This window comes from Microtus oregoni, unplaced genomic scaffold (genome assembly GCF_018167655.1).
Source record: "Microtus oregoni isolate MIOR12 unplaced genomic scaffold, Mior012 000086F_ref0000336, whole genome shotgun sequence".
Taxonomy (NCBI): domain Eukaryota; kingdom Metazoa; phylum Chordata; class Mammalia; order Rodentia; family Cricetidae; genus Microtus; species Microtus oregoni.
In genome coordinates this window covers 5,095,453-5,383,810 of record NW_024544552.1, presented here as the reverse complement: position 1 = coordinate 5,383,810, position 288,358 = coordinate 5,095,453, and the positions used below count along the sequence as shown (strand labels likewise).

Genomic DNA, 288,358 nt, shown 5'->3' with positions numbered 1-288,358 from the left:
TTTCTGAATTTATTTGATTATAAAAATGAGCAAAGCTGCACCTGCTGGTGCACACCTGTGATCCCAGCACAGTAGAAGATGAGGCAGGAGGATCACTTGATTAGGAGAGAAAGGGATCTTATGGCCAGACAGTAAGCCAGAGAATAAAGGGGAGGCAGGCCAGTTCTTTACATTAAACAACTCAGTCTTTACCAAAACCAACTCACTCCACGAAATCAACATTAATCCCTTCTGAGCACTATGCGTCTAATAGCCCAACCACCTTCAGCTAGGCTTTGCCATTTAAAAGATCCAACCTCAGCTTGGTTACCACCACCTGGGGAGCAAGTTTCCAGTACGTGAAATCCTGGGAACCACACTGTACCCAAATGGTAATTCTGTCTCTAGCCCTTTGCACTTTGTATTGCTTTACCGTGAATGGCCGTAGGTGCGCAGAGCAACACACCAGTTGCCGCTCCCTGTCTGTTTGGTGTGATGAAAAACTTCTTTCCTGTATAACATGTACTCTGTCAAGGCTGCTAATCAAGTTGGAACAACATCTTGAAATCAGAACCCTACACAATCTTGTTCAACTGACTATAGAATAGGGATGTGTAATTTTACCGGGATAAATACGAATGACTTCCATGTTCAGTGAGTAGATCCAAAGTTGGGATGAAATGACAGACTGCAGACAACTAGTTATTTCTACCAGTGATCACCCTCAGCCTTCCCTCCCCAAACCAAACTTGTTCAGTGTCCGGTAAAGCTAATTTGAGCCGAGTTGCTATGGGAACTGAGAAAGGAGTTCCTGGAAATGAAATCATAATTGCTGTCATCTGAAAGGGCAGCAGCTTGCTTCTCCAGTGTGACCCCATATGTCTACATTAGGCGAGTGTTAGCAAATGGGCGTCAAAAGTCATTGGCACGCAAATTGCTAAGAGGATTACCAGCCTTGTTGGGTGGTGCTCAACTGAGCTTGTTTGTCAAAGGAAAAAATTGGCATTGTTGTTTTTGAAGGAAGATTCTTTTTGCAAGGTCTAGTTTAGTCGCCTAGAATCGGATCTAAATGTTGTCTCTCACTAGACACAAATCTTAGTGCCCACCACCAATTCACAGATGTTCAGAAGATAGATTCTGAAATTTGACGGTTGCTTGGCAATCACTGGAAATTCCCCATCGCTTTGGAAGAGTTGTTTGGAGTGGGGCTGGTGATCTCATAATTTCAAGATTCAAAAGCTCAATAGAATCAGAATCATTGGCTTGAAACACGTCCTTGGGGGATCAGCTGGTTTTTTGCTACTCAAACGTAAGAGCCGTATATCTGCAGCACCGATGCAGCCTGGGAACTTGTTATATATAGACTCTCAGCCCCACCCAGCACCAGACTTGCTGAATTAGAACCTACGTTTCATTTAATAGGGTTTTCAGATGCTCCGTCTGTGCACTAAATTTGAGAAGGAAGGGACAAGAGAAAATCTTAATTTGATAGAAAAGATGACTCAAGTTCAGAGGAGAGAAGTAACTTACCTAAAATATTGATAAAGCTCCATAATAGAACCCAAAGTTCTACCGTGTCTGAGAGTTGGATTTTTCCCATCAACCCATGGGGCTTCTCAGCGTCAGATTTTTCCCATCATCCAACAGAGCTTCTCAGAAGGAAGAATTTAGAAGGGGATTAGACATTTCATGGGAGATTTTCTTGTTTTATGGCACTCCCCAAAACTTCTTTTTCTGACCTCAAGTTGTTCTTGGAATTTCGGGGTCCCTTCATGGTTGCCAGGTGATGCAGGGGAAACTGGGGTCCTCCCTTGTGGTTCTTAGTCTTATTAGTAAATAAATCCAAGGACACGCGCAAATGACAATATTATTAGCTTTCAAAGGAAAAGCCCCCAAAGTAGGCAGCCTGTAAATCTCACCAACTGCCTGAAGAAGGAGAATGGAGGTGAGAAGCTGGCGCGGAGAGGGCATGGCAGACAAGCAGCTTCAAGGTGGGGATGGAGGCTGCGCCGAAAGAGGAGGGAAAGTCAAAGCGTCACACAAGGCCTGCTTAGGTTTTGGCCAAACTGCAGAAAACAGAGAAAGGAGAGAGACAGACAGAGAGGCGGGGCGAGGGGTGAGGGTGAAGAAGAGGGTTGTGCCTGTCTAATTCAGGCCTCGGAAAGGGGGTCGACTTGGTGAACCTGATGGTGGTTCACAGGGACTGCACTGAGGGGGGCGGCAGGGATTCTGGGAAGGAAAAGGAGAGTAGCTTATTAAAGGAGAAACTATTCCACTTAACTCTTCAACATGGCTTAGGGTGGGACGCCTTCCGAGGGTCTGTCCCTCGCCCAGGTGGTTGAGCTGGCCTAACCAGCGCAGGTGATTCTACTCTCTTGACCAGGGCTCCCTTCGCGAGCCTTTATTGCTGTTCTATGCTCCAACAAAATTTGCACAAGTTGCTGACCTTGTTCCAATCAGAACACCCAGTCTTCATACCCATTTGGTGGGTTCCCTATCAGTCTATGAAGTATCTGGTGAGCGTTCTTTTGAAAACTAAAATATCACATGATCTTGGTCCCGTCTCTCCTCTCCTTTAAATATTAGTGAGTTGCCGGTCCCTAAGTCATAGCTAAGTACTCCACAACGACATGCTTTTTCATTTTTGAAAAGCTAGAAGAAAGTCTTTTTCTGGTAGTCAGAAATGTAAAAACTGGGGACAAACAGAGAGTTTGGGGGGGGGGGGCAGATTCTTCACACTGTCTCTGCAATCACAGAGCTGAGCTCTGCATAGGCGGTAGCAGGCTGGTCATCGGGGTTTCCCACGCCAGTCATTTGGTGTGAGTGAATGTGGGCTGTGACTGCTCTTGCCTTTTTCTTAGCCTCTTCCACCTCACCCCAAAGTAATCCGCTTACATCCACTTCCAGATGCTAGAGATGCCTATGAAGACATATCTAGTAACTCTCCAAGTCTGGCAAGAGCTTGCCCTTGCCATTCCTCCTTTCTCCGGTCCCTCTTCCCTCACATCCCTGTCATCACTAGACAACCCAGCCAAACATCACCCTAGTCCTTGAGAACATGTCATCAGTTCCTAGGCTTTTACTAACCATGTGACTCTGATCCCTACAGTGACAAATTACCCCCACACTTAGCAGTTTACCACAAGGGCACTTTTACTGTGTTTCACAATTTTTTGAATAGACCAGGTCTCCAGCTGGGTACCCTCTGCTCTACATACAAACTGCTGGGGCTCTAGTCCTTGATTGATTGGGACTATTCAAGATAGTGCAGTCACATGTCCTACCAGGAATAGATTGAGGTAAAGCTCATCTTAGCGCTCTCTCTCTCTCTCTCTCTCTCTCTCTCTCTCTCTCTCTTCCTCTTCTCTTCTTCTTCCTCTCCTCTTCCCTCCTCCTCTTCCCCCCTCCTCTCCCTCCTCTTCATCCCTTCCAGATATTCTAAAACAAGATTGCCTTTTGACATGACAGCTTAAGGCTCTCATAATAATAAAATGAAGGTTTTCCCTACACACACACACACACACACACACACACACACACACACACACACTTTCTTAAAGCATAAATACAATCCTGAGCTGGAACAGTGTCACTTTGAACATAATGTATTGTTAAAATGAGCCAGAGACTGTCAATCACTGGATTCTCAAAAAGACTTCTGGGAACAGCCTTCATTGTTCTAATTGTTTCCTATTGCTTGATTCAAAGCTAGGGAGATTTTATAAGTGGGTTTCAAGAAAGTCTCTCAACATGTAGAAATTGTGTTTTTGCACCTGTTTGGGTTTTTATGCAGATGGACACGTTCCTGGGGAAAAGACCCCCAGATTTCCTTACATTATCTGAGGGGTCTGTCGCCCAGAGAATCCTGCATCACAAAAATGAATCACAGCAGATTCTCTATACCATCTGCTCAATTGCTATGTGCGGCTGTGGGGCTTCGGAAGACATATGGGGCTCATAGTGCTTCTCATTAGCTGGATTTGGAAACTTAAGACTCAGGCAAGAGCCTCGTCTCTATATACTGCAGGACTCTCTAGTTTTCAGCACAGTCTTTTAAATAATAAATGCACTCCATAAGGCATATAGGCTGATTTCTTCTGAAGTACTTACCTGGGTTTTGATGTAATAAAACGAAGGCATAGCCATGATTAAACTTCTTCTTATAGCATATTGTGTCTCCCTTCAGTCATCATCGATCTAGTTTGATATCTAATTTAATTGGAGTCCGCTAGGTCAGGGGAATGGATGCCAGCATAATATTATTTTACAATAAGGAATCTGAAATTTAAATAATTTATCTCAATAATTTAGAGATGTTTCGAGTAAAAACTAGGGCTCAAATCCAATTCTCCTGGTTTGGGCTCTCCAGGGCTTTGTAATGAGGAGAAGGAAACACAAGTGAGGCAAGGGGAATGGCTAAAGGGATAAGAATAAGGATGCAAGCCCGAAGGCTAGAGGTGCGGGGCAGTGGTCCAGAGCCTGCTAGTCATGCTCAAGGCCCTGGATTTGACCTCTGGAACCCAGGAAGCAAAACAAAAGATTCTAAGCTGTACCATGTGTCAGGATTTAGTTGTGGCTGTGTCTGAACCACAAACTGTAGCCCCCACACTTGTAACTTTCAGTTTCTAATGCAGAGAATGGCCTGCTCTAGGGACCCTGTTCTGCGAGTCCCTCCTCTCATCTTTAGACATATTTGCTAATAGAAGCTTCTCTGAGCCCACTGTTCTCACTTTTCTTCTAATTGGTGATAACCACGACACTGCAGTTGCTCTGTTATAACCCTTAGTTTTACCCTCAAAACAGAACCCATCCTAAACCCCTACTGCACACAGACACCTTCCCTCTTAAATGAAGGAAAGGGTCAAAGCAGTCAGACTTCCCATCAGCCTCCTCATCCCCATTGTCGTGAAAGACATTAGATCAAAGACTTACCTAAGGAAAGGTCAGAAAGAACAAGCTGAGTGCAGATGTAGCCCACTGGGGACAGTGCTCACCTAGAGTGTATTCAGCTCTGTGTTAGATTCTGCACAAACCAACCCTGGTGACACATGCCTGTAAGCGTGATACTGGGGAGATGAAGACAAAAGGATCAGAACTTTAAAGTCACCCCTGGACACTTAGTGAGTTCGAGGCTAGCATGGGCTGCAGGAGACACTGTCTCAAGGGAGAAGCAGAAGTGAACAACATGGATCGTCCAGAATGGGGAAATGAGTAGATATGCCATGCACTTGCCTCTCATAGAGAATAAAAAGCTGACTGCATCAGAATTTGAGAGTGATACTCAGATCAGGTTCTTTGTTTCTTAATAATGATGGAACAGAATATATCAAGAGCTAATTCTCTTCAAAACTTCCTCCAAACCTGCTTCCTTACCTAGACGTCATTTCACTATCAATTTTGCAGAAATGAATTCTCTCTACGTTTTCAATGGCCGTATTTTGTTGTTCTTTTACTACTCATCCAGAACTACGGCATGTGTAATCATTATCTTTGAATTCACAAGTTTCATGAAAGGTTTCTTTGAAGCTGGAAGACTGAAAATTTATTAATGAAAAAAAAAAAGAAAGTAAAATGGGCTTAGTGACATGACATCACAGAATTTTCTATTTCAGTCTTGAGGTCATCTGCAGTATTTAAGGTGTGCTTTGGTGGCAATTATAGTCTCTGGACCCTTAAAAGGCCCAGCCTGCTATGAGATTTTTTTCAAAAGCATTTATCATTTGCATCGGGAAAGGTTAATGTGTTCCTTTCTAATACAACCTCCTGTTTATGCAAGAGCATGTCTGTCCTATTAGCCCCACCAGAGCTCTGGCCCGAGCTTGTGTTTGGAAAACGGTGGTCTCAGGTAGACATTAAAGTTTTTCTTGGATGAATCATTCTCTTGTTAATACAATAGGAAGGAGCCTAATTAGTCAATGGTTTATCTGCAAGTCAACTGGTCTTCACCAAGTAAATTAGATATTTATTAAGTGTTCCTGCAGGGTAAGAAGAATAGTAGTGTTTCTAGATATTCCTGCAGTGAGGATCTTGCCACCCTTCTACATGGGCACTGAGAAGTGGTGAGATCAGACAGGATCTGTTTCTTAACAGAGGTTAGGATTAGTTTTTTTTTTAAATCTTTTTAATTGAAACAGAATTACTTCACTTCTCCTGCTCCCCTTTCTCTCCTCCTCCTCTTCCTCTCCCCAACCCCTCTCAGCAGCCTTTCATTGAACGCCTGCTCTCAACCTGACAGCCTCGTTTTCCTTGATTGTATTTATTACATACATATATTACATATATGTGTGTATATTACATATGTACATAATATACATATGCTCCACAATACACATATGTGTTTATGTGTATGCTGAAGACACCACATCCTTAGGATATATTATTCAGATGACTCTATCTGAATCTGACCTGAGAGCCTCTTTCCTGTGGTTTAGTTTCCATGGTTCCGGAAAATACTGTGGATGCTGCCAAGGGAGGGAGGCAATTAAATGGCCCTATCCATCTGCAACACCTGTGAATCATGGCAAGATATAAATAACAGTCCAAGAAGTAGCACTCACAAGTTGGTGACAACCATCAGCATCTAATTGCACTTAAGGCCCACAAGATAGGAGGGAATCATGCCTGTACTGGAAACCTACCCAGCTTCCCAGAGCTAGCGAAGTCATGGACCTCAAATAGGAATCTCCTACCGCCACTTTGCTTGACCAGCACAATTCCTTATCATACTCTAAATCTTATCTTTAGAGCACAGGTGTGTGTAGCCACCACCCTATCAAAGCAATTTTGTGCAGTCAATGGAGACCACCACAGGAAACCACAAGACCACTTCTAATCAACCCATCAGGCTCCCTCACAGGCTGCTACTAAAATTCAAGGTGGAGAGTGGGACACAGGAATATGATCCATGATGTATAAGTGAGCAAGGATATACTTCTGAAGGATCACACTTAGCCTTTAATAAAGAAACAACATCTCCCACTATCTATCGGCAGACTCTAATAAAAATTTAAGAACGTGAGTGTGTTAGTGTAGCTCTGAGACCTATTCCCATGACAAAGTAGGAAATGACAGTTCGGGGTTGTCCAACATTTTGACATGGAGATAAGATATCGCCATCAACAAATATTTTTGACTGTATTTATAGCAACCCTGCGGTGAATGCAGGCCTCAGGTTGGACATACCTAGTGATCATTTCACACCTAAAATAACTGATCCAAAGTCGAGTCCAGGCGAGACCTTGGTGCTTTGACTCCTAGTTACATGTTGAATCCACCTCTCTATGCCTCTCTCTTTCTGGCTGGCCGAATCAATGTGTGAAAAATTATTTCCATACATGAGAAGCATCATTTTTAGTTAACTACCACTACCTCCATAGGACTTCAGTAACTACTAGTCAATTCTTTATCACAGATATCTATCCCAATGCATGAAAACCACTGGAGTTTGCTCTGAGTTCCAGCTCCTTTAGTTCTCATGCTTCTTTATCAAGCTGCTGGGAGACCCAGTTCTTACAAGCTTCCCCTTTCCACATTTGCTGGCTGTCAGTTAGGAGTAAGACTGTGAAAGAACCACATTGCTACCACCAAAGAGGTCTGATGGCAGCAAGAGAATCAATAAACAAAAAGACCTGTGGTACAACAGCAGAAGCCTCGAGGCCTGGAGATGTCTCTCCTCCTTCACCTTCTTCTTCTTGTGATTGCTCTTACATGAGAAATTATATATTACTAACCAATACACTAACCCCGAACTATTAATTCATTTCCACATGGATAGAGAGCACATATAAACATCTGGCTGAAGAAAAATCATGCATGTTAAAATCCAGACTTTGGTCTCTAAAAACCCCAGAGTCCCTTGACAAATAATCTTAATTTTCACTAGGTTCATCTACTTGCGTTCCAGGTGATTGACAAAAGAATAAGTTTCTGAATTCCAGTTCAGGCCCAGAAACACACATTGAATGCCCCTCTATGCCTACATTCTCACACCTACTCCAGGCTGCAAACCAGTTTCAAGGAAGGAAAAACACCTGTGCTCAAGGTAACAGCAAGGCTGGATCTGGAAAAACAGATCTCTACAAAAGGAGTGAGGATGTGGTCTAAAGTCAATCTTTATACACAAAAGATATATTATGCTTGTGTTCTATTTTACTACAAATCAAATGAATCATTTTTCCCTAGATGGAGGCCTCTCCAGTTCACTTATCAAAAAAGAATCTCCCATGTTGTTGCTCAGATTATTTTTTCCCATTGGCTGTGTGCTCACAGTAGGTTCACGTGTGTTCACATTTTTTCCATGGAGTGCTGCAGATTTTAGGATCTCTTCCCCTTTTTTTGGTTAGGTCTCTATCCCTTCTTAGCATTGAGACAATGGAGGGGAAGACAATGCAATTGCCAACATAAGTATGGGAGTTTGGACCTGGGTTCAAGTTCAGAGTTCTCAACTTATTAAGTTCATACTAAGATTTCAACACACTCGGACTTTTTTTTCAGACAGATGCTTGTATGTGCTCTCCATCGGTGTGGAAATAAACTAATAGTGTGGGGGGTTAGTATATTGCTTAATGATATATAATTTCTCAAGTCAAATAAATCATCTGAGATCATCAAGTAAAGTGTGTGTATGTGTAGGTGTGCATGCCTGTGTGTGTAGTGTGTGTGTGTGTGTATGTGTGTGTGTATGTGTGTGTGTGTATGTGTGGGTGTGCATGCCTGTGTGTGTGTGCATGCCTGTGTGTGTGTGTGCGTGTGTGTGTGTGTGCATGCCTCTGTGTGTGTGTGTGTAGTGAAACTGTAAGGAGATTGAAAGAGTGGGTAATGTGAAATCTTCATGAAATTCTCTCCCAGACTAAAGTTAAACATTTAGCTTGCAAAAGAACTAAATCATTAAATAATATCTCCCCATATCATTGGAGTATGTCTGTTATTCCATTTTTCCTACATACAATGAACTAAAGATTCAATGGGATTTAATTCACTTCTGGATTCCATGCATGTATTGTTGATGATGTTTCCACATTCATTTTCTCTCTATATCTACAGATATGTTTTCCCAAGTATGTGAGCGCACATATGTGTGCATGCACGTGGAGACCAGAGGTTGACATCTGGTATCTTCCTTCATGGCTCTCTACTGGGTATACTGATCTCAGAGCTTACCAGAGGGGCTGTCTAAGTTAGCCAGATTGCCCCAAAAATTCTGCGTTTCTGATTCCTTCACACTGTGATTATAGAAGGCTGTAAACCCACTCAGTAGCTGCGTGATTGCTGGGGATCTGAACTCCGGTCCTTGTACCTTCCTTGTCAAACAAGCACCTCACCCACTATGCTGCCTTCCCCAACGTTGCTTCCTAGAATAGAATCCCAGCTTCCTTGTTTGCCATCATCTCTCTGTCTACCGTGTTGAGCGCTGAAGCAGCATGGGAAAACACTAGTGACTCTGCTCACATGCAGGCTCCATCTTCTTCCACTGGGATTGAATCGCTTCTGAGCTCCCAGTCCATTTTCAGAAGAAAGTCAGTTCCAGGAAGTGCAAGACTCTAGGACGGAGCATTCTCGGCTTCATCTGCTAATGAGTAAGGGCTGCAAGGTAAGAGGCAGTCACGGGCATTGACAAAAGCATTCCAGCCTGGCTTGCCTTTAATTACCATGTTCGTGTTCTTGCCAATCTAAAAGGGATTTCCGTGGTGGAGCAAGGTCCCAGACCTTTCTCTCTGCTACCTTCTAAGGAATATCCATACTGTTTCCTCCTCTACTGGTCAGACCATACAGTTAATTAGAGCCATTTTCATCTTAGCCGTTAGGGACTAACTTAGCCACCTAGATCCTATCTTCTATTCTCTGGAGGCTCAGAGGGTAGCATACAGTAGGAATTGGGGTAGCAGTTGTGAGATGGAGATTTTAACCTTCATCTCATGTATGTAGCATCTTAGAAGCTCAGAGGCCAAGTGGAAGCCATCAAATGTTGCTTCCAGGGTAGTGAAAGCATTTGTAATCAGTGCTAGTTTGTACCATAGATTTAATATTTAATACCCCATAGGTCCTAAGAATAATACATGAACCATGTATTTTTAGACTCTAGGAAAAAAGAGGAAAAAGTAGTAGCAAGAGCTACCAAGTCTACAAGGAGCTGAGTCCCTATAAGGTTCCTCACGCCGGCGCTCATGAACCTTAGTACAGCATTAATTGGACTCAGTGGGTCAGATAAATAAACATGAAAGAAAAACATGAAGTTGGAAGGAAGATGTGCTGAGAAATCCTGGGGGAGTGGAGGGAAGGTGGAAATCAGGGTAGATATGACCAAGATACATTGTATATGTATGTGAACTTTTCAAAAATATTTCTAAAGAATCCCCCCCCCCCCCAGGCTGTGGAGATTGCTCAGTGAGTAAAGCCACTTGCTACACAGTGTGAAGACTTGAGGCTGGATCCCCAGAGTCTGTGCAAAGTCAGTTCTCACTGTGTGTGTCTGTAAATCTGGTGCTTCAGTGGCAAGATAAGGGGTGGAGACAGGAGCGTCCTCAGAAGCTCCCGGGTCAGCCAGCCTGCAGCGTTCGCCTGTGATGAGCTCTGTTTCCCTGACACCTGAGGCTGGCCTCTGACCTCCATACATGTGCTGGGACATGGCCTGCCTACAGTACACACACACGCAGGCACACATACCACATGCACACACAGAGAGAAAAAGGACAGTGCTAGATAAAATATTATTCTAAGGAATAATATGCAATTCACAAAAATCAACTGTGTATGGTGTATAAAACTTAAAATGGCCCTATGATTCAGATTCCCTATATCCATAACCTTACATGATTCTCTCCTCTTGAGAGTGGACAGAATGTATAACTTCCTTGTAATAAATGGAGCAATGAAAATGTGTCAAAAGGAGCATGATTTAAAAATTTTTAAGATTACACTAAATAGGGGTTGGTGAGGCAGCTCAGCAGGGTAAATCACATTCTATGTAAGCCTGAGGACCTGACTTCAGTCTTTGGAAGCCACATCATGGTGGAAGGCGGAACTGACCCCACTAAACTGATCTCTGACTGTCTCTGTCCACTGTAGTGCTCCTGTGCCCTTATACACATCACATGATAACAGTGATGGTGATGATAATTACCATAGCAATAAAAATTATAATGCCCATTTTCCTAAGAGACACCCCCGAAGGCTTTAAAGAAGCAAGCTGTATGCTGTAACTTCCACAGTGGAAAGGATTACCAGAAATAGCACTGAAAGTGACCTCCAACTCAGCAGTAGCAAGAAGTGTTGACTCTCAACTATTCTTGTGTAGGGAATTGAATTCTGTCAACAACTGCATGAGCCAAGATGTTGGACCCTTTCTCATTCAACTCTCCAATGAGCCCCTTGGCCCTGCAGATACCTTGGTCCCCTCGGCTCCTCACAGAAGACCCAGCTAAGCTGTGTTCAGACCCCACTTACAGAAACTGAGATAATAATCAGGTATTGCTCTCAGCATCCTGGTGTGTTCTAATTTGTTACACAGCATCTGCTGACAAATATAGTATTGTGATGATTAATTTTAGGTGTCAGCTTAGCTAGATTAAGGGACTTAGGTGCAGGTAAAACTATACCTGGGTAAACCTGTGAGGGTGTTCCATACAAGATTAATAAGCAATTCAGTTAATTGAGTTTGAGGGATCAACCTTCAGTGTACACAGGCAACATGCAATTAGTCAAGTCCCTGATGGGACAAAAAGACAAAGAATGGCAAATTAATTCATGTTTTGGAGCTGGGATGCCCATCCTTTTCTCCCTGGGAATGTCAGAACTGTAGGTTCTTCAGCCTTTGTACTGAAGACGTGCGCTGGTGGTACCCCAGAGCTCTTGGACCCTCATTCTCAGACCGAGTTACACCATTCATTTCTGTGGTTCTGAGGTCTTTAGACTTGAACTGAGCCATGCAGCTGCTTCCCTGGGTCTCCAGTTTGCATTTGGTCCCCTCTGAGATTTCCCAGCTTCCATAGTCACTGAAGCCAGCACTCTTAATAAATTCCCCTGTACTCTCACTCTCTCTTTTCCTCATCTGCATAGCTCTCCATTGCAGTGTGGGCCACACACAGCTTGCTCTGTCAAAGTCGGCAAGGTAAAAAGTCTCTTAGGAAGATGGCTTGTAGCATCTTGCATTATTCCTTATAATCATAGTCTTGCATTATTTATTCTATAGTATTGCTTCTGTCTCTACAGTAAAACCTGGCTGATGCAATATGTCTCTAAGGGCGAAGAATATTCCTCACACTACCACACTGCCACATCTAAGAGTAATTAATTCCTTAACAACATCAGAAGCCTGAGTCCTCTCCTACTCTTGACAATTAGAATTTTCTTTCACTGGTGGTTTTCTCAATTGAGATCTACAATATCTACCCCTTGCATTTAAATGTACTATGTCTTAAATTTCTTTTGACTTTAAGATTGTTTTTGACTCTTTCTTTCTTAATATTTATTCATCCAATAACTGGATCCTTTGTCATGTAATTTTCCAATTTCCCAATTTTACTAACTGCATCTTCCTGAGATGGATCAATATGACTATCTAGTGACAGGAGCATGACAGCTTGATTCAGAAGCTGGTCCAGTTCTGGTCTTTTCGAATGGTTCACCTTACTTCTTGTGTAGTCCTGCATACATCTAACCATATTCTCCTAAGGAACTAAAATCTAGAACTCCTTAGAGTAATACTAATAAAAGTCACTGGGCTTGTCTGTTGAGAGTTCAATCCATTCATTGTCAAGTTTGCCAAGAACTTTCACTTAATGAATTTGGTGACTGTTGATGTTTATTGCCTCATTCTTTTATGTTATTATGTTTACAAAATGGTAAGAAATAAGCTTTCTTTAGACTCTGCCGATTTCCCCTTCCTTGGCTCCTCTTTCCTTCATTGCTCCGTTTTGGAGATGCTCTACCAGGGTCTTCATTCCACACAGTCATTTGGACTCACAGAGTTTAGTAAATATTTAGGGCAAGATTGGCACAATGCTGCAAAATAATTTTAAATATCCATTACCTCTGTCCTTAAATTCTTTAGAGTTTCATCAACGTATGTGATAAAATTTGTTAATTTGTATTTCCCATTTCTCTCCCTCCTATTGCCCTCATATCCCCTACAACATAGCTCTTTCTAAACTTCATCTCTTTTATTTTTAAGTGATCCACTAAATCCATTTAGTGCTGCCTATATGTTCAAAAGAAAAAAGATTCCCACTCTCCAAGCAACTACCAAGCGCTAATAGCTCTCTGTAATAGGTGCGGCCTGGAGGTCTTCTACCCTAGCTACACTTTAAGTTTCGGTGGGTTGATCCTGCACAGGTCTCATGCAGGTAAACATAGAAACCTATGCTGGGAGTTTGTTAGTGCCATAGCCACGCAGTGTTTAGAAGACAGCATTTCCTAGCTCAGCCACTTCCCCATCCTCTGGCTCTTGCATTCTCTCTACCCCTTCTTCCACAAAGCCTTTGGAGTGTGGGAGGGTATTGATACAGCTGTTTTGTTTTGGACTGAGCCCTTAGGCTCTTATTCTCAACATTTTGTCCAGTTAATCTCTCCATTGACTGTTGCCCTTTCTCTGACCATAATGGAGAGCAGCCAGGGTTTATATATTCACACAAAATATTTAGAGCACAACTTGACAGCATGACAGTTTATCAAAGCAGCAGTAGCAGGCTCTACCCTGTGGGGTGAAAAAACATATTTGGATAGTTTTTCTCCAATAATGGCAAAAATCAAGACTGAATTTTCATAAAATACTTCAAATTGCTTAGGGAAAGATGCCATGCCAATAGATTTTGTATATTTTAGTTTAAAGTAGAATTTGTGTAGGAAAAAACAGATATCTCTTCCAGAGTCTACATTTTCTCTGAGTATTTTAATCTCCAAGGCTTCCTGAGTGTGTGGGGGAATTGTTTGCTTCCAGACTCAGTGATGTCAGTTATCATTACCATGGTAACAACAAGGGCAATAACTTGGGTCACAGCAGCTAAAAGAAAGGTGAAATCTATTTGGAAATTATTGAAGTCCATAGCCTTGAAGATTGAAATCTATAGCTCCTTAAAACTCTACCACAATATCAATATCAATTATCAGAGGATAATCTGAAATTATATTAAATCAAAATATATCTCCAAAAGAATGTAGGATAAAACACTCCTAAAGGAATGCAAATACAAAATTGAGATACATTATCTTTCTGGTACATTTGCTCTTCTGGTGAGTCACTGGGACATAATACCTCCAAGGCTAAAAAAGACAAAGACTGAATTCCATTTATTCAATGAATAAACCCGATTTGAAATGGGTCTCAAACCTCCATTTTCATTTAAAAAAATAATAATGAAAGCAAGTATATTCATTTGAATTTAAAAACATTGGCTTATTATGTTTTCTTTCTGTGACTTTATGGATTTCATAATTATTAAATGTTAAATTTGAAAGACATTTTCTAACATGGCAGTATAGACTTAACAAAACCAGAGAGATAGTATGGTATGACCATGGTCCTCACATTCACAAAGACCTGGGAGAGATAAGAATTCAAATACTTTGATTCATAATTTTCTGTCTTTTCTATTGTACCCAAGTACTTTTATGAAGAATCACGCTGTGTTTCAACAAAACTCTTGTAGCTGTTGGTGGAGGGAAAGTGTTACAGCATCACTTCCAGCTGTCCCACATCCCAGGAAAGCTAAGGAGTGACAAGGGAGTGATGAGTAGGTGCTGGCAGATCTCAGAAGCTTCTGCCGTGGCTTTTGACCCAAGGGAATCTGCCATTCTTGGCTTCTCCCACTCGATCTGCTTACACTCCAAGGTTTTTTTTTTTTTTTTCGAGACAGGGTTTCTCTGTGGTTTTGGAGCCTGTCCTGGAACTAGCTCTTGTAGACCAGACTGGTCTCGAACTCACAGAGATCCGCCTGCCTCTGCCTCCCGAGTGCTGGGATTAAAGGCGTGCGCCACCACGGCCCGGCCACTCCAAGGTTTTTTTATGCATCTTCTAACTTCTGTTGCATGGGGACTCTTGTGCAACCCATTTCCCTTCGTTAACGCCTTTCTAAATATTTCCTCTCTTTTCCCAACTCCTTTTCAAACACCTTGTCAAAGAGAAATGCCAGCGGAAGAAAGTTCTGCCAGCTGGAGTTGTGGCTCAGTGGTAGAGTAAACTTGTCTAGCATATAAAAATCCATGGATTTACCCGCAGCGCCACAGCTGGAGTGGGGGAGATCGGTTTCTCTAATCATCAGTAGTTATGGCCCCACACCCCTCGCAGGTTTCTGTGCTGCACAGTCCCTCTTTCCCGCTCCCTGGTCTTAGCCAGTCTCTCAACTGCATACTCTCATCTTCCCACCTGAGGGGAGGTTCTATAGTGCTCCTGGATCCAGACTCATTCAGAGCAAGGTGGATGGCATTCAGCAGTCCTTTTCTACTCCTCCATCCTCCACCAAATACGAGCAGCTGACTCAAATCTTGGCCAGTAGGATCTGTGAACGCCTGCTCCATTGACTGTGTCTTAGAACTGACCTCCTACCTTGGTCCGTGCTCTTAGCGCCTAACTTGGCTATTCTGCCAACAAAGTGAGCCTTCCTCATTCTCCCCGCTTCATGAACTTCAGCCAGTAGTTCGGGCTCTGTGGACTGTGGACCAATCTCCAGGGCAACCCCAGCCTACAGACTCCCACCCATCTCAGTAGACTAAGTTATTCAATTCTCACACTAATTAGCTTCCCTCCATTGTGTTTACTTAGTTAACATTTATTTTGTGTGTTCTGAAATCTTCACTTGTTTTTTTATCATTATCTTATAATTTTACATATTTATTTGTCTACATTGGGGCTTTATTGTATCTTGTTTTCCAACATTATCTGATTTAAACCTCACAATAACTCTTGTCAGAATGTATTTCTCTTTGCGTTTTTCATATGAAGAAATTCAGTCTTAAAGAGATTAGCAACTTATCCAAAGTCACATAGCTTGAAATACAATGATCTTTCCAAACTTGGCCTAAAAATCCACCTCTTATAGAAGAAGACTTCCCACTTAATCCTTGAATTTTTGACTCATAGGCTCAGTTTATGCAGCAGGCTCAGGCATACAGGCTTTTGTTCCTCCACTCTGCGTCTCAACGCCTGAAGACCCTCAAGGAGAAGTATCTTTTTAAAAAGAGAATTGTGCTGCTACTTCACAGCATAGGGAAGAGATGCCATAGAAAATGGTGCTGACAGACTCATCCTACCTCCGTGTGCCCTAAGCGTGAGTTGAGAGGCAGCGTGAAACACTCTGAAGAAACTTGGATGAACTTTCCAGATGCCTTTTCTCATCTGTGATTCAAGCTTCATTATTAAATGGCACAGTAATGCTCAAATCCCTGTCACCTCACACTGACAGAGGCTACCCCAGCAGAACAACGCCCACCACTGTCGACTCATCACAGTTGGTGGGAGAACAGCGCTGCATGGCTCATGACCAGGGCTACGGTTGACCCTCATCACAAAGCTTTACAGCAGGCAGGCGTGAGGAAGAGGAATGGACTCCCTAGCAATCTCTAACAATGAAGCCTGCCCTCACTTCACTCAGTGAGAGAGGACAGGATTATTTATCAAGCCCAGACTGCCACAGTCTCTCATACCACATGACTACCTCCTGCAGACTCCAGACCCAAGAGGCAGACCGGTGATTCTTAGGCCAGTGAGATGGCTCAGCAGGGAACGGTGCTTGCTGCTCACCCCGACCAACCCAAGTCCAACCCTTAGGACCCACATGGTGGAGGAAGAGAACCAACAGGCAATAGTTGCCCTCTGATCTCCACGTGTATGCCCACACATATGCAAGAACACACACACACACAAACGCACACTGATCTACAATACAAATTAAATAATAAATAAAATAAATAAATGTAGTTTTAAAATGTTTATGTTTCTATTTCTAAAGATAGGCACGCACTTTCACAAGCCCCGACTGTACCTCACCCTAACGCCGCTTGGCGGAACACCCCCCTAAATGATTTTTGATGTACCAAATGTGTCTTTCCATTTCCCTTCTCTTCCTCGAGTCACAGGAATTACACAGACACTCGATGAGTGCCTGAGGGCATCGGTGATCTATAGTAATTCAAACACTCAATGATAAGGTCTAATTTTAGACTCTCCCAGGGTAGGGAATATTCTAGGAGCCCAAAGTGCTTCCAGGCTAGTTTCTGGGTCCAAAGCTTCCTGTTAATTAGCAGGGTTGGCTTAAAGGTCACCCACAGCAGCCACCCACATCCTCTGGAATGGCGGAAGAATGGAAGTAGTAAAATAAATTCGAGTCATAGTTTTCATTTTACCTAAGAATGCTCTGTAAGTCTTTCTGGCTGGTCCGTAACAAGGTGTTGCATTTGATGACAACGCCAGAGACAGAAAAAAACCTGATTCTTAATTGCATAATGAAGGGTGAGTGTTGGTTCCCTGCGAAGGGGTGGGCAGGCTATTTACAACAAAATGTCCTCTTTCCCTTCACCTTTGTCTCCAGAATTCTATTTCTGGTCCTCATGACCTTTGTAAAAAGGTTTCTCCATGGACCCAAGGACAGCAGTGAGTTCTGTGTCCTTCTACAATCACAGACCAGACAATAAGACTGGCAGCATCTGTATTCACACAGAAGAAAACCAATATAAATGAACTGCTTGCATCTAGAGAATGTCCTGGGAAAGAAGACAGAGACAAGGAAGAGATGCTCCATTTCAATACCCACAAGGAGCTGACCAAGGTAGGCATCCTGGGGGAGAGTCGGCCTTTGACAATGAATCATCGAATGTGTGGGGTTCGGCTCCCATGGTGTTCTCAGAACAGTATGTACTAGGAAGTATGAAAATGAAAAGGGAACCCCCTCCCAATCTCCACCTTCCCAGATTGTATCATGTGATCAAGAAAGAAAGAAAGAGAAAAAGCACACTCGCGGGCATTTTAAAATGTCATTGTGTTATCCACAAATCATTTGGGAGCACAGAAGCAAGAACAGTCAACTTCCCTAGGGTTGGCTGGTAGAAGAATCAAACAGGATTTGGAGAAGAGGTTTTCAGAGCTTCACATCGAATCATGAATATAAACTGACTTCCAGAATAGGATAGCATGGAGGGCAGTTCAAACTAAAGAAGCCAGTGAGTGGACAGAGACAATTATAAGCATACATACATGAGAGTAATGTGAGCTTTGGGAAGGTTTTGTAGGGCCAGCTTGATGTTTTAGAAAGCGGATTCTGATGGGAGTATGAGAAAGGAGACAGGAAGAAGCATCCACACCAGGGGTACTTAAGTAGTTTGGAAACTACCTAAACGTGGAGAAAATAAGACAGCTTGGCCAGGACCAATGCCACAGAGGTGAGATAATGGAGTCTGTCTTGTGTGGATGCTGGGCTTGTCATTCTATTATCAAAATGAACTTGGTGGGTTCACATTTTGAGTTGGTGAATACATTAGCTTCCATGCTCCAATGTCAGTTATTCCCAAGCCCAGGGAGGTTGCCAGAGAAATGATCTAATGATGATGTTTTAGAGGGTAGAGATCTGGAGATACTGAAACAAGAAGCAAAGCAAAGGAAGGGGGTACCTCAGAGCATAGGATATTCCCAGATGGGCAGCCAGCCTACGTACAAAGTTGCCTTAGGGCAGAATAGGACACCATGAAAGCAGAACCATCAGAAAAGGATGTGGCATCTCCATCTCTAGATCATTGCCTTCAGCACATAAACATTTAAAAAGACAAAGATGTAATCTTTGACTCTGTGTGTGTGCATGCACTTGGACATGCAAGTGCATGGGTCTATGTGTGCATCTATGAAGGCCAGAGGTCAACACTGAATGTTTTCCCCTATCCCTTTCCACCTTGTTTATGAGACAAGGTCTCTCATTGAACCAGGAGCAAACCAACTAGGTTAGGCTAGCTGGTCACTGAGACCCAGGGATTGGCCTGTCTCTACCTCTATACCCCAAAGTCAGTGTTGGGATACAGGCACATACTCCTACATCTGGTTCTTTAAGTGGATGCTAGGGAATAGAACCCAGGTCCTCAGGCTTCTACCAGGAGCACAGTACCCAAGTCCTATTAGGCTATCCTCTCCTTACAAGCATTGTCTTTACTTACCACTCCAAATTCCTTTCTTCCTGTTCGCTCCTGAATTCCATCTCCACTCCATAGCAGTCACTGTCAAATTCATAAACGTTCCTGTTTCTTTTTTTAAAATATTTATTTATTTATTATGTATACAATATTCTGTCTGTGTGTATGCCTGCAGGCTAGAAGAAGGCACCAGACCCCATCACAGATGGTTGTGAGCCACCATGTGGCTGCTGGGAATTGAACTCAGGACCTCTGGAAGAGCAGGCAATGCTCTCAACCTCTGAGCCATCTCTCCAGCCCACGTTCCTGTTTCTAAATCCAGTAATTAGGTCTCATCTTTATTTCTGACCTATGTACAGCGTTTATACAGTTGGCAATGTCTCCTCCTCTATACCTCCTTCACATGACTCTCATAGTCTTTCTTGTATTTTGCTAGCTCCTCCCACTTAGTCTCCTTTGGTAGTTTCTCCTTTTCTTCCTTATCTTCATATTGGAGTGGCCCACAGATCAGACCGTGACCATCTTTTCTAAATACACTGACTTTTTGTTGGCATGCTCTTTAAATTTTGATGGCGTGGATTGTGTTGATGGGTGCCCATGCTGCTATCCTAATTTAGCTGCTACAAACATCGCTGCTATAAACACTGATGTAGAAATGTCTCTGGGATGTATTGATTTGGAGTCTTTTCTAGGAATCCCCAGGAGCTGGATATACTACTTCCTTGATGATCGTCATCAGTCTTTTGGCTTTTTCTTCGTGTGCTGAGTATTTGTAAATGTAAACCTTTCACGCCTTCAGTCCAGACTCTGTGTGAGTTGTAGGCTCAGTGATCCAATTTCCCACTCAGCATTTACCTTTATCTAAGTGATTATCTCAAGTATCAGCCACAAATTTTCTAATCTTCTGTTCCCAAATTTGTTTAACTCTCAGTTCTTCCGTCTGCTCAGTAATGTTTCCTGGAGCTATCTTTTGTTTCTCTTACATATTTCATATCTAATGTAGCATCACATTCTGGCAGTTCTACCACCACACTACAATCAGAATCTCATCACTGCTCAGCAGGCCCCTGTTACCATCCTCTTCTTGGTCTTCCTCATTTGTCTCCTAGATTACTACCTGTTATACATTGAATTTTGTTTCCTCCTACTGAATATAAAATTATGCTAAAACCTACGCTCCTGTCCCTAAGAATGGGACGTGACTCAGGAATAAGGGCCGTTGAAGATAAAATCCAAGTGTGATTGTTGTGTCTGCAAGACTTCAGCTCAATCTGAGTGACACGCTCATGAGAAAGACCCATTTGGTCACAGAGATAGACACACACAGAAGAAGGATGAACACAGAGGAATGATGATAGTGGGAAACCCAGGAGGAAGCAATTATATAAAAATAGGCCAAGGTACCAGAGATGTTAGCACAAGCTAAGGAACAGCTGGAGTCACCAGACCTGGTAGATTCAAAGAAAGATCCTTCCACAGAGGCTTTGGGAGCACATGGTATGACCAGAAGCTTGATATATTAGATTTATTATTTATATAAATAATTTATAAATTAGATTCATTATTTCCAGAGCTAGATGTAATACATCTCTGTTGATTTTGACCACTAAGTTGGTGGTCATTTGCTTCAGGAGATCTCTGGAACTAACAAAAGTAACCATCTCTCATCAGATCTCCCTGCTTCTCTTCCTACTTCTCCTAAATTTATTCTCAACAGAACAGAGCCAATAATCACATGGTGTACACTGTAGCCTGTCCCCTCTTTTCTTAAAATTCCCAAATAGCTCTCCATCTCAATCAGAAGACCATCAAATCCTTAGACTATGTTGGTCTATACAGGTCTACATGGCTGTTTTGGACTGTCTGTCAGCATTTTTTCCATTTTCTTTTCTCTCCTCCTTGTACTCTGATACAGACACCTTGCTGTGCCTTTGAAGAACAGACATTTCTGTGCTTTAACTATTTCTCTCCTGGGGAAACATTCTCCTTTCTCCATGTTCCTGATGCTTTTGCTTAGATCTCCCCATCCTAAAATATAGTAGCCTGGCCATCCCACCTGCCCTTATTCCAATCTCCCTAACCCCAAGAACCTAATCTCTTTAAACCTGGCTTACTTCTGCACTTATCCCATGGTCTTTGGTGTCCTCTAACAGACACTTATCCTATTTATTGCATTTGTATCTGTTGCCTATCTGTACTCCCTAGAACATCAATTTCAAGAGGCACAGATTCAATTCATTCATTCACTACTTTATGTTAAGCATCCAGATCAGTGGTTCTCAAGCTTCCTAATGCTGTGACCCTTAGTCCAGCTCCTCATGTTGTGCTGACCCCGACTGTAAAACTACTTTGCTACTTCATAACTGTAATTGTGCTGTTGTTGTGAATTGTAATGTAATTATCTGGCATGCAGGATATCTAATCTGTGACCCCCAAGGGGGTCTCAACCCAACACATTGAAAACTGCTGATTTAGATTAATACATGGCATGTAGCCACTGCCAGTCACAAAGATGCAGCATTCTCCCCCTTCTATTTGACATGACCAGGAGGCAGATTCTACGCTTAAGCTCACCATGGTAGTTTGCACCGAGCTGCAAATGGCACCAGAAGTCAAATACTATGTGTCGGTAAGGCGTAAATGCCTCCAAATTACACAGCATGAAGACCTTCCTAGAATAAAGGTACTTGGAACCTAGAACATTCAGTGTGACTTGAGGGTCAGGGGACCAGCCTCTCAGGAAATGTGAGTTCAGGACATCCTTTGACAACTATGACCTCTTTAAGTAATATTTAAGATGCAAAAAGTGGAAGAGATTCTCAGTACTGGGAGATTTCAAAGAAGAGTGGCCAATTAGGCAATTCCAGGGCTTTGTCTGAGATCACTCCACATCCCATAAATTGGCAATGTTCCCCCATGTTGGTAACAATCTGTGCTGAAAAATCTAACACAATTACTTCTGTCTTCCTGGGCTTTGGAGCACCCTCTTCAATCAGTTGAAAAGGTTAAGATGGGAGTTAAATATGTCGTTTGTCACGGCGAGACCAGAGTTGAGTTTGATGGAGGTTTTCATTGAGGCCAGTTTATTCAAGCTTTGGGTGGGGGGCAGGGGACAAAGGTGGTCAATTGGGACACTTAGAAACACCAATTGTCAAAGACATGGGAACAGGAACATCTGAAATCAATATCCCTTGAAAAATAAACTGTGGCTCATTGCGTTCCTATCATAATTTCCCCCTGCTTCTGCCTTACCCAGGAAACAGTAATGACAACTGGAAAGCATGCATTTACTCATTCTTGCTCCCTTGGCATTTTGTTTGGCTGTATTTATTCTGCTGCCTTTTCATCTCTCACTGTAAGTAGGACATTTGGATAATAAAAGTGAAGGGAAAAAAATTTCACCACAATGTCATGCTCACTGTGTGACCTCAGGAAAGCCGATTCACAGAAAAATGGTGGCTGAGGGGGGCGATGAACTTCAGCGGCAGCGTCATTTTGTACGTGAGACCAACTGAGAGAGGCCAAAGACTCCAGTGAGGCAAAGCTGACCCGAGACATTCCCTTTTAGCTGGTTTTGGCCAAATTGACCACATTTGTTTCTATTCAGTTCACAAGTATGGAGTGCCAACCAGTTGTGGGCACTAGCTTACCTGGGATGAGGAAATTAATGATAACTATCACAATAGAAAAATATGGATCTTGCCTCATAATCATGCCCAAACCTTATTCAACTAATCTTGAGTGTCTAGAGTTCTGGAAATTTAATTGGTGTTTTTTTTAATTCCACCAACTTAGTATTGTGAGAAGCTAATGAAACCATTAATAGAAAAATCCCAGCACAATGAAACCCTTCTTGGTTATGGAGAAATGGCTAAACCATTAAGCCTTCTTTTGAAGGACCAGATTTCAGTTCCCAACACCCATGACAGGGGCCTCATAGCTGCCTGTAACTTCATTTCCAAGGAGCTGGGTGATGGTGGCACACACCTTTAATCCTAGTATTCAGGAGGCAGAGGTAGGCGGATCTCTGTGAGTTCAAGACCAGCCTTGTCTACAAGAGCTAGTTCCAGGACAGGCTCCAAAGCTACAGAGAAACCCTGTCTCAAGACAACAACAACAACAATAGTAACTTCAGTTCCAAGGGATCCACCTCTACAAGAACTTGTACACAAGTGCACATACCTACATGCAGACAGACACACAAACTCATAAACAAAAATAATCAATAAAATACTCACTTTGTCTGGTCCTATTTCCCCCTTCCGAACTTTCATATCTCTTTACACTCTGAAATTGACCTATAATTATGTTCTTCTATCTTCCACTAGTCTGATGCGTCAGGGCAACTCAACAGCTATAAAGCACCTGGGAGGGCTGGTTTCTATGTCGTCTTGACTGGCTGTACTTACTGCCCAGAGAGTTCCTGTTTCTGTGAAGCTGCTGGGTAGTCATTCACATTGGCAGTTGAGTGTATCTGGGCAAGCCTTGTTCTATCAGTTGAGAGGTCTGAAGAAAAAAGCTGACGTTTACTAGACACAGACTTATGTAGGTGGCCTGGAATGTATTTTGTAAGGTACCCACCCAGCAGGACTGCTTTACAGATTTAAGTCTTGGCAGTAGAACAATTATGTAAGCTCGTTCCCTGAAATAGTCCCTTTATATACAGATAGATAGATGTAGACAAGCCATATGTAGATAATATCAATATATGTGCTAGAGATAAAGTTCATGTAGTTCAATGTAGATATAGATATTGATTAGATAAACTTGGGTGTAGATAAATACCCTATTTAATCTAAGTTCTAGGCAAAACTTTCAGGTGTAAATTAATCCTGACAAACATCACACAATACATACTGTATTTCATTGTCTTAGTCCACTTAGGTGCCTGTAACAAAATATAGTACATCTTTTGTTTTGTTTTGTTTGTTTTCAAGACAGGGCTTTTCTGTAGCTTTGCAGCCTATCCTGAAACTAGCTCTTGTAGACCAGGATGGCTTCAAACTCACAGAGATCTGCCTGCCTCTGCCTCTGGAGTGCTGAGATTAAAGGTGTGTGCCACCACCGCCCAGCTCATCCAGTAGTTTTATAAGCAAAGGGAATTTTATATTTCATAGTCCTGGAGTCTGGAAAGCCTAAAATAAAAGTGTCAGCATATTCATAGTTCTGATAAGAATCCTTTCTATAGAAACTGGCCTTCTCATGTACTCTCTCCTAGTAGGAAGTGTAGCATCTATTATAGGCTACTTACCCTATTATGAGGGTTCAATACTCAAGATCTAATTAACTCCTGTGGTGCCCACATCCTGGTATCGTCACCTAAGGGGTAGAGTTCAACATATTAATTGAGATGAGAGAGATGTGAGCACAGACATTCGGATCAGAGCACTTATACGATTCCTAATTTACAGCTCCAAGCCTTTATTTAGCCTGAGACAGCTATGGTTTTATTTTTCAATATTGCTCCATAAATATTCTCATTTATTTCACCTATTTATTCTCAATTCTGCTTAATCTGCATGGGTGGAAAAATTAAAACTTTCATAGTCATAATTTCATCACAGTTAAAACGAAATATGACCTAAATAATCTACATAAAGTATTTGCATAAAGCCTAGAGTGTAACAATCAATCAATAACCGTTAGTTTCATTAATCTTCCCTTCAGTTATTAGTATTCTTGTTCCTCCATGCTGATGGAGGATGTCCACAATGCTGCCACCGTGTTTCACATGTTAGTCTACCGACATACCCACTGGCAAAGTTGCTTGGAAAAGGAGACTTGGACAATGAACTATGGCTCTACTCCCAAAACCTAGATATGTGGATTTTGAAAATGATCCCTAGCTCATTCCCCAATGGGATAATTGTTGTACACCTTTTCCCCCACACTTGTAAGACTTCCATGTAACAGCATACCACACGTGCGAACATTGCTCAGGAAGTGCTCATTGACTGATCCATATGCTGACAGCAAAAGACTTTTACCAAGTGAAAACAACGTACTAATTCATGGAAGATGAGACATTTGAGGGGATGTCTCACAGTAAGGTGACTCACAGTAAAGATAGCTTGCTGCTCTTCCTAAGGACACCAGTTCAGTTTCTAGCACTCACAATGGGTGGCTTACAGTCACCTGTAATTCTGGCTCCAAGAAATAGAATTCACTTATCTGGCCTCCATGGGCATCTTCTGGCATACGCGCCCAAATGCGTACATGTGCACATGAACAAAGACTTGTAGAAATAAAAAGAGACTCTAGTTACCTTGTTACCCAAATGATGAAGTTTTAATAAAGAGCTCTCATAGGGCAGATGTAAAAGAAGGATGCAGGACGATATGATGGCGTATTTGTAGATGTTGTTGGTGTTGCCTGGAAACATCGGACGGGAAAATCAGAAACAATGTGGTTAAAAATCAAAAGTTGAAAAGGAAATGATGCCTTCCCCCCTCCCCCCCCCCCAAAAAAGGTTTTCTTTTCTGGATTGGGTCTTTCCATATATAATGGTCTATGTTTAGAATAGGAAAATGAGACACAGAATATGATCATTTTGATATTAAAAAAAAGGAAGAAGGGAGATTACGACTTAGAAATCCAATGTAGTCATAGTCTCTTCTATGCTATTTTAAATAAAATTAACATATGCAAATGTACACATTCCCATGCAGACTTTTGTACTGTGCCTCCCAAACTTCAAACATAGCAAATAGAGTTCTAAATCAGGCCATTTCTACAGTGTCATGTGCTAAATGTAGAAGGAATAATAAGATAACCCCAGAGAGTTAGGCAGAGATGTCACATGTTGGCCAGGGAAGCAGTCTATACAGGTGGATAGCCACATCGAGACAGATGCAGGTAGCTTCCAGAGGAAACGGCCAGTCACACAGGACATGGAGGCACAGCAAGTCCAGGGGGTGGGTGCAAAAATCAAAGTGGGTTTTTGAGAGTGGAAGGAGGAGAGGCAGGGAGATGTCGGTATGTTTGGGTGGTGACCTCCTGAGAGCCCTGCAAGAGGAAGTTGCCTTCTTTGCTCTTGAGAAATCAGACTTTTCGTCGCCTGCTTCTAGTCTTCCTTTTCTCCCACACACTTGCTCAGCTGCCTACAGTCACCTCTTTGTATCGTTCCCCTGTTACATTAGTACCTCCCAATTGTCACCTATCTGGTGACTGCTCATGATTGCCGCTGGAACGTTTGTAATCATGTAGTCCATACTCTTTTGAAAAGATTATTATTTTATGTTGTGCATATGAACATTTTGCTGCATTTATGTGTAAACCATCTGAATGTCTGATACTTATGAGGGCCAGAAGAGACCATGGGAGTCCCTGAAACTGGAGTTACAGACAGCTGTGAGCCATCATGGCCTCTGGAAAATTGGTCAGTGCTTTTAACCGCCTGGCCATCTGTATAGCCATGCCCGTCTATAATCATGTAAACACTCATTGGCCTTGCTAAATAAATCTTTCCTTTTTTTTTTCTAATTTTCTTTTTGTTTGCAATGTCATCCATCCAGTTCTTCAGTTCCAAGTCACTGTGGTCCATTTCATCTGTTTGACACCCTGACTGCCAGACATGCCCGCTTGATCACTTCATCTGGGGCATTTCTGCTCTGACACACTGGTGCACTGATATGCAATTATTCATCTGTACATTCCCTCTCCTCACTTGTCCATGAGCTTTTCAAATACAGCGACTTAAGCATATATATTTTAATGGGTAAATGCTAGTTATATCCCAGATCTTAGGGTGGTGCTCAGAATAACTCAAAGCTGAGCTGATTGGGATCGAGTTGACCTACAGAACTGTAAATAGAGACTGTGTTCATTTCCCAGCTGCCCAGATCCCAATAATCACACAGAAACTGTGTTAATTACAGCACGGTTTGGCCAGTGACTCAGGCTTAGATCTAGCTAGATCTCACATCTTGAACGAACCCATTTCTATTATTTTGTATTTTACGAGGCTCGTGGTTTGCTACCTCTTGTTTCTTGGGCAGCTACATGGCATCTGCCTTCTTTGGCAGCTATATGGTGTCTCCTTGACTCCACCTACTCTCTCTGTATATCTCTGTGCAGATTTACTGCCTGGCTTTACGTGTGCGGCGGCGGTCAAAAGAGGAAGTTGGATCCCATGAGCTCATAACAGGTGGTTATGAGTTGTCCAACTCACAACTTAGTGCTGGGAACTAAACTTGGGTCCTCTGAAAGAGAAGCCAGTACTCTTACCCTCTAAGGATTGGATAAAATAAGGGACTAGTTAACTATGCATCCTATCAGATGGGTAAACAGACAGACTTCCACACCACCTAGAAATCCCACTAGGCACGTATCCAAAGGAATTGAAACTTGTATATTGAAGAGATGTCTGCTGTACTGTGTGTTTGTCACAGCTGTTCTTATAGAATCCAAATATGCAATCTAAGTATTCATTAATAGACAAACAGATAAAGGAAATGTAGTATATACATATATATATATATGTATATATATATATGATAGAATCGGTTCTTGGAGGCTACTACATTAAATTAAATAAGTCAGACACAGAAATATAAATAGTGTATGATATTTCTCCTAATTTAAGTAATGTTTAAAAATGGTCTCCTAAAACTGAAAGTAGAATAGTGGTGATCAGGAGTTAGGGCGTTTAGGGCATGAAGTTGGAGAGATTTGGTCAAAGGATAATGGATTAATTACTAGTCTGTTACTGACTGAATGTCCTGGAAAGAAGCAACCTGAAGAAGAAAGAAGCTTATTTTGGGCTTATAATTCTAGAAGGGACATAGGTTCATCATGGCAGAGGGTGAGGCTGACCTGGCAGGCAAGAAGCAGAGTGGTCACTTTTCATTCACGTACAGGAAGTGAAGGAGATTAGCAATTGAGGGAGATTGGAAACCTCAAAGCCCAAACCCAGCAATGTGCTTGCTCCCACAAAGTTCTACCGCACAAAGGTTCCACAGTCTTCTAAATTAACACCACCAGTTGGGGACCAATTGCTCAAATACGTGATCCCATGGTGGGTATTCTTATTCAAACTACCTCATTCTGTTCCTGGACCCCTAGGACTTACAACCATTGCATGATACAAAATGCATTTGGTGCAACTTCCAAAGTCCCCATAGTTTCCAACAGTCCCCAGACTGTTTAAAAGTCCAAAGTCCTCAGTTTCTTCTGAGATTCAAACAACCTTATAGCTGTGACACCTGTGAAATAAAACAAATTACATACTTCCAACATACAACGGCATGGAGTATATGCTTCCATTCCAAAGGGTATACATTGGGGTCTAGGGGAGAATGATTGGGCCAAAGCAAGACCAAAGCCTATCTGGGAAAATATATAATCCTGTAGCTCTGTGCCCAGTATCTGGGGCTTCACTTTCAAGGAGCTTAGATGGCTCTGACCTTCAGTACCTCTCTCTCTCTTGACTGGCTCCAACCTTGTATAAAGTCCTCAGTCTCCTTCTCTGGCATCTCCAACATCTTGGGATCTCCACTGAAACCCAAGTGGCATCTTTGTAGCTTCACACAGTTGTCTTGAGAGGATCATCATAGGGTATCTGACCTCAAGATTGTCTGACCTCAGCCACTCTCTGAGCTACAGAATACGCGACTACCTCAATCTTGCAAAATGAAGAAAATGTGGAAGCCACTGACAAGTTCTCTTACCAGCTTGGGATGGAGCCTGGCCCTGGAGAACACAGTTGTAACTGCTTCTGTATGCTGAAACTCGTGGGGAAACTCCCCTAGGCAGTTGCTTTAGGAGGGGAAAGCCCTGCTTGAACTCTCACCTTTCCCAGGTTGGAGTCCTGGCCAGGTGGGGTTTTAACCTAAGTGCCCTTTTCCTGTTGTTCCAGTTCTTTTTAACCTCTTTAACAGTCCAAGACTGTATTTCAGTTCATGACTTGCCTGTAGCTTTAAGCTTCTTATTGCTCATTTTCTCTACAAATTGTGCATATTATTGTTTATTTCTGCTCCATTTGTTGCCCCCTTTCGTGTAAACCTGCATAAGTGTAGTCAGCAATAACCATGCCGTTGACTCAATTCTATGCAGTCTTGAGATTCCCTCTCCTCAAAAATGAGTTATTAATTAATTAATTAATTAATTAATTTTTAATTCAGTCTCATGCAAATTCTCAGGACATAGAATACAGACTCCTTGGAAAAGTTTCACATGAATGGCCCCTTAAGCCCATTGTAAATAGAGTCCTTATTCCCTCTGAATCCTCATGAGTTCGGCCTTCACTGTCTGCATTATTGTCCGAACTTCTGTCTTGAAGACTCCCACAAAAGCAAACAATTAAGCTCTGCCCAGTGCACTCACTGTCTTCTCTAGCCCAACGTTCCAAACCATTTCATATTCCTCCAAGAAGTATGGCCCAGGTTTAACTCCTCCTTTCTGGTCCCAGTTTCTGGATTGGTTACTTTCCTGCTGCTGTGATGCACTATCCAGACCAAAAGGAAAACAGAAGAGAACGGGGCTTGCCAGTACCAGATGGTCTAAGTCCATCATGGTAGGGAAGACAGGGCAGTAGGGGCATGACGTCAGCCTGGCTGTCAAGAAGTATACTGATCACATTTTATCTAAACACAGGAAGGAGAGAGGGAGACAGAGAGAGAGAGAGAGAGAGAGAGAGAGAGAGAGAGAGAAAACAAGGCTAGGAAACTTCAAACCCTCTTCCATCTGAAAAGTTTCCGCCTCCTAAGGGTTCCATAACCTTAGATGTCACTACCAATTGGGGACCAAGTGTTCGAATACGTGAACCCATGGGGCACGTTTCTTCCTCAAATCACAGAAGATGCATAGTTACATTATGTAGGAGGGGGAAATGTTAGGGGATGTGCCGTACAGCACATGGGCGATCGTTGCTAGTGATGCACCACACTATTGAAAATGTGAATGAGAGAGGGAATTTTGCCACCGTTCTGTATCAAAATTATAGTTATGTAATGTAATACATTTGTTAACTAACTAGACTTAACCATTGCATGGTACATTTCCTTCAAAACATTATGTTCAATATGCTAAAAATGTAGTTATTTTTTAATTAAAGCAAATATAAAATTGTATGTGTACTGTAATGATGTCTATCCAAAAAAATCTCTTCATCTAAGTATACATTTAAAATATCAAAGAGTAAGGTAATTGACCTTTGGGAGTTTAAGTAGTTCCATTATAATATAATTCTCCCCTTAGTAGTATAAGTGTTATCATTAACATTTAAAAGTTAAAGTGTAATTAGGAATTGTTGATACCATAATCCACTTTCCATACTAATTACAGCAAAGATTCAAATGCCAGCATGCATCTCCTTGATGAAATATTTTTAGTCTTCAGATATATTAGGCTATATTTAATCTCAGCATCAAAACAATTTATCATGCTTTGTTTTCCCCTGTACCTTGACTCCAAGGACTACACAGGAGACTCAGATGGGTTTCCAAGGTTGTCTGCTCTATAAACTCTATAAATATTGGAGATCAAGTATCAGGAACGAAGTAAGTATAAATCCACATCTAATTAGATGCACCAGGAAGGACAGCTGGCCATCTGGCCTGGATTATATTCCTGCAGGTCCTGACGAATGAGCGCACCACCCCAGGGTTGCACAGAAAGCTTTCTGCACCCACCCCCATCCATTTGGACCCTTTCCTCTATCTTGTGTCCCTCACGAAGAAGCTGCATGCCAAAAGAAGAGGTGCAGCTTTTCAGAGAACTCCATGAATACTCTGATGATCATTTGGGAATGTGTTGACTATTCATGAAAATTTCTTGACTATTAATGTTTATGACAATTCCTTGAATAGGCACCTAGTGTGTGGCGATGAAAGAATCATGGAAATTATTTGCTCTGAGTTGTTACCTACTAAATCAAATTTGCATGCTACAGGGAAAGCTGTTGGATGCAAATTTCTGGCAGGAAGCCTAGCAGAGGCCCCTGAGTCTGATTCATCTCCCCAATGGCCCTGTGCTAACTGGTCTGATTCATCGCCTTATGGACCTGTGCTTGCCTGTAGTTGGTAATGATATCTCTACAAACTGGCTCACCACACAACCCTTGCAGCTCTTCTGACCACACACTCTACAGTGAGAAAGAGTCTAGCAGGTGCTTAGTCGTCCTTTTCTTCCCCAAGTGGTGCTAATCCAATCAAGAAGTATGTGTCTATAGCTGTTCAAGTCAAAAATAAATATATTCTTTATTATAAACCGCCTCTTTTGTTTATTTCTAGAAAGCTCTAAGATGAATTTCTCAGAAAAAAGACTCCTCTGAAGTGATGACTTCCTGTCTTCATAGCAAGGGGAAAGGGCCTTCTGGAAGAAACAAATGAATATGGTATATAAGAAATAGAAAGAGATCCAATGGCTGTATTCCCATCAAAGAGAAAGGAGAGGGAGGTAGGGAAATATCTCAGTCAGTGAAGAGCTTGCCTTGTAAGTTCGATTCCTAGATGCAACAGTAAGAGAAGTCAAGAACTAAAATCAAGCTTAGAATGAATCCTGGCACTGAGGAAACTGAGTTCTGAGAAGCCCTGAGGTTTGCTGGTAAGCCAGCCTTGCTTAACGGGGAAGCTTCATGTCGATGTGAGACCCTGTCTCGAAGTATAATGTGGGTGTCTTCTGAAAAATAATGCCAGAGTGTGCTATTTCTACCTGCATGTACAAGCAAACCTTCACTATGCGTCCCCCACATACATGCACCTCACACACATGAATAGGCACATATATACTCAAAAGATGAAGGAGAAATACTGCCATAGCCTTTTGTGGGTTCTTTCAGAAGACCTGCTAACATGGTCTGTCCCAGACTATAACACAAAACAGCTCAGTGAACTCATGGTGATTGAAAAACTGAAGTTTTCATTCCCATAACTATGTCTTCTCCTGGCCCATGTCTGGTCCCTGCCTGACCCTTGCCTGGCCCCTGCCTGGCCATCTACCTTTGCTATGTGCTAATAAAGCCTGGCACAGCAATTATTCTAAAGGACTTCACTATTTTACATCCCTCAGTCAATACGATTCTACTTCTGATTGACGTTCATTATAGATTTTGCATCTACTGCTTTCTTTTCCTATTAGATGTCCATATGGTAATATTTTTCTCTAATTTATGCTCCTTTTTAACCATTGAGTGTTCACACCTGTGTATAGCAATAACCAGTAGATATTTTCTGAGAAATAAGAATAAGTTTACTTCGTTGCTTATTTTTTAAAGTGTTTCTGTATGTATTTAAATGGTCTTCTGGATATTGTTTTAATACTCTGAAGGATCAAGAACATCTAGCAGTAAATCTCTAAAATTTTTAAACCAGAATTTTTTTTTCAGAACTAGTAAATAGCTTGGTTTGGTGGTTCAGAACTAGTAAATGATACTCAAGTTTATTTTCTACTCTTCAATACTACTCTCCTTTATTGCATTAGTTACTTTGGCATAGTTATGGCTGAAATGCCTTAGTGAACTGAATGAAGGTGGAAATATTCATTTGGGCCCACAGTTCCAGATGGTTCGGTCAACGCTTCTTTTGGTCCCATGTTCTTGGGTAGAGCATCAAGGCTGTGGGAGCACTGAGGGCAAAGACTACTCGCCTCATGCCTAGCAAAGGCAGAGAGTCAGGCAGGGGCCAGAGGAAGACCCAAACACCACCCCCACTGACCTAATTCCCTCAGTTAGGTTCTCCCTCCTACAGTTTCTAAAACCTGTGAGAATGATACCATCACCTGGGGACTAAGCCCTCAACACATCACCCTTCTGAGGAAATAATTCATAGCTATAATCATTATAAGAAATAATAGTCATCTGCCACATTCTTCACTATGTCTTAGAATTTTGGACTAAAAGTACATCTTGTTATCTCTAAAACTTTATAAATAAAGTAATTCTTCACTGAGTGTTTTTAATGCGGGAGGCATTTTTCTAAGTACTATAACACATGTTTGTGTATTTAAATGTTCTGAATCTCAAACTTACATTCTCAAATAATCAACTCAAGGCACTATGCTTTTATGAGAGCGAAGATTTGCACCTTTGCTCTTCAAAGGCAAACACCTGCCCTTAACTACTACGGATACTAACCACTACGGATACTAACCACTACGGATACTAACCAACTTTGGGATCTTCTCAGAGCCCCGTGTGTTTGGCCTCTAAACCCAATCTCTGCATCATACAGGTGTCCCTGTGCATGACATTTGTGTGGGCGATGACCTTCTGGCTCTGATTGCATTGCAAAGCATAGGATCAGGAAAGTCTGCTCCCTTGACCATACAGAGACATGCTGCAAAATTGTTATGTCTGATGTCTCACACAGATTCTGTTGCATTTAGGATAAGAAGTGGTGTTCAGGGGAGCACATGAAATTTATCATGGTTTTTATATTGAACCTTAAAATCATCTTAATTTTAAAGTACGGATGCTTGTGTAGAAATGGAAACAATATAGTTTTTTTAAAAAAGAAACTTCAAAGAAGTGTCTTGCCCATGAGCTACTTCCACCCTCTCCCCAGGGTTTCTGTTCACATTCCCTGCAGATAAGAGAGTGGATAAGTTTGGCATGCTCTTTGATCTATTTTAAAGTCTCTGCTATTATGCAGTGACATTTGGCTCTAAGCAACAGTCAATTTTTTTTAGTAAAAAAGGAGCATTTATGAAAGGGAAATCTCTGCAGGTCAGTTGTACACAATCAGCACCTTTTCTAAAGCTTTTACCAAGTCACTGTTGTATCAAAGAAACTCTCCATCCATTGTACCCAGAGCAGCCTATTTAAACCTCGAGATCAGTTGGAGACATCTCATGCCAAGGACTTCGCAGCCCAGGCTGGGGAGTTAACATCCGATCTAGCGCTCACGTGTACAGGGCAGCCAGACACCTGGAACAGACAACTATTAAGAGTCACTGCTGGTCCTTCTGGCCAGCGGATCTACATGCATGCTCTAGTGAAGGCTTTTGGGAGGCCTGTGCTATAGCTACTAAGTCATGGAGAGAGACGCTAGAGACAGAACTATGTATAAGAGAGCCCAGGAGCTGAGATGTTACATAGGCCTAGTTAAATTCTGTCCCTACTCCCTAAATTCCTCTTTCAGATTGTTAGGCACACTCTCCAAAAGACTTGGTATCCTTGTCTGTAAAGGAAATGGCCATAGTACATCATGAAACAGTTGAAATTATTAAAACAGCCTCTAGCATGGACAACTGAGATCACAACTGTGGTCCACACAACACAGTTGTCAACATCACGTCAGGAAAGCTTCGGAAAGACATCCCTGACAGTCGTCCAGCTCTTAGTCATCCTTTTTTATTTCTTCTTTTTTTTTTAAATTCTACCAGAACTTCCAAGAAGACCTAATACCTATACTCCTTAATTTATTTCACAATATAGAAACAGAAGAGTCATTACCAAAATCCTTTTATGAAGCTAAGGTTACTCTGATACCAAAACCACACAAAGACTCAACCAAGAAAGAGAATTACAGGCCAATCTCACTCATGAACATCGACGCAAAAATCCTCAACAAAATACTGGCAAACCGAATCCAAGAACACATTAGAAAAATTATCCATTATGATCAAGTAGGCTTCATCCCAGAGATGCAGGGCTGGTTCAACATACGAAAATCTATCAATGTAATCCATCATATAAGTAAACTGAAAGAAAAAACCATATGATCATTTCATTAGATGCTGAAAAAGCATTTGACAAAATTCAACATCCCTTTATGATAAAAATCTTGGAGAGATTAGGGATACAAGGGTCATACCTAAATAAAATAAAAGCTATTTACAGCAAGCCTACAGCTAACATCAAATTAAATGGAGAGAAACTCAAAGCCATCCCACTAAAATCAGGAACACGACAAGGCTGTGCATTCTCTCCATACCTCTTCAATACAGTGCTTGAAGTTCTAGCAATAAGACAACATAATGGGATCAAGGGGATTCGAATTGGAAAGGAAGAAGTTAAACTTTCATTATTTGCAGATGATATGATAGTGTACATAAGAGACTCCAAAACTCTACCAAAGAACTTCTACAGCTGATAAACACTTTTAGTAATGTGGCAGGATAAAAGATCCACTCCAAAAAATCAGTCACCCTCTTACACACAAAGGACATGGAAGCAGAGAGGGCAATCAGAGAAGCTTCACCTTTCACGATAGCCACAAACAGCATAAAATATCTTGGGGTAACTCTAACCAAGGAAGTGAAAGATCTATTTGACAAGAACTTTAAGGCATTGAAGAAAGAAATTGAAGAGGATACCAGAAAATGGAAGGACCTTCCTTGCTCTTGGATTGGGAGGATCAACATAGTAAAAATGGCAATTCTACCAAAGGCAATTTATAGATTCAATGCAATCCCCATCAAGGTCCCATCAAAATTCTTCACAGATCTTGAGAGGACAATAATCAACTTTATATGGAAAAACAAAAAATCCAGGATAGCCTTTTTTATTTCTAGACAAAAGGGGGAAACCACTTTTTAGCACACTACCATGTCATGCCACCGCCCCGCCCAACACTAGGTAGGAGAGACACAAGATCGGGAGTGTCAAAGCCTAACCCCTTGCCCTCAGCTTTGTCACCTACCAGTCACCTCCCCTAACTCTTTCACTCTTTCTCTTACTTTTGTGTTTCAACCCCAGAATTTCTCTCTAGTCAGTTTGCTTTCTTTGTGCATGTAACTCACTTCTCCATCCTGGAGCTAATACTAACGTTGATGACCTGTTTTCCCGAAATTGGTCTCCTTTGTGTCTCCTCTGTGAAAGCCACACACTTGAGGAACAGGTGTTTGGAATCCACACTCGAGCTCCTAGCAGCTGTGAAATTATCTGTCTTTAATTTCCGCCTTAACTTTGCTTATTTATTAATGAAGAGAGCATTGAAATCGAATCAACAGGAAATGGTATGTGTGAGGTAGCCAGCAGGAACAAAATCGGGTGTGTGGTAAAGGTCCATTATGCTCACCTTCGTGATTACCGGAGCTCAAATGCAAAACGCTTCTCCTCCACACGCTCCCATTATTACCAGCTGTCTTGGCTAATGTACTGTTTGAGGGTGAGGAAAATCTCCATGGACATTGGCGTCTTAATTCTAGCTCCTCTACTTACTTCCTTTTGTGACTCTTTGTAATTTCTCTTAACCTCACCTTCTACATCTGTTGAAAAAAATCCAAATAACACGCAGATGGCATGAAAATTTGAGAGCCTGTGTAAGTGGAGCACAGAATGTTAGAAATTTAAAGCCATGACAAGCCCTTAGTTTGCACCAAGATACTACTGCCTGCCAGGGTTTATTATATCCATGCAACTTGGCCTTTGCAGGAGAGCAGATTTTTGCTTTATCGTTTTCATTACAACTTTTGAGTTTGCCACCCATCAATAATCTGTATTTTAGGTTAGTTTTAATCACTGGAAAGGGATGCATTCCACTGGCGTGGAACTAAGAAAAGGGTGGAGGGTTCTAGAAAGAATAAGCTTCCAACAGCCTGGCCTACGGTGTAAAGACAAACAGGAGAAGGTTACCATTCCCCTCTAGAGAAGACTCTTCTACCACAGTACATCCCCCCTGCCAACACCCTGCTAAGGATGCAGAGCCCCTCCTCTGAAGCTATCCTTATACAATGCCCAGGCTTTTCAGCTTCCACAGCTGGGGCCTGGATAATTTTAAAAGCTTTGAATTTAGCCTGGCCGTGTTCACCAGAGACCAAAGCATGCATCTCATGTGTGGAGGGCTAGTAACCATAGATGTGCTAAAAAGATTCCGGGATGGAGATGATCTAGAACAAAACCCAAAGGCATAAACCAAAGCCTGGGCTAGACGGGGTTTGCCTGGGAGGGACCTGAGTACAACTGGTACGATGTACAGTTATACAAAGAGAATTCTTCTCTTTTATCAGCATTTTTTGAGTTTCTCTTCGTCCAAAGTAAGTTAGTCAATAAATATCTGAAATGATATTTTGGTAATAAGGGATTTATATTTTTAAAAATTCCTATGAGATATTTAGTGCCAGATTCCAAGCTAAAAATTAGAAGACCCAAATTCAGAGTCCAGTTTCTTTCTCCCTCTGAAGAGATCAGATCTCAGTTTTCCATGGATCTCAAAGTCTATCAAAGTCTCAAAATCTATCAAAGGAAAAGATTAAGATGACTTGAAACTCTTAAGTCCAGTGCCATTTATTCAACTGTATCTTAAGCTAACTATTACTCTACAGACCAAATTCACCATGCTTGCTTAAATTACAGCCCAGTTGAATCTGCTCATTACTTATCTTCACTATTTGGTTTTCATGATCTTCTTGTTCTGCCCAAGTTCAGAAGTGATACCTTCTGCAGTAGCCAATGCTGATGTCAAGTGTCTCTGCTCTGATGTCATCACCAGCAGCATGACACTGTATCATGACCCGTGATTGGATTTGTGAAATCACCTCCATTCCTCCTAAAGTTACCCACAGGATCCTGGCTTGCTGTTGCAATTAATCTTCTGCTGGTGATGCCAATCATTGGCATTGGGATGCCCATGCACGAGAGATTTTATGGAAATAGCTTTCATTCTTTCCTTTGCCACACCAATCAAACTGAAGGATCCGCAAGGTATTTTTTTTTTTAATGAACTAAATTGCCAGCTGCAACTCTTAGAATCTCTAATCTGCAACTCTAGCTTTGTGCCCTTCAACATAAGATGGGCTGTGGTACCTTCCATCTTTAGAGTTCATTATCCCTAACATCACTTCATGGAAGCTCTTGAGCTCTTCAAAAGACCAGAAATCTCCTCAGGGCCACTCAATCAATACAACACCTCTAAATCTGAGGGTGGCAACAGTTCAATCTCAAGCAGTCTCCTTAGCAGCTACAGAAACATAGCCTGGCCTGAAATAACTATTCCCTTCTAGAACTCTAGAACATTATAGCTTTTAAGCATTTCTAGATAGGAAAATCAACAAGCCTATTAGCATTGCACCCTTGTTGCTACTATTACCCAATTTAGCGTGTCTGTCCTGGGCTTCTCATCTCATTAGGATTTACCTTAGTACTGAGCAAGTATTCACTGGGATCAAAGAGGACTTTTCCTGATCACTCTAATTAGCACCCCTTAGAGGACCAATTTTTGATGCCTCCGTCCCAGGGGCACTAGAGCATCTCTGTGTCTTTATATTAAAGTGATATTTACTAGACTCTTCTGGTTCTTTCTACTTTACAGTATCCACCCACTCACTCTCAATGTCTTTCCAGTACGCTGACATACTTACACATGCTCCATGTATAGATCAGCATACACAAGCACATATTTATGAATTATGGAGTGTGTGATTGCATGGTGTAGCTGCTTCTGCCTGTTATATTCAGTGAATACGACATTCTAGAGTGGTGTGGGATGACTGGGAAAACATGCCTGAGTACAGTGTGTTCAAGAACATTTACTGGCAAGGAAGCTGGGGCTAAGAAACAGAGGTCAGGAATTGGAGGAACTTTGTTTATTGCTAAGATAAGAGTTTGGCCTGGAGTAAAATGTAGCCCAGTGGGGGATACAGGGAAACTATATTCAGGAGACTAATAGTATTTTAGTGTGACAATATAGTCCTGACATAAAGAAAGCCTGAGCCAGAGACAAGGCAGGCGCATGAAGGAGAAACATAAGGAACCAAGTCAGGTAGAGAAGGAAATGGGTTGTAAAGACATGACCCATTTTTCTCATGATAGTACTTTTTTTTTAAAACCACTTGCCCTCTGGAGCATATATTGCCACTTGTCCCACTACGTCATTTTCATCATCTTCCAGTGAGAAGAATCTTGATTTTTAGCTACACACATAATCACTCAGAAAATAGACCATCTAGCTCCCATTGTCCCTAGGTACAGCCGCACAATGAAGCTCTAACTTATTCAGAGATGAATGGGTCAGCTTCCGAGTGCTGGCTTTCTGTCAATCATACCTTTCTTTCTCACCTGCCTCCTCCAGTGGAATGAAGATTGGCAGAGCTCATCACTGGCTGAACAGACGAATACTGCCTCCTGGGCTTCAGTCTTCCCTAGAGGCTGCTACCCCAGCTCAGACACTTGAGTGGGAGAGTTACACTGACTTATTTGACTCGTGATTTTTATCTCAACTTTGTGTAACTAAACTTCTATCCAAATTGATATACCTTCCTACGTCGTGAGCAGCAAACAGTTTGAAAACAATAAAACTTACTTTAAAAATTTGATCCTCCTCAACTTAGGTTAGGGTTGTACTTATCAGGATACAAGTGATCTGATAGTGAAAATTGGAAACTGGGCGGGGGGGGGGGCTCCTTAGAAAGGTAGAGGGGTAAGTACAAAAGAAGGAGGAAGGAGCATGAAGGGGAACGGCAGGATACAAAGGAAACGGAAAAGGGTTCTTTTTAGGGAGGGGGAGGGAAATAGAAACAGTATGGTTACATCTTGATTGCAAATGTCTAAAGTAGAAAATGTGTCTGATACCCCTACCACTCAAGTATCCTAGCACAGTAACCTGTCATAGTATAGAATATTGATTGTTTACCCTGGTGATCATGTAGAATTTAGTATGGGGACAACGGCATTGACAGCCCAGGGAAAGATCAAAATTCAACATACAGTTTCTACTGAATTCTATTTTTTTGCATCATTGCAATGCAGAAAAATTACAAGTCAAATTTTAATTAGCAGAGAGCCATTAGTACACATTTTAACACAAAGAGACTGTACACACAGAAGTTGTCTTAAGAGGAGACCATGGCTATTTCAGGCATCTTGATAAGCTGTAGAAGTAAATACAGTAAGCAGGGTCTATAAATTTAAATACCAGCAAGTCTTCACAATCATTGGATGCCAGAACTTCAAATAGGAAAGATGATCTTTTTTTCCATAGAAAGAAGAGTCTGGAGCTCTTGGAGGACAACCCAAAAAGAAAGAGAGAGAAGAAAGGATGGAAGACGAGCGACTCTACACTGCACAGTGTGATTCTCCTTGAACCTTCAGGAATCCATAAAGGGCAATAAACCCAAGAATGCCCTGAGCAAAGTACATCTCAGCAACCTATTAAGAGCCAAAGCTTTGAGTGTAGACGAGCAAAGCAGTTGACAACGGAATTGAAAAGAAGCAGAGACTGGAAAGAAACATGAAAGCTGCTGTCCCTAAGGATTTACAGGAACCTGGGATAATGGGCTATGGATTTGCTAAGTCTGTAAGTAAAAGTAAAAGCCGTTTTGTCTGGGTTCCTCTGGACAGACCATCTCAGTAGAGAACTGGGTCACTGCTGAAGTGTAAGTGCTCTTACTATCACTAATGGACTCTTGAAAAGTAGGGTTGACTTGATTCTGAAGGGATGTGACTGTGTAAGGTCCTAAAAGAGACATCTTAGACCCAGATAAAAGGGAAGAAGTGGGCTTGAATGAGCTAATGGAGCGGGTTTCTCAGCCTCTGTTACAGGCACATTTGAGAAAGAAGGTCACTGTGGCACGGCTGCCCTGCACTCAGAGGCTGTTTAGTGGCACTCCTGACCTCCACTGGCTGGGTGACAATGTCCTCCCCCTGCACTCCAGCCATAACAAACAACTGTCTCTAGACACTGTCCGACGTCCTGGGGTTGGATGGAACAAAACCATCCCTCAACTGAGAAGCACTACAATATAGATTTGGGGGCCACCATTAGGGTGATGAGCATCAAGACTGAAAGTCAGACTGTTTCATTGGAAGAAAGAAAAGTAACCAAGCTAACTTCTGGAAATTCCCACCATTTGGTTCGGAAAAAGAGTTTGCTGAGAAAGTGAACTCTCTAAGACCTTGAAAATATTCCATAGATTTACTTTATTGTCTAACATTAGTCTAATTGAAGAAGAAAGAACAGATCAATGAAGTGTTAGGGGGATGAAGAAATGGCTTACCAGGGCAGAGTACTTGCCACGTAAACATGGGGACCAGAGTTTGCATTCCCAACACCATTGTGAAAACTCTAGGCAGTCATGGTGTTCATCTATTATCCCAGAGCTCTGGAGGTAGAGAGAGCAGATCTTCATGGGCTAGCTGCTAGCTAGGCTAGCTGAATAGGTAAGATCTGAGTTCAACATGAAACCCCTGCCTTGGTAAGTAAAGTGAAAAATGACATAGGGAGATACCCAAATTACCCTTTAAACTTCACACATACGTACATGCACTCACACAATCACGTGAACATGTATACACAGACAAAAAGAATACCATATGCACACATGCATGTGTGCGTGCACTCTCTCTTACACACACACACCTTATAATGTTTTTAAATAAGTTTGTGGTTTGATGTTGCAGTGCCTTCTTGGCAATTCTTAGCCACACACAGCTGAACGTAGAGACTGGACATGTCTGCTGATCTTTTGCTGATCTTTCCAAGACCTCATCTTTCAAGCCAATATGAGGCTCTCCTGCCAAACACCTCAATACCCGTTCTGTTGTGGTTTGAATGTGAACTCTCCCCATGGGCTCAGGTGGTTGAACACTTGGTCCCCAGCTGGTGACACTGTCTGGGAAATCTGTGGAACCTTTAGTTTAGAAGATTGAGTTTTGCTTTAGGAATTGAGTCACTGGGGGGTTGTTCCTGAAGTTTGATAGCTGGGACCCACTTTCTGTCTGCTCTCTGTTTCCTGAGTGTCTGAGTGTCTTACTTAGAGTTTCTATTGCTGTGATGAAACACCATGACCAAAAAGCAAGTAGGGGAAGAAAAAATTATTGGCTTCATCACTGACAGGAGCTTAAACAGGGCAGGAACCTGGAGGCAGAAGCTGATGCAGAGGTCATAGAGGGGTACTGCTTACTGGCCTGCTCCCCTGGCTTGCTCAGCCTGCTTTCTCATAGAACCCAGGATCACCAGCCCAGGGATGTCACCACCCACCATGAGCTGAGCCCTCCCCCATTGATCACCAATTGAGAAAACGCCTTTACAGCTGGATCTCATGGAGGCATTTCCTCAACCGAGGCTCCTTCCTCTCTGATGTCTCTAGCTTGTGTCAAGTTGACTCACAAAACAGAAAAAACATGACCTGTCCTTCACATCCCCACTGCCACACCTTCCCTGCCATATATTTGCTCAGACTATGAGCTGAAGCAAAACCTTCCTCACTTAAGTCATAGCAGCAAGCAAGCTAATACTCCTTCCCTCCAATAGAGAGGCCACGCCATTAAATGGCAGTTGCTTATGAGGCTGCCTCCTGTCCAAACGTGTGAGAGACACAGCACACCAGCCTTACTTACCACTGTAACTCTAGCATCTAACCCCTGCCTGGTACCTAGAGGATGCTAAGAAATATTTGTTGAATGAATGAGTAACTTAACAGACAAGCTAGCCTAACAGATTGTTGTAATCACATTCATCCTAGAGGTAATGATTTAACCTGTCTGTGCTCATGACTATTCCTCGACATTTAATTGAAGACATAGATCTTATCATCTTTTTTTATAAGTAAGGAAACTTACTCAGAGAGATGCAGTGATTTTCTTCAAAGGACTGAAGTCATATGAGTAGAAAATAGCAAGACAAGACTCCAGGCCCATGCTAATCTAGTCTAAATTCCATTTCCTTTCCAAGACACTTGGAGTGTCTTGTTTGTGTAACAGCATTTGGGAACTGCATAGCTCCGGGGGGGTGTGATTCTCCAGGAATACGCTGTGAGCAGCCCTTTTGGAGATCATCGAGACAGGGCCCCTGGGCCTCTCACTCCTACTTCTTCAGGCCAGGTATAATCCCCACGGCCGCGAACCTACGTTGTATTAAGTTCCTACTCTACCATCTAATATGATTCACATTCCAATTAAAATTCTGCCTGGATACACAGCTGAGTCCTTCCAGTGTACTCCCCTTCTCCAAACTTGCTCTTGACTGAAAATTGGATTGAAAAACAGTATCAGAAAGGAAGAACAGGAAGTCTCTGTTTTATTGGAAGACTATGTTCTCCAAGGTTATCCGAGCTGTTTTTGTGTGCGCATTTTTTAATTTAGAAATTTTTCCTTTCCTCTAAAAATATAAAAGCTTATAAGGAGTAAATAGGTTTCCAAGTTAGAGCACAGGAGATTAATTTAGCACATAGGCTGCATGAATGTCAATAAAAGCACCCTTATCCAGGTTTCTAAATAATGGCAGAATGGCTTCCTACCAGGGGGAGAGACCCAGAAGCTATTTGGAAACTTCCTACCCCAACATGCTGGAGAAGCTGAATAAAATCTCAGCACAGCAGCCTTGTGGTGGTGGCGATGCAAGTCTTAATCCCAGCACTCCGGAGGCAGAGGCAGGTGGATCTCTGAGTTCGAGGCCAGCCTGGTCTACAGAGTGAGTTCCAAGATGGCCAGGGCAACACAGAGAAACCCTATCTTGGAAAAAGAAGAAGCTTCAGCAGAGAATATATTCTGTATAGAACTACTCTCAGAGAGAGGCTTGCCACTGACTTCTCTCAGATCCACAGCGTAGTTTCCCAAAAACAATCTTCATCTTTTATTGGTCAGGGCTTCCAGGGTGTGGCTCCGTGGTGGAGTGCTTTTCACATTAGGTGCCAAGGCAACATTAGAAAGAAATACCAAAGAAATGTGATTGACCATACACCCAGAGCACTGCAAAACATTTCCATGTTTGATTATCTAAAAGTACATTTTGAATCAAAAGGCATCCATTTGGTGTGTGGGGGGGGGGGGGGGGAATGTGTGAAAATTTTATGTGGATTTATCTTTTGAAGTTAATTTTCCTTGTAGGTCAAAAGATACCCAAAGTATACTAAATTCAAAATAAAGATTAAATCCCTCCTTAAACTCCTGGCACTCTGGGAGTAATCTATTTTATTAAACCCCTCGCCTTTGCACAACTGCTTCATTATCCTCTTTGTTCAAACCAAATTCTGGAAACTTTGTAATTTGTTATTTGCCTCCATCCCTTACCCTTCGCATCAAAACAATCATAAAGTTTTGTTTCTTCTGCATTTCTTCAACTTCAACATTACCAACATGGATTATTATTATTATTGTTATTATTATCAGCATCCTTGTTTCTTTATTATTATTATTATTAGCAGCAGCATCCTTGTTTCTCGTCTGGATCATTAGATCAGTTTCTTCACTGGTCCATGTTTACTGTAACACCCAGATTCCCTGCAGTACTCTTCTTACCATTTCCTGCTGCTCTAGTTTAGCCTGGGTGATGATCGCTGGACCCTTTGTTCCTAAGGTCAATGGGTAAAGTCCTGACTCATTGCAAGTGACCAGCTTTCAGGTCCTAGGGGCAGGCAATGGGCTACATTTTGAGCAAAGGTAACGTGGGTGCTGAAACTGTTAATGTAGCTGATAGAATGCTTGCCTAGCTTGTACAAAGCCCTGGGTTCCATCCCTAACATGGCACGAACTGAGTGTGGTAACACAAGCCAGTAATTCCATGAACACTGGAGGTAGGTAGAAATAGGAGAATATAAGATCAAAGGAGTTTGAAACCAACCTGACCTAGAGGCTTTAATAAAATAGTTTACTCCCAGAGTGCTAGAGGCTTGCCTATAAATAAAATAAAATACATAATTTAAAATTAAGCACACTGCTGCATTCAAATGTAGAATCATCTTCTGAATTCACTGTCTTAGGGTTTCTATTGCTATGAAGAGACACCATAACCATGGCAACTCTTATAAAGAAAAATATTTTATTAGGGCTGGCTTACAGTTTCAGGCGTTTAGTCCATTATCATCATGGCAGGAAGCATGGTGGCATGCAGGCAGACATGGTGCTGGAGAGGGAGTTGAGAGTTCTACATCTTGATTCACAAGAAGCAGAAGACTGTGTGGCACACAGAGCATAGGTTGAGCTTAAGAGACCTCAAAGCCTGCCCCACAGTGACACACTTCCTCCAAGAAGTTCATATCTACTCCAACAAGGCCTCCTAATAGTGGCACTACCTATGGGCCAGGCATTCAAACACATGAGTATATTAGGGCCACAACTATACAAACCAGCACAACTACTATACTCATCTTTTGTAAGACTGTTGAGGAGAACCTGGTGAACAAGCAAGCATGTATTATCAGGAGCATTTGACTGGCAAGTCACCAAGAAGACTCTATGCAATACACCACCAGCTCTCTGTAAAAGTCCTTCTATGTTCTGTCATCTAAAGCCTGGCTCTTATTTATAATTTTTCCTTTTCCATTCTGATCCCTATATGAGAACCCTTCAGACAGGGATCTTCAGCCAGAGTCTAGGCTCTCAACCTTATTTCTAAGGTACCTCTTTGACCCATTCATCCAGCCCAACATGAAGAAAGGGGGAAAAACTATGTGATTAACTTCATCAGATCTTATTAAATTAACAATCACTGAACTTCTGAGATATATTTGTATTTCTTTTATTTATTTATTAAAGATTTCTGCCTCCTCCCCTCCACTGCCTCCCATATCCCTCCTCCTCCCCCAATCAAGTCCCCCTCCCTCATCAGCCCGAAGAGCAGTCCGGGTTCCCTGCCTTGTGGGTAGTCCAAGGACCTCCCACCTCCTTCCAGGTCTAGTAAGGTGAGCATCCAAATTGCCTAGGCTCCTACAAAGCCAGTAGGTCCAGTAGGATCAAAACCCAGTGTCATTGTTCTTGACTTCTCAGCAGTCCTCATTGTCCGCTATGTTCAGCGATTCCGGTTTTATCCCATGCTTTTTCAGACCCAGTCCAGCTGGCCTTGTTGAGTTCCCAATAAATCATCCCCAATGTTTCAGTATGTGGGTGCACCCCTCGCCATCCTGAGTTCCTTGCTCGTGCTCTCTCTCCTTCTGCTCCTGATTTGGACCGTGGGATTTTAGTCTGGTGTTCCAATTTGGGTCTCTGTCTCTTTCTGCTTTCATCTCCCGATGAAAGTTAATCTCCAGGAGGATGACTATATGTTTTAATTTGGGTTCACCTTCATATTTAGCTTCTCTAGGATCATGAATTATAGGCTCAATGTTCTTTATTTATGTCTAGAAACCAAATATGAGTGAGTACATCCCATGTTCCTCTTTTTGGGTCTGGCTTACCTCACTCAGGATAGTATTTTCTATTTCCGTCCATTTGCATGAAAAATTCAAGAAGTCATTGCTTTTTACTGCTGAGTAGTACTCTAATATGTATATATTCCATACTTTCTTCATCCATTCTTCCATTGAAGGGCATCTAGGTTATTTCCAGGTTCTGGCTATTGCAAACAATGCTGCTATGAACATAGTTGAGCATATACTTTTGTTGTATGATAGGGCATCTCTTGGGTATATTCCCAAGAGTGGTATTACTGGATCTTGGGGTAGGTTGATCCCGAATTTCCTGAGAAACCACCACACTGCTTTCCAAAGTGGTTGGAAAAGTTTGCATTCCCACCAGCAATGGATGAGTGTACCCCTTTCTCCACAACCTCTCCAGCAAAGGCTATCATTGGTGTTTTTGATTTTAGCCATTCTGGCAGGTGTAAGATGGTATCTTAAAGTTGTCTTGATTTGCATTTCCCTGATTGGTAAGGAGGTTGAGCATGACCTTAAGTGTCTTTTGGCCATTTGAACTTCTTCTGTTGAGAATTTTCCGTTCAGCTCAGTGCCCCATTTTATAATTGGGTTGATTAGTTTTTTACAGTATAGTTTCTTGAGTTCTTTATATATTTTGGAAATCAGACTTTTGTCAGTTGCGGGGTTGGTGAAGATCTTCTCCCAGTCAGTGGGTTGCCTTTTTGTCTTAGTGACAGTGTCCTTTGCTTTACAGAAGCTTCTCAGTTTCAAGAGCTCCCATTTATTCAATGTTGCCCTTAATGTCTGTGCTGCTGGGGTTATACGTAGGAAGTGGTCTCCTGTGCCCATGTGTTGTAGAGTACTTCCCTGATGGAGGAAGGTCATTGGTTAAATAAAGAAACTGCCTTGGCCATGATAGATTAAAATTTAGATAGGCTGAGTAAACAGAACAGAATGCTGGGAGGAAGATGAAGTGAGCTCAGACGCCATGCAGCTCTCTCCAGGGCAGACACGATGAAGCTCTGACCCAGGATGAACGTAGGCTAGAATCTTCCTGGTAAGCGCACCTTGGGGTTCTACACATATTATTAGAAATGGGCTAGTCCAGATGCGAGAGTTAGCCGAGAAGAGGCTAGGTATAATGGGCCAAGCAGTGTTTAAAAGAATACAATTTGTACATTGTTATTTCGGGTAAAGCTAGCCAGTGGCTGGGAGCTGGGTGGCAGGAATGTAGCCGGCAGCTCCAACAACACTTCCCACTTTCTCTTTTATCTGGTTCAGTGTGTTCAGACTGATATTGAGGTCTTTAATCCATTTGGACTTGAGTTTTGTGCATGGTGATAGATATGGATCTATTTTCATTCTTCTACAGATTGTTGAAGATGCTCTCTTTTTTCCATCGTATATTTTTAGCTCCTTTATCAAAAATCAGGTGTTCATAGGTTTGTGGGTTAAAGTCCGGGTCTTCTATTCTATTCCATTGATCCATTTCTCTGTTTTTATGCCAATACCAAGCTGTTTTCAGTACTGTAGCTCTGTAATAGAGTTTGAAGTCAGGGATGGTAACGCCTCCAGACAATCCTTTATTGTATAGGATTGTTTTAGCTATCCTGGGTTTTTTTTCCCATATAAAGTTGATTATTGTCTTCTCCAGGTCTGTGAAGAATTTTGATGGGATTTTGATGGGGATTGCATTGAATCTATAGATTGCTTTTGGTAGAATTGCCATTTTCACTATGTTGATCCTCCCAATCCAAGAGCAAGGGAGATCCTTCCATTTTCTGGTGTCCTCTTCAATTTCTTTCTTCAAAGACTTAAAGTTCTTGTCAAATAGATCTTTCACTTTCTTGGTCAGAGTTACCCCAAGATATTTTATGCTATTTGTGGCTATCGTGAAAGGTGATGCTTCTCTGATTTCCCTCTCTGCTTCCATGTCCTTAGTGTAAAGGAAGGCAACTGATTTTTTGGAGTTGATCTTGTATCCTGCCACATTACTAAAGGTGTTTATCAGCTGTAGGAGTTCTTTGGTAGAGTTTTTGGGGTCGCTTATGTATACTATCATATCATCCGCAAATAACAAGAGCTTAACTCTCCAAAAGAGGAAGTTTATACTGTGTGTTTTAACACACACACACACACACACACACACACACACTACACTACACTACCCTCACGTGCAGATCACCGGCAGAGAGCATGCATATGAGTACCTGCCAATCATACACAGAGGTATTAATCCTCCCTGCTTCTGAAACACCGCAGAACTCTATCAAAACATTAAACTATCGAATCAACCCCTCCACTCTCTCCCCACCATCCTGCACTCTCCATCCATCATCCGCAGCAAGATTTTCATATTCTGAGACATGCGAGTAACTAGAGCAGGTATTTTCTTAGCTTTTGCAATTATTTCTATATTTCAGCTCTATTACATAATCACTCTCTCCTTGGCAGCTACAGGGGTGAGATGGGGACTGTGAACTCACAGCAAGTCCCTCATGCATCTTGACAATCAAGAAAGTTTAGAATCAGAGACTTCAGGGAGCACCTAGAAGCTTGCCTTTGAGCATTTTTGAAAGATGTGGCACTGAGTTAACCAACCTTCTCTCTTGTGAGAGAGAAAGGAAGCTTGCTCTTGCTTGGATGTGTCCTGTGGGCCTCTGAAAACAGTCCATCCATCCAAATGCCCCAGCAAACTAATGGCAGCACGATGCGGTCCCATTTGCCACAGGAAAAGATGAGAGCGAGGAGAGGTGAGAGAAAGAGTGGGAGGGAAGCTGGACAGTGGGAAGAAGACAGGATGCATGGGGAAAGGCGTAAACAGTTCTATTTATTCCTGTCAGCTCCTAACAGCACAGTTGCTTTGCACATGAGGGTAATTCAAGGGAAACTTGGACACTCGAATTTAAATTTTGCTTAAACTGTGATGGCAGCAGAGGAAGGTATCTGGAAAATACTGTTTATCATCAATGGCTACAACTGTGAGTACTGCATTCAAACCCAAATGTTTGGCATCAAATATTTCAGCAATTTTTTAAAACGTTCTCAGAACTGGGGTATATCTCAGTGAGAGAGCATTACTATACTTGCTTATGTACAATCTTCTATGTAAAAGATCAGATGCAAAAATTACCTCCATGTTTTATAAATACTGTATCAGCCTCAATAATAAACACAGCTAAAACTCTTAGCATGGGTGAAGCTGAGAGGGTCATTTCTGCACACAGGAAAAGAGGAGCATATGAGACTTTGTGTTAGGGCTTGTTTCTACCAGCTACCACTGGGCACTGTGCAGGATGTCACACACTGAGGGAAATCCACGAGATGGGGACTTTTCGGTAATCAGTTGCAATGTCTAATTAGGGTGCAGAGGCCTGTGCTTCAGAATGGTCCTGCTGCAAGCAGAATATGAAATGCATCCTATGCAGAAGTAGAACTGGAAAGCGTAAGGTATAGGAGAAAGAACGAAGGGAAGAGGAAGCAGGTGTCTTGGTTCTGCTAAAGAAGAAAGGAGACTCAGCTTAAGAGCCTCACCTGTCACATTCAGAGGTATGGACACTGATAGAAAATGAGATATCATCATAAGAATTAATAGGAAAATGACATACCATATTTATGTCCTTGTTTAGGCACTTGAGTTGCAGGGTGTGGAAGGCATCCACTTTCAATTCATGAGAAAAACGTTCATGGCATAAGAATTATTACAGTCTACTTGCTGCCTAATGAGCTACATATAATGCGTGCGCACGTACATGTGTGGGCATATGTAAAATCTATTAAGGTATATAGCACTTAGTAGTTCATTGACAACGAATAACAAAGAGAGTCTGTGATGTAGGCAGGTGTAATTATCGCCACTTAGCAAATAAAAAACTGAAGACTTTCGAGATTGGTGACTTGCTTAACAACACAGAACATTGGGGCCTGAGTCAAGCTCAAAACCAGCTCTCTTCACTCTTGGCCTTGTATTTTTCTACAAATTCATACTTTCAACTCAGTAGTGAACTATACTAAACATTTTTAAATGTGGGGTATCAGCAAAGGCCTGGAAGATCACTTTCTTTAGCTCGTGCTGCAGTTTAGATATGGTTTGTCCTCCCAAAGGTTCGTGCGTTGTAAGACTGGTGATCAGTGTAGCAATGCTGAGGAGTAGTGGGAACATTAAGAACTGGATTTTAGTGGGAACTGTCTTGGTCATGGAGGCACCACATCTTGAAATGATTGTGCCTTCTCTGGGGACTGGATCAGTTTCTTCAAAACTCAATTATGCCTGGTAGGAGCGAGTTAAGGCTCACAGGACTGGATTAGTTACAAGAAGTGGTCATTATCGTATAATATTACAAGTGGGACATCCTCTGTCTCTCATGCACAGCGTCCTTCCTCCCATTCTCACTTCCTCTTTCTGCCTCTTTGCTATCACATGATACAGGGTGACATGGTCCCTTCCCAGAATGTTGGCCCTGAGTTGTTGGATTTGCCTACCTTCAGTCCGCTAGCTAAAGTCACCTTTATCTCTTTATAATTTACACAGGGTAACATTTTATCACAGCCACACAAATAAACTGCAGCATCACAGGAGCAAATGCAAAGGAACTTGTGAGATTTCCCGGCTACACCGCAAGAGTAGGGCCTCCATGCTTCCATACTTTTGTGAGTGCTGCTCCTCTGCCTGGATCATCTTCAGTCCTAACTCTTCTCTGTCCAACATCCCCATGTCACAGTCATCACTTCCTCCAAGACACCTTCTTAGATCTCCATTGTTGGGAATATACGCTCCCTTTATATTCTAGTACTGCTTAGAGCCCAGGTTCGTCACAGCACATGCACCATGCTGTAAAAGGCTGTTTAGGGTTCCTGTCTTTCCCTAGTTACAGTGTGAACGCCTAGAGACAGGAAATGTGCCTCTTTACGGATACCCCCTAATCGTGATATAAGCCTTGGAAAATTTTAAATATTCAAAAATTATTCTTAGTTTGAATGTTCTGCTCAACGTTTGCTAGAGGAACTGCATGCAACCGACCAAGGCTAGAAATGCGATCTGCCTCCCACAGAAAGTATCCCTGCACCTTGCACCAATCCTCTCTACTAAGTGCTAATCTCCTGAGTGTGATTCATCACCAGGGCAACTGCCTAAGAAGGCTGTGCCCTTCTCTCACGGAGCCATAATAAAGGTTAGTTTACTTTAAGCAAATGGTGTTTTCTTTTCTCCCTTCTATTTTTTTTTCACTAACTATTTTTTCCTTCTATTTACTTATCCAGTGGCAGTAAGAAAAGAAAAATGACTCCAGTTTCTATTTAGATATTTGATATACAGCATGTTTAGATAAGGAGAGTTATAAATTGTCAGCTAGGCACCGTCTGGATACCCAAACTGAGTTCCTTCTATTTTAGCTTTCAGGAAAGCAAAGAAAAGAAGTGTGAGGGGAGGAACGTGCACACCACATATAGGTGGGAAGGTTGAGAACTGTATTGTTTCCAATCCAGTGTTTGAGTTCATGATCAGCATTACGCACGACAAGAACTGTACCTGGCATCACAAAAACTGGCCAATGGCAGCAAGCCAGAATTCAATGCAGACCGCACTGTTCGAACCCTGGTTCAGACCCAACCATAAACTGGTTATGTAAATCTAAAAGGAGTACAAGGTGCTCCGGGCCTCTGTTTTGTCGCTTGTAAAGGGAGTTTGGCACGGGTAAGACTGGAAAAGCCCACGTTCACTTATTTCTACAAGGAGTTCCTTTAGTATGTCTGTGTGGTTTGCTTTGCACTAATGGTGAATCCCGTGTCCATTGTGCTATCCTGTCTCTGTTGGAGACACACACTCTTCCTACCTGAAAGTATGTCCATTTTCCCTATACCTATTCTGGAGATCTTTGCTTTTTCTCTCCTTCATGAAACTGAATATTCACATTTTATAAAATCTCTAATTTCAGCCGTTTTCAGTGATTTCCCTGTCATGAATAAACCTGCCGCACTCAGTATTGCCTTCGCCAGTGGGTAGATCATATATGGCTGTTTGAAAGAAAATCTCTTGGGTTAATTGTGTTTTTTGGTACATTAAAGATATTAAAAGTATTTGGTACTCAAAATGAATTTCATTTGAGACACTTGGTTTTGACACAGGTGTGGGCAAACACATGAAATTTCGTCTAACTCTGACGTCCCAGGTTCCTCCGAATTCCCATTCTCAACTGGCAGATCCTCTGTACACACTTCCAGACCTGAGCAGACTTCAGGCCTCTCACAGGCTTTTCCTTCATGCCCAGAGTCATTTCTCACAGATGGTCTTCGGCCTCCCATGAGGCGTGGAACAGAGCTCAGCTTCTCAGCTCTTCCTCTCTCCGTCCTTAGCTGTCAACCTCCAGCCAGCAATTCCCTTGATGCTCTCGGTTACACAGTATTAACCCACGCCCTATCCTTTCTCTGTGCACGCTGCTTTCCCAGCTCCCATCACCCAAGCCATTCTTTGCCCCAGGGCCTCTGGCTCTTCACTTTGCAGACAATTAGATGTCCATCACCATTTCAGTCAAGCTCCAAGGTCAGCTTGCAGTAAATAGCGGGGCTTAGTATCCTCATCCGTTCATGACTTGTTCATTCATTTACGAGTGACTTTGTTGACCACGTGTGGCTCTAGTTATACAGATGAAAATTGAAGCAGAATAGCTGTAGAATTTGTAGGTACAGTACAAAGTGCAAGTTTAGGCTTTTTGAAAAAAATAAAACCAATAATAATTTCAAGGTAGTACTGGTACACATAATAAGCACAGGGCCCTGGTAAGGACAGAGATAAGTACAAAGATTATATACCAGAGCTCAGGGAAGCCCAGTGTCGTGACAAACAAGCAAAAGCAAACTCTGTGCGGTACATTGAGTGCTGTGATGTGGATAAACAGAGGATGCTGGGGACGGGGTGTGGTTAAAGAATGGAGACAGAGGGGGCGAGGGGGCGAGAAAATATTATGGAAGGAAGTAGCACCTAAATCCACTTGTGCGCCTCAACTGGAGTGGGGAAATGGGGGGGGGGGAGAAGAGTAAGAATAAATCAAAACACAAAACAGTCCAATGCAAAAATGAGGGGGAGGAGGAATTGAACACTATGTCCAAATTATGCATATCCTTGAAGACTCTCAAACACTTCTGACAACGAGTCACAGAAACAAATGCACACTTTGACCTCATACACACATTAAAACAAAACTTCACCAAAACACATATGGTTTATTCGCTCTTTCCTAGTAAGTTTATAGCCCAGAATATGAATGGCCCTACTTTCAGGATGACCTAAAGCGCCACCTTCTTGCCATGTCTCCCCAGTCCTCTCAGATTCAAGCCACGCGGATGCCTGGGTGCGTTTCTGTAGGCGCTTAGATTCTGGGGCCTGTGTCGTGCCTTCCATCACTTATGGCACTTTAACTTGAAGGCAACCTCAGGTGCTAGGTGTCTATCAGGACCTCTAAAGGCTGCAGGCTGTCCATCGTCCTCCTCAGTCTTTACATCTACCATCCTAGGACCACGAGCCTTCTCTGTCCGGCCATTTCCCACCAGTTTAACTACCTCATCCTTGCTAACGAGTTCAAGGTGAATCCTTGGTCTCAAATGAACAGAGCTTTGCCCACGGGGTAGGATGGCACATGATACACAGGCACACACGATCCCAGCACTAGGCAGCTGAGGGAAAGGTGGAAGGAAAAAATTTTGTCTCAAAAAAATAAAATAAAATAAAAACAGGCTTGGGGAGAGGAGAAATCAGTTTTCTCCAGTGAGTGGGTCAAACACTCCAGGACAAGCCTTATAATTGAACTCCACAGTTTATGTTTGTGTGTGTGTGTGTGTGTGTGTGTGTGTGTGTGTGTGTGCTTTTAATTTGGTTAGTGTTTGGCATGGTTTTTTTCTTTTAATTTTAGATATGGTTTTATTTTGTTTTCTTGTTTAGGGGGTTGTTTTATTGCATTTTTTGTTTGTTGAGAAAGAACTTAAAGTTTGTGGGGAAAGGACTTGGAGGATTTGGAGAAGGGGAAGAATATGAACAAGACACACTTAAATTTAAAAACTAAAAATTAACTGGGTCGTGATGGAGCTGGATGATGGTGGCACACGCCTTTAATCCCAGCACTCGGGAGGCAGAGGCAGGCAAATCTCTGTGAGTTCGAGGCCAGCCTGGTCTACAAGAGCTAGTTCCAGAATAGGCTCCAAAGCTACAGAGAAACTCTGTCTCAAAAAACCAAAAAAAAAAAAAAAAAAAAAAAAAAGTAAGAAAAAAAATAAATTTAAAACTAAGCCAGGGGTACTTCAGTGCTAAAGTACCTGCCTGGCCTGTGCAAGGCCCTCGTTCTTGTCCTCAGTACCTCGGGTAAGAGCAAAACAGACTCCTTTCCTTGATATGCTCTGAAATTAACATCAAACCATACCTCGGGTAAGAGCAAAACAGACTCCTTTCCTTGATATGCTCTGAAATTAACATCAAACCACTGTGATTCTTTGTGATCTTCTCTGTGCTTTCTGCTAATCTAACACCGAGCTCTAGTCGTATATTCCCAAGGCCTCCCACTCTCAAAGCTGTTTGTAGAGCAGGCCTTGAGTAAAGATAAATTGCTCTTAGCGTGAGTTTGCCAGGCTTTGACTTTCACATGGGTTTTACTACAAAGACTTTTACTATACCTGTGAGCCAAGAAATCCAATTATTATTATCAGTTCCCGTCTGATGAACGCTCACAGACTTCAGGGTGTCTGACTCAAAGGTCACACTCTTTCCATTATACTCATCAAAGGACAGCAATGACAGGCTGTGGTGAGCAAAGGACCAGGTGGACTCCACAGCCAGCAACACCACCTGGGCGTGGGTGTTCATTTACCCAAAGAAATCCCATGGCAAACTACAGCTCCTTGCTTCCTAGTTAGTTATAGGATGCTACACAGTGACTTCCGGTCCCACTTGCTGGCTTGGCACTGATTGCTTTGCCCTGGTGCTTTGTTGGGATCATAGGTCTGTTTAAGAGTTCACACTGGACATGAGATGTCAGATTCAAAAGCTTAGCCATCCCACATCTGTTGTTTGTTTGTTATTGTATGGACCCAGTCTTCTTTTATTTCCTTTTTAGTAACAGGAGCAAAAAAAAAAAAAATCCTTGATTTTCCTGGAATCAGAGAGCAAACAGGAAGTGGGGTGGATCCATAGGACTTTAAGGCTTACCTTTAGTGATCAACTTCTTCCTAAGTGTCCCACAGTCTTTCAAAATAGCACCAGTCCATGGGGACCCAGGGGCCAGACACATGAGACTAACAGGGGACAGTTTGCACTCAAACCACAGCTGCTTAAATTGAGCAAGGAAGTACTGTAATAACAAATTCCACATGAAGCTCAGCCTGTTGCCTTGTTGTTTCTGTTTGGGTTTTAGTATGTAGCTCATATTGGTCTTCAAGCCAAGACATGCTAGTCTTACCTTCCCCCGTTCTGGGATCCAGGTATGTGCCACCATGCCCAGCCCAGTACCTTTGTCTTCTGATTTTAAAGCAGGGGGCTCACAGATGATGCAAAAGATCTCGTATAAATTTGAAGCTACCATGCATCTTGAAAATGTCACTCCTAACAGCTGGCTTCGCTTTGCTGCTCTGTGCCCGCGCTCCCTAAAAACACCTGCATGTGGATAGGTGGAGTGGGGACACTTACACAAAGTTCGCATATTCCCTTCCTCTGTTACTTAGGAGCCTTTAGCCAAATGGGTTTCCATGATGCAAAATATGCAGAAAGGGCACTGAGTGCTCATCTTGGACCGAATATGAATTATTAATGCTGTGATTGCTAAATAATTCATCAAATTCAGTGTAGCTCAGGATTCTAATTCAGGCAAATATGGAAGTATCAACCCTTCCCCTGGTCTTTCACATTACTTCCTTATTCATTTACTTGAATTTCTTTAGTAAAATTTTAATATGAACAATCACCAATTTATCCCCTCAGCAATTACCCATGTCATGGATTTTCCTGGGTTTCTAGAGACAGAGGAGAACAAAAGAAACAAAGCCAATAATAAATATTTAGTGTTCAACAGATTTTGCTAGACAGCCAAAGATACGGCATTACCCTATTTCTGTCCTCAGTGGGTAAAATAGATGAAAGCGGTGTAAGAGCCATAGACTTATAAATAGCAAATGAGACATGCAAATCAGAGATGAGAGGGAATGACTTCAAAGGAAGGCCAAAGGAATTGACTGACTTGTGTTATATTGGGTAGACAAATTACCAATCCTTATATAGGGCTTGATTTTGAAAATCTGCACAGAGCATGCAGACACAAGCTGATTAAATTGGGCAACTGATGAAGGGTTTTGGGTGCCGAATTTCCAATAAGCAAGTGAGTCATGCAAACACTCTTTTATGGTCATTTACATTGGCAATGCTGCTTTCCAAAGACAATCTATGGGCTCAGTTAAGCAGGGGGTAATTCATTAGAGAGCTACCTTCAGTCTACACAAGCCGAAAACACTGGTTTATAAACTACCAGCCCTGTTTTCAGAAAACAACTGATTCATCCACATAAGAAAATTGAGAGATTGGGGATTTGACACCAGAAAGTACACGGAGCTCAGGCTTAATTGGCAAACTAGGTTTGTTATGCAACTGTGCAAGATTAGATAAGGAGGGGAATATGATGCAGGCCTACTGTGCTGCAAAAATCTAGAGCATATCATTCATATGAATTTCCTGTTTGAGTGACAGCTATTGTAAATGGTACCTCTGGGTAAGCAAGCACATCATAGAGCAGGGGCCAGCAGCGAGGAGTTCTGAGACTAGCGCACTTAACTGAAGCACAGTTCACTGGGAATAGCTTAATGTAAATCTGGAGGCCAGATATATTGAGTAGAGGTGAGTTTTTAATGAGTCAGTATAAGGACTATGTAATGTGTGTCCCCCACAAATAACAGAAGGGCTGTGTAATGTGGGTCCCCCACAAATAACAGAAGAGCTATGTGATGTGGGTCTCCCACAAATAACAGAAGAGCTATGTGATGTGGGTCCCCCACAAATAACAGAAGAGCTATGTGATGCAGGTTCCCCACAAATAACAGAAGAGCTATGTGATATGGGTCCCCCACAAATAGCAGAAGGCTCTTGCAGTTATTGTTTTGAAAGAGCAGACTGTGTGCCACACACACAAATCACAGACACCTACCAAATCCAAAATACCATTCAAACTATTCATCTTGGAAACTCAAATCTAGATATCAGGCATCAGTTAAGAGCCTCCTGCTCCAAGTGACACAGAGTGACAGCTTAGAGGTGTAGCTTTAGGTGTGGCCTTTCATGAAATAAAGGAACTGAAGGAGTTCAACTGCAATCACATCAGAGACACCCTAGTCCAATGTCTGAGGCAAAGTGCTCGAGAGTCCCATCCATGCCTCCATTCAGCCTCGACTTTTTTTTAAAAAAAAAACATAAACAAAAAACAAGTTTCCACCTCATCCCAGCCTCCCATTTCCCTCCCCCTCCTCCCACCCTTCTCCCCCTCCCCCCATTCCTCTGCCCCCTCCCTCTCCAGTCCACAGAGCAGTCCGGGTTCCCTGCCCTGTGGTAAGTCCTAGGTCCTCCCCCCTCCGTCCATATCTAGGAAGGTGAACATCCAAACTGGCTAGGCTCCCACAAAGCCAGCACATTAAGTAGGATCAAAACCCCGTGCCGTTGTCCTTGGCGTCTCATCAGCCCTCATTGTTCGCCATGTTCAGAGAGTCCGGTTTTATCCCATGCTTTTTCGGTCACAGTCCAGCTGGCCTTGGTGAGCTCCCAGTAGATCAGCTCCACTGTCTCAATGGGTGGGTGCACGCCTTGTGGTCCCGACTTCTTTGCTCATGTTCTCCTTCCTTCTGCTCCTCATTGGGACCTTGGGAGCTCAGTCCAGTGCTCCTGTGTGGGTCTCTGTCTCTATCTCTATCCATCACCAGATGAAGGTTCTATGATGATATGCAAGATATTCGTCAGTATTGCTCTAGGATAGGGTCATTTCAGGTTCCCAATCCTCAGCTGCCCAAGGAACTAACTAGGAATCTCATCTTGGGCACTTGGGAGCCCCTCTAGGGTCAAGTCTCTTGCCCACCCTAAAGTGGCTCCCTTAACTAAGAATTGTGGTTCCGTGCTCCCCTATCCACCTTTCCTTTATCCCAATTCTCCTGTTTCCCCAAGTCCCCCCTCCTTCCCTTCTACCTTTTCTCTCCCCATCTCCCCTTACCCCCATCCCACCCCACCCCCAAGATGCCAATTTTCTCCCCAGCAATTTGGTCTACTTCCCTTAGCCAAGAGGATAACTATATGTTTTTCCTTGGGTTCACCTTCTTACTTAGCTTCTTTAGGTTTATCTTCAACAAATGGTGCTGGCACAACTGGATGTCAACCTGTAGAAGAATGAAAATAGACCCATATCTATCACCGTGCACAAAACTCAAGTCCAAATGGATTAAAGACCTCAATATCAGCCCGAACACACTGAACCTGATAGAAGAGAAAGTGGGAAATACCCTACAACAGATGGGCACAGGAGATCGCTTCCTATGTATAACCCCAGAAGCACAGACATTAAGGGCAACATTGAATAAATGGGACCTACTTAAACTGAGAAGCTTCTGTAAAGCAAAGGACATTGTCACTAAGACACAAAGGCAACCTACTGACTGGGAGAAGATCTTCACCAACCCCGCAACAGACAAAGGTCTGATCTCCAAAATATATAGAGAACTCAAGAAACTAGACTTTAAAATGCTAATTAACCCAATTAAAAAATGGGGCACTGAACTGAACAGAGAATTCTCAACAGAAGAAGTTCAAATGGCCAAAAGACACTTAAGGTCGTGCTCAACTTCCTTAGCAATCAGGGAAATGCAAATCAAAACAACTTTGAGATATCATCTTACACCTGTCAGAATGGCTAAAGTCAAAAATACCAAGGATAACCTTTGCTGGAGAGGCTGTGGAGGAACGGGTACCCTCATCCATTGCTGGTGGGAATGCAATCTTGTGCAGCCTCGACTTTTTAAAACAAGATATGAACTTGGCAAACTGCTTTCCTTAGCAGATAAGCTAGAGAGGAAGTTAGTGGTCTTTATTACAGGATATGAAGGAAAATTAATTGGACAGTACATAAAAAATGCTGATCAAATTTTGTTACAATGTTGCCACTCAAGAAATGTTAGGTCTTGTATGGTCCTTGATCTTCTGGAAGGCATTTGAATCTACATCTGCACAAGGGATGTTTAATCTTAGTCATCTACTTCTTTGAAATCAGAAGCACCTAGAGGACTAGCAGGACACCCTTCTGGGGTACCTGCAGTGGGCTCCCAGAGACCATCGCATCATAAGGACTCTGATCTAATCAATAGACTTGCCATTTGGGGGTTTACAGTAGACGCCATTATTGAGAGGTAGTAAAAGGCTGGATCTAAGTGGAGGAAACAGGTCTCTAGGAACCTGTCTGTGAGGACTGCATTCCTCCCTGGTCCTTTGCTTGTCCTCCCTCTTTTCTGCTTGCTGTCAACCATACTGTGAGCTATCCTTCTCTACCAGGCCGTCTCCTTCATGATGGACTGATTGACACCTCTGAACTGAGAGACAAACCTTTCCTGTTCTCACAGCTACACAAAAGTAACCAAAGCAACAAGTAAATGTGAGCTGGATGCACATCTGGATGCTTGTGCACAGGCTGGATGCATATCTGGATGCTTGTGGACATGAAGACCACGTACATGCCCAAACCCAGGATGCCTGCAAGATGCTCAGAATCAAGTGAACAATGAGAGCACCAACTAAGAAAACAAGTAAGCCTGTCCTCACCCTGGATTTGACATTCCCTACTCCTCATCAGCACCCCAGGCTATATTTAAGTGAATGTTTCTTTCAGTAACGTATTTCACATTAAAATGTCCTTTTAAAACAAGTTTTTTATATTCAATTGCTGGAATGTAGGTCAAGTCCATATAAATTACATGATCTCATGGTAACTGCTACTCTGTTTAGCTCTAATGCTCAGGACCACCAAACCAAGGAGTATGGAGTTCCCTCCCCACATGCAGTGCAGTCTCAAACACTGCCTGCTGCAATGTTGGAGTCTCTGTCTGTAGGTTTGTTGATGGTGGTTTCTCTGTTTAGTACTCAGAAAACATTAAGATACGTGTTTTTGATAACTGTGGGCTCAACTCTGGGTAGTTATCTCTGAACAACAATTTTAATCGTGCCGACTATAGAGAAATCTGGCTTTGCTATTGAGTGCCACTGAGTCTCATCTTTATTATTAAAAGTTTTCATGAATAGTATTTAAAAGAGCTTTCTTAACTCTGAAATGTTATATTGCTATTGTTCTTTACAGAATAACATAACAGTTTTAGAATCTCTTAAGACATGGTTCTCAACCTGTGGGTCATGACCCCCATGGCAAACCTCTGTCTCCAAAATAGTTACATTACAATTCATAACAGTAGCAAATATGAAGTAGAAATAAAAATAATTTTATGGCTTGGGGCATCACAATAAGAGGAACTGTGTTAAAGAGTCACAACATTAGGAAGGTTGAGAACCAGTGGTTTAAAGGCATATGAAGAAAGGAAAACACACACACATACCAAAAGGAAATTATCAGGCAAGGCAGTTCTTTAAAAAGAACAAGAAATATTCAGATTTATTTCTAGAGGGTGGGGTTTGGGCTTCTGGCACGGTACTGTGGCCCCTGGAATTTCAGATTTAATGACCATAAATGTTAAAGAAAATGAAGCAAAACAGGAGGATAGAACTGAGCTGGCGCTCACGGGAGATGGCTTGCGGTCCACCTGGTGAACCTCCAGTTAGAATGGTGCATAGGCTCCCAAGCAACGTCACATTGTGAGTGAGAGACTTTTCACAGAAATTTAAGGTGCAGAAATCTCCCTCAGAGACCCAGAAAGTCAACATTGTGGAACGCACTGCTCACAGGCATGATGGAAGCTTGTGTGTTCTGGAACCGAAAGAGTAAGAATTTTAAGTCAAGGAAGGAGACAAAAAAAAAAAAAAAAAAAAAAAAGCAAGAATAAGAACCAAATAGAACCCTGCTTAAACCCCTAATGTTAATCTTAGAAATTAGTGAATGTCTCAGGCAAAATGTCTGTCTCTTTGGGCCACAAACAACAGAAAAGTTCCATCGTGTTGTCTTAGGCTTTCACTGTTTTGTGTATTCACAACTGCCAACCTAGAAAAGATGCCTAATGGCAGCCGTATCTGAATTATAAGGGCTTCCTCTCTTTTTTGCGCTCATTCACTGTTGAAGCACATTGGCTCGCTTACCTGCTGCAACCTCAGACCCTTTACCAATATTTTCAAAATGAAAATAGACTTTATCCCCTCAGCATTCCATACGAACTAAAAATAACAGCCACTTCCACGCCCATCCAACAGCCATCCAACCGACTCGATTACGCAAACTCAAAATAACTATTGGCTTTGACAGTCATTTTGTCACTGTCCTCGGCTGCGCCTAGACGAGAGACCCTTGTGTCTGACCCACCTAGATCGTGTCCTGTTCATCACAGATACCGAGAATTCTGCTACGGGGAGTCAACTCTGAGATTCTGTTTACCGAGCTGATAGAGCAAGTCCAGGGCTTATCCATCAATTTTAAGGCTAAACACCTTTTCTTTAGACATAGTCATACATAAACCAAAGAGCCATGAAGGAGATTTGACCCACAGGGACCAAAATGTAACTGCCTCTTATACAAGACGCATTTGAGTCTTTTTTTAAACATATTCCTTCCTTCCTCTGAGTGAATCATAGTTATTTCAAAGAGAATTTGTCAAGTGGCCCCATAACTATTTTTGTTTGGCGCCTGTACTTGGTTGCTCTCATTATCTGTCTAGGCCATGTTTCTTGTGTGAGCATGTCTTTTTTTAAAAAATGCCACGGTCCATAGAAATAACAAGAGTCTTTGCAGTCACTTCGATGATGGGTCTCCCACCTCCATTTCCAGTTGTGTGCCTTTGAGAACGCCATTTCATTTATTTCATGGCCTCAGTTTCTCATCTGTAAAAAGAAAGAGAAGAAATCTCCCAGGGTCTTTGAGGAAATCCTAAGCTGAAAGGTGAAGTGCTGAAATACGATGAACTTTTCTGTAATTTAATTTAAAATTTACTATATATATATATATATATATATATATATATATATATATATATATATCTCCCTAGTCTGCTGAGAGGGAGGAACTTTACCAGTTTGGTGACCTACATTCAACAACTTCCTGTCCAGTTTCTGGGGAAAGATTGCCTAGAGCTTAGCTATGGGCCTGGGACAGACCAGGGGACGCAAAGGGGAGAGAAGCGCCCAGCCTGAGCTCTGGGAAGGCTCACACCTGCTGCTTTTGTGACTAACTATTGGGTTCATTAAGTCCCTGCCAACTCCCCTAGCTCTGTTGATTCAGGATTTCTTACGGCTGGTGTCTTCTCTGAATGCTCCAGAGTCGTCTTCTGGTCCCTGTTACTCAATCTGTGGAACACACATAAGCAGGACAATCCACAGACCTGGACCAATGCCCCCCCTGCCACTTCGTACTGACTTCATTTTTCACCCCCATATTATGATGAGCAGTGGAGATCCTCAGAGCTTCTCAGGCCCATGACAGTAGACATGCCACACAGTTGACCCCCTCATGAACACCCATTTCCCCGTCTCCCCCAACATGTAGGGGCCTGCGTCCTCTCTGCAAATGGATGTTCCACCTACTCATCCTTAGCTTCCTCTGAGGCTTTGCCTCCTCTGTCTTCTCCCTGTTGGGATAATTCTTAAATCATGTCAGGCATGAGAAACATGTCTGACTCATGTTGCATATTCTGTTACTTCTCAAAGCCAGGCTTCTGAAATGCTAGGTCTTTCCCTTTTTCCCGTGTGCCATTTGTTAGTGTTTAGAATAAGGAAGAATTATGAGATAATTGGAGGTGCTCGGAGAGGAAGAAAATATTTCAGAATTCTACTTTCCTTGTTACTTTAAAATAGTGTAGTAATAATGCTGAGTAATAGTAGCAGTAGCGGACTGTTGTTCACTGCTCACAAAAGCCCCCAGGAAGAGACCGTGAATGACTGACTCTGGGTCTTCACAGGAAGTAAGTCAGAAAAATGAAAATGAAACATGGGGTTCTATGAACAGAAAAACCTTGAAAGACGACTAATTCTCTCTTTGTTTCCAAGATTTTTCCACTAAGAATTCTCTGAAATTCTCTGTTTGTGGCAGCCCTTTGATTCATTCGAATGGTAGGTAGTATGTAGTCTCTATATGTGATTTTCTTTTCTTTTTGAGTGAATAAATCTGAAATCCAGGGTGAGGCTGGACCCACTGGTAACACACAGGGGAAGAAATACTGGCTGAAGTGTGCTCCCCAGTAAGACTGAAGAAACAGCTTTCATTCCCACCACACCTTGGTGATCCCCCATTCACACAAGGTCACCCCGCACTCTCTCACTGGAGATCCTGAGCAACAGCAAGGAACCTTCCTGTTCCTCTTGCACCATGTGGCCTTTCCTCTGGAGTCAAGTCTTCCCATTACCATCCCCTTGACTCAATACCCATCCCCTCTCTCCCCTGCTTTACCCTGGGGTGGGGGGCTGTCATTAAAATCAGGGACATCTCCCATCCTGACCCATATTCCTATTGACCCAAGTCAGGGTTCATTCTTAATCCAGAAAATTGACTAAGCTGCTATTCTTCTAGCACATGGCAGGGAAACCTCAGCTTCAGAAGAATTCACTTAACTAATAACGCCAGTTGTGATGTACTGATTTCTAACTCTGCATGTCTTATCTTATTGCATTTTTCAGGAATTCTCTTACTCTGGCCTTCTGTCTATCAAAATAGTCATCGCAATCATTTCTGTGACTTACTTTTAACAGGGACACCTCCTCCCAAGCACGGCTGCACAGCTGATGTCACCCACCTGCCTTCCAGCATGAGGATTCGTGATGCTGTAGAAAGAGGCATGACTTTTGAATGTAAAAGAAATCTGAGCTCATATCCTAAATTCCCCACACCCGGCTTCCGTGATCACCGCCAGCTATTTTACCCCTCCAGACTCGCGTGTCTTTATCTACAGATGATTGATAATGATGTCAACTGCACAGTGTTGTTGTGAGGATTTCAGAGCCACATCTGTTCTGGCCTCCTGGCTGCCTGTCATCTGTAATGAAGACAATGCGATGCTTTCAAAACTAGCTGTTTATTGGCAAGAACAGGGCTATAGGATGGGAATCATACCACAGTCCTCTATTCTAATCCCAGCTCTGCTTTAATTAGCGTGGTAGCTTGGGTAAATGTCGTCTGTTAGAGAGTGGGTGGTGGGAAGGATTTATCTTTCATATTCCTTGTGTTTCCCTGCATCCATGGGGTGGGGGGGGATGCCTCTCTCCCACTTGCTCGCTCACTTTTGACCGTGGATTTGCATGCCCATATGGCTTCTGCCTCCCTTGCTGAGTAGAAGGGGTCATGATTCTGCTCTGTTACCCCATGTGTACATTCTCCCTCCCAGGGTGAGAGAGATGACTGAGTGAGCCGACTTGCCTACAATAAAGAACGTGCTATCAAGACGTTTGTTTGTTCACAGACACAAAACATATCATCCTGTATCAGGACGTGTCAACGATGTCCACACTACTTGAACTTCGCCTGACTTGTCCTTTTATCTTATTTTTTTCCAAATATCCAGAACTTGGAAAGGAAACAGAGAAAGAGTTCTTCTGGATCTTTCTAGACTTCAAGCCAAGAGTTGTCTCTGGTCATTGCTCATTTGTGATCTGAGGGAGATAACGTCTGCTTCTCACGTGGTGGTCTCTAGAGAATGTTCGGCAAATAATGCTTTCTGTCCCACATACAGCGGCACACAGAGGTGAGCTCGCCGCTAGAACTATGCTTTGCTTTACAGCAGAGAAAAAAGGAAGGTATGCATTTTCTTTCCTTACAGTGTCTCATATGCCCCCATCAACAGAGGCCTCAAAAGCCAAGGCAGTGTGTGCCCTCTCCTTAGTTAAACTACTTACAAGTCCTAGTGTCTTAAAAGAACAGACCTTGGGAAAATTTCATCTTGTCGTCAGACGTTCTCCTATAAAAGCCCACGAGTTGTGAGACAAACTCGTAATCCATAGGGACATTGTTGACAACTGAAGAGATAGAAGCTGTGGGTCCCGAGTCACAGTGGCTAAAACTGATATCAGCCAAGGGAAATAAAGTCTAAAGTCGCCCCCTTCCTTCCTGCTTATTCTGCTCGGCTCCTGTCACATGTGGCCATTTCTACTCCTGCTGCATTTATTCTCCTTACACTTGTCTTTCATTCCCTTTTGGCCACCTCACCAGTGACAGCTGCGCCACACTCTGGAGTCTCCCCTCCACCTCCACACTCTCCCACTACTAGACTTTCTTCTAATTAAATACATTTTAATTGATACATAAAATAAACATATTATAGATTATCATGCGATGTCTCAAGGTATTCATGCTTAAAATTTAGTTTGGGTTGCTTTTTGTTTTCTTTTAATTTAACTTTTACTGAAAATGTTTTTTTTTTTTCCCTCACATATCCGGATTGCAGTTTCCCCTCCACCTACTCCTACTAGCTCCTCGCATCCCTCTCATCTGAATTCAACCCTTTTTCTGTCTCTTGTTAGAAAAGAAATATGTTTCTAAGGGATAGTAATAAAATGTAATATGATAATATAAGAAACTAGTACATTAGAATAGGACAAAACAGAAGAAAAAGAGACCAAGAAAAGGCACAGGAAACTGATAAGATATTGACCCTATGTGATGCAGACCCAGCCCTACGCATGCTACCTCAGTCTCTGTGAGTTCATATAAGCAAATACATATCATATTTGTCTTTCTGGGTCTGGGCTACCTCACTCAGGATGATTTTTTCTAGTTCCATCCATCTACCTGCCAATTTCAATTTTTAACAGCTGACTAATAGTACGTTGTGTTAACATACCACGTTTTCTTTATTCATTCATCTGTTGAGAGACATTTAGGTTGTTCCCAATTTCTGGCTATTATGAATGAAGAACCAATGAACATGGCTAAGCAAGTGTCTCTGTGGTAGGAGGAAGTATCCTCTGGGTATATGGCCAAGAGTGGTGTAACTGGATCTTAAGATCAATTTACATCTTCCTGAGGAACCACCAGACTGATTTCCACCGTGGTTGTATGAATTTGCGCTCCCACCAGCAGCATCCTTCCCAGCATGAGCTGTCATTTGTCGTTTTGAAGGGTATAAAATGAAATCTCAAAGTAGTTTTGATTTGCATTTCCCTGATGGCTAAAGACGCTAAACATTTCTTTAAGTATTGTTCAGCCATTTGAGATTCCTTTTTTTGAGAATTCTCTGTTTAGGTCTGGAACCTATTTTTTAGACTGTTTTTTTTTTCATATCTAGTTTTGGAGCTCTTTATGTAGTTTGGTTATCAGCCCTCTATTCAATGTATCGTTGGTAAAAAAAAAAAAAATCTTTTCCCATTCTGTAGGCAGCTGCTTTGTTCAATGACAGGTCTTCTTTACCATGCAGCAGCTTTTCAGCTTCATAAGGTCCTGTTTATTGATTGTTAATCTTAGTACCTCCATGAGTGGTGTTCTGTTCAGAAAGTCTTTTCATGTCCCAGTGAGTTCAGAGCTATCCCCCACTATCTCTCCTATCAAGTTCAGTGTATCTGGTTTTATGATAGGTCTTTTGATCCATGTGAACTTCAGTTTTGTGCAGGGTGATGAGTATAGATTTATTACAATATTCTACATACAGCTGTCCTGTGTAGCCAGAACCATTTACTGAAGATGCTGTCTTTTATCCAGTTTGCGTTTCTAGGTTCTTTATTAAAAATCAGGTGTTCAGCTGCCCAAGGAACTAACTGGAGACATCGCCCTGGGCACCTGGGAGCCACTCTAGGTTCAAGTCTCTTGCCAATCCTCAGGTGGCTCCCTAAACTAAGATATGTGCTTCCCTGCTCCCCTATCCAACCTTCCTTTATCCCAATCATCCCATTTCCCCAAGTTCCCCCCATCCTCCTCTTCTCACTTTTCTCTCCCTATCTCCCCTTACTCCCATCCCGCCCCACCCCCAAGATCCCAATCTTGTCTACTTCCTATAGCAAGGAGGATAACTATATGTTTTTCTTTGGGTTCACCTTCTTATTTAGCTTCTTTAGGATCACAAATTATAGACTCAGTGACTTTTATTTATGGCTAGAAACCAATTATGAGTGAGTACATCCCATATTCATCTTTTTGGGTCTGGCTTACCTCACTCAGGATAGTGTTTTCTATTTCCATCCATTTGCATGCAAAATTCGAGAAGTCATTGTTTTTTACCACAGAGTAGTACTCTAATGTGTATATATTCCACACTTTCTTCATCCATTCTTCCACTGAGGGACATCTAGGTTGTTTCCAGGTTCTGGCTATTACAAATAGTGCTGCTATGACCCTATCCTATAGCCATACTGATGAATATCTTGCATATCACCATAGAACCTTCATCTGGTGATGGATGGAGATAGAGACAGAGACCCACACTGGAGCACTGAACTGAGCTCCCAAGGTCCCAATGAGGAGCAGAAGGAGGGAGAACATGAGCAAAGAAGTCGGGACCACGAGGGGTGCACCCACCCACTGAGACAGTGGAGCTGATCTATTGGGAGCTCACCAAGGCCAGCTGGACTGTAACTGAAAAAGCATGGGATAAAACTGGACTCTCTGAACATGGTGAACAATGAGGGCTGATGATGTGCATCTGTGTGTGCGTATGAGTATATGAATGTAGATACCCACCAAGACCAGAAGAGAACACAATATACCCTGGAACTGGAGTTATAGGCAACTGTGAGCTGCCTGCATTGGGTACTGGAAACTAAACTCAGGTCCTCTGAAAAAGTAGTACTTGCTCTTAAGTATTGAACCACCACTCCAGCCCCAAGATATGTGCATTAAATGGATTAATTCTACTTCCTCTGACATTTATCGATTTGTTATCTTTTCTTACAGCTTTTTGAAATACACAGTGTACTTCTGTGTACTGTGCAACAATACACAGGGTCCACTTACTCCCTTGTAACTGTAACTTGGTTCCCACTGATCAGTCTCTCCCCCTTCCCTTTAATCCTTTATCTCCCCAACACAGCCTCTCAGCTCCTCTGAGATCAACATTTTTTCTAATCCAAATATTATTACAATTAAGTGATGCTTATCCTCCTGTACCCAGTTTCATTCACTGACCTAAGGATCTCGGCTTCCATGCATGTTTACACCAATGGCAGCATTTTATTGTTTTCTGACCGAATAGTGTTGTGTGTGTGTGTACCATAATGTCTTTGCTGATAGTCATATTGGTTTTTTTCTATTTATTTATTTATTCATTTATTTATTTATTTATTTATTTAAGATTTCTGTCTCTTCCCTGCCACGACCTCCCATTTCCCTCCCCCTCCCCCAATCAAGTCCCCCTCCCTTGTCAGCCCAAAGAGCAATCAGAGTTCCCTGACCTGTGGGAAGTCCAAGGACCCACCTCCATCCAGGTCTAGTAAGGTGAGCATCCAAACTGCTTAGGCTCCCCCAAAGCCAGTACGTGCAGTAGGATCAAAAACCCATTGCCATTATTTTTTTTTTTAATTCATGGGAATTGTTTGTCAATGAACATGAAATGCAGATTTCTCTTCTGGTGGTGAGGTGCATACACCGTCTTTTCTTTGTCTTGTTTGAGAAATGTCTCTTTTAAGTCAGGTGCCCAGGCTTAAAAATCAAGCTAGTCGTCTGTTTTTCCTTTGATGCTATGGAAGTTTTTTAAAGCTCTTTCCATTTCCTGGGGATTACGCCGTCAGCAGATGCGCATTTTGCCAATACTTTCTCCCACCATGTAGGTTGTCTGTTCAGTCAGTCGGCTTTTTCCTTCACAGTGTACAAACATTTGAGTTTTACTTGGACACAATCCTTGATTGTGTTTCATTTTGTTTCCCAGCCTTTTGTATCTTGCCCCCCCCCAAAAAAAAATTCTCACCCATTCTAATGCCCTGAGCTATTTCCTTTATGTATTTTCCTCTAATAGTTTTGCAGTTTCAAATAATAGATGCAAATGTTTAAACTGTTTGGAGCTGATGTTTGTAACTGTCAAAAGATGTATCTTTAATTTAATTCTTTACGTGTGTGGACAGCCAGTATTCACGGGGCCCTTTCTTGTGAAGACGGTCCTTTCTTTGTCGTAGGTCCTTATGCTTGTGTTAGAATGAGTTGGCTGTAGTTGCACGGCTCATCTGTGGACCCTCTGCTGTGATTTATGAAAGCATATTTGCCTATCTGACAGCACCATGCTAAGTTGATCGCTACGTCTTTTCTGGTTTTGCTCTAGATGGGTTTTGGCTGTTTGAGTGTTTTTGTTACTACATGCAAATTTTATGATTTTTTTTATAGTCCTGTGAAAATGTTATTGGCATTTTGCTGTGGATTGGAGTGAATCTGCTAAGCCACTATCCCACCACTCAGCTACATCCCCAGATTTCATTAAATTTGTAGATTGTTTTGGGTAGCAGGAACCTTCTATGAATATTGGATCTTCCACTTCGTAAACAGAGGATGTCTTTTTATTTGTTTCTTCTTCAGTTTTTTCTTTCACTCATGTCTTACATTTTCATAAGAACTTTTACCTCACTGGTTAGATTTATCCCTAAGTATTTTTGTGACTGTTGTAAATGAGATTGCTTTCTTGGTTCCTCTTTCGGATAAATCACTGCCAGCAGCACTACTGATTTTTATATTGATTTTATATACTGAAACTTTAATGGCCTTGTTAATTCTGTGATGTTTCTGTTGAGTCTTTGAGATTGCTGATATATAAGTTGTTACCTCCTCTTTTCTAGTTTGGGTGCTTTTTATTTCTGAATGGCCTGGCTAGGACTTGTAGAACAATACTGAAGAGAAGTCATAAAAAAAAAAAAAAAGGCACCCTTCCCTTGTTCCTAATAGAAGGACATTTCCCAGCCTCCTTCCATTCGGCGTGGTGTTATCTATGGGGATTTTAAATTCTACTCCTGCATGCATTTGGATGTTCATAGAATTTTGTATCATTCTGTTGCTGTGTTGTGTCAGACTTAATGTCCTGCATATGCAGAACTTCAGTTAAACCACCCCTGTGTCCGAGAGATAAATCCCACTTGATCCCAGTGGACAATCTTTTCACTAAATTATTGAATTCAATTTGTTGGCATTTTCCTGAGAATTTTTATATCTATTCCCATCCATGATGTTGACATATTGAATTCTTTTCTTGCATTCTTGTGTGATTTTAGTTTCTGGGTAATATCAACTCTACAGATGTATTGCAAGAATTTCTTCCTCTTCATTTTTGTCAGAATAACTCAAGAAAAATCGATGCTGATTCTTTAAAATTTTATAAAATATGGCAGTGAAGTCATCTAGTTTTGGACTTTGCTTTAATGGAAGTTGTTTTCGTTATGGTTTCAATCTTCTTACTATTGATCTGTAAAGGTTTCTTTATGATTCCGTCTTTCTAATACTATTTCTGGCATGGATAATTGAACAATAGCATGTCTGTTACCCAAGGTTTCCATTGAATACATCTCAATCGTTTGGGGGAAGGGAAGGATGCTTCTGCTCTGAGTCTCTTCCATATTATTCTTCTCTTCCATCTTCCCTTCCATCTGGGTGAGCTATTTCTAGATTTACAATGTTCATCTGCTTCATCCTAGATTCTTATTCATAAGCCACCCTATGTCTACATCTTCCCTATGGAGTCTGCTCTTAATGGTGTCTGATGGAGAAACAGAGATGCAGGGCAAGAGGATGGAATATAGCACAGGAATCCTGGATGTAAATGTAACTGCATTATAGTAGTCATTCTTCCTTGAGGAGGCCGCTAACTTCTCAGTTTAAGATTTTTTTTTTCCTATAAAAATGTCACAGTAACACATCAACTTCAACTTGATTCAGCAGTGTAACAGGAAACCTAAACTAAGAGTAGCTGAGATGACACACACGCCCTAATCCTCATATAGATGTCTAGATAGTCGGTTGAGGAGGAGTTCCTTCTACCTTGTTGCTCTACAATACCTGAAGAGCAGCTTTCTTTCTTTTCCTTTCTTTCTTTCGTTTTTGTTTTTGATTTTCGAGACAAGGTTTCTCTGCAACTTTGGAGTCTACAGTTTTGTTTCTTAATGTAAGAGGGTTTTGATTGTCCCCAAGGCTATATTATATCTGCCTTATATTTACAGGTAGGAAAGAAAAACCAGAGAAATAAGTGGTCCTATTTATAGAGGCATAATTTAAAAGCCAAGAGCAGGGGAGTGGGACCAGAGAAAATGGTAAAGAACATCCATGAACTCTTTCCTCCATGACAGAAATGAGAAAAACAGCCAAACTTACAAACCATCTTTGTCATAGCTCTGGAAATGAACCATAGGCTTGCACAATCCAGGAAACACCTAATCAGAAGCGGCAACCAAAGCTCCAGCAGAACCATAAGCTTCTTGGGGTTTTTTACTCCCTGCAGTCTCTTCTCCCTCTCTTCAGTTTCATAGTAGTTTTGGAAACTAACAACCCAGCAGTCACAGGAGGGAGGTGAATAGAGCTTCGGCTTTTTTGAAGTCCCATGTACATAGGATTATCATTATTTGTGCTGTCTTGTGTTTCTCTAGAAGGTTCTTCATGAAAGGATGTCTGTATTTAACATGACTCAGATGGATCCCTTCAGGTGGGGGCAGGAAGCATTTTTGCTAGGCTCTTTGATTAAACGTAATTATAGGCAATTATTTACCTCACAGCAATCTCAGACACTGACTAACAATTATACCAGTCAGCAGACTAACCAAGAAACTCAAAATGGAAAGTTAGGAAATAAGATCTCAGTGGAGGCTTTGAAAATCTGACATCTTGGGCTGGAGAGATGGCTCAGTGGTTAAGAGCATTGCCTGCTCTTCCAAAGTTCCTGAGTTCAATTCCCAGCAACCACATGGTGGCTCACAACCATCTGGAATGAGGTCTGGTGCCCTCTTCTGGCCTGTAGACATACACACAGACAGAATATTGTATACATAATAAATAAATAAATATTAAAAAAAAGAAAATCTGACATCTTTCTAGGAATATAAAAAGTCACTTGTGGGGCTGGAGAGATGGCTCAGAGGTTAAGAGCATTGCCTGCTCTTCCAAAGGTCCTGAGTTCAATTCCCAGCAACCACATGGTGGCTCACAACCATCTGTAATGAGGTCTAGTGCCCTCCTCTGGCCTGCAGGCATACACACAGACAGAATATTGTATACATAATAAATAAGTAAATAAATAAATATTTTTTAAAAAAATAAAAATAAATAAAAAGTCACTTGTATGCTGCACTAGTTTGATAAACTGAAACCATGTAAAACTGTTGTCTGTGTCTTTTTCTTGTTTTGTGAAGCACGGAGTTTAATCTGGGCTGTCTTTGTGACCATGGCTTTAGGCATATCCACTGGAGCTTGATAGGCTCACCAGTGAGTACACAACTGGGAGGAATGACCTCTCTTCTCCCAGAATCCATCAGTTGCCACCAGTCCAGCAGGAGGAGGGGGAGGCTCCTCAGCGCATCCTCCATGCATGCTTAGCTGTTGAGAGCTGATTCTTGTGCAGACCCAGCACATGCAGCAATGGATGTTATTTTGTGATTTTTGTGGCTGTGTCTTGCTCATAAGGTAAGGTTTAGTCACCCCACTACCTACCTCCTAGTTTATAGATGTCCCCACTCTACTTCTGTAGCGTGCTTCGGGCCTTGGAGGGCGTTGTCTTGGTCAGGACTGAGTGTTTAATTGTGAATTATTATCAGGACCTTTTTTTGTTTGTTTGTTTGTTTGTTTTTGTTTTTCGAGACAGGGTTTCTCTGTAGCTTTGGAGCCTGTCCTGGAACTAACTCTTGTAGACCAGGCTGGCCTCGAACTCACAGAGATTCGCCTGCCTCTGCCTCCCAAGTGCTGTATTCTCAGGACGTTGAGTTATCATGAGTCTCTGCATTTCACTGCCATTCACTGGAAAGAGGGGCTTCTCTGAGTATAGCTGAGAGCAGTATCTGTCTATGAATGTAAGGATAGATATTTATAAGGTAGTTTAACACTGTCAATTTAGCTAAACAACAACAGGAATAGGTTTATCCCACTGACCCAGTAGACTTGGGTTTTTGATTTATGGGACAGGCTTGAATTGTCTCTTGTAGAGCAGGCCTCAAATTCAGAGAGCAGTTGGTTACTCCTGTAACAGTTACACCATTATTGCACAAATGTGTGCATCTTGCCTAGCAGGTTAGTATTATAGTATGCAGGGTTCACAGATGGGTAAGACTGTTGATGTTTTTTCTTCCCTATCAGCTTGAACAATACTTCCTGGTACAATGAAAGCTGTCCAGCAGAGAGGAAACATCTACTTTAGTTCTGACTCATCATTTTTATACCTTAAGCCAAAGTGTGTGGTATCTTCAGCCATAGAATCTCATCAACTATTTCTGGTGAGCAACCAAGAGGAACAGTACAAGCTTGTTTTATTTGGGGATAGGGCCCTCTGTAGCCTTCCCAACTAACAACTCATAAGGAGGCATCCCATACCTGGCACTGAAGCTTTGGTTTAATAACCCATAGATTGTAGGGACCATTTTCTACTCTTGCATCACCCTTTCAAGCTCTTTTTTGTCATTGTCATCATCATCATCGTCATCATCATCATCATATTTTAACTGGATATAGGATAATATATCTCTATATAGCTTTTTCAAACATCTTTCTATTTGGACAATTCTTTCTCCCACCCCTGTGTCCCCATCATCCCTACCCTTCCTTGCTTAAACCTTCATACCCCTAGTATTTTCCTTGTCTACTTTCATATTACTGATGTCCTAGAGTCCTCCCTTTCTTAAGGTAGCCTCTCTCGATGGCCTTCTGATTTCATGACTTCCATATTGAACACTCAAAATTAGAGATTCTTAGCCAGGATCCACATATGAAGGAAAGTGTGTACCATTTATTTTCTATGCCTGGTAACCATCTTTTATATAATTTTTCCAGTTCCATCAATTTACTTTGAAATTTTATAATTTTGTTTTAGTTTCAGGCTCAATGAATTAAGAGATCAGACTCACCTTCATGTCAGACGCCACTGCAAGTATAACAGTAATCCAGATTTCCTTATGGCACTATTAATAAAAGCTCAGAGACAGAAATTTGGGTTCAACCTGAAGATCAGAAAAGCAAAACAGCCAGCCACTGGCTCTTACCTCTACCTCAGTCTGAAATGACGATCCTGCCTCCAGGAATCCTCAGAATGAGACTGAGTCTGAGAGCTGTCTCCTCCCATCTTATATCCCTCTCTAGGGCTGGGATTAAAGATGTGAACCACCACTGCCCAGCCTCTATGGCCAGCTAGTGTGGCTGCTAGGATTAAAGGTATGCGTAACCATTGCCTGGCCTGTATGACTGACTAGTGTGACTGCTTTTCACTGACTTTCAGGCAAACTTTATTTATTAAAATACAAATGAAATATCACTACATAAACAGCCTATAAATTTGTGTTTCCCCATTATACCCACCCTTCAATTTCAACAATTTTCAGAAAAAGTCCCAGAACTCAATATGATAGTTGACCACAAGAGATGTAGTTCTAGACCAGCTGATTAGAAGGCAAACAAGATAGGATGGGAATGACACAGAAGAATTTCCACTGCCCTAGCCCTTGGTGCGCCCCACCATTTAGAGTTTTTAAGAAAGTTTCATTCCACGGGTATGTTTGATTAAGTCACTGGCCATTGGTGATCAACAGCCCCTCGCTTCTGCCTGGGTTTGAGGTGAATGGCTGAAATCTCTAAGTTCCTAATCAAGACTTGACTTTTCTCATACCAGCCCCCAGTCTGAAGCTATCTGACAGTCTGAGAGCAGACTCCCCTCAGTAGAACAAGTGACATTCCTGTCACTCACATCATTCAGGACATTCTAAGGATTTGAGGACTCAGCTCCTGGAAGTCAATGCAAACCTACACAACATTCGTTTTATGCTGCAAGGACACCTTTTGTCAAGAAGATATAATATGTGCCCATCCATTCCTAACAACTGCCAAAAGGCAGAGTAAAGATCGTCAGCATCGAAGAAGAAAACAGACAACTGAACGTAGTAGGGATTTAACCATCTCACTTTCAATAACGGGTTCAACAACCAGAGAGAAGACCAACAAAGAAATAGAAGACTTGAACAGCTATGTAAACCAACAAGACTAGTGCATACCCATGAAGCCAATAACTCCTCCCAGTAAGAGCAGAGCATGCAGCCTTCTCAAGGTATACAGAACAAAATCCAGGTAGGTCCTGAGTTAGCCAGTAAAGCGAAAGTATCAAAAGATATAAAGAAATTTAAATCAAGTAAGGCATAGTCTTCAGAAGTAAATTTGGGGGATTCATGAGATGTAAAAAACGAAACAACATACTCCTAACTAACCAGTATATTACAGAAGAAATTATAAGGCAATAATCTTCAATGACTGCGTACATCATTTTCTCATGCGTATGCCTTGGCATTGAGGGACATGGCCGGAACTCTGATGTACTGTAGCAGTACCATTGCTCTGAAAAGCTATCTAAAAAATGCAGTTTATGTTACTGTTGGGAAGCAAAGCAATAGAAACAGGAAGATGTGTATCAATCGAGCCCTGCCACGTAGGATTTTGTGGGGACAAAATGCAATAACATGGAGTAAGACTTTTGCCATTTAGAATGCATTTTCCAAAGGTGAGTCATTGCTGTTGCTCATCTGGACAGGTTGGCAGACATTCTAGCTAGCTCCGAGGCTGACTCAACCTCTAATTGAACAAACACTAAAAAAATAGTTTGTTGTTTTGAAGTTACCATTTCTGGCCAACATTTCAGCCTCAATTCAAGAACAGGAGCATGTTTCTCCACCAGGCTGATGAGACTCTGGCTTTCTGAGAGCAAAGGACTACAATTTTCGGAATTGGCCAATTAAAAAAGAACCTTCACAGTCTTTAAGTTCTCTCTCTCTCTCTCTCTCTCTCTCTCTCTCTCTCTCTCTCTCTCGACCTTGCCTTGACTGAACATAGTTCCTCATTGCTGTGGAGGATTTTAAGTCTTTTTATGTTAAAGAGAAGCAATAAATATAGCTGACGTAGGGCTGAATAAAAGTCCCCAGCCTTGATTTATAAATTCAGATAAAGCATGCATTGTGATACACGCCTATAATCCCAGCACTCGGGAGACAGAGAAGAGTGAGTTCAAGGGCCTAGCAAGACTGTGTGTGTGTGTGTGTGTGTGTGTGTGTGTGTGTGTGTGTGTTCAGGCAGAGATTTGAAAGTGTGCAGTCTCTTATCTTGGACCTACTCCATAAGACAGGTACACAATAGCCTTCCCCAAATCTGGCATCTGTGCAGCTCAGCTCTCCGAAGAAGCAAGAAACAGCTTGTGTGACGTCAGAGTGTAAAACAATTTCTATATGTTGGAAAATTCAATACTTTCACATACTCCCCTCTAGGGTTTCCCATTAAGGTATCCTTATAAAACACAGCATGTCTCAAAATAGCCTCGGCATTTGGCCCAGTTTACTCATCACAGCTGAGAAATTTATTTTTTGTTCTATTTTATTGTAAAATGTTACATATCTTCAAAATATTGCTGGGTTGATCTTTATGATAAAATTGCTTCTTTCTCCCCTTTTTCCTTTCCGCTTTTCTCTCTCCCAGCCCTCTCCCCACTATATCACAGGAAGGTGTCTTTCACCTTATTTTTTTTGAGACAGAGACTCTCACTGAACTTGAAACTCATTGGTTTGGCCAGACTGGCTGGACAACGAACTCCAGGAATCCACTTGTCTCCCCAGTGCCACCATAGATAAATATCTATTATATATTATAGATTATAGATGAGTGCCACCATGTCTAGGTTTTTTTGTAGGTGCTGGGGTTCCAACTTAGAGTCTCAAGCTTGCATGGCAGCTGCTTTACCAACTGGACCAACTCCCTAGCCCCCTACTCTTTAAATGACTTCATATAATAATGACGTTCTGGGAGAATCAGTATGTGTAATTTCAAGCTACAGCCTCACACAGCACTGCATTCCCCCTTTAGAAGTCCAGGATACAACAATCCAGAATCTTGGTTTCCCTCTCATCCAGATGTTCACCTGATTCGAAGCCATTCTAAAAACTCTCAGGAAACTTGCCTGAGGATATTGTTATGGGTGCTAATTATTGGACTCATCTCATTTGATGTATTTTGATCACTCAAGTATCCCTCAGTGCTTGAAACCATGATGAGCATATTGAAAGTGTTCTACTGACATTTGTTTGATGACTAATATTGTTCAGGAATCTTGTTTATCAAATCTATTGTTCCAATAAATAAATAATGTATCCCAAAATAAAACATTGAACAGGAGCTATTGTTTATTGGGGTTTAGTGTTAGGCATGTACATACAGCTAGCTCATCATTTGTGGAATAGGAAACTGGGCAGGCAGTGTGGTACATTCTCTCTGCTCTTGACTCTGGGGTGACCAGCTACCTCAGGCTCTCTGACTTTCCTTCTGTGATGGGCTGTAACCTGGAATTCCACATACACTCATGGCTTAAAGGCTCATCATGTGTGGCTGGCAAGATGCTCATTGTGTAAAGTCACTTGTGCAGGCCTCGTGGCCTGAGTTCCATCCCCAGAATGCACAGGAGAATGAGTTCAAGGCTATAGTCCATGTGACCAGGAAGGCATGGCAGCAGAAGCATGAGGCAGCTGGTAACACTGCTGTCGAAGGAGAGGAAGTGAGTGCGAGTACTCTCTTCACTTTCTCCTTTTACTCAGTCCTGGACATAGCCTGTGAAATGGCGCCAAACTCATTCCAGATTCAATCAAACCAGTCCAGAAACTCCTTCACAGTTATGCCCAGAAATTCATCACCTAGACGAGCCTAGATCTGGCCAAAGTTAACAGTCAATATTAGCCGTCACAGAACCCTTACACAAAATAAAAATGGTAAATTGTCATAAACTGAGGTTTGTTTAACCTTTTCTACATGGGATGTCCCAGAAATTAGAAGTTATCATTTATAAAAATTGTTGAACTGGTTGGACTCGGGGTAAGGACTAGAAATCTGGAAGCAGAGATCCATGACTCGGAGCACCAGGAGAAAAGAATGTGTCAGAAAGATGACAGACACACTCATCTTCTACAAGGTTCCAGACAATGAACCTGACTACCAAGTTAACACGCCTCACCTGGGACCACAGGCTCCAGACATTCAGTCCTGGTCTTTGTCCATAAAACAGAAAGAACGAGACACTCAAAACTCATTCTTTGTCTTTACATAATGAGACATTACGTAAAGAAGGAAGTGTATTTATTTCAGTGATGGGACAAACCAGAACAAACGGCGATAAAGAGAAATGACTGAAACCACGTCAATCAAATTTATGCCCCAGAGTACACAGTGTGAACACAAGCCCCCTACATTCCATCAGCTGTTGCTCCAGACACCAAATTCACTAACATGAACTGTTGGCACTGGTAAACATCAGAAGGTGACCGTCTAAGCAGTCCCGGACTTGCTTTGGGGTTGGATGAAGGAGGTACTCTCATCAGCACCATCTGCTAAGAATTTCCTCATTTGTAAGTTATCAAAAGAAGAGTAAGATTTTCTTGGCAGTTTTATTCTGATGTCCCCTGTTGTGAGTTACAATAAGCCTTCCCAAAATTCATACCTTTAAATCCTAACCCCTGGGACCTTAGAAAGTGAGTTTATTTGGAAATAAGCTCTATGCTGGTGTGATAAGACGAAGTCAAACTGCAGTAGAGTGACGGGCATCATTATTTTTTTAAAAAAGGAAATCTGGACACAAAACACACAGAGAGAGAGAGAGAACATGATGTGATGATGAAGGAAGCGATAGAGATGGCAATTCCACAAACCGAGGGCTCTAAAGATTGACAGTGAACCACCAGGCACTAGGAGAGGTGCCCAATGAGCACATTCTTCCTGAAAATCCTCAGAATACACAGACCCTGCCAACCCTGACTTCTGAACTCTGAAAAGAATGTGAGAATATATTCATTTGTGAAGCCACCAAATTTATGATACTTTGTTATACTATCCGTAGAAAATGAACATAAGCCCATCACTTAAGCTAATGAGTAACAAAAAGTGTCTTAAACTGAACACGAGATAAAGTGGACTCTGCTTACAAACCAAGTCAGTAAATCGTTGGCTTCATCAATCACCTGGAAGCTATGAAGCTGAGAGAATATCACACAACCGTCAGCACCTCGGTCTTTTCTACTGTAAAGAGGGTGTAATAATCATCTTACCTTATAGGCGGAATTCAGCTGACACTGTTCTAAATACACTGCCCAGCATACACTCTGCCCTCAAAAAATATTAACCATTCATAACGACTGAGTACATCTCCAGTAATAAAACACTTTCTTGTGTTTTAGTTCATCTTTCTTTAGATTCTGAGAGCATCGTGTTGTTACTACATTTTACCATTAGATTGTAAAGCTCACAGATTTAACAAGAAATCTGAGTAGAGTTGAGGTCTAGATGGTTGGAACCCTCCAAATCCACCTCCCATTTGTGTAACATTGAACACAATTTTAACCCCATCCGTATACCCCTTCTCCTAGACCAGATCTTCTATACAGTGAACCCACTAAGTTCTTCATAACCACCGGGGTCTTTAAACATCACTTTAGAGTAATGCAGTGTGAGGAAGACTCACCAGCATTTTTTGTCTTAAAGATAAAGAAAAGGAGCTAGGAGTCAATGAATGGAGTCCACCCCTAGAAGCTGGAAAGGGGGAGCAACCTGGTTCTTTTGCAATTCTGAGGCCTACAGAAAGGAAACTAGTTTCTCATAAGAAATTGTACTATTATAGGACCAGTTTTGCATTGCTGGCTTTCAGATGACAGTCTGCAATGTTTAAGCCACTTATTTGGTGACAATTTGTTTATAATTTGTTACAGTGAAAACTGATACATGCCTACTCATTTATACATCTCCACACTGCTACAAAGGACCTCATCCCCCCATATATATATATATATATATATATATATATATATATATATATATATCTCATCCCTCCAATCAAGATTTCAGGGAATAGAAATTCATTTGAACAAATCTGATTAGCTGGCTCCACCACCCTCCATTACCTCAAATTCCATTCATATTCTTAATATGGGGCATATCTCCTCCACATAAAGGAAATAATCCATTATACCATATAAAAATCTGCCCCTCCCCCTCCTGCTGTCTCTCAGGGCCACTCTGGTGACATAAAAACATGGACCATTTTCTGCTTGCACCACAACACTAGGATGATTCATAGGTTTCTTCAGTTCCCATAACCAATTAACACAGAACAAGTACTTTTAAACATTAAACATTTATTTTTAAATATCCCAACATTCCGAATGAACAAATCAGCAGGATTCACTCTTCTGGAGGCCTTGAGGGGCAGTCATTGCCTTCCTCTCTCCTACTTTGTAGTGGTTGTCAGTGGTCCTGGGCATTGCTTGGCATGTGCATGCAACTCCCCACTTTCTACCTCTCTCTTCACATGGCCTTCTTCTTTGTGTCTCTGTCTTCTCTTTTGTATCTTGTAAGGACACGTGTCATTGGATATAAAACCGACAAGGATAATCCAAGACCTGTGCTCCTTGGTAGACTTACTACACTACCCAGGAGTCAAAGTCATCCTTGTCTTGCTCCTACCGAAGTGGCCATAAGGATGAACAGAACGGGTGCATTGCAAGAGCAGTGGGGGCACAGAAGTCCATTTTCTCTGCCTCCTTGTGCCCATGCCTATTTATGCCCAATTACCAATGTACCACTTACATATTAAAAGGCGCTGCTTGCTCTAAGGTTCCTCCAGCATTATGCTTTGAGAGGATTGTCAAAAGCGCAGCTCATTGTGGAAAATTCTGGCTGCCTGGTAACTTAATATCTTACAGTCAGGTGTCTCATCTGTGCCAGGGCCCAGTAGACTGCCAGGAACTATTTTCAAAAACAATGTCTAGTTCCGTGCTGTAAATGACTTGAGTATATGCCAGAATCCTAGGCATCTATGTTGTGATTTTCTTATCAGAGCTTGATAGAAACCATGCACACATCACAGCTGCCTACTGTGGACACCTGCAGTACTACAGAGTCTGTCACATGATATGATCCAAATGGAAGGACCGCTTCCTGATGCAACTTGGGTTTGCTGCTGAAACTTCTGCTTGGGGATCCACCGAGAGCTGGCAGCCTTCCACATTGCCCGATAAATAGGTCAGAGCATATTCTCCAGTGTGGACTATTCCACCTTAAAGATATGGAGAAGCCTATTGGATTTCAGAACGCTTCTGGCTTCATGGGGGAAGAAGGAAGTCACAAATGTTTGTCTTTGCTTAGGAATGACTATCTCACCATTATGATTATCTCACTATTAGACTCCTAGGACCTCCTCTAATAGCGCAGACTTGAATCTTTGCAGAGTTTATGTCCCATATTCTAGGGTGTATTCATGCCCTTGTCATACTTTCTACTTCTTCCTTATCTGATAGGGACAAACTGCCATGGATAGACTCAGTGTGATACGCTGTCCAGTGCCCAGGTGGTCCTCATCCCTTTAGACTGCGTTGTAATTGAAGGTTACACAGCTAACATGCCCAACACAAGGTCCTAAGTGTATACAGTTGTCTCTTCCATATAAATGGAAAATTCTATTTTTATGCCAAGGCATTGTTGTCATCTCTGTAGTTGTGTATTATGAGTACAAAATTATGGCAGTCTGTTCCAGTGTGGCAGATGAGGTACAGCTGTAATAGTCCCCTGGTATCCATTGCAATCCATCTGAACTCTGAAGTACCAGACTGACAAATGTTAAAATGACACATCCCTGATGTCCTCACAGTGGCAGCCATCCCTTTTAGAATTCAGGGTAGTGGTGTCATGGGTGGGATACAGGAAATTTCAAAAACTGTCATAGGACCGTCAGCCCTCTTATGTGTTGGCTCTCGTTCCACAGCTTAAAGAGCAAATGTGGGAATTTTGCTACAGATATGTCCATTCTAGTAATATATATGGGAACTATGGCCTCATAGGCTTAGACTAGGATTCCTTTCATAGCAACATCTTCAGGTGCCCCAGTTCTAGGGAGGTAAGGCATAATAAAATCAGCTCCTGTCCCTATACATCTTTCTTCGCCCAGACTCTGCACACAATTCAGGGGATAAAAGGCAGTTTTCATCAAGCCTGACAACCTGAGTTAGATCCTCAAGATCCACAGAGGTGAAGGAGAGAACCAGTTCCCCCAGGTTTTCCTCTGGCTTCTCCCCATAGGCTCTGCATACACATCCATCCCACATAAAGTTTAAAAAGTGTTAATCAGCTTATGCCATTTTATTATTCTGTGTGTATGAATGATTTTCCTGCATAAATGTTTGTGTGACATGTGCATGCCTGGTACCTGCAGAGGCCAGAAGAGGGTACTGGATCCCCTGGAACTGGAGTTACAGACGGTCCTTGGTAAACCACGGTGTGGGTTGCTGAGAACCAAATCCAGGTCCTCTGAAAGAGTAGCCAGTGTTCCTAATCACTAAGCCATCTTCCTATAGTCACTGGCTTTACTTTGGACATTGATACTTTTTATTTTACTAAACTTTTTTCTTTGAGCAAATTATCCCACTTTTTTTTATGTAGCTTTGGATTTTTCTCTTTTATGTAAAGACCAATCAGTGTACCAACCAATGCTTTCTTTGGGAAGTTTTGTGAGTCACTTTTATGTTTAAAGCTGTAAGCCATCTGTAATTCCAATTTTACTTTCACAGGAAGAACAAGACACTCTTTTCCTAAAATATTTTCTGAAATATCCTGCATCCCATTAAACCGGAAAGAAAAGGACCAGATATTCTCTCTAATTTTGTGTAATAATTTCTATTAAATTACAAATATAGCCTTTAGGGTGGAAAATTTGCTAAATACAGGAAGGCAAAATACAGGAAGGCATAAGATAAAAAATAAAAATAAAAAGTAACACCAATAAGAGATAATATGAATGTGGATATGATGGTTTATTTTTGACATATCTTTATAACTTTGTCTAAAACTGGGGTCATACACTTATATACAATTGATTTGTAACTATTAGTTTATTATCAGTTCAGCAGGTTGTAGACCTCTGTCACTAAGGAATCTTTGAAAGCATAGTCTTAAAAGGTTATATAATATTTTACATGCATTAGTATAATGATAACCATGCCAAAAATTTGGGAGTGAATCAATAAAAGAAATTAAGAAACCTTGGTCTGGAGAGATGACTCAGCTATTAAAGGCCAGGCTCACAGCCAAAACTATGAGAAATCAAAGATTTGCACATGTTGAGAATATCTTCAATATCTTCCACTTCCAATACGTAACAATAATTCCCACTGTATTTAAGAGGACTCACCTCAAACTTGTTTTGTTCGTTTAATCTCTGCAAGTTTGAGTGATAACAAATGATTTATTGTTGGGAGCCTTTTAAATACCACATGATTGCCTGTAAATATGTCTCTCCAGGAGTGTCCACGGATTAAACAAAAAAACTTTAAAGTCCTCAAGCTTTCAAAACTTTTAGTTCTGATTGATGTATGTGTTACTTTCATTGGTTAATAAAGAAACTGCCTTGGCCTTTTGATAGGGCAAGATTTAGATAGGTGGAGTAGACAGAACAGAATGCTGGGAGAAAGAAAGCATAGCTGGTCAGATGCGATGAAGCTCCGACCCAAGATGGATGTAGGCTAGAATCTTCCCGGTAAGCCACCACCTCGTGGTGCTACACACATTAATAGAAATGGGTTAATCAAGATGTGAGAATTAGCAGATAAGAGACTAGAACTAACGGGCCAGGCAGTGTTTATTTTTTTTTCAGGCAGTGTTTAAAAGAATACAGTTTCTGTATAATTATTTTGGGTGTAAAGCTAGCAGTACGGAAGCCGGGTGGGACGAAAAGCAAGCCTGCTCACCCCATAACTACATCTGATAGAAATGCACAACCAGTTTCCTGTGCCTATCTGTGAACAGAGAATGCAAAGAAAGAAATCCCCATACCCATGCAGTATGCTCCATCCTTTGGGTTACTGTGACCCAATGAGGATAGGTGTGTCCTGGTCCTATCTGCATCTTGAGCAGGGTACCTAAGTTTAAATACGCAGAGTTAGCAGGGGATAATGCAGAGGAGAGGAAAACAGGAAGAAGATAGAGCCTGGGTCTCATTCTTGACTCTTCCTCACAATGGGTCTGAAGACGTGCAATGACTAGAGTGTAGGACAGGCTCTAAATCTTGAGATGAGAGACTGTGATAGATGTTTTTCTCAGCTTCACACAAACCTAGACGTATCTGGGAAGAGATATCTCCACATAAGAATTGTCTCCATCCGAATGACCTGTGAGCAAATCTGTGGGGCCTCTCTTAATTGATGAGTGATGTAGTAGGAGACAGCACTGTGGATGACATCATCCCTGGGCAGATGTTCCTGGGATGTATAAGAAGGCAAATTGAGCAAGCTATGGAGAACAAGCAATACGCAACATTTCTCCAGGTTCTCTGCATCTGTTCCTTCCTCCGGATTCCTGCTTTGGGTTCCTGTCTGTCTCTTCATGAGAGATTCTAAGCTCTAAAGTGAAATAATCTCTTTTCTTCCCATGGTGCTTTTGGTTGTAGTGTGTATCACAGCAATAGAAAGCAAACTGAGATAGAGATCACTGGGGGAGTGGCCATTTATCAAGAAGCCAGTTATCTCCGCATTTAATTACATTGGTGGACGTTCATGAGAGGAAGCAGCATCGGGAGGGAACACATGAGGGCTATTACACTGTAACTGTCTCCAGGATTTTCTGATGAGTACATTCTTCCCACTGGTTGATTAAAGAAGTTGCTAAGATCAACAGTCTCATGGCTTTCATTTATAAACCAAGAGGAAGAAGACTGGATCAGGAGAACATCACACGTGGGCTTTGTGTGTTCATTATTTTACAGGTGAAAGCCTGAAGCTGAGAGAAAAGTTAAGAAAACTGGCACAATTATAAACCTAGACAATAAGTGACAGGAAGGAAATGCCAATATCTGGTTGGCCCCTAAAGTTCCAGTCTCATTTGAGCAAATGGTTTAATTTCTGTGTCCTTGGCCACCCCACCTTCGATGTGGAAGAAGCAGAATGAATCATGTGTAGTCCAGAGCACCTCTCTGGCCCAAGCACGTATGAGGGTGTTTGTAAACTTGATTACAGGGATAGCCTTCTGCTTGCAGAGTCATAACAGAAGGTTTGCGGCTCAACGTTTAATTTAGCCCCACAGTTACCTATTTATATCCCAGGAAATGAGCATGATCTATAAATAGAGGATAATAAAACCTTATTGTGAAACTTTGTAAATGTAAATTAATACTTGTTACATATACTCCATCAGTGATTAACTATCCAGTTAAATTTATGTAAATCTTATCCAAAAAATACAGGAAAACTCTTAGAACAGGGATCCCTGCCTGCCTGTTATCCTCATTCTTTCAGCCCTCAATCCACCCACCCACTGCGCTTCTCATCATGGAAATCTCATATATCTAGCAACAAGTGTTTACAGTTGCTTTCTCTCTTTGTAGTCTGTGTGTGTGTCTATCTGACTGTCTGAATACCTCTGTCTCCTCTGTGTGTGTGGTGTGTATCTGTCTGTCTGTCTGTCTGTCTGTCCGTGTCTGTGTTTCTGAGTCTGTGTATGTGTCTGTGTGCATGTGTAGATGTCCACATTCGTGTGTAATTTTGGGTGTCTTTCTCTATCACTTTCTACTTTGGCTTTTGAGACTGGGACTCTCACTGAACCTGGAGCTCACTAACAGGGCAAGAATAGCCAACCAGAGAGCCCTGGTGACCCTCCCATCTCTAACTTCTGCTTCCCTGATGCTGAGGTTGTAAGTGTGCTCCTGGGGTGCTGGGATACAGGTGTGCTCCTGGGGTGCTGGGGATACAGGTGTGATTTTCGGGTGCTGGGATACAAGTGTGCTCCTGAGGTGCTAGGATGCAGGTGTGCTCCTGGGGTGCTGTGATACAGGTGTGCTCCTGGGGTGCTGGGATGCAGGTGTGCTCCTGGGCGGCTGGGATGCAGGTGTGCTCCTGGGGTGCTGGAATACAGTTGTGCTCCTGGGGTGCTGTGATACAGGTGTGCTCCTGGGGTGCTAGGATGCAGGTGTGCTCCTGGGGTGCTGGGGATACAGGTGTGATTTTAGGGTGCTGGGATACAGGTGTGCTCCTGGGGTGCTGGGGATACAGGTGTGATTTTAGGGTGCTGGGATGCAGGTGTGCTCCTGGGGTGCTGTGATACAGGTGTGCTCCTGGGGTGCTGGGATGCAGGTGTGCTCCTGGGGTGCTGGGATGCAGGTATGCTCCTGGGGTGCTGGGGATACAGGTGTGATTTTAGGGTGCTGGGATGCAGGTGTGCTCCTGGGGTGCTGGGATACAGGTGTGCTCCTGGGGTGCTGGGATGCAGGTGTGCTCCTGGGGTGCTGGGATACAGGTGTGCTCCTGGGGTGCTGGGATGCAGGTGTGCTCCTAGGGGGCTGTGATACAGGTGTGCTCCTGGGGTGCTGGGATGCAGGTGTGCTCCTGGGGTGCTGGGATGCAGGTGTGCTCCTGGGGTGCTAGGGATCAAATTTAAGTCCTCATGCTTGCACAGCAAGCTCTTTACCAAGTGACTCACCCAGCCCCCAGAATTCATAGTGAATGTTAAACACAGAGTCACCAGATATTTCGACTATTTATCCTCAGCTCCGCCCAGAGAGCACAGCAGCAGGTATAGAGGAGGGGACACAGAAACAGGGTAAGAAGCTGGACTTTGCCCTTAAGGTGACAAGAGCAGTGCACTTAAATCAGCCCCCGGTGTGAGAGAAAGGGGACACTAAGGTTTTCTTTTCTGTAAGGTCATACAAGAAAGCAGGAACAGTGGGGAAACCCCTGGCCTTTCTGACCTCGAGGCTTGAGATTTAAGTCTGACTCTGCCACTCTCAACCTCAACACTGAGGCAGATGGCTCACCCTGTGGGCCGTTCATATCCTCAGCTGTAAATTTAGGGTCCTTACCCAACAGTTTTTAAGCATCTTTCAAGGATTCTAATATTTGGGATCTGAGCATGTGGATTAAAGGTGATTCTGCTATAACTAATGAACAAGGAGGTTTATTTTCTTTCGTAACTTAGTTTTTACTGGGTATGTATGGGTGTTTTGTCCGTGTGTTTGTACATCACGTGTGTGGGCAACAGAAGCCAGAAATGGGTACCAGATCCCCTGGACCTCTAGTTACAGATGATTGTGAACCTCCTTATGATTGCTGGGAATCGAACCTAGGTCCTCTAGAAGAGCAGCCAGTACTCTTAACCACATAGCCATCTCTTCAGGCCCCTAGAAGAAGAATACTTTCAAGACAAGCTTCAGAAGCAAGCTTCCCTTTTTCTGGTATTTGGACTGAGTCTTTGCAGGCTGAGGTTAAATCATTGCTGATTTCCCCACCTCCTACCAACCTGTATATATCACTTCCACCACAACATGGGGACCTCCTGGGGTCTCATACCTTTCTCTGTTTCTCACCTCACAAGTTGTCACCTCTCATCAATGGACAATCAAATGAGATAGGCATGTGCTTTACGCTGACACGAGGAGAGCACTGGAACAGCAGGCATGGCAGTGCCTCACCCCTTGCACCTCACAGACCTGGTAGGACTTAAAAGGGTCCTGTGTACAAAGGTGCATACAGATGGCAGAAGGGAGTGGTGGTGGGGACAAGGAAAGGAAGACTCTCCATCAAGGCTTTTTTCTTGCTCAATACATGCCCCGTGGTTATTTGACATTGATAGACATTTCCTTTACCTTCCATCGGAACTTTGCATCTAATAGAAGACTCTAATACCTACCATTTCCCCATTATTTTTTTTAATTTCCCTTTGCTCTTACTATCTAAGAGTGAAGTGTTTCTACCTTTGGCTAAAAAGCTGGTGGTTCATCTGCTCAAAATAAACCCCATTTGCTTTTGTCATTTTCCAAAGCAAAGACAAGCATCTCTCCTTGTGCTGGTCTGAATAGGAATGGCCCCCACAGGCTCATATATTTGAATGCTTGGTCATTAGGGAGTGATGCTACTTGAGAGGGATTAAGAGGTGTGGCCTTGTTGGAAGAAGTGTGTCCCTAAGGGTGGGCTTCAGGGTTTCCAAACCTCAAGCCAGGCCCAGAGTCTCTCTCTTCCTGCTGCCTACAGATCTGGATATTAAACTCTCAGCTACCCTGGCTGCCTGCATGCTGCTATGCTCCCCACCATGAGGATAATCCTCTGAAACTGTAAGTCAGCCCCAATCAAATACTTCCTTTTGTAAGAGTTTTTGTGGTCATGGTGTCTCTTCACAGCAATAGAACACTGACTAAGACGCTCCTTTTGATAAAAGGGTTCAGCTGCCCTTTTAATTGCCTAGGCACCATGTGGACTCATCACAGTCCCTGGATTCTGAAAAGTGCTGAAAGAACTAACTCAAAAAAAAGCAAGCACTCTATGTGTTAGTTTCTACTGTAAAACAAAATTAGTAGCAGCACCTTACTCCTCCATTTCATTCTGACCATTATACAAGATGATCCAGCTAATGTCTTTCTAAGAGCCTGTCATATCACATAGTGATTGTGGCATGTTGGAGGAAGCTGCTAGTGTGCTCCTAGCCACCCTGACTCCCAAAATAGCCATACAGAAACTGTATTAACTAAATCACTGCTTGGCCAATTACTTAAATGTATTGCTAGTTAGCTCTTACAACTAAAATTAACCCATTATTTTATATTTTATCACCAGGCTCGTGGCCTACCGACAAGGTTACAATGTCTCTGGCAGTGGCTCCATGGTTTCTCCCTGACTCCACCTCCTTTCTCCCAGCGTTCAGTTTAGTTTTCCCCGCATAACTAAGTTCTATCTAGCTACAGACCAAGCCAGTTTCTTTATTAACCAATGGTATTCACAGCATACAGAGGGGAATCTCACATCAGTGGAGAACATTGATTTCACTGTTCCAGTGGCAGTTTTTTGAAAGAAAAAGACAGGAAACTGAATGGCAACAACGATCCACGGGCCTCTTGGCTGACCTGCAGCGTGTGCTGACAGTAGACAAGCCACCCTTGAAGAAACAAGCAAGCATTCTCCAGTAAGCAGCTTGTACAATCATTATCTCCATGACACATGGTCATAATTGAAGGTCCTGCTATGTCTCAAACCACTGGCACCCCAATCCCTCCAAGACGACACTTATCTATCTCCCTTGCTCCTGGCAGTCCCTGGGTCTCCCTGCTGCCTAGGCCTTTTCTCCTTCCCCTGCCCAGCAGCTCCTGTTACAGCTGTGGAAGTGCAGCTGCTGAGGGAAGGGCAGGACTTGGCTTCTCTCCCAACATAAACAATTAGGCAAGCATTAACTTTTCTCTTAATGGGCAAAGCAACATTAAGCAGATGGAAGCCCAGACATGGGTCACTTTGCAGAGATTCCAAGCTGTGGTGAGGCTTCAAATATGATCTCGAAATTGAAACTTAATTGGGCATTCATGGAATTTATCCAATTAAAACTTTGCAATTAAGCATGAAGAAAAAAAGAAGTCTGAGTTTTGGACCCAGAGAAAAGAGAACTACACTGAATATGGTCACTAAGCCCGTACTTAAGAATATATTCAATTATACAACTATCTTCAGTCATACAGTGCTTATGCCCACCACGTGAGGAAAGCCTGCCATCATACCCCACCCAACTCCTCAGGCTTTCCAATTCAATCCAGAAACTTCAGTGGAAAAATAACTCCACAGTGTCCCCTGAGAAACACACACACACACACACACACACTGGTTGGGGGGGAGATTAAGGAAACAGAGTCTGCTACTAAATAAGCTTCTTTGTGTCCTAGAACAGTAAGTGGTAGAGGCAAGGCTTTGTGGTTATCCTACCTCACCATTCCCCAGGTGAGGGAGATTGGAAGAATAGAATAGGAACCGCTAATGAAGGTACCTTGGAACTATAAGGTATAAGTAGATCTAACTTTGTCTTCATGGCTGTAGCAATCTGAAACCCAAACATCACAATATATAACCCCACCCCTGATGTGAGACGAAAACACAAGCTCGGTTGTTACATAGCATATTAGACTGGTTACCAATGCAGATGTGGGGTCAGAATGCACAAGCCACACCTTGACCTGTTGTTTATGAGCCATGTGGTCTTTGGGAAAGTTGCCTCTCTATAGATCAGTTTTCCCACTTAGGAAATGAGAAGAGTAATGTCTTACAGGTTAACATATATAAAATGCCTTGGACAGGGTCTAATGAAAGGTAAGTATTCATGTTAACTGTTACTGTTCATCTGCCAAGATTAACAAATCTGTCTCCAGCCCCCTTTCCCTGAGAGGTCCTCAGAACTGTGTGCTTGGTGGCACTTACGATTAGATCATCCATGGATACTCTCACAATACCAACAAGAGATCAATATGCTGATGTCATCCTGGGCATCTCCAGGAGTCTGCAGAATCTCAGTAATTTGTCTTTTGTGAGTTTGGAAGGGAAGTGGCCATGTGAAGGGTATTTGGAACCCTGCCTCACACAGGACATTGTCCCCTGTCCTTTGCCACTTTCCAGATGCACAGATTCATAGCTTTCTCCTTAGCAGTTGCATCCCCTGACCACCAGCTCTGGCTACCTAGAATGACTAGGCCATTGTCCCATCCCATTTGTCCATTCGGTCCTAACGTGGACAAGAAGAGAGTGGTGTTGGTGGGTGTCTGAGCTGCAACAGAACAGCAGCCAGGCTGGCAGCATCAAAGACACTTGGTAGATAACTGCGGGAGGTGGCTTCTGGGAAAAGTGAGTGGCTCTGACCATGTCCCTGCACAGAGGCTGTGATCCTTTGGTGTCCTTGCCCACCATCATACGAAGCACAGGGGCATGGGAGGAGACATTGGTCTTCTTGACCTTTGGTTAGGGTCCACATTTTTACTTTACACTGGGCTAACACATTGGGCTCCGAGCTCTGAGATGTCTTCAAGACAGTTACCCTTGGCAATTGCCTTCACTATAGCTTCATTTCTACCCTGAAGTATGATTAGCTATGATAATCTCAATAAGCCTGCGTCTTTGGATCTGTCCGCAACCACCCCATAATAGGAACACGTAAATCTGAAATCACAGGCACTCCATGTGGCTATAGAGTATTGAAATTCTGAAAAGGGGCCACAGGAACCCATCACTTCAGGGTCCCACTGTATTATTAACAACAGCAGCAGAGAGAGCCGAGAGCCACAGGCCATCTCCTTTCTCCTACATCTGGCAACCATTAGCAAACTCACTGCTTGGGGCAGTTTTGATGAAGGGAGTGCCAAGAAAATCAGGCTAAGATCTTATTAATTCAATCAGCTCCACGGAGCCTTGGAAAAAATTTGTGCAGTAGAATCATTTTCTAAGCAGAAAATAAACATAATTAAGGCCAACCGTCAGATAATTTCCTTAATGTCTAGTGGGCAGCATCAGCACCATTGTCAGATTCTGGAAAACAAATAAGACTCGAGATATTATCTCATTGAATTTCCAGGGCTCTTTAAACGTGCTTAGGATCTCATTGGTCTTAGCACATTAAACGTCTCCACCGAAAGATGTCAGTGGACCATCCACCATCCCGACAGGACGGGCTTTCTAAGAAATCATGCACTTTCCTAAAAGTATCATAATTCAACTGAGCCATCCCATCTCATGCTCTACCGCTCCTTCCCGGAGCTAAATATTATAACGAAGTCTTCTTTTTTTTTACTTCTTTTCTGTGCTGGGAGCTTAAACATCCTTTTTGTTGCTGTTGTTTGGCTGGTTTATAATTTGGTTTTGTGGGGTTTATTTGTTGGTTTTGTTTTGCACTTTGTCTTTGTTCTTTGTCTCAATTTCCCCAAAGCTGCCACCCTAGCATGTGGCTAACTTACCTCTATGCTAGCTGAACTCCACTTCTCTCCTCCTCGTCCTTCGGTCTCCTCTCCCACACGGCTTGCTTGCCTTGGAATGTTTCTTTTAAACGTCAATAAAACTGTCTTTGAGCTTCCATTTGAGTCCATTCTTGAAATCATTTATTACTGAGGCTAAGAACCCCAAGAAAGGTTATAGATTTCCCCAGTATCATACAGCAAACCAGAAAAGCTGCCCCTGCCCCCAAATTTTCCATAACAATCACAGCATCTACCACCAGTTTAAAAGAACTTTTTCTGAAATTTGCTTTATGTACAGGGAGGGATGAACGGGATGAGAAAGAGACTTCTCCCAAGGCAAGGCACCCATGGGTTTCCTTTTGTGTTGCATTGCTGATCATGGTGCCAGACACAGAGGAGGTCAACAGTCCTCTCTTGAAATGACAACATATTAGCCCCTGAGATAGCAGGGGTCAGGTCAGCCATCCCTCCAGCAGAACTGGACTTTGTGCGTGAATTCCATCATGAAACCCTTAGGTGCCTCAGGAAAAACCCAGACTGATGGGTCCCTTTGGTTGCTCATCTGGAGCATCCTGTGCCCCTGGTATCTGTTAGCCCTGCAGACCCACCCTTCTTAGCTGGATGAGGACAAGAATATGCAGACTAGCCTGTCAAAACTAACCAGCACCAAGCAGAGGACTCCGCCACTCCCCTTTGCCGCTTCTTCTACTCTTTCTCCCTGCGCCTATGAGAATGTTAAACACAACACAACACTGACACTGACAGGCAGCCCTGACCTCGACAAGCATCATCGGAGACCAAACTCCGATCATCAGAGACTTCTGCACTGTTCAGAACAGTTGTCCTGGCCACACTGCCATTTGCTTCCAGAAAATCTCTTGACTTGAATCGCTTCAGGCTCATCAGAGAAAATGCACAGACCGACCTCCACTAATCCGAGAATGGATTATCCTTATCACTCCACTGCAATTATAGAACAGACAGCATTAATCTGATCCAGTCTGTTTAGGAGTGATACCAAAATAGAAACACGAAGGAACAAGGTCCAGATAAAGTGGGGCGCTTCACCAATGTGCCCCAGGAACCAAGTGATAACTGTTGGGGATCCCCCTTGAGCCCTGAAGGGGATCTGCCATCAACAGACTCTTGAGCAAAGCAAACATCTCCTTCCAAGGGACAGCCTGGTCCTGAGCCCTCCCGAGAAAGACTCATCAGGATTTTTAATGACACAGACATTAGCCTTAGAAAATTGCAAACCTGTTTTTTGTTCCCCCTCGGCACAAATGCACTCTTACCATCTAAGGAGCAATAAACTGGAAGTCACAAACACCAGCTTGGGTCGCCACTGCTTGCCTCCCTGGTAAAGCTCCCTACAGGACAGGAAACTCAATCTTCAACTCTGGAGGGCGCTGCTCTTTTAAGGAGTGTGCATGTTTACTACTCCCCCACAGAGACAACACGGGTAAGATGCATTACCCAACATTTTTATGCCAAAGAGATCCAATATTGAGAAAGTCAGAGAAGATGCAAATTTAGGCCAGAGAGCATTTACAGTATTCTGATCTCTGAAAATTTTCCCATCATGGGGGCATTTTGGTGGCGAGAGAAGTCCCATAGTCCTGGCTCACATAATACATGGCCCCATACGGCAGACATGTCATACAGATGCTGGTTAGCATATGCATTTCTGAGCCCACTTCACAGTGTTCTTATTCAATTAGTGCAGGCAAGATGTAGGAATCAAAAATTGTGGAAGATAGCCCGGGCAATTAAAAGTATTTTTTTAATTTATTTTTTTGTAGGGAATGTTGGGGGCAGCTTGAGGAGGTTGTCTCTCTCCTTCCACCATGTGAGCTCCAAGGAGCAAACTCAGGTCTTCATCTCAGGGGCAGGTGCTTTGATCAGATGGGTCTCCCCACTGGCTCATCCAATTTTTGTTTTATTTTATGAGAAAGGCTCTCACCTAGCCCAGGCTGGCCTCCAACTCACTATGTAACCCGGGATGACCTTGCAGTCCTCTTCCGTCTACCTGGACCTCCAGATGTGGGGATGATGAATAGGCACCGCCATGCAGGCTTTCCTCCAAAATGTTAACCACCAAGCTGGGTCAGTAACTGATTCCCTCTTTAGTCTCTGATTACTCCCTGTTGCTGGTGTTTGCAGCCTCTTCAGTGTTTAGCCACTCACCTTCCAAAGGTGTTATAGGAAGACTGTTAAGACTTTATAGGAAGGCTGCTATGACAACATCTTGGTGCTGTGGCCTGGGCTAAACAGTGGTTCTTCCTGAGTCTGTGGGAGATGTAGGCTCAGAACCAGAAGATATTTTGCCATGTATCTGCTACTTATTTTTAAATAATATCTTCCTTGAGAACTGGAGAGGTGGTTAAGGGTGCTTTCTGCTCTCCCAGAGGACCCAGGATCAGTTCCCAGAGCCCACATCAAATGGCTCACAAACAACTGTATCTCCTCCTCCAGAGGACCCAACACCCTCTGGCCACTGCAGGCACCTGTACGCACAAGTACACAGAAACCTATGGAGATATATTGATATTAAATAATTTTTGGAAAATATCCTTATTGATAAGTAAATAAACAGCAGTTAGTAATACTAATTTTTAACCATTTGTTTTAAAGTAATACCTGGAATGAAACATAAAAGTATTTGATATGATTAAATAACTTTCCCACTAACCTTAAGTTCTTCTCCTATCTCATTCTGTCTTGTGTTTTTATCCAAACACAAAATCCAAAACTTTCTCAGCAATTTAACTTCAACTTTCTGGAGGCTCTGTCTCAAAAGCCTCCTAACTTGCCTGCTACCAGCCCCAACCGTACACCATATGCCTTGATTTAATCAGGGACAATCCTCCAAAGGTTTAGATTCTCTGAGCTCAAAAAAAGTTATACTACTTTCCCCTGTGCAATAACAGAATGGAAAATTCTGAGAGGTGCCAGTCCTGGCAATGGGAGAGCGGGGATAAAGGACTGTAGCAGGTGCATGGATCTGTGCAGCCAAGTGTCATGGGAGCAAGCAGAGGAATGGCCTTAGTTGGAGAAGAGAAAAGCAGAAGGGTAAACAGCTTCAAAAGCCCCAGGAAACAATGCTGCAACTATCAGGAATAAGAACTCACCGTCTAGGCAGACGCTAAGGAAGAGAATATTGTGAGGGACAGGAAGAAGCATGGGGACTTACCATGGGGACTTAGCACTGAGCTGGCTCTAAGCATCAGAGCCATTGATCCATGTCTTAAGTGAAGGGTCTCTCACACTGAGTCTGTTCTAAGCCAGGATGAGGGGGACCACAGAGAACTAAGCTGAAGGATCCAAGCAGACCTAGCAGCTCTGGGCAGTGTTGTGAATTGTCATTGCCGGTCTGTCAAATTCATTCAGGTCCAAACCATCCCTGGTTCTAACAGCATACAATTCTCTACCACTGGCCCCTGTGTGTCTGCCACACCTGCCTTTGCTTTCTCAGAAAACTAACATAGCATGGTAACTGAGGGTAAACTAAAACACACACACACACACACACACACACACAGGAATGAGTTGCAAACCTGGACTTTTGTCTTTATCTTACTTTAACTGTGTAGCTGTTGGTGAGTCATTTTATATTCTGTCGCCTAGAAGATGAGGCAATCAGAGAAGAAGTATTAGATGGTCCTGAAACTAACTCTTTAATCTCAAAATCAGAGGTCTCCCATAGTAGATATTTTATTGAAAAATAAATATATATAGAAAGGGGGGACAGACAGACAGACAGAGATTTGATTTCCACATGTGAGAACATACAGGATGCCTGCCCATTTCTGGCTGTACGTGACCTAATGGTTTCATAAATATTTTCAAGGTCGTCACATCAATGGGAAGTAACCCTGATCTTCTGAACTACCAAGGACAAGCCTACAAGTAAACCGGTCAACAGACACAGGAGACAGTCTCACATGGATGCTCAAATTGGAGACAGAGCAAGTTTTCCCTAGGGAAAGCCTGTGTTCTGCCGTCGTAGGAAAGGAACCAAAGGGAACCATTTGTCTGGTGTGAGCTTTGGTGTCTGTGCATTTGGGATCTGGGGAGGTGGGGGACGGACAGTGAGACTGAGCACCAGGAGAGAAGAATCCCAGATGCTTGAGGAGTGCAATGTAAACAGCCCCCTAAGTCCCTCCCATCATCACGTCCCCCAGAGGGACATCTCCATCCCTCCAGCCAACTACGTGCTTCTCTGCATTCTCAGCCAGATGTAAGCTGGCCAAGGGGGTAGCCATCTGGACTCAGAGAGCCCATTAGCGCCGTAACAGGCAACCAAAGTCTGATTATAAACACCAGCCTCTCTCAAGGCAGCTGTCTCACGCTTTAAAATTACGCACTTGGGGAGCATCTGGGTTAGGGACAGAAGACTCCTCTCCCATGGGCTTCCGAGAGGAGGAGGCTGGGAGTAGGTGGCCCAGGCAGCACATGGCTTCTGGCAGAAGCCAAGCAGGCTCTTTTCATCTCTCACCCTACTCTTTAATCTTAACATGCCTACCTGTAAGCAGTGTGTGCCTGCACGTACACAATTTGGGAGTTATCTTTTCAGGAGCACTGCAGACAAAGAAGCTTTATTTAAAATAGGAGTAGGCGAGAGGCTTGAGAACATCGAGGACTGTCAAGTGAAAAGCCATTTAGACTGACAGTAGTCACATCCGTAGGCAGCCCAGGCCTTAGATGTCGAGGTAGGGGGAGGACTGGACTGTGGGTGGGCATACATGCCTGTTTCCCTCCACCCACCGTAGATGGTCGAAATAAAACAGGTTGAAAGTCACACATGAATGGGAATACCGAAGAAATCCCCCACCTTGCTGTACCATAGGGAAGCCAGAATGAGGCTGCTCCTTAACAACCATCCAGAATCTTCCTCTGCCCATGCATGACTCCTAATTAAAAGGAGTATGCTGTGAATCAGTTATTATAGGCATCAGCCTCTGCCCTAATCTTTGAGCTGGTGGGGGGACCAAGATTGAAGACTGTTGATTCTTGCTACCTCCTGTACAAAGCAGGTGTTATCAAGCAGATATTTGAAAATGTTGTGAAACGGATTGATTGGGACACCTCAGCTGGTCAAAGTTGGTGGTAGCTGCACATTAGGCATATTGCTAGTAACTTTGGCTCTTAAGACTACCTCTGAGACCCATGAAGGACAGTTGCTAAGCTAAACGAGATGCTGAGGGCCTAAGGAAAGAAAGTGAACAAAGTGGAGAAATAAAAGTGGTGACATTGTGGTCCCGTGTAGAGTTTGATAAGGGGAAGAGACAGTTGTCAGCATGGAGGCCAGTAGCATTAAAGACAGGGACTACTGGGTCACCTCAGCCTTTGGGAAGGTAGACTTATGTCCAAAAAGAGGGGGGGACTATGCCCCTCAGAAGTGTAAAAACTGGGGTGCTCCTCAAAATGAGAAGCAGGATTAACACAATTCAGTGAAGAGGGATGCGAGGTTGCTGGGTGAACACCCTTATTTCCAGCAGTAGAAACTGACAAAGTCTCATCCTATAGCTGAAGGAACAGGCGACAATTACCTGGAGGGAGGTGGGGGACCATCCCCACGGAGGCTGTCCTGGGAGGATACATAAACAGAAAGGATGGCTACATGGCAAAGTGGGGATGCCATCCTCATAGACGCCGGGAAGAGAAGGACATCTCAGTTCTTATTGGCAGGCATCTCCCTCCACTGAGGGGGAGCCCAGAGCCAGAGAGGAAAGCAAGCTTTAGGAAGAAGGGATGAGGCTGACATTAGGGAAGTGGCAAGGAATATAAAGTCCTCAGCCGTGGTGAGCACTCAGGCCTCTGGCTGAGGTAAATGCTAAAACCAAGATTGTTTGTTTGTTTGTGGGGGGTATTTTGGACATTCGGGGTATTTTTTAGAGGTCTCATCTCATTTTTATTTAATGAGCTTTACTCAAAATGCCTTCTGGGATTCAGAAGGAAGAACTGACATGAACTTTTAGGCAGAAACAGAATTGGTTTTCATCATCACCAAGAAGTAGTCTTTCTTTTTTCTCCCACAAAAATGGAGATCGACTCTCAGCACAGCAGCCTGTATTTTACCAAGGGTGATGGCACATGCATATAATTCCAGCAGTTGAGAGGCTGAAGCAGAAATATTGCAAGTCCCAGGACAGCCCAGGCTGCAAGTCCTTGTCTCAAAACCCAGTCAATAGTAGTGAAAAGGACCGGAGTTTGAAATCTTTGTGACTTCTAACATGGAAAAATTAAGCTTCCACACAAATGACCTAAAAGCATGAAAACCTAATTTTGTGAAACAGTATTTTACGCTTTCAGAAGAAATAACTTATAGTCACGTGTTAGGTCTCTTTTCTGTTCTAACCCCTTGTCCTAGGCTCTGGTTCAGTAGTTTCAGAAACTCCCAGTTTCTGCTCACTGAGCAGAGTAAGTGGTTTTGGAGCGCCCTCCGGTGTCAGAATCAGTAACTACAACAGACTGTCACGAAGCAGGACTCCAACCAAAATTTTAGCCATGGTGTGCTATAAGACATTTGGTTACTTCTGTAGCCCATGCACCTGAATTCCAACACAAGCTCAAAGTTCAATAGTTCTGAATTGAATGATTTCAACACACTATCGAGAAGCACAAGAAAATCCCGGAGCTGGGTCTCAACAACATTCTTACAGCAAACTAACGCTTAATACAAGCATCCTACAGGGTCTGGCTTTTAAAAAGAGAAACCCTTCATTCTCTACCGAAACGTCTCTTCACAGTTCCGCCAGCCTCTCTTGGACTCCACCCTTCAAAGAACAGCTCAGCTTCAAGCAAATGTTTGCCGCACATTATCGAAATCTCTGCTGCGCCTTTGGACCTAGGGATGAAGGAAAGGAGCAAAGGATGATCGTAATGGGAAACATGCTGGGGTACACTAGGATGGAGAAAGGAGACAGCAGACATTTATATTCCAGAGCACTCGGCCTTATTAATTCATTTCCCAGTGCCCATAGAGACTAACGTAATTCTTCCTTAAAATGTTTAATCCTATGTGTTAATCAATACCCCGGACCTCATTGTGATAAAGTACATTTTATTTCTGGACCTGAATTACAAATGGCGCCACCATTAACTGAGATGCCACTGCTGCTACCAGAATACATAGCAGTTAGGGTCAAGACATTTCTCGCTGGTTATCATCTTGTTAGCATGTGACCTGTTTTGACCACATTCCTTCTTCCAGAATCTTTGAAAGAAATCACTTTTAAAAAGAAAACAATATACTTCATGATTCCACTTTCCGACCCCCCTTTTTTGCTTGCTTGTTTGTGGGGTGGGGGGCTGGGGGTGTTGGTTTTTTGTTTGGTTTAGTATGGTTTCTCAAGACAGGGTTTCTCTGGGCAGCCTTGGTTGTCCTGCCCTAGAACTAGCTGGATTGACCAGGCTGTCCTTAAACTCACAGAGATCCCCCTGCCTCTGCCTCTGCCTCTGCCTCTGCCTCTGCCTCTGCCTCTGCCTCTGCCTCTGCCTCTGCCTCCGGAGTGCTCCACTTCCTTGCAGTAAGAACCCTTTGCATCTTTCTCAGCACTGTCTCGCTACCACAGTGCCAAGGCCTCTATGTAGAACCAACCTAGGAAGAATGATAGCAGCATGTGGAGGAAACGTCTTGATCGAGGCAGCGACCATTCCTAAGTGGCTAAGAGAAGGAATGGAATCTTTCCTTGGCTCTGGGACTTAAGCACGAACAGTCAGGGCCTGAAAAGATGATGGTTCAATGATTAAGAGCAGTCACTGCTCTTTTGAAGTTCAGTTCCCAACATCAACATCAGGCAGCTCCCAACCACCTGGACCGCCAGCTCCAGGGAATCAAACATCCTCTGGCTACAACAGGCACCTGCACACATGTGCATATACTCACGTACAGATACATGTGCATACAGGAGATTTAAAACAAAAAAATTTAATATTTTTAAATTTTTAAAGAATGGACAGTTATGAAAAGAATTGATCAGTCTTGGCAAAACACTCAGATTTTCCAAACAACAGTGTCTTCTGTAATCTAGGAGATTTCTGCTTCTTGTCTTAGTATCTTTATACTGTGTCCACAGACCCAGTAGCCTGCAAACAGCAAAAATCTTATTTCTCATAGTGCTGGGGACAGAGAAACCCAAGATTAAAGTTTAGGCAGATTTGTTGTCTGAAAAAGGCCCATTTCCCGCTCCACGAGAGCCGTCTCCTTATCTCCCCTGACAGGAGGGCTGAGAGCGCTCTCTGGATCTGCCACAGCAGAGCTCCACTCTCACCAGTGACGGTTCTGCCCTCGTGACTGTAAAGTGGACAAACCCAAGCTGAGCCCTCGCAGGCGCGCATTGGTTACTCTCCTGAGGTGGACGCCCTGTGACTGACTAGCAGCTCTCTGCTCCCGTTGCTTTGACTTCCTTATTGGGAAGGACTGCCCTGCGAACTGTGAGACAGAGCAAGCCCTTTCTTCCTTAAGTTGCTTTTGCTGCAGTATTTTATTACAGCAACGGGGGGGGGGGGGGGGGGGGGGGGGGGGGGGAAGGCTAGGAAAAACTTGTTCAGAAATAAGGTGCAAGTGATTTAGTCGAGACGACTGCATACATAAGGCAGTGGCTAATCCAGCAGAGCTGGGGATTTTTTTACAAGGCAAAAGGAGAAGGCTATGAAAAATTCGAAGTAGGGCTTAGAATTGTGCTCACCTGAGCGGGCCTCCAGACCTGGAAGAGACCGGAGTAAGTCTCTTGAAAGCCTGCAGGGGGCGCGTGGCCCCCACAACACCTGGGTTTCAACCTCCACCTCCACCACTAAGAGAAAAATAAACGAAGCAAAATAAAAACCGTTGCTACTGTTTCAAACCAGCCAGTTAAGGTAACTTGTTATAGTAGCCACAGAAAATTCATGTCGTTTCTGCTCAGCACGCAGAGCAGGCGAAAGAGGTGGATGCTTAGCTTTGTATGCTTGGTGAGTATTACAGGACTGTGTCTCTATAGAGATGCTGCCTTACTGAAAGTTATTCATTAAATCCATGAAGAGATTAGGAGTTTGTTAGTTTAATAAATGGGTGTACTTTGTCTCCGATAAGGGTGGCCCCTGCTGTTATCTGATCGCTATATGACTACAGGTTGAAATTTGTTACCAGAACACAGGAGGCCTGCCGGGCGGCTTTCCTGGCAGAGCCATTCCCAAAAAAGAAACACGGTAACCCTAACCCTGGCTGTCCAGGCTGTACCCTCTCAGGACAAAGCACCTGATTTCCCAAACCCAGCAAGGTCCCTGTGCGTTAAGGCCACCAAGAGCGAAATGGGCTGTGAAGCCAGAACTGGCACATTGGAGGGGGGAGGGGAGGGAGTGGAGGAGAGATGCTGGGAAATGAACCAACCCGCCCGCCGACAATGTGATCTGATTCACAGAGAGACTGAGAATCAGAACAACTATGGCTTCCCGAGTTTGAAGCACTCGTTGGATATTTGGCGTTATTTTCAAAGCATGCTTACCTTTCCAGTTTCATTTAAGAACTAGTGGGCACGGTTTTTTTGTTTGTTTGTTTGTTTGTTTTTTGTTTTTTGTTTTTTTTTTTTGCATTTAATAGGAAAGTCAAATGCTGTTGCATACGTTTCCAGGGGAGTCTATTTAAGTTGCTTTTTTTTTCTAATTAATACTTCACTCAGCAAACATTTATCGAACACTTATCATGAACGAGGTGCTCTGCTCCATGAAGAAAAATAAATAAATCTCTTCCTCAAGAGAGTTGGCCCAACAGTGGATTGAGTGGATGAATAGTTGAAGGTACTTGATCTTTTTTTTTTTAAATTATAGTGTATCATGGTTGTTGTTGAAAGACTTAGTGTGCTACTAATACCAAATGTGTTCTGTGCCTCAAATGTGTAAATCCGGCACAAAGAAACTATGGCTAATCTCCTCTGGAAAACAAGGCCACCTGTCTGCTCCCTAGAAACAGTCCCTTCCTCTACCAGGCACAGAAAGCTAACGTAGGTAGGATGGCCAAGAAAAGGAAATGAGTTAGCATGTGCCAAAATCAAGAGTTTTGGGGTTCACGTGGCTTTAGGAAGATGCAAACGTTTCAAGGGGGAATGAGACAGAGGTTATATCCTAAAATGTGTCATTCTCTGTCTGTCTTTTTTTTTTTTCCAAGCTGGTATTTACAGTCAGATGGGGATATTATTTTTTATTTTATTTACAAGAATATTTATATGAGAGCACATTTGCTTCATTTCGAATCTAATCTTTAGAAGTAGTATAGCCTGAACATTTGGATAATCACGTTATGTGCTAATACTGCCACTTAATTTTAGACTTTGCATTTATAAGAGTGTTTGTGATAAACAGCACTTAGTTAGCTATAGTCTATTACACATTAAAGTGATGAGCAATGAATCTAATTTTATATATAAATATTAGTCTGTGTGGCAGAAAATTTTGGTTGTTTCCTAATACGAACTCCCTCCTTCTCTAAAGTAGTGAAACTCCAAATATTTAAATAGATACATGGTTGTCTATTCATAAAATAAAAACATACATTAACCAGACTCCCTTGCAGCTAGATGTGACCATGGGACTCTAAACTGGATAGAAGTATCTTAGGCAGCTTCTGAGAGCTTGTCTTTAAAGGTGTGTGTGTGTGTGTGTGTGTGTGTGTGTTTAGCCTTTTTTCTTTTCCTTTTTTTTTTTTTTTTGCCTGAAACTATTCTTGCTACCCCATGCATAGAATTTTAGGTTGATACTTGGAGTTATAGTTTGCTTTGTTTTCAGAACATTGAAAATACTGTGTTTCCCAACATACATTATTGCTATTGAAAGGTCAGCTAACAGGCTATAACTCCTTAGAGTGTTAATATTTGCCTCTCTCTGGTATGTCTAACACTTTCAAATATAGGAAATTTAAACCATACTCAAAATTAGAAAGAATTACCCAGTGTATGCATTTATTTGTGCCCATATTCCAGCTTCAAAAAATATCAGTGTTTACAAATTTAGTGCCATCCATTTCTGTACACAGTCACTTGTATACTTGTTTTAGAACTTTTTAATGGGATATTTTAGAGTACATACAAAATGTTCTGTCGTTTAACATGTATATCCAACTGTGAAGGACCATATTGGCATAACCACCATGCTGCGAGATCTTAATACCCTCACAGGCATTGAACTCCTTTGTCACCATTAGTATTTGTATTAATATAACATTTGTATTAATGTTAGAAGGTGAAGCCTTCAAAGCTGATTACATCATAACACAGGTGGCATAATGCATGGGGTGGGTGACCTTAGGAGAAAGGCCCCAATGAACTAACTGCCTTGTTCTTCTCACTGTATGGGGACATCATGTGGCCATCTAAGAACCAGGACCTAAATCTGCCAACACCTTCATTCTTAGGTGTCCAGGTATCCATAACACACACACACATACACATGCACTCACATACACACACACACACACACACACACACACACACACGGAGAGTAGGGGTAGATAACATCTTTTGTTCATAAACTGTTCAATTTATAACACTGAGCCAAAGCACCTTGAACAGAGGAAACCACATACCATCATTACATCAGGTACAGTTAACAAGAGCACTTTCATGTTTTTATATCCATTTTCTGCTCACATCTCACACTTGTCCCAAAGGGGTTTTTCACAGTTGGTTTATGGGAATCCAGATCCAAGCAAGTCACATACTGCTTTGGTTGTTAATATAAGCAGATTCTTCTATACTGTTTTTTTTAAGTGTTTAGTATCTAGTTATTGATTTTTTTTTTCAGCAAAATCAGGTGGTTTTCTTGGATAATCTATGTATTTTAATAGGATTTCTGATATTGTTTATTAATTTCTTTATAAGTCTGTGGATGGCAGTTAGACCCCAAGATTAGAATAAATTCAAGTACATATCTCAACCCTTCCCTTAGGGATACTACAGTTTGTCAGAGGGCTCAGGGTTATCAGCTGATTCCTCACTATGAATCCTTCCCTGAATCTTTCAACTAAGGTTGGGCAGGAGCTGTTGCCTGGATCCATTACCTCCAGAAGCTTCCAACTCACATGATTTCTTCTGTATCTGTGAGCTACAAATTCAAAAAAAAAAATATCCTCACCAACACTTTAACTTGGAAATACACTTCATGAGGGAAAACATGTGGGATGCTTGATCCTCTCCTTTTATTTTATGGACAGTAAACTGTTGCCTAAATGGTCTGAAAGTTGCCAGCCTGTGGTGTCCACACGTTGGACACCATTTGTTGACAGAAGTTTCTCTTCCACCCGGTCCCACAGTTGTTCAGTCCCAAAGAAATACACAGAAGTCTACATTAATCATAAACTGGTTGGCCTATTAATTCAGGCTTTCTTATTAATTAATTCTTACATCTTAACCCATAATTCTTGTCTGTGTTAGCCACGTGGCTTGGTACCTTTCATCAGCAAGGCATTCTCATCTGCGTTCTCTATGTCTGGGTGAAGACTGCAGTCTGAGCTTTTCCTCTTCCCAGAATTCTCCTGTTCTCAACATTCCACCTCTACTGCCTGCCTCTCTACTGGCCAATTAGCTTTCTATTAAAAATAATACAAGTGACAGGATAAAAGACGATTGTCCCACGCAACTGTGTACGTGCATTTAGTTCTGTGCTGATACTCTGTCAATCCTAGCCACCACCACAGTCCGCTTAGACTCCATTCTCTCCAGCTCAGAGCGGGCTGGGCTCTGTTTTGCTTCTGTTTTCCCTGTGTTATTTCTTATCTCACAGGAACCACACTGGCATCACCTCTTTCCCGATGTCTGAAAACAGTTTTTTCATACATTTGCTTGGCCCTGTACTTACCAGAAGCAACAATTCTTCCTGTGCAAGCTGAAGCTGCCTGAATCTTGGTTGAAATTGTGGGTTTGTTTTTTTTTAAATAATCAAATTTACTAAGATGTAATTTACAAACAAATATATATATATACACATATACATACACACACATATATATGTGTCATATATATATATATATATATATATATATATATATATATATATATATATGAGACAAGATTTCTTTGTAGCTTTGGAGCCTGTCCTGGAACTAACTCTTATAGACAAGGCTGGCCTCAAACTCACAGAGATCTGCCTGCCTCTGTGAGATCTTCCTAGTGCTAGGATTAAATGCATGTGCCACCACTGCCCAGCTCATTCATATACAGTAATATGCCAGAGTTTAGGCATATAGGTTGTTGGCTTTGACAAATGTATGCAACACATAATCACTGCCTCTTTTCGCCCAGAATCTCCCTCTTCCCTCTCGGCAGTCAGTCTCCGTCTGCACCTCTCTATCCAGGAAGCCACTGAACTAATCTCTGTTGCTGCAAGTTAACTGTGCCTGTGACAGTATTTTGAATATTTCACCTCCCCATCCAGGAAGCCACTAAGCTGATCTCTGTTGCTATGGATTATTTGTGCCTGCTATAATATTTCGAATGATTGGAGCCAGTTTCCCGTTTGTATCTAGCTCCTTTCATCAACTTGGTGTCTGAGGGATCCATTCATGGGGTTCATGCATCGCGTTTTCTTTATTACTAAGCAGTATCTCGTTGTGTGAATGAATCACAGTTTGTTTCTGAATTCGCTGACTCACTGGCCATTCAGCTTGTTCCCAGGTAGGGCCTGCCATGGAAAAAGCTGCCGTGAGCAGGCTTATACAGGTCTTTTGGTGCACTTAGCCTTTCTCTTGGTTAAATCTCTAGAAACGGAGTTCCTAAATCTTGTCTATGTGTTAAATTTGACAAGAAACTGCCACACTGGTTCCCCAAATGGTTATATAAATTACATTTAAATAGTCAATCCATGACAGCTTCAGTTTACCATATCCCCCCAGCATCTTTGTCTGCGAAGCCATCCTTGCTGTCTGTGTTAGGCTGGCAGTTGAGATGGGGCATCTCTCTGTGGGTTTGATCTGGGATTCCCAAAAGCTCACCACACTGAGCATACATACCCATTTTCTCATCTCCTCTTGCATACTCCTTTAGATTGTTTGTTCTGTCCTTTGTCCATTTTGGAATGGGGCTGTTGACGTCGTCATGCCAACGCTGTTTGGGCCGTTGCACACACAGGCTCCTTGTAAAGTAAGGAGGCTGCTGGAGCATCCTCCAGAGCTGGCACACCATCCCTCTTCTCTGGCAGTGCACTTTGAAGAAAAGGAGATTTGCTACCATTTGATACAGTTTATTAACTTTTACTTTTATCTGTTTTTGTCTACTTTCGATTATTTGCCTAAACCTATGTTTACAAAAACATTTTACTTTCTCCCTTGTAGAAATTTTGTAATTTTAGCCCTTAAATGAAGACATAAAGTCCCTCTTCTTCGCTGTCCTCATTTGGTAAAGCACAAGGATTGAGGTGAATTCTTCAACATGGGTACCGATTCCTCCAGCACACCCTGCGGGGAACACAGCCTTCCCCTCGTTGCTGATGTTTCTGTCAAAAGCAAACGAACTAGATGTGCAAGTCTTTTCTGAAATCTCTTTTCTGTCTGTGGTCTTGCATGTTGACTTTTATTCTGGCACAGTACAATCTTGCTGTAGCTTTAGAGTAGGTGTCTGGAAGTCACACAATGTTGGTCTTCTTTGTGCTCCCATTTAAAAGTTATCTGACCATCATCAACCTTTTGCATGGACATTTCGAATTTACAGTTAGTTTTTCAATATTGACCAGGAAAAAATAAAAGTCTGTGAAGATTTTGATGGTGATTGACTCTGTAAATTATCATGAGAAGAGCAGACAGCCTAAAATTCTCCACATGGTAAGGTTTTCCATGCCCTGTAATCACTGAGTCTTTCTCTGTGGGTGGTAGCCAAGACATGATCCTGGAATGATAATTTCACACCTGCCGCTGTTATGCCCAAATCTGCGAAGTCCCCCAAAAGCCAACAAGGAGACCGAGTCCCGTATGTAAAAGCAAAGAGCCTTTATTTTATGCAAGTTTTCAAACTCGGTCTCTCCACACGTCCAACGTATTAGAATAAAAGAAGAGCCCCCGAGCTCAGTTAGAGTTGGGATTTTATAGTAGTAAAGGTGGGGGTGAGGGGTTTCTGAGGTTCAGGGCCCCTGATTGGCTGACATTTTCTAGGGTGTCCTGGTGCAGGTATGCTGGCAGGTGATCTTATCTACAATGGTTGGAACATTAGGCATTTCCTTTGGATGGTCTGTTCATGGGTGGTGCTCAGGTAATCTTAGTTTATGGTTTTTCCTGCAACCAGGTATGGCTTCAGGATAAACCACTGCGACTCAGGCCTCCATTAAACTTATCGATGGCTGAGTCCTACTCTGGCAGGTGACAATGGTTGACTTCCTTTGTGTGATCGGTTCATATCTAGCTTTTCATGGCTGACTCCTACAACCACCACCATCTTCCTTGACTCTTTTATTTCTTCTCCCTGATTAGACTGGACAAAGTCTCCATGCTTCTGGCCACTCTGTGTATAAGAAGTTTCCGCTCACTTTAAAGCTTCAGTCTTACATGCAGGTGAGACCTTTCCTCCCTGAGCTCCAAGGATGTGGAGGAAGAGGAAGAAGGGTGATGTCTTGTCATTCTCCTCCTCCCATTGTTGGAGTAGAGTGGGGAACAGTGTGTGTGTGTGTGTGTGTGTGTGTGTGTGTGTATACATGTTCGTGTGTATGTACACCGAGGCCAGAAAGGCATTAAGTGCCTTCCTCAGCAACTTTTTGCCTTTTTTTTTTGAGACAGAATCTCTCACAGAACCTATAATTCATTAATTCAGCAAGGCTAGATGGTCAGTGAGCTCCAGAGATCTCTCTGGCCCCTCCTCTTCCAGTGGTTTGGTTACAGGAATGCATCACCATGCCTGGCCTTTTTGCATGGGTATTGCCGGTCCAGACTGAGGACCTGAGGCTTGTGTGGCAAACACTGAGCCATCTCCCAGCCCCAAGGCACTCTTTGTTAAGCTTCCATTCCTTCCCTTGTCTTTCTAACCCAGCCAGCAGGGCTTGTTTCTTGCTGCTGCTGTTGCTTGGGGCTTTACTCTTTCTCTGCCACTGTTGTGTGCCCGGGTTGCCTCTGTTTTAAGAAGTGCGGCTTTCTGGAGGAAGCTCATCTTCACCCAGATCCCTCAGGCCGGGCTCATGCTTCCAGCTCCTCTCTGTTGAAGCATTTCTCCTCCCACAGACCATGGGTACAGCACGGTTTCTGCTCCCGCATTTGGCGTCTGTGCCTCCAACGCGTTCTCGTGGGGACCAGAGGATCACGAAGCACACCACACTAAGGGCCCTTCATAGGGTTAGTTCCGCAAACTTCTCTCCATCAGCAGTTTCTCAAGATGACACACAATTTGTGTGAGATGCCACAATGTCTTCAGCTGGGAGGGGGCACAAAAGTACGGCATGATTTATCAGCTTTCCTGATGGGGCAGTAGAGTGCCAGTCTACCCTTACGGGGCACCCCACTTTCTGTCCTGCACCCTATTTGTTTAAATCCTGGAGATGAAGAAGGTATGCCATAGGAAAGCTCTGAGAAGGCATTATTCCTCACTCAGAGCCTGAGAACCGGTCCTCCCTCTCTCGTCTCCTCAGTAATCTCTTTAAATAGTTTGTTTGCAGGGTGGTGACTGTGGTCATAGGGGCTGCTTAGCCACCTTTCAGAAACCCTGAGAGGATTACTGGGCCCCAGTGTTGCTGGTTGTCTTTAGACTGCGGAATATTACTGCCTCATATTTCCAGAAGGATCCCCAAAAAAACAACAGTAGCCCCGCCCAGTAGCTTTTTCTATAACCAATAGTTCAACTCTACTCTCTGCTGCAGTGATCCAAACATGAAGACAAAAGTTCATTTCTAAAAAAAAAAAAAATCGCTTCATCTAATGCTATGTCCAATACTTTGCAAATCTAAATAAACTTCAAAATGCACTTAAGAAGGTTAGAAGCCTGGAAACACTCAACATTGGGTGCAATAATGTAGGATAAGCAAATCAAATGCCCTTCAGTGCAAAGTGGGCACAGGCGTGAGAGGGAAGACAGGGTGCTTTCTTTTGGTTTCCAAGAAACAGGAAAGAGGGTGGGAGATGGGAAGAATGCCGGGGTGGGGGTGTAGAAGAGAGGAGGAGAGAGGTGGAAAAGAAGAGAACGGTGACAAACAGTGAGGGACTCTTTGCTTTCTTTCATTCTTGGCTCCCATGGTCACGGCGAGGAGCGCTGCAGGCCTCTCTGGGGAGGGCTGGAAGTTGGCAAGCTTCCTTCATTCTCAAAGCACGTTAGAGATGTGGCCTCTTCAAGAGGGACTGACTGGTACCCAGGGCTTGAGGAGGCGGCATTCCTAACCCGGGGAGACAGGAAAAAGCAGAGAGCCCTCAAGTGTAGTTAACACTGTGCCAGTGGCCCTCTTCCAAGCTGCCTCCTCCTCTTGCACCAGCTCTTCTTAATGAAGAAAACAAGCACAGTAAAACAGACCTAGCCTACTGCAGCCCAAGAAACGAAGATTTTCACAGTGATAACTGGGTTTGCAGGTAAGTGATGCCTACCTGGTTCTCTGGTGACACTTTAGTCTGTACTTGAGAGTCTAGATCAAGCTGATTTACAATAGTCTCTGAAGTTGAACTGCCCTGTGTATGACTGTGTCCCCTTCCTTAATGCTAATCTTACTTTAATGAATTATTACCACTATGGCCTTGGCAGGAGCAACCGCCTGCTACCCTGCACACATTCTGTGCTGAAGCCCTGAGGTGAGTATTGGGAGAGACCCAAAGGAGAAAAAAGGTGTGTCCCCTTTATGGGAGTGTTCCTGGATTTAAGGAGGTGGAAGGGTGGGTTTTGAGATCGCAACTTCATCTGATGAGGCAGTTTGGAGTTCAATAAAATTCGGTTTCAAACTAATTGGCGACCAGTCACCAGAGACCAGCATCTTGGCTCTTTTAGGTTGGTTGTGAAAGACACGCGCTTCACTGTCTGCAACCATGAAGAGGATGGACAGAAACATGGCGAGGGGACCACTGTACAAGCAGTTCGACTCGGAGAGGAAGAATGCCAGGCGAGCTGAAGCCAGACTCAGCCTGAGCCTGCAAAGGCTAGAGGTCATCTGCCTCTACCACGTGAAGACGCTGGCCAGGGAGCAGAGACAGCTTCAGAAAGAACTGCAGCGGTTGCAGCAAGGTGAGGCCCTGTCCCAAGGGGCAATCTGCTTCTAATCTGCCCTGACTTCCAGAAGTAAGGAGCAGTCTACCCCAGAGGGGGTGGAGGGGGGTGATAGCAGCCTCCATCTCACTGAGAGAAGGGAAGAAGAGTGTTTGCCTCACACCAGGGTCCTTCAGGGTCCTGCATGACCAGTAGAACAAGTGTCTCTACCTCCCATGTATTTAAGCAGGCCTAACTATCCTGGTCCTTCACCCTGTCCCCAAACTCCATAGCTTCTTCTGCTGCTTGGTTCCCAATCTTCCCCCAGGCTTCCATCATTGTCCTGTTTCTAATTTGCGCTCTCTCTCTCTCTCTCTCTCTCTCTCTCTTTCTCCTTCCTTTCTCCCTTCCTCTTCCCTCCCCCCTTCTTTGACTCTTCACACAGTGATCTCTTCCCTCTCTCAGAGCTGATTTTACTCCTTCATCATCACCGCCTTTCTCCTTGGGATCTAGTGGCCATTTATTGACCAGCGAAGGAAGGAAGGAGCCACTTCCCTTGCCCATGTTATAAGCGAAATTTAAAAAGGAAACCAGAAACCCTTTCTCTGGGATTCTGACCTCTGATGAGGAATAGGAGTGGTGATGCCCATCCTGTGAAATTATCTGAGCTCTCAGTGCGAATTTGGCACAAACCTAAGCACAAAGCATTTGCTTAGGGTTTGACAACTTTTAATTACTCAGATCAGCAATGCAAAGTCATCTCAGAGTGAAAGTGCTCCTGCTGTCTTGCTGGAAACGGGTTCAGTTGTGTACCTTGTAGAAACCAGCGCGCCTCGTTTTCTTCGTCAAATAATTAGGTCTCAACATTCCTTCAAAATTACATGGAGTTGGTGAATTCAATTTCTCAGGACATTCCCCCTGACTTAAGGCAGGTGCCAGAACTAACTCAATATTGTGTTTCATGTGATAGTCATGCCTCTTGCCTGGTCCGGTGCCCTCATTCCCACTGCCTCATACATTCTAACTTCAGTAGGATGCTTCTCAGAGGGAAGTGGCCTGGGTCTGTTTGCTGGTGGTTATGTTTGTGTTTGTTTGTTATCCTTGGTTGGGATTTCTGGTTTGGATTTAGTGGGGAGGGGAGCAGATGGCCTACTGCTAGGGATTGAACCCAGGGCCTTGTGCAGGTGTAGCAAGCCATCTACTACTAAACAACACCCCTGGCCTTACCCACTGTGACTTTACACGATTCCCATCCAAACACAAACCAATGCACGATTTAAATGCCTTAAAAAATAGGGTCAGTGTGTTCTCTTCAAGCTATGACTACGAGAGCCCGGAACATCAACTGGGAAAATGGAAAGTCCACTTAATCCTGGCCTTTGGCAGTTACAAACACTTGCCGTGGGTAGAAGTAAGGCAAACAACTGTAGTAAACAGACAAAATGTCCACACCCAGGTGTTTTCTGTTTTTAAACACTTGCCCTTGCCAAGTAAAACATTCAAACAAAACCCATCAGGACTGGGGCGGTTGCAACATCTGATCCTGGTGTCTAAATCCTCTCTGACACATTCTAGGCAAACAGCAGGAACTACAGGAAGCTTTGCTGTTTTTGTCCATTGTGTCAGAGAAGGGCAACGTGCGATGGGGACCCAGGATGCTCACATGCTAGCTCTCCAAGAGTGAGAGCCCAGCTTTCACTCCCCTCACCTATTAGACTCAATTTCTAGGGCTGCACAGCAAAGTCCCAAATCCCGCACAGCTCAAACCAGAGAACTTCATTGTCTCAACCTCTGAAGCCTTGAAGTCAAAGCGGGAGTGTGAGCAGGGTTTCCTCCGGTAGGAGGCAGGAGCAGGCTCTCTCTTTGGTGCGTAAGGGACAGGTCTACCCCCAACCCTGCCCTCTCTGCTTGTCTGCTCCGACTGCTGCTATCATAAGCATGCCATCACAATGGTCAGGGCCCACCATAATGACCTCATTTTAATTTGATCATATCTATAAAGAACCCAACTCCAAATAGTGTCACAATCTCAAGAACTAAGGACAAGGACCCTAATAAATAAAATTTTCTACAATTCAAGCCACATGAACCCATTTTAAACTTTATTTTATTTGTGTAGACATATGTCTGTGTGTATGTCTCAGTGCATGCATGAGCACATGTGCATGCAAGTGCTGGCCGAGACCAGAAGAGGGTGTTAGATCCCGTGGAGTTAAAGGTGTTTGTGGATCGTGGATGTGGGTGTTGGGCTCCAAACTCTTGGTCCTCGTGGTTGAGCACGGAGCACTCCTAACAGATGAGCCATCCCTCCAGCCCATCTTTTGTTAACTATGCCACAGCAGATATCATCAAGAAAAGGTTCTCCTCTTATGCCAAGAATGGAATTCAGAAGAGACCAAGAGATTCTCTCACGTTCTCACCACAAACAGGACAGAGGCACATAGCCACGCAGTCTAAAATCAGGTAAGAAGATGAGTAAATGACTCCCATGTGCCAACCAAGCTCTTTAAAACATTCCCCTCCATGTAAGGAGATGCTGCCATCTCCTTCCGAGAAAGATATACCTCTGCCCCTCACCCTCCGCCACTTCACACCCACATTAGCTCCTCAACAAAACTGCCACACATACACACGTACACACACGCACACACATGCGTGCATACACATACACACATGCACACACGCACGTACACGCATATACACACGTACACACACATACACACACACACACACACACACACACACACACACACACACAGTCTAGTAAATGGAAAGGCCTAAATAGGAGACCCTTCAATTTCCAATGACATTTCTTTCTTTCTTTTCATCCCTTCTCCCGCCTCCCCAGGATACCGCCAACCAATATGACCCAAGAAGCTAAAACTAAGATTCATGGGCCCTCTTTACCTGACACTGCCCTCAAAGCTGCCCCGAGAAGCCAGGATCACCTGCAATCCCAGCGTGACAGCACCAGCTGCTACAAGGAAGAGTATTCAGGAGCCCAGGAGGGAGAGTCTGCGAAACCACTTAAGGGCATGGACTCAAACAGAAATGTCCCTGTCCCGTGTCATGGTCAAGAGGTTTCCATCAACAATACAGAAGACAGCCCAGATGGTGTGAAGGGGTTGGGACCTGCAGATGAGACTAGATCAAAAAATGCCGATCCAAAGCCCCACGAGGATGCTGAGGAGCAAAATGCCCCATGCTCTGTGGAATGTGCAGGAAGCTTCAACGGCAAGTGTGCAGAGTCAACCTTCCTCGAGCTGTTGGCAAAGGCTAAAGAGGCCCACTATCTCCGCCACAGGGTGCCCCCCGAGTCCGAGAGGATGCTTAGCATTGGGGAGATATTTGGACATGGAGACGCCTCACTACCCAGAGCAGGGGAAAAACTGTGAAAATGGTACCAAGTTTCTTCCTACCTGGCTGTGAAATGTAGCTTGACAATAAGATACCATAATCGCTAAGGAATGTGACCCTCAAATAGCTGCGATAAGCAAGGCACAGAAAGAAATAAGCAGAAATCCAAGACAACTTTCTTCTGCATCCTTAGGGCCTCCTGCCCTTTTATATGATCTTTTTCAGAATAAACTTGCTCATAATAAAGGCTACTATGAAAGGGGGGGAATATTTGAAAATACTTTAAATTGAGAGCCTGGACTTGCTTTGATGGAAACAAAGTCTTGTTTATCCAAAGATCCGTCTCATAGAGGTGCTGCTTATAGCGCCACCTGTTGGCCAATCGGCACAGCTAGTCACCGTGTTTTCCTTTCTTTTAGGGTTTGCATGGGAACCCCACTGAAATTATGTAGTGCTGTGGTCTCCAAATAAAACCTGTTCTTGCCACAGTTCCGTACTCTTATTTTGAAGCTCCTCTCTCTCTTCTTCCCTTTTTTCTCTTTCCTTCCTTCTTTCCAACCTTCTCTCCCTTCCTCTCCTTCATTTCCTTACTTCCTTTCTTCCTTTTCAAGTAGTTCCAGCTGGATTTCTCCCCGCCCCCGTTTTAACCTTAATACCAAACATTTTTGGATCCTAATGAAAGAAACTAATCTGTGTCCTTTCCTCTCCTCCCAAATCAAAATATCTTAAAACGTCCAGCACACTATAAAAGCTATACCACATCCAGTCAATAACCAACCGTCTCACAGTGAAAGAAAAATTTTCATTTAAAAATTGCTGTTTTAAGCTAGGGTGGTGTCACATGTTTATAACCCCGGTATTCCGGTATTTGGGAAGCTGAGGCAGGAGGATTTACAGAGCCAAAGTGAGCTACATATCGAGACTCTGTCTAGAAAAGCTCTCTTAGTAAAACAAAGATCGCTGTTTTAAGTAAATAGGTCTGCATAGCGTGCATCTCACTGTAAATTGATTGAGTAAACTTTGTTTCCCACCCAGATGGTCCAGATTTCACACTTCAAACAAATGATGTCATATGTCATCAGGGAACAACAGCTCACTGTTAATACTTTAATCCTCTGCTCACTGAATACACACCAAATAAAACTGCCCCTTTTATCATATACTGTTTATATTAACTTCGTTAGAAAAACTAGCTTGTAGTTAGAAATCCAAAGTCAGATAGCAACTGTTAAATTCAATTTTTCAACCTTATAGAAAATTTGGAAACCAAAAGAATAAATTCAAGACCTATATAGTTATTTTGGACTTATTTATTTACTTTGAATTAATTTTTTTTTTGAGACAGGGCTAAGCTATGCTGTCTTGGGTTGGCTCTGAACTCCCACGTTCAGTGATCCTCCTGCCTCAACCTCCTAGTGAGCTGGATTGCAAACTCGTATCCCCAGAACCTGTTTACATTAGGAGAATATATTTGTTGTATTCTAGCTTAAGGCTATCTTGAAGAAACAAAACAATTTATATCAAAAATGATAAAGGACCCAATCTTCTAGTGCTAAAGCTCCTAGGGTTTAAATTAATTTGAATTTAATGACAAAGTATGAATTAATTGCAGTTGCTTTAATAACACAATTTAATTCCCATTTGAGATGCCTGGTGTTTAAATTTATAACTCATAATAGCTCCCAGTTTCCAGCACCTTCTGCCTTCCCGAACTTTCCACACAGCATATCAATTCCAATTGCTCCTCAGAATTCTGGAAAGAGTTGTCTTTTAGTTCCTGTTTTACAGATGATCAGAGCAAATCAGAATGCATTCTTGGTCTGCACACTGTCACACCTCTGTCACACCCCATCTACCTTGCTGCCACTTAGTTGAAGACAAAAGCATCCCTCAATCTTGCACAATTCAGTCGTTTTAGCCCAGCCTTTGGTCTTCAATGACAAGGCAATAGTTTATGGTTGAAGAAACACAAGAAACCTTCTTTCAGGGTGTTCTCTAACACGGAAGGCAAGTCAGGGACAAAACTGGGTGATTCACAAATTATTTACACTGGTCATAAAGGTGGGGGCTCCCAGTACAGAGAACCCCCTTTACAGAGTGCCCAAGTATTCGAGAGAGAGATGATCTCTTCCTGCTCCCTGATGAGAAAAGCTTTCCCAGAATGCCTTCTAGATAGAGAGATCTAATAGATGTGGAGGGCATCTATTACCGTCTTATCTGAATGCCTTCTGTGTGGAGGCATCTATTACCATATTATTTGAATGCCTTCCATGTGGAGACATCTATTACCGTATTACCCAAATGCCTTCTGGTGGAGGCATCTATCACCACATTGCCCAGGCAGAGGCATCCGGACACTCAGAGAGGTGATGACTGGACCTCTTTCCTCAACCCACTCTAAGCTATAACACAGGTGCTCTATCAGTTCTGCAAGGAAGCCTTAAAGCTGACCAAGAATAATAAAAAGCGGCACCTAAGAGACCATGGCTCAGTGGGTAAGGAGTTTGCTGTGCGAGCTTGAATACCTGAGTTCAGATTCCCACTATCCACACAAAAGCCGGGTGTGACCAAACACATCTGTGATCCCAGCACGGGGTGGGGGTGGGGCAGAGACAGCTAGATCCCAAGGTCTCATTGGTCATCAGGTCTGCCAGAAATGGCAATGCTTGGTGGGGGACCATGTCTTGAAAAGTAAAGTGGAGAAGCAATCGAGGAAGGCTCTGGGCATCTGCTTCTGGCTTCCACTCCCTCCAGCCTGAATAAACATGTCTGCACACAAGTGACACCTAGTGAATGAACAGATGCAAAAATAAAGTCTTCAAAGCAAAAATGCAAGGACATATCAGGCCAATAGTTGTAGACAGAAGTTTCTGTCCCACCCAGTACCACAAATGTTCCGTCCCAAAGAAACACACAGAGGCTTTTATTAATTATAAACTGTTTGGCCTATTAGCTCGGGTTTATTATTAACTATGTCTTACAGCTTAAACTAACCCATAATTTTATCTAGGTACCTTTTCTCAGTGGAGCATTTTCATCTCGCTTCCTCTGTGTCTGGATGGTGACTTCAGACCAAGACCTTACTCTTCCTAGAATTCGCCTAGTCTGGTCACACTACCCATACTTCCTGCCTGGCTACTGGCCGGTCAGCTTTTTATTAAACCAATACGAGTGACAAATCTTTACAGGGTACAAGAGCATTATTCCACAGCACTTCCCCTTTTTTTCTTTTCAAAACAAGAATTCTCATCACTTAGCTTTTTCCTCATCATTATCCATAACAACTTGTAACCAACAAGAGTAAATGAAACTGATGACAGCTTCCCTGGGAGCAAAGCAACCATTCTGTTTCCACCTTGCTGAGCTGAGACTGTTCAGTTTTGAGGTGGAGAGGCAGATGCTGAGTCCCATTTACTATCAAGACTACAAGAGTTATTAATACTTCAAGGTTGAGGCCAATCTGCCTATGTGAGACCCTGCCCCAAGAAATTTCCTTACCCAAAATTTAAAAACAACAACAACATTAATTTATCACACAGTTCTGCTCTCACTTGTGGGTTAGAGTAGGGATCACTTGAGAACTGGACATAATATGAAACACACCCTATGCTTCCCACATTTCCACCCCCACTATGATCAGGATGCTGCCAAGTGTTCTGATAACAGCCATCAGTCAATCGAGTATAAATTAACTTCAATATAACTAGTCATGTTATTTTTGAATGGCTTGAGTTCAATTCTGTAAAATTTGTTCCATGGAATTGAACTACAGGGAAATCTAATAAGACTCTAAATAACACATATCCACTTGACCTATCATGACATGAACACTGTCATTGCCGTGGTCATAGAAGGGAGAAATTCTCTTTTCACAATTTAATCTGAGATGAAGAGAAATGTGCAGAAGCTATGCATAGGGAATAGTTCACTGTACAATCAGCAATGGGAAACTGAATGTATGTTTGTGCTGGGGACTCTTTGCCTATGTTGACGTGGGAGGAGGCAAATGATGCTAAGCTAGCCAAACTGACACACCTCACGGCTGGTGGGAGGGGGACAGGCAGCAAGCAAGTGCATTCCTGCTAATCTTCAGCTATTTCCTTCTTAGCTTCCCCTTGGACTCCAGAAAACAGGAAGCTATGATGAGAATGCCCATTGTGTCTGGCAATGGTCCTGTTATTTTTAAATTTAGTTGTACAGGGGACTGGTGATGGATCAGCGGTTAAGAACCCATGTATGAGGGAGAGATGACAAGGTCTCTGTCTCCTCTCCCTGATGAAAAGAAAGCTTTCACCCTTACTCTGACTACTCAGAAAGGTCACAGTATGTGCTCAGAAGCTCTTAGTGGCAAGCCTCAGAAGCAGGATGCAACCCGGAGCCCTGGCCTTTGCCCAACCCTGCCACATTCATCTACCCAGCAGGCTCAGAAGGCCTGTGTCCAACCAGCCCAGTGGCCTCCTGAAGTTGTGGAGGCGGAGAAGGGAGCCAGACACTGACAGACCATGAAAGCTGAGGGTGTTGAGCAGGTTCATAGGAGAAAGGGAGGAGATTCGGAATTAGAGACAGGAAGGGATTTAGAGAATATATGTAAGGGCTAGAGAGCCGGCCCAGCAGTTAAGAGACTGGCTACTAGAGCACCAGGTCTCTGTTCCTAGCAGCCACATGGCAGCTAACAACTGACTGTACTTCCAGTTCCAGGGGATCCAACTCCCCCTTCTGGCCTGTGGGGCACTGCACACACATGGGCCACAGACGTACATGCAGGCAAAGCACCCACACACATAAAACAAAAATTTAAAAGTAAACAAATAAATGAAATTTTACATATCCATGGTATTTTTCTTATGCTCCATTTCCTTAGGGAATATGACCATGTCATGCATACATATGTGTGTGTGCGCGCGCGTGCGTGCACACACACACACACACACACACACACACCCCTTTCTTTGGGAATATAAGCAAAGAGAAGCACCCCACAGTTACACAATGGCTCACTAGAGGTGTTCACACCAGCAAAGTGGTGGCTTGCCACAGGCCAGCGGGAGGTGATTGTTTCAGTACCTGTGGGTGAATGGTGGTCCTAACACAGTTTGGATTTGGCTGCTCTTGCTATACAACCCAAGATAGTCTCAAACTCGGAGTCTTACTGTGCAGCCTCCTGAATGCTGGGGTTATTCTCTAGTCACAATTACATTTGGCAGCCAGACTTTATTTTAAGTTCCAGAAAATTTTGGTACAAATTTGCCAGTGTTTTCATTCAGACCCGTCTGAAATAATAAATTCAGTGTAAGTTGGGTCCTAAATGGAAAGAAAAATGAGGCAGATAAGACTTGAATGAGAAAGAACAGTGTCTGGAGAAGATATATAGGAAGAGAACTGGCAAGAGCAGAGCCTGGCTGCTTCTCCAGGGAGCTCCGAGGACACAGGACAGGTCACATCACTGTTGACACCATCCCCGGAAAACAGAGAACCGCAGGTGTGAACTGGCTGTCCCCAGTAGCTTGTCTCTGCAGAAGCACTACCTATGGTGTCCTGTTAAACAGTGAAAAAAAAAAAAAAAAACCCACTGTACTGAAAGTTCAGCAGGTGCCGCAACCACAAAATCAAGACCGTCCATAATTATACTCACAGCATCAAGGTGAATGTTTCTTCTTCATAAGGACCAGAAAACACCTACTTTCCTTTTACCCAGAAACCAATTCTCCTTGGGCCAAAAAAAGTTCACACCCAGGAGGGTGTGCCCCAGATCAGCAATCAGATCCCGGGGTTCACAAGCTCACAGCTCATCCCTGCTTGGCTATTTTATCCTAAATATCACACAGATAAGCATAACAAAGTTATGCTGGGGACAGGTTATCTTCCTCCCCTCCTGGGTTTTTGCCATAGGGCCTTGGAGTTGGCACAGGATATAGAAGTTAGCCAGTTCAACCTCAGTTCGGATATGTGAAATGACTTCCCCCAAAAGAAGCTAAATATGAAAGTGCTTACTTTGGGTGAATTTTTTGAGTGAATTTTGGTTTAGAATGGAAATTTGTTCTCTATGTATGTTCCAATGCTGCCCCCTGGTGGTAAAGATGACCCATTCAGAAAGAATTACCTTGAGAGTCAAGACTTAAGCTAACAAAATTTCTCCACCGGTTTTCCAAGAAATCTTGCTAAGTGCTATTAAGGAAAGACATAGAGTTGAAATAAGCCTGGGGAAACCTGAGTCAGACCATTGGAATCAATATCTCCAGCTGGGACTTCTCTTAAGTCTTTAATATGCTAATATCAGGGTGCGCACCCAGAGGGGAAATTAAATGAAGCTGAATTAGCTGGATATGACCATGGAAACTCTGTCCATAAATCATCTCCAGGAACTATGGCAAGTCACTAAGCACACTTTAGAAACAGTATCATAGAATAAAAGCTGGATTAGAACACGCTTTTTATATCATAAAGATCAAATAGACAACAGAGATCCCATATATTCCAGAAGGTAGTTTTTCTTACGGGCTGTTTCCCTTTGCTATTCCTTTGAGTTTTCCCATGAATGAACACACAGACACACACACGCACACACACACAAGCATACTCATGCAAACGTAGCAATAACCCAGTTTAAAATCTTAGCATAAGTGAGGCAGAAACGGTGAGATAAAGAAACAAAACGCTTTGCTGGTTCAACTGCTGCCAGTGTCGGGGTCATCATCACAAGTGAGAAATCTATGGGAGAGATTTGAATGTCAGGATCCTGGGTCGATTCTGAATAGGCCGCAAGCAGGACTAAGAACTCAATCTATTTCCCATCAGTTCCAAGGCCCCGTCATAACACCAGCAACACCTCACTTCTTTCCACACAAGAGCTAAAAAAGGAAGCAGTGCTGAGTCTGAGGATCCTGACAGCTGGTGACATAAACAGATCTCAGAACAAATTCAACTCAGGCACTGAGTCAGGAAGTCACTGTTTTTAAATTATTCCCTGACATCCTTTCTACCACAAGCGATCAACCAAAGCCTACCCCAGTCAGTCTGTAATTCATTCTGAAAGGGGTGTGTGGCTTAGTACTCGCCAATTAGACAGGAGACATCCACTGACTGCTTCGGGGAAAAATATCTCTGTTCTGAAGAAAAAGAAGCCAAGAGAGTAGCGGTTTCCTTCTTTTAGACACAGCCATACCTGGATATGACTTTCTGACCTGGTTGAGGTCAACTTGCTCCAGGCAGAAGAGGAAACAGAAAGAAACCAACCGTGAACAAGCTGAGAACCTGGAAGAGGTCAGATAACAGAAGAACAACAGCCTTCCTATTAAGGCTGCCGTGTGGTCTCTCATCTGAACTGGAAGGCTTCTGAGAATGAGAGGGGATACTACCAAAAATAGGCTGGCTCAGAGGGCAGAAAATAGACAACCCTGGCTATATGTGATGCCGAGGAACCTGGGAGGCCAATGCTGGGACTAGAATTAGGGCAAAGCTGGAGGCACAGTCAAAATGAGATAAGTTAAGAGAGGGGGTACAGATGAAGTGGGGCAGTTACAACAGTGTTAAAGAGCAAAATAATCATAATCTTAGCTGTGATTATTAAATATAATTAAAATAAAATAATAATCTTAATAGCCAGATAGATGACTGTTAGGTCTGAAAGGATGGCATCAAGAGGTTCTAAGATGGCACACGGGTCGATTTTCTGGGACTGGGAGAACATGAACATCACCTCACTCTGGGATGTTCTAGACAGCAAAATCTCTGAACACTATAAGACGTACAACTCCCTGGACCTGCTCGGTAGCCATAGGTATGAGGAAGCCATCTTAATGTAGGAAGAGAATTGGAAGTGGGGAGTGACTAGTTTCATTTCCTCAGTCTTTCTAGCATGGCATTGAGAAGGAAAGGATAAGATTAGCAGCGAGGAGTCCAACAGGTACTGTGAGCACAGAGAGACTGGGGGTAACAGCAAGGAGAGAAAATCCTGCTCACACTGCCAAGAGCCACACCGTGCCTGCATTTTCCATCTCACCATGTCGTTCTTTCTTCCAAGAAACCGTCTGTCTATCCCATTTCCTGTTCTTATCAGCTTTAATGTAATCAGAAGGGCTACCTTTTATTTGGCCATTCTAATATACAGCCAAGAGAACGTCTACAGTGTGGTAATAGTCCCACGGGATAAAGACACCCCTTACCCTACTGTTTGAGAAGTCATCCATCAACATGCAAGGCCTTGAGTGCAAGCCTCATGCACGCACACACACACACACACACACACACACACACACACACACACACACCTGTCCTCACAGGTACAATCTCACCAATTAGAGAATCTGTGCTCAGACCCATTAGAGACATACTGTAGTCTACATTCCTAGTCTCAGACTCACACATGAGAACACGACGGTGATGCAGCAGGCCCTGCAGAAAGCACACCAGGAATAAACACATTCCCACAGCTGGAATTTCTCTACTTTCTTAGCATTCTTTCCTTCCTCCCTCCCTTCTTTCCGTCCTCCTTTTCTCCTTCCTTCCATCACTGCCTACTAACATCTTCCAGGAAGACTGATTTGGCTTTCTGAAAGATAGGCTGCTCCCATTCATGGTTTCTAGGGCTTCAGAGTTCTGTGTCCCTCAAGGCCCAAAGGTCAACTTGAGGGAAGTGGGCCTGGCCTGTGTGTGGTGAGCACTATGGTGCTTACATTGCGTCCCGTGGCATTTGCTGGGGTACACTGTCTGAAAAAGCATTGAATGAGTTGAATAAAATTGCCAGATAGATTCCCACATGTTGTATACTCTGGAATGGGTAAGCTTTGCTATGACCAAGGAAGGGAGAATGGCCCCCGAGGCAAAATACCCATTGCATTGGCCTCAGGTAACTGCTTTGGGTGCTTAAGACACTAGAAAAGATTGGGTCTGAGTGCTCAGCGTGAAAGACTTTTCCTGGATCCTATTTTTTTTCCCAGAAAGTTCTGCTCTAGGAGGAAATTTTCACCTGCACAAACTTACACCGGTGACTTAGCTATTTGCTCCCCCATAAAGGTACATCTAGCTGGGGATGTGGCTCAGTTTATAGGGTGCTTTCCAGGCATGCACAAAGCCTTGGTCCCAGCTCATCATTGCATAGACAGGACTTGGTGGCATGTATCTATAATCCTAGCACTCGAGAGGTAGATCCAGGAAGATCAGAAGTTCAAGGCTATTCCCAATTACATAGTAAGGTTGCGGCCACCATGCTGGTACACATGAGTTCCTGTCTCAAGGATACTTAAAATAAAGGCACTGCTGGATCTTAAGTGACTTGTTAACCACCGAAGAATTGCTTCAGTGTTTTATAATGCTTTAATTTTCAATTATTTGTTGCTATCATTAGTGTGTGTGTGTGTGTGTGTGTGTGTGTGTGTGTAGGGATGCTTATGTGTCATGCATTTTTAGCATGCTACATATATAGAGGCCCCAAGACGACTTTGTGGAGTCTACACTGCCTGGCTTTGTGTGTCAACTTGACACAAGCTAGAGTCATCAGAGAAGAAGGAGCCTCAGTTGAGCAAAGGCCTCCATGGGATCCAGCTGTAAGGCATTTTCTCAATTAGTGATCAGTGGGAGAAGGACCAGTCCATGGTAGGTCATGCCATCCCTGGGCTGGTGGTCCTGGGTTCTATAAGAAAGCAGGCAGAGCAAGCCATGAGAAGCAGCTCATTAAGTAGTTCTCCATGGCCTCTGCATCTGCTCCTGCCTCCAGGATCCTGCCCTGTCTGAGTTCCTGTTCTGAGTTCCTTCAATAATGAACAGTAATATGGAAGCGTAAGCAGAATAAACCTTTTCCTCCCCAACTTGCCTTATGGTCACAGTGTTTCGTTGTAGTAATAGAAATCCTAACTAAGACAGAGTCTGTCCTCTCCTTCCACCTCAAGCTTGCATAGCAAGAGCCTTTACTGGCTGAGCCATCGCTCATGCTCATATAATGAATGACTTAATTTTTGATGACTTATTGTAATTATTGATAATTTAAAAAGCACTTATCTTACATCTTAATTTTAACTTGTTAACTTAAAATTAATAGGTATAAACATAATATATGCCATCTATAATTATTCCTTATATAAACTACATGTGATTGTATCTTATTTTGCACTAATTTATTTCAGTATTACTCTTAATTTTACCTTAATCTTAGTTGTAGCCAAGAGTAGGAAAAGGTGATATAAATAATAGCCTATGTTTAGCCAGTGTCCCCAATTAAAGATTCCGTTGCCTGTGTGCACTTGCTCAGCAGTGCATCCTGTAAGGTAGCATTTCTTTTAAGTTTTTTATGTGGTTAACAAGAATTTCTTGACCTCTAGAGAGGAGAAATTTATTAATTTTTAATTTATTTTAATAAATGCTAAGACCATAACTATGGCTACCATGTGCCGGATACTGTGGTCAGCATTTAATAAACATCAATCCAGGACTCCCCTCTCAAGGGGGGAATCTAGCCTTACCTCAGGGAATGCTCAGGATTGCTGAGAAAGCCTGCATTTCAGTCTTGTTTCCAGAACCAATGTAGGTGAGGAAATTATGACCGAAGACTCACGATCATGTATGGCAGGATTAGGTGAAAAGTTACTGAGTGGAAGACCAAGTCTTCCTGGGCTGTGCACTAAAATCACACCGTGAGTTTAGTTCAGGAGCAAGACAGGCAGTCCTGAGACCTGAGATCTGGAAGGAGCCTCTGAGTTGTTTAGGTCCCATATTCCGCTCCTATGGGCTCTGACAAGTAGCGATAATGTAAGCCCTCTACCGGAATTTTCTAGTTCTGCTCTCTATCGAGCCTTTATCAACAAACTCTTCCCAAAGCACATCCTACCCGCACTTCAGTCTTACCTCAAAAGTGAATTTCCACTGCTAACTTAAGTGGCTGAAGAAGGCCCTAGGCATCAATGAGGCACACCTGGGTGTGTCTATAGGACTTTTCCAGAGAGATTTAGTTGAAGGGGAAGCTCCATTTTAAATATGGATGGTGTCTTGTTAGAATTTCTATTGCTGTGAAAAGATACCATGACCATGCCAACTCTTATAAAGGAAAATTTTAATTGAGGTGGCAGCTTACAGTTCAGAGGTTTAGTCCATGATCATCATGGCTGGGAACATGGTGGTATGTAGGCAGACACGGTGCTGGAAAATTCTACATCTTGCACAGACAATAGGAAGCGAAGTGGGACACTGGGTTTGAACATATATGGGAACTCAAAGATCACCTCCACAGTGATACACATCCTCTGAGGTCATACCTACTCCAACAAAGCCACACCTCGTTATAGTGCCTCTCCCTTTGGGGCCCATTTTCTTTCAAACCACCACAGAAGGCACCATCTCATGGGCTGGGGTCCCAGTCTGAATAAACAAGGAAGAAGTAGAAAGCCTTCTGATTACCTGTATTCATCTCTCTGCTTCCTAATCTGCCCATGATCTCTACCCAGTGCTCTCCCCGCCGTGATGGACAGTCCCCCTCAAAGCATTAGCCTAACAAACCTTTCTCACCCAAGATGCTTCGTTCAGGTATTTGGTCAGAGTAATGTAAAAATTAACACATAAATAAAATGTCCCATTCTCCCTTGACAATTATGACTCAAATAAAACTCTAAGATTCCCTCAGAGAGTAAGATGTTCTGACTTTGGCCAGCTCCACATTAATTTGAATAGAATAAACCAGGACGACTATATTCAAAGAAGAGCAAAGGGGACCTGTTGAAATTACTCCCCACTACCAGAGAGTCAGTTACATCTGCAGGACAGCAGGAGCACCAGCTGTGTTAAATGGCTACAGAACCCGGAGGCAGGCAAAAAAGGAGGCTCAGGTCAGACGCTGAAAGTAGGAACGTGGACACTTACGCTAGACAGTGCCTGCAAGCGCTAGCCACAACAGTACCCAGTACCCACGTGGTCATCACTCCTGAATCATTATTAGGACTTGAGTCTGGTGAGACAGCCAGATTTCCGAGTTGTCCTGGGGTGGGCACAGTGGGGAAGAAGGAGTACCCCTGAGTGCATCCTCCACTCTTCCCCTAGCCACCCCAGTGAGCAGCATCAGCATGGTGCACGCAAAAACCGACTACCCAACAGGGAACACAGACTGGAGTTTCCCAAGTAAGAATCCTCCAGCAACTGACCCCGATCCCTTCACCACCGCTCAGTCATCCTTTCTGTACTAAGTACCTCTCTCAGGCCCTATTGACCTGTAGCCTGGGTCCTAATCACCTGATCCAGAGGCTGCATGGTAAGGGTGACCTCTAGTGGCTAAGACACACCCCAGAACTTGACACCTATCGCCCTGGGCTATTCCACAAATCCCACCACCTCTTAAAGGCTGCTATCACGAGTGGATTGTTTCAGAGTGGTTTGTCTGTCTGTCTGTTTTGGAGGGCTGAATAATCTCCACTTGGTCTTCCTCTTCACTGAGAATGTAGAAATCTGGAAGCTGTCACCGGCAACCCACCTTCCGCTATCAGCTCTTTTGTTTTGCCTTTGCACTGAGCAGGTAGCTATGAAAACAGCCTCCCCTTGTCTGTTGTTTCTTCTGACCCTGAGTGGTTTTTTATTCAACACTGTGTGAATGCTAAAGCATACATAAATCTTGAGGAACAAAGTAGGTTAGATAAAGATTAAATGTGACTACATCAAAAATCTTTGTAAAGCCCATGTGACACCTTCCATAAAGACAGGTTCTATAGATCAACTGAGGAAACAGGCTTCTGATAAGGGTCTGGGGGAGACTCAGTGTTGGTCTCCACCACAGTTACCAGGCTAGGCATCAGGTCCACGCCTCGCCTTCTGGGGTTTTAACAAGTTATATGTCCCTCCCTTCGAGGGAACAGCCCAGTGTGCACAACATTCCACTGTTCTTATCTGTGAGCGCAGGGACACATTCTGTCTTCTACAGAATCTGGTTTTATTCAACCAATCCACAATCTAGATGAAACTACCTCATTCCATTCTTAAACGCTTGTTTTATAATTATAAAAATAATACTATTACTTTTACTGCATTTTATGGAAATGACATCATTCTTTGTCCGGCATCCTAAAGGCTGGAGAAACACGCTTAGGTTCTCTGTATTCTCCTGCTGTGACTGGACAAAGAAGCTGCAGTGAAAATTGTTATGCTGACCTAAAATCCCTTATCTGCAATTCCAAAGTTGGAACAGCTCAGAACGCTGAATATCTTTCAAATGTTTGGCACACTCCTTTGGCAGCTAAACTCCAGCTGAGCTGCTGCGAGGCTATTTATAGTTTTATAGTGCTTTAATGTGAATTCACGCAGCCTTTTCGCTGACACACAACAGCCTTTGATTACAGCTTGTTATCCCAACTCCCTCCAGGGCAGTTAATAATACAGATTGTGTGCACCAACTTATCCTTCCAACGTACAAGCAATTTTAATTTTTGAAGCATATTAGCACCAAGGGTTTCCAAAAGGTGACAGTAACCCTGACACTCTATGCGTTTGAGTTATATCTTTAGGATACACTTAGAAAGGCTGCATTGCTGAAGGCTCATGCCCTTTAACTTCTGATAAACACTGGCAAATTGTCCTTCAGGCGTTAACTTGCAAGGACAGACAACAATGGTATGAGAAGGAAGCATATTCATTAGTGTAACATAATGTTTTAAAATTAGAAAAACATAAGAGAGCCTCAGTAAACTCTAGCTTGGTATTATGAGTATTATTCCAAATTAAGATAAATTGTAGCTTTTTAAAATTTTGGCAGAATAAAAAAAATCAACTGAGCCAACCAAAATAGCATGATTCTTTTACTCATATAAACACTTGTTCGATCAATTGTTCATATATTTATCAAGAGCCTCATAAATGCCAGCCATTGATTGAACTATAAATATGAGTCAGAACAACAAAAGGTCTTGGAGCTGGTCCTTTGGTATGTCAAAGGGCAATAAGCAAGAGAAACAAGTACAAATTTTAGATAAATAAATGATGTTTAGACAAGAGCTTCATTATTTATAATATAGATAATATCCCTTATATTCAAAGGTTGAAAATCAAACAGGAAATGGTAAGATACATGAACACACAGCTTGACACAAAAATAGGTGACTTCTAAAGCATGCTCCATCAATACAAGGAAAATAAAAGTAATTCAACACTGGTATAGATCTCTCAGAGTAAAGGCTTCATATGTGGCTGGGCTCCTATAAGTTGGATGGGAGGGTGCACTCCAGGTTAGCTTGGAGAGGAGCAGGAAAAGGAACCTGAGCAGCAGCCTGCTCCTAGATGCCTATCAGGAGGCTTTTAGGGTAAGGAGTGCATTTGGTGATATGCACAGATTTTAGTTTTATCACAACTTTATACTCTTCCTCCCCCCACAAATTAATGTTTTTGTAGTTTGGGATTCTGTTTTTAAGATTTTTTATGTGTATGAGTATTTTGCCTGCATGTATATCTGTGCACCACTTGTGTCTGGTGCCCACAGAAGCCAGAGAGAACACAGGGTCCCCTGGAACTTAAGATGATCGTGAGCTACCATGTGTGCTGGGAATGAATCTGGGTTTCCTGGGAAAGCAGTCAGAGCTCTTAAGTGCTGAGCCATCTCTCCAGCCCTCAGGTAAATGTTTCATTTTGCTTTTCAGAAGGTTGATAAGGATGGTAAAACCTGAGGTCCATGATGAAATGTTAGATTTGATCAACTATCAAAGACCTCATTGAGGCATAAAGAAAACAAAACAGCACCAACTAAAAGCTTCAGTTGACAACTATCATCTACAGCGTGCCTACCCAGGGATCACCTACGACGAGAAGATGGACTCCACAGCCCTGAATTCAATGTGCCCCAGCATGCAAAACAAATAATACAAATTAACAATAAAATTCATCAAAATTTTGCAATAACTAAAACCAGAAATGGACACAGAACAAGAAAAACTGACTGAACACAGGAAATTGTAACAGAAACAAAGACTGATAGGTAGATGAGAAACACTGCTTTCAACAGAGTGGTGTGGCCTTCCCACACGACACCTGCCGGGAAAGCAGCCATGAACTCTGTAAAAGGTACAAAGAGAGCAATCCCCAGTGTTCTAAGGAGGAAATACGAGCAGGCATGGTGTGAAGGAAAATCCACAGACTGCTCCAGGCAGATCAGATCCTGGGCCATAAACAGAACTAGGACTCAATGCACTCTGACTATACCAAGCTGAAACTAGAAAAGCCCAACAGACTATACCTAGAAGCCAGTAGCAGCTCTTACAATAATTATTTACCGCCACGTATACAGGTGTTTTGTCTGCATATATGCCTATGCATCTTATGCATATCTGGTGTACAAGAGGCCAGAGGAGGGCATTGGATCCCCTGGAACTGGAGTAACATATCTTTGAGAGCCACCAGGTTAAGCAGGGAATCAAACCTGCGTCCTCAGGACTCTCAACCACTGAGCCATCTCCCCAGCCAAGTACCAACCTTTTAAAGCTCTAAAAGTATCAACATTAAATAACTTCCAATAATTCATTAAAGGAAACCTCAACAGAAAGTAATAAAATAATCTAGGGCTAACAGGAAGAAAATAATAGGTAGCATGTCAGCAAACATGAAATCCAGTTATACCGGGCTGAGAGGGATATTTCTGTAATAAATGCTTATAATTAAACACTTACACCAGCCATGAAGAAAAGCTTTTAAATAAGTAACCTGTTTTTTTTTTTTAAAAAAAAGAAGATAATTAAAACAAGCAGAGCTAAAATCTCTAAGGAAAATATGTAAGAAACTGGAGAGAAAAAAATCAGTGAGGCAGAAACATGGTGCTCTGAAAACACAGCAAAATGGAAAACCTCCTGCACCACAGACAATGAAGAGATTATCAGTATCAAGAATAAACCAGAGGAATTACTAATCCAACTGGTGAAAAGAAATGAATAACTTGCTGTTCGTAAGGTGACAACACTGGAAAAGGCCACATTTTTCCAAACTCACCAATAACCCAAGCCCAAACTACTCCACTCTCTCGAGGCCAGTTTAGATTATGACTACCCAGCCCCAGGGCCTAGAACTCTCCCCATTCCATCCTGCAGTACCCTATGCTGTCTCCTGGAAATGCTTGGGGAACAGAACCGACTGTCAGAAGGACCGTGGTCAGTCAGCGCCCTTCACGGGGGTGGGGGTGGGGTGGGGTCTGAACCCCCACGCTCTGGGTTTCTGATCTCTAGGGAACATCCTCATTCTGCTGACGGTCTACACAGATCGTCAATCCCTCTTCACTGCAAACCCGTGAGCAACAGAGCAAAGAGGTTTCAGTTCACACGTGAGAAATGTGAGTTCACCATGTAGAAGGAGCCTTTTCCAAATGTGAGTTCTGAGTGGATGAAAGCGAAGAAAGAACAGCCCCCATGCTAAGCTCCACCCTCCTTTCCCGACGGTGGGGGAGGGGCAGGGCGTGCACTCATTCTCACCTGCATCTTTACAAAAAATCTTGGTCAACAAAATCAAATTTTCTTAGCACAAGCTGTAGGGAAATTATATTAATATATCATTTTTGACTTTTATTCAAAAATTTTACTGGCTTTCTTATATCCCAAGTAACAGAATGGCTTTATTTATGATAAAAATATCTAGTCATCTTTAGTATTCTGGCTCATACCAAAGGATGCTCAGGTGTGGCTCTTTCAGTTTTACAGAGAAAAGGATTTGGAAAACTCATCATCTGACACACACAAATGAACTATTTCTTTCTCCTTCCACTGTGCACCAGAGGCCGGCACTAGGCCTCAAAGCAGTGTCTCCGACTTTTCTGTTTTGACATTTCATTGAAACGTGAATAAATAATTTTTGCTATAAATTTAATTCCGGTGAAATACAACCATGAAGATAAGCTCTTCATAACAAACACATCTGCCCACGTTACTGAAGACCAGGCTCACCGAGGCCTCCACTCCCTGATAAAAAAACAAAATGCTTCGAAAGAAAAGAATTAATGCGCATGGCCCAAAGTGGTCACGCTTTGCTCCTGATACTGACTGTGGGCAGTCACGTGGGGGCTGCTCGGTGGACGATCGTGTAAGATTATCTGAAGCAGCACGTGGAGAAGAAAATAAAGGGGGGGAACAATTATAGAGAAAGGGAAAGGGAAGGGAAGGGAAGGGAAGGGAAGGGAAGGGAAGGGAAGGGAAGGGAAACAAAGGAAAGGAAAGTGGCATTGCCCCCTCCTTGCCAGGACTAAATGGAGGTTGAGGCTGCACCTGAACCCAGTCCCTCAAGTCTCATCAGCTGGCTCCAGGTGACAGAATGCTGTATGCAGATGCTGTGCAGGAAGCCTCTAGCAATTCTGAAAGGACACTGTTCTGGAGGGCATTTATTTGGGTCCTCTACTTTGCCCATCTTTCCTTACGTGTGTGTGCATGCCTGCACACATGTGCACACACAGTCATGGAGATCATTCTGAAAGGTAGGAGAGGAGATCATCATGGCTTATGGTTTACGACAATGGAAAGCCACGTGCCCCGGAAGGTACAGAAGGTACTAGACGCTCAGGAGAATGTCGCTATCAGCTGGGGTGATCCGATTTTTCCATAGTGATCCTAACGCGTTTTTCCAGTTCCAATAAGGTTTGATAAAATTTTTCGGCGGTGTCTTCATCTATGTCCATCTGGAAAACAAGCACAAATAGAAATGACTACAAGAGAAAAATAAAACAAACCACATAGAAGCGAAGGGAGGGCATCCATGAGTTTAACTGGAAGCTAGGAAGGGGCAGAAGGGACCATTCAGGGACCGTTGGGAAATACTGAGGCCATAAATGCTCATGTAAATTCAGCACTCACCAAACCTCCCACTGCCCGCAAAGATATGGAGTGCAAGTGTTTTCCCACAGTCTCCTAGCACCCAAGCAAGGGCTGAAGGAAACGGGAGAGAGGAACTCTAGAGTCTGTAGTGATGTTTCACTTGTATTTTAACAAATAAAGACTGCCTGAAGATCAGAGTAAAACAGCCCCACTGGTCAGCCTCACAGAGCAGGCAGTGGTAACACACACCTTTAATTCCAGTTGCCAGACTAGTTTGCCATAGAAACAGAGAGGTAGTGGTGCACGCCCTTAATCCCAGCCCTAGAGAAGACTGTAATACGGGAGGAGACTGCCCTCACACAGTCTCATTCTGAGATTCCTGCCTCCCGCCATTTCGAACTGAGGTAGAGATAAGAGCTAGTGGCTGGCTATTTTGTTTTCCTGACCTTCAGGTTGAACCCCAATATCTGTCTCTGGGTTTTTATTAATCGTGCTACAGGTCTGGATTCCTATAGATGCTCACCCCCTCCAAAGTGCTCCCGTGTGTAAGAAATAGGAGATTCTATCTCAAGTCACTATTCTTTGCATTCTTGTTCTTCCTGCAGAAAATCTTATCTTATCAGGACAAAAAGAACCACTTTCAGCTGCTACAATCAGGCTATCTTTTTTTCCAAGTCAGTGAAAGAGGATCGTCTTAAAACTGAAAGACTAAGGATTAAGGAAACTTGTTAACAATTTGGATGTAACATTTATCCACATTTAATGATGTTAGTTCTTCATTTTGAAACTGGAGATGTTACAGAACTCGCCTGTGCAATCTCACCTTTTTTTTTTAATTAAATTCCTTCCTCAACAATTCTGCGTCTTTATTACACTCATCCCCACTCTCTCTTATGCCCCCACCCCACCCCTCCCTCTTCCTGCTTTCATGTAGTTTTGTCTTTTCGTTGTGACAAACTGGGTTTAAGGGTGGTCCACAAATGCCTGGGTGAGGAGGTCACCACAGCACGGAGGCTCATGGACACACCACTGATGACAATGACCTGCCCTCCTCCAAGATCTGTCCCTAGTTCCCCCTATCAGTTAGAAGAGGGGAGAGCAGATTTCTCCCAGTGAATCAAAAGCTAAAATATTTTCTCCAATGAATTTCATAGAAAATTATATGAAATGCCTGGGTTTGTAAAATTAAACATTTTCTCCCCCATAAGTAAATCACTACCTGTAAGGTTATAAAATAGCAAATTTAAGTAATTTAAATAAACTCTGAAAGTCCTAAAGTGAGCATATTAAATTGCAACAGAATTTCACAAAATATATCATTTTGGATGTTAAGAATCAGTAGTTAACTCAAATTTGAGTTAAACAAATAAAAACCCAACTCAGAGCAGGGAGCATGGTGGTACTTATCTTCCGTCCAGAAGGCAGACAGCAGAGGCAGGCAGACCTGCGATCTGCTTCTGCAGGTCAACCTAGTTAAGCAGCCAGTTTGTGTGGCTAATTTTATGCCATTGTGACACAAACTATGGTCATTTTGAAAGACGGACCCTCAATGGAGGAAAATGATCCCACAAGATTGGCCTGTGGGACATTTTCTTGGTTGGTGAGGGATTTGGGAGAACCCTGAGAGCAGCGCCATCTCAGGGATGATGGTCTTGGGTGCTATCTTCAGAAAGCACAGTGAGCAAGCCACTGGGAGCAAGCCAGTAAGCAGTTCTGCATGGCCTCTGCCTCTGTGTGTGACTCCAGGCTCCTGCCCTGACTTCTCTCATGAAGGACTGTGATGTGGAAGTATAAGGTGCTTAATAAGCCCTTTCCTCCTCAAGTGGCTTTTGTTGCAGCGTTTATGACAGAACAGAAGCCCTATCTAAGACAGAGTTCCAGGCCAGCCAGAGTAACGTGGTGAGACTCAGTCCTAAAACCAAACAATCATAGAGGGGAGGGAGGGAGGGGAGAGAAGCGAAGGGAAGGAAAGGGGTATTGCCCCCTCCTTGCCAGGACTAAAAGGAGGTTCAGGCTGCACCTGAACCAATCACTCAAGTCTCATCCGCTGGGCTCCAGGTGACAGAGTGTAAATGCAGTAAAGAAGAACTTGGAAACGCCGTCATCAACCACGTCGCCTCTGCACCGCTTAACTGTTTCAACATCTCAAAGCCATGCCTGGGCTAATACGCTGTGGGGAACCCACAAGGGAAGACAGTGCGAAGGGTCAACTCTACCTGCCTGAGAAACCACTTCTCGAAAATGCTCCCAAGTCACTGATATCCAATACACGCTTTCTACGAAAGGCTGCTTTTTACCGGCAGGTGACAGGGGAAGCAGCATTTGAGGCTGGCTGTCACTAGACTCACGCTGCTGCCAAACGGACAGAGGTCACCTACTTGGCTCAATCTAGTTGTATTTTACACCAGTGCATCCTCAGTTCGGGGATGGGAAAAGCAGGCGGCTACAATAAACCTTGCTCGTGACAAAGTTACAGCATGTTCTTGTAGTTCCAAGTAAATATTCTCACTTCCCCCACAATGTAATTTTATATGATTACTTTTAAGATAAGATTTCAAAAGACTAAGCCGGGTGATGGTGGCGCACGCCTTTAATCCCAGCACTCGGGAGGTAGAGACAGGCGGATCTCTGGGAGTTCGAGGCCAGCCTGGTCTACAAGAGCTAGTTCCGGGACCAGCACCAAAGCTACAGAGAAACCGTGTCTCGAAAAACCCAAAAAAATTCAAAAGATGAAATTGATTTTCTCTATTTTACCCGTCTCTTCAAAGCATCTGTCTAACAATGCTGCTAATAATCTCAAACAGAATGCGCATTCCAAGAGATATTACTGTGACAAAGAAAGATGTTCTCTGTTCCATACAACTCAGGATGTATTTATTAAGAGTCTCCATGTGAGGCAGCATACAAGGGAAGCAGGTACAATCCCTCTCACGAAGCTTACATGCTGAGAGAGGCAGCTGAGAGTGAGTGCTACCCAGAACAGGTCTGAGAAATCCCGTAACAGGGCACAGGGCCCAGTCTAGAGAGACACAGAAGACTGAGAAGAAGGTAGGACCTGAAAGATGAGCAGACATCAACAGAAACACAGGTAAGAGCAGCTTAGTGGGAAGAAGATGCTCTGAGACGGGAGGGAGAAGAAAACAATGAAACAGACCCTGAGGACGCCAGAGTGAGGGCTCAGGCACAGAGCTGTGTGGCTGATCTGTCAGCATCATGAGTCCGGAGTATCTGACTGGCAGCATATTCCACATGACAACACAAACCGAATTACCTTTTGGTCCTTGACGTAATTAGTCCCGAAGCCTGTGGTGGAGCTCACGTATTTGGTCAGAGGGTTGAGAGACTCAGGTTTTTGGTGGAAAAGCCACACCTGGAAGGATAAAGCATGTCAGTGACATCGCTCCTGCCCCAAGCAAGTGAGATTTGCCATCGTGAAATCGCAAGAGTCCTCTCAAAAAGCAGCAGCTAATCTAAGGATCTTTGGAAAGTGCTGCCATGTTCTGAAGGGAGAATATAAGGCAGCCTGCTTCACAGTAGACTTTAAGAGCTAACCTAAGCAAAAAAACAAAACAAAACAAAAACAAAACTTCACCCACCTTCTCCCTTAATCCCCATATAAATCCATGTCTCCGACACTGGTTAATTCAGTGTCGTTGTCTGCCCACACCACAGTAAAGCACAGGTCGCTGGGATATTATCAATGAGAAGAGGCACATGTCCACAAGATGTACACAGCACAAAAAGGAAGTCTTCTTTCCTTTCCTATTTTGCAGCCACTTAGCTTACATCTCTGGGAGTAACCCACTCTTGGGAGCAATGCCAAGAAATACCTGCATTGAGAAACACATCCTTCTCTCTTAAATGGAAGTATAACACACAGAGGTTTTCTCTTGAACAACAAACCTGAAAATTTTCCAATCTGTGTATACTGAGCTGTTTTGTTGGCTTCTGAAAGCACAGCATCCCATCCTGGGCATGAGCTGTAACTAGTATGTTCAGCTTTTAATTAAAGGATATATGCAGCAGACTGCAGTCTCTATGATCACAAACTAAACCACGATGGATGATGAGTACATCTACAGAAGAAATGCCAAAGATGGAAGTTCTTAGTGAAGGGTATGCGCCTTTAATACTTGGCTCACCTTGCCCGTGAGTTCTCCACAGCTCCTACTTCCTTATCACCAGCCACCACAGCCCTGGATCAGATGTCCTAAGCTTTGCTCATCTGAGCTGAGCTCTGAATTATAGATTGAATTTGCACTTCTCTCAGCATCACTGTGATGAAGAATCTTTTCACATGACTGAGAATGTTCAGAATCTTATGTCTAACTTTTTTGCCTGTGACTCCGACAAGTGCTGTCTTCCCTTTGCTGGGAGTCTCAATTTACTAAGAAAATATTTACCTTGATCTAAGACAGATGCTTGTATTCTGCCTTGTGCTTTATTTATAGTGGACTTTGGGACCACACAAAGTTTATTTTAATTTCCACTCTTTTAGAGTGTCCACACTTAGATAAGTCTTTGCATTCTGAAATGTCCCATAAATTCCCCATATTTTCTTCTAAGAATTTTAGGCTTTAATTTTGACATATAAACTCCTTCACCTATCTAGAACATTATTTTGGTGGAAGGCAGGGAATGATGATCATAATCTCCCTTTTGGCTACATCCTTGCTAAAAAGGGCATCTTTTCCCTCCAACTCTGATTATTAACACACACTAAATCTCTGTACATTTAAGGGCCAATTTCTAAACTTCCTATTCCATCCCACTGAGCCATCAGATTGTATTTGTATTGATAAAGATCTAATGAGTCTCTGCAATGCCCCTGCTTCCATTCACTGCTCTGGTTCTTATTTTATATAAAATAAATGGATGAAAAACATGCTCGAGGGTTCCAAGCCAGGAACCAGAGAACTTGGATCTGAATGGTAACCATAATTCTGACATCCTCATATTTGGCCTATGCCTTGGCTCAAGCTCAAACTCCCCTCCTGAGGAGGCAAAACTTACACAGCCATTGAGGGAGACCCTAACTGCCCACGTGATGCCCTACCATCCCATCATCGGTGGATGATGTTTGGGATGATGCCCTTCTACTCACGTACATTTCAGAAAATTATAGCAAGATCACCATGGATTTTAACATTTATTTTTATTCTATGGGTATTTTTCCTGCATATATGTATATGCCTACAGAGGTATCAGAACTCTTGGAAGTGGAGCTACAGTTGTGAGCTGCCATATGAGTGCTGGGTCCTCAACAAGGCCAGCAGTACTCACCACTGAGCTGTTTCTCCAGTCCTTCATAATGAAGTTTTTCAACTGCAACACTAGGATCCTGGTGCTCATCCTATCCAAATTGCCTGGTCCCTCAGAGCCCAGATCTAGCTTCACTCTAATTAATGTCAGTTCTGACGACCTCACTCCCAGTGGGTCCCATGTTCCCCACCCAATGACAAGATGCCTTGCTTCCTTGCCTATTATATGGATTCATTACTTTCACAAACTTAACTCTAAGCTACTTAGTATCAGAGGATTTTTCTCTTCTAAATATATCCCACACCACTGAAGCTCAGAACATATGTGACCCCAGACACAGATGTACAGAATGAGAAATCCCTCAAGGACTGCACACTAATGCTTCTTTTATCTTGGGATCTATATCAATACCGTCTAAAAGCACTTGTTTTCACGGTTATTTTGTATCTACACAAAAACCTATTTGATCCATCCCCTTTATGTTTCCCCCAAACTCAATTTGGTCAAGATTTAAGAAGCAGTCAAGCTGGACGCCACAGTACTAGCCCTCAAGTTTCTAGGATGAAAGTCAGGACTCAGTAGATTGAGTGCCACCAGTGAGAACTAAGACAACAGGAATCCAATCAGAAGGCATGAAGCGCAGATGGCAAGTCTCTTCTTGGGTGAGAATTCTGAACCACAAGTAGAGGTTGTCTGTGGAGCTCTGGGGTTCTGAGTGTAATATACAAGAAAATACAACTATAGCTCAACAGCAGCTGTCCTGGACGAGGAAACACACACAGCCCACCGTTAGGCACCATTCAAGGAAATCCTATTTTCCTAATAAGATCCTCTTATACCTTGATCCTCTCGTACCAAGATAGGAAGAAAAATCTTTACGTTTTTTTCTTTAGATGTATTTTATGTGGATGAGTGTTTTACTTGCATACACGTCTGGACCACGCGCATACCAGATGCCTATGGAGGTCAGAAAAAAATGTTGGAGCTCCTGAAACTGGAGTTAAAGACAGTTATGCCACATGGGTGTTGAGAATCGAAGCGGGTATCTAAAGAACATGTGTTCTTAACCACAGAGCCACCTGCTGGCTCCAGGAAGGAAACTCGTTAGGTGACAAGAGGGTTTGTTGCCTCGATGTTTATCCCACAAGGCACACCTCCCCGATGGGAACTCATTCACGAGTCACCTCCTTGCTTTAACTGACTCGACAGTGTCCTGCCACCTGTCCTGAGGCTCTTGGTGCAGCTTGCTTCTATAGAAGTTTGTTGTCTATAGTCAGGTATCTAACATCATAGCAGACGTTAACTGTCAAACTTCTGATATCTTGTGTGTAACACAATACTTACCTTAGTCCCTAATGGAACTTACTTGTCCACAGAGCTTGTTCCCTTCGAGCAGTGGTTCTCAACATTCCTAAAGCTGCAATCCTTTAATAATACAGGTCCTCATATTGTGGTGACCCCCAACCATAAAATTATTTCGTTGCTACTTCATAACTCTAATTTTGCGACTGTTATGAATTCTAATGTAAATATTTGATGTGTGACCCCTGGGAAACAGTCATTAGATCCCAAAGGGATCGCAACTCAGAAGCTGAGAATCACCGCCTCACAGCCTTTTACCCAGACACTGCTCACTGCCATCAGGAACGTGCACCCTTCCGTCACTAAGCCATGTTGTAGACTATGAGACTCTAGTAACATACCAGCGCTTCTGCTCCATTGTACGGTGTCAGAGTGAAAGCGTTTGCAAAAAAGCGAATCTGACGAAAAGAAAACAATGGTTGTTACGAGGCTATTTAGAGCAGTAACAAAGAGTAAGCTTTTCTCATTTAGATTCAAGAAAGAAAATTTGCATTTATGATTACTGTATATCAAAAACGTCAAGCCGAACAGAAGTCTGTCACTCCGAGTTGAATTCTTAATATTTCAGAACCCAGAATTAAAAGAAAAAAATCAATGTTTACCACTTACCAGCCATAACAGCGGCAAGAGCAATGTCCACACAAAGGGCGGCAGAATTCCATATGTCAGATTGGTCAGTACTACGCCTGGGCACATCACACTGGAGTACAGACCCTGGGAACACAGGAGAGTCGTCTGAGATTGTCATTCAATGCATACTGACTCAGTTCACGGATGCCCGTTAATAAAAGACACACACATAAGCCGGGAAAACAGGGAATGGAAGGTTTGCACTCTCATGTGTCCCTGTAGCTTAGTAGGGCCATTTAAGTCTAAAATCACTTCCTAGGACCAGGAAGCAAAGGTTATTAGCAAGATGAAGTCTGTTCTCAAGACACTTATAGTTTAAAGAAGAGCCAGTCTTAATGATGGGAAAGGAAAGTGGGGCCTGACTACAAAGATTTTCTATTATTGGTTTAATTAAAGATCGATTCGTCACCCCCAATAAGTATATAATGGGCTTACTGAGTTTAATTCTTGCCTTCAACTTGCTTCTGATTAATTAAATACAGTTGCTAAATTTAAAATTATGCTGTTTCCCTAAAGCAGAGGTTCTCAATCTGTGGGTTACAATCCTTATGGCAAACTTCTACCTCAAAAAAATTTATAATACAAGAAATAACAGTAACAAAACTACAGTTATGAAGTAGCAACAAAAATAATTTTATGGTTGGGGGTCATCACAACATGATAACTATATTAAAAGGGTCACAGCACACTTGGGAGGCAGAGGCAAGTGGATCTTTGTGAGTTCGAGGCCAGCCTGGTCTACAAGAGCTAGTTCCAGGACAGACTCCAAAGCTACAGAGAAACCCTGTCTCGAAAAAAACAATAAATAAATCAATCAATCAATAAATAAATAAATAAATAAATAAAAGGGTCATAGCATTAGGACAGTTTAGAACCACTGACCTATAGGAACATAGCTGAGTTGGACACTCTTGGCATAAGGAGGAACAAAGATCTTCAACTCAAGATCTCTAGCCAGGTCCTGAGTGAAGGACTGATCACTATGTAAGGATCTATCGTATACTTGTGTGTATATGTTTACATTTATACACACACAAACATATATATGACAATATATATGTCTCTATAAAGAAAGCCTCAGTTAATACAGGGATTAAGGTAATAAGAATTACCCTGTGCCAACCATAGTAAGCCCTACAGCTCTGTAATTAATTTTATTACATTTTATATTATTGTTAGAGTGACTAATTTAACTCATTCTTGCAACTTTTAATCTCGTTCTCTCTCTTTCCTTTTAAATAAAAAGTAGAAAATGACCATAAAAAGTAGCTCATTCCTGTAATTCTAGCCCTTGGAAAGAGGCAGAATTTTGAATTTGAGGCTCACATAAACTACATAACAGTCCAAGGCCAGTCAAAGTTACATAGTGACACCTTGTCTCAAAAGGGAAGCTGGGTTGCTCTAGGGTTGTAGCTCAGTTGACAGACTGCTTGCCTGGCATGTAGAAAATCAGGTGTGATGGTGTTTGAGGCCAGCCTGGAATATACAAGATGCTGAAGAAAGAGAGACAGAAAGATAAAACAGAAACCTGTCACCAGAGAGCTGAGCTCAAGTGAAATGGCACCAAATACAAAGCCCCAGGTTTGATCCCCAACACCAAAAAAACTAAAATAATGATTAATTTGTTGAAAAGGTAAGTCAAAAGTATGGAAAATATCATTAGAAAGGCTTCAAATGGAATCCACCAATGTAATTCTTTCTAATTCTTGCTTGGGAATGCTGAAAAAAGAAAAATCATGGGCTGAAAACAAATCTGACAGACTTTAAGACAGCTTCATCAACTTAATCACTCTCCCTCTTTCTTCAAAAAGATAAAATTCCACACCTTACTTGCCAACTAGAATGTAAATAAAATCCCAGAGCTTTTTATGAAAAACAGAACAGAGTCAGCTTGACCCCGCCTTCTGAAAAGGGAGAACCAACAGGATTTGGACAGGTTTTAAAGGTCTCAAAAATGCTAGAAGGAAATGCATAGTTGGACCAACACACGAACTCCGAGCTGCAATGAAAACCAGAAAATGCCCATGGGAAAGACAAGAATTCCTGTTAAGATTCTGGACCTGGGCAATCGGTTGATCCACGGCAGCAGGGATTTCCAGGTGGCTGTGGTCAGTAGAAGCAGCAGGACCGATAAGGTTATTTCCCCCTTTCTATACTCTGTAACCTTACAGAAACAGAGCAGAATCTTATCATGACCTTCCAGAAGGTTTATGACATCTGGCTGCCTTTCAGTCACTGGCATGACAGAGGCTAAAAGGCGTGAGGCTTAGCAGGGAAAAAGGGTAGCCTTGAGCTCTACTGTAAGCGCTGCCATTCACAAGTCATGTGACCTTCGAGCACATGACTCCTCACAAACTTAAGAGTTCTCTTCTGAAAACTGGAAGACTGAAAGCCACTCAACTGCAGAGGGGTGACATTCAATGACATCACAGGAGGAGAGTACAGCACTGGAAGTGGTCAAGGGCCGTCTGTTAGCAGAGGCCAGCGTTCCTGAAGAATACAGCCTGGTAAACAATCTGCACCTCCCTAAGAGGACAGGAGCTGTTTATCCCTCCCCTGTAGCTTTCACTATAAGAGTTAGGGGAAGCCAGCCACGCTCTAGAAATAGCGGCTCTGATGGTTAACTTCTGGGTCTCTGAGACCAGCCTTGCCTTCTGGTTGAAATTCCTGTTCAAAGCCACATTCAGAAGGTCAGTAGCGTATTTGGAGGAGCTGTAGGGTTCCGGGCCTTTGCTGTGCTGGATATCCTCAAGGCTGAAGTTAGATTTCTTGGCATTACGAGAAGAGGTCCAGATGAGCTGGGAGGGGCTGTCGCTGTGGCAGAGAAGGGGTTCCAGTTCCCGGATCTGAGTGAAGAAGACACAGAATAAAAAAGCTTCACAATCCACTGAGGGGCACATGCTAACAATTTAAAACACCCGATAAGACACCCAAGCCAGGTGATCAGGCCAACAAGGAAAGGCCATAAACTTTGTCATCGTCATTCTGAGCCAGGCTGTCACTATGCTCTACACTATGCTCCACGCACTGCATCCACAGGCTGGCTCTGAACTCTCCATCTTCCTGCCTCCGTCTCCCAAGTGCTGGGATTATGAACACGTGCCAAACATGCCTAACCTTGGAATCTGTACTCTTGATATGAGGTGATGAGAAAGGAATTTATATTTACAGTCTTGCCAAAAACATTCTGCAGACTAACCATGAGCTAAACATCAGGAAATCTGAGAGACAGTCTGTGAAACACCTGGGTAGCAAGCCCATGAAGTGTGAGGTCCTCAAAAACAAGGCAAGACTGTGAAACTCCCACAACAAAGATCCTAAGGGACCTTGGCTATAAAATGGATGTATGTGGTGCCCTGGATCGAATCCCAGAGCTGATAGTGAGACTTTAGAAAACTGGCAACTTAAGTTAGTACAGACTTACTTAATAACATACCAGTACTGTACCATTTATTCTGACAAATGTACCATACTGACACAAAATGTTAATAAGAGAAACTGAATACAGGATGCACAAGAACTCGCTGTACTATCTTTGCAAAAGTTTTGTAAATCTACAACTACTGGAAAACATTAGTTCATTAGAGAAAAATCTACCAACAAAGCTTCCAGATGTGCCCCATGCGCAGTGGACAAATGAGCAGAAAACAATTGGGAAGAACTTCATAGATAAAACCAAGTCCCACTCCTCAGCAGCAAGACCTCGCTGAACCTGGAGCTCACAGAAAGAATCCCCACTCTTTACCACCACGATGGGTGCCAGCTCAGCATTCTTACATGCTAATCAAACCAGCAATGGATCTGTTTGTTCATTTACACGACCCCTAAATTCAGGTTTGTGTTTCATGAACTGCGGTCAGATTCCTAAACCTAACTGAAGTAGAAGGCACTGCAATCACAGCTTTAGAATCTGGTAAGTGTGTTCTGACACACACGCACCCCTCCCCAGGATAACATGTCTGCCTGCAGAAAGTAGGACGTCTGTGACAACTGCCCCATGACCACAGCTCTCATTTGTTTTCCTAACAATTTAACTCTATAAACCATATATACATCAAAACTTGAGACTATCAATATTATTAATGGATTAATTCTCTGTCATTACCTCTTTTTATTTCAATATTGTTTGTTTGCTTGTTTGCTTGCTTTGAGAAAGGGGCTCACACTGTAGCCCCAGATGGCCTCAAGCTTGCAGCAATCCTCCTATCTCAGCCTAAGCGTTGGGATACAGGTGTGAGTCATTACTTCTCAATTACTGTGCAAGCTGTCCCATAAGAGTGAGCCAGAGGCAACCTCACAGAACACACTAGATAAGTCACACATCTCATGCTGAATCTGCTATATGTGCCTAGAATTGTACTTTCAGGTATGGGCTCTTAAGAAGAAACCATGATAATGAAAAGCCAACTCTGCATCAGTGTCTAATGACAGCATGCTGGCTATCCCGGGCTACCTGTGTCTAACAACAGCACACTGGCTATCCCGGGCTGTGTCTAATGACAACATGCTGGCTATCCCAGGCTATCTATCTGTGTCTAACGACAGCATGCTGGCTATCCCAGGCTATCTGTGTCTAATGACAACATGCTGGCTATCCCAGGCTATCTGTGTCTAATGACAGCATACTGGCTATCCCAGGCTATCTGTGTCTAATGACAGCATACTGGCTATCCCAGGCTACCTGTGTCTAATGACAACATGCTGGCTATTCTGGGCTATCTGTGTCTAAGGACAGCATTCTGTCTATCCTAGCCTATCTGATGCCAAGCCCAGTTTTTAGAACTACTTAGGGCAGAACTAATGTGCTTTTTCTGCTGTTATACATGTCATTTCCAATAGGTGACTGGGGTCTGGTAATCTGCTTCCTCTGTTCTATAGGTAAGCAACATTTCCAGAGGCCAGCAGACAGACTTCATTACTCAAAGATTTCATGGTAACCAGACTTTAAGGAGCCTTCACAAAACAGTCACATGTCTATTCACATTGTCGCGATCACAATGTGAATGTGATGGAATTAGTAGGACCCAAGCCTTTTTTTTTTTTTTTTTTTTTTTTTACCAGGATAAAGTGGCCAAAGAGATTTGTTTCAAACACCTCCTGGAACCCATCAGCAGTGACCTTGTCATTCTGGGTCAACAGTCCTTCCGCTGTGGAGAACATATGAACCACATTTCTGAAACAGCAGAAGACAGCGGGGTGACATTTAATGCTCCTTTAACTGAAAACATTAAAGATGTTACACACACACAGACACACAGACCTTCTTTGAAATTATAATGACAAAATACCAACTTCTTGGACATGTGTGAGTATTAAATGAGTTACTAAATGCTTTTCCCCCCACTGCACCAATTCATGGATGTACTTATCATGCCTGTCTGCTCCCACTACCCAATCAGATTACATGTAAATTATTCTTGGGCAATCACAGCTACGCCAATGAGAAAAGGTCTCCAGCCATGTCAAGTGTGTTTGATTACTGAAAAAGTTAAGCAGGTTGTCTTTTTCACTAGGAATTCTAGAAGCATCAAACAGCTTAGTAGTGGGATCTGTGCATGTTTCGTCTTCATGGAAGAAAAGTGAAGAGAAGGTAAACACGAAGCCCACATCAATGAATAAACCTCTACGAATAAACGCACTGGGTTGCAAACCAGACTTATTTCTGACTCTGGTTCATGGCTAGATAGCTTTGAAAGCCACTAGACTCGTGCGGATTGAGAGTCTCTCAGGCAGACATGCGTTGTCCGCATCCTCTCAGCCTACTGGCCAGAGTAGCTGGCACGTAGCTAGGTATCTTCTGATGCAGGAGGCTGTCTAAGAATGCCACATATCTAGGACCGTTCCGCCAGCAGCACATTCAGCCAAATCAAACGCTGATGGCATGATCCATCTGACAATATGGAATGTTCCAGAGTCTTAGAACATTATAAAAATCATGACAACGTGCGGAGTTCTCCACAAAGACGAGTACTTGACGTGCCTACTATGGATCAACTCCTCCTGTCCAGGTATCTTCATCCTCCTCAGCGTCCCCTCACTCAACAAAGGCAAAACCATGGCAGCAGAATGAATACCTTTCTTGCAATCGGTTCACCTAGAACTGTGGTTCTCAACCTTTCCTAATGCTGCGACCCTTTAATACAGTTCTTCATATTGTGGTGACCCCCACCCCACACACACACCATAAAATTATTTTCATTGATACTTCATACATGTAATTTTGCTAGTTATGAATCGTAATGTAAATATCTGATATGCAGGCTATCTGATATGTAACCCCTCTGAAAGGGTTGTTTGAGCTTCCTCCACCCCTGAATGGGTTATAACCCACAGGCTGAGAACCACTGATGTAGAACATAAAAATTACCTTGAAAAGATGCCCAAGAAAAACGCTTTGAAATTTAGTTGGGGATTAGGCATGATCCCAGCATTCAGATATAAGTAGTCTAATCTTTGAAACCTACAAACAAAACACCAAAATGACATTATTAGAAAAGACAAGACAAGAGTGCACTCCTCCCCTAGAATACAGAAGATCCAAGCACAGAAAAACCCTTTCTGAACCAACTAAGATGTCCATGCAGGCTATGAAACACCAGGGTTAAATAGTTCTTTCTCAACAGTTTCTCTAGCCATAGTGAGTATCTTTGCTCTGGGTGGTTTCAATTGGGCTTTCAAGTTAAATTTCTATAGAAAAATCCAACTGTGGCCCACCAATCAGGCACTGAACATCCTCTATCAAACCATCCTCCTCCTCGTCCTCCTTTTACAAAGCTACTGCCCTTCTTCTCGGTTCACATCTTCCATAGCTGACAAGTTAAATTTACATCACGTATAGCAGGCCTGACTGGACCGATCAGCGCCAGAATCTGGATGGCCTGGTATCTACCAAAACAGAAGACCCAAGTGGAAACCAATCAGTGCTCATGGCCAGGGTCTATGTATCATAAACTGATTAATGGCCACTCTCCTACCCTGACACTGTAAATGCCCTGTGGGAATTAGGTATGGTGAAGCTGAGAAACACAAACCTGAGTGAGCTTTTCCAGTTCTGGAACTTCATAAGCTTTAATATAAATGCATCCCTTTGGAAGGAGGATCAAAGCAGGCAGTAGGTGCTCCCATGATACCCAAGCAACACACATGCTCAGAGTATCTCCCAGAACCCTAGGCAGCACACTGTGTCCTCCACGTAATCAAGGACAGATCCACAGCTAATAAAACTGGACGTCTGAAATATATGCTTGGCTGACAATACGGATTGTGCACCTGCATTTCTTGATCATGCTATGTAATAACCATATGGTCCAAACTATTGAAACGACTATTTTAAGTGATGACACTGTTGCCACTATAGCCGCCACTCATCATGGAGGTGAAGCCAGTGGGACCCCAGGTTAATTACTCTATTATCAAACTTTAGTAATAGGAACTTCTTTTCCTAGGCATGGAAAAGCAAGGCTTAGTAAAAATGTGGGAATGAAGCTCTGGCTTCAACCAAACAATGTAATTAGTGTATTCAAAGATGAAAGGATTGCCATAGTGTCTCTATCTAGATAAAAACAGCATCAGTATTTCTTATGGGTTCCAGCCGAACAGAGGACTGTGGGTGGAGAGATCTGGTGTCAGATATAATGATGCATTTGCCCACTGGAAAGGGTACTTCCAAGCTCTCAGGGCTCTGAGGTCATTCTGCACAGATTCCCTCAGCACAACACGTTTTCCAGCCTTACATTTACTTCTCATATGCCTCCCCTTACTTCCCTGTCCTTTCTCATTTGATTAACTGCTATGCGACACTACCGCATCTATCAAAAGGAGACATACTTTTGCTTGATTTCCTTTGCGCCCTGGACCACCGACCGCAGGCTGCTGACATCCATCTGCACAATGCTGACTTGGGCGGAGGGGTGAGAGGCCAGCAGGGCATCACGAACGGCTCCGGCTTTGCTCAGGTTCCTACACGCCAAACACAGGTGAAGCTCCTCGTCTTCTGCCAGCAGCCGACTGCAAAGGGCCAGCCCAATGCCACTGAGGAGACAATTCAGGCACAGGGCGTGAGCTCATTGAAATGGTCTGACATTAAAACATTTCTCTCTGGTTCAGACACCTGACTGTGTCAACATGAGCTTCAACAAGAAGCGTGGGCAGACAGAAAATACCCAAACATCACGTGAAGGAAGAAACCCCCTCATAAGTCACTTGATTAGGCTCACATCTAGTTGTTCCCCTCTAAAATAGTTCAATGACACAGGAAGTAGGGTTTGCGGTACCTGTTGTGTTGGGATTTAATATATCCCAGCAAATGCTGTGAAGAGGACCTTATAGGCTGTTTATTATGTCCCCATTTTCTTGTGCTTTCTAGGTCCCTCAAGGGCGTTCTACCTCCTTTTGGTGTTGTTGCTATTAGGGAGACCGTCAATCCCGAAGAGTGAACAGGGTCGTTTCTGTGCTGCTCTCCTATCCCCCAGGAGAAAGCACAGTAGCATGGCAGGAGGTTGACTCCCTGTCAACTACTAAATCACAGCAGGACAATCAAGAGAAAGAAAAGGCCCTAGGAGCAAGTGACAAAAAGTACGAATACAAATCGGATGGAAAGGAAGACAGAGAAGCAGGGATGAATGAGCATAGCTCACTGAAACCTTAGACACACTAGGTCAGAAAGAGCGATATGAAAAGTGCCCAGCAGATGGGGCCAGTTTCTGGCAGCAATGACATCCTGGGTACTAATAAATTCTCAGGCAGACTGCCAGCAAATCGAACATCAAAATGAGTCTGGAGTTCACATAATCGGGTGGCCCTGCCAGGAGTAGCAAACATATATAGGCCTACTGATCCTTCCTTCAAAAGGGCAGACCTTTAGTATAAATATACAATTGCACATACCACAATGAATAACAAAGAAACACAAGATCAGGCCTGACTTTTGTATGCACCTTCCACTAAAACCAGTTTACCTAAAGGAGAGGACACGCTAACAAAAGCCCAAGAGAAACCCCTCCTACAGTGGCTTAGTTAGCACGGACATAGTTAGATCTGTATGAATTCCTCGAAAATATCAATGTAACCAGGTCGGAGAAAGGTTGGTCGGTTTCATCCTCCACACATTCTTCGTGGACAAATAAGAAGTCTAGTAGGCAACAAAGTAGGGCAAGGGTCAAATGAGCAAGCCTGGAATAGTTACGAACTGGTGACTGCCTTAGGACAAGCTTTAACAGGAAGCGACTGATCGTTCGATATGTTTCTGGGGAGAGTATGCGAGGCGTGCTGCAGGAATGAAATCTCCCATTGTCGTAAAGTTCGTGGAGGCTGACATTTAAACTCCCGGAGTGTAAGGCACACGGCGTGTTTAGGGTTAAAGTAAACTGAGGATACCTACAGTAACTAGTGGAGTCTGGGTCACTGATGGAGGGGATGGCAGAGTCTGAATGAAACCGTCAGGTCCCTTGAGAGCACTCCAGGGCTCAGGATCATTGTCAGGCTGATCAGTAACTGGAGCTCTGGTTTTCCTCTCCACTTCATGTATAATTCAAAGCGCCAGTTACCAAGCACCCACAGGGGCAGGCCTGACCACACCTCTTGGGAGGCCCAGAGAAGGGCAGGGCAGGGTCTCTGTGGAATCCCCAACGAAGTGAGTCCAGAGTCACCGACCTGCGCTTCCCCGCACCCCGGAACTTAGCCTCCGGAGTTCCGTAGGAAGCCTCACCTGCTCGCCCCGGTGATCAAAACCACCTTCGGCATCTTGCACGGCGCGCAGCAGAGTTGATCTGCACCGGCGACCACAGCAGCTCAAGGCCTGGACCACGATCCGCGCCCTTGCGCACCACGGCCAATCAAGGCTCTGCCAGGCCCCACCTCCCTCTTGCGTCATCCGTCTCCGCCTAGGCCAGCCAATTGCAACCCGGCATCCTCTCTCCACGCCGGGGCCTGGTGGGGTGAGATAGGCCGAGGGGCGGAGCCACGTGACACAGGGGTCCTGGCCAATCAAGGCAGCCCCCGCCCCCAGGACTTTTTGCAGGAGGTGTCACCTCGGGGCGGGGTCTTTGCTCTGCGTAGCGAAAGCGGGCGGGCAAAGGTGGAAGCATCACGTGGACGCTGGCAGAGGGTGGGGTGCAGGAACCTAAGTCCAAGGTTGCATCTTAGAATGTGTAGAACCGTCTTCGAGCCTTTTCTAAAGCATAATCTTTGAGAAAAGGAACGTGGATTTTATTGTGTTTTATTTATGTCGAGACACGGGTGAATTAGCAATTTCCAAGCTCTGAATGTGGAATGGAAATGAGAATTTCAGAACTCTTAAAGGAATGTGTGCTGTCATCTCCAGCAGTGCCTGTCAGGCCTCTGTAAAGGGCCTTTTTTTGTCGCCAGGCCATCCCAGATGAGTATTTTGCAGAGAGTGCGGAAGGGGAGGAAGCTAAGTAATGAGGGAGGGAAGGCCAAATGCTTATAAGTTACAACCCCCACTTTTTATTAAGTCTAATTCCTATAAAAGTATCTTGCGCTGCTGTTATAATCCTTATTCCAGTTTTCGCTATTTATGGATGGTTGAAAGTTCCCAGTAACATTGAGTAAAGGTACTAGTACTTATACTTAGTGCGACTAGACAAACTCCATACCTCTTTCTGAGCTGTAGACTGAATAGCTGTGATCCTAAATGATTGAGATGATATTTTCTGGGGTTTGATCTTGATGTTTTGATTCATGATACCAACTAACAGCTAAAATTAAAATGGATTTTTGATCATTTCCTCAAAGATGGTATCTTAACAGTATTTACTAAAAGCTTTGGAGTAAAATTCTTTGTGATCTTGAGATTCTATACCCAAAGGAGTCTTTCTTTTTTGTTGTTTTGCTTTGTTTTGTTTTTGGAGGCAGGGTTTCTTTGTGTAGCTTTTGCTGTCCTGAAACTAGCTGGGATTAAAGGTGTGTGCCACCACTGCCAGGATCCAAATGTTCTTTTTAAACCCTGGAGTTCAGAGGTGACATGGAAGAGAGCAGAGAGAACTATGTGGCTCTCCAAAAGAAAACCCATTTCTTAGCCAGGCAGTGGTGGTGGAGGCCTTTAATCCCAGCACTCAGGAGGCAAGAGACAGGTGGATCTCTGTGAGTTCAAGGACAGCATGGTCTACCAAGTGAGTTCTAGCACAGGCTCCAAAGCTACAGAGAAGCCCTGTCTTGAGAAAACCAAGAAAGAGAAAGAGAGAGAGAGAGAGAGAGAGAGAGAGAGAGAGAGAACCCATTACTTTAAAGAAGTCAGAAAGCACAATGCCAAGGCCAAGCAGTGTATCCAAACCGCACCCTAGGGTAGCTCTGAAAGTGGCCAACATAAAACTGTAAACTTAAATAAAATATTATGAGGTTTATTTTGAGATTTTTTTTCAAATTGCTATCACCAGACAAGTATAAAATTTATTTTATGTAAACATAATTTCTGAAAGGTAGCAAAGAATTTCCCTCTTCAGATGAAAAATGAAACTCTTTCGCCAGTGCATCTGCATACAATAGCTCTGTTGTACAGTTCTGAGCATGAACTTTGTCCATGGACGCATCATTTATCACAATGTCGGGTTGGATGTGTCAGCTAGGGACTCAGCCTCACCAAAGTCTCAGATGAGACTTGCTGTAGGGCCAGCTTTGCGTTACACGATGCCTGGAAGACTTCAGAGAAAGTCTGTCCTCTCTCCCCTACATCCTAGGCCAGTGAGAAAATCTGAATGCCGCCTTTCATTTTACTGAAGTTTGTTTTTGTTTTTTATTTTTTGAGACAGGGTTTCTCTGTAGCTTTGGAGCCTGTCCTGGAACTAGCTCTTGTAGACCAGGCTGGCCTCGAACTCACAGATCCGCCTGCCTCTGCCTCCCAAGTCCTGGAGTCGCTGCATTCAAGGCCCTGTGACCTTCAAGCCATGGACTTGACTGTGGCACTAAACTGCTTCATTTTAAAAATAATTTGTCATAGGGAGGATAGAACCAAAAACAAGTGGAATATATTTCACTCTATAACTGAGTGGGTTGTTTATTTATTTGTTTTTATCTCCCTAAACTAGTCATCTTGGGTTTGTATTATTCAGGGGCTTCTTCTGTTGGGTACCAGAGCAGTGTGGCACACAGTGGGTCTACCTATCAGTGACAAGCCTTGATAGATGAGTTGAATGGTAGGTGTACCAATTTTATCATTATTTATGCTCCATATAATAGATATGTCTCTACCCTAAGCTCTGGAGCTGATCTCTGGTTTGTTTTTTGTTTTTTTTTTTGTTTTTGTTTTTTTTTATCATACAGTAGATAAGGATGAGGAAAGGATCTTTTGCTCCTATAACAAAGCTCCATTCTTGGTCCTTGTAAACTTTCCCAGAATTGCCTGCCTCTGATTTGCAAACAGAACTAAAGAGCAACTGCAGGCTGGCGCTGTGTAGCTTGTCTTGTTTATATTTTTCACCTCTCTTCCTGGAAATAATGCGTTCAGTCTGACCCAAAACTAACTCAGGATTTTTCCCAGTTCGCCGATGGCAAACAGTGCCATGTTACCCTGGGTAGGCTCCAAGAACTACAGAAGAGAACAGTTTGCAGATATGTGGCCACTTCTTTTTCAAATGGGAATAAATATAAAACAATACATGGAAATTAGTTTTCTTGTTCTCTGCGACTTAGCCAAGCCCCTGCGAGTTGCTAATGGAAAACTGAATGGACATAATTTCCATCCTCATTAGCAACCTGTATGTTAGATACATGAATAACTGGCCTGTGTGTTTGTGTAAATATGGATGCAAATCATCATTCATAGCTGCCTTTAGGCCTTGGCAGTAGGTATTGACAGCAGAATTATATCTCTGAACACCTCCAATCCCCTTGTTTCCTTTCCTTCCATCCCAGTTCCACCACTCAGTTACCTGAATTCCTGGTCTTGGGTCCCGAAGTCCCATGCATTGCAGAGGCGGAAAGAGCAATCGTGACCATTCTGTTTATTCTTGGAGCATTTACACCCATCCTCTTACCTACTGTGACAAGCTCTGGAAGAAGCATGCTCAGGGTACCCAGAAATCTGTTCTGCAGGTTGATGTCAAAAGTGTTTGGGGTCGTGCCACCTTAGTCTCTATTGTGAAGCTTGAATCTGGGTTCCAGTTGTCTGCAGTGTGGTTGGCTTATGCTTGTGTTATCAGCCACCTGAGACAGGCCATGCCATCTTTGGAGTTAGTAGAGATTTCTGTCTAAAACAAACTCTAAAAAAAATGACTATAAAGGCCCTCCAGATAGCAAGGCTATCTTCCAGGCAGGCACAATAATGTGAAGGTATAAAATCATAGTTTCTACTGTATTTGGATATGTCAGAGACATAGCTGTGTTAGTTAGCTGTCAACTAATATCATAAAGAAGCCTACACACACACACACACACACACACACACACACACACACACGTGTGGCTGAGTAACCCTAATAAAGATGTCCAGACCGCATGTACCTATAGCTCTTCCCCTGTGTCTCATCAGTACTACACAAACTGTATAGGGAGGAAAGATAACAAAGACCCCCAGAACCGATGCTGCTTAGACAGAAAGGAGGCCCCATCAGTAGCATGACTCTTTAATCTGTTATTTACAATGTATCATCCAACAGACTTACAGAGAATAAATAAAGAAAATACACTATTGGCATCACGTTCTGCTCCTTTTTCTAATACAGAGGAGTTTTGTGTATTCTGTTTTAGAATGACTATGATAGTTTTAGGCAGAAATTAAATCCATTTGCTGCTTAGCCCTTAACAAAGCACATTATCCACCCCAGCCCGTGAATAAAGCCCAGATGTTGCCTCATCATGGAAGAGTCCACCATACTGCTGCACAAAGTCAGTCCTCAGGAGCAGTTACCAGACATCGGGCAAGAAGAGCTGCATCCTTGAATAGCAAAGAATGGTTCAGATGACTAGTGCAGATTGCAACCCCTCAGTGTGTTTGCAGAAAAGCTCCCAGCTTTCCCCGTCATCCAAACCCCTTTTAAAGAAAACACATTTGCCCTGATATTGACTGCCTGTGCTTTCCCTTGACAGATGTTTCCTTGACACGCAGTTGGGATTGCAGATCAGCCTTGGAACTCGTATCTGTTCTCCCAGAAGACCTGTAAAGCGACTGGCAAGGTGTCTGTAGGAGAAACTAAATCAATAGCTCGGTTCAAAAGAGCTAGATTTGGAGCCAGGGTCTACTCTCCGCCTTTGAACTAGAGCCCTGGGAGAAGCACCACGCGTGCTGTCTGAATCAGCGTCACCACCACAAGACACAAGGGGGTACATGCTGCAGGACACTTTCTTCCCTTTTCTTTTTATGTTTTAACAGAGCACTTCTCCCAAAATTCACACTTGTGATACATAACAATTTTTCCATACTTTATTCACTGAAAACATAAAATTCACAAAATATTCACTTGTGTGCTAGGAACTTCATAAGCCACAGACAGTTATTATCATGTAGCCCTTAAGCAGGGCAGCTTAAAAATGGCCAGCAGAAAACCCAAAGTCATGACCCTTTAAACTAGAGTTTCAACTTTTCCGTAGGAAGCTTGAATTTAATTCAGCAGCTATTAGGACATTTAAGGATGAACATTTAAGCAAATGAGACTTCCCCGCTACTCTGAAAAGGGTGTTTTATCTCCCATTAGGGGTTTATATTTGTATTATAGTCTACCCAAAAACTATCCCTGCTTCCAATAAGTATCACTTAATTCTTGACCAAAGTACTGCTTTACCCTAAAGCCTCCTTGTCACCAACAAAAGCTCCATTCTTCTGTTTAGAATTTCCTTCTGCCTGAAAGCCTTTTATATTATTAATCTTCTTAAGTTGTTCTTGGATTGTTTGGGGGTGCCAACCGAAGAACTAATCATTTCATATGATTGGTGTGGAAGGCTATGGCCTTTCTGGGCCCAGCAATGATGAACGTTAATTGAAAGTGAATTTAGCAAATAGATGAGATGTTGTTCACTGGTGAATGGGCTTGCCAACTGCTGGTTTCTCTCAACGTTTGTCGAATAATATCTAGGCTCCTTCCTGCCGTGTGCCCCCAAGGCCAGGTTATGAACCAACAGCGGTGATGTCCAATGAGCAAATGAGTACAAGGCAGGAAAACTGGTGAAATCCAAGTTCAGTTTTGAAAATGGCTCCAAGCAGACAATGGTTTTGATGGAAGAAAATAGACTAAAATATTATCAGCAGAAGGAAACCAGATCCAGGGTAAGCCCGTGCTGAACTGATTCTTTTGTAACTTCTTTCAAGTTTCAGATCATCTGAATATAACAAGTATCTGAGACGTATGGGACAGCTAACTGGTGGCTCCTCGGTCTTTTTCTGCCAGCCTACTCAGCTCATTAGAGAACAGAGCCCAAATCTGCTCGGAATCAAGTCCTTATTAACTACCCAGTTTCCTTCCTTCTTAATTCAGGATCCCAAATAATTCATTGAGTGCCAATGACATTCATCTGTTTCTAGAATATGAAACTTCAGTTCAAAAGGATTTCCCAGAGTAGACTAGAATCTGCATCTTGTCAAGACGATAGGGGCTTACCCAATGCAGCGCCCAAGGACATGGGCTTCAAAACAAAGAAAAGAGGACTATGACAGAAAACACCAGACCCATGAATTCAACTTAGGATCAAAGTCATCATAACTAATGTACTGCAATTCTCTTCATTTTGTATTTTGGGATAAAAATATTCTTCTGTCTTTTAGTGTATGTGCTCAGAGCATCTTCCCCTGTTCCCTTCATCCTGACACTCCCCTCTTTCTCTTCTTTACTTAAAACACATGGCCAAGCCTCACATCCTGGTTTTCTTGTGGATGCCTGGGTGGGGCTAGAAAAACATGTTTCCAACATGTCACATGCCTCTGTTTAAAAATCAGACAAGAATTAGTCTTGTCTAACTTACACCTATTGTTTTTATGTTTGCTGGGGCCACTCTGGCTCCAGCAAAGATGAGCATTATTGAAAGTCACAACCATAAGCTCCCAAACTCCTAAATCTTCAAGCCAAAATAGCACGTGGAACACCAAGCCCAGTGCACAGACAGCTTTGACTTGCTACCAGCACTAGATGTGGTCTAGAAAAAAATAGGAGCACAAACTGCTTCCTGTACCCACTTCCCCTGAGATAAAAAGGGCATTCCCTGGTGGCTACACATGCCTTTATCCATGAAGACCATCCCCGTCCTTAACTCTGCCAAAATCCCTTCTATAGCCCTGACTTCACTTTAAGAAATACAGTCTCTCTCACCCAGTTTTTCTTCTTCTACTCATCCTTCATTCTTTTCAAGTCACTTTTTCTAATCTCACTCAGATCTCCTTTCAAGGGTTTACTTTCAGGTATCAAAAATTGATTTCATGGCCCCACCATCCCTGTTTCTACCTTTCCTGGCTTGCCTCCTCCTGTGTCTTCCTATAATCTCTCCTTACCTGTCTTTATGGTACCTTCTTTCTCATCTTCGCCTCATCCTTTCCATTCAGTCACACACACATTTGTGTAACCACTTTTTAAAACCACTTCTTGCACACTTGCACACAGCCCTCTTTTGTCATCCAGTCCTGAACACTCACAGGTGATTTTTCCATAGCCTTAACAATGCATCATCCCCTAAGGGCACTCCTTTCAACTTTAGATCACATACATGAATTAGTGAGATATCTGTCTGGCCAACAGGGAAAGATTTGAACATAGATACTGAGGCTATAGATAATGATAGAACCTCTGCCTAGTATGTGTGAGTTTCTAGGTTTGATTCCCAGCACTAAAAAATATATGGAACTGCCTATCAATACATTTGTCATAAAGGTAGAAATCGAGACATGATAGTCTAAAGGTCATCTTGACATAAATGGTTCATATATATATCATGATCATGAATAACTTCAGAAAACAATAATAACCCACGGTTTCTCGTCTGTTTCTGTTCTCTTTCCTAAAGCCTACCTTCATTTCTCTAATTCAGATTTGAGCTACCTGTTAAGTCTATATGGTAAGCCCTTCCCATCTACCATGTTGGGTCACTCAGGTTGGTACAGCTCAACTCTACAAGTATAAATAGAAACTAAACTGTGTCGATAAATCAAAGGTCTCAGTGCCAGAAGGTAGAGCCTTCTTCATACAAAAAAAAAGAAAGAAAGAAAGGAGGGAAGGAGGGAAGGAAGGAAGGAAGGAAGGAAGAAAGTTAGAAAGAAAGAAAAAAAGAAAGAAAGAAAGAAAGAAAGAAAAGACAAGTTCTGCTTGTACATGATGATATGTTTCGGAGAGTCACCTGGAACAGATGAGTTCCATGATGCAAAGTCAGGGAATTTCATTTTAATCACGACTTTTAAATAGCAGGTAAAGGAATGAAGCGAATTAGGGAAAGAATCTTAAAGAGTGCAGAGCCAAGAGTTGTGAACAAGATGTGGCTGGCCCTGGAGATACCAAATGAGATAATGGGTGGGAATTCCGGGCACTCTAGAGCAGAGATGATGCCGGCATCAGCGTTTCTAAAATGCTGCCTCTCGGGGTCTCTTTTACTGGCCACACTTTTCTGAGCAAGAGAGCAACTGAGCCTACATCAGTTACAAACCTGGTTCTCCAGCAAGCACAAAGCAGAGCAGAACTCCAAGAGATTTCCATTTCCAGACTGCCTAATTCAATTTACTCCTTAGACAGATAAGGAAACAGATTCAGAGAGACAATGAGACTTGGGAAGATGGCATACTTGGCTCAAGGCAGAAAGAGGGCCAGAGTTCCAAACCCAACACTCACCTACCTCTCCTCCAATCAATGACCCCAAAGTTAGTCTTGGAAAAGACTAAAGCAGAAAATGATACAAAAGCCACAGGAAAGGGGAATTCACTATGACTAAATAGGATCTGAGAAATTAATTTTAAGAATTAGAACTACATCTCTGCTGTGCCCTGGAGTTATCTGAACCAAGAAACAGCCAGGCTTTTGAGAGACCATAGAGCAAGCTGCCTGGGTAGACAACGGAAACAGCTATTTTACCTCAGCTTGGGAAGCTTATTCGGTAATCTTTTCTTGGTTTTCCTGTACAGGACTTAAGGTTTCTATATTCTAGTTTCCCAATGAATCTGAGAGTCGTTAGAATATGAAAACTTAGGATCTGCTCTTAGACAGCTCCTGTTTGATGGTGTATCAGTTTCCACGAATCCTGAAACTAGACCCTCTTCTCTGCTGCTGGCCGCCATCTCCATGGCAAAAGCACATTCAGTAACACTGAATGGCTATCCTTTGACTCTCCCATACAGACACAAGTATCCAGTGGCCAGGAACCTCTTTTTTGCATAGTTCTTCAGCTAATATCTGAAAGTTCTCAGAGATGAGAGATTCGCCATCTCTGGGGAAGCCCATTCTTGCCTGTAAGTTCTGATTCTCTCCATACTTCCCCAAATAAAGAGTGAAAATCAGTTTTCCTATATCTTCCTTTTCAAGGTCCAGGCCAGCCTTTTTGGAACACTCAAAATGGATCTACTATACGTTGTACACAGCATTGGATATTTATGCCTGAGAAGTTCAAATCCTAGCCTCTAGGTCACACAGGGGAATCACATATTGAAAGAAACAGAACTGGGAAAGATGGACTAAAGGAGCAGCCTTTAAAATATCAAAACATCAGGCTTTTACTGACTTTTTAATCAGTGAGCAAGTGAACAAGGGAACAACAGAGATAGCTACTATTCATCCTCCACGGACCTCCTTTCCTATGACTCTGTCTACTGAGAATCCCGGGCAATCTTTCTTTTCTCTATATAAGTATTGTCCTTCAAGTCTCACAACAGACATTTTTCCTGCCCATATGACCTGTTTCATAGGCATGCCCTGATCTCTGTCCATGAGTGAAGAAAACATTCATTCCAAAAAACAAAGCAGAGCTTTTGAACCTTTAAGTACATGTCACTCACTTTGACAAGAGAGAGAGAGACAGAGAGAGACAGAGAGACAGAGAGATCTGAGAGTGGGTCAAGTCCAGAGGCCAAGTCAAGAAGACATCCATTAGTTGCGGAGTACCAAGTCCTGCAATTCTTCACGGCTACCAAGTCCTTTCCTTATGCCTAAGCTCATGCTTCCCAAGACATTCGTATTCTTCAAGTTTTTCTTTCTAAAGGTATTCTATAGAAAGTGACATGGAAAATATTGCAGGATCTGCACACTTATAAACATAAGCATAACCTTTATAAATTATCTGAGTTTCTAGCCTTTATTATCTAACACTTAGATATATCAAGTAATATTTATTTTACTAAATTTTATCTGCTCTATTTTTTTTCTTTTTTAGTTATTTCATGTAAAAAAGTATATATGAGTCAGTGGTAGGGAATAGGGAAGTGTAGTGGAGGAGGCAAGAGACAGTAAGAGGGTAAAGTGAACGCTTTTCTGTCTCTTTGGTCCATTAAATGTCCAGATGAAGTGGCTTAAACGTGGGTGAGTGGTAGGTCTTGTGGGAAGGACCTGGGCCACAGGAACATTGGCAGGCATTGATGACATCACTCGTCCCCTTGTTGAAGAAGCAGAAGGTGTATTTCTTGGAATGATGGCCGATGCTTGGTCTCTCTTCTCCAACAGCTGAGCATCAGCTTATATACAGAGTCGGGGCAAATGGCTGGTTGAGGGAGATAAGTCTTTGGAAACAAAAAATTTAAAAGAGAAAATACAGATTAAGAGAAAGGAGGTGAATAAATTGTACCATAGCTCCATTTATGCCCTCACTACCTTATCGAACTCAACAACCGAAACAGATAGAGGACTCTATCTATTCTTCTCAATCATGGAGTTCTAGCTCATTAGCCCCTTTCCCATTTCCATGGTCTTCCCTAGTTCCCTTAAGCAGTATTTTATGGTGGACCATGCTGTGAGCCCTATCTTCAGGCTGAAGATAAGACCAATGCAAAGCAAGCTCAGATGCCCAATTTGTGAGCATGGATCTTGGTTGAGCCAATACAACAGATGTCAATTACATTTGTAACTTCAGCTCCATAAAGCATTTGACGTTTTATTGCAACTTTGCTTGGAATAAAATTTCAGCCAATGCAGAAATTGGCATGCAGGTCGCATTCTTGTAATGCCTGCTATTGTCCTCTGTGTTTCCCCTCCTCTGTATTAGTCTCATTTAGACGAGATTAGATTGCACTGACAGGGTGGTCACTGTGCCCTACCTCCAGGCTAGGATGTTGCTCTGAAGTTGCCAGTTAGCATCTCCACAAGGACGCCACTCTGCTTAATTCCCAGTCTTCTGTCTTCTATATACTGTTATCATCCCTTTACCTATAGTTTTAATACCCTGTTATACTGATAGATTACTTAGCCACACTCAAACGCTCCATGTTCCCTGAATCATCAAAGTATCATTGCTTCTGCTGAACACAATATCTGTGCCTAGTTAATCATTAACTACTTCCCATTGCCCCGCCTTACCCCAGGCAACACCAGCCTGTATCATGTATCGTAGGAGCTGGGCTTTACAGAGTCTAATAATCACATATGCCCATCAACGCCTAGTTCACAGGCAAAATGGCTAATAGGCAAAATCTTTTACTTCTGTTAAAATAGCAAAGTAGATAGAATATCAAATCAGACATAACAGCTCTGCGCGTTATACAACTATGGTTGTAAAAGACCAAGCATTTGAGAGACACCATTACCAACAAGGGTACAGCATAAGAGGCATTCACACATATTACTGATAAAACTTAAAGCTGCGGATCTCTTTGTGAGGTGCCCACTGTAGAACTTTATAAAAATTATTATAGAAGGATGCCAGATGTGGCAGAGGCTGGTTTGTAATCCCAGTACTCGGGAGGCTCAGGCAGAAGAATCCGACTTCAAGGTTACCTTCAGAATGTAGCAAGGCACAGTCTCAAAAATAACAACAGCAATAGCAACGGAATCCACTCTAAGCCAATGTACATCAATGAAATTGCAATAGTAAATAATAGGAATTGGTAAGGACCCTTTCAAATGTTATAAACTTGACAATTTAAGTTACATTTCCTAATACTTCATATCATATATATGATTTTGTTACCTCTTGTAACACCAAAGAGAAAATTAAAACTATTTCATTTATATAGTTATTTATACTGTGCGAATTCAAGAAAAAAAATGCTGTCTGGAATTTCTCCATATCTTGTGACTATAAATTGAAAGCAAAAATGTCAAATACATTATAGTGGTTGAAATTTTTGCTATAGATGTCTACGCATTTTAAATTGGAGATAAATTGTTTAAAATTTTCTTAAGCTATGAACCCGAAATATAAAATTTCTTCTAGAATTTACATTAGCCCAGCTGTTCTTTCTCTTCCTTGTATCCAGTAGGCTTGTTGAACTACTTGAAAATGATTTCAGCACGTGTGTAGTTCAGTGACCACAGAAGCCATATAGCTGCTGATAAACAAGAATACTGACATTTCAGTTATAAACACAATAGCAATTAAATTTTGTCAAATTTAATAAATTGTGTTTAATCAGTTATTTACATTGATATGCCAAGTTTAATAATTTTTATCAAAATTTCCAGTTGTAGCTGAGAAATGACTTAGTATATGATGGTAATATTTGGCTTTGGTCTGGAGTCAGTCAAATATCCGACTTCAGTGCTTGACCATTGGTAGATGGTCAAAATGTATATTTGGTACACTGCTGGTATCTTGTATAGGTAAAAATAGGGGGTCTTTTTACACAGACTGTCCAAAACTAAATGAAAAAAAGTAAAGTTCTGAAGATTATTAGAAATGAGAATTTCAATTGCTATCAGATGGTTTGAAAAGACACGTTCTTGTGAAATTGAATAACATAGAATTGAAATAACTTTTGGGTATTTAGAGATCATTTTTAGTATCACAAACATTCATGTAAAACGAGGAAGAAAGGACTTAGAGGCCTTCTTCTTGTGGCATGGATGGTGATCTAATTTTGCCTTGGTATAAAAACTGACTCTTCGGGGTTTCTCTTGATAAATAATAATTTGAAGAAAACTAAGAGGCTTTTAATAACTCTACCTTCGCATATAATTCTAGGATACACTCAAATTAAGACCATTATTTTGATGAGTAGGATCCATTTTCTAACTGAATGTACAACTCCTAAATGGCCATGTGTCCCCTAAAGGATGGTTTGAATAGATTAAACCAGGGAGAGGAACTTTTTTTCTTGGCCCATTGCATATTTCATAAAGACAAGGACAAATGTTTGCTTTATCACAATAAGAGAGCGGTTATCTCCTGTGCTGGATTGTTTTATGTCAGCTTGACATAATATAAGTCATCTGAGAAAACCTCAATTAAGTAACCTGAGAGAAGCTCAATTAAGAAAATGTCTCCATAAGATCTGGCTGAAAGCAAGCCAGTAGGCCATTTTCTTAATTAGTGATTGATCAGGAAGGGTCCAGCCTATTGTGGGTGAGGCCATCCCTGGGGAGGTGGTCCTAGATTCTTTAAGAAAACAGGGCGAGCAAGCCATGAGGAGTAAGTCCTCCTCCTTGGCCTCTGAGTCAGCTACTGCCCCTGGTTCCTGCCCTGACTTCCTCAATGATGGACTACGGTGTGGATGTGGAAGCCAAATAAACCCTTTCCTCCCCAACTTGCCTTTGGTCATGGTGTTTCAGCACAGCAACAGAAACGCTAAGCCACCTCCTGACTAGGACAGGCGATAGAATACCTATTACCACACTATCTAAAGAATATTGAGATTAAAATTAAGTTCCCTGCCAGTTCTCATTTTCAGCATGTACCATGTGTTATTCTTGCCCCTCTCTTGTCATTTTCTTGTGTAAGTCCAGGTAAGCCAGAAAGGACCCACTTGTATCTTCTGCAAAACCTGTCTCCAGCTATTACCATCTTCCTATTGATGATACCATGACGTAAGGTTTGCTATGAACAGATCACCTGAGGGACTGCAATGCTCTAGTTATTAGCAAGCTTTAAGTCCTATGTCTCTCAAGAGCATTAAATAGTTGGCCAACCAAAGAAAACTTGATATCTCAGAGAATCCGGACTTGTTAGCTTAGGGGCTCAGTAGTCCATAAGTCCCAAAAGGCTCCATAAGCAGGCCCAGCCTCCCCAGAGAAGGGCCAGGGTACCCGGTCTATTTGTGGATGTGCAAGTGCAGAAACATTGCTCACCAGCCCAAACCAACACCATATCTTATTCTAAGACTTTTAAAACAAATACCATTAACTCTCTTCACTCTTTTTTGTCGCCCAGTGGACTAGTCAAATAATCTAGATCTAGAAATAGATTGAGCATAAGAAACAGAATTCTGTTTCTGTCCTTGAACTGGGGTCTTCCTACTAAGTCGGGACCTTCCTTTCCCCTTTGAGAGCACCCCAGTTCACATCCCCAGTAGTTCATACCTGCCTCCCTTGGTCTCGGAAGAACTCTCCAGTATTCTCAATGACCTGCTCATCCGACAGCTGGGAATAGGGCTGCTCCTGGCAAAAGGTGAAAGTCTCCCACAGAGTCACCCCGAAGGCCCACACATCACTTGCTGTGGTGAACTTGCCCTATTGAAGGAGAAGAAGACAAAATCAGAGTAAGCCAGGTACAAAGAGGAAAAGAGCACATTATCTGCTCATCATCTGGAATCAGTATTCTCCTACAAAGGACAAGGAATGTGACAACTGGCAAGTTTTGCCTGGAGGATCTGGAAGCAGCAATATGACCTTACTAGAAAGCAGCCCATTCTCCCATCTCCATGACCTGGGCTTAGTTCTGTTTCTCTTGGAGATGACATCCAAGAACTGAAAGGATACTGACCATGAGCCAGTGGACTCTATGAGTGCTAGAACCCACACTTGTAAGCTACCCATCCTCTGAACACTAGAAGGGCCACCTGTAGGATATGGGACACTGGAGAATCGCCAAAGTTAGCATGAGAAGTCAGCTGTTTTGATGGTAGGGATAAAGGAAGATGTTTCAAGTGCATGGAATTAGGCCTGGTGGATTGAGGACTCTTGCTTCCATATTCAGTGATAGCCACAGTCTTGAAAAAAATGACATTTTCATTAAATACACATTTTTTATTTAATAAAGATAGTGACATGAACTTGTAGAGGATATTGATTTTTAGCTCAGAAAAATAAGAGAAGTTTGCTAAATCATCCTGGTTAATAAGTGCCTTAATAATGCAAAAACTGGAGTAGGAAACCCCTGAATGTAGTCCAATATGTCATTTTTTTTAAGATCACAAAGCACCTTTAGGTTTAAAAAAAATGCTATCTATCTATCTATCTATCTATCTATCTATCTATCTGGGTATTTTTAGTTGTCCTAGAACTTACTCTGTATACCAAGCTGGCCCGGAACTCATAGAGATCTGCCTGCCTCTCCCCCCTGAGGGCTGAGGTTTTAAAAAAAGGTCTAGAATCAAGACCATTCAATAGTTGGAAGGGTAGAGGAGGAAGGGTACTAAATTCCTTATACTTTTAAACTTTTTCCCTAAAGTTTCAATAATGGTGTATTACCTTTTTACCAGAAATAAGCAAGTCTTTAATAATAATAATAATAAAAATAAATGTTCAGAGACGATCCTCTCAAATCAGGGAAAATATCAAGGTCTGTGGGCTTGCCTCCTGCTGCCTCCCATTTGTCCCAGCCTCCCACCCGAACAGAGGGTCAGCTGCTAGACAGGGCTCACGGGTGTAGAGACTCACCAATAAGATGCTCTCCCATGACATCCAGCGGATGGGGAGCACGGCCCGGCCCTGGATCCGGTAGTAGTCACCACTGTACAGGTTCCTGCTCATTCCAAAATCAGCTATCTTGATGGTGTAGTTCTTGCCCACCAAGCAGTTTCGGGTGGCCAGATCTCGGTGGACAAAGTTAAGGGATGAGAGATACTTCATTCCAGAGGCGATCTGGGTAGCCATAAACTTCAGGTTGGCATAACTGGAGGCACGCATAAGAAAGAGAAAGCAGCTGTGAAGGGGCACATTCTAAACAACAAACCAGGCTTGAACCATCTATATCCTGCCTCCGCTCTTAAGGAATCTGTTTGATTTCCCCTGCTCCCCACAAAGGGTAGCTCCCCCATCATTCACTGCAATAATAGACTTCCCACGACAACAGGAACCTTAAACATCACCTCTCCCCATTTTCAGGTCCTTATGACCTTATGACCACAGAGAAAAGACAACAGATGTGAGTTTTTTTTTTACCTGACTGTGGCATTGCTAGAACAAGAACCCAGAGGCTCGTGGCGGGAAAGAAACTGATTGAGATCTCCATTTTCCATGTACTCCGTGATCATGCAGAGTGGGTCATCGGTGATGCACACAGCTAAGAGACGGATGATGTTTGGGTCCTTGAGCCGAGACATGATCTTTATCTCCTTAAGAAAATCATTCCTTTGGAGGGTGTGATTGTAGAGAAAATCAGAGGTTGTCAGAATCAGAACGGAACAAGGAAGGATGCCTGACATTGTCTGTTCCCACCCATCACAACATGCCTTGCTCCCCTCTGGAAGATCTTTGAGATGACAGAAAAACCGCACCCAGAACAATCACATTCAGCTCCTCCTTGAACAAAACGGACCTTTATTTAATCAATAATGATGTTCTTAAGAACAAGATCTATGTCTTACTTTTATATCCCTCATATGGTGGTAAAATGCCCCTACATGGAAAGGTGCTGATGTTACTGACTCAAATATGTGTTGCTTAAAGCTACCTTGCAAGTGGAGCTTTTCACTAACAACCAACTTGAGGACATTAAGATATTTGCCTCTTTCAAGAGCTACTGAATCGTACTATTAATGAAGTGGAGATAATGAATAACCACCCTCTTGATTATCTTATCATTTCTCTTTTTCTCCTACTGGCTTTTCCCGAGACCACCTGCACCAGCAGCCAGCCACAGTATATACACTGATTTGGTAGCCTGTTCAAGCAGAGTTGTTTGAAAGTCATCATGAGTCATCATGGTAAACTAAAGTCATTTCACAAGTATGCATCTGGCCAAAACTTGCAATGGTTTGAATTCAGGGTGGCAGCCACACTTGAGTTGCAAATTGTCAACATGGAGCCCATAGTCCACATTCCCAAAACTCCAGGGGCAAATCAGTTAGAAGTCTCTGGTGAGTTTTATAGAATTTCTGCAAGAAAGACAATGCATCTCTTTCAAGTCAGGCTCTGTCCATACACATTCTTGGGACCCATGTAGTCCTGATTCAGCATCTCCTCTCTTACTTTCCTATGAATCCCAGACCATAGGTTTTGGTGACTCATGAGGACCCAGAGTCTAGGTCATTTATCGCTATCACACAAGAGTGAACACAAGTGGACCTGGTAAATTTCATCAGCCCAGAACTGTATTGTCCTAGTACATACAGTGTCTTTTTCTCCTTGCCACTTTCTCCTGCCACATGCAAAGATTAATATGAGGAATATCCCATCTCTCTGTGGGCCCCGGGGGGGGTGATGCTTCTCATTCATGTGTATGTTCTTAAGTCAAAGCTCTTGGTTAAAGTGGGAAAGCCCACACAGCTCCATTTCCTCACCTTTCTCTCCAGTTCATAGCCTGTCTGTTGTAAGACTTTTTTTAAAAACATGAAACCTATCATTGTTTTTGGAATTTTCAATAACTTAGGGAGTAGAAATAATAAACTTCCTCTTGGGATGAATATCAGTGGGACAAATCAAGACAACACACATGGGAAGATACATGTGGTATCCAGATGTTCAGGGACACAATTGTTTGCTAGCAGCGTGCCCCTCCAGGTGAGGATTCACTCACCATTACCGTATGGAAAGGTTGTCAGGGGATAAAGCAGGGTGATGGAAACAGCAATGTATGTCATAAAGGATCCAAGAGACTATCAGCCAGTTAGGAAGCCTGCTAAAGGGTGGGGGTCCTTTGGCTCTGAGGTCCATGGATGCATTTCCAAGTAGAAGTAGCTTCTTATTGAGAGAAGCTGCTGAACATAGAAGAAAAGGAGCATAAAAGAGGAAAAAACAGGATGAGAAGGAAAACAGAGGTGTGGCAAAAACAGGAGGGCAGAGATGTAGGCAGAAATATGTCTGTCATTGTGAAGTCAGCTAGAGGATAGTGCCATTCTAGAGTATGTCTGGGTATCATGAGCGAAGAACACATGTGAGCTGTTGTGCACACTGGGGCAAGGGAAGGAAAGATATAGTGACTATAATATAAATAGATACATTTGTGTTTGAAAGAGATGGAAAAAATGGGCATGTCCAACCACATTGGAAGCATAAAATGTAAGAGTGGGCTTGGAGGGACAGCTCATTGACCTTCCCATCTCAAAAGAAGAAAGAAAAGAAAGGCTCAAGAATTTCCAGGAATAATCCTAATCCTCACACTATGAAATAGGTAAAGGAAAATTAAAAATTCAGACCACAGACCTGGCATTCTTGTTTGCATCTGCTCGGAGCATCTTCACGGCCACCAGGACAGGCTGGTTGGCACTGACATCTTGAGCAAAATCTTTGTCTTTGAATTTTTCCATTCCCTCCACTTCACAGAGATGAACCTAGACAAAAGTCATCTAGTCTCAGCATCATCATTTCTCCTGAAGATGGCTCAGTACTCTTGCTGGGCATATCCTAGAGATAAACTAATGCTTATAACTCAGGCAAAATAACTGAAGACCAATAAGAGGCTATGGGTGACATATCTTTGATTTAAGTAATTGACAACATTAATAAACAATACTGAAGTACCCAACTAATATAATATGTTGATGCCTTCTAAGAGCAATATACATTAAATGAAATATTGATAAAGGATGGGATGAATCTACAACATAGTATTTTATCATAGCATAACTGGTCTAGAAAATATCATTTGGCATAACTGTTACACTTTGATTTGAGAAAGTTAATCTGTGGTCTTAAAAAATAAGGCAGTTATTATAAGATAATCCCTTGGGGTGAGGAGAATGTCATAAATTATGCCTATGTGTTAGTAATAATATAGTGGGCATAGGATTTCAACCCAGGGGACAGAATGAGTCCATATGACACCACAGACAGATGTCATAGGCTCCTCTGCCCACTCCAACACCAAACCTACCCAGAGGGAGAATATTTGATCCTTATTGGAAGTCAAAAACATATTCACTTAAAACTAAGTATTATATTTGGGGCTTAAATGACAGGATTAAAGGGAACCCATGACAGCTGAAAACATCGCTCTGAGTTCCCTGAAGGTTTCTGGGACTCACACCAGAGTGAAAAGTTTACTATTCTGTGCCTTATTCTGAGGGCAACTCAGAAGAGGGCTCCTCCTTATCTTGTGATGATTCGTTCCCTAGTGGTTAATTCTGAAACCAAAGGCAGGGCGGGGTTGGCTTGGGTTTGGTTTGGTTTTGTCTTTTACCATTTTGACATATAATTCTCATTAAAAGAAAAATAATGACAGCATGAAGCAGGGTGTTCCTAGATAACCATAAACGATGACGATGTCCACGAGCCCCACCCTTGGCAACCTACTGGAAACAGTTTTTGAAAGCATTGAGTATGTTTTAGGGTATCTGAATTCTGGTGACTTATTTGCCTTAAAACCTTCTATATATCAATCAAACATCCCAGGAAATCCACAACTCTTACACAAAGATGAGGTCGACATTAACTGTCCATCCTGACGGCAATGCAGGCAAGTAGAGGAGACCTTCAGTTCTAAGTAGACCCGTGTGCTACTGATATTTTTTATCCTTCTGATCACATTATCAAGAGCTGGGTGTCTCCTTCTGAAGGTCAACTCACCTCCCCAAACTGGCCTTCTCCCAGTTTCTCCTTGAAGGCCAATAGTTTCCTGGGGAACTCTTCCACAGCCACGTCCTTCCCCGACAGCAGGTCCATGGTGACAGCGGGCACTGAGTAGGTGTTGCCACCTGTCACCCCCTGAAGATTCACTATGTCGGCTTCTGCATAATGAGGTACCCCTTCAGGTCCGTTGGGCTGGGCTGGCTTCACAACACCACTGCAGGCTGAGAAGACATGGGCACTGAGTCTGGCTCTAGGGGTGGGGGGGGGGGGCGGCTAAGGGGAGATCTTTAAGAAGGGATATCTGAGAGGTTAGCCAGAATCCGGCCCCACGGCAGCCTAACCCACTTCACACATACTTATCTGGGGATGGTTGTGCTTCCTCTAGCCCCCTTCTTTTTAAACTTCAAAATGTAGGCTACCATTTTGCTGCTCAGTCTCTTCACAAACCACCATCATGAACAAGGCCCCTGACTAATCCTATGGAATTGTGTGGCTAAGTCTTAGGAAGGTTTATTCTGGATCAGGATAGCAATCTTAAAGCCTGGAGGTTTAATAGCAAACTTTCTTAATTTCAAAATGCTGACATTAATTTAATAACACAGTTTAGGGGAGAAAACAACTGCAGATTGAATTTATATGATTTTGTTTAAGATATACCATAACTTTAGAATGTTAAAATCTGATTGATATTGGAGATGTTTTGGCCTTCAGGAAATAGGTTAACTACTCCAGTTCTGTTAAGGAAATAAGTTCATACATAGTCTTTACTCTTGCTGTTTCTAGGAAATTAGATGAACTCAGTGTTTTCTTTCTATGATGTTTTACCCCATCAGTGATAAATTGGATGTTAATTTCCTTTCTTCTTTCCGCAAGTTTATCCCTCGATGAGCCTCTACTCTTTATTTAGTCCTATCAGCTGGCTAGGCCTTCCTCCCCTGCACGGAAGTCCTCTGCTGCTAAGCTGGTCACTGGTACGCTGATGACCTTGGAAAGCTGCGAGGATGCCAGAAATGATCAAGCATCCCTCCTGACGTCACTCCATGGCACTTTTTAAAGGGGACTGAGATTAAAGCAACTGGTACTATATACCTTAATCAGCACTTTTATTGAGAAAAGATAAAAAGAAATAAATAAAATCTTACACCAGTGTAAAAAATATTTACCAAAAAGAAGTCAAAATTACTCAATTATTAAAATAGCTACCCACAGCTATAGAATATCCTTAGCTTCATTTTTCTTTTTTCCTCCAATATAATTTCCAGTCCAGAATTTACCCCAGTGGAGTCTGGTGTCAAGTGAGTGCCCAGCTGGGCCTTCTTTCCCGTTACACACAGAATATGAAGGTGACCTGGGTGAGACAGCCCAGCTGCTTCTGGGAACATCTTAGTGATACTTTGCCAATTTTTGTGGGTCCCTCTGTACATCTGACATTAAATATAAAAGGAAGAGTTTCAGAAAAGGCTAGAAGCAGCAGCTACCAAATCTAGAGACAGGCTGTAGGTTTCTCCAGAAGCTGGCACAGACTTAATGGATTTGGTTAACCTGCAGCATGAGTGTTATACCTACATCACATGAATCAAAGTTTCTCCCTCCGCCTCCTGCCCATAATTCCATCCTCACCCGGTTCCTCCTCCCCGGGAGCAAATTCTGGGAGCTTTCGGATGAGTCTGGACGGCTCCTGGTAGTCAGGGCGCAGGGGAAAGATTCGATCATAAGTAGAGTTGGACTCCTGCTCACTTGGGGACGAGGAGCGGTTGTTATTGAACATGCTGGACTCGCTGGGCAGGGAAAGGCTGACTGTCATCTCATCATCCAGCATCCTCCGTGAGGCCTGAAGGACATGGAGGGGGAAGAATGTGACTCTCCCTCTCTCTCATCCAGCCCTCCTCTCAGCTCATCCCTCCAAACCCCCAGGAAGGCAGCTGACAAGGAGATCGTCTGGTTTCATAAATGTCTGTGTTACAGAAACTTAGCAAAGCCCATATTTCCTCGAGGCAGAATTCCACCTCTAACTCTCGTGCTGACACCGCTATCAGATCTGCATCATTCACACAGCTCTGTAACAGCAGATCAGCAGCCAAATACTGTCTCTGTTTTTAGAGGTGTGTGAGATCTGTTGAAGAATGTCTTTTGTCAACTTATCCTTTAACCCTTTGATCTGGGTCAACATAAACCGGAATGTCCATTAACTCAGGAGTTCTAAAATATGCTAGACTAATGATCTATTTGATCACCCTAATGTTATATGCTAGAATAATAAGCTAACCTTTACTAGCCCCAAGCAGAATGGTCAGCTACCTCTACTAAAAGCAGACAAAGCACCAAAGGAGCAGCTGTTGTAGCGTACTGTCTAATGTAACCGCCTGCTCCAGTAATAGAAGACTGTCAGCATCTAATGGGTGTCGTATCTGAATCTGCAAAATGATCCATTTTAATAAACACACTTTGAGTACTCCATAGAGCACATTAGATGTCTGTCTGTCTACTAGACTGGACAGTACCTTGTTGCGGGAACACACTCAGAGCAAACACGGAACCCAGAACTTAGTAGGTCCTCCATAAATGTGTGGTGACTTTCTCCAAGAAGTATTGCTTGGGAACACCATCAAAAGTATCGACAAGAAATTTTATGGACTATAAATGTGTTTAGTAGTGCTGTTGGAGCACACGCGTACATAAAGTCTTTACACACACATACACACACACACGATGCTATCCTAGCAGGAAATCCAGAATGTCATTCCAGGGCACTGTGAGTCATTGTACAGGGCTATATAAAGAATGAAAGAGTAGTTGTAGAAAAAGTTCCTTAAAGGACTTAAAGATCCAAAGGCAAAGGAAGCTGCCCTCACGCTGTTGGGGGAGTTTCCAGACTAGCATTCGTCTCCCAGGTGATGAAGACAGTCCTGCAGCTTTCAGAAGAAAGGCCCAGAGAAATATGGTAAATTGTAGGCCAAATGAAGATAGAAAAAGATCCAGAGCAGAGAATGCAGATTCTCTTCCCTCCTTCAAGTAAAATGTAGCCCAACTAGGCTGTTCTGTAAACACAAACGCTAGTCCCACCCCTAACTGAGGGGCTATTGTCAGCTGATGGCTTCCCAGGAAGGGAGAGTCAGTATTCCTGAAGGTTGTGACTTCTGCTAGGTTGGCCACTCTCCAGTGGATGGCCCCACGCCCATGACTACTTGCCTACCACAAAATGGACATAGTAGGTTATAAAGAAGAAGGAGGGGGAGAATAAGAAGTTGGAAGGAGTGGGGATAAATATGATCAAAACACATTGCATAAAATTCTAAAAGAATTGATAAAAATATGTTTTTAAAAGAACACATGTTAGCTTCAAGCAGCCTAATGGAAGTAGTCAGCCGGATTATCCCGCCACCAACGGCCTTCTGCTACCTTCGAGCTGGAGTTACCCATTCAGATACAAGTGCACTTCAGCATTCTGAAAGATGGAACTGCTTAGTATCCTCCCATAGGCACCCTGAAACATATGTACCCCATTGAGTGGGGTCTGCCGTTCAACTCTGTAGATGCTGCTAAGGAACTGAAGGCTTTGTTTTGCTTTGTTTGTTTTTGTGTTTTGTTTTGTTTTTGTCTGATGGTGAGATGCAAAGAGACTTTCTCTCCTATGAAATATTACTGTCCCACAACCTTAAACTAAGCCTCAACTAACTTTGGGGCCTGGATGTGGAGCAGGTCAGAAAGGATCACAGGTGACTAGCTAGGTTGCTCCTATCACATCTTAAGTGAGCCCTTTCTTTCCTATTCTACATAGAGAGCGTTCTAGAGATTCAAGACCATTCTCATGGTGTCCTGCCCCTCTTCTGGCACAAGCCTTGGTCTCTGAAGTAAATGACTTCCTTCTAGCTTCCATGGAGACTCGCAGCCTAGAGCTCCTATGACCCATATCCATTGATAGGAGCTCATCGACCAGAAAAGCCAAAGCCAGAAACATTTCTATAGATCCACAAGTAGACCATCACCTATCAACAGTGTCCATTGAGGGGTTTTTCCTGATAAAGAAGTCAAGAAAAATTATAGATCCTCATCTTTGGTGAAGCATATTAATTTTGAACAATTGAAAAAAACAAAACAAATCCAAAGATAGAGTACAGATCATCCCTTGAGTATGCATAACTCATCACAACAAGCTCAATCTAGTTCATCTGAGCATCACCCAGAGTGGCATATGATGTACCATGCGTGAGCTAGATGGGGCAGTGCAAGTCTATTATGACACCTGATGGGGGGGGGTCAAGAGGATCACAACATGGTCAAGACCAACCCAATCAACAATACCAGGCTAACCAGGGCTACACAGGGAGACTGTTTCAAAAACAAAATAAAAAACAAACATCAGAAAATAAACCTTTGTATATTAAAATATTAGATGTAGATATTTATGACAAAAGTTATCCATGTCATTTGAGCAAGTAATTTGAGTAATTCTGGAACATATAAGCATAACCATCAAGTTTATAAAGATATAGGATTAAGATAGGATCCAAAACTACAGAGAAACCCTGTCTTGAAAAACCAAACCAAACCAAACCAAACCAAAAAGATAGTGATAAATTACTTGGTAGTTAATGAACCTAAATGTTTTTACACATAGAGAGAGAGAGAGAGAGAGAGAGAGAGAGAGAGAGAGAGAGAGATACATAAGCTTCATTGTCAATTTAATGGGCTTTGAGTCACCATGGAAGCATAATCATGCATACGTGAGCAGGTATTTGGAGCAAGAGGTAGCTGAGCAGGGAAGACCAACCCCAAATGTGGGCAGTGCCATCCTATGGACTGGGATCCCAGACTGAATAAAAAGGAGATGGCAAGCTGAGCACCAGCATCCATCTCTCTCTGCTTCCTGACTGTGGGCATGATGTAAGCGGCCACTGCCTGCCTTCCACCATTCCTTCCCTACATGAAAGACTGTCTTCCCCCATAAATCATGATATAAAATTAAGCAATCCTTAAGTTGTTTTTTGTCATCTATTTGGTCACAGCAACAGGAAAAGTAAATAATGGGACACACACACATACACAAAGACAAACACACAAAGAAGAGAAAGGACTTTAGGACCATTATCAGAAAGTTTAGCAGGACCAAGAGTGATCCCCAACCTCGGCCGTCCATCAGAATCATTGTCAAATTGAAAATACGCACACAGGTGCCTGCAATCTACCTCAGCCCGGGAAACCAGATTCTTCACGGGAAATGCCCAAGTTCAGACTCAATGCATTAGGAAGCATTTCCTGAGATTTCTAGGGAGACTCTAAATTCTTCATTCTGAAAATGAGAAACTCAGATAACTATTTTCTGGCTCACTTCAACAGCCTTCTCCATGCCTCTGCTTCTTGGTAGCATCAGGCAACTCACTAGCCTCTTAAAACTTTGTTGGAATCTGGCACTTTTGGTGCCTTGGCAGTCATAGCTCCCTTTCCATACTGCACAGCCTCACCTTTTCTAGCATCTTCTGCCAGAACTGCCTCCACAGGATGATGACAATAATAGCCAGCAGGATGAAGATGATGGCAACCAAGCAGCCAATCAGGATCCGAGTGTTGCTGTCATCCACTTTAAGCATGGGATCTGTGGCCAAGAAGAGAAAGCAGAGGAAAGAATCATTTCGCAGGGCAAATACAAAGCAGCCATAACTGGAAGAGAGCATGGAGACAGACCCTGTTCCTTCAGGAGAACTCCAGAAGGTGCCATCCTCATATTTCAGCTTTTACTTATCTTGCTTTATTACTTTGCTCCTATTTTCTACACTGCACCCCCGTGAGTCCCCACCACCCTCCCTCTCTCCATGTCTCAGACTAGATAGTGAAGAGTTTTTCTACGCATGCCCACATTTCCCCTCTATATTGTGACAGTCTATATGTATAAGGCTCTTAACATGCATGACAAATAGGTAAGAAATGAGTCCCACTCCTTCATTCTTTGAGATGGGCCAAGGGAGCTGAGATTTCCTGCAAGAGAGATCTATCCCCATGTTTCCTAATAGACTTCAGACTATTATAGCCGGTGACATCCTCAAGCAAAGAGTGCACTTTGGATACTCATTTCCAGGGAGACAGAAAAGCATTTTGTTTCATGGCCCCTTCCATGCCCTGAGATCACTGCTATGGGTCTCAAATAGAAATAGTCCCTTACTTGTTTCTTCTCCAAGCACCTTAAACCTTCCTGGAGCAGCTGGAACACTCAAGAGTCTGCCCCTCTCAGCTGCAGAAACTCACCAATGGTCAGAAATGAGAGTAACTCTGGACCCTTCACTTTGGGGGTGGACTATTCTTCCTTTAGCACATGGATGGAATCAAGCCACTCACAGTGAGGTCTTTGCAGTTTCTATCCTTCTTTATCTTGCAGGAAGTGCCTTCAATGTAATATTTAACAATTAATAATCATACGTACCATAGGTTGTAGGTGCCATAGGAGAGGTGGGCAAGGCTCCAGAATTGTTGTACATTGCGGTATCTGTTATAGAACAAGAGTGAATTAGAGCTTGGAGCAAAGAGCCAGGAAGGCAATGGCTCATCTGAAGGCAGCCTGAGACCTTGCATATTGAAAAATCAATTTAGTTGGTTACTAATAGTGATTTGGCAGGGAGGGGGGTCAGTTTGAGACAGGGTTTTTCTGTAGTTTTGGAGACTGTCCTGGAACTAGCTCTTGTAGACCAGACTGGCCTTGAACTCACAGAGATCCACCTGCCTCTGCATCCCAAGTGCTGGGATTAAAGGTGTGTGCCACCACTGCCCGGAAATAGCAATTTTTTTAAATGAAGAGATCCTGGAGATATGTATCCAGGCAATACATGTATTAGCTCATCATACTGTAACCCACAAACTCAAAAAAATGTCAATTAGAAACAAAATAAAAATGAAGCCATAAATAGAGTTAATAAAATATTACAAGTAAAGGCAACTTCTCTGGTGTAAAAACCAAAATTGTTGCAAATATTAGGTACCCTCACAGTATAAAACGTTAACACATGGCATTTCAGAGGGCTGTGGTTATAGATCATCATAAAATGGAGGTGCATGGAGAAGAGGACCTAAATTCAACAATACGTAGGAAAATTGAGTGGATACAGTGGCAAGGAGCAGACTTAGTACAAAAGCATTCCTTTCTTCAAAGAATTGAAATGATTTTCTAAAGGGATTTTCACTGTGCTTCACTGTCCTGATTCTCAACTTAAGGCTTCATTCATCCCTAGAGACAGAAAATCTGCTTTGCAGTATCCTTTAATGTGATGCTGTAGCTTTCAAGAACAGACCCCAAAGTGGGCTCTCCATACTGATAGTGGCAACTAAATTTTAGCTCTTATTTGTCAAGAATTAAAATATGAATTTCTCTTCTACAAGGCATTCCTTCAACAAATCCTAATTTTTCTTCTTGCCATTATTAAACAGCTCTGGTGTCAACCATACTTGTTAAATTAGGTCCTCAGGGATCTAGAAAAACTAACGTTATCAAGACATAGGATTTGAAGCTCAACAGAGTCCCAGGAATCAAAAGTATAATCTAAGCTTTGCTTGTCCAAGTAATAAGACAAATGCACCAATTACTCTGCCAAAAAAAAATTACCCAAGGATAGACAGATATCTGTGTGTTTACCCAGAGCATTTCCAAGGACATTTGCCCCCTCAATTATTATTACAAGATAAGAACCACTTCTTTTGAGCATACAAAGTTATGCTATGAATAAATTAAATAAAATAATTAGTATGTTTGCCTTTCAATTACACCATTGGCACTGATATAATATAAGAACCAAGGCTGTTTTCTAAATACACACACACACACACACACACACACACACACATTTTTCCTATTAGTGTAGTCTAACAAATGAACCATCTTGAAAATTTCTTCTTTAGAAAAAAAATCAAGCCAGAAAGGATATTACCTTCTGAAGCAAGGCTAAGTTACTCTCTTCTTCTCTGTCGTCTGATTTTATGCCTCTGCTTTTCTTCCAGGCCTGATGTAACTCTCGCGTCTTTGCCACTATTCACGACAAGTCCATGGTTTTATGCCCTTCTCTTCCTAATTGCTTATACTTCATTTTGGATTATTTCTGAAAAGTCATCTTATAGATTTCTATTTTCCAAACTAAAATTGAATGTCATGGACAAGGCATAAACTCCCTTTAACTTCTCAAGGTTTAGTATAGTGCAGGGTTTCTGTGAGCTCTTCTTTTGCTTGAGGATGAGATAGTCATTTTTAGAATTTACTGATAAATGTTATGAGTGGATATAATGACATTATACTCAAAGAAATATTTTCTTAGATGCATTTCAAAATGCTAGTAATAAACCAAAATATGCTTTAGATTTTCTTACAAGTACTACAGCAAAAATGAATAAAGGTGATGAAAGATTAGTAATAAAGGTGAGAGATGGAAGGAGATCCATTGTTCTCTTTACTTTTGTACATAATAGTTAGAGATTTTCATGTGAATACTTTGATAGTGCTTAAATGTTTTCCATTACGAGTCTTAATTTGAGCCGGGCAGTTGGGGCGCACGCCTTTAATCCCAGCACTTGAGAGGCAGAGGCAGGGGAATCTCTGTGAGTTCGAGGCCAGGCTGGTCTACAAGAGCGAGTTCCAGGACAGGCTCCAAAGCCACATTAGTAATTTGTAACATTTTTGGCACAATTTATTATCATTTTTTAAATTCTTTGACATAAATCTCTTTGTACTGCCCCACTCTCGTTCCCTATAACTACATAAAACTAGAAAGGCTTCTCTTTTTTTCCAAAAAAACTGTGAGGCACCTGGTAGCCCCACCCCTCCAGAGAACTTCCAGGAAGCAGCTTGGATGCCCTTCCCACGTCCTGCATCAACCCACTCTCCTCCATGTCGGGACCAAGGTTTCCTACCTGACTGGAAAGTGATCTCGCTGAACATCATCCATGTGTCGGCAAAGTGGTACTGGCATTTGATGGCACTAGCCATTCGGTGGTGGAGAGGCACCGTGACAAACCGAGCACTGGGGTTCACATCATCCAGGACGAGGGGAAAGGAGACGGCCGTGGGCTCCCACTCACTGGCTTCCGAGCGGAAGTAACACTGGACCTCCTTAAAGATCTTCACACCTTTAGCAAACATGTTGTTGCAATGGACCTGGCCGAGAGAGGGGCATGTGAGACACAGGCTAGCCCCGCTGGGTTGCACAGGAAAACAGCCTAACTTGCCCAGGAAACTCCTAGACCTGCCTGTTTCTCTGAATACTACCCATAATTCAGTCTTCTGGACAGTGGCAATGATACGCAGGTCAGTTCCGTCCTTATGAAACCTAGGATGACGTCAGCAGAGTCGCGCAGCAGAACCATACTGGGCCCCTAACACATGCTGTACCCATTTCCAGTTTGCAACTCTGTGCCAGGCTGCAGTGTCCCCAGCTGCTAGGGGAGGACTAGACCAGCATCGTCCCAAGCCTGTCCTCCACAGGAATTCTCCTGGCTCTACCACCTTCTCAATCATGCTTGCTCTCTGCCCACATTTGAGCTATTCTGATCTGAGATGGTGACCCAACTTGGCACCCTTCTTCCTTCTCGCTACCTTCCAAAGCCAGACCTTTTCTTTTCAGGGAGGGTATGTGGGAAACTTGAGAGAAAGTCATATGCAAACAAGTAAAATCTTTCTTTACGGAACTCTAACTTCACATACATGGATTGGCACTTTCAGTCAGAGGCACAGACGTAAGCAAATTCAGTTTAAGTAAAACCATTCAGATGGGAGAATCAAGTCTTTCTCACTGATAATTTCTGAGATGAGACAAAAAGTCAATTAGAAGGTAGCTGCCATCACTCTCCTGACCTATGACCCTTTCAGTGGGATGTTTGTTAGGCCTGTGACATCATCAAGAGCAAATATTCCACAGCAGTCCAACAACCCACAAAAGGTGTAATGTGTATGTTTGCAAATGACTTGGGTTCCCACAGCAGCTCAGTTCCATCTCCTCTGACTTGGTCTCACATGGAATACAGATCTTTGCTGGCCACTGTCCCTCGAGAGCTTCTCGGGTTGGAAAGGCCTGACTGCCGTTCATGGACCTTCTTTCCTGTTTCTGTTTTAATGGCTGCTTAGGCCCTGAGTGATGATAGTCAGTGGAGGACTACCAGGATGAATTCACTTTTAAATGAAGGAAATGACATAAGGACAAATGACTGGACCAGAGATATTCTAAGGGTAGATCAGGAGAGCTACTAGAAGGTACAAAAACCTTCTGCCCAAGTATGTGTGCTGACGAGATACACATACTCACGTGCTTTCCTGACCTATGGTCAACCCACAATACAGCTGGATATGGAGCCCTGGACATCTATCCCAATGTCCTTTTGTGTACCATACCGCAGAGAAATAGAGAAGCCTTCTTTTCCACTTGGCTTCTTGATTGTTGAACACATGGGTTAATATCTTCCTTGAGTGAAATAAACATCCTAGTCTATTGGCCCCCAAGTCAATGGAGTAAGGCTAAGGGCAAAAAAGAAATCAAAGAAATGCCTTCTCCAGCTTCAATAGGTTTTTCAGATGTTCTGAAATCTGCAAAGTACTGGGTAAGTACCCTGAAGGGAAGGTAATAATCTTTCCTACAGATGTTTCAAGAATTCCTCTGGAATGCAAATAAATAGCGTAGGATTTCATTCCATGTGGGCTTACATATTTATTTATTTAAACAATATATTTTGAATGCATGAATAAGCTTTAATAGTATACTTTAACCATTCTTCAAAGCAAGAAATGAAGAGTAATTTGCCTCAGAAAGAAACCTGATCTATAAGATATTAGTGCCCTGGAAGTCATCTTTTACCTTTTTTGCCAAAAAAAATTAAAACATGTGTGGGATCTGGTTGCCTAAGAAGATGGCCCTGAAGCTACTCCTTAGGAATTTCTGGTTTCTTAATTTAAGCTCTGGAATCATTTTGATCTGTGATAAACTGGCTGAAAAGAATCCTGGAGATTCAGAAAGATCACATTTTCCTGATGAAATATTATAACCTCATGGATAATTTAAAATTCATTTAATTATTTTTTAAATCAAATTCTCCCTGTGAGTTTATGTGTATGTTCACAGGTACATTAAGGACAAATACAAAAAAAATATTTCTCTTAAAGCATATTTTTGTTGTTGCTATCCATATTCCTTTCTTTTGCCTCTCTCTACAAAAATCTCTGAAGAGCAATGTGTTACATGTAATTGCAAACATTTATGTTTTATGATGGCTAAAGATCCTCCAAAAACTAGTCAACAGAGTGGGCGTATGTTGTTCCTTCTATCTTGATCTTAAATGGTCATTTAATGAATAAATGTTAACCCACTTAAGAGATATTATCCATTAATATCTGGAAGTACTATAGAAGGCATGTATTTTTAAAACTCAGTTTATGTAAGGAATGACAACTTTGTATTGGGTGAAATGTTTAATGATAACTGATGATACATATTTCCTTCTTCTTGGTCCCATATGACCCTGCATACATTCTTTTGCAAATTAATATGCCTTTCCTACTGACCTTGGGACCAATGTGGCCCAAAATAGGGAATATTCTTTACTTAGAATCTGGCATATTATTCCCCAAATACAGCTGTGTGATGGAGGAAGGTCATTGGTTAAATAAAAAGAAACTGCTTGGCCCTCATTGGTTAGAAGATAGGTGGGAGGAGTAAACAGAACAGAACGCTGGGAGGAAGAGGAAGTGAGCTCAGACTCCACAGCTCTCCTCTCAGGAGCAGACACCTCAGAGAGACACCATGCTCCCAGCTCCCAGGCAGACGCACGCAATGAAGCTCCGACCCAGGATGGACATAGGCTAGAATCTTCCCAGTAAGCGCACCTAGGGACGCTAAACAGATGATTAGAAATGGGCTAAATTAATATGTGAGAATTAGCCTAGAAGAGGCTAGATAGAAATGGGCCATGCCGTGATTAAATGAATACAGTTTGTGTGTTGTTATTTCGGGCATAAGCTAGCCAGGCAGCCGGGGTGCTGGGGACGCAGCCCCGCCGCCCTTATTACTACAGCTGTGAAACCAATAACAAACACAGATGAACAGATGAAATTTAATTACATAATATGTAATATAATTAATATATTTTCCACTTAACTCAAGAAGCATATACAGACTGAAGACTGGATACTGAGAAAGAGTTACCAAATTTGCTAATTATTAATACTTTGCACATGAATATACACATGGAGAAAGATCAGATACATGAATATTCATGTGGTAGGCCAAATTTGATTCACCCACCCTTTCCTGAGGCTTTTAGTGAGGTTCCCTTTTGTGCTTTCATAGATGATAAAGAGTTATGCATAAACCATATAAGACCCTGCAGCCTCACCTTACACTAAACACTAGGGCTTTCATCAACACCCCTCGGATTTACAGCGAATTTGGTTACTTTTTTGCATGTTTTTTTTTTTGTTTGTTTGTTTGTTTGTTTTTTGCTGTACCCTTCTCTCTAAAGCAGACCTGGGATGGAATGAGGAAAGGGGAGGATAAGGATTTAAACCACATACCAGGAAACATTTGATATTATAACAAAGACATTATCAACGGCAGCAACAAGCTTTGGCTTCGTGGTGGGGTCTTACTTCAGAGAAAATAAAATCTAGGCCTTACGTTTCCTTCTGCGGATCTCTTCATGTATTCATATTTGCCATGGTCCATTACATGGCGGCCTCTAGGGCAGCCTTTGCCAAGCCTTTGGCTTCCACCCAACCACTCAGCAATAGTCAGTCACCAGTTTCCACTGAACTGTTCTGTTGTAATGCACTGATGAAATAACTGTTTCTATGCCTAATTGAATAACATTATTTGGCTCTGGCACTAGGAAGGGAGGAAGGGAGAGAGGTAGTAAATCAATAATAATGGGCCTAACCTAGCCTATCCCAGAATTAACAAATGAAGAAACGACCTTAAAAATAATGTGACTCGGTTACTCAGCCCAGGCGTGTGAAATACACCACAGGCCATCCCTGGCCCTCACAGTCCCCAGCTGGCTGAAAACATCCACAGCCCGCACCCCCACCACCTTCCCCACCTCACCCCACCCCCGGTGCCACAGGGGATAGGGCAGGTAGGTGTCCTTATGATGAGCAAACATTAGGTGGAGAAATAAAAGGAAAGCAGAGTGGTCCATGTGCTGTGGAAAGAGGCAGAGCCGAAAAGGGAACGTGTTGAGAAGCAGGCTACTGTGGGCGGCCTGCTTGCCAATGCAGGCCAGGGTGACATTGGCCTTGGTCTGCTGCCAAGGGCCATGTCTGGGTCTGTGGTCCTACCGCAACTGGGGTCTGTGTTGACCTCCATGGTGTGTGTTACCACAGGGGACCATAGGAACCATTCATGTTGAAATCCAAGGGCCATCCTGAGCTGGCCCTGTCGCTCACTGGACACTGGAGCAGAAGAGCTGGTCCCACCCTTCATGGGAGAGCTGCCCCTGCATTCCCACACTCAGGAGAGATGGCCTCACCCCTCACCATGGGCATGGGAGAGCTGGTTTTGCCCCTCACCTGAGGCAGCTGTCCCAGCAGCCCAGACTGATCAGCTCAGCTACGAGCCAGGACCACATCCTGGGCCTTGGGTTGGCGCATCCTAACATTTACTCTGTTTCTGACCTAATGGAGCCTGTGAAGGGACTGGTTCTGCGGAACAATAGCTGCAGGATTTCCATGACCAGGGCAACAGCAGGATGTCCGAGAGGAGTTTCGGTGAGGGTCCAGTGGTGATGGTGTGTCAGAGACCTTGAACCAGACTAATGATTCGTTGCTATGAACATCCTGGGTGGGGCTGATTGGACAAAATGGTATGCTGTGTGATTCTCCACAGCTCCCATGCCACTGGGATGGGTGAAGAGGTGTTGAAGAGGCAGGAAGGACAGAGGAATGTGGAGGGATTTTGCTTGTCTTATCTAGTTTTTAATTAATTTGGGGGTTTCTCTTGGGGATGCTATAGGTGTGGAGGCAGACATGGGGGGACTAGTAGATGAGCAGATTTGGAATGCATGCTGTGATATTTCCAAAGAATTTTGTTATGAAAAATAATGTGATTTTGAATTTATGTATACTTGTAATAGTGGAATATATTCTAAAATCTAGTTCTGTTGATATCAGTTCAAGGCTCATCAAAAATCCCTTCCTCCCCACCATCCCACACACCCACTAAAATTTTGAATTTCCTTAGGAAAATCTGTGGCACCTAACTCCACTGACCTTCATAGTAGTAAAGTTTCTGATTCGGTCAAACTCAAACATGATCTCGATGTAGCCATTGGTAGCACTCTCATTCCGCCAACCCACGTAGTCATAGCCAGGCCACACGTGGTATTCGTGGGTCTGGGTAAAGTCATCCAGGCCGGATACCCCATCGGTCAACTGGCCTAGTCCTTCAGTCATGCTGCTCAGGACAACAGAAGAGGAGAGAACAGGGGAGCCCAGAGTTACTCACGCACCCACAGAAGAACTCTCCACCCCACTACTTCACCACTGGATTTTACAAGAGACGATAGATAATGTTAGAGATGCAAGGATTTGGAGAAAGCAATCATTTTATACTTGTGACTTCTTTTTCTATATCGTGTAGTCCATGATACTTTGATAATAGTAAATCATTATATCAAGACATCATCTTCAGCTGATAAGCGTAGGCAAGAACACAGTGCATAACAGAAGTTTTTTATATAAACTAATGAGCCAGCTCTTAAAAGGTTTGCTGTCCATGTAGCAAACATTGACTATTGTATAACATTTGCTTATGTGAAATTTGACCTCTCCACTGATTCAAGGGAATAGATCATTAGGACAGTATTAATTTGATTGGATACTTATAATCCCCCAAATGACTATTTCTTCCTTTTCTTGTTTCTAAGATTGTCATTATGGCCTTGGCTATTCATTTTACCTGGTGGGATCTGGGATTTAAAAATCTACCTCACTAATTTCTCATTAGACTCAAATCTAATCTTTGCCACCTGCCTGGTGGATCTACCTAAAGCACAACTCCAATCATGTCCTTCCCCAACCTTAGGACTCTTCAATGAATCATTGTATTGATGACGCTAAGAAGAAAAAAACCCTCTTCCTATCCATCCTCCCTCTTCTTGATCTCCTTCTTACTAGTCCTGGTCCGGGCATTCAAGTTCCCACCACCACCAAGAACATTGCCACGCTGCACCTTCTCCTGCCGATGAACTGTGAACTAAAATAAAGCCTTCTTCCCCAAGGTGTTTATCGTCCGGTATTTGGACACAGCAGTGAAAAAAGTAACTAATACATAGAGTAATCAATCTTCTTATGTTGCCGCTGTCCCAAACTATGAATGCCCCAAAAGCAAGACCCATTTCCATTTTCTTTGAATATCTACAACACCTAGGCAACTTCTTCATACATCATAAGAACTGACTAGCAAAGTTTGGTTGGATTGGATTCAACTGATGTCTCATTTCCCCTGTGCCTTGACTCTACGCTAGTTAGGGTGTGGCTGATGATGTCAAGATGCTTCAAGAGAGTGGAGCAGAAGTGAATGACTAAGTAGATGGATATAAGTAGGAACAGATGACTGCATTAATCAGGACTTCCCCAGGGACTATCAGCTGAGGGTGATAGTTCATTCTCCACACCTAAGCTAGTAGAATGGCTGTAATTTTACAATATGCTTCCTGAGATGCACTAACATTTCTTTCTCATGCCCTAGAAACTTCTATTGTCTGCTCTGAACTTCACAATAGTCTGACCTCTCTTCCAGGCTTAGTCCTTGCTGATAAAGACTGAACTAAGAAAGAACAGTGTTAGGAATGGGCCAGAAGATTATAATGAGGGATTAGAATGGATAGGCACATGTCTTACCCAGCTCTAAACCCCCATGTGTCTAGTGATATTTTTCTGCCCCAGCTCTCCATCCATCCACTTCAGGCTTCTCTGCTGCTCCCAGCTCCATCTCTTGCCATAATCAGACCAATATCATCCTCTACTGTTTCCTCTGCACCCTTCTACCTACCTTTCCCTGCCTCCATTACCAGCTCATCCTGAAAGCCTTTCTTATGTATTATAAACCCTAATAGAATAGTTTTTCTTCTCACAGTTTCTAAAGTATTGTATCTATGGAGTCCATTGTTTCTTAACTCTTTGACTTATTACTTTATCTCTAACTAAATCAGCTTTTATTTGGAACATACATCCTTATTTCTGGGTCAAAAAATATCACTCCCACATTTATAGCCATATCACAAAGTTTAGCTCTTGCTTGTGCAATTTCTTCCTGTCTACTGTATTATTATTATTATTATTATTATTATTATTATTATTATTATGCTTTGCAAAAGCAAGCTACAAATTGGAGATGCAAGTACCTTGCAGCTTGCCCCATCTCAGCTGTCTCACAGTGCATCCCTCATGGACATAATACTGGTGGGTTCACTGATTCGTTGATTACTGACTATATCACAATAATTTTTTGTTATGGCCATTTTCCCCATTCGTGTGACTGTTTCAGTCTTCTGGACTTTACCTGTAGCCAACAGCTCCATCATAGACAGAGTCATTCAGATAAATGATGGAGCCTCCAGGGAGTACAAACTGCTGCCCAACTGGAGCATTGTAAGACACCAAGCCATCTGTCAAAGGAAAGGCAGTTGTCAGTGTCTCTGGTAAGGAGATGTGCCTGCCACTTGACCAGGTGCCCTAAGAAGCTACTTGAGCTTCCAGGGGTGCACAATCTTATGCATCATGTCCACTGGGGCTCAGTTTGGGTTCATAGTTGAGCACTGTTAGAAGCCCACCTCAGTGGCAGTTACCTGAGTAATTCCAAATGCGTCATTCCAGGCACCAGGGCACCAAACCCTGGCTGGATGTGCATGCCTTATTTTTCTCTCTTAACCAAGGGGGAATCATTTCATTCCAAGGGTGAATGACTCCATCTCTTTCTGAGTTGATGGCTGGTCTTCAGTTCCCAGGCCTTAGGAGTTTTCATATGGGACATACGATCCCTTCGGTAGATTCTTACCTAGCCAGACACAACCATAAAGCTCAACCCTCATGCACACATTCATGGAGTGGTCGGTGACTGGGATAAGGCGGACAAATCTGGCGACAATGGGCGGCTCCAAGTCCTTCAGGAAAACATCGTAAGGGTTACTGTTCCCGTCTAGCACCTGGGAGAGAGAGGAAATAGCAGAGGTGGCTTAAATCCACGCTCGTCTTTCTTTACCCATCATGCATTTGATGGAGCCTTCGCTTTTTACTCACGGAAAGTATAATTACTCAGCTCTCCCAGCGGAGCGAATAGACCCTCTGTGCCATCTCCTGCACTTTGGTCACATTTACAGTGGCATGTCAGGTTTCAACATACACATAACTGAGCACATAGTCCATTTGAGTGGTTCTATTATAACTAAACATATGTTCCCTCAGAAGGTGGGCATTTTCTTCTTACCTGCTCCCCATGCCGGTTGCGCCAGGAGATCCAGCGAGTGCCATCTCGACTGTAGTTGATCTTGTACATGGGCGCAAACTCGATGCCATGACCCCCTGCGTGGCGCCCCTGGGTCCCCACAAGAGTGATAAAGTGCAGGGTACGTAAGTCAATCTGCAGAAATTCTTTCAGGTCATCAGGTTGCACGGGGATCTCGGGGCACCAGGCTCCGTCTCCTTCTTCAGAGTCAAGCCTTGAGCAGGAAGGGTAGGCAAACAGAACAGCTGTGGAATAAGCGTCAGTCACCAGCTCATAGCGAGCGGCTGTCCTGTGCCCGAGGAGCGAACGGGAAGTGGCAATCTAGTCCAGCGGGACTTTGAGGACCTCCCCATGTGTCTCTCTATCCTAACCATTCCCATTTGTGGTCAGTTTCCTGTCTCTAAAGCACCACTCAACCCAGGGATTGTCACCACGAGGGAGCTGGGGGCTTCCAAAACACATGTAACCTTTAGAGTTTAGAGAACTCTTGGGAAATGAAACTCTTGCCACCCCTGTTCCTTTATGGAATTCTTTCACCATCCCCCTTCCAATTATCCGCCTCAACCTCACAAAGCTGGCCGTTCGTGGTCTGAGTATCAAGTTAAGGGAGTGAGGAGGGAGGAACGGAAGGGTCTCCGGTGTGGGCTATGCAACGCAGTGGAATGCTGGGCAGCAGAATGGGCCTGACCACCCAGCAAAAGCCATGGGAACCGTGGTGAAGGTGAGCGTGAGGGCAGAAAGCATGCAAATGGAGTGGCAAATAACCTGGTTTCATTTATTACCAGGCTGGGCTAGCACTGAACATGGTTGTGAAATCACTGTAAGGTTTATTTGGGAACCTCTTAGCATTTTTCCTCTTCCTGGGGGGGGGCTTCCTTTCCTCACAGATGCTACCCACTCATTCTTGCTTCTTCCTAACTCCTCCAGCCATCACCCCAGTCACTCAGATACTAAGATAAATATGACGGGAAAGGCCTACGAAGATTGATTTCCTTGTGGGTGAATCCATTTTAAGAAAATCAGTACAAAATTGACACCAAAATAATTATCAGGAAGAGTAGGCATTGGCCAGCAGAATTGTTTCTGAGTTGGGAGTCTGTTCATTTAGGGAACCTTGGGAAATACATACACCACACAGAATATGCTCTGTTTATGGTTGAGGATGGCCCTTCTGTGTGAGGTTTCCTTGAGGGAGCAAAGAACTTACTGGAAACATCAGTGTCTGGTTTAACTGTAAAAGTCTTGCACAGTCACATTCCAGGTGCCTCTTGAGAAGCCCGCTCCCTCATGGCCAGTGTCCTACATAATCTACATCTCCCGGGACCTTCAGCCTTGGCCTTTCTCCTGCAGCAGCCCGCAGTGAGGTCAGGAAAAGCAAATCCACTGCCTATCAATGACCCCATTCACAGTGGGTGGCGGGGCTCTGAGGCTGCTGTGGTTAGGAAGAGGCTTCCAGGCCAGCAACTAAGCCAAGGCCTGGCCTCCCTCTGAAACACTCCGAGCAGCACAAGCCCCTCACGTCTCTCTTCTGATCTCACGAGTGCTCACTAGCACCATCCCTCAAGCCATGGCTGTGTGTCCATTTCCCCCAGCATTCAGGCTCTGATGGAGCCATCCTCACCTCCCGTATCTGGCAGCCGTGGATTCTGACCACTGACTTGAAGCTGTGATGTCCTCGTCTGGAATGTGGCCTCCTGACATGCCCAGAGGATAGCGACATGAAGCTGGACAAAAGAAACAAAGAGAACACAGAGAATATGCTTCCATTTTTATGCCAGAGCCCCCAGGAAGGCTGAAACTAGTAACAGGGTAGGAAGTAGAAACACTGAAATCTTCCTCCATCTCTCTATGACCCCACTTCGGACACTCTGTGCTACAGAACTTCTTCCTGACTCTGATTCAAATACTTTTTATACCTCCAAAATCTAATCAACAGCCAGGCTTATATTTTGGCTCAGACTCTGGCAACTAATATGATATAATTTAATATGAATGTTCTTATTTTATTGAGTAATAACTCCAGTAGCCCATCTTTAGTTCCTTAATAGCAGATTTGCATATTGAATCAATTTCCTACAAGTACTAGATTCCTTGTAGCCATCAGATACCCCTAAGATCCACAGCACTCTGGCTTTCTGGGGCGCCGACTGTATGAGATTATGAAACAAACCCATGAACTGCCCCTATGTTTGTACTGAGTAGTCTGGGCCCTGACTTAAAACAATAGTTTTAGGGGTGGGCTTCACTTTCAACAAAGAGAATAAAAGGAAACATATGTAATTCCCTGTGGAAAATAACACAGCTTTCACACAATGAGGACCAGATGAAAGGACCACCATTTCTGAGTGTTGGTAAGCAAGGAAGGGCCCAACAGATGAGCTGGCTACTGCCCTGGCAGCGCCCACTTACAGCAGGGGGTGAGAACGCACCGTGAGAACTTCCTGACTTAGAAAGATGAAGCAAGTAATATTTGAATACTTTGAAATCACTGTGTTCTACACAGTGGAACACAATAGAAAATGACGAGGCATATAAAGCAGGAGAAAGGAACCATCATGAGGAGGGAAGAGAAAGAACTGATTTTCAACAGTATTTTTCCCGAAAGATTTTTTTTAATCATAAGATTCATATGAAACCACAAATGGCCTTGTAAAAACTAGAGCATTCTTACAAAAGAACAGACCTGGACATGTTAGAAATAGAGATTTCAAAACATATCCCAAAGCTATAATAATTAAAATAGCCTGCTGAATATATATAAGTAATCTCACACATATAAGGTCAACTGGTCTTCAACACAGGTACCAAAAAGTTGTATGGGGGAGGGGGAGAATAGCAAACCAATGTGTTGGGAAATTTGCACATCCACATGCCCAAGAGTGAAATTGACCCTTACACTATACATAAAAAACCACACACGGGGGTTTGTTAGACTGGCTTACAGGATCAAAGGCAGAGCGGTTCCTCAATGACCGTCTTCAGACAGCAGAGGAAAGGGAACTAGCGGCTGCTCAGTGTAAGTCTCAGGACATTAAAGCCTTGGAAGAAGAGCCTAGAGGTGCGGCTCCCATCAGAGGCTGAAGGCCTGGAAGCCCCTTTGCGTCCAAAGCCTGAATAACCTGATGTCTGCTCTCAACAACTGACAACAAAAAAGGACAGCTGCCCAAGAAAGGCAAAGTCAAACTGAGAGCAAGAGCTAGTTCCACCTTTGCTTTATCTGTTCCATTTGGCCCTCTGCCTGTTGCAAGATGTGGCCTACATTTGAAGATCTTAGATCTTAACTCTAGCATATCTGAAGCTCAATCCAAGAACTACATGTTGATAGAGATCCAGAGTTAGTCTTCTGTGGGATTGGGCTCAGAGCTCTGCTCCCAGATCCCATCCCTCCTGGACAGAGAACAATGCTAGAGGCCCTGCTGGCAGCCACAGAATAGAGCATCCCCACTCAGTAAGCGCTCAGTCCCATCCATCATACATCTCCAGATGCTGGGCTGTACACACCATGAGAATCTGCGCTCTGGGATGTGTGAGGTAAGCCAGACATTGGGAAAGAAGAGCCAACAAGGTGAGTCATGAAATAAATAACTTCCCACCATGGGGAATGCTGGTCCTTGGGACAATAACCAAGACATTTTATGCTGCCACTGCCTCTACAACATGTCTCAGTAGGACTGCATTTCCTGGAAATCCTTTTTATGTCATCTCCTAATTGACTCCATGCAGGAATTTTCCCCTATTGAACGGATAAAGAAAATGAAGTAACAGAGATCTGAAGTATGTCTGAGAGGCAGATGGGGGAGCATCGAGAAAGACCACATAGGATTCTCGGCTGTGAGTCGTCAGAGGACCGCTGAGTCCTTCCCAGAGGCTTACAGACAAAATCCTGGGGATTCAGCCAAGGGAAACCTTGAGTCACAATGTGCACACGGACAGCAAATAGAACAGCTTCCCTGTAAGTCTGACCATCGCTTACCTTACGGCAATCTATCTGTTCATGTGTTAACGAGTGTCCTTGTATCTAGATAGCTGCTCAGTAGTGAATAAGATACAGAAAAGCGTTTCTCTCATAGACCTCCCTTCTGGTCCAGGGGACAAAGGGAAGATGAAAGTGTTCAGAAATCAAATGGATACAAGTTGCTTGCCTACTTGACAATGGCTATTACCGTCTCTGACTCTGACGAAGCTATCAAAAATACTAAAATTTGGTGTCGGGATAAACCTGACAGAGATTCTTTTAAGAAATAACTTTCATCATGGATTTTTCTATGGCCCTTACACCTCTGGGTCTCCTTGTTGAGATTTAGTGATCATGGTATGTTCCTTGACCCTTTCAACACCTGCCAATGCACAGCACTGCTCAGGTGTTCAACAGATACTGGGCAAACAGGTAGGCATGAAAAGGTGGAGAGACAGGTAGATGGATGGAAGGACGAAGGCCTGGATGGAAAAATGGAGAGTGAACTGCAATTAGATCTTGGAGGGCAGTGGAGGAGTAATTTTGGGCTCAGAATCTCCCAAGTGAGTCACCATCTGTGGAGTTCAACAAGGTTTTGTGATGCAGCAGCCTCTGGGCAGGCAGGGTCAAAGTTCATCAGAGGGGGTGAACTACCGGAAGGAGAGGAAGAAAAGCCATATAGCACAGGTCTTAGTCAGTGCTACTGGATAATGAGTCACCAAGATCTACTAGGAAGATTTTCTGGAGTTTTCTTGAGGGTCCAGGGACTACAAATAGACCTGAGGGATGGCAGGAATCCTCTTCTGTGCTGAGATGTGAACCTTCAGATCAGTGCCAGAGCACTGATTTATATATATATATATTATAAAAGTTTTATATTTATTTTATATTTAAACTTTATTTAAATTTATTTATTTATTTAAATATATTTATTTATATTTATGTTTATTTTATATTTAAACTTTTATATTATATATATGTAAAAGTTTAACTTAGAAATTAAGCATAGCAAGAGATAAATAGTAATTAATATTAAAATAGAACAATTATGATATTCCATGGTAAAATTATATGAATGAAGCTGTCTCACATCATTTTTAAAATGTTAATTTTGATAACGCATACATGTCTGTGTGCACACACGTGTACGCAGGTACATGGACTCATATGCACTGGGGTCTGAAAGGGGTAGTTAATCCCTCTGAGCTATAGCTACAGACAGCTGTGGGATGCCCTGCTTGCTTTATGAGTTCTGGGATCTGAACAGAGATCTTCCTGAGGCACAGCAAGGTCTCTGAACCTCTGAGCCATCTCTCCACACTCTCTCCCACCTTCCCGAACTGCACTCACTACTCTCAAGATGAGGCAGTGCTTTATATAAGGAGATGGAGTGAGGGAAGCGACAGACGACAGACGCTGGGTGTGAAGGAGGGAGAGGAGTTGGGATTTCATCATGTGAGTCCCAATCACTACATTTAAAATTTGTGAATAAGTTCAGACTGTCCATCTTGCATTTTCACACTATGATTGGCTACAGAAAACTGAGACCAAGGAAATCAAAACCACTAATAAGGAGGAACTAAGGTTCAACCTCAGGCAATGAGAGTTAGGCTAGGGATCTAGAAATCAGGACCAAAGAACATAAGGTTGACAACAGGGAATTCAGAGACAAACGCTAGTAAAGTAGCAATGTAACATGCAAGCAGGATTTCTCTGTGACTCAGTGTTACCAGGGGCCCCACAGGAAGGGCAGAGGAAAAGGACAAGCTGATCTTGGATGGCCTTTCTCATCCCACTGGGTCTTTGGAACCAGAAGAAGTCTTGGCCCAGGGAACCCAACGTGGCACTTCTCCGCAGCCCCACTGTGGTTTTCCTATTGAACGTGCCTATTTTGAGTAACTGGTGGAAGGGATCCCAGCTACTAGGGAAGACTCAGACTGCAACACTGGCTCCAGCTCTCGACGTCAGACCCCTTCCTTACTCCCATGCCTCTCTCACCAGATCCCACTCCCTGTTCACTCCATATCTTGAGATGTAAAGAAACACGTAACTAAGGAGGGCGGCCTGTCACCGGAAGCAAGAGTCACTGCTACAGCAAAGAGTTTGCTTGCTGAGTTGTCTTGGTGGTTTCCGGGTGCTTCTGCTACCCACCAATGTCCTGACAGAGACGCCGACGGACTCTTCCGGTTTCCCTGAGTGGAAAACTACCAGCATCAGCTGCAGTAGGTCCCGCTGAGAACTCTGTCCATCCCAAGCTCCTGTAAGGATTGGCAGGCAGGCTAAGGAGAAGCAGCTGCCACCAGGCCCCAGCTTCCCAAGAATTACTTTTCAGACTCTCCTGCCAAGGCTGTGAGCCTGAAAGCATTGCTTGTTCCAAGATGTTTACCGCCCCATGGCCAGCTCCAGCCCATGGGCTCCCCGTCAATGAGTATCCTATATGCAGCTTCCAGGAAAACAGCACACGAAAGGTTTGAACACAGAGGTATGACCCCTGGCTCTCTCCAAGCACACATACTTGACAAAGAGAGATTATCAGGGTCGGAGGTGGGGCAAACCAGTCTGTGGTCTAAAGAAACATGAGTAACTGAAAAACGTTAGCGTCAGGAAGAAATCTTAACTTATTGAACCCTAGACCTCTATATTGGATATAAGAACTTGTGAGTCTTCAAATGGTGACCGGAGTTGCTCAGAGACTTGCAGACGACCAGAGCAATGGTAACAGAAACCCAGGGTTCTTAGCTGTGGTCCTTCTCAGACCTCCTCCATCTACTTTTTGCTGTTCTAAAAAGGACAAACCCAGTCAAAAAATGTCACCTGAACCCTGCTTCCCACAGACTTCACAAAGCTTATTCACACTGAGACCCTGCCAGGGTCCTGGCAATCCCGTTATGGTTGCCTACTTCAGGTTGTGGGGCTGTTTTTTGGGTTTTATTTATTTTTGGCACATGGGACTCTTGCATGAAGATCACTTTTTCCCAGCTGACACCCCCTTAAGAATATTCCTTTGCTCTTGGATATTCAAAATAGTTTCCAGAAACAAGTGTTAAAGACTTTGAGAAAGAAAATCTGAATATATGAGCTTCAGGGTTCGGAGGTACATTTTCCTTAGTATGTTAGGTGTCAAGGCCAGGCCTTGTGTGCATGTAAGGGGAACACTCTCACACCAAGTGTGGCCTCAGCCACACTTTGTTTTATATCCTTTGCTGATGGGAACTTTTTTCACTTTGGTTTTCATTGCTTTGAACTCTGAGAGTGAAACAGTCCAGTGTGATGGCTCAGCAGGTACAGGCGCTTGCTGTGCAAACCTGGTTACCTGAGTTCAATTCCCAGAACCCACCTGAAAGTGAACAGAGAAAGTGAGCTCTACAAAGTTCTCTGACCTCTGTATGTGTGCCACGGCGCATGCACACAAACACATAATGAAGAAGAAGGAGGAGGAGGAGGAGGAGGAGGAGGAGGAGGAGGAGGAGGAGGAGGAGATGATGCTAACAAAATAGTAATGTTGATAACATACATTTTAGATGAAGCACAACCATTTAAGAGGAATCGTAGTGATAACAGAGGAAAAGTTAACTTCCCATGCCTGTCCCCAGATGGGCTAGGGTAGCTTGTGATAATCAATGTTTTCGCCAAGAGTACGTGGAAAAGCTGGATAAACTTCATAAATGCTCTGCTCAAAATCGCCTGATTGATGAGTCAGGGAGAGCAGCGTAACTAAGACCTTAGAGATGGGAGCAATCTCAGAGAGGAGAAAGAATCCTCGTAGTCATTTTCAGCCTCCAGCAGCCTGGGATAGGGACAAGACGCTAATGCTCGCCGTGGCATCTGCAAGGGTTGCTATGAGAAAAAAAAATCAGTGCTGATGAGAATCTGGGATGGACTGTGCACAGAGCTCTTCCACTCAGCCACATGCTTGGGGCTGGGCATAGTAGGGCAAGAATGTAAAAGCCAAAGAATTCAAGACTTGCAAGGGGAGAACTCACGGGGGTTCTGGAGACGCTCTCAAGGACCAAGAATTCAGCCTACCAACGATGTAGCCTAAAGATGTGTTTGTTCTGCCAGATACAGGCAGATCCAATTGCTTCACCAATGGCCAATCTAGACTTAGGTTCACAGCCCCTTACAGCATGCTCTAAGAGCTAGTCAAGTCAGATTCAAGAAGGAGTAGTCTGAATTCATCCTTACAAATGCCCAGTGTAGGAGGTGTACACCCAATGCGACCACAACCTCCTTTATTTATAACCCTCCAAATATTCTCCCTGTAGACCATAGGAAGGAGAACACAGGCATTTAATAATAAGCAGAGCTCTCTAGCTCCTGTAAGGGCAAGGTTGCTCTGCCTCTTCAACTGGGAAGGGTGTGTCCCCGTTCAGACCTGAGGGAGACTGGGCCTTACTACATCTGGAAAGGGGGAATTCAGTTCACCCTCCCTCTCTGATTTCCTCTCTCTCAGCATCCCACTGTTAAAGGAATCACTTCCCCATGGCCTCTACCTCGGCTTCCCTAACATCTTTCAGAAATCAAGCTTCGCATGACACAATTTACATTCTTTTCCTGCCGTGAAGCACAGAGAAGCTTCGAGGTCCCTTGTCTTTCGTTTCTACCCTCCCTGTCCTCATTACTCAAGTGTTGACTGATTGCCTTCAGAAGCCGAGCATGGCGACAGGAACCCTTCATGGTCATGGGTGGGTGGGAGGTCATCACCACAGAAAAACAGATAAAGGCCAAAGCCAGAGACATCTTCCAATCAGAAGCAAGAGTTGCATGCCATTTAACAGTGTATCACCACCCACATAAGCCCATAAAAACACACGCAAACCTCAAATATTTAACGACTGTAACTTTTGTTTTACTTTAACTACATATGTGTCCAAGCCACCAAAAGCTCTGAATGGCTTATTTTGTTGCATCCATGCCCTTCAGAGACTTGCTAAAGGCAAAAGCTCATCTGCAATCTCCCTATGCTAGAGCAAACACACTTTGTCCCTTTGGGGTCAGAATGACCACAGCCTAGGGGCGGGCAGCAGCCTCATTCTCCACTAAGAACTCAAGTCTTTCTTGAAGACTACAGGAAAAGTATTGTTCATGAGTAACTCCTTTTCCTACCCTGTTATCTACAAGGTAAGCACTTTATGTGTTTGGTGTTTGGACTTTTTTTTCAGTTCCCTACTCTTCCTAAAGACACAAATGGCAATTCAGTATTTGCAGATAACAACTTTCCAAAGCCCTTTACTCACTATGTTCCTCACTTACTACGTCACTATTGTCTCCCATGTGCCCCCCCACACGGGGGAGGCAACCTCGTGAAATGCAGACAGTAAAGTTACATCCCCCACCTTGTAACTGAGCAAAGCTGGTGCTGTTGGGGTTCTGTTTGCTCCCCAGAGATCCACCTAATGTGAAGGGAACTTGGTCCCCAGTGTGGAAATCTGGAAATGAATGGAACCTTTAAAAGGTGAGGATTTGGAGAAGTCTGAGGCCCCAACCCTGGGAAGGAAAGGTAATTCTCTAGGACTCTGTTGTAGGTTGTTATCAAAGCCCCAAACTGGCCCCATTCAGCTCTCCCCTTGCTCACACTTCTGCCATTGTCATCCACCACGCCCTTGAACCTCCCAACCTGTGAATAAACAAACATGTTTTCTTCACAGCCTTGTTCTATCCTGGTATTTCATTATACCAACAAATCACCAGCTGCGGCACAAAGATTTACTTTAGTAGTGAAGGCCATAACACTAAACAAGGACAGAACCAGAAGTAGAATCTTGACCTTTGATCTCCATGGTCACCATCTATTCACCCCTCTGCCACCATCCACTACAGATAGCCAACAGTTGCCATACTGTTCAAAGCATAACCTCAAAGGTCAGGAAGACCTCCAAGTAGGAGAACAATCTGGAAAAAGGCTTGAGGGAGGTTCTTACTGATGTAAACTTTGCAATGTCCTGGTCTCAGAGACACTGAAATATAATAGCACAAGGAACCCGCCTCTTGGGGAGGGTGTACAGCAAGGACCTTAGTCCTAGGTGGTCATGAAATATTTGACGTACACCAAAGACTCCAAAATTATGTGTCACTTGCTTATGTGACTTCGCATTGACGATCACTCCTATCTTTCTACTTTGTTTTCACATGTGCCTTTTCTTGTATTCCAGTTCATTGTCCTCCTCTTGTCACCTGGCCTGGTAGATTTCTTTAGCTTTAGCTCACTGACATACCTTAACATTCCAACCAACAAGACACTGGAGGTTTTGCTTACTTGGGCAAAATGTGATCATAATTATAAACATACAAATAAATTAGCTCGGCATTGTGGTATGTATGTATAATCCCAGTTGAGGCAGGCAGATCCCAAATTTAAAGCTAACCTGGGCTATGTAGTGAGCTTAGGGCCAGTCTGAGAAATTTAATAAGGCTCTTCATCAAAAAAAAATTAACTAGAGTAAAAAAGACTGAAGATTTAAGTCAGTGGTTGAACATTTGCTAGCTTGCACAAGGCTTTAAATTTAATCTCAAAGTCATGTACCCAAACACCCCCCCCCATTGGATATCTTAATGATACCAACTTCAAGGCCTTGGGGTTTTGTCAGCTCTTAGAAAAGGCCTTGCTAAGCAAGACTGTTGTAAAGTAGTACTGATACTTAACCCTAGACACTTCAGTGCTAGGTCTCTATAGTAACCGAAAACACTGGCACCTTGTGTATTCCTACCAGGATCAAGGGTCCTCCTGTAGTCTCTTTGCCTCTCAGCACAGAAGCCCTAAGCACACCTGACAGAAGCCCAGAGGCCCAGGAGAGGAACTCTGTGTGGTATTCTGACTGTAGTCACATGATCATAACCCTGGCTCTGAGGCTTCGCCCAAGTCTCCTAGGGCTCTGACTCAACCGACCGCAGGAAGAGAAGTTCTCTCCTCTCCTGCACTCCAGCAGCTCTCTGCCTCTTGAAGCTTGAGACCTGAGACACAGGAGTGCAAAGTAACAAAGTACAGGCAAAACTTCAGAGTATAGATAAAAATCCACCAGATGCTTTGGGTAGAAGGCTGTATTTTCACAGCAAATGTACTTGGAGCACCTTCATCCTAAGATGTAAGACCCAAGAATTGCAAAAGAGAAGCATATTCTATGTAATTTCAAATATAGAAGGCAGTGTAAGATAATCAAATTATCAATGAAGTCTGTGATCGCCATAATATAAATGGCTAAAATTAAGGAAAATAAGGCCTGGTATCTCTTAAGCACATCTCATGTCTTACGTTAGGCCAGGTCCCTTCTGTGCATTATCCTGTTCTTCATAATAGTCCTTAGGTAGTGACCAATGACAGGCAGGAAGACTGAGGATGTTCAAACAAAAGTTGGAAACCTGCCACGCTCACTCATACAGTTAAGTCATAGCCTGGATCAGTGGTCCTCAACCTCCCTGATGCTGCAACCCCTTTACATGGTTCCTCATGTTGTAGTGACCCCTAACCATAAAATTAGTTTCCTTCTTACTTTCATATCGGTAATTTTGCCTCTGTTATGGATTGTAATATAAATATCTAATATGCAGATGGGTCTTAGGCGACCCCTGTGAAAGGGTCATTCAACCCCCAAAGAGAGTGCAAACCACAGGTTGAGGACTGCTTGCCTAGATCCAGAGTGAGATGTGGCGATTCACTTCCCAAACATGTGTTTCCTCGCGTCATTTTGGCTCTGTGAACCTGTGTACCAATGAATTCTAAAGGTCTACTTGTCATAATCCAGAATCACCTGGGAAGACAATCTCATGGAGGACTTGCCTAGATCAGGTCAGCCTGTAGGCATGTCTGCAGGGGATTGTCTTATGTGTTAATTGGCCCAGCCCAATGTGGGTGGCACCATTCCCTAGGCCGTAGGTTCTGAACTGTGTAATAATGAGAGAAGCTAGCTGAGCAAAAGCAAGCATCAAGATGCATTTATTTTCTCTTGACTGTGGGTGTTATGGGACTAGCTTCCTGAGTCCTTGCCATCATTTTCCTTCACTGATGGACTATAACCTACAACTACAAACCAAACTTCCTCTCCTGTGTTCCTTTCACTCAGAGCATTTCATCACAGTCACAGAAACGGCACAGCCTCAACTCTCGGTTTCCTCATTTTCAAAAGGCTAGATGAAACCAATTTTTCTTGAGCTTTCCCAGAACTGGCCACAGAGTCCTTTAAACATCCAGTAACAGAGAACCTTTTTTTCTTTTTTTCAAAATGCACTTTTGCCTCCGCAAATCAAGCCTGAGATTCAACTTCCCAGGCCCTAGTATCCATGCCCTCACAGCTGGCTCCTCTGTGTATAGGCTCCTCTGCATTGATCCTCTGTGGTCTCACTGTCTGCAGGAAGCAGTGGAGCTTGGAGGTCAAGGTCTATCATCTTGCTAGCACTAGATGGAATTCCATCCAGGCTATGCTGCTTTGCCTATAACTTCAGTTATCAACTAATATTTGTGGTCCTTCATCCCTTCTCTGTAAAACTGGAGTAATGGCCAGGCAGTGGTAGTGCATGCCTTTAATCCCAGCACTCAGGAAGCAGAGACAGGTGGATCTCTGTGAGTTCGAGGCCAGCCTGGTCTACAAGAGCTAGTTCCAGGACAGGCTCCAAAGCTACATGGAAACCCTGTCTTGGGGAAAACAAACAAACAAACAAACAAACAAAACCTGGAGTAATACTGCATCCTCATCATCTACTATGAAGACTGCATTGTTAACACCACTTCAAATGGTACTAGGAGTTTACACCATGGGCTTTGAATAACAGTTGGTGCTTTTGTTGAGCTCTGCAGTTTACAGTCTCTTTTCCCCTTCTTAGTATACTCAAGAGAGTGCTAGGGGCAGTTGAGTTTCTGCTATCCCCACAAGAAGATTCTTATATTGGAAGGAAGGATATAAGAGGCCACCCAAGGCTAGACTTGACAAACAAGCTTGCAAGGGGGAAAAAAGCCCCTCTAGCATTGTTCACTTGAGAGAAATTTATCCTGGGCATCTCCTTCTTGCTTTTTATATCCCTTCCTCCAAGGACTCTATTCCAATCATCAGGGAGAGAGGAAGAGAGAGAGAGAGAGAGAGAGAGAGAGAGAGAGAGAGACCTTTAGTTAAATTCTCAGCATTTCTCTCAAGACATGAATAGTGGGGGCACAGGGAATGGAAAATAATTTTTCATTTTGGAAACATATAGAAGAAACAACATGCATCAGCCTTGGTGGAAGTGAAGGAATTTGGAATCAGGTGACAACTTGGTACTGAAGGGACCCCAAACATCCCCAATGCCTCAGTTTCTTTGCCAAGGTAAAATGGCCCTGAAGAACTTCTACCTCAGAACTTTTTCATTTAGCACAATGAAGAGACCAAAGTCCCATGTCTGAGCTCTGTGTCTTCCTTTTAGTCTTATGCTAGTCTTTGTCTTCAAGTTGATCCTCAAATTTAATTAACTTACAGCTATAAACAAATAAGTAAATAATGAATGACTGAATGATAAAGCTAAGTATTTTTCTAAATTAACTTTAAATCATTCACCAGAATTTTACAATCCCACTCAAATTGCTGACTTGTAAAAATGAGTTTTGCAAATTTGTTAGTATAGTTGTTTACTAGGTGTGGATTGCCACGAGCCAGCTTCTGAATTATGATTCTGCTGTAAGATGCTGCCCTCGCTCCTTCCAGTACTTCCTCCCTCAGCTTGGCAATTGTTACAATTGGGATCCTCGTGCACAGCTGGAACTGAATGGTTGCTAGCACACCCCGCCCATCCTGCAGGGCAGGAACATACTACATCTCAGTATTTCTTACGGAGACTTCCACAGCCCTACCCTGCAGCCCCTCTGGCCGCTTTGAACATTGCCATCTCTGGAAATGTCAGTGGCGTCGCTCAGCTTGCCAAGTCCTTTGCCAAAACTCAGCTGCTTTAGAGCCCAGTGCCTTAGACAGTGGGTCACAATCTCAGATTGGAGGAGGAGGTGTAACTGAATATGGGAATTGTCAAAGTATTGGCAGCAATAAAGGGGTTTTGAAAGTGCAATGACAAAGATCAATTATTGCAAAATCAAATGCATAGCACCTGTGTGTTTCTGGCAGGGCTCACCCCTGTCACACCGTGCATCATCTCTGGAACCTTGCTTCTTAGCCCACAACACATGCACTTAGCACTAAGCACAATGTCAGGACCCCAGTGCCCACAAACTCTGCCTAAATCACAGAGCTCAGATTCCAGACTATCGTATATTATGGGCTTCAGTGTCTTTACCGCATTGCAAACATTTCTGCCCTTGTAGAAACATAATGATTTAATTATGGAAGGAGCCTTACCGTTTTCCCATCAGTCCTCTGTGTATATGTATCAAATTAGTGTATCTTTGGCTAGTATTATGTTAGAATGTTTAACTTTTCAAATTGTTATTTGGGTTGTCGAGTTCAGGTTCATTTTTTTTAACAATCATTAAATGAATTTTTGGCTTGTGACTGACAGGATAGGATTCCAGACACCTTCTAACATGTCCTTAAACCTAGTTCTGTTAATAGTTGGCCATATAGCATTTACCACTGAGGAGAAATGGAAATTTCTTGTCCGCTTTCACATCTCTGCTTCCAGTTTAACTTGATGAAACAGAAGTGGAGGCAGAGAGAAGGGCTGTTCCTTTGGTATGTACCACGCTCCTAGAAAAACCTTTTGAAGTTGAGATACCTGTTTTTTGTGCTGGTGGCAAGGGCCAACAGAAATACCTAACAAGAGAGCAGGGAGTAAGATTGCCTTCGCGCAGCCTGCCTCCTGTTCAAGGACTACAGCTCGTTTTCTAACACTGGAAGCTGGTTTTCCTGGTTCGATTGCTTAAGTGCCCCTCCAGGATACCAGCCTCCGTGATGACACCAAGCACCTCAGCCTCATGTGCACTCTTCGCCCTCTCCCTTGGAGCTCAGAGCCGAAAAACCATCGTGGGAGATGACCTAACTTTACAGGGTAGGAGGGATACAAGGCATAAAAACAAAAAAAGGTGTCCACATTGAGATCTGAGGGACCCCCACAATAATGGAAAAAAACATTGAATTCTCTCAACCAACAATTCTTAGATTTTTTTTTTTAAAGGAGTTTTGACCATGTTTCCTATTAAGGGAATAAAGAATAGTCTGTGAACAGGGTATTGGTGGGGGAGGTACTCTCTCAAGTGTACCATTATACTGGTAAAAAGACAAAATGAATGCACTCTTGAGAATGTAATTATAGCTAGCTGAAAAATGGAGCTCTACATACTATTGTGGGATGCTAAGTGGGTAAAAATCCCTTTGGAAGACTCTATGGCATTATGAAGAACATTAAATAACATGTTACAAGTGGCCCAGGAATTCCACTTCTGAACATAAACTCAAGAAAATTGAGTATATATCCTTACCACAAACTCTATGCAAGAATATGCAAGATTTTTTTACACAACAAGCCCAAACTTTAAACTATCCAAGTCCCCATCGATAGTAGGCGGTGTAAATGAAGAGCACAAACAAAGTAATAATATACAACAGCAAGGATGGGCCATCAACCACGGCATGTGGCCATGGAACAAACGCAATAAAGAAAATGTTCGTTTAAAGAAGCTGGGTGTAGCATCCATATATCGTATGCCTCTGTTGATATAAAGTACAAACAGGCAACGAGTCTTTCTTGCTAGAAAGCAACATAATGGATGTCACCGGGGTGGGGTAGAAGAAAGAACTCCATGATGCCTCTGTTTCTTATATATTAAAGTGTAGCTCACTGCCAACCTCTTGATATTGTCATACAATGTCATCATCTCCAAAGTTCACATTCAAGAGTAACACAATCAAAAAGATCACATAAAAAAATCTCATGTTTTATATATGTACACTTTTGTGTTAGCCCACATTCAAACTACTCTCTGCTTCAGGTTAGACATGTCTGAATGAATATGTTAGGTTTGTAAAAAAAAAAATCTATCAAATTGAACACATAAGGTATATGTAGTTTTATTTGTTTATATTTGTCAAAGAATTAAAATATGGACTTAAAATCTTTACCTTTCTCTTTACTGTGTACATTTTTTGTTCTTACAGACTCTGGGCATAGCTATATGGCTTGTTTTGACCAATGAGGATCACCCCTAAAATACTGAGAGTTGAAACAGGGGCTTAGCGGACAAGCGCTACCAAGCTACAGCCCTCATCCCACCAATATGTTCTTAACAAACAACCTGAACAGAGGGCTGAAAGATTATTTGCACATGCTTGCTTCCAATCATGCTCTTGTGCAACTTCCATGAAAACATAACCAGGCTAGTCTGCTAGAGGAATCTACAGAGCCACAGCCAAACTGCCCTTCCTCAGGGCCAAGGCATTCCTAGACGCATCAATAACCAACTGCCTCCCAGATAGGTAAACGTACTAAGACAGCTCAAAGTACAGTCTGACCAAGCACAGCAGAAACCATCAAGCTATAAGCTTGTGCGCAAAATAAACACTCATTTTAGTCACTGAGCTATTGAAGATGTTGAGCAACATTATTGTGCAACACACAAATGGCACAATTATATACTTTAGGTTAAAGCTAAAAGATAAACCAACTAGAACACCACACACACACACACACACACACACACACTGACTTAAAAGATTCATCTCACATCCTGTGAGAAAGGGAGACTACGTGGGATCCTGGGAACCTGGCATCCCACAGACTTAGTGTTCCAAAAGTATAGCAGATGGTCAAGTAAAACCCGGGCCTTGCATCCAATGGATAAGCTCATCCAAAGAAGCTCCTTGCGCATCTAAAAGTTCTCTCCCATTTCTCCCAAAAGGCACAGCAGAAAATAGCCATTTCTTCTCCCATTTAAACAAAAAGGCATTAAAACTGTTCTGATCTACATAACACCTCTTGTAGAATACCCAGCACCTTCTATATGGACAGGGAACGGACACGACTTTCTGTTTCCGACTTGGCCACGTTTCACCACGCAGGTGAAAACTGACACTGTGGGTTCCCTTGACAGATCTCTTTCTGAGATGACCACTGACAGGCATGGGCAGGCACCTGGGATTCAGCTTCCAACTGAGTAGTGGCTGTGTTACCTGGATTAACCTGAGCTTTTGCAGAACCCAGGATGGGCAAGAGCAGGAGCAGCACCAGGGGCATTCTGGGCATCGGGATCATTTCGGAAGATGGAGTTGGATCTGAAGTCTGCAGCCCACCAATAATGCAAGGAAACAGAAAGAGAAGAAAAGAAATGAGTAATGCAGATTTCACCAACACACGTGAACACGATCTTCCTAGATAATTTGGAATTCTTGCAATGTTTATTTCTATATTTAATACTTCAATAGACCCAGGGATTATCTAATGCAAGAATTTTCCAATTCTATTAGACTATGCACTCACTCCTGGAATTAAAATCAACAAAACTATACACAGGTAGCAATATATTACTGAGGCAAATACCAAACAATAACAACAAAATAAAATTTATATTTATGATGTCATCTAATATTTTCATATTATCAGCATTAGTTCCAACATTAAAACAAAAAGATCAATAACTTTAACCTGTTTTTAAAGCTGTATAAGTTCAACATTTATCTTGTTCCACTAGATTTGAAGTGATATGCAGAACTTTGTAGTTTACTTTTTTTTTTTAGGTTTCCTCGAAGAGATCTATGTGACAATGCTTGAGACATGGACATATCAGTACATACCCAGATTTAATTCAATAAAGGCACACATGTGGGAATTTTTATATGTATGTATACGAGTGAACATAATGGACATCCATTGACTCCCTCACTCCGACAGCTAAGAGGGCCCAAGGTCAGAGCATCCTGGCAGTGACCATCCATTGACAATGCAGACAAAGTGTCCGGATCTTGGTTTCTAATCCCACCTCCAATACAAGGAATCAGAGTTCCTTAGAAAAAATGGTTGATTCTGAGACCTGGTCAGAAAATCCGTAAGATAAGCCTGGGATTTATGTTGTACACACACACACACACACACACACACACACACACACAAAATGAAGTATGTCAAAAGTATATAGGCGTCAGTAACCAACACTGGAACAATTTGAACAATAAAATAAATAAAGAAGTATTAGATTATAACTCAGTGTATAAAGTAAATATCCACAAGTCCATGCTGATGTAAATAGAACACTGAATAAACAAGCAGGGGAGAGCAGCCCATTTTCCATGAAAAAGAATTCCAAATAATTATGTAGCTAATCTGGTCCTTACACATAAGTTGCACATAGCAACTTGCTTCCAAAGGATGCAGCAGGAGCCGGGGGAGGGGCCGGAGAGCATCTTTTTGTGGGGGGTGGGGTGATCTGCCAAACTACCGAATGTCAGGTAATTATTGTTACATAGCATCAGCACTGAAAAGTCATTGTGACAGTGTGTGTCCTTGGTGGGATGTCAAGGCAAGGCACTTGAGGTCAGTGGTCCCAACCCACAAACTATGACCTTTGTCTATTCCAAAGGGCAAAAAAGGCAAATACTAAGAGGAGGACTTTCTCCAAGATTCCCAACTTATCCTCTGTGCTGTCAGTCATCCAAAACAAGAAAGCCCGAGAAGAAGTCACCACTAACGGGAGGGAAGGTGGTACGGATATTAATGACAATGTAGTGAGTGGTACCCTGTACACATCCTGGATTTGAAAAAGGACACGGAGTGGGGGGCACAGGAAGTCAAAGGAAACTGTGGACTTTAGCAATGCATCAACATTGTTTCGCTCATTTGACAAACAGACAGTACTAACGTAAAATACTAATTCATGTCAGGCACACAGAGATCCTATGTAAAGTCTTCACAATGATCCCATAAATACACAGCTGCTCTATCACCCAGATAACACTGATAAATGACAAGGAGAAGAATCCCTGTAAGTTGGACTGAGGGGGGAAGAATTCCAGAAGACATCAGTAGGTTCCTGAAAGACAGGCAAGGTTTGAATGAGCAATAAGGGAGGGGCTGACGCAGCTGAGCAGGTGGTGCTTCCTAAGTAAAAGAAACTCTCCGTGATGATTTCTACACAGTAATATGTTGAGCCACTTGAAAAACTTTTTATTTACATTTTTGTTGTGTGTGTGCATGTGTGCTTGTGTATGTGTGTACATGCACACGTGCATGCACCATGAGAGGAGAGCCTGTAGAAGTCAGTTCCCGTCTTCTATCCCACCTGTTCTGGGATTCGAACTCATGTCATCAGGCTTGGCAGCAAGTGCTTTTTCTCCCTGAGCCATCACATCAGCCCCTTAAGACATCTTTTTAAAATGCCTACATTTACCTACTAATTATTAGTTAAATATATGTGTGTGTTCACATGTGTGCATGTGGCAGTATGACAGCGTGTGCGAATCCATTCCACGTGGTTTCCAAGGATCAAAGTCAGGCTTTGGCAGAAGATTCCATAGCATACTTTCTCCCTCGTTGTAGCATCTTACTCAAGGGTTTCTGACCACATATCTTCACTCCACAGCCCTTCCCAGTGCTACAGAGACTATCTCCTCCACCTCACCGTATGGAGACTATCTCCTACACCTCACGTCTCCTTCACTTCCCCAATCCACACACCCAGGATACCCCTGCGTTATTAGGAAATTATCTGTTAACCATTAGCTTCTTCTACAAACTATGCATTCAGAGAGGTTTTGGTCTGTTTTCTTTCTTTCTTTATTTATTATTTATTTTTGCAACAGGGTTTCTCTGAGTAGCCCTGGCTGTCCTGGAACTCATCCTGTAGACCAGGCTGACTTTGAACTCAGAGATCTGCCTGCCTCTGTCTCCACAAACACCCCCACCCCCACCAGAAGTAGTTTTTAACTGAACTAAACCAGACTTACTAGGTAACCAAAAAAATACCAATCTCCCTTTTGGTACTGTTGCTTGGTTTCAGGCTGTGAATCACTAAAGCCAGTGGTGGGTTTTCCCCCCTTTTCTTAAAAATTGACATGAACAGTAGCTAACTAACGAACACAGAGGGGTCATAACAGACCTAAACGTCCATCCCTGTAGCAGATGGGTCTAATGCCCCAAGGACCATTTCACTAATATCCACTCAATGGGGTGTGGTTTTACTGATGATGTAGCTGAGGAGAAAGTGGTTAAACTCCAGGTAACAGCACAGAAAAGCAAAACAAGCATATGGGCCTAGGGTTCCATGACTCCAGAGTCCACCCGGTGTCACTGCTATTGCCATCGTTCCTTTTGTCTTTCTTTTTATTCTATCCTTTTGTCTAAGCTTCTACCTCCTTCCCAGCTCAGTCACAATGGGGCTTCTCATTTATTTCTGCTATTTTTTTTTTAGTTTTATACTTATGTTATTTTTTAACTTTCTTTTTATGTATCCTTTGTGTCTTTCACATCAGGCATCTCAATCCCACTCATTTCCCATCCCTGGTCCCTTTGTTTCTGCCCTCTGCCCTTGCAGCACCCCTCCCAATAAAATGTAAGAGAAAAAAGAGAAAAGGAAACTGTAGTGTGACATAGTGAGTCATGCAGTTCTTCTATTTTCTTTTGCCTAAGAGCCTCTGCCAAGCCCTTTCCTCTTTGCCTGCCCAAGTCTCTATCCAATGGTCACTTCTGCATCAAAGTGTTCTGATTCGATTGATCAATGCACTGAAAACATAGCTTTTCTATACAGCAATGATCACGAGCTCAGCTGTGTAAGGTTGCTGTGACTATCCAGTGTTCTTTCTGGACGTTCCATTCTTACTCTCAATGTCTCTGTGTTAAAAACACTCAACAAAGAGGCCTGATATACACCATTGTTGAACCAAATACTCAGCAATTACATCTGGCTAATCTGAATTTTTTTTTTTTTTTGCCCTAAAAGAAACTTTCTTCAAGGATTCCTATGAGCAGACAAAACCTTCTGAATGAATTGTCTTAAGGAATGTATGTAGACATGTGGGGGGTACAAGGACCTCAAAGCGTATGTGGGAATATGAGCAGTTGGGAGAGTCCTCTCTGAGCTTCTGTGACAAACAACGTTAACATCTTTGACAATTGATTCAGGTCTGAAAATATAAAATAAAATTGAAAATGCAAACGCCATTGGTCAGTCTTGCCTTCCACTCCTTTATTCATCGATTTTCTTGCAAATGTCCCCTCACATGGGATGCAGATGCCTTAAATGTCAGAGAAGGGCAGGGGAGATGGCTCAGGCCGTAATGTACTCTACAGAAGCATGAGGACCTGAGTTTGACCTCCCAGAATCCATGTCACTGAAAGACACTGGCACAGCTGTAAATCCCAGCACTGGGGAGGCAAAGACAAGAGGATCAGAAGCCAAATCAACTCCAGGCTCTGTGAGAGACCCTGACTCAAAACAACATGGTGAAGTGTGATCAAGGAAGGTATCCAGCATTGACCTCTGGCCTTCATGCATGCATTTGTTAATACGTAAATAAAATAAACGAGTCAGACAAGATCACCGTCATCACAGGGCATAGAGTATGCAAATAAACAAGCAATGAATGCATGAAGAGATATATGGGTGGCAACCGACAGGCCAAATGTTCTAAATCATTTCTTGCCCTTTCAATCCTGTAATAAACAGGACACTCTGAGGTGTGAAGAGGATCGCTGTATAGTGAAGAAAACAAGTTGAGTAATACAGCCAGGGTGAGCTGTTCCAGGGAGGTGTGCAGTAAACTCTTCTAAGCGTGCAAGTGGCTCAGAGACAGACACACAGAGCGTGAAGAGACTGGCAGCCAGGATCCAAACACAAATAAAAAAGCATTTGGCAAATAAGCATCTGAGAAAAGGGGACATTAAAAAAAAAAAACAGTAGGTTTCCAGTGACTCAACAGCCTTTACAATAGCAAAAACCAAAGCATATCCACACCGCACACAAAAATCAAGAGCTCAAAGTCTAAAGACAGAACAATAATCCCAGAACTTGGGAGGCAGAAGCAGATAGAACCGTGCGTTTGAGGCCAGTTTGGTCTACAGAACAAGATCCAGGACAGCCAGGGCTACACAGAGAAACCCTGTCTTGGGAAAAAAAAAAAAACAAAGGAGAAAAAAAAGAATCTCAAGAAAGTAGACAAATTTGCCATAAACTAAAGACTTTTCCATGAAACAGCATGGAAAGCAAAATACACAGATGACAGAAAACATTTTCCATAAAAATTCAAAACATCCTAGGGATAAAAAAAAAACAGAAATTATAAACTTAGCAGATAAGCAGCGAACAAAGGTGAATATTTGAAACTGTGAAAGCAAACAACTTCTGTTGCAAAAAGCCACTAGAAATATGGGCCAATAAATAAAGAACAAAGGGAGCGGGAGACTGCATCAGAAAGCAGTAGCTGAACCAGTCCCACAAGCTTGTCCAGTGTGGGGATGGAGACCTGACGATGAGGTGGCGAAACGCAGTGCTCCACCCTGAACCATGTTCAGGAATTAGGAGCTAAGTTAGCTAAAAATGCATCACACATCCTGGAGAAAGGGCTGCGTGTAAATACAGTGTATTTGTACAAATGCGTGCTTTGCAGGGTCTTCTAGGCGACAGAAACTTGGGAAAGCATCTATCAACAGAGGGATGCTATAAACTATACTACTCCTATCAGTACTTTAGGGTGGTGAAGAACGAATTCCAGAGGTTGGAGAAACGACTCGGCAGGTGACAGCGCTGACTGCTTTTACAGAGGGCTCAGGTTTATCTCCTGGCAGCCGCAGAGCAACTCACAACCCACTGTAGCTCCAGTCCAAGGGGGATTCAATGGCCTCTTCCTGCTTCCGTGTACACCACACATATTGGGGTACATATACATACATGCAGGTAAAAAACTCATACATACAAAATAATTAAATCTTTCAAATAAAAAGAATGAATCACAGCTATATGTGGTCACATGGCTTAGCATGCATGACATGTTTCTAGGTGACCAAGAAGGCAGCAAAATCTCTGTGAAGCACACTTTATATTTTTATGGACACACACATGTATGTATTTGTGGAAAGTCTGAAAGGCGAATCATGGAGCTGGTAACAGTGATTCCCTCAGAGCTGGAGAGGGAGATGGGGTGCAGATTTCAGCAAGAGGACTTGCGAATGACTGCCATATGGAACTGACTTCTTCAGAACAATTCCATTGTTTCATGTCTACGTGTATGTGGTGTATGTCATAATCATCATCATCATCATCATTTATGCCCCGGCAATGCTTAAGCATGCATGGACAGCCTGTTTGTGATGGTTCTCAAGTTGTTCCTATCCTGGGCAGTCCTAGATGCTGTGTTAATGTCATGTTCAAGGTTCCACAGTATTTCTTTACATTGTCTATCCAGCATTTTGGGGGGTCTTCCTCTTTGCCTTATCCCATGCCCTCCTCCAAACAGTGCTATCTTTGGTTATCTGCCGACATTCATTCTCATAACATGGCCGAAGTATCTCAATCGCCATTGCCACATACGGTAGTTTCCTTCCTTCTACAGATGGAGATGTTTTTTAATGTCATCATTGTGCAGCCTATCTCTTCACGTGATGCCTAGAGTCCTCCTGAGATGTGCCATCTTGAACATGCCGTTCTGAGGAGCGTTTCATTGTCCAGGTTTCGGAGTTGTAAAAAAGGCAGCTCAGGACAAATGTCTCGTATACTTGTCATTTCGTTGTTGTCCTTATGCCTCTTGCTGACCAAACCTTTCCTAGTGCCTGGAATGCAGCCCTCGCTATCCCTATCCTGCTCTTGATCTCCGAAATAATTCCTTCCTTCGAACTGAGGTTTCCTCCAAGATAGACAAAGTTCTATGTGGTTTATGTGCGTATACGCACATATATATGTTTGTATGTATAAGAAAATGTACATGTGAATGCACATACAAGTGTGTGCAGAGAACAGAGGTAGATATCAACTGTCTTCCTGGATCATTCTTTGCTTTGTTTACCGAAACAAACTCTCTCACTGAGCAGAAGCTCACTGATACAGCTAGTCTGACCAGCCAGCTTTCTCCGGGAATTCCCTGTGTGCACTGAGATTTCAGGCAGGCTGCCCCATCCACCTGGCTTTTAGGTGGGTTCTGGAGATCCGAACATCAATCCTTACACTCCTATGATAAACACCTTATCCTCTGAGCCATATTCCCAGCCCATTGTTTCATTTATAAAAGGAGACTGTGTTCTTGGTAAATGTCACTTATAATAACTTTTCTAACAAAAATATGAAAACATTGTTCCTGGCATCAGGGTATCAGAATATCAAGACGCTCTCCAGGCAGTCCTGTATATTCTAGAATGGGGGGTGTTGGGGTAGCATGGCTTGGACTACTCAGAGATGGTACTGCTCTGTGCATCTGGCTTGTGGGAGGAGAAAATGGTTGAGGCTCACCTTGTGTCTTTCTAGATTAGAATGCGGAGTCCCTTCCAAATGAACCACATGACAATCCTCACAGTCACATGAAGGGGAATTCCCATCTTCCTGCTACAAAGCAAGAAAACACAGTTGCTCCGCCCACAGCCTGGATACTTTCCCTTGCTCTGGCCGCTGTTTCCCAACGACCACTCCAAGTCTCATTCACATTTCACCCATTTGTCTTGTCTAGCAAGTTAGACTTTGTGTCATCTAAGATCAGGGATCCTGCCTTCCCACTTCAAAAGGAAGTTGATTTCAACTGTCCTGGGCCATTAAGTTAGAAGGAAAGACAATTAACATTGATTCCAGTTACCCTAATGCCAAGGTCAGCAATTCTCTGCCCAGAACCCAACACTTTCCAAGGAATGTCAAGAACCTGTGGCTCAAAGAGAATGTGTAGTAACGAATCCCATTTTCCCTCGGTTCACATTCAGACTCCTCTTCCCTTCCTCGTGTTCAATGACTACCCCTAATTGAACATAAGGAAGCCACAGTTCAGGACTTCCCATAAACTCTGCAGGGTTTTTTTGTTTGTTTGTTTTTTCTTTTGGTTTTTCTGAGACAGGGTTTCTCTGTGTTGCTTTGGAGCCTGTCCTGGAACTAGCTCTTATAGACCAGGCTGGCCTTGAACTCACAGAGATCCGCCTGCCTCTGCCTCCCAAGTGCTGAGATTAAAGGCTTCCGCCACCACCGCCCAGCCAACTCTGCAGAATCTTCTGGAAGATTATTGGCTCTCTACCTCTGGGTGGTCCACACCAGGATTTGGACATACGAGGAAATCAGGAAGAAAAATGGGAGTTGAGCCGGGAGTGTGGCATCCACACCCAGAAATGAGCAACTCTTTGGGGGGAGGGGAGTCAAGAGTATGGTAAGTCCAACTTCTTATGAATTATCTCTAAACTCAGAAGAACTTACAATAGCCTCTTTCAACCATAGTCAAGGCTAGCCCCTTCATAGAAAAGGGCAAATCTGTTCTACAGAAGGCTTTCACGAGATGGTTCACTCTTAGACAGTCCCAAGGCTCCCGCACTCAAAAATTATCCACTCTACAGACCTGACTCTTAAAACTGTCTAAGTAAATCAGAGCATCTCCCTGGGAAGAAGCATCACAGTAGAGATCAGGTAGGAGAGGGAGCAAAGAACCTTTAAAGACTTTGCTGAAACTGTTATGAAGCTTCTGAGTGATCAGGAAACTAAGGTCACCATCTCATCTTATTCATATGCTCTGTGATGGCAGCAAGGTTGGACTACCTGCGATGGTGGAAACCACATTCTTTGGCAGTCCAAACCACAAGCCCCACTGCAAAGTCTGTTTTTCACTACAGAACTAAATACGTGCAACAAATAATAGATGAAATAGATGAGTGGTAGATGACTAGATGATAGATACATATATGATAGGTGATGATGAAGATAGATAGATACATACATGATTGATAGATGATAAATGATGGTTGATAGGAGATAAAGATAATAGATGACAGATGAAGCAATAGATACATGATAAATGTTGATTGACAGATGATAGATATATAGATACTTAGAAAAATAATAGGTAGATAATTGATAACAAGTGGATGAGTAGATTGATTATAGATAGATAGGTAGATAGATGATTGATAATAAATGATAAATGTTTACTGATAGATGATAGAAAATGATAGTAAGTGATGAAGAAATAAGTTGATAAATGGGTGATAGATTATAAATGAAAGGTAGATAGAAGAAAAATGATAGCTGGTAGATAAGTGGATGATAAAAGAGAAGATGAATAATAAATTAAGATAAATTGACATGGAGAAGGCAGATATGGAGGTAAATAAACAGCTTTAGATGAGAGATATACATATAAATATAAGCAGAAATTCCTTTATAAACATAACTACAATAAATAACATTAATTATTAAAAATCACCCCTTATTTCCAGCTGATCATAATGAGAAAAGTAGGCAGATCAGGCAACCCTTGGGGGTCTTTTGGCATAAAAAAATGGAGGTTTAAACAGCTCTGCTCAGGCTGGAGAGATGGCTCAGCAGTTCAGAGCACTGGCTGATCTTCCAAAGGTCCTGAGTTCAATTCCCAGCAATCACATGGTGACTCACAGCCATCTGTAGAGGGATCTGATGCCCTCTTCTGACATAAAGTTGTAAATACAGATAGAACACTCATACATAAATAAATTTTAAGAAGAACAATGTATTTAAATGGCTCTACCCTTCCCAAGACCCTCGAAGAGAGCAAAACTCACAGATGGTAGAGTTCTTTGTATCTTCATGTGTGAATATTAGCAAAACCCATCTTTTTCTCTGAATCAGAACTGTAGATATATCCAGCCTATCTTAAGATACATCTTAAGAAGCATTTATTTAATATGTAAATCATTAAATGCTTATCCCCATCACAGAATATTCTTTCAAAAGGACTTTGCTGGATGGTTTTGAAGAACAGATCCCACACAGTACATTTAAAATAACATTTGGTACTTTTAAAGTATTCCATCTACTTATCAAAGTTGTAAATCATTGAATGAGCAGCCAACGCTGCTAAAGTACTCATGTCCAGGTATCCTTAAACAGCAAATCCATTCAGTGCATTCAAAATATGATTCAACGCGCTAAAATCCAGCATATAACCAACTGTTCAGGTATGTGGCTTATGTTCCAAACAGAGTATGCTTGGTTTAACAGGTGGCCCTTCTTCCCAGACTGTCCATCGTCCCAGACAACCTGAAATGACGCTGGCTTTGGTGAAGAATCAGTGTCTATAGATTTTGTTTAAGACCCTTGATGAAGCCTGGGTCGGGTACCACAGAGGAAGTGCTGCCTCCTAGGAAATCAGCTCGGCCCACACATCCCTGAAAAGTCTGAGGTGTGGATGAAAATGAGATAATAGGGCACGGCATGTATGTTCAGATACAACCGCATGACACCTGGGTGCACGTGTGTGGGAAGTCAGGCTTTGGTGAGGAGAAATCTCACACTCAAATATTCAACTCAGAGGACATGGGAGGGCATTCAAGACTTGTTTTTCCTCTCTGCTGAGTAACTTCCATTTCAAATTTAACAAATATGAAGCATCATCTTTGGGTTATTTCATATTCAGCAGACAAATATGCAGAAATGACTTTGGTTTGGGTAAGAAGTCCCCAGACACATATTCACAAAAACAACAAAAGTTGCCAAACATCTTCATATTTATCTTGATTCCTGAGGCTGTGTCAAAATCTTTATCACTCCCAGCGTCTCCCTGGGTCTACCAGCCTTGTTCTTCTTCATATGATGCCCAAATCCCAGACTGGCCCAACACATGCCTAAGGACTCAAGATGTGGCTTGGGTGACCTGGGGTGACCCACGCTGCTAGCATGGAACAGTGATTGCTACTTCTGCCTTTGTCAGAGGAGTTTTTCCCCTTTAACTCTGTGTTTTCATCTGTAGCATAGAGACAACTAGAATCTGTAAAGTAGTGACCCAGATAGCTATCATGACCTCATTCGCCTTCTAGGACCAGGAACGGAAAAGAGCAAACCCAGAGCTGCAGAAGATGCCCCTCTTCCTGGGTAGAGGACCCTTGTGTAATGTCATCCACCGAGTTTCATTTGGGTATTACACTACTGGGATGCTAAACCTAAATGTCATGACAAGATTTCCAGGAAGAAGAGGCAGATAGCACAAATACAAAATGAAGGTAGAGATCTTTCTAAACACAAAACAGTGGTCAGCACTGCACGTAATGCAATAGTCCTTTGGCTTGCCAAGACCGTAGCCATGACCTTGCTAAGCTCCAACAGGTCCTGGATCTACACACACACACACACACACACACACCTCACTTCCAAACATGATCCAACACGTGAGTCTCCTTCCTACCCAGTCTCTCTTGTTTCTTTCCCCCATTCCACCCTTATCCCAGTTCCTCAGTCCTCCAAAGCACACGCTCACGAGCAGAGGGCTAGGATCCGCATGAAGGATGGTGGTAGGCGGCTTGTAAAGTGCCAGAGGAACTTGTTAGTCCTCAAAACCACAAAACCACAACAGTGAAAGCATTAAGACCGAGACCTTGTCTTTCCCAATGCTCTCCAGTTATGTGACCTTTTTGCAGAGTACCAGAGCCCGGGTCAAACATCTCATCATCTGGTCCTGCTGTCATTCTCTGTTACTCTGCCTCTCCTGGCCCAGCTGCCTCTTCTTCCTTCCTAAAATGCAGAGCCACACACAATCTCTTTAGCTTCTGTCTGTTTATTTTAAAACCAGAATAGTCACTAGGAAAGTCTCTGTGGTGGCTCTAAAGCATTTCCACGGGCCGTTTTTACATTGTCATTGAGTGCTCCTGCCTAATTGTCCTCCCTTGAATAGAAGCTTACCTGAGTCACAGCTAACGAAATGAAGGGGTAGAAAAATGGCACTTGTGAAACTATATCCTAAAGGCGTCTGATCTCTTCCCCAGGTCTACCACCCTGGGAGCCCAGCCACCATGCTGTGACAAAGCCCGCCAGGGGACAACAGTGTCCACACTCACACTTGGGAGAGAGGAACCCTGCTAGGCAAACCCCACCACAGCAACTTCCCATGCAACTTTAAGGCAGGCCCTGAGCAAGAGCAGCTTAGCTAAGCCCAGTCACCTAAGCACAGCCACGTGAGAAGTGATTATCTCTGCTTTGTCTTGCTAAGTTTTGAGGTGATGTAGTGTCAAGCAAAGAGTAACTGCAACAAGTCGCTCCAGTCAAGTTTGCCTGGCACAAAGTGAGGTGTCCGTTTCTTAATATTGCCTAGATTTTAACCTCACCAATTTGTTGGTGGTCTTGAAACTTAAAATTACGACTTATGTCATAGGGTGAACGAGTCAAGTGGGAAAGAGTGATACCTAAGGACTCGAGTTTGGTGACAAACTGCCCTTCTCTTGAAGTCTTAGTGGTGAGTCCCCAAGCAGCATCTGATCCAGTTTTCATTACTTTCTTTGACCTCTGGGTGGCACACTCAATGTTGCCCTTCCGGCTCCAAGCTGCTTCTTCTCCATCACTGTGTCTGAAGCCAAATTATCCAGGCTTCTGTAGGAAGTTATCTCTACCTCTCATTACCTAAAGGGTCTCACCTGACCCTTGGCACCTTTGTCCTAATCTGTGAAAAGGAGGGTAATAATGGTACTTGTACCTCAGGAATGTTGTAAGAACAACACTAACACACAAGAAGGGCTTTAGAAAGCCAGGCAGTGGTGGTGCATGCCTTTAATCCCAGGAATCAGGAGGCAGAAACAGGTGGATCTCTGGTCTAGAATGAGTTATAGGACAACCAAAGCTACACAGGGAAATCCTACCTCAAAAACAAAGCAAAACATAACAAAAGGGAGGGGGGCTTTAGAACAGCGCACCTGAATGTGAATTATTTGAATCTCTCTCTCTTTGTGTGAGGGTGTGTGTATGAGTATGTGTGTGTGCTAGTGTGTGTGAGTCAGTGTGTGTGAGTGTGTATGTGAATGTGTGTGTATGTGTATGTGTATTAGTGTAAGTGTGTGTGAATGTGTGTGAGAGTGTGTTGTGAGTGGGTGTGTGTGCACGCGTGTATAAGTGCACATGTTCATGTTTGTGAAGGAAAGAAATTAACATTAGGCATCTCAAACACTCTCCTCACATTTTGAGATATGGAGTCACTGAATCTGAAGGTTGCTGATTCCGCAAGCCTGTCTAGCCAGGAAGCATCAGACATCCTATTTCTGCATCCCTAGTGATGGGATCACAGACATGTCTTAGTCCTTGTTCCATTGATGAAGAGACACCATGATCAAGGCTAGTCTTAAAAAAAAGCATTTAAGTGGGGGCTTCCTTGCAGTTTCAGAGATTTTGTCCGTTATCATCACGGCAGACGCAAGACAGCATGCAAGGCCCTGATGCAGTAACTGAGAGCTACATCCTGTCTGCACGCAAAGAGAGCAAGACGGGGTCCGGCAGGAGCTTTTGAAACCTCAAAGCCCACCCCAAGTGACACACTTCCTGCAACAAGGCCACACTTCCTAATTCTTCTAATCCTTTCGAACAGTTCCACTCCCTGACGAGTAAGCATTCACATATAGGAGCCCGGGGGGGGGGGGGGGAGCATTCCTAATCAAACCACTATATGCCCTGTGCCTTTTTCTTTTAAAACATTGGTACTGGGGTCACATTGAAGTTCTACTAAAGGAAGGATGACACCATCATCTTCCTTAGACTCCCCGTGCAGAACACCGAATGTGAGGCTAATTAGTGAATGCCCTGGGCAGGTGATAGGATGGTGTGGGCTTCCTTTAGAACCTGAAATATCACCTGTCCTGATGGGGAGTACATGCTTCTTCTACTTGGCTCTTCCCCCATTGCAGCATTCCTTGGAGGCAATCATAGATTTCCTCCCTCGCTGGGTCCATTGACTCAGCAGATAACCCCATGGCACCCTGTACCCTAGGACTCCCCAGTTGTGTTTGCGTATGACTGTGAGTCCTCAACAAAGCTTGAAGTGTCTCAAGGGCACGGATATCTTGTCCCTCTACAGTATTTTTAGCCCAATGATAAACATTTATGGAGCACTTACTAGATGCCAGGTCATGTGCTAGGCTTTGTGTATACTTTCCTCATTCGGCTCAGGGCCCCTGAAGGATTCTGGACCCATGAGGACAGAAACAGGGGCTACCAGCAAACTTACCTGTGGGCCTGAGTTCTACCACCAGCTCTACCACAAATTCCCCAAGTGTCTGGACGGGGGTGGGGGGGGGCATTCCCTTAAAGGGCTCGGTTCTCTCTTCATTGAAGGAACTGGAATAATGAGCATGGAGGGACTCACAGCTGCCCCTCAGCCCCAATGCTCTAAACTTTTAAGTAATACTCGAACTTATTTCTAACATTTCTAAACATGTATAAATATATCTTTATTATATCCACCCCAACTCCTCACTCCCAGTCCTCCTGTCCTCACATGTCCCCCTCCTACCCTGAACCTCCCCTCCTTTTTTTATAGCCATTGATTCAAATCAGTGCTGTCTGCATGCCTGTGGTTGCATGGCCACCCACTGGAGTGTGTGCAACCTATCGGTGTCTTTACCTCCAAAGAAAAATGACACCCCTCTCCAGCCATCACCTGCAGCCTAGCAGGAGTGGAGCTCTATGGATCCCTTCTCCATCCATCCCGGAATGCCGACTGGCTCGCCCTAGTGCAAGTTGTGTGTAGGTGACCTCAGCTGCCGTGAGTTCCTGAGTGTATTGGCCACGTCCTATCTAGAAGACAGCATCTCACAACGCTCCCTCCATCCCTTAGCTCTTATATCCTCTCAGACCCTTCTAGGATGTTCCCTGAGCCTGGGATGAGCAGGGTCTAGATATAGCTGTGCCGTGTAGGGACGGGCATCCTACGGTCACTCGCTCTCATCCCTTTGACCAGTTATGTGTATCTGCATTACCCACTGTCCACTGCCAAAAGCAACTTCTCTGACCAAGGTTGTTGATGCTCTGCATGTTGCCAGCGGCAGGCTCACCGTAGCTTAGCAGAACTGGCTCCAGCTCAGGAGGGATGTGGTTCCTATCTAGCCCGGGCGCAAGCCATCTAGAGGTAATAAGAGCTTTGGTTGCTCAACACATCACAAAGCACCGGGATGCCTTAGTTTCATCAGTACTCCTTACCCAGCCCACAAAGGAAATCTCTGCCAGACCCAGGCCAGAGTGGAGATGGCGAGAGACACCCACCCACACGGCCCTTTTCAGAAGCCCATCGGCTCCTGTCTGGAATGAAAATCACCAGTGGTAAAGGCTGCAAAGAGTCAGTCTGCTGGGCAGCCTGCAAGGTCACTCTGGGACAGAGAAGAAACCCTGGCTGGAGTCAGCTTTGAGATCTGAACTCACCAGGGAGGAGCTGGTGCCAAGCCTGAGGCTGCTGGAACCACGACCTCTCACCTCTGGGAGAGACAGTAAAAGTGCAGCCAAAGGTCTCCATGGAAACAAGGCTAACCCATGGCTCCCTCTGGGTCCTGGAGGCATCTTCAAAGTAGAGCAAGCCTGATCAAATAGAAAAGAGAGGCAAGCCTGCAGAAAGGAATTTGAGACTTTCTCTCTCTGAGCTGTGCCAAAGGGCATGTCTTCAGGGGACTGCCGCAGACCTAGAAGCAGAAGCTAAAACCATGCCATTTGATTCACCGTAGAGAGCATGTAGTAAAATCCTGTTAACTGGTCCACGGCTGGTCATAGGTCTCACAGACAGTGCAGAAGGCAGGGGCGGCTCTGAGATTCACCGTGAAATCCTAACCCCTATGTGTGATAGTGTTGAAGCTGTGATAAGTTACGCCATCATGACAGGTCTTCCGGTACCTTCACAAAAGCACTCCCTTGATCTTCTTTCAAAAGACTCCAAAGGTAAGGATGGGAATCCACACCTATAAGCCCTGCATTTGGGAGGCTAAGACAGCATGATTGCTGTGAGGCGGAGGCCAACCTGGACTACACCATGAGACCTTATCTGAAAAACTTAAAAGCAAACAAAAACAAGACCCTATAGAGTTCCCCTCAGCTGCTCTGCCATGTGAGGACAAGGAAAAGGGGTCATCCATAATACCATTTAACAGTCCTAAAATAGTGAGACCTCTTCTGACCTATGACTCTGGGTTCCTCCCAAGCGCTGTGCATCTGCAAACACACAGGTGAACCGCCTCTGTCTTTCAGGTCCTTTTCCTTGTGCCTCATCTCCCTGAATCCTAAATGATTCATCAGGGTGCAGAATGCTATTGAAACCAAATCCACACTCTGGTTTCTTCTCACTGTTCCGTACTGAGTGATCAGCTACAGAAGAGAACACACAGCATAAAGTTTCCTTCTCTGTCCTTAACACCGCCTCTAGGCAATTTGAAGGCATGAGCTGTGTCTGCCTTCTTCTCCACAGTGCCCTAGGAGTGCTTCATGACCTCAGCTAACACGTCACAGGGTCTTCTCAATACTATTGCTTCTTCTGCCTTGCCACGGCCTCAAATCCCTATAGTACAGGCCTCAAGTTCCATTTCTTCTAGAATTTTGGTTAGAATATGCATTTTAACATATTTGCTAAGAGAATTATCACATGCTTATGCTTCTGGGCAAATACTTCTTCTTGTGTAGAAGGTCATCTGTAAACTACGAAGGCTAGCTGAATCACGTGGTTAAAACTCTGAAAGCCCAGCACCTTCCTAGAGTCCGAGGCTCTGCCTTGCTAGAAGAAAATTCCTCCAGGCATGGATCTTCTGATAAACTGCACAACGTTCTTGACCCAAACCCCTGCCCCTGCATGGGGATGTGATGCGTGAGAAAGTGCTAGGTCAGAGTCCTGGAGTGCACAGAGGCCTGGTGGGCTCAGTGCTTACCATGACCTGAGCCAGGTCCGGTGCTCACAATGACCTGATCCAGGCATGAGAAGAGTGGTGAATGATTATGTTATAAGTAAAAACCAGTATATAATGCAAAAAAAAAAAGGACTGAAGATCACAGGGTTAGGACTTACAATACTGGAAAATTGATAACGGATGGGCTCAGGGCAAAGTCATGGTCACAGCTACTGTGATGGCAGCCACCTCTGCCCAGCCTGTGATGGTGGAGAGCTCTCGCCTGTTTGCAGAGAGAGCATGCGAGCTTCTGCTGAAGTGAAGGTTCACGCTGGAATCACTCCCTCCACCTGGCCTGGCTCAAAACTTGCTTTTAACCTTCAAGAAACTGATGGCATTTGTGGGACTAATTCATCATTTTTACAGAAAGAAAGTCGAATAAAACTTAAGAGAAGCTGAAAACACATCTAAATGAAATACAGAGAATAGCATGACGGTATACAACAGCCAGATGGACAGTTCACAGAAACCAGATCACAGACCCACAGTCTCCCTCACACAGCATGAATTCCCCAACAGCACGAACTCTGTGGTCTCCAGAATCATCAGCTAGGGTAACTACTGGGGTCAGGTCTTTGGGACAGAGCAAACCCTGCTCTTTTCTGAGTGATACTGGGAAGTGGGAGGAATATCCAGGAATAAAACAGAATTAAGAGAGCATCAATAATGCCGTCTCTGATGCCTGGCCAGCCTCAAGCATGCACGCGACGACAGGAGAGGACCAACCACTCAGGAGCTGGCAGAGCATCTACCTAGACAGCTCTGGAGACTCGAATCCCTTGGTTCCTCTTCTGGAACACCTTACCCCACCAACCTTGCTATTCAACCCTTCTTCTGCCTTCTGACTACCCACCCCTCTCAGTTTTCTCCTTAGCTGATGCCAGAATCCAGTTTCATCAGCCGTGTGCCCGAAGAAGGACAAGTCTCAGACAGATGGACAAACAGACAAACTACAAGCCTCAGTGACTAACAAACCAGCAGATTCTCTCTTCAGTCTCAAAGAGAATGTTTTTAGTTGGTAGTGGTTGTCTCTCTTCTCAATGAGGACAGGCTCTCGGGGGTAGAATGTATAAACCCATCCCATCTGATCCTATAACCCTATCACGCATATTAACTCAGTGGTTGAAATACGGGCTCTAGAACAAGCTGCATCATCTTCAATGTCAACCGGCCTTCACTGTCTGTGTAAGCAAGCTGGTGGCTGCTCAGGCCAAGTCTTCTAAGCGGAATGCTAACAGCAGTACCGTCTGGTAGGACCTGCCTCAGAACTAAATGAGTTAATCCTTAGAACAGGGCTTGGCATTAAAGCTTGCCTACTATTGTTACGAGCAGAGCTGTTTAAATGACTGGAACCAATCTCATCTCACAGAAATGCATCTGATTCTCCTTCATGCATGGCAGAGGCTCATGCATGAGAAACAGTCCTGACATTACAACACACCTTGGCAGCAGAAACAAACACACCAAAAGCAGACACAAAAAGCCTGCCCTCTTCGGCTCTAATAAGAAGCAGTTCCATGTTAGCATTCAGGGTTGTCAGACCGAATCTCTACCCGGACTTATTTCCCCCAACGGATGTAGTCCTATGTTGGTTAGAAGTGTGGGACACTTCAGTTACTAGCAGGTGACCTCGGGAGACTCCGCAGTTTCTGCTTTTCCTGTGGAGGGATTGTTTGGACCTGGATTTTATGATTTCTCTGGGAGTTGGTTTAGCCCAAGATTTGAGTTGTTCTCTAAGCTGCTGGGGGCAGGCCTTGGCTCTTTTTCAAATGGTCTGGAATTCCATCCCTTCTAAGAAACACATATTTCTAACTGGTAATCCTCATCCATGAAACCTATGAACTCCAATACATTAATGGAGAAAGAGTTGTCACAAATGTGTTCTTTCTTCTTTGTTGAGCTCCCTTGTAAGATCTTTAATGAAAATGGAAGACCTGCGGAGACAGTGGGGAGGCACAAGGAGAGGAATAGGGCATAACTAGGTAATGGAGATGCAGGGCCAGAGTTGGGCAGTGATGGGGTTCGGTAATTGAGAAGCGAATCTGCAGCCCCAAACAGAAGACTAGCATAGCTCACCTAGGGGCAAGATGAGGAAAAGGCCTTTTCATCAGAGGAGAAAGAGGTGGCTGAGTAGGAAACAGGGGTGGGGAAGAAGGCTTGGAAGTCCATAGCTCCCTTGGGCTTCAGCAGAAAGAGCTGGGCAACCAGCAGAGGTGTGGGTGGAGAGGAGGAGGCGGAGCCTCCCATAAGAAGGCTGCGTCTTGGCGCCCCCACCAGGAGGGTGTGTCTTCGTTTCATTTGAGTCTGGGGATTGGTGAGTTGCATATCCGGTCATCACCTCCACCAAATGTGCGTCCAGTCAGTGTCATTTTTCCAACCCTTGCCCAGTTCTAGCTAGAAAGGCAGCAATGAAAGCCAGAGGCTCAGCCGGAAGCAGGCAGGATCCCAGGGCTCCGTGGCAGGCTCGGCTCATGAAATAAGAAACCCGAAAGAGAAGCTGAAGGGGAAGTCACAGCCAAGCGAATACACCCTCAGCCTTGAGCGCTGAGCCCAGAGGCCTAAGAGGGTGGAGACTGCAGGGAAGAGTTCCAGACGTTCCCGCTCAGTTCCTCCACAGGAGCACAGGTTCTCCAGACTGTAGTTCCGCCCGGCCCACATTTCCAAATGCTTCAGTTGCCTGCAGTAAAGGATGTTGTTTCGGTGTCCCCTGTGGATCAGTTGCTCTGATGGACTCATGGAATTCACCTTGTCCTTCTCCCCCGCCATTTAGACAGCACCAGAGGACAATGAATGCATGACATAATATGATCTACAGCAATAACCAGAAGGAAGATGCACATAGCTTCACAATGAGAAAGCTCAGATGTTTTCAATCTGAGAGATGTAGAACCTAATGACAAGCACCCTGGTACATTTCAAGCCAGAAACACTAGCTTCATTAGCTCAGTGCTACCACTGACCTGCTGCGTGACCCAGGTCAGATCATAGCCTCTCTCGACATTAATTGATCCATAAGATGGGATGATGACATGGATTCCAAATGACAATTGTTAGAATTAAATAATACGGTCTACTTCAAGCAGTTTGACATCTGGAGTATGGCAGCTGCTCAATAAACGGTTGCTGTGAGCCAAGTTCCTGACTCCTTCGTCCTTACAGCTCTCCCATCAAACCTGCTGGCAGGACTGCGCAGAGGCCTGGACACCGGCAGCGCCACGACACCGCAACGACACCGCAGTCCCCCACCCTCACCCCAAGTCTCCTCCCTTCTCCTTCTTCACAGTGATTGTAAGCTTCATTTCTCACTCAGTGCAAAGACCTGCTTTGCCCTGCTCTCTCGCCTCGGCCATTCCCTCGGATGTGAAAGGCATCCGTTTCTATATGAAGGCACAGTGATACATTGGAAGGAGTATCATCCACTTTGCTTGCCGAAAAGTTGACAAAACTAATCGACCCCCTGAAAATTGTGCTAGAAATTAAGTCTCGGTTCTAGAAACAAGTCCCAGAATGACGTGGTGCTGGAGGCGGTGAGCAAGACACGTGGATCTCTAGGTCTGAATTATTTTTCACAGAAACAAATCCTACTCCGTAAACTGAGACTTCCCGCATGACTCAGTGAAGGGAGATGTAATTTATGTGCTTGTAATTTATGTTTAGGGAACATACAACCAGCAGGGATAAAAGAAAGGCATAAAAATAGTCTGGCTTTTGTGAATTAATACATTCTGTTTGGACTGTAAAATATTCCCATCAGCTACTAACGAAGAGATTTCCAGGCTCTTATGACTCCTAAAGATCTGGGTCAGTATGCATTCATTTAATAGTCATTGAGCAATTTCTCAGGGCCAGTACGGTGCTGAGTGCCCAGGATGCAAACTAACACAGTGACTGCCTGTCCAGCCCCATAGAGCAGAGTGGGAGGTTTGGAACAATAGAAGCCAATTAAGAACGGTGTGAGGGGGCAACACTGCCAGCCCATTGACCATCTGACAAGTTCAGAAGGGTGAGATTACTTCCCAGGCGAAAACAACTCCCAAAGAAAGCCCTAAGGGATAAAACTAAAGTCACAATAAGAAGGTGAGGAAACAGCAGCAGCCTGGTGCCCCTGGACTCAGAGGATTAGAAGCTCGGGCAAAATGAGTGGAAGAGAATCGTTTTTGTGTTCCTTGGCCTTGGAGTGTGGAGCCCAAGCAGGAAGAAGTAACTCCAGACAGGAGAGGAGGTCCTAGGGATTGCATCAGAGCACAACAGGAAGCCACTGGAGTCCTGGCAGAGAAGCAGCAGTCAGATGACTCAAAATCAGAGGAGGAGAGGCAGCGTCAAGAAACCATTGCCCAGACATGCGACAGCGGTGGAGAGTGGGGGGGTAGGGGGGGATGGGTGGGGGTGAGGGACAGTAATGGAAAACAAATCGGGACCTGCTTTGGTTTGAATAAGAAGGTGTAGGAGATAGAGAGGCAGACATGCCAAGAAGGCTGCTTTCCTTCTTTGGAGGCTGGAGGTCCTATCACTAGGTCTTCGCACCTATAGTTCTCTCTGCCTGGAATGTTCTCCCCTACCTGCCTTCTAGGCTGTCTGTCTCTCATCATTCAGGTTCTTACTCAACCACCTCATCAGAAGTCTTCTTCAATCTTTTCATACAAAATAAAACATAGTTGATGTTCTAACCCTCCGTTTCCCTCCATTTTTCTTGTTCTCATATTACCTGAGCATTTTCCCAGAAAGGACATGGTGTGTTGTGTATTTGTTAGTCAGTGAGAACGCACATTCCTTGAGAGCAATAACTCCTAGATTTTCACTGCTTCATCTTCAGGATCTTAAAGTAACCCCTGGCATATTGTCACTCTCAAAACACCTTTAATGAAAATACATATAGATACCAGGAGAAGAGAAAACACAAAGGCAGTTCAGGAAAACACGCATGGGAGGTTCTGGCACTTTCGTCCATAAGTTCTTTTGACTTAGACAATGCATAGAAACCCACATGACTCATACACACATGGTTCAGTGGGTGCGGGATGAGCGCACCTTTTCTAAAGTGCTACACAGCAAGAGTGGTTTGGGCTGTGGAGCACGTGCATGGGCTCCCCTGACTGAGCCCTATATCTAAGCCAATACTCAAAATGCAACATGCCCCTAGATCTGACACTTTTAGATTAGTAGGTCGGTGTCCAAACCTTTCCGATTTCAGCCCTGATGAGACAGCTTAGCTAGTAAAGGTCACCCCACCAAGCCTGACTGTCAGAGTTTGATCCCCAAGGCCCCACAGTAGAAATCGAGAGAATGACTCCTAAAAGTTGTCTTATGACTTCTACATGTGCACCAGTCTCTCTCTCTCTCTCTCTCTCTCTCTCTCTCTCTCTCTCTCTCTCTCTCATGCACACATGCACACACACACACACACACACACACACAAATAAATAAATAAGTTAATTCAATAATTAATAAGTGGTAAGAAAATACGCCATCCTCAGAAAGGCGTCCTGTCTTCCACAATCACCAAACTCTTTGCTCTGTCCCAGAAGAAGAAGCCAATAAACTGACTTCTGGCCCTTGTATTATTTTTTTAACTTTAAATACAGGAATTTTTACTTATAGTCTTTTGAGTCTCACCTCTACTCACAGTTATATCTATTAAATATATTCATATCATTATATAGAATGATTCTCTATGATTCTTCACAGCCTTATGGCATTCCACCTTGCTAGTAGTTCGTAACTTATTCTTAACTATAGATCAACAAACAGCTGTTCCCAATTTGGAGTCATTATTAATGATGTTGCTTGAATGAACATTCTAGTATAAACCTTTAGGTAACACACATGTGATATTTTTAGCTATATATCTAAGGACGCAATTAGTATATACACATACAATTTTAATTTAATGACTACTACCAAAGGGTTTATGGAGGGATTGTACCAATATTCAGTCTTACTGATGGTGACTGTTATTTTCCACTATACTATATCCTCCAGCACTTTAGCCTACTAGGCTGGGAGAATTCTCTGTATGTTCTGAACTCAAGCCCTTATTGCACAGAAGTGCATCAATGTGTCCCCTGAAAGCTGTTTGCCTTTACCATTTTAACAGTAACTTGATGAACCTAAATTCTTGGCTTTGCATCAGAGAAATGCAAATCAAATTTTTGCCGAGGACAAAAACACTGATGACAACTTGTGCTGGAGAGGATGTGGAGTAAAGGGAACAACACTTTATTCTTTGCATTGCTGGTGGGAGTACAAATTGGTACAGCCCCTTTGGAAATCAGTGTGGTGATTTTTCAGAAAATTAGGAAACAACCTTCCTTAAGGCTCAGCAATACCACTTTTGGGTATACACCCAAAGGATGCTCAATCATTCCACAAGGACATGTGCTGTTGAAGGGTCACTGTCTCCAACTCCTGAGAAGTTTTCCTTACCATAGTCCCAGCTGCCTTCATCTGAACCACCTGAATGTGCTCATCTCAGAGCTGAGGCACTGCCCCTTGGAGAACCTGTCTGGTCATCTATCTCTGAAAGCAGACATTAGCAGAAGGACCAGCCTTTACAGGCTTCTAAAAGGATGCTCCTCATATATTCAAAAATTCTGGCAGCCAACTGACACCATGATGGTAGTCCAAATCAGCCAATTGGGTAGTGGATTTGTCAAAAACTGCACATAGGCACAGACTACCTCTTCCATGGGGCCCATCCTTGAGCATTTGCCAGCACGTCCCCAGATATTGCTCCTACCCATCTCTTGGTGCCTATCACAGAACATAGAGCCTATGGCAGTGTTTGCTGAGAAAACTGCAGTTTTCATAACTCAGAGCACTGTTTCTAAAAGCCCATGAAGGAGCTAGAGAGCCTGCTCGGCAGGTAAGAGCATGCGCTACTTTTCCAGAGGACCTAACTTTAGCTCCTAATATCTCTCTTGGGCACTCACAAACAACCCGCCGGTAACTCAGCCCCAGGGGATCCAACACCTTCTCTAAACTCCACAAGCACCTTCCCTCCCATGCACATACATACACATGCACATAATTACAAATAATAAAAATAAATCTTTAAAAAAGCTAAAACACCCACGTAAGTAAATTCTCCTAGCAACAATTGTGAGGCCCCATCCTCCCCTCCTGCAGGACAATCAGTATGTCCTGCTCGATTATTGTACACAGTGATTGGTCCCTGAGACTTTGCAAGTGAATCCATGAAGACTTTCAAGAATATCCCGGAGTTATGCACAACTAAGTGCAAATCAGTGTGTGACAGAAGCCAATCCTTCCAGTGCCCAGACCTCCAGAGATATTTATAAGCCATCTGATGTCCCTAAAGAGGTCTACAAAGCAGCCTTTCCCACAAAAACCTAGAGTAAAAACAGCCAGGCATTTCCTAGAGCCAAAAGCACATGGAACTCACAAAGCCCTGAACAAGGAGCCTGTGAGGCTGCTGTGTTGGATTCCTGGGCCTGCCCCTTGCTGTTCCCTCCCCAAACAGGATGGGGAAATGTCAGAAGGCTCGAAAACACATGATTCACATCACCTATGCCCCATGAGGGGGATGAGGTTTTCAGGAAAAGAAATGAGCGAAGTTTTATTTGCTGCACAATTTCCAAAGCCGGAACTGGGTGAGAGAATGAATATAAATTAAACAGACACAACTCCCAGCATCTCAAAGTAGTTAAATAACTGTCAAGCCTTTTGTTTTAGAGGGAGAATACCACCCAATACTTTTTAACCAAAAGAATGCAGGCTGTGACAGGGAGCAGAGGAGGAAAATCTCCTAAGGAAGAGAACTGAGGCCTGTGTGATTCAAACAAAGGTTACTCAACACTATAATTGCTTTCATTTATTTTTAGTCATCATAAGCTGCTTGCTTGGAAATTAAAAAACAAAATTAAGGAAGGCACAAGCAATGTTTATAAGTATGTTTATAAACAAGACAGGCACGGGGCTCCAAAAGAATGAGAACGGCTCATCTATTTTGACGCTCATCTGTTACAGAAAAGGGAACTGAAATTCCAGCCATGAGATCTGGAAGAACACAGGCTGAGTATCTATGAATCAGTAGCTCGTAGCCAGCACTAACAAGGTCCAGCACACAGTAGGTCTACTTGAAGGAGCCACTGAATAAATGAATGAAGAGGTCTGAGGCAGACTTGGGAAGAGTTGGCCTGCCTGTCCTAATCCAAGCACAGAGCTCTTCCTCTTGGAGAGCAGAGTGGGTTATTGGGAAGATGGGGTCTGGAGCCAGACTGCCTGGGCTCTGCAGAAACAGCTCTCTGCTTGCCAGCTGTGTGGCTCTAAGTGGCTTTCATAACATCCTTGAACTTCACTTTCTTCTTCTTTAAGATGGGAGCCCTGATAGCCTGGCTCCTTTGCGGCAGACACAACATATGACAAGATGGGACTGCATCCTGTGTCCTATGTCCTTGCTAAACCCTTCGAAAAATCAACCTGAGAACAAAGCTCAGAGCGTTACTTAGGAACAGTACTGTATTTCTTTTCTATCAGCTCATCAACTTCAAATAAAACCATCTACCAAAAACGTAAATAAACTAAAAAATGGCAAGACATGCTTTAGACAAGAGCATTGTCTGTACTATAAAGTCTCCGCTGCTTGCCAAGGAACAGGTGAGCCAGCCTGGCAGTCAAGAGCATGGAGTCTAAGCCTTAACTCCCTTTGTGTAAGCCCTAACTCTTCTCTTTGTTTCTTATCTGACCCAAAACAAATGACTTCCCCTCTCTACTTGTGCCACTTTGTCTGTAAATGAGACTTGTGACTTACAGTTACCCCATAGGGTCGTGGCAAGGACTAAACATTGGCAGTTTGTTAGAAGAGCAAGCATTGGCCATCACCAGGCTCAATAGACAGTTATGCGAGGTCATTTGAGTTTATGTAAATCCAGCTGCATGATGGAGAGCGGTGTTGTCTTGGGATTGGTCATCCTCACAGCCTGTATCACAACTGGAGCCAGATCCATGGTCCCAGTCCACATGCAGCCCTGACCCGGAGCTGAAGAGAGGCACAAATAACCAACAAAGCCAACACTGGTTACTGGAATAAAGTCCCGTGACAATTGGCTTGAATTATGGAAGTTGGGCCACACATCAAAAGTGGAGGCTACTATCTGGAGAACACTGAAGGGAAATCTAAGGGCCTGGGTCTTTGAAATCAGTGGAAACAACTGACAACATTGCAACCGTTGGCATAAGACTACATCATCCAAAACCAGCCCAAGGAAGATGCGTGAGCAGGTGCCGAGGGACCCGCTGGGAGCAGATCGCTCTCATGTTACCCCTCCACCCTTGGCACTTTCCTGTGTCTTCTCCAACCAGAGTTCTGGCATAAGTACAACCCAGTTCAGCCCAGGACAGCTTTGGGACTCATGTCTACTGACGCACCCTGTGCCCCTCCTCTGTGAGTCATAGCCGTCTTCCTTACAGGCAGATTGAAAACCCACACGGATTTTTTAAATAGAGATAGTGTGTAAATGTTCTCCAGTTAACAGAACCTAAAATCAATAAACTTGGAGATTTTGTGGAACCTCTGCTGCTTGTGGTTTAAAATCTTGGAGGCTGAAGTTGCCTTCCAATCTTGCCTGATCCTCTTGTTTACTTTGAGGCAGATATTTAGCCTAATTGTGTCTCTGTTGCCATATCAATAAAATATAACAATAGTATTTACAACACATGGTGACCATAATGTTGAGTTAACATGTGCAAGCAGTTAGGAAGTACCCAGAAAATAGTCTAGCTATGATTGGCACATCACTAGCATTGGGTGGGAAAGACATCCGCACAAATGGAGAGAAAAGAAGTGTCACACTGGCTAGAAGAAAAGGTTGGAGCCATTTGTGTATGCTGGTGTTTCTCATATGGTTCATTTTAATAAAATATCTTTATTAATTATTTCAAATTTTCATATAATGTATTGTGATCATATTTCCACATTTTTCTTCCCCTAGCTCCCACAAATCTAACTCTTATACCCCTATCCCTTCTGACTTCCTGTCCTTCTTGACCTCTTTTTATTTTTTTTAACAACCCACCAAGTCCAAAATCCACATACTCTTGGGTGCAGGGCTATCCACTGGAACATAGGTCAACCTACCAGGGGCTATACCCTGAAAGAAAACTCTCTCTCTCTCTCTCTCTCTCTCTCTCTCTCTCTCTCTTTTCCCCCACCCCCACCCGAAGCCATCAACTATCAATTGCTTCAACTTCCTCAATATATAGATGGGAATGCAGCTCAGGGTTACCAATTCACTTATCTGTAACTGTATACCTTGTTGATAGGAGCCCTGAGATGAGATTCAAGGCCTGAACTGCTCATGAACCTAATGGATTATAAATTCTTTTGTTTACTCCTCCTTGGAACGTACTTGTCTGTCAGTGACTAAAGAAAGAGGATGAATGTGATCACAACAGCACCTTGATATGGTATATGGAGACAGTATTTGAAGGCAAAAGCCCAGTTGCCTCACTCCGTCCATATATTATATAAATAGGATAAATGCACTCATATCTCCTGCTTCATGCATAAAAGCTGAGTACATGTGACTTATTTAAATCCTCACAGAGCTCCTATGGGGTAGATACTATAGTTAGCATAAAGATATTGAAGAGAAAAGCCAAAGAACAAAACAGTTAGATAGCAAGTCAAGGAATAAATCAAAGGTAAAATTAGATTTAAACTTCAGAGGAAATTCGCACTTCTCAACACTCTGCCGTACTGCTTCGTGAGTACCACCTGGTTCAGATTTAGCTATCGCTGTAACTATAGGCTTCAGCTTTCCTTGCTTGATTTAACCATAAGTCTTTATTATAGTAGTCAAAGAAGATAGCTCTGGGGCTGGGGGGAGCTATTAGCCTTGTGAGGTGTGTGTGTGTGTGTGTGTGTGTGTGTGTGTGTGTGTTCCAGGTTCCTTTGTGGTTTTTGAAGATCTTAAGAACTCACATCCTATGAATTTACATGCAATCATTCTTGGGTGTTTGGCTAGCTATTTTGGATCGCTTCGAGATCTTTCTGCCCACATAAGCAGAAGCGTTCTACCAGGAAAAGGCAATCATCTTTGAACCTCCCTTAAATTGCTATAAAATATCTTGTTTCCAGATATTCTCAGAAGTTACTGACCAAGCCATGAGCTCCAGGTCTTCAGGAAATATCAAGGCAGCTCTCTAAAATGAAGCCCCACGGCTCATGCTCGTCAAGCTGGCCAATGGAAGAGTTAGCACCATTAGGAAGAAAGAAGAAGTGAAAACATCACACCACAGTCTGACCGGATTTACACAGCCCGATTTTCATGGTATTCACTCTGCATACTAATCATTTTGGGGAGCAGAATGCCTTGCTCTTAAGAAAGGAAAAGCCCAGGGATTCTTCCGTGAGATAGAAGAGGAACCGCCCCAGAAAAGGTCAAGTGACTTAGAGTCACCAGAGACCCAGAGACCTAGAAGTGGGAAAGTCACCTGATCAAAGACACACAGTAGATGAATGGTATCCCTAGACCCTAAACTTGGGCTTCCTGGTCCTATTTTTTTTTTAATGAGGCTGCACCAAGTTATATTGTGTGAGATGATTTCTGAATTATATAATGTGCTCCTTCCAGCCTTGGGTCTGGTTTTTGACACAACAATCTTACTGACTGAATGAAGTGATAAGTCTTCAGATGTACTGATTTGTTCCGCATTCATCTTTCTTTTCTGAATTGTTTAGATACTCATCCTACACATCTAAGTTCTAGGCAGACAGCGCTATGTCCATGGACAATCACCGAGGTTTGGGCAGGGATTCTGTTAAACTTATGAACAGATCTGAAGGGACAGCGTTCTTACTGAGTTCTGTCATCACTATGTTGAGCACTGCCACGGACAGAGCACTGCCATGGACAGAGTATTTCTCTCCAACGATTCGGACTTTAAAATTTTCTTTTATGAAGTTTTGTAACTTTCAGCCTATAAAGCCTAGGCATATTTTTTACATTACATTTAGTTATTTCTGAGTGGTTACAGATACTATTGTAATTTAATTTTGGAGCTCATGTGTCTGTTACTGGTCTGCAGACATACAGTTACTTCTGAACCCATGAGCTTTCTAATGCATTAATCCGCTCAAGGGGCAGGATACTTGATAGATTTGGGTGGGGTATGTTGGCAGTTCTGTTATCTTCAAAATCAGTTTTCTTCCCTTCTTTCCAGTCTTTACTCTTTCTCATAAAGCCTAGGACTTTTTATGTTAAAAAGTAACACAGGGGGCTGGAGAGATGGCTCAGAGGTTAAGAGCATTGCCTGCTCTTCCAAAGGTCCTGAGTTCAATTCCCAGCAACCACATGGTAGCTCACAACCATCTGTAATGAGGTCTGGTGCTCTCTTCTGGCCTGCAGGCATACACAGAGACAGAATATTGTATACATAATAAATACATACATACATACATAAATAAATAAATAAGTAAATAGTAACACAGGCAAGTGTCTTTGTCTACACTCTAGTTTTAGGGAGAAAGCACTCCATCACTATATACAAGCTGAACTGGACTTTTTATATATAAGTTCTTTATCAGATCAAGTCGGTCTCCTCCATTCCTGACTTACTTACTAAGGGGTTTTTCCTTATGAACGGTTGCTGAATTTGGGCAAATTGTTTAGTATGGTCATATAATTCTTATATTTAGTCAATATTGTAGACTTGGAACAAATTCCCTGAATGTGCCCATTCTCTTTACACACTGGTCACATCCAATTAGCTAGTATTTCTTGATGATCTCTGACAGTGATTAATACAGCTACTCTGGCTTTCTTTCAATCAATATCTACATGATCAAAACATTCCTTTTTGTCCAACACACTCGTATCCTTGTAGCTCAAGGAGTTTTCTCATATACAAAACATGGCTGGATCACATTTTTAAAACATTCTACTAACCTTTGTCATCCTTGAGGTTAAAAGCTGGTGTCAGCAAATTTCGTGGCTGTCACCCCTACACATTAGTCCATTTAATCCTTCAAACAATATCATTAAATACAATCATTTCAAAAGGCAATTTGAGGCTCAGAGAAATAAAAACATCTTCAAAGTCAGCATCCAGGAAGCAGTGGACTCAGCCTAGACTAGCTCCACAATTCCTGTTTGCATCTAGTCACTTGGCCAGCCCAGGACAGCCAGCAAGCAAGGCTGAGTTTGGCACACGCTGCATGTATCCTAGTAGGTCCACCTGCTTAGTCCGCTCCGTCCCCACTTCAGAGAAAAGTGAAGGTCCATACGCCAAGCCTGACAGTGCCTGCAGCCACGGACTTCAGGATGACTATCTGCTGTTACTGCTAGGTTTGAGCAACAGTGTTATCTGTGCCCTTCTCCCTGTCCCAGAGGGCCTGGACATCTGGGCCTAAAAAATCACAAGCAGGCCAAGTGATTGAGGTAAAGTCTCTGGCCAATTAAAGAAGGAGGGGCCAGCCTTCATCCTGGGCAAACACAGCAGCAGTGTCCAGCTCAAGGGAGGCCCACCAAGATAAACACTGGCCCCTCGCCTTGCAGCCTCTTGGTGGATTTCTCCAGGAAAGAGGAGGGAGGAGCCCACACAGGAATCAGGGCAAGGCCTTGGGGCTGATCCAAAGCAGACACACAGACCCAACCAGGCACCTCAGGAGGTTAGAGCACGAAGTTATCCTGGATTTGGCAGGCATTGCTTGAATGTTTCAAGAAGACCCAAAATTAACCTTCCTCCCTTGCAATGAATGAGCTTATAAAATGACTCAGAGCGGTGGAGCGGAGCCTGCACACAACTCAAGGCTGTCCTTAACTGAAAGCAGGCCTGGCTGCCCCTGCACACTCCCCTGCAGCCTGACCGCTTATCTCTCCCCAGATTCAAACTCTGGAAGCATATCTGTGATTAAAGGCGTTGGAGCTACAGCCTTTGCAAGAGGGATTTACAGCAAGGGTAAAGCCCTCATGAATAAGATTAAAACAGGGAACCCGAAAGCTTATTCTTCCCTTCCCCGGTGAAACAGCATAGTAAGAAAGCTCTGTCTGCTGGCCAGGAGACAGGAACTCACTAGATATCAATCAACCCCCTCCCACCCCCCGGCACTTTGATCTAGGACTTTTGCCACCAGAACTGTGAGAGATGTTTCTGTTGTTGATGGGCTCCAAGTCCATGCCATGTGTTACAACGACCCGAACAGATGAAAATGCTATCCTACCGTAACTCTATCTTTGTGTACAGTCTTTGCATAGACCTGACCTACCAAACTCATAAAAGAGAGAAGGTCAAAATGATATGCTATCGTCACAGAGCAAGGGCAAGACCCAGGGGCCCGCACGGGGAAAGTCAGCGCTCGGTCTGCTGGCAGTGTAGAAATCTATTGGGCATATCGCAGGCAACATTCATAAGACAGCATCTGACCCTTGTGAGCCTTCTGCGGAGCACAGTGCACATTCAACAAGCTGCTACGGATATCAGATCTAGGGTGGTTAAGACGCTTCACAAGGTCATCCAGCAAAAGGGGAAGCACAGCCCAGATGTTAATTCTGGTTTCAATCTGGACCTCCTCTTGGCCCCAGACAGCATTCTGTTCACCTCAACTCTACTATCCCATCCTTGATAACAGAAACAGATGTAGACTCCTCCACACAGATAAGCCTGAATAATTTCGGGGGATGGCTAGTCAGCAAGTCCCTGAGGCAACTTGAGTTTTCTTAGAAATAGCTTGCCTTCATAATCTCAGTTTTGTGAACATGCTGTGTTTATAGAAGAGGACTAGAACACATCAGATGTCAGGGCTGAGAGCAAAGACCTCCTCTGCCACCAAAATACCTTCTCTAGGTTTGTATTTCTTTATCTCTGTGTTTGCTTCCATTTTTGTAAAGACGTTCATTATTCTGTCTGGCATTCCACGCAAATGCATCTAAAGCCACTGAAGCTGAATGAAGCTGTCAGCGACGAGCTGACGCGTGTCACTCTGACGTCTCTCAACCCTGTAAAAGCCAGCCTGACAAAAACATGTCCGTGTTCCTGTCTTTAAACACTGCTCATGCGTGCTCCTGAGAATATGCATGGTTGTCATCTGTCCCTCAAGATATCCCGGCTCTGCACCCAGCCTAGAGAGGAGGGGACAGTTTCCTCACCTCGCTAGTCTTTGAGCAGGACTTACACTGTTATCTGAAGTGTTCTAGCCACAACTGCCTCGTATGTAGGATGTCTTTAAGGGGAGGTCTGAGTTGACCTCTAGTAGAGGACTGGTCAATCCCTCCTCCATGCCATAGACCTGTGGTTTTGTGAGTCAAAAGATGCTCCAGGCAACTGACAGAGACTATTTTTGATTTCTTCAGTGGCTTATTCTGTGACCCTTGGCCTATGTTTCTTCATCTAGGAAGAGAGGAACTAATGAAATTGCCTCTACGGTTCCTCCCAGCTCTAAGTTCAGAAAGGCTTGGTTTTTCTGGCAATAAACTGGGAGAATTTACTAGCAAGATGCTGGCATAGGAGAGAGGATGCCCTGCAGGAGTGTGGTGCTAACAATAGCTCCTTTGCACTGTACTTTGTGTCACTCATTGTTCTTAGCATTCTACATGCATTGTCTTGGTTAGCACAGTAGCCCTATGACGGGGGTCTTAGGGTCTCTGATTTACACATATATAAACTATGGTTCAGAGAAGTTTTTTTTTTTACCTGATTCAAATCACATGATTGTCAGGTAGTTGGGCTCCAGAGCCATGACATATGGAAAGACCTGTCCACGTGGCTGTGTCTCTCTCTAAAGTGACATTTACTCATTTAGGGTTTCACCCAATTTACTCTCCCTCTTTCTTACATGCTGCCCAAATTCTTCATGGTTTTATGATCCCCTTTGTACAATTTTTTAAGTCTTTGTTCAAGCCCTGTCTTGGTTACTTTTCTATTGCTGTGATAGAACCCCATAACCAAGGCAATTAATAACAGGATGCATTTCATTTAATTTAGGAGGGTTACAGCCCATGATGGCGGAGCAAAGGAATAGCCGAGAGTTCATATCTTGATCGAGAAGTAGGAAGCAGAGGTGCACACTGGGAATTGTAAAAGTCTTTTGAAACTTCAAAACCTGCTGCTCCCAGTGGCACACTTCCTCCAATAAGGCCACATTGCCAAATCCTTCCCAAACATTTCCATTAACTGGGGACAAAGTATTCAAATATATGCTTCTAGGGGGCCATTCTTATCCAAATAACCACAAGTACCAACATATTAAGTATGAAAATACATATAGTTTGGGGAGTTGGAGAGATGGCTCAACAGTTAAGAGTACTGAAGGCTCTTCCAGGGCACCCACATGGCAGCTTACAACTGTCTATAAATCCAGGATCCAACACCCCTGTCCACACATATATATAGGCAAAAACATCAATAAAACACACACACACGTACACATATAAACTGGAAGATGCTATTAATAGTTATATTTCAAATACATATGAAAACTAAAAGATGAAGGAGTGAAATTCATGTTGAACATAAGGAGGTATCTTAATAAGCAAGATAAATGCTAAAGAACTGAAATTTGTCCCCCAGTATCTCTCTTAGTGTGTTAGTTCTTTGACAACTTTCATACTTGCATATAATGCATTCGTGTTACTAACTCCCCCTTAGCCTCTTTTATCTCCCACCCATCCCCACCTCCTCCCTGCTCATCCTTTTGCCAGATTCATGACTTTTCCTTTTGTTTTGTGACCCATTCGCTTGAACCAGATCATCTATGCTTCCTTTGGGCTGGAATTGTCCTTTGGAGCCCACTAATGTCACAAGTGGGGATACAGTGGAAGGCAGTGACTTCCCCTTTCCTGAAATTGAATTGTTAGGAAGTAGTTCCTTGGTGACAGGTAGGGCTTACTGGTCCCCACCATCACCCATGCCCAACTGATCATGGGACCATTCTTACGCAGACCCCATGTAGTTACCTGCAATTGGTTAGAGTTTATGAGTGCAGGGGTTGTGCGTGGCCTGGAAGCTGGCATTTCATGATTCTTCTCCATATCTTCTAATTCTTATATTCCTTCCACCCACTGCTCCTCTGCAATGTTCCCTGAGCCTTGAAAGGGATCCTATAAATGTCTTGTTTATGGCTGAAGTCTTGACTGTCCCTTCTTTGCAGCAGCTTTTACAGCCATGAGTCTCTGCAGCCACCACACTTGGGTAAGCAAAGCTTCCCTGAGAGGGCTCAGAGTGACAAGCCCCATATTCTCGTTGCTGCTCGTTACTGGGGTGAAGGCTCCTTGGAAGGTGCTGTTCAGTTCCAGGATGTTAAATAAAACACAGTGTGGATGACTCATCCAAGCTGGAGAGCAGTGACGAGTCAGACGGGAAGAAAGACTATACGGAGGACAGGACCCTCTGTGTTTCCTCTTTCCCCTGGGTTGCTCATGAACATGAGAATCCCAGTGGGGGAAGATACAAAGAGTCTGCAAAGATCGACTGAGATTTATTCATGAGGCTTAGCTAAGCCGTGGCCAGTCCATTAAGATCCTTAGGCAAGGGAGTTATTCACTGTATGTCAGCTTCGGGCAAGGCAATCTGGGGATGGAGGGTCCATGCTCTTCTCTTGAAATCTGCCATTGTAGCTAACAGAGTGGAAAAGAACAAAGTCTAGACATATTTGAAATTGTCCACCCTGTTACCCTGCCATAGAAGGCATTTTGCCTGTTGGGGAACAAAAGAGAAAGGCCATAGTTTGAGGGAAGGGGGTCTCTATCTCAACCCACCATGGGCTTGGTTCTCAAGTGAGAGATTATTCCCCATGTGTCCCTGATCCAACTGGCATTATCCAGGACTGGATCAAACCCAAAGTAGCTGTGCCTCTGGAATAACGTTTCTGGTTTGTTCCTGGTATTGACCGAAAACTCTTGCACACAGAAGCGGTTGCCTTGTAACCAGATGGTGCCCTTTGATTTCCAAAGAGAAAGGCTACGGCTTTTCCACTTAAGCAGGAAATGGAGAGCTAAGAGTGATGCATTGTGGGGAACAGAAGCATGTGAACAGAAATGGTGGCACAAACTTTGCCATGCAGCTTTAGCTGTGTGACTTGAAAGTGGCTTAACTTTAGTGAGCCTACCTTCTATCTCCTGTAGATGTCAGGTGACAATATTTCCCTCCTAGCATTTCCTAAAAGCTGTATGTATGGTATGCATAGGACAACACCCAGCACACAATAGATCGGTGTAAGTAGTAGCTGCTGTTGTTGTCAAAAGGTATGGGAGGTAATAATGAGATTTACATTCTAGCTTAAGTGAGCTGCAAAATAAAGTCCAAAATAAATTGAACATCTTTTTAGTTTATTCAATACACACTAACTGAGAACATACTAAGAAACTGAATAAATTAGTCTCTGGGAGCACACCCATAAATACCATACTTTGCTGACCTTGTCTGGCTAGGGGGAAGCATCATATAAATTAATAACGATAGTTCATGGAGAAAAGTGCGGTGTGAGCCTGAGGCTGGCGTACTTCACAGCTTAGCGTGAGTCAGCATGGAAGCGCACGGCCAGGTTCTGCCTGTGACTTGGAGCATGTGATCAATCAAGAGTTAAGCCGAAATAGTATTTTATGAGATGTTAGGTGGAACTGATAAGTGTTAGATAATTCCTGAATGCTCGTTTATGACTCATTCAGGCACACCCACCCACACACACACAAACACCCCGCAAACACACACACCCACATGCACAAACATACACCACACACACAGAAAGGTTGGGAAACATGTTCAGCTTACTTACCTGTGAGACACACACATTTTGTGTACAGATTTGTTCCAACTGCACACACGCACACACATACACGCGCGCGTGCACACACAGTGATTCAATCATTCTCAGTCTTACATTGCAGCCAATCCTTACTTTGGGATTTCACCTCTGCTTTGGCCTTTCTACAAACCCTCTTCTGCCCTTGTACTTGTCCCTGGACTCTGTAACAGAGTCTGAATTTTTCCTGTCTATGCTTTCATCCCCCTGCATACCTCAGCCACTCTCCTGCCCATCTGTGCTCAAGGCTTTAGTCCCATTCCCATCAGCCTGTCCTCTGTCTTGTAAACAAAGGTATCGTTTCTAAACTCCAAACTGACCAAGACCTTCTCCTAGATAAAGAATACGACTATCTACTTGTCACTTAACCTGGTAAACACATTTGTTGTGGAATATCATTTTAACTATGCAAAGATGTGTTACATTTGCTTATTCTGGGGACTATCACTTTAACTATGTGAAGGTGTGTTGTTACATTTGTTTCTGCTGCCTTTATTAACAATAAAATGATGTGTTACATTTGTTTGTGCTGCATTTGTATAATTATGTAAAGATGTGTTGCTGTTTCACCTTGTCTGCTTAAGGCACCTGATGCTCTAATAAAAAACAGAATGGCCAGTAGCTAGGCAGTAGAGAGATAGGTGGGGCTGGCAGGCAGGGAGAATAAGTAAGAGGAGGAATCTAACGGAGTTGGGGGGGGGAGAGAATGAAGAAGAAAGAGAGAGACTCCTGGTGCCAGAGCAAGCCGGTCACCTGCCAGTTGACCCTGGAGATATTAGGAAAGTAAGATAGAAGAGAGAAAGAGAGAAAGAAAGAAAGAAAGAAAGAAAGAAGGAAAGAAAGAAAGGAAGGAAAGGAAAGAGAGAAAGAGAAAGGAAGGACAGAAGGAAGGAAGGAAGGAAGGAAAGAAGGGAGAAAAGAAAGGTAAAAAGCCCAGGGACAAAATGTAGATAAAGAGAAAAAGATTAAAATAAGAGTTAAGGTAAGACCAAGTATTCATAACTAATAAGAAGTCTCCATCTCTTTTGGTGGCCCCAAAGAAAGCCTGGTACACATAGCAAACAAAAAGAACATGGGTCATTTCAATCTTCTTCCAGCCATTTCTGTTTATTGAATGAACATCAGCTAAGTGCCTAGTGTGTAAGCCTTTGGGTCTGGCCCACGCTTCCCAAAGCAAATGGAAACGACCCAAGTGTCCAGCGATGAGTCAACAGACCAGGGCAACGTGGCTCCTTAAAGCCACAGGCCGTCTCCAGGTGGCAGGGTTTTGCTCATTGTGACTGGTGAGCTCACCAGGGACTGGAGCGGGGACACGACTCAGGTAAAACACTTCTCTCACAAGACTAAGGACTTGAGTTTGGATCCCCAAACCCATGTAAGTCAAGCATGGTGGCAGATATGTAATCCCAGAAACACCAGGAAGGGCAGCGGAGACAAGCAGATCCCCGAAAGCTCCAGGGGTGAGGGGCAGGGGGGTAGTTAGCCTAGCCTATGTATTGAAACTCCATGACAATGACGAACCAAAATGGAAGCACCTGAGGACAGACACCTGAGATATCCGCTGACATTCATTCAGGCCTGCTGTGCATATGCATGTCCCCATGCCCCCAAGTTAGATATGCACACACATACATACACACACGCACACACATACATACACACGAACACACACACACACACACACACACACACACACATTTTTATTTGCATATGGCCACAGCTGCCCTAACTGCTCTTTCCTTTCCCACGACTCACCAAGCTTTGATGTCACTAAGTTTTCCAGTTAAGAGACACAGATTCAACATGAACTGAGGGGTTCTTCTCTGCCTTCTATAGCCCCAACTTGGCCTATTAGATGTGAGACAGAGAATCTACAGGGGGATGGAGGCCAGGTAAGACTGTCCTGTGAGGGCACCCCCAGGCTCCTGACAGCTGCCCCCCAGGGGGGAGTTTTTTCCGTGCACAAGTTTTTAGGGTGTATTAATTTTCCTTGTATGATAGGCTATGGGAAAGAATTTTAAAAAGCACATTTGAGTTGACTGTTATGTCTCTGAAATTAATGTCTTTATACCTAATTATAGAACTAAACTGGACTATTAGAGCCCATAATTAAAGAATGTACGTAACAATGAAATTATAGTGGGCAATGATTTGAGAAAAATCCTAATTATACTCTGTGAGCCTGAAGTCCCTGGCACAGCCTCTCATTGCTATTTTCATTGCAGAAATCGCTCCAATGAGCTCATCTCCAGGGTTTACACGTCTCTCAGTGTGCTTGTCTCACAGGACAAAGAGGCCCTGAGATCAGGCCCACTGCGAACTTTCACATAAACCAGGGGGCCCAGTGCACCATTGTAAGAACAAGCAGTACCCTGGTGGAGGGGGCGCTGGGCTGGGGAGATGGCTCAGAGGGTAAAGTATTTGCTGAGCAAGAGTGAGAAGCTGTGTTTGAATCCTCCAGAACCCGAAGAAAAACCACCAATATAGCACACACCTTCTAGCCTCGCATTGTATCCTTTTATCCATGTTGCCACAAGATGCACTTCAGCTCGTGGGCCAGCTAGTCCTGCACATGCAGGGAGAAACAACTAAAGAAACCCTGTCTCAACGAAACAGAGCAGAGGTTGACACCAGAGGTTGTCCTTTGACCTGCACTTATATGTCATGGCATGCATGCTGTGTATTCACACACACACACACACACACACACACACACACACATAAAGTAAAAATAATGTCTCATTATAATGACAGAATGAATGGGTATTTGACCAAATCTTTCATTTAGAAACATCATCAAAATAATGAGCTGGTTAATAAACTGCAGAGCATTTGAATTCATGTATGTATATTTGTCTAATATATAAATGGCGAGTATGCATAGCGTGTGTGTGTGTGTGTGTGTACCCAGAGGAATGTGAAGAAAGATAAATATTATGATTTAGATACGAAATGCCTCCCCTTGGGCTTAGATGTTTGAACACTTAGTCACCAACTAGTGACATTGTTTGGGGGAGGGCTTAGAAACTTGGAAAGGAGGAATTTGCTGGAGAAAGTGGGTCACTGAGAGACTGAGCTTTGAGGTTTATAGCCTGGTCCTACTTCCAGCCCCAATCCTGCCACCAGTTCCACTGATGTGGAATCAAGCAACTGCCACCACAGAGCCACCTGCCGACCTGCCTTCCTTACCATGATAAGCGGGATTCCCTCAAGGCCCAAATCAAAACAAACCTCACCTCACTTAAGGTGCTTCCAGACAGGTATTTGGTCATTGGAGGAAGCAAAGTAATTAATATAAGAAGTATGATGTAGCCGGGCAGTGGTGGCGTATGCCTTTAATCCCAGCACTCAGAAGGCAGAGGGAGGTGGATCTCTGTGAGTTCAAGGCCAGCCTGGTCTATAGAACAAGTTCCAGGACAGGCTCCAAAGCTACACAGAGAAACCCTGTCTCAAAACAACAACAACAACAACGAGTATGACATGAGGCAGACAGTTCCTGTGGCTCCAGCCACTAGTTTATGAGCAACGCTCCAAGCAACAATTCAGAAATACAGTGAATAATGAGTCACAAAAGCAAACGGCAAGTACTAAGAGCGTCCTGGCTAGTTTTTTGTTTGTTTTTTGTTGTTTTGTTCGTGTCATGATGACGCAAGTCAGAGTCATCTGGAAAGAGGAACCTCAGTGGAGACAATGCCTCCATCAGATTGTCTGTAGGCAAATCCACAAGGCGTTTTCTTGACGAAAGATTGATGTGGGAGGACCCAGCCCATGGTGGACGGTACTATCTCTAGCCCCTAGTCCTGAATGGTAAAAGAAAGCAGGCTGAGCAAGTCACAGAAAACAAGGCAGTAAGCAGCATCCCTCCCTGGCCTTCAGTTCCCAAAGCCAGGTCCCTGCCTTCAGTTCTTGCCCCGACTTCCTTTGATGGTGGACAGCCATGTGAAAGTACAAAATGAAGTAAATCTTTTTCTCCTCAAGTTCATCATGCCATTTTCTCACAATAGAAATCCTAATTAAGACAAAGAGACGAAGAGAAACTGTGGAGGAACGAAGAGCAGAGAGGATCTGCTCCACAGAGTGCTGTGATGGCAGACACTTTTAACGGCACGTGTGTTGACTCATCTCATCCCTCCTTTGAAAAGAAGGGCCTGAAATCTAGGACAGCCTGAGAAGGAAGGTGACAAGGGAGAAGGCCGCTTAAAAGATACTGATTCCCGGGTACTGGTTATTAGTCACTGCTTGCAGGGGCTCTGGACCTCCCACCCCCAGGCCACTCCCCCACTTCCTCTATAACAGCCACACACTTGGCAGATGCTAATGACTTGATCGGTTGCTATTTCTTCAAACTGCTCAATAGTTAAGCTATAAAAAGGTAAGATTCCCATGTGTCTAGTTCACGACTGAATTCTAATAGCCCTGTGTCTGACCTGCCCCTAGATAAATATGTCTTGCTTGTGGCATAAATAAGGGCAGAAGTGGGAAAACTTGGCTGATGAAAAGGTGGGAACTAGAGGTCATATTCCTGGCCCCTTTCCATTTCTTTATACACACTGCCTCTCTCTGCCCACACCTCTGCCCATTTCTCAAGGCAGTTCTCAGGGCTGGAGAAGTCACCACTACATGATGCACACACGTGTGTGTGCACGCCTGTGTGTGTGCGTGTGTGTGTATGTGGACGGTGCAGAGAGGCCAAGCCACAGCCACTCTTCCCTAAGAGCCCACACTTCTCATTTACTGTGAACCTCCTGGCATGCAAATCAAAGATTCAATCCAGCAAGTCAACCACCATCCCAAGCATAAGATGTTTACTGGGGCCAGAGGAAAAAGCAACATCGCACCCTCTGGCTCCACAGATCTTGTACCAGAGTCAAATCCCTGGAATTAGTGTTCAGACTCCTCCACTAACAAAACCACTTGCTTCTGGCAAATCAGGGAGAAGCCACTTACCCTTCCTAATCATGTGAGCCAGTATCAGCAAATAACAGCGCAGGCAAAATCTTGCTCTTGTCTAAAGCAACTGGAGCCCAAGGCATCAGCAAAGATGAATTCTGCCAACATCTTTGAAGTCTTCGAATTTGTGTTAGCCAAGTTGTTGGTGGTTGTGATGGCTATTCTTGGTTGCCTAATTGACTACATCTGGAATTAACTAAACTCCAAAAATGGAGGACTTACCAGTGAGGGTTTTGTTGTTGTTTTGTTTTGGTTTTGTTTTTTGCTTAATTTATAGTAGGAAGACTCACTTCTAATCTGGATCTTGAGTCGGTCACACGCACCTTTAATTCAGGCCATGCCTTCTGCTGGAAGCCTATATAAGGACATGGAAGAAGGAAGCTTTTGCCATCTGCCTGCTGGCTCTCACCTTGCTAGCAAGTCCATTCCTTCACTGGCATTAGAACCTGCTTCTGCACTCCAGTGTCTACTGAAGACCAGCTGAGACATCCAGCCTCACGGACTGAGCAACTTCCGGATCCTTAAGTTATTGTTGATTAGCTGGACCACAGCCTGTAAATCATTCTAATAAATCTCTTTAACATATAGAGATACAGATAGATGAATATATAGATTATATATATGTATATGTACATATATATGTGTGTGTATATATATATATATATAAAGAGAGACAGAGTCATTCTATAAGTTATACTGTTCTAGAGAACCCTGACTAATACAGTGGTCAAGATGAAACCAGATGACAGATAATTTCTTAATCAACAAGCGTCATTGTTTGCCAAAGTGACACCCTACCAGGAAAACTGTGACCCATTACTTGGTTGATATAGTGTTGCTGTGAAGGAACTTTGAGGATGTAACTGAAACATAAAGAGTTGGACATTTTCAAAGATGATATGGCTGTGTCTTGTCCCATTATAACAAAGCTGTAACTTTAAAGCACATCTGATCCCCTCTGAGGAAGAAACCCTGCCTGTGTGTATCGAAATCTCAGCCCAGGCTAAGAGTTCCAACCTTCCTTCCAGAGAGTTTGCCCTGTGGACACGAACTTACTGACCATCCCTCGTAATCACATGAACCAATAATTAGATATTTGAAAATAAGCATGCACTGGATTATGATCAAATAAATGTATTCATCACCTTAAATTTCTATCATCTCCATGTAGTTACACACTCAGTCTTTGCGTTGAGTTCTTCAAATACACGCCATTGTTCATTATATCACCCTTACTATGCGAGAGAATACCACGTCTTATTTCTCAACCTAATAGTGTAACTCTCGGCCTACCTTTATCCTTTCCCCTTATCATATCCAATAATGCGTTGACCAAAAGCAAAATTAGAAATATAAAACAATAATAATTGTTGGGAAATTCACTAGGCCTAAGGTGCTACTCAAGATGGCAGAGATGTGGCTAGGAGCCATGATCTGTGCCTGTGGCTAGTGAGAGCCAGAATGCCCACCTCACCTTGGAGGCCTCCCACATAGCCTGAAACCCATCATTAGGAACATAGCGCTATCATTAGGAGCAGAGCTTGCCACAAGCCTTCCTAGATGTATATGTCATACCTGAATCACCCTCTCCCAGTTATTTCACTGGTGATAATGCTAATGGTGATGAGGGAATAAAATAGATAGCACAAGTAAAATCTTTCCAGTTTTTGACAAGATGGGAGACAGAAAGGGAAGGAAGAAGGGGGAGGGAGAGAGAGGGAGGGAGGAGACGAGAGAGAGGGACAGAGAGTGTACACTATGAGAACAGCAATCTTCTGAACAGGGAATGAAGAGAGGGTGGCAAAGAGTGGTCCTCAGGCAGAAGGACTTCCAGGGAAGGGGTTGGAAACCGTGGAAGGATACAGCTCTTTCCTGGCACGCCACTAAGTCGAGTTCAGATCTTTCAAACTCTGACTCCAACCATGCACAAGTGCCTAAGTTCTTCCCATTCATCTACACAGATGGAGTGGAGGAAATAAATATCAAAAAAGATACTTGGAGCTCACAGAGAGAATCTGTTTTAGAGGTTACAAACTTGAAAGAGCTATGGTTTGGATGCGCAAGTCCCCTACAGACTCATGTGTTTGAACACTTGGTTCCCAGCTGTGGTGGAAAGTTACGGAACTTTTAGGAGGTGGAGTCTTGTTAGAGGGAGTCACTTTGAGGGACTTTGATAACTCAGTTCCATTTCGTGTCCACTCACTGCTTCTTGAATATGAAAGCAATGTGTGCAGAGCTGCCTGTTGACGTGACAGACTCTGTTCCCTCAAACTGTAAGATGAAACAAACCCTCCTTTAAGTGATTACTTGTAAGGTAGAGTTATAGAAATAAGAAAATTAATGCAGAGGGTACTGTTGGAGTCCATGGGCATGGATCCGTTCCACCTTGACCAAAGGTCAGAGAGTTCAGGTCTATTCTTGCTTCTTCAAGGTTATGGCAGGAGATTTGACCTAGGGTGTAGCTGCCTACAGGATGCTTGGCCTAAGGTGTGGTCACTGCAAGTCCTGCCTACACAACAGAATACTTAACTCAGGATATAGTTACTTGATGCTTCAGGTGTTGTAGAGGTAATTACTTTGCTTGCTCCTTGTTTGTGTCGTGGTAAAGAAGTCTTGTCTTCATCTCCTTTTGGATTGGGGTATATAAAGCATATAGAAAATAAACACAGGCGAATTCAACGTTCACTGAGTTGTCCTCCCAACTCTATTCTGTGTCCCTGTCTATTTCTTTTGTATCTGTGGTTTTCTCTGCCCAACATTTCTAATCCACATGCCCCTATCCTGGAAAGTACGAACCCATCAAGACTGGATCCTGAGAGATGCTACCCCAGTATGGGACCTGACAGGGTACCAACCGAAATCTTAAAATTTTTAAATGTGGGGAAATTAGGAAGAACAACAACAGTTACAAAATATGGCAAATAACTGGCTTTCATGATTATCTGTTTGGAACCAGAGCCCCCAGCAGGATTCCACACTGCAGACATATAGGATGGAGCCTAAACTGACTTCACAATGGGATTCAGACATATCTTAGCACACATGGAAGACTATTGAGATGGAATTTTCTAGAAATATAATAAAGAACTGAGAAAGTTCAGGGGAAATTGATATATATATATATATATATATATATATATTCAAGACCATAAGTCTGGACTTTGTATGACCTGCCTTTGACTGACAGTGGGGTGATGACGTATTCATACATGATAGCGTGGTGCTCTGGAGAGGAACCTTGTGATAAGACTGAAGATAATATATTTTTTTGGAAACATTCTCTGTATTGCGCTAAGGGGAGTACCTACATCACCCCTCCAAGGCCCAGGAAACATTGTGGAAGAAGGCGCAGATGGACTGTAAGTGGCAGAGGATGGGAGCAGTACCGTGAAACAGCCCCTAGATAGGACATGGAAGCTACAATCGTGAGCACACAGCAGCTGTGTGGATACTTTCAACACACCATCGTGGATAAATGAGGTGCTCATGAGACCCCGTCCCTTTCTGAGGACCTGCTGGGAGTTAATGGCTACCATAGTCACTTCTGCAGTCTAATAAACTCCACAATCTTTGCTAGGAACGATATGGTTAACACACAAAGAGCATGAGATTACAAAGATAATCACTTAAATTGAAATGCAGTTATCAAAAATATCAGAAATGTGCATGGTATATTTCTGATGTGGGTAGCCTATCTAACAAGACCCAGTCAAGGATCTCAGAGCACAAATTTTAAGCACCAGTACCTAAGAGAGTGGCAACACTTTAATGTGGTATGAACTACCTTTGATTTCTGATAATTGAAGGAAATACTAAATTTTGTTTAAGGTTAAAAAATAATATATAGCCTTTTCTTTCAAAGGTCTTAAATATTGATATGCCCTTCTTCAATTCTACCACCTTGACCTCTTGTGTGAATCTCAAATCTGAAGACCTTTACTTTATAGTCCACTTACTCCCCTGTCTCCAGACAAGTCCACACTGAACACTAGTAAATAAGTATTAGGCCTAGATGTAAATTTAAAATCTTACCAGAGAAGGAAAATCCAAAATATTCTGCAGCCATCTCATCCAAATCCTCAACATTTTAGTTCCCTAAACATTTTTCTAAATTATATGTTACTTAGATTCTGCTTATGTTTCATTTGTAGCAAGGAAAAAACTGGAATTAAAAAAAGGAATTAAACTAGAGTGAATTCAATTTTGCCTTTCCACTATAAAAATTTTTACAGAGCAAATAATTTATAAAAACGAGGCTACAGGAAGGACTTGAAACATTTTAAGAAAGCAAACTGTTTCTAGACACTTTAGCCAGCCTCCCGGTGCAATGGCCACATGTAGTGAATTAAAAGGCAGGGTACCAGACTTTCCAAAGGACATCCCCCCCCAAATGGTTAATTTTCATGAAAAAAATCTGAAATTTATTACACTTGGTAATACTAGAAACGATTTAGTAAGTTGCTTGTATGAGAACAGAGTTTTAACAGGGTAAATCCTAATATAGCACAAACACGCCCTGACGGTTATCGGCTGAGTACTTACATTCAGTACTGCTCATAAAATCCTGTGCCTATCCGCATCCATTATCAAGACTGTGATGTGAGCACCCAATGGACCTGCCCTGCATTTCCCCAGAGATTTAAATTATGAAAGGTCTGTTCCCCAATCCAGTACCACTCCTGAAAGCACGTGTTTCTACATGAAGTGAAAGCCCCTCTTCTAACAGTGACATGGTTGAAGTGTGTCCTCCACCTCAAGAAAGATTTCTTCAAGTCTTGACTCTGCCTACAAATAGGACCTTGTTTGGAAATGGGGTCTTCACAGGCGTTCTGAAGATTCGCCTTCTGAAGGAGACACTATCCAATGGATGTTTACAAAAGAAAACAGGCAAACACAGGGAGGAGGCTGGGTGAACACACAGGGAAGACTGGATGGGTGCAGGAGCCCTGAGAAGCCTGAAAGTGAAGATGGGCTAACTCCCTGGACCCTCCAGGGCACCCTGGGTACCTCCCTGGACCCTCCAGGGCACCCTGGGTACCTCCCTGGACCCTCCAGGGCACCCTGGGTACCTCACTGGACCCTCCAGGGCACCCTGGGTACCTCACTGGACCCTCCAGGGCACCCTGGGTACCTCACTGGACCCTCCAGGGCACCCTGGGTACCTCACTGGACCCTCCAGGGCACCCTGGGTACCTCACTGGACACTCCAGGGCACCCTGGGTACCTCTCTGCCCCCTCCAGGGCACCCTGGGTACCTCTCTGCCCCCTCCAGAGCAACCTTGGCTCTGCTCACATCTTGGTTTTGTGTTTTCTCCAGAACTGTGAGGCTGTGAGTTTCTGCTTCCTTAATGCTCAGTTTTCCAGTAACTTGTTAGAGAATCCCTAGACAGCTAATAGAAATAATCTAATCCATTGGCTTCTTTTTTCTTTCTTTTTTTTTTATTTCCTTCAGAATTATTTCTGCATCAGTCACAGGCTAAGGTTTCATGTGTCTGACATTCATGGGGCCTTACTCGGCATTTTAAAAATCAAAGACTAAGCTTGGATCTTCCTGCTACTGAACCTTCATTTTGGGTGGCTTGTCCGTAAAACTTTGTAACGGGCTTTTGGCCTTGAATTATTAGTCACCAATTGATTCACTAAATATTGAATTAAGGTAGTGTTTTTCTGGATTTCTGAATTTTGACTTTGGCATTTTTAGGCCTGTACCCAAGGCACATGAGTCACCCACCACTTGTCCCCAATCCCATCCCTGTCTCCCTAAGATCCACAATATTGTCCACAATAACCAGCCTCCCTCCCGTGCCCTTGACCTCTGAATGATCATGCTTGGTCTCAGGTGAGCGACTACTGATCGCATCTGTGAATTTTAATAATGAAACTGGAATTTCTGGTAGAGAATTGAGGAAAGTACCAGTTAAAGCTGACCCTAGCCAGATGCCTACAGGCCCACCCTAGACACTTCCCTTGCAGATGGGAGTTGTGCCATTTTTGGCATGGGCATCCTTTGACATTCTCCTGCTACACCTATGCAATCTAAGCCATGCTCACCTTTGGGCTACCAATTGGAGAACTGCAAAAGAGACAGCCATAATTGAAAGCCCAGTCATCCCACACTGGTCCATCTCTCACCACTGCTCCAACTATACCTTTCAAATGTATTTGGACTTGAGATTTGGGGGTTTTGTGTGTATTATTTTTTAAAAAACATAACAATGCAAGAGCCTGCTCATTGGCCCTCTCTTCATCATTTTGGATTTATTCAATAAAACCCTTCATGGTTTTATTGAAGGAATACCAAAGGAGCTCTGAGACACTGTTCAAATCTTCAGGAAACCTGGGGTCTGACACAGTCTGGCCATGTACCTGTGTGTGTCTCCAGGAGGCCACTCCACCCTCCACCCCCCCCATCCTGTCACTTTTACTTGATTTTCTTCCCCTGTAAATGGAGTAACGATCTCTGTCCTTCTTTCTTATAGTGTTTGAGTCAAGAGACTAGCCAGTGCTCAGTCACTTTGTTAACAAAGCAAGCTCTACCCCAAGGTTTGCAAACGCACAAGTGTAAGAGGATCACAGGACTACGTTTGTAACCACCAAACACTCCTAGATAGCGACAGGGGATAGATCATGGTACACTCTAACAGTAAGCAATTTTGTCTTCATTCAAACAATTGTTGATTTGGAGAGGGAAACAGAGACAGAGAAGTTTTTGTTTTTAAAATAGCATAAGTACACAAAGCTATAATCTATGTACCTTCGGGGATATGCTGGGAACTGTAAGGTTAAGGCAAGCAGCCACCTCTGCAGTGGTAGAGAAGAGGGCTAGGAAAAGGAATGTTACTTCGCATTGTGTTTTTTAAGAGGTGGGCTAAGGTTAGTGTAACAGGGATTTGGGTGTCTTTAAACATTGCCACCCCCTGGAAAAAACCTAAAGGAAGTAAAATGCTACCGAAGTACCAGTTCTCCAGCTGCAACCACGTGCCAGCTGATACACCAGTCTCCTAAAGGCAAGACTGCTTTAACCGCATTGGGGATTAACCCAGGGTGCCATGCAAGCTAGACAAATACTCTACCATCGACCTAGCTCCCTGGTCTTCCTTTTACTTTTTATTATGAGGAAGGAGTTCACGAGTCTGTCCCAGCCTGGTCTTGTACTCACTCTGCAGCCCACTCGGGCCTTAAACTTGAGATCCTCCTCCTCCTGGGCCTCCAGAGTAGGAGTGTCTGGGCTTCCCAAGTACGCACCACCAGAAGGGAAGCATTCTTACCCGCTAAGTCTCCTCCTCTGTGCACACACAAATGCATACACTTTTAAACAACTGAAAGAACTAACCTTGCAGTGGTTAAGATTTATACTAGCTAATCAGAGCAATGACCCATCACCCACTCCACTGTGGTGCGGAACCCTTTCCGTATTCCACACTACCCCTGTTGCCATCAAAGTCGCTCATCCTTTGTCTGCTGTCCGTTCATCCATCTTACAAATACTTAAGGAATGCCTGCCATGTGTTTTGCATCGATTGTACTTGGTTCCAGAAAGGCAAACAAGAAAAGATCTCTATACTTAAGCAATTCGCATAAGATTTAGGGATGTTGCCTCACTGTCCTAGAGACCATTCAATTAGGTCCACTCACCCCATGATGTTGAATTCTTATTCAAATTATATTGTCTGTTATACTCTTGGCATGTGCTGTGATTTTGATTAAAAAAAAACAGTGTATGTGAGTGGCCAAGATGTTATGCATGGCCACTGTTAATTGAAACCACTGGGACTAGAACAAGAAGGAAATAGAACACGACACAGGAAGTGTAGCATTTGAGAGGTGGAAGAGAAAGGCCGCTTCAGGCACAGCCATAGCCTGTGAGGAGGCACAGATGGGAAAGGGGCATAGGGAGAAATAGGGGTCACAAAGCTCCAGAACTGTTGAGAATCTTGGAGACTCTCCTCAGACTCCCTCAGGTACACTGTGCGTGATCTGAGAAGGAACTGACCTGCCAGGACCACACGGCTGAGCCAATCTGGTCATGCTGAAATTAGTAATGGATCACTTTGCTGTGCTTAACACATGTCCTGGGGATGTGTGGCCCCCAAGAACAAAGGCAAGTTCCAATATGGGAAGCAGGGCACAGTCGAAAGAGCGAATCTGAAAGAGCTTTGAAGAAAATGCATGGAGGGAACTGAGGGGGTTGACACTGGAAGGACCAGCTGGAATTCAGTTCTGAAGACTGTGGACATCGGGCCAAGGAATGTGTGCCTGGTTTTCCTCGGAAGGCACAGAACGCTCCATAGGCTTAAGCAGAGCCCAAATAGAAACCCTGCATTTTGTGCTGTTTTTGTTGTTATTGTTGTCGTCTCTGTTTGGCTAGGATTGGATAGATTTGTGGAAAGAATTTAACTTTGAGCAAGGAAGATCTTTCAGAAGATCTCTAAAAAGAAAAAGTTCTCAGAATACAAAGAAAAGGAGAAAAATTCCCTAGGATTTTGTGTATTCTCTCTAGGAAGAGAAAGGACACTTGAATCACATCTTCCTGTCTTCAAAAGTTACATAAGGTTATGCGGTCCTTTTACTTCCTTTTCTCATATAAAACTAATTTATGCACATTTATGATAGTTTAACTACATAAAGAACCAAAGATGCATCCCTAGTCTTCGTCACACTTAACCATGATGGCTAATCTTGATTCTCAACTTGACACACCCAAGAAGGAACCTCGGGGGAGAAACTGCCTCCATCCCATTGACCTATGGCATGTCTGTGGGGCATTTTCTTGAATGCTAATCGATGTTGAAGAAGCCCAGCATATTGTGATCAGTGCCCCTGAGGACCAGAGAAGGTGGTTCTATGAGGTCTAAAAATGGTATCCGAACATGAGCCTTGGAAGAAAACAGGAAGCAGTGTTCCTCCATGGCTTCTGCTTTAGTGGCTGCCTCCAGGTTCCTTCCTTGAGCGCCTGCCCTGGCTCCCGCAGTGATGGACTCTAACCTGTAGGCTTAATAAATCCTTTCCTCCCCAAGTTGCTTTTGGTCATGATGTTTCATTATAGCAGTAGGAAAGCAAAGAACACTAGCATTTGGAGAAGTCTATGCCTTGATTTTGTACTTTTTATATAACTTTATTGTTTCTATTTTATGTCATATAAAACGACAAGAATCTTGTATTATCTCACACTCAGAGGGACTATCATTGAAAGGTCTCTCTCTCTCTCTCACACACACACACACACACAACTTACACAACTCAAAATTGGTAATTTATATTATTCCTTTTTATACATTTTATAAATTTATAATTTATATTACAATTTATAAATGTTGTAATAAGTGTCTTTATGTATAAAGCTTTCTTCTACAAGAGTGCTTTCTTAATGCATTCATAAAACTAAAATTTTTTAATCACACAGTATGGACACTTTTTAAGGTCGTTCGTATATCTTTTCTGGTTGATTTACACTTTTTATCATTTAATACATTAAAATATAAAATTCCAGGACTGGAAAGAATTAGAGCATTTATTGAATGAAAGTAGCTTCTATTTTAACAGTCTTTTATTAATTAATAAATAGTCCCTATGTAAAGAAAGAAATCTCCATAAAACTAGCTCCTTGTGGGGGAGGGGTGGCTGAGTTAGCTTTCTCTCTCACTCCTTGGCTGTTCTTTGCATCCCCGTGTTCTTCTGTCTTCCCATCAGTATTATTACATCACCTTTCTATTCTCAGAGGCCATGCCAGCCTCTAGGATTTATGGAGGGGAATTCCACTGCAAATTTACCAGCACAGTGCCCAAGTGTTCATCCTGAGGCTTCCGCATCCTTGCCTAAGGCTTTGAAAACTACAGTTTTGCAACAAAAAAGAGTAATGGTGCTTTCCTGATCCTCATAGCTTCTGGTTTCCGCACTATCTACCCTTGGGTGCAATCACTGTCTCGTTCTGGAGCCACAGGAGGCTGGCCTCTGTCCATCCCAGAGCTGATACATCTGGAGTCACCACCCTCCAGAGCAGCCAAGGCCCCTTTCTCTCTCTTCTGATTGGCATTGTTTGGCTGCAAGCCCCCTCGCTCTCTCACTGGGCACCATTCAGGCACCTGAAGCTCCTAGCTACCTTCCCTTTGGTCTTTCTTACACATTGTCTTGAAATCAAGTCTCCCTACAGCAAAACTGATAACATCTCACAGTGCCTCTCAGGGACACCAATTCCTTGTCACCTACATGGGAACAAAGGTCTAATATTTTGCAGTGGTTTCATGAAAAACAAAAATCATATGCTTTTAGATGAGTAAGCCACAACATGAAACACTATAGGATCTGTAGGATGAGGTCTTCCAGATATAAGGAATGTCAAGTTCCTTAAGGAAGTCCCTGAGGGCTTCCTGGAAGAGGTCAGGTGGTTTTCCATGCAAGAAGTTTTAGTTCATGCCTACAGTCTCTCAGATATGAGTTGGATTCTACACCTGAGGAAGAAAGGGGGCTCTCCACTCATGCCTAGTTCACCTTCTTATAACATAATTTGTATGGTATGCTATGTAGACAGAGAAAAAAGGAATTTAAAGCCCCAGGGTTATAGCAGATTGCCACAGAATCCAACACGCTGAACCTCTTGGGCTCCAGGTAATCCTGCCTCCTCCTATGCCTACCTCCTTTGAAATTCTGTTCTAGAAGAAAAGCCGGGTTAGGACGAATACTCAAGACTTGCAGATCGGAGCAGAGTGCCCACATCCTCAAGTGACTCTGTGGAGCCCTTCCGCCTCCGCCTCCCACAACCTCCGGACTTCATTGTGTCTGTGGAACAGATGCCTGGTTCAAGCTTCTGCTGTTCCTGGCCCTAAACCCTGCCTTCTATCATTGTGTAAGTCTCATACACTTGGCGCACACAAGCAGCTATTCCAGGAAGTGTGGGTACCATCGTCTCACAATCCAAAAACCCCAGAGAAGACACAGGTGGCGCAATTCTTCCTGGGAAATTTAAAGAAGGAAACATCTGAATCTGGCTGCCCAAAGGCCGGACCAGAAGTGGGCTGGGACTAGCACTGCCTTTGCGATGGAAAACAGGCGACAACCAGCCCGTACAAGGACTGTTTCTTCCTTTGTATTCGTGTGTGGTGGGGTGGGGTGTGCACACACACACGCATGACTTAGCATACATGTGTCTCTGCACATATGTGGAAATTAAGGGGCAGCTTTTGGAAGTCAGTTCTCTCCTTCCACTGGGGCTTCTGAGGATCAAACCGAGGTTATCAAACATGTGTGGCAGATGTTTTTATCCACCGAGTTCAAGCATACTTCTCAGAGTTTCTTCTGAAACTCTGTGCCCTGTGCACTGGAAAGCAGGGATTCAGACTAGCTTCAGTAGTAATTCAGTGGCCATTGCCAATGTGGAATGCTTAATGTTATTCCCCACAATCCATAGCTGGGGCTAAAATATTCAATATGATATGAAAAGGTGTAAGACTTTGAGAGCTGAAACTATGAAAATACGATTTCTTGCTAGCAGTCCACATTCCACTCAGAGAGCAATAGAGTTTATAGCTGATTCAAAATAAATATCAAATCAAAGCTAGCAGATTTGAAATCTTAGAAAACACTAGCTCGAAGTATGCTTGCATTTACAGTGTCGGGCCCAAAGGATAGTATTTCCCCCCAAGTTTATTTTTATGATATCTCAAACGTCACTCAGGACTACCCTCACTCAACAAGACAGACACCAGGAATAAACATCTCTAGAAGTAAAGTCACTGCCCCAGCCCCCCCCCCCCACACACACACCCAGAGCAGGGACAGTACAAATGCTGGGTCCCCAAGATGGCATCCAGATGTCCTATCCCAGCCAGTCAGGGTTCTGCTCCTCCTGGCAGCTGCTCTTCTTTGCAACCTTATCCACCACTCCTCCACCCACCCTCTGCTCCAAGTAGTCCGCTATTTCCTCTCTTCTCCAGCTCACGTGCCCAGCCAGGTCTCTCTGGGTCCTTGCGGCCTAAGTCAGCTCCAACAATAACAACTGACCGTGCTCTCCCTTCTACATGTTGAATCCCTCCCTAGCTCCAAGGTTTGGCTCAAGCTCTGTGCCTTTCAAGTGCAGGGCATTTCTTCTAGTATATTTCAGAAAGAGGTACCGCTGTGGCCTTCTTTCTACCTTCGCCATCCTCTTGAGTAGATATAGTCTGTCTCTGTCTCTGTCTCTCTCTCCCTTTCTGCCATTGAATAACTTATCTGGGGATGTCTCTTAGGTACATAGTTCATTGTCTTCCTCTTCCAACTACTTCCACTATTCCTAGAACATCGCAGATGCCCAATAAACATTCCCATTTTACTGAGTAAAAATATCATCCAGCCGGGCGGTGGTGGCGCACGCCTTTAATCCCAGCACTCGGGAGGCAGAGGCAGGCGGATCTCTGTGAGTTTGAGGCCAGCCTGGTCTACAAGAGCTAGTTCCAGGACAGGAACCAAAAGCTACGGAGAAACCCTGTCTCGAAAAATTAAAAAAAAAAAAAAAAAAAATATCATCCAAAGTTCGTGAATCTTCACAACAAATTGCTTACTGACCTCCAGCCCACCAGTTGCTGACATCCGTCCTGAGCTGACACTTTTCGGAGCATTGCTGGAGCTGTGTATCAGAAATGCCTAAACCTGGGAGTGTTTTACCTCCATTTGCCTCTGACGAATTAGCTTTCCTCCATTTCTAGGGGTCCCCTCACTCTCTGGTGGTATGCTTATGACAGCTGTGGATCCTCTAGTTAGCTACTTCTCCCAACCCCACCTTTTCTGAGATCATCCTGACATGGATCTTCATCCGCATAACCACAGTGTTTTATCTCAGCCACAATTTACACAGTAGCCTGCAGATGGCTCCCAGGTTTGTTTCTATTCAACCTTCAGCCATTCGCACTTCCAACACCCCAGGACATGTCTTCATGTCCTACAAGATACATGGGACCCCTGTCTCCCGTCACAGATGAATGAAATGGAAACAGACCGTACCTAGGTCTCTGTGATGGGAAAGAGCTTCTAAGTCATGCAGGAAAAATCAAGCTGCAGTTGAAAATTCAAGGAGAAATTCTTGTTGGCAGAATTCTCAACCAGAGATGATGCAACTGTGTCAGTCTGCTTGGAGCTTAACAAGGGTCAGTTTCCTGCGCCATTATTAGTAAAATGACCAAATAGTCGGCATCCATACAGAAACAGGCAGGAAGAAGAGCTGTCAGTGGGTCCCTAGTGGACATTAGCACTCTCAGGGAGACAATGTCAATTGCTCCAGACCCTGGGTGTTTGAAATGTATATAGAATGTAGGTATAATTGGCCACCGTGTCTTCCTCTCACCTCGCCTCTCTCTTCTCTCTCTTTCTCTGTCTGCTCACTTTCCCCCCACGTCTCCCATTTTCTCTGCCCTTTCTCCTGATTCTAATTTGCCCACTGTCTCCCTCCACTATCCACCCCCTACCCACTAGCTCTTCTGTTGTTTCTGGTAGCTCAAAAGAACTTGAACTGGTGACAAAGAAAGGGCTGGTGCCTGAAGGAACCAGCATACTTCCGATAACTCCCAGTGCATCACTGTGAAAGAGTAAGGGTTGGGGGGACGACAAACCAAGCTTTAAGTGGCAGGGCTATATTTAGTCCATGACTTCCATATTGAAATAATGGATTCTGGAAATAGTTATTTCAGATGGATAGTAGAGGAAATAAGACCACAATGATAGCCTCTCAAAAGTAGAAAAGGATGATTCGTAGATAAATAATGCTTGAAAATCTAAGGGAACAGGGAAAACCTGCAATAACTTCTGATTAGTGACTAAGCATAGCCATGAATTATTCACTCTGAAATATGAACTGTGAAGGCTTTGGTTCAGAGTTTCTCAAAGGAAGGAAGAAAAGAAAGGAGAGCAGGAGGGAGACTGATAAGACAGTCTGGGGAAAGAGTTCTTTAAACTATGGCTTATCACCACAAGGAGGGAGGAGTTCGCTTGGTCAGAAACAGAAAATTGTAAATAGTCAAGAATTCCTGTGACAAAATGGAAATCTCCTAAGAGGGAAAAAAAACACTGAATTTTCCCTGTCTCCAGGAATCATTTGCTTCCCAGTCCTACACAATGCGCTCAGTCATTCACATACTCAAAACATTCCAGAAACAGTACTGGACACAGGCAAGTCTAAGGCAAGCCAGGAATCCTCACTGAAAAGCCTTCAAGTGCCAGGCAAAGATACAGGTATGAAGCAGCTGGGGCATCTGAGATCAGTGAGCTCCAGGGTAGGGAGGGCTCAAGACCAGGATTGTCAAGGTAACAAGTCTTCAAAGAGCAGCCTCCATTAACCAGCCCCTGAGCAAGGTCCTAAACATATGGACCTTCATGCCATGAAGGAGACAAGCTTCTGTTATCAGTGAGCTCTATAACAGAAAGGTCTCAGATCCATGAAGCTGCCAGAGTGCTAGGTTCTGCGGTAAGATCTGACCTGCCCAAAGGGTGAGGTGAGAAGATTCACAGAGACCAGACGTTACCTCTGACAGACTTCCTTGACACATGAGGAAACTCCTGCTAAAATCTCTACAGTGTAAGCATGCTTCTCTTTCTGCCTCGAGTCTTGGCTCAGTATACAAATTTTCCCTGGCTCTGAGGTAGACATTTGCAGTTATGTATTCCTCTAAAACTATTTTACAGATTACTGCTCTAGATCCCGGTTGGGGCGGTTCTGAGTATTGTTTTTCTATAAGTCACTTCAAATTACTGTTGAAAGAAAACAACTCATAAGAAGTGATGCGATTGTAATATTAGAAAACACACCCAGGAATCTAACACTCCCTTGAGTACTAGGACGGGCTAGTCCATGTGAGCCACACCCAGATTGTGGCTACTTCCATTATCATGTGGCAACAGAACTACAATGACAGACTACTCACGTCAATGGGTGTAGAACATCCTCTGTTGGACAGAACCCTCCAAAACAGAAGGCCCCCGCTCCTCTTCAGTTATTTCAGCTTCTTAAGAGAATCCAAGCAACAAGCCCGGAACTTTCTAGAGCATCGGATGTCAGGCCACTTGTAGATTTCCCTTGATGAAAAGAAGGAGAGGAAAAGCAATATTTTATTACAATATTTTGTTTCATTTTGCTCCTCCTTAGCATCCCCATCCGCAGTACACAGCAAAGCTTCCAAGCAGCTGAGGCTCTCTGATGGAATTGGGCACGTCCCAGGGAACCTCAAGGGAGTTTCACTTCTATCTCCTGATATTGACTGATTTTTAAATTAAAACAGAACATTCTAACTTTATTATATATTCCTTGATGACAATTATGCTAACATAAATATGAATTGCTGTGAGAAACAAATTTTCCCAGGAAAGTCTGTGAGAAGAACGACATCATTTTACATGCTTTGAGATCCCAAACATCTGACCTCTCCAAAAAGAGCTGGATTATCATATCTGCTTCTGGATTCAATTTGGTGCATTATCACGTGTCAGTTAACCTCTGGAAAGCTCCTCCATGTACTCACAGGAGAATGAGGGAGGAGAAAGCAAAAGACATCTTGGCACTGTCATGAAAATAACTATCACATGGATCTCCGAATGAGACTCAAGGACTCGAAGTGATCCCATACGGCATCCCATGTGATAAATCTCACGTGTACCTCAGACTACCATCCTCTGCCTTAGATGTAACTGGTTATCTGTTCTGAATAGTTGTTGGCTCACAACCTCCCTGATATAGAAGCTAAGGAAGCACCAACTCCTCCAGTTAACTGGGTGTACACTGAATGCCCCAGATGTTCATCTCTGCACACATCATCAGTGTGATGCTGTCTTAGCTCTATTGCTGCAGTGAAATATGAACAAAAAGCAAGTTGGGCAGAAAGGGTTCATTTGGATCAAGCTTCTAGATTATAGTCCATCATTGGAGGAAGTCAGAACAGGAACTCAAGCAGGACTGGAACCTGGAGGCCATAGAGGGTGCTGCTTCCTGGCTTGTTTTCCATGACTTGCCCAGCCTGGTTTCTTACAGAACCCAGGACCATCCATCTAGGTATGGCACCACCCACCAACAGCTGAGCCCTCTCCCACTGGTCCTTTACTGAGAAAGAACACCTTACAGCTGATCTCATGGAGGCGTTTCCTCAACTGAGGTTCCTTCCTCTCTGGTAAATCAAGCTTGTATCAAGTTAACACACAAAACCAGCTAGTACAGACATCCTGTGACCTCACACATGCAGTTTGATGAAACAACATGGCACATGAGCAACACTTATACACACACACAATAATAATAATAATAATATTAGTAATAGTAATAATAATAAAATAATTGAAAATTAAACCACTATAAAACTAATGGGAGGATGAAATCTAAGAAGCCTGAGATCAGAAACCTTTCTTTCTTTCTTTCTTTCTTTCTTCCCTTCTTTCCTTTTCTGAAGCTGGGAAAACTAAAGGAAGTATTCTGTTCATAAAGAGAGACTGAAAATAAAGAATTTTGTTTCTCATGGAGACAAAAAAAAATAGATCTTGCCTGTAGAGAGGCAGAAAATTGAGCCTGACATTCAGGTGAGTGTGATGCTGTCCATAAATGGATTAATCAACCACCTAAGGCAGGAACAGACATGGAAGTGGGTGAGACCGTCTCAGAAGGTAAAACAGTCTTGGGGTCCACTTGACCTGGGTCAGTAGGGAAAGAATAATACCCATGTGTCCTCTGACCCAATCCAACTTCCTTATTTTTGCAGATGAACCTCAAACCCAGAAGGCTAATTTATTATCCAACAGCTCAGAAGATCTGAGAGAGTGAGCAACTGGGAAGTCAGCAATGCCGGCCCTGAGCAGACAATCAGCTCAAGGGCTCCACCCACATCTTATTATCATTGTTCCTCCCCTTCCTGTTTCCACCTCCAGTTATTATGGAGAAGAAAAGTCTCAGTTCTCTTCCCTCTGCTGCACATACCCATCACCTCAGATTTCTGGACTTGAAAGGACCTTGATGATTCATCCAATATAAGAGAAAAAAACCTACGGAAACCAGGATTTGAGAGGTTGAGAGGAGCCCACTGACTTGCCGCAGACTGCCTGTAGATTCCAGATCCAAATCCCAGCCTCTTGTTTCTTTCCTTTACACTACAAATGCCTGGTGTAAGAGGCTGTCTTAGTTAGGGTTTCTGTTTCTGTGAAGAGACACCATGACCACAGCAACTTTCCTAAAGAAAACCAATTTGGTGGCTTACAGTTTTAGAGGGTCAGTCCATTATCGTCATGGTGCGACAAGGTGGTACTGGAGACGGAATTGAGAGTCATACATCTTGACTGACAGGCAATAGGAAGTGGTCTGTCTCACTGGGGGTAGCTTGATCAAAGGAGACTTCAAAGCTTGCCCCCACAGTGACACACATCTTCCTACAAGGCCAGACCTACTCCAACAAGGCTACACCTCCTAATAGTGCCAATCATTGGTGTGGGGAGGTGGCATTTTCTTTCAAACCACCACAGAGGCCTATTTCTAAGATGTACTCTCCAGTGCCTAATATCTCCGAAAGTATGTTCTGTTTTCCTCTTCCCTTGAAGTGTTCCTTCCCAAAAGAGCTCGTGGCTCACTAGCTTGTGCTACCATCTACCGTCTCTATGATAAATAACACTCTGTGGGGGAGGGTCTAGGTATATTGTAAGTGTTTCTCTGTGTGTGGATGCATTCATGTGCGTGTAGGTGCATGTAGAAGTCAGAGGTCAGTATTGGTTGTCTGTTTTTGAGATAGTCATTGAGTTTGGAACTCACTGATGTGGGAGACTAGCTGACCAACAAGCTCCAAGGATTCTGTCTCTGCCTCCCCAGTGCTGATAGTATAGGCATCTGCCACCATGATGCTCTTCATGTGGCTGTTAGGGATCCAAGCCCAGATCCCCATGCTTGCACATCAGCACAATACCAACTGAGTCATCTCCCTGGCCCCATGGCAACGCTTTTGCTATCATATGAAAAGAAAGAAACCTATATGATTCTCTACAGTAGTTTCCAAATTCACTTGACCATGGGACTCTCATTTTCCCCGCTGCTTTATCTACTAACTTGAGTCAAATTTCCAAAGGCTGCACTTTGAAAAACTTAATCAAAGTCTCATTATCAAGAATTCCCAAACAAAACATCTCCATGAAGTGGTCTTCTTGGTAGGGACCTAGCAGGGAAGCCAGGAGACACAAGCGAAGTAAAGAGAAGCAGTGGTCACCATCTGTCTCAGAGCCGTGTGCACTGCCAGCAGCAAAGAGTGAGATGGCCACACCCACTGTCATCTGGCTAAAGACACTCAACCCCAGCCACAGGTTCCCACATCCTCAACACCAGCTATTGTGAGTTTCCTTCTACTTCTGTTCTCTGTTAGTAGAGACTCTGTCATGCCAGGTCCTTCCACATCTGCTCTTGCTTTTCACCATCCTGATCTAAAACCTCTGGACTTACAGTCACGCCTGGACCTCTGAAAGAAGCTTGCTAATGACTGTCCCCACCTGACTCCTCCTCCCCTTCAATTCTCCTTACAAGATGCTATCCTGTTAACCTTCCTAAGTAATGCAACATCGCGTTTACTTTCGGAGAAGTGAAATGCTCAAGTCTCTGCAGCAACTGGTGTCTCTTGCTGATGTCCTAAGTCCTAACTGTGTAGCACAGTGCAATCCATGCTCCCCCAGCAAGTTCCCCATCACCCTGGGCTCATCCACCCCTGCCACCCTCATGCAGCGAGAGTGTTCAGCTCTGTGCCTCTGTCTCCCAGATTCCTTCTGGTTCTTACCTTCCTGCTCCACCACCAGTCCTGAAGCAGAGCAAGCACCTCACCCGCTCCTATTCTCATGGCTACGGAACCCTACGTCTGTACATCTTGCTCTTTGACTGGATTCTTGCTTCTCCTCACTCATAGGAAGCTTGGGAAGGGAAAACATCAGGCATCGCTAAGTGTGCTTAGCAAGTACTCAGAAATTTCTCTTGTTGAATAAAAGAATCCATATTCATGGCTGGACGGTGGTGGCACACACCTTTAATCCCAGCACTCGGGAGGCAGAAGCAGGCGGATCTCTGTGAGTTGGAGGCCAGCCTGGTCTATAAGAGCTAGTTCCAGGACAGGAACCAAAAGCTACGGAGAAACCAGGGCCATATTCATCTCATGATTATAAGTTAAGCAGACAAGTTTAAGCCTATAAAACTTCAAGGCAAGAAGTGGGAAAACTAACTGCTTTTGAGGATACAGAGGCATTTGTAACAGATCTTTCTAGTTAAACTGACCTTAAATTTTGAAAATAATGAGAAAACCTATTCTATGTCATCTTAGCGGATCCAGAGAATGCCAGCAATTTTCAAAAAGATAGAGCTGAGCTGCCAGCCTCTTCCCTACCAGCTTCTCGCTGTGCTCCAGGGCCAGGAGTCTAGGATGGGTGAAGTGGGCTAGCCAGTGAGTACCAGGACTGCACCAGTCTCCTCCATCCCAGCACTGGGAGGACAAGTGCACACCAGTAAACTTGACCTTTTTATGTGGCTCCTGGATTTTGAACTCAGGTCCTGCTTATGTGGCAAACACATTATTGGACAAGCCACCTCTCCATTCCCTAGCACAACTGCGTTTGAATTAACCCCAAATATGCTTTGCTTTTTTTAAAACTGGGCCAGTCTTTTATCTGGTTTTCAAACTTCAATATGCTTCAGAATCACCTCTAATTGCTCTTGGAGAGGGACACCTAATGCTAACCTCTGCCATCCACATACATGCACACACATGAACAGGCATGCACACACACACAAAGTCATCATGTATACTTGCAATAAAAGACTCACAGTGGCCAGGCAGTGGTGGCAGAAGCCTTTAAACCCAGCACTCAGGAAGAAGAGGCTCTGTGAATTCAAGGCCAGCCTGGTCTATGGAGTGAGTTCCAGGACAGCCAAGGCTACACAGAGAAATCCCGTCTCAGAAAACCAACAACAATAAATAGGACTCACGGCATATAATGGGGATATACAGAGAATGAGCAGTTGACAAAACTTGCAGAATGCAATGATAAAAGTACGGGTTCAAATTCTAGACCAGTCACTTCTGTGCCATGGACCCGGCATTTTCTTAGGGTCCTATGTCCCAGGGCAAAGCAGGAAAAGTCCCCACCTCACCATACCATAAGTTTTCACTGAGACTCTATGTGAAATGCTTAACTTAACCTCAGTGCACACCAGCACTTGGCTCTTCATAATTATTCATGAAATCTGAAAGCAGATCAAACAGGGTTCTGCAGAGTATCATGCCTGCCCTAGTTTGCTCTTCTGTGGCTGTGACAAAGCATTGGTCAAAAGCAACTTGGTGAGCAAAAAGGGGTGGCTTAACTTCTTAGCTGACGGTCCATGACTGGGACGCCAAACTCAAGGCAGTAGCCTAGAGGTAGGAACTGATGCCGAGGCCACGGAAGGATGCTGCTTTCCAGCTCGTTCTCTACCCATGGCTTGCTCATCCTGCTTTCTTATACAGCATAGGAGCCCTACAGTGGCAGCACCCACAGTGTGCTGGGCCCTCCCACATCAGCAACTAATCAAGAAGATACTGCACAGACATTCCTACAAGACACTGCGATGCAAAGACTTTTTCAGTTGAGGTTCCCGTTTCCCAGATGACTGACTGGTTTGAATCGGGGTTGATAAAGGCTAGCCACAGCAGAGTCCAGCTTTAGTATTATAATGTGGTTTTTGTCAGTGTATTCTTGAAGTCCACAAGGTTCCTGGAATCTTTAAAACTGTTACGTCTTTCGGTTCTCTAATTTGACATTAAATGCAAGAGATAGCCATCTTCCATTTAATCTTGGCGCCCACCTTTTAATCTGTGTTTATAATTGTACGAACACCCAACAAAAGCCAGGTCAAAACAAGAACCAATCTGGAAAGAGAAGAATTGGTGGGAAAATTGAGTCACCGCTTGGCACGAGGCAGTTTAATCTATTCAGCCACAGCAGCCCTGCAAGCAGATGAGTGATTTGGAATCTGACATCTTACATACCAGCAAGTGCTGGCTTATAAGCAGAGAGCTGAGGCATAAACACACAAAGCGGGATGATTTCATCCCCGGTTCTATTAGTCATTGGGTTAAATGCCCACTTGGTACCAGTTTCAATATCACCACAGTGTTAACCTTGTCTTCAAGAGAGCGAGCAGCTCCGATGCTTTATCTTAATTGTCAGCTTGTCTGAATTTGGAATCTCCTACGAGTCACACCACTCCAAGAATTTCCAGGAAGGGTTAACTGAGGAGCAAATCCCATCCTGAGCATGGGCATCACCATCCCGCAGACTGGGGGCCCAGACTGGATAAGAAGGGAAAAGGTTCAGAGCAAGCAGAGTGACAGCATCCTTCTCTCTCTGCATCCTGACTGTGCCCAGTGTGACCGGCCCCAGAGCTGGAGCCACACTCCCCACCATGCCTACCCTGCCTCCTGCCATGATGGACTGTATCCCACAAACTGTGAGCCCAAATCTGCCCTTCCTTCTTTAAGATGCTTTTCCTGGGACATTGGTCACAGAAACAAGGTGAGTAATTAATACAGCAGTTAAGTTAATGGTCAAAAGGTACCCTTCAAAAATCATATTTAATGATGAACTTCTACTGCATTTTGGATGAGATCCACGTTTTCTGAATTTATAAACCCTTGAGGCTAAGACAACTTGTTCAATGTACCTATACCAGCAAGCCTTCTCTGCCTACTTATTAATATATTTAAATCATAAGCCCAAGTTATAAGGAAAAGGACACACTGTTCAACTCCATCCACTAACTTCCTCTCTAGCGATGAACTCAGACAGAACCTCATCGTCTCTCCCATTGGAACCATGCTATTAACTGAAACTACCAATCATTTTGTTTGATTTCACTAGTAAATTTACTTTAGCAATGTGGTTGCCTGTGAGCTCTAAGCACAAGAATTGTCTGTAGGACCTAGTTTCATATTTATACATTTCAAAAATATTTAAAAAATTTTTTATTGTATCTGTATGAGTGTTTCCCTGTGTTGTGTTTGTACACCGTGTGGTCCCTGGTGTTCACAGAGGCCAGACTAAAGCATTGAAAGCCCTGGAGCTGGAGTTACATATGTGTGTGGGCTGCCGTATGGGTGCTAAGAGCTGAGCTCGTGCCCTCTGAACTGAATTGAGCCATCTATCCAGCCCCAGAGTTAAACATATACTAATAACATATTAATGACATCACCCGAGAAGCTGATTTTTTTCTTATAAAATAGATTCACACAGTATTCGTGTAATCATGGCAAGTTGGACAGCCCTGAAGAAATGTTTTCTGAAAACTCAGTCTACCTCTCTGTCCATCGGTGAAATGGCTGTGTCTCTCTTTCTTTATGTTTTATATTCATGAAGACACTGGTATCTTTTTTCAATTTTTCTAATTTTTACAAAACAGAATTTGAACCCAGAGCTCCCAACAGCACACTCAATGCTTAGCTCATTTCCACGTGACCTGACTCTTGGATACCCTGATCCGGCAGCATAACCAATGAACAGAAATCGAGATTTGTTTGTTTTTATGTTCTCAAAAACAGCAAGTGTGGCTTTCAATGCTCCCCTCTAAGAATTTTCCCAATAACAAATCAGAACTGTCATAGGCATATAACAAGCCCTTAATCTGTTTGAAGAAGCCAGTAAAAACTCACTTATGGGTTACGCTAGAAAGTAATTTACAGAGAACCCCAAAGACACATATTGTCCTTGCTCAACTGGATGATCCTGACAGAAATAATATTATATAATATATATATATATATATATATATATATATATATATATATATATCTCCTTGGAATTCCAGGAAATGAGATCTGACTTACATGGTCAATCTGAAACTGGAGCTTGCATCTTCAGAGTACTGTTTAGCTGAAGTGGAGGGAGAAAGGACGCTATTCAGAGAGTATAGGACTGGGCTGACCATGAGAGTCGTACAGTAAAGGCCCTGTGACTCCAGGCTTTACTGTAATGTGACTCCGGGCGTGCGTGCTGGTCCCAGACAGTGATTAGCAGAACCAAACTGGAAGCTGTAGAACTTGTATAACGCTCTTCATAGACACGAGCATTGCATTTTTTACATTTATTTATTTATCGTGTGTATGGGTGTGTCTAAGTGTGTGCATATGCGTGGACCATAGCTCGTGTGTGGTGGTCAGGGGAACTGGCAAGCGTCAGTTCTTTCCTTTCACTATGGAGGCTCCATAGGGAACCAAACTCTGGTGATTTGGCTTGGTGACAAGCTCCTTTACCTGTTGAGCCATCTCGCCAGTCCATATAAGAACATTTTGAGCACAAAGAAGCCAAAAAATGGTTGCACAAGGGCTCACTGCTAAAAGTTTGCAAAGTTAAAAGCAGAATTGTGCCCTACTAACCCCTACTAACCCCTGAACCATAGCACTTTCAACTGTAGGATGATTTGAAGTGAGGTTGTCTGTCTGTTGTCATAGCTAAAACTACTTAAATACTAAGTAATAGCTGTCATGTGACAAGAAGATCTCATGGAATATCCCCAGAGTGCTCAAATGTCTGCTACGAACCTTTAGCAACATTCTTAAAGTTTCATAACATTCAAGTTTAAAACACAATCAGAACAACAGTGCTTCCTTCCAGAAACATATAACCATTTTGAAACAAAAGTAACCCATTATGTTACAATTCTTTCCTTCGTCTAAGAAAGAGGTAAACAAGATAGAATCACAGTGTTAGAACTTTCGGACTTGGGGGAGAAATTTTTTCTTAATTACATGCTTCTTAGAGCAGTTCTAGGTTACAGAGAAACGGAGCAAACATAGGAAATTTTTCTCATATGCTACCTGCTCTCAGGTGAGTTTAACCTCCTCTGATGTTAAAGATGTTTCTAACCGCTGTCCGAGCACTATAGTCAATAAGCCTACAATGGCATGCCATTGATGCCCAGCGTCATAGTTTGCCCTAGAGTTCACTTGTGGCACTGGTGATCTATGGGTTTTGACAAATGGATAATGACATGTATCCATGTATCACCCAGAATAGCTTCAACACCCCCAAATCCCACCTATTCATCCCTCCCTCCTTTCTCTATGTTTTTTTCTGGTTTCATAGATCATTTATTGCTTAATATTGCTGAATAATTATTTTATTTATAAATAATAAATTATTTATGACTGTAGGCATATTCATGTGTGTCAGTCAGTGTCTATGCACATATGTGTGCTTGCATGTGAAAGCCAGAGATCAGCCTTAAATATCCTTCTTTGGATGGCCTGCCTTGTTTTTTGAGACAGGGTCTCTCTGTTCATACGTGGGACTCATCAATTTAGCCAGGACAGCAGTCCAGTGAGCCCCAGGGGTCTTCTTGTCTCTGTCTCTCCAGTGCTGGGATGGCAAGCACACTCCACCACGCCTGGCTTTTATGAATTATTTAATAAAACATTATTTGTGAAGCCGTTATTAAAACTATAATTAATACAGCACTGCTGCTTTTAGCACTGGGCAGTACTCTATGATCAATCCCTCTACTGGAAAATATCTGGGTTATTTACAGATTAGGACAATCATAACAAAGGCTGTTATGAAAATTCTTGCACAGGCTTTGTGTGGCTACAACCTTTCCACTCACTTAAGCAAATACTAGAGCATATAAACACTACAACCTATAGTCAAAGTCCGTTTAGTTTTACAAGAAACTGCATGTGTGTATTGCATTAGCCTAATTTGCAGCTCCTCAGTGGTCTGTGCAGCTGCACATCTCCCATGCTCGCCTGCCCTCTGCCTCTCTTGAATATTGTACTTCAAATATTTCATCCTTCTTTAACCAGGATTCTTTATGGTTTCTTTATTGTTGTGTTCTTTGTGTCTCTCAGATAATGTCTTCTGCAAATATTTGCCCCTATTGTGTGTCTGATATCCTCATTTATCTTGACATTGTCTTTAACAGGAAGGAAGTTGCTGATTTTAATAATGTCTAACTTCTCAACTATCTCCTTCATGTACAGTCGGGTCTTGGGGTACATTTGGTGTTAACTTTTGTGAAGGACGTCAGCTATTGTCTTGATTCATTATGTTCACTATGAGAAAGACTTCCTTGTCTTTGCTGTGTTGCTCTTACTCCTTTGTCATCTTCTTTTTGATTGATTTTATTGAGCTCTACATTTTTCTCTGTTCCCCTCTCTGCCTCTCCCATCCCCTTCAACTCTCTTCCTTTGTCCTCTTTGAAGGCATTCACGAGGGTCTATGTAGGGCTCTCTGATGGAGGAAGGTCATTGGCTAATAAAGGAACTGCCCTGGCCCATTTTATTGGTTAGAGGATAGGTGGGAGGAGTAAACAGATCAGAACGCTGGGAGGAAGAGGAAGTGAGGTCAGAGACTCCACAGCTCTCTCGGGAGCAGACGCCAGAGAGAGACGCCTCAGAGAGAGACGCCATGCTCCTGGCTCCTGGGCTATGAAGCTCCGACCCAGGATGGACTAGGCTAGAATCTTCCCGGTAAGACTGGTTCTCACAGATTATTAGAGATGGGTTGATCGGGATAACAGGATTAGCCAGTAAGAGCTAGGACTAAAGGGCCAAGCAGTGATTAAAAGAATACAGTGTCTGTGTAATTATTTTGGGCATAAGCTAGCCGGGCAGGCGGCCGGGGGTGCTGAGAACGCAGCCCTGCCGCCCCTATTACTTCATATGGCACCCACGTGATGGGCTAAACCCACTTAAAAAACCTGAGAAGGCTTAAAAATAAGGGAGAGAGAGTTTAACACAGATTTTTGCTGTTTGTTGGTGGCGTGCTGTAGAGAGATTTCCTGATTCGGCAACAGTAGCAGAAAAAACGCTGTGTCATTTTAAAGCGCGACTTCCTGGGGCTGTGCCGCCATTGCGATCTCTGTCTGGCTCCTGCGGGAGACAGAGCTTTTGAATAGAGCATTTGGAGTAAAGTGCTACGATTTGTTTGATGGCAACTAGACTCGCTGTGTTCTCGGGTCTGCTCTGCTTGTTAGAGGCACGCATGCGCTTTCATCTAAGAGAGGCTTCCTGACTCAGCTTTAGCTGCAAAGCCTGCAGCTCATTAAGAGGTCCCAACACTTAAACGGTGTTGACGAAAAGCTGAACGCATGCTTTTCGGTTTTCAGCCATAGCAGGAAAAAAAGCTGCGCTGTTTAAAAATGCTGGCTTTCTGGGCCATCCTGCCAGGGCAAACTCTGACTGTTTGAGGCAGGAGGGCCGGCTACCGAGAGAGGACTTGAGTGTTGTGTGTTGTAGCTCACTTGCTGGCAGGGACCTTGAAATGCCATACAGTTGTTGCAGTAAACATGGCTACAGCCTGTATATCCATCATGAGGCTGGAAAGCTAAGGAATGGACTGGATCTAGCTGGCAAAGCCACGCCTTTAATCCTACTGATATTGCATGGTAAATTAAAGACTCATGTGGTCAGAAAAAGAGAGATATACAGTAAAGAGAGATTCAAAGACAAAGAAAATTTTTAAATGGTTTACAGTGTGTTAAAAATATATGCAGACTAAAAGTTGAAGTTCTTAAAGTAAAAAACAAAAAAAGGAAGAGAGTTGTTGTGTGTGGTAGCACAAACCTTTAATCCCAGTGCCTAGAAGGCAGAGACAAACAGATCTCTGTGAGTTCAAGGTGTAGTAGTGTACACCTTTAATCCCAATGCCTGGGAGGCAGAAACAGGTGGATCTCTGAGATTTCAAAGACAGCCTGGTCTACAGAGTTACTTCAGGTCAAAGATACAGAGAACCTGTCTCAAAAAGCAAAAAGTTAAAAGTAAAAATAAACGAAATAGAGGTTAAAACAAAGCTGTACAAAGATGGAAAATACACAGAGAATCTTGATACTGTATGCTATTATGCTCTCTTTGAATTGTTTGAATGCTGAGGAAGGAGCAACAGCTGCTAAAAGATATTTATTTATAAATGCTGCTGAACTAATCCGACATAGATATTTTGATGCCTTGACTTTGAAATTTGGATCTAAGGACATGATGCTTTGGAAAGGAGTTTCTTATTTTGTTTTTACAGAGGATGAGACCCTGTTCACTTCTTCTATTCCGATTTGGTATGATGGACCACGCCCTCCTGAAGGGTTGGTGTGAACGCCTTCAAAAAATTGCTTCGCTCAACTGCCAACTGAGATGAAACTAGCACACAGGTTATACCATGAAAGACCAAATTAACGACGCCCCCATTCAGCAGGAAGCAGTTTGGAGAGAAATAACTGCGCCCAAATTCCCAAAAAATGTTTATAAATGTTCTTTTACATTTAAAGGGGGATATGATATAGATATGAATAATTTGCATTAGTATAGATTTTGCTTTATTGATAGCGATTTAAGGTCAATTTTGTTAAATGTATATGTATTTCTGATATTGATTAAGGTATTGTGATTGTGTAGTTCATTTAAAAATGTAATGTATATATGTAGTTAATAGATAATCATAATAGTCAAGTTTGTAGTCATGTTAGTTAGATTTTCTAGATATATAGAGATATATTTTAGATAGACATTCTTCATGTCTTTCAAAGATTACAGAATAGGACATTTAATGTTTTAATAACTGAGGACTTTTCATGACAATGAGACACTCTGCTCCTGGCAGCACCAATCTATTTCAAGAGGAAGATGGGCATCGAAGAGGCTCGTTATGGAGTTTTAATAGCCATTTGGGCAAGAAACTGCTCTTGCCTGGACTATTGCATAAACTGGACACAGAGAACCCGCAGAGAGAGGACTACTGAACTTGCCTAAGGTGAGATGATCTTTCGGGGTTCCTGATTCATAAAAGAGTCTGCGAGACATTCTGTAGGACACAACAGATAGTGACTGAACTGACTTTGAATTTTCCTGCTTTATGGAAATGTCTGCTGGATAGCATGGGCCTGAAGGCTGAAGATGGATGCCCCAACGGTACAGAGGAACTTTGGGTGACTGTCCAGGCAGCGAGATGTCTCTGTCATTTCTAGAGTTTTAAAAGTTGCTTTTTTCTTGTTTGCTTAGGTAGTATTATATCTTTCTGGAGTCTTTGATGGAGTTAAGAATAGTTAGTTATAGTTATAGTTTTCCTTAGTTATGATAAAGTTTATTGTAACTTTTACTTGATAACTGTTTTGTTATATGTAATTTTGCTATGTTAAAGCCTTTTTTTTTGTTTAAACCGAAAAAGGGGAAATGATGGAGGAAGGTCATTGGCTAATAAAGGAACTGCCCTGGCCCATTTTATTGGTTAGAGGATAGGTGGGAGGAGTAAACAGATCAGAACGCTGGGAGGAAGAGGAAGTGAGGTCAGAGACTCCACAGCTCTCTCGGGAGCAGACGCCAGAGAGAGACGCCTCAGAGAGAGACGCCATGCTCCTGGCTCCTGGGCAGACGCACGCTATGAAGCTCCGACCCAGGATGGACTAGGCTAGAATCTTCCCGGTAAGACCGGTTCTCACAGATTATTAGAGATGGGTTGATCGGGATAACAGGATTAGCCAGTAAGGGCTAGGGCTAAAGGGCCAAGCAGTGATTAAAAGAATACAGTGTCTGTGTAATTATTTTGGGCATAAGCTAGCCGGGCAGGTGGCCGGGGGTGCTGAGAACGCAGCCCTGCCGCCCCTATTACTTCAGCTCTCCATTCTGTTCCACACGACCATTTGTTTGTCTTTGTGAGTACTGCACTGCCTGGATTACCGAAGATTTCTAGAGAACCCCAAAGTCAAGTGTTGCCAGCCTTTCAACTGTTTTTCTCCATCAGCACTGAGTTAGCTATTCTGGCCATTTGGACTTTCCATATAAACTTTTTTAAATTAAGCAGGATATCACCATGTAGCTCAAACTGACCTTGAGCAGGATCTACTTGCCTCAGCCTCTCTGGTGCCAGGATTCAGGCATGTACGCCACCCTCAGAACTACACATAAACTTGACCATCAGTTTATCAATACCCACAGGCGAGCTTGCCAGAGCTTGGGTTGGGATTTGGATTTTTTTCAACTTGGAAAGGCAATTTGTTTCTGTAAAAAAGGTACATCATGACCCAACCAAGACTAATAGGCAGCAATTTGGATTTATTTTTAATTTCCTTTCATGTCATTTTTACATCATCGTCACCATCTTAACTTTAAAACTACAAACTCCACACCTCTGGAAATCAGAGAAGCATCTGAGCCAGGTGGGTAATGCACACTGGTAAGTCTAGCACCGAGGAAGACGAGACACAAGTGTCTCCCTGGGTTCAAGAGCAGTCTGAGCTACTTAGTTAAGTTCCAAGGCAACCTGGGCTTCAGAGTGAAAGTCCTAACCCAACAATAAGCTAACAAGAAGATCTGTACCTAGTCACCCACGTAATAGCTAACACTTATTTGGAGGATTTTATTTCCACCCTCTCTTCTTTAAATTGGTTGGTTCCCCTGTAAAGGTCATGTAGTGTTGACCTCTAAGTCTTACAAGTCTCCCTGAAGTTAAGGATGGCAAAGCATTTAGGGGCAGCTCCCATGAGGACGGCCAAGGTGTGAGCTCCTTTTACAAACTCAAATATGACTTCAGTTTACTTCCAGTGAGCAATGTGAGTGGCATGTATCAGTGTGATGGTGCTTTAAATCTACCAAATCACACACACACACACACACACACACACACACACACACCTTGCCACGTGGTGTTCGAGCTTGGTTTCACTCTTTGATTAGACATGGAAAGATGATCATGATCATGATGAGGACGGAGACAGTGGCACACAACAGTGATGCTAAGGAACACAGCCCCAGCCCACAGTGGGACCTAGTGGTAGCGGTTGCTCGCTTATGCTGGTACTGTCTCCTCTATACCAGGTTAGGAACTATTTTATACTGCTTTTGACATTTTCCTCTGTCGCTGCTGTGTGTGTCTCTGTCACCTAATGTCCTGAAGACAAAGACTCTGTTTGGTTCCAGATCCTTCATTTTCAATTGTTGATATATTCATCAGGTATTAGCGGATGTCTGTAATTATTCAGTCCTAGCTCTGTTGGGTGTTGTACTGAGTGTACAGCAGCTGTTTAAATCAATGAGACTTTAAACTATGGGTATATGACATTATACATGGTTTGAAAAGAAAAAAAATGTGATTTATTTCATTTATACCTCCATCATAACTAACAGAGAACATGGAGTGTTTAATAAGCACATAATAACTAATTGATTAAAAATAAAAGATACCAATGCAAAAATGCTGTCAGCAGAGCAGCGGTGTGAGGGGTGAGGGAAGGTGAGAACTCAGGACTGCGCTCTCAGTTTTTCTGTAGGGATAAAGTTGCAAAACACAACATTTCCAGTCTTTTTGTAAGACACTTGGCTCTATCGCTTGCAGGAACCATTTCTGAATTTCTATTTCTGAATTATTTAATCATATTTCGGCAAACTTTAAAGCACAAAATCTAATCCTGAATGACAATTTTCCAAATCAATCAAGTTTTGTCCAAATGCATGTGATATTCCCCAGAACCTGAAGCAATAACTGTCTAAAGACATGAGGAAAAGGCGGTGATGATGGTCCCATTGGTACAGAGCTGGCTGCACAAGCATAAGGTCCTAGGTTGGATGTCCCAGAACCTGGCACCGGCGGTGGTCACGCACACCTTTAATCCCAGCACTCAGGAGGCAGAGGCAGGCGGAACTCTGAGAGTTTGATCCCAGTCTGGTCTACAAAAGCTAGTTCCAGGATAGGCTCCAAAGTTACAGAGAAACCCTGTCTCAAAAGCAAATAAATAATAATAATAATAATAATAATAATAATAATAATAAAAAGAACCTGGCATGGTGGCACATGCTTGAAACTCTAGTGATGGGGAGATAGAGACAGGCAGGTCTCTAGGACTTGCTAGCTGGCCAGCCTAGCCTACTTCAGGAGAGAGAGTGATTTACAAACATACGAACTTGGACATACACAAACAAAGAAAGAAATGATCATAAATGATTATAATCCCTAAAACTTAGAACTTAGAAGGTATATACCAAATAAATAATTGCTGAGGAATTGTTAAATCAATAGAGAAAAAACAAAATTATAGTAGACAATGTAAGAATGCTATATAACTCATTATAGATAGAAATATACTTTTTATGTACCAATTAAAATTTTAATGAAACTAACCTTTGAGTTTTAAAAATAACACCATTTGAGAAGAAAAGGTTAATGAGAAACCTTTTGTCTTAGACAAGAGAATTCAGACATTATCTCTGTTCAATGTCTTATAAATTCCTAATCTACTAAATTTAAAAAGAAAAATTAAAAATCACTAGATTACTCTAATTCATCTCCCATCTCAATTTATTCTGGCTTCCTATGCCATTAAGACCTTAAACACAGAAGTTGGAGAGAGGGCTAAATGATTAAGAACACTTGCTATTCTTGCAGAGGATCTGAGTTCAGTTCCCAGCACATACATCAGGCAGCACACAACCACCTATAACTTCAGCTGCAGAGGATGCACTGCCCCCTTCTGACCTCAGTGTTCACATACAGACATATATGTATTTACACACACCCACAACTTTAGAGTTTTTTTTTCTCATCTTTATAAAAAAAACCCTAAACACAATCTTTAGCAAACTTAACTGGGCAGATTCCTATGAAAGATACCGATGAGCATCCCCACAAACCATCTTTCTATGAACAATACTTTCCAGTTTCCAAAGCATTACCTTCTCTGAACTGCTCACCCCCCCCAAAAAAAAATAAAGAAAACAAAAGTTCATAAACAACACAAATGAGATTGTATGTATCTCCATGAAGATAAGTCTCCTCCTGAAAAATAATAGCGCTGGGATCAAAACCTCATAATACGCACTTGCCTGCCAGGTTCTTCCCACCACCTGCCCTTCCCCCATCTCTCACACTGTAGTGCACCAGACAGCATTAACCAATCTCTGAGCAAGTTCGAGGGACTCATCAAAGATTTGAGGTGGGCATGAAGCACAGCAACAAGACTCTATTGCCAACAAGGCTTAGTTTCTAGAAAAGTTATGGAAGCTCAGCACTGCGGCATCAGTCTCAAGCCAACTTTTCAGCATCTTTGTTTGTGCATTCATCTTCCAGGCCAGGCCAGTACTGACAAAGTTGACCTCCCCTGTGTTTACATGCCAAAGTGAAAGTCTAGCTAGCGAGTACACAATTTGTCAAACGACAGGATCTTACAGGGCTGGAGGAACTACAGAAACTTGGAAATACTCAATGGTTCCACAGGAAACGTTAAGAACAGAAAACAAAATTTAGAATGGACCTCAAAAAAAGCGAATCGTTTATAAGCAAATTATTTATGGAACATGCAGCCTTGGTTATAATATATTCAAATATATGCAAATACCATGAATAAAAAAACAACTTAAAGTCCCTCAGTTCCATCACTGGGTCATTGGAGTTCCAGCAAATATCACTGGACAGTTATCTAGACATATTTGCTAAGTTGTGTCATTTTGAAAAAAGTCGAACAGAATTGAATTGAAATACCTTAGACTCATGTCAGCACAAATACTTATCTCTGGTCAAGTTAGAAAGGCCTGGATAACACCTCAAGATACCAGCTCCCATAGTCCACCTTTGGGTATTTTGATTTAATTGTTCTAGAAGTCCTTAAGGTCTATGCATGGTCCCAAATTACTGCTGAACAAGTCTCCCAAAAGATCATCTTATCAGCATAAGGACACACACTGGGGTTTTGAGCCCAGTTGCTGAGTCCAGAGAAACTCTGGTCTGCCTGGGAATATTGGGCACATTCATGGCCTGGTAATCCCTGTTGGCAAAGAGTCAACTGGTTCACACGCTGCACAGCTTTCGGCAGACCGGGCACATAAAGAGTGTACTGTGTCTGTATGGCAGGCAAGTCCACAATGGTGTGAGCTAGCGCACACTAGCGTGTGTGGCCGTCCATGTTTAGGCGGGGCTTGCTTTGGCCTGTGTGTTTGAGGTGATGGAAAACACCTGAAGGTGCATCTTCCCGAGGAAGCTGAGATAGATGCCCGAGTTAAAGCTAAACTGATGTGGCGCGCCGTTGATAGGTGGGGGGCACTCTGTCTTTATTAATGCATCTGCTCGAAATGCTCTAACGTGGAAAGGGCAGGACTAAATTTCCCACATGGCTTCCATTTCCAGAAGTGCTGTGTGAGAGGGGAAGAAAGTATTGCAGAAAGGCGAGGGAGGAGAGAGAAGGGTGAGACTTCTCTGGATGATGCCTCTGCTTTGCTCTTGGACAGGAAGACTGTTGATCCAAAGATTCTGGAAAGACCTTCTCAACATCTCTTAGTTCTGTGGTTTATAAAAGCAACATAACCTTAATCAGAAACAGAAGTAGGGGTTCCACATGTTAGCTTTCCACCCCCACCTCAGGAACACTGCCACCTTTCTGACAACGAGACCAGAACAGGCAATGTGACCTAGAAGATGTAGGGAGATGTACCTGCCCGGGAGATGATCCTGGGCCCAGATCTGTCCTCAGCTAGCTGGGATGCTCCTCCTGAGTACACCTTTCTCGTTCAAAGACAGCGCAGATCCCAGAGATGCTTAAAGTAACCTATTGGCCTTCATCCTGCTCCACTTTGGATGAGGAACCATGGAAAAACCAGACCAGAAAGGAAATTTTCAGAGGGTAAATCTATTTCTCCATGAGACAGAATTGTTTCCATTGAAAAATGGGCATGAAGGGCTGGGGACATAGCTAGCTCGTGAAATATTTACCACACATGCATGAGAACCTGAGTTCAGTCTCTTGAAACCTACATAAAAACGCCAGCTGAAGGCACATACTTGTAATCCCACAATACAGGGCCAGAGATAGGAGGATCTCTGGAACCCAGGGGCCAACCAGCCTATCTTACTCAGTGAGCACTGGGCCAATGAAAGATCCTGTCTCAAAAAACAAGGGGAATGATACCTAAGACTGACCTCTGGTCTCCATACACATATGCACACTGGTGCATGTGCACTCTCTCTCTCTCTGTCTCTCTCTGTGTCTCTCTCTGTCTCTGTCTCTCTCTGTGTCTCTCTCTGTCTCTGTCTCTCTGTCTCTGTCTCTCTCTCTGTCTCTCTCTCTCTCTCTCTCTCTCTCTCTCACACACACACACACACACACACACACACAGATGGGAATGAAGACAAAGTCCCCCTTCAGAGTGTCACACACATAGTCCCATCCAAACACCCTCCCACAAGTCTGCACCAACAGCCAGACTCAGCGTGATAAAAGTTGCTTCCCAGTACAGTCAGGAACATCTCCTACAAGTGTAAGAGGCAACATAATGAAGCCCTTCAGAGCCCTTAGAATACTTCCAGGCACATGTCTCTTAGAACAAGAAAATTCAAGAGCATTCTTATTTCCATGCAGAGAACACTGAAGCTGAAGAGCCGGAAGCACTTGAAAGTAAAGACAGAACCTAACCTGAATCTATCAACTTAAAACGCCCTGGGCTCTCTGCATAACGAAGCTAAACAGACACCCAATACCTAGAAATTAACCCACATCTGACACCCAGGTGAGTATTTCTCCAAGCACAGGTTCCAAACTTTTCCCTTAGCCTGACATCGGCACCTCCTGGTCACCCACTGAAACGTGGTAATTTGACTCCAAAAGTAAGCAAGTCCACATCCCACATGTGGAGGGGGTGATGGGAGAATTGCTCCCCAGTGATTCGGAGCACAGCATGGAGGGCCGGATGTTAGCAACGTTCGAGAGCATTAGTTGTGTTTTCTGGAAGAATTCATCTCACTTCTCCATCCCTTCCCATAAGATAGGAATAATGCCTTACACAGTGGTGGGGGCTCAGTCAAATAACAGGCAAATCTCTGAATGTGGAGGATGGTAAGGATTCAAATGTTAGATTTTTTTGTTTCCTTTTACACACACACACACACACACACACACACACACCAAGGGCCACTAGCTGATGAACCATTACTCCCATCTTCTCTATTGCTGATAACATCCTCAGGATGACCTTCCTCTATTGTTTCGTCCAAATCTTAAAAATAAGCCTGAGGAAGCGACACGGAGTGCGCCGGGAACTCACGCCATCAGCTGAGTGCATTTTTCCATGTCACTTCTAATGTGCTGAGAGACCCTGAACAAGTCAGTCCCCTGCTATCAATTTTTGAAATTAGTTCCATGAGAGGGTTAGAAGTGATGGCGATTGCAAAGACCCTTTTCCAGACTCCAGTTGCCGCTAGGAAGGATGCGGATAGCTGAATGGTTAAAATGGTGCTAAAGCCGCCACTGGCTTAAGCACTCCCAACTCTCCTCAAATGGCTGAACTGAGTAAGTCTGCCACTCTGAGAGAACTCTCTCACTTGGATGGGCCTCTTGAACCCCGGCCAGGACTCTGGGTCCCAACTGGAAACAGCCCCAATTACTCTGATAACAAAAGGAAAAGCCCCTAGCACGGAGAGACTGCGAGTCTGGGAAGCGATTGCTCCATGTCACCCACGGCAAACCCTCCAGGCAGCTGGCCTTCCCGCCCAGCCACCCAAGCCCAAAGGTCAAGCCACCCCACATCCACAGACCTCACAGTTGACCTTCCCACAATTAAATCACAAAAGGTGCTAGGTCGTGTTCTCACCAAAACTCAGGCCCTTCAAACACCACCACTCAATGCCTGAAAACACAGCTCCTGGCCCTCCTCGCTCCAGCAGCCCAACTCTGCGATCGGCCTGTCTTGCCTGCCAACATTTCCAACTCTGCTAAAGCTGTTTATTGTACCTTGCAGCTGCTATGGAGTCCTGTACTTCGCTTCGGCCTTCTTTGGTTATTGGCGCCTCTTCTTCCCTCCCTGAAACAAATCCAGACCCCAAAACGTGAGCTCTGCCTTGGTCCTGAGTCTGTAGAGCCCGGCTCCCGCCCTTCCTCCTTGATTCAAACTGTCCGCTGACGCTTTTAAAACTTTTCCTGACACACCAAGAGAAGTACACTCAGAGCTTTCGTTTTTGAAAAAGAAAATGAAGAGAGAAACAAAAAAGAAAAAAAAAATAGAGCCACATCACTTACTTCCATCCTGGGACGCCAGTTTTGAACAGAAGAAAACGGCTGTAATCCAATGTGTTCCCCCAACCCCAAAAGAAGAATTGGTTGTGAACCACTTCTTTTTCCACTTTGCCGGTGAAGGAGCCCCCGTGGTAGGCATACATCCACAGGCTGATGCAAGATGCCTTTGAGAGAAACCTCACATTCTGAGGATTCCTGGGCCTGCGCCAAGGATCCCAGCATCCAATATATTGCACATTTGCTTTCAATTAGGAAGGGGGCTGGGGAGGGAGAAGGCAAGTCACCAATCAGAGCTGTGTTCTGTTTAGAGACTATTTCTTTTGACCCAAGGGACCACGAGCAAAGCTATAATTTTCAGCAAAACCCATTCATAGAAGAAAAATATGTATAACCATAGGACAGACTTAAAGACGCGGCTCCCTCCTGCCCTCTCTCCCTCCTTGTGCCTCCCCGTGCCTTTCCCCTCCAAGACTTGGTCCCATCATAGGATCATCACCCCACCACCGTCTCATTTTTCTTACTGGAGCTGAAGCTATAAGAGCAACTTCAGGCTTGGACTCTCTTCCTTTTCACGTTTCCTGGACAGTTGAGTCACAGGCATGGAGCTGATCCTTCGTGTTTTGGCCATGAGAACTCAGAGCTGAGTCCTCGAAGAAGGTTTGATTTAATCCCTCCCCCGCCCCACTTCCTACTCTACAAAAAAAAAAAAGAAAGAAAGAAAGAAAGAAAGAAAAGAGAAGAAAAAAGAAGAACCCGGATGGTTCTAGCATCCAGGATTTCTCCTTTTTAAAAAATTCATCCCTCAACTGGCTACTGCTGAGATTCCTGCTGCTAAATGAAAACACAAAGATTTACAAACTTTCCAAATAGTTCGTAATTTTTTTCCCACTTCTCACCCAGCCCCTCCCCGCTCCGCCAGTCTCCTTTCTGTGGCCAGAGTGAAAGAGACCTCATGTGAAAATGCCATGTAGGTGACAGGGGAGGGACACTTGCTGGGCTCTCCTAACATAACTAATAGGCTTGTCCATCCACCCAGGTACTGGCCTTAACCATTCAGAGCCTGGATCCCTCTTGATAAAGCATAGGACCTAAGGGTCTTGATTTTCTGGGTGAGCAGAACTGTGGAGGGAGGCAGACGGTCACAGGTAAGTTCAGAAGACTTAGCCTCCCTTTGAGAGCTAGCCTCTTCGCGGTGATACCTCTTCCCATGGGTTTCTTCTGAGTGGGTTGCCAACTCTTCCCTGCCCTCATTTGAGTAGACAGCCGGGGAGGTGGGGGTCCTGGGGAAAAGGTATGGGAGACCTCAGTAAGTGCAGGGCTTGGCTGGTGACACACAGAAAGCCCCAGTTAGGCTGTATGAAATGAAGATTTATACTGTCAGGGGTGAGTCACTCAAGGGTCATAAGCTCAGCACGGGCCCCGAGAGTCAACAAGCAGCTGTGAAAGCCATGTTCCACAGTGGGAGAGGACACAAAGAATGAGAAGGCTGTGCCAAGGCCAACCACACAGACAATGATAGACAGAAAATGCGACTGGGGAGAAGAAAATGAGAATCTGGTTTATCTTACAAAGATAAGGGCAGAACAGAGATGCATCAGTTCAAACAGTGTAGAGCATATGACATCAGGTGTGAGGGGAACTGAGGCCCAGACATTTAGCTCAGTTTGATAAACACTTACAAAAACCATGGGTCAGACACTTCACAGGGTGTTTGCCAGAGACATCCGTGGACATCTGGCTGAAGACACATGTCTACAAACTAGGTTTGGTGGGGTCACAAGTTAAAGCTGAGAAGCCATGGAATAGCTTTGCAAAGACTGAGCCTAATAAAAGACAGGTATCTGTGGATGTGTGTCCTCAAACATCAACATCTCTCTAACGCTGCTCCGCAGGCCAGACTGACTGTTCGCTTATGTGTGTCTATTATTCTTAAGCCAGCATTGTTGAGTTCAAAACCCAAATCTCCTGGCTGTGCTTGAGGATGAATGAGCAACCCCATCAGGAGTTTGTGCACAGAGCAAGGAGACTTCTGGGGGAAAGTGAAGGCTTTGGAAGGTGCAAGACCAGGATCTGGAGAAATAGGCCAATAGGCAAAGTGTTTTCCACACAAGCATGAAGAATGAGTTTACATCCCTATGTTCACATTAAAACTACTACTAATAGCAATAATAAAAACCTGCAACTGCCTAAAATAATTGCAGTAAGGCCAGTGGACATAGAAGGATCCCTGGGGCTTAGTGGCAAGCCAGTCTAGCCAAATCAGCAAGCCCTGGTTTTAGTGAGAGACTATATCTCAGGGGGGAACAAAGTGAAAAGTCATGGAGAAAGAAACTAGACATCAACCTCTGGCTTCCATACCTGCTAGCCTATACACACACGCACATACAGGCATTCACACACACCCATGCACAAGCATGAACACACACACACACACACACACACACAGGCACTCACACACACCCATGCACAAGCATGAACACACACACACAGACAGACACACACACACAGGCATTCACATACACCCATGCACATGCATGAACGCACACACACACACGCACACAGGCATTCACGCACACCCATGCACAAGCATGAACACACACACACACGAACACAGGCATTCACACACACCCATGCACATGCATGAACACACACACACAGACAGACACACACACATAATGAGGAAATGCAAGTCCAGTTCAATTTTACCCAAGGTAAGGAGTAGCTTAGAGAAAAAACGCTGCATTTGACATTCAAACCATTACATCACCCCAAACTCCCTGTTGTCCTGGTTAATTTGAGCCACATCGCAGGTCTAATTATGAACTCTAAGAAATAGATACTATCAAAACAAGCAAGGAAAAGCTAAAAGTAGTATTTCACTAAAATACTTAAGTGCCACTTACAACATTAGGAGGAATTGGCTTTGAGATGTTTTCATGAGTGTTTTGCCTGCATGTGTGCCTGAGAACCAGATGTGTGCCTAGGACCTTGCGGCATCAGAAGATGACGCTTGATCCCCTGGAACTGGTGACCACCATGTGGGTGCTGGGAACTGAACCCGAGTCCTCTGGAAGAGCAGCCAGAGCTCTAAGCCACCGAACCAGCTCTCCAGTCCCAGAAGAATCATACTTGAGCCTCAGTTTCCCAGGCCCTCTCTGGTGGAGCCAGGAGGGCTGGGCCTCTTTGTCATTTGGAGAGTCATTGCTGAACTGGAAAGAAAAGAGGTAGCGCTTTCGGCGCCAGGAGACCCAGCATTGGGGTGAGTTTCTGGCCCACGGCGCCAGCCTGGGACGGGGAGGTAGGGGGTTTCTTGGCCCCCTGTCCTGCTTGGGCTCTCTGCAGGGCCTCTACTCCCCGGGTGCTGCCTCTTTCTTCCTGGCCCACCCAGCTTCCGTCCAGAGCCCTCCCCACTCCGCCCCCACTGTCCTCTTTTGGCGCGTAGCATCGCCCAGCGCAGCCTATCTGGGCGCTGGGTCCGAGTACCCGGGGCTCCCGGGCGGGCAGCAGTTCCTTTGTTTCTGTGGCCTGCCTGCACCAAGCGGGGTTGGCGCTTTGTCTGCGAGCTGCCCAACCAGCACGGAGGCCTGATCTTTCGGCGCCAGGAGACCCAGCATTGGGGTGAGTTTCTGGCCCACGGCGCCAGCCTGGGACGGGGAGCTCGGGGGTTTCTTGGCCCCCTGTCCTGCTTGGGCTCTCTGCTGCCTCTTTCTTCCTGGCCCACCCAGCTTCCGTCCAGAGCCCTCCCCACTTCACCCCCACTGTCCTCTTTTGGCGCGTAGCATCGCCCAGCGCAGCCTATCTGGGCGCTGGGTCCGAGTACCCGGGGCTCCCGGGCGGGCAGCAGTTCCTTTGTTTCTGTGGCCTGCCTGCACCAAGCGGGGTAGGCGCTTTGTCTGCGAGCTGCCCAACCAGCACGGAGGCCTGATCTTTCGGCGCCAGGAGACCCAGCATTGGGGTGAGTATCTGGCCCACGGCGCCAGCCTGGGACGGGGAGGTAGGGGGTTTCTTGGCCCCCTGTCCTGCTTGGGCTCTCTGCAGGGCCTCTACTCCCCGGGTGCTGCCTCTTTCTTCCTGGCCCACCCAGCTTCCGTCCAGAGCCCTCCCCACTCCGCCCCCACTGTCCTCTTTTGGCGCGTAGCATCGCCCAGCGCAGCCTATCTGGGCGCTGGGTCCGAGTACCCGGGGCTCCCGGGCGGGCAGCAGTTCCTTTGTTTCTGTGGCCTGCCTGCACCAAGCGGGGTTGGCGCTCTGTCTGCGAGCTGCCCAACCAGCACGGAGGCCTGATCTTTCGGCGCCAGGAGACCCAGCATTGGGGTGAGTTTCTGGCCCACGGCGCCAGCCTGGGACGGGGAGCTCGGGGGTTTCTTGGCCCCCTGTCCTGCTTGGGCTCTCTGCTGCCTCTTTCTTCCTGGCCCACCCAGCTTCCGTCCAGAGCCCTCCCCACTTCACCCCCACTGTCCTCTTTTGGCGCGTAGCATCGCCCAGCGCAGCCTATCTGGGCGCTGGGTCCGAGTACCCGGGGCTCCCGGGCAGGCAGCAGTTCCTTTGTTTCTGTGGCCTGCCTGCACCAAGCGGGGTAGGCGCTTTGTCTGCGAGCTGCCCAACCAGCACGGAGGCCTGATCTTTCGGCGCCAGGAGACCCAGCATTGGGGTGAGTTTCTGGCCCACGGCGCCAGCCTGGGACGGGGAGCTCGGGGGTTTCTTGGCCCCCTGTCCTGCTTGGGCTCTCTGCAGGGCCTCTACTCCCCGGGTGCTGCCTCTTTCTTCCTGGCCCACCCAGCTTCCGTCCAGAGCCCTCCCCACTCCGCCCCCACTGTCCTCTTTTGGCGCGGGGCATCGCCCAGCTTATCTGGGCGCTGAGTCCGAGTAGCCGGGGCTCCCGGGGGGCAGCGGTTCCTTTGTTTCTGTGGCCTGCCTGCACCAAGCGGGGTAGGCGCTTTGTCTGCGAGCTGCCCAACCAGCACGGAGGCCTGATCTTTCGGCGCCAGGAGACCCAGTATTGGGGTGAGTTTCTGGCCCACGGCGCCAGCCTGGGACGGGGAGCTCGGGGGTTTCTTGGCCCCCTGTCCTGCTTGGGCTCTCTGCTGCCTCTTTCTTCCTGGCCCACCCAGCTTCCGTCCAGAGCCCTCCCCACTTCGCCCCCACTGCCCTCTTTAGGCGCGTGGCATCGCCCAGCCCAGCCTATCTGGGCGCAGGGTCCGAGTATCCGGGGCTCCCGGGCGGACAGCAGTTCCTTTGTTTCTGTGGCCTGCCTGCACCAAGCGGGGTAGGCGCTTTGTCTGCGAGCTGCCCAACCAGCACGGAGGCCTGATCTTTCGGTGCCAGGAGACCCAGCATTGGGAGAGCCAACATTGGGGAGAGACAGCGTTTGGTAGGCAAGGAGACCTAATCCGGTAAAAGAAGATCCATAGGGAGCATTTGGAAGAAGAAATGGGCCGACGTCAAGGCAAGAATTCGCCCAACAAGCTGAAAAGCAACATGAAGCTACCAGAAACAAGCGACCTCACAACGGGAGGACAAGAACCCCTTAATCAAGAGGAAGGAGAAAAGATTGACTTCATGAAAGTGATTGACACCCTTAAACAGCATGTAAAAAACGCCCTTATAGAAATGGATGAGAAATATAACAGAAAGTTTGAAGAATTGAATAAATCAGTGAATGATACCCTAGAAAACCAAGGAAAAACAATCAAACAGATAATGGAAACAGTTCAAGACCTGAAAACTGAAATGGAGGCAAAGAAGAAAACACAAACAGAGGGCCGTCTGGACATGGAAAATCTAGGTAAACGAATAGAGACTACAGAAACAAGCATAACCAGCAGAATACAAGAGATAGAAGAAAGACTCTCGGATTCTGAAGATACCATAGAGAAAATAAACACACTGATCAAAGAAAACAGCAAGTCCAACAAACTCTCATCACAAAACATTCAGGAAATATGGGACACGATAAAAAGACCAAACCTAAGAATAATAGGAGTAGAAGAAGGAGAAGAAGGGCAGCTCAATGGTCCAGAAAATCTATTTAATAAAATTATAGAAGAAAACTTTCCCAACCTAAGGAAAGATTTTCCTATGAAGGTGCAAGAAGCATACAGAACACCGAATAGGCTGGATCAAAAAAAAACATCCCCTCGCCATATAATTATCAAAACACAAAGCATACAGAATAAGGAAAGAATATTAAGAGCTGCAAAGGAAAAAGGCCAAATTACTTATAAAGGTAAACCTATCAGACTTACACCTGACTTCTCCATGGAAACCATGAAAGCCAGAAGGTCCTGGATAGATGTACTGCAGAAACTGAGAGACCATGGGTGCAAGCCCAGATTACTATACCCAGCCAAGCTTTCATTCACTATAAATGGAGAAAATAAAATTTTCCAGGATAAAAACAAATTTAAACAATACGCAGCCACAAATCCAGCCTTACAGAAAGTAATTGAAGGAAAATCACTAACCAAGGAGTCCAACAATGACCACAATACCTCAGACATCTAGAGACCCTTCACCAACACAAAACAAAGAAGGGAAACACACAAACTCTACGACTAAAAAAAAATGACCGGAGTTAACAACCACTGGTCATTAATATCACTTAATGTCAATGGACTCAACTCACCTATAAAAAGGCACAGGCTAAGAGATTGGATAAGAAAACAGGATCCAACATTCTGCTGTTTACAAGAAACACACCTCAACCACAAAGACAGGCACCTACTCAGAGTAAAGGGCTGGGAAAAGGCCTATCAAGCAAATGGTCCTAAGAAACAGGCAGGTGTGGCCATACTAATCTCTAACAAAGTTGACTTTAAACTTAAATCAATCAGAAGAGATGGAGAGGGGCATTTTATACTCATAACAGGAACAGTTCATCAGGATGAAGTCTCAATCCTGAACATCTATGCCCCTAATATAAAAGCACCCACGTACATAAAAGAAACATTGCTAAAATTCAAGGCAGACATCAAACCGCACACACTAATAGTAGGAGACTTCAACACTCCTCTCTCACCAATGGACAGGTCAATCAGACAGGAACCTAACAGAGAAATAAGAGAATTAGTGGAGGTAATGAATCAAATGGACTTAACAGACATCTATAGAACATTCCATCCAAATAGGAAAGAATATACCTTCTTCTCTGCAGCTCATGGAACCTTCTCGAAAATCGACCACATAGTCGGTAACAAAGCAAACATCCACAGTTACAAAAAAATATTAGTAACCACCTGTGTCTTATCAGATCACCATGGATTAAAGTTAGAATTCAACAATAATGCTACCCCCAGAAAGCATACAAAGTCATGGAAACTGAACAGTCAACTATTGAACCATAGCTGGATTAAGGAAGAAATAAAGAAAGAAATTAAAGTCTTCCTGGAATTCAATGAAAATAAAGAAACAACATACTCAAACTTATGGGACACTATGAAAGCAGTCCTAAGAGGAAAGTTCATAGCACTAAGTGCCCACTTAAAGAAAACAGAGAAAGCTCACATTGGAGACTTAACAGCCCACCTGAAAGCTCTAGAAAAAAAAGAAGCAGACTCACCTAGGAGGAGTAGAAGACTGGAAATAATCAAACTGAGGGCTGAAATCAACAAAATAGAAACACAGAAAACAATACAAAAAATCAATGAAACAAAAAGCTGGTTCCTGGAGAAAATCAACAAGATTGACAAACCACTATCCAAGCTAATCAAACGGCAGAGAGAGAATTTGCAAATTAATAAGATCAGAAATGAAAAGGGGGACATAACCACAGACACAGAGGAAATTCAGAGAATCATTAGATCTTACTACAAAAGCCTATATGCCACAAAATTGGAAAATGTAAAGGAAATGGATACTTTTTTAGATAAATATCATATACCAAAGTTAAATCAGGACCTGGTGAACAATCTAAATAGACCTGTTAGTCGCGAAGAATTAGAAGAGGTTATCAAAAACCTCCCTACCAAAAAAAGCCCAGGACCAGATGGTTTCAATGCGGAATTCTACCAGATCTTCCAAGAAGATCTAATACCTATACTCCTTAATGTATTCCACAAGATAGAAACAGAAGGGTCATTACCAAACTCCTTTTATGAAGCCACAATTACTCTGATACCAAAACCACTCAAAGACTCAACCAGGAAAGAGAACTACAGGCCAATCTCACTCATGAATATCGACGCAAAAATCCTCAACAAAATACTGGCAAATCGAATCCAAGAACACATCCGAAAAATTATCCATTATGATCAAGTAGGCTTCATTCCTGAGATGCAGGGCTGGTTCAACATACGAAAATCTATCAATGTAATCCAGCATATAAATAAACTGAAAGAAAAAAACCATATGATCATTTCATTAGATGCTGAAAAAGCATTTGACAAAATTCAACATCCATTTATGTTAAAAGTCTTGGAGAGATTAGGGATACAAGGGTCATACCTAAATATAATAAAAGCTATATACAGCAAGCCGACAGCTAACATCAAATTAAACGGAGAGAAACTCAAAGCCATCCCACTTAACTCAGGAACACGACAAGGCTGTCCACTCTCCCCATACCTCTTCAATATAGTGCTTGAAGTTCTAGCAATAGCAATAAGACAACATAATGGGATCAAGGGGATTCGAATTGGAAAGGAAGAAGTTAAACTTTCGTTATTTGCAGATGATATGATAGTGTACATAAGCGACCCCAAAAACTCCACCAAAGAACTCCTACAGCTGATAAACAGCTTTAGTAATGTGGCAGGATACAAGATCAACTCCAAAAAATCAGTCGCCCTCTTATACACAAAGGATATGGAAGCAGAGAGGGAAATCAGAGAAGCTTCACCATTCACAATAGCCAAAAACAGCATAAAATATCTTGGGGTACATCTAACCAAGGAAGTGAAAGATCTATTTGACAAGAACTTTAAGGCATTGAAGAAAGAAATTGAAGAGGATACCAAAAAATGGATGGACCTCCCTTGCTCTTGGATTGGGAGGATCAACATAGTAAAAATGGCAATTCTACCAAAGGCTATTTATAGATTCAATGCAATCCCCATCAAGATCCCATCAAAATTCTTCACAGATCTGGAGAGAACAATAATCAACTTTATATGGAAAAACAAAAAACCCAGGATAGCCAAAACAATCCTATACAATAAAGGATCTTCTGGAGGCATTACCATCCCTGACTTCAAACTCTATTACAGAGTTACAGTAATGAAAACAGTGTGGTACTGGCATAAAAACAGAGAAGTCGACCAATGGAATCGTATAGAAGACCCGGATTTTATCCCACAAACCTATGAACACCTGATTTTCGATAAAGGAGCTAAAAGTATAAAATGGAAGAAAGAAAGCATCTTCAACAAATGGTGCTGGCACAACTGGAAGTCATCTTGTAGAAGAATGAAAATAGACCCTTATCTATCACCGTGCACAAAACTCAAGTCCAAATGGATTAAAGACCTCAATATCAGCCCGAACACACTGAACCTGATAGAAGAGAAAGTGGGAAGTACCCTACAGGAGCTGGGCACAGGAGATCGCTTCCTATGTATAACCCCAGAAGCACAGACATTAAGGGCAACATTGAATAAATGGGACCTACTTAAACTGAGAAGCTTCTGTAAAGCAAAGGACATAGTCAATAAGACACAAAGGCAACCTACTGATTGGGAGAAGATCTTCACAAACCCCACAACAGACAAAGGTCTGATCTCCAAAATATATAGAGAACTCAAGAAACTAGACTTTAAAATGCTAATTAACCCAATTAAAAAATGGGGCACTGAATTGAACAGAGAATTCTCAGCAGAGGAAGTTCAAATGGCCAAAAGACACTTAAAGTCGTGCTCAACTTCCTTAGCAATCAGGGAAATGCAAATCAAAACAACTTTGAGATATCATCTTACACCTGTCAGAATGGCTAAAGTCAAAAACACCAAGGATAACCTTTGCTGGAGAGGCTGTGGAGGAACGGGTACCCTCATCCATTGCTGGTGGGAATGCCATCTTGTGCAACCACTGTGGAAGTCAGTGTTTCGGTTTCTCAGGAAATTCGGGATCAACTTACCCCTGGACCCAGCAATACCACTCCTGGGAATATACCCAAGAGATGCTCTATCATATGACAAAAGCATTTGTTCAACTATGTTCATAGCAGTATTATTTGTAATAGCCAGAACCTGGAAACAACCTAGATGCCCTTCAATGGAAGAATGGATGAAGAAAGTATGGAATATATACACGCTAGAGTACTACGCTGCGGTAAAAAACAATGACTTCTCGAATTTTGCAGGCAAATGGATGGAAATAGAAAACACTATCCTGAG

The 288,358-nt window shown here is 43.4% G+C and overlaps 3 protein-coding genes across 5 annotated transcripts; 1 reads left to right on the top strand and 2 right to left on the bottom strand.

Annotated features, from left to right (window-relative positions):
• Window positions 1-109,295: 109,295 nt before the first annotated feature.
• Window positions 109,296-113,993, top strand: LOC121442079 (coiled-coil domain-containing protein 190-like). Its single transcript, XM_041643550.1, has 5 exons — window positions 109,296-109,555; window positions 109,725-109,771; window positions 109,965-110,198; window positions 112,502-112,622; window positions 113,008-113,993. Exons 3-5 carry the CDS (start codon window positions 110,003-110,005, stop codon window positions 113,552-113,554), a joined length of 864 nt encoding a protein of 287 aa, XP_041499484.1. The 5' UTR covers window positions 109,296-109,555; window positions 109,725-109,771; window positions 109,965-110,002; the 3' UTR covers window positions 113,555-113,993.
• A 15,926-nt stretch (window positions 113,994-129,919) lies between these two features.
• On the bottom strand, window positions 129,920-148,310 carry LOC121441976 (3-keto-steroid reductase/17-beta-hydroxysteroid dehydrogenase 7). 2 transcript variants are annotated; one of them, XM_041643403.1, is made up of 9 exons: window positions 148,218-148,310; window positions 146,375-146,542; window positions 144,879-144,971; window positions 143,570-143,684; window positions 141,163-141,357; window positions 138,491-138,595; window positions 138,223-138,279; window positions 134,529-134,627; window positions 129,920-131,121 (listed from the first exon to the last, which is right to left on the bottom strand). In XM_041643403.1, exons 1-9 carry the CDS (start codon window positions 148,250-148,252, stop codon window positions 131,020-131,022), a joined length of 969 nt encoding a protein of 322 aa, XP_041499337.1. In that variant the 5' UTR covers window positions 148,253-148,310; the 3' UTR covers window positions 129,920-131,019. The 2 variants fall into 2 exon arrangements, with proteins under 2 accessions (XP_041499337.1, XP_041499336.1); XM_041643402.1 differs by having other exon boundaries at window positions 129,923-131,121; window positions 146,339-146,542.
• A 9,164-nt stretch (window positions 148,311-157,474) lies between these two features.
• LOC121442032 (discoidin domain-containing receptor 2) lies at window positions 157,475-278,158 on the bottom strand. Of its 2 annotated transcripts, none has more exons than XM_041643472.1 (18): window positions 278,034-278,158; window positions 256,954-257,104; window positions 201,723-201,831; window positions 186,316-186,418; window positions 184,677-184,908; window positions 184,248-184,395; window positions 183,753-183,858; window positions 181,460-181,643; window positions 176,122-176,365; window positions 173,654-173,716; window positions 172,701-172,831; window positions 168,859-169,069; window positions 167,236-167,459; window positions 165,874-166,001; window positions 163,672-163,860; window positions 163,168-163,402; window positions 161,869-162,018; window positions 157,475-158,138 (listed from the first exon to the last, which is right to left on the bottom strand). In XM_041643472.1, exons 3-18 carry the CDS (start codon window positions 201,802-201,804, stop codon window positions 158,004-158,006), a joined length of 2,565 nt encoding a protein of 854 aa, XP_041499406.1. In that variant the 5' UTR covers window positions 201,805-201,831; window positions 256,954-257,104; window positions 278,034-278,158; the 3' UTR covers window positions 157,475-158,003. The 2 variants fall into 2 exon arrangements, with proteins under 2 accessions (XP_041499406.1, XP_041499405.1); XM_041643471.1 differs by lacking the exon at window positions 278,034-278,158 and adding an exon at window positions 277,609-277,699.
• Window positions 278,159-288,358: the final 10,200 nt, after the last annotated feature.

Excerpts from the sequence above, each read along its gene's own strand:
- LOC121442079 (XM_041643550.1), top strand. The coding sequence starts at position 110,003 with ATGAAGAGGATGGACAGAAACATGGCGAGGGGACCACTGTACAAGCAG. Across the intron at positions 110,199-112,501 it reads ACTGCAGCGGTTGCAGCAAG|ATATCATCAAGAAAAGGTTC; the intron begins GTGAGGCCCTGT and ends ATGCCACAGCAG. Across the intron at positions 112,623-113,007 it reads GCCACGCAGTCTAAAATCAG|GATACCGCCAACCAATATGA; the intron begins GTAAGAAGATGA and ends CCGCCTCCCCAG.
- LOC121441976 (XM_041643402.1), bottom strand. The coding sequence starts at position 148,252 with ATGCCGAAGGTGGTTTTGATCACCGGGGCGAGCAG. Across the intron at positions 144,972-146,338 it reads GCAAAGGAAATCAAGCAAAA|GTTTCAAAGATTAGACTACT; the intron begins GTATGTCTCCTT and ends TTTTGTTTGTAG. Across the intron at positions 138,280-138,490 it reads TCTTGCCGCTGTTATGGCTG|ATTCGCTTTTTTGCAAACGC; the intron begins GTAAGTGGTAAA and ends TCTTTTCGTCAG.
- LOC121442032 (XM_041643472.1), bottom strand. The coding sequence starts at position 201,804 with ATGATCCCGATGCCCAGAATGCCCCTGGTGCTGCTCCTGCTCTTGCCC. Across the intron at positions 184,396-184,676 it reads GCAACCGGCATGGGGAGCAG|GTGCTAGACGGGAACAGTAA; the intron begins GTAAGAAGAAAA and ends TCTCTCTCCCAG. Across the intron at positions 173,717-176,121 it reads CGAGATCACTTTCCAGTCAG|ATACCGCAATGTACAACAAT; the intron begins GTAGGAAACCTT and ends GTTCTATAACAG.